Source organism: Haliotis cracherodii, unplaced genomic scaffold (assembly GCF_022045235.1).
Source record: "Haliotis cracherodii isolate W230 unplaced genomic scaffold, xgHalCrac1.p SCAF_2, whole genome shotgun sequence".
In the NCBI taxonomy this organism is placed as follows: Eukaryota; Metazoa; Mollusca; class Gastropoda; order Lepetellida; family Haliotidae; genus Haliotis; species Haliotis cracherodii.
Genome location: NW_027266275.1, coordinates 61,467,254 through 61,711,046, shown reverse-complemented (window position 1 = coordinate 61,711,046; position 243,793 = coordinate 61,467,254). Strand labels below are relative to the sequence as shown.

Sequence of the window (243,793 nt, the reverse complement as noted above, 5' to 3'; positions counted from 1 at the left end):
ACTAACATGAATATCAACAGTGCGTGTATACTGAATTGCCGGGCAATGGAAAGCATACACCCATGTTTGATGGTGGCCACAGAACAAGGTGAGGTGAAACTGGGTTTGACGTCGCGTCCAAGATTATTGCACTCATATAGCGACGTGCATGCACGTGTGTGCCTGCTTGTACTATGCCGATTTATAGTGCTAGCTCACTGAGATACCATGCCGCAGTTTAACATGAATACCCAACTCAGACACAGTAAACTGACTCAGAGCCGACCAGTCCTTGTTTTAGCCCCTTAATGCCGAGCGCCAGACAGGGTAACAACAAGTACCATCTTTTAACGTCTTTTGGTATGACGCGGGGATCGAACCCCGGACCTTCCGCTCTCCGCTCACACTCTGTCGGCTTCGTAATACATCATTCGAGATCATTTTTCAACCTAAAAGTGTTAAAAGGGATTGAAAAAGGATCACGAATGACGTATTACGAAGCCAACAGCGTGTGTCTGATGAAGGCGGGGAGGCAGACGTCTTGACTGTGTATATTTATCCATCTTTTGTTTGTTTGGTAGCCGACCGCCTCCGTGGTTTAGAGGTAGAGCGTCCGCCCGGAGAGCGGAAGGTCCGGGGTTCTATCCCTGCTATGTTTATGTATGTATATATTTGAATTCCCCTAGGGAATAAAAACAAAAGAAGAATCAAGAAATGGTTACTCGATGGTGATGCATTTAATATGGCTATCATGATAGTGTTTAGGACCTTTGATTTGCAGTATTTTGAATATTTTTGATTCGGATTATGGTAGAGACTCTTCTTATATTTTAGACGATTTATTTTGAAAGGGGAAAAAACGATTTGTCTGCCGAAATCCCTTGCACCTGTGGTTTTAATTCATGTTAGCCATGTGTGTTGACAAAAATAGACATGTGTAAAATAGTTTCCGATGACCTGATTAGTATTGACCGTAACATGTTCTTGCATACTGTTCTTCAAGGCTGTTGTGTGATCATTCACTTGCTTAAATGTATCAGGCACACAGTGTCAAAGTTAACTCGAAATCCAGATCCACAAAAAAATCTTCAATTCTTCAAGAAGATGTTCTTGAATGAAGCTCGTGTGATCACGTTGGTCGCTACATATAGATAGTACCTAAATATATGACATCTCACGAAACTGGTATTGTTTGTTGAATTTGAAAGTGTACGCCAGGATTGTAGACCGATGTTCCTTCAGTCATCGGTTTGCTTATTCCGTTGAGCAGCTGCGTCGCTCCTTGATACATTCACCTATGCGTCTGACGTGTGAAGGATGTGAGTTGTTCGTTAATGACCGCCGTGAACTGGTATTATGAATTGTAGGGTGATGGTGAGTTGAAGGAATGTAGCTCCGTTTGGCGTCGTCAATCCCAGTCCGACAACACAATGAAATACAGTTCCTGAACCTCGGAGCATAGATAGCGTAAATTAGAGGGTTCATCACAGTTGAGGTTTTGGCAAGCGCCCCCGCTAGCACCACGCCGATCGGCGTCACAAGGTACGGGCATCCAAACATGTTTATCAGAGCAAGTATTGCATACGGGGCCCACGACAAACAGAAGAAGAAAATAATGAAAAGAACCAGTCGTGCAACCTTGAGTTCGAGCATTCTCCTGGATACAGTGCGTCGCTCTCTGCCATTGGTCAGTATGACCTTCATCTTGCTCAGCTTCCTATCGTGGAAATAAACCGTGGCAAAGATGGACGAGTAACAAAGGACGATTATCAGAAACTGCAGTGTGAAGCAGAACACGTAAATTCCGATGATGAAAGACGTGTTGTTCGTGTCTTTTGATTCGAAGTCAAATGAACACACAGTGGGTCCATAGCGTACATAGCGGCCCCACCCCACCAAGGGCAGGGCTGCCCATACGCCGGAGTATAGCCAGATGCCGACCACCGTTAAAACCATGGAACTCCTGGACGACCTTCCTGTTATTGGTTTTGTCCTCTTTATGACACTGCAGCGGTCGACGGCCATGGCGGCGAGGGTGTTGATGGAGATGTAGCCGGCGAGGGAAGCCACGAAGCCGGTCACCTGACAAGCTGAAACAGAAGATACAGGTGTAACATGATACTATATTGCAGATCACAAAGGATCCATCTTGTATTAACGGTTGACGGTGTTCTGGATCCAATTTGATCGATTGAACAGATAACAGATTTTCGTATCGTATCTGTTGTACGCTAATAGTATTATGTACTAGTGTGTCATCAACACGTGCTATCTGGAATACGGTTTCAGGTTTGTTGGTTGGTTGGTTTGTTGTTTAACGCCGCACTCAGCAATATTTCAGCTATATGACGGCGGTCTGTAAATAATCGAGTCTGGACCAGACAATCCAGTGACTAATATCATGAGCATCGATCCACGCAATTGGGATCGATGACATGCATCAACCAAGTCAGCGAGCCTGACCACCCGATCCCGTTGGTCGCCTTTTACGACAAGCATAGTCGCCTTTTACGGCAAGTATGGGTTGCTGAAGACCTATTCTACCACGGCGTCTTCACGGTTTCTGGAAGTTATTCCACTCCATAAAAGTTTAACATAATAATGTAACAATTCTAGGTGGTGTCGTTCCTTCAGTGTCTAATCGAACCCGGGTCTTCATTGTGAGTAGAGAACGCTTTAATTGCTTGGCTACCCTATCTCATCTCCAGGGAAAATTATTTCTTTTGTTGGAATATATTATGATATGGTATATTTCAATTTATGTTTTGTACACGTTAGTGAGTGTAAAGGCAGTTCATATTAATTATTTTCTACAACAACGTAAAATAATTCAAATAAAACAATTTCCATAATCATGAAGAATCACAGTCCATTGTACGATTCCGACCATATTATAAGCATGTGTTTATAAATCACTATCAAATAGTCTTAATACTCAACGTATATCGAGTGACACTTTTGCATAATTAAATAGAAATCTTAATTAAACGTTTCTAACTTGGAAGAAGGACAGATGTATTTACGTTTTTGTTTCTTGCATCAGTACCACACCCTAATCTGTCACACTTTGAAAACACACATTGAATTTTCGAAAAATATTCAGTTGTATTTTCTTTGTCTGTGCTCCAGAAGGAAATGAGATATAGTAAACTAGGGTTATAACGAACTCAAAGGGACCACTAGTTTTAGTTCGTTATAACCGTAGTTCGTTATAAGCATACACAGCATATATACATCAAATGGACCGGACCGAAAAGCAGTTCGTTATATCCGTTAGTTCGTTATAAGAGTGTTCGTTATAAACGTAGTTTACTGTATCCTCGGGCAATGTTAAAATCACCACAACCCATCTCACACGATAACCTTACATGCATATCAGACACTTTACTCAATGAAAGGAAAACATTTGGATGTATAAAAGGCTTTAGATATACATAATGGAAAGTCCATGTACACTTCGCAAACACATCAGATTGTACATGTTGCCGGATGGTAAGAACTTCGTGGGTCATCAGAAGATTTTCAATTGTTAAGCCGTCAACATCACACTGACCGCCTCCATGCCATTGGTCTAGTGGTAGAGCGTCCATCCGGAGAGCGGAAGGTCGGGGTTCGATCCCAGGCCACGTGACACCAAAAGACGTGAAAAGATGGTATTTAGCAACGCCTCCGACGGTTCCGATCAACGGTTATATCAGCAGCACAATTAAATGGGCGTCATTGGAAGAAGCCACAATCACAGACACCCAACATACGAGAGGTATTGGATTGCGGTGCCGGCGTCCCTACCCTGGAAACGTCAAGCCACAGCGGCACAATGCTGCCGTGACTTTTGTGAATGGTTCATCATGCTTCCCCACTGTGTCTTGAGGCCAGTTATCAAGCCACTGCAACGTTTTCAGCGCCCTCAACGTCCCTTATTTTCCAGCTTGTTAACCCCCGTCCATATGCTGATGGAGATATTCAAACATCCCCACAAGGAGTTATCAAGCCATCATATGGACGTCTGGGTCAGCTTATGGGAGACCCATGGTGCTTATTTATGATGTAATCGACGATGTTTACGTCAGCCTCAACATCAAGACCTCATAACGTCGAGACATTGACCTTGGGTCTGCGGGTGGAGTGGAGGAATATCCCACGTGTCTGTGACCCATCGGTCGTCTCAATACATACATAATTCAATCTCTTTTTCAAAGTGTCTTTTTACAACGCATTCAACACTACATTTTGATGTCGGCATTAGTCATCAAATATGTAAAAGATTTTCGGCCACTGGATGGTTGTATTTATCTAGTTATGAATCCAATATAAGTAAAATCAGAAATACACTTCATATACTGACAGACCTTATTTGTATGCCACAAACTTAACTTTGAAATGCTTAAGAATTTCTCTTCAACTTTACTAAATCACTCACGAGACATCGTGGTGCTTCTTTCTCCATGAAAGTTACCGAAATTAAACATATTTGACTGATGGCGTACATACACTATAAAGTGATTTGCCTGTCGTTGATAGCGGAAGGCAATGGTTCAAACACTCGACGTGAAGGCTACATCGATGACATAAATACTTTTATCTTTGCATCGCGTCTTCAGTTTTGGCAGATATATGACTATACCTATACAAAGTGCATACCGATATACAAGCAGATGTCATCCTTCTGTTGTCTCATTAATCATTGATATAAAGCTCGTAGGATATGCCCGGCTTCAAGCGTTCCGGCTCGGGTTTTGGTATAGATTAGTGAAAGGATGCTTACACACTGGTGGCAAGGGCCATACTCTGGTGATGTTTGCCGTGGCGAATATGGGGAAGTTCACAAGACACATCAGAAGATCTGTGCACGCCATGCTGAAGACAAACGTGTTGGCAGCCGATCGGAGGATCCTGTACCTGCAACAGTAGCCATAGATACATCAGTACACGTGGAGGCCAAGGAGGCAAATAGCATTGGATAACTACACAAGTGAAGGACATATATAACGTCTAGGCCAATCTCAAGTATCCGGCGAAACGGATTCCACGGATTGGCGTCACTGTCACAACCGCGAGCTACGAACTGATTCTGTTCATGACGTCAGTGTGGGCTATGTAATAATGCAGTCAGGAAAACAGAGGTCTCACGTAAGCGGTAACATTTCTTGCCATTTTGCACTTTCCCGAGGCAAGGGCATTAGCTGACTATAACAGTCCAGTTTCCACCCTTGCCGATCTAGGCTGGAATTCCGTAGTTTATGTCATTTATGTCCAATCACAATCGCGTAACGAACAAGACATCCGGTTCGTAAACAACATGGTTTCCACATGCAGATTTCAGTCAACTGCATGACTTGCAAAGCACATGTACTGTCAACTGGGCGTTGTCAGATATTTTGAAAATCGTGACATTTCATTAATGAAGGTGCTCAAGTAATTGATGCACTTCGCGGGGTAAGACCCATTTTATAACAAGATAGATCTCGATAATCAATCAGATCGTCTTGACTGGAGCCGCCATTTTGTTTAAAGCAAATGCAAGTGATATCATAGGTTTATCTGATTGGTCAATAGGAGGGACATATAAGGGACATAACTGGTAATAGCCACTGGTGACGCTACGATCGAGCCTGGAAATACCAACCTAGTTCTAAAAGGGTTCTAAACTGGACTTTTATAGTTAGCTAACGCCCTTGTCTCGGGAAGATAGCTATTTTGTTATGGTAATTTATATATGTGACATTGATACTAAAAGTACTGACACCACCTAGTATTTTACCTATTTCTCCGGTCCATGTCTTAATGACGTGATGACAGGAAATGTTTAATGAAATAAGAAACCATTTATACTCAATCTGTCAATACACTGATTATCCCAAATAACTTACCTTTCAATTTTGATGCCCAAATACTTTAACCATGTTTTATAGCCAACATTAACATGTAACATTTCTTCGGCAGATTTGACAACAATTTATACCAATATTTTAGGCAAGGCTTGTAACCATGAAAGAATAATGGATATTCACCACGAACGATTCGATTCGAGGTTGACAAGGTAAAATATTTTAATTAAAACTATTAAAACATATCATATAGTCGTACAAAGTATATCATTACACAAAATGGTCATACGTGGTTTCATTGTTATTTACAAAGCAGGAACCAACTGCATATCGAAATCCCGGCTTCAGGCCGAGTTGTAGCACTGAGGTCATAGTAAAGAGTGCACTGCATTTCCCGTTGATCTACCACATTAATCTACATGACAAAGAAGTGCTTTTCCATTATTCTCGGCGTATTGAAGACGCAAGATGGGGTAGTGTGTTGCGTGGGGGTGAACTCGTTCTTCAAAAACAAGTACCACGTGTCATTTCTTCAGATTACATGCGTAGAGACCGATTCTCATGTAACATGTGGACAGCGTGTGCTCCACTAACTATTGTCTCATTTCTTTGTATATATGTCTCTCTTGTCAACTTCTTTATGTCACCTAGGTGGTTCATAAAAATAAACATCTTCATCTTCTTAAGCGAGGAGTAAAAGTTGGATACAGCAGAACATAAACAGGTGTTAAAGCATTCGCTCGTCACGCCCAGAGGAGGGGTGCGGCCTTTGTGCCACCTTCGAGCGATCAACAACTGGCCAGGACGCTCAATGGTCGCCTAAACCAAGAAAATCATGTTTCTATGTAACTGCTCTAACAGTTGTTCAGCAGTAACTGCAAGAGTTGTTCAACGTCTGCCACCACAATGAAACACTGCTGGTACAAGCCCTATATTTATAGGCAGGCTGAGGAGGCACTATAGATAGCTCAAAGGAGGCAGAAAAGAGGCAGAAGCATTGCCATGGTGTCTCAAGTGTTGCCGTGGTCGCCGAATGGAGGCACGACGGTCGCCACAGTCATCGTTCAATGCACGCTGTTGGTCGCCCAAAGGAGGCACAAGGGAGGCAGAAGCATCGCCCAGATTTACGGGACAGTATTTCAACAGAACGCATCTATTACCTGGCGACCATTGGGCGACCACTGTGCCTTCATTCTGCAACAACGGCAATGCTTGTGCCTCCCTTCTTCCGCCTTTGAGACACCTTTGAGCAACCAACCTCCTCGGCGACCTTTGTGCGACTGTTTTGAACATGTTCAAAAATTCACGGCGTCCATGGCAATGTCTGAACCTTCTGTGTACCACCTTGGAACGACTGAGGCATCCATTCTGCCTCCTTTGAGCCTCCAACGACGACCTGGCAAATTCTAAGGTTGCACACGGGAGGCACAAAGGTCGCCATCCTGTGTAAAGGCCCCATTAGACATATCAACGTTAATAGCAGTAGCATTAATTCCACACCAGTTGTTCAATATTCGTAGCAATTTGTTCAAGTCATCTTCAGATTCAAGTAAAATAATATCATCAGCATACGCTAAAGGGGAAATAATAGTTCCATCAATAGTTATGCCAATTTTAGAATCGATCCTAACATCCAACAAGTCATTGATGAAAGATTAAACATTATGGGGGACAATAAACATCCTTGATTCAAGCTACGATTACCATCAAACCAAGCATATCGTTTACTCGCACACTACATTTAACATTGTGATAAAGTGGCTGAAGCGTTATTATCATGTTCCCATTGACACCAACATCGTGTTTAGCCATAGCAGACTTCTGTTGACACAATCATAGGCAGGGACAGCTGAGCCAATATATGCACCGATGGATCCAAGAATCCTATCATCAACAGTGCTGGTTACAGGATCTATATCCATGATTCCAAACCCCAAGCACATTCGGTTCGCCTGTCTGACGGTCAGCAGTATAATCACTGCTGAATCGGAGGTAATTCATCACGCTCTCAAACTCAAAGCGCAACTATCGGAAGCACAGGCAATCTTATCAGACTCGCTCCGTGCACTTACAAGCCATCAGCGGCAGAAACTCAAACTTTCGACGAAACACAGTCAATGATATTCCGTACGAATATACAGATTCATTACAAAACTATCGGAGCAAGGAAAATAGGTGAATGACGCTAAGTTGGACCCCGTCTCACAAAGACATTCAGGGAAATGAAAACAATACAGACACACTGGCAAAGCGGAGATATAGCCTGTTCCTTTCAGTAAACAATAGATTAAAATCAATATCAGACCCCCATAGCCACAAAATGGTCCAATGGGACTCAGTTACGATCGGCAGATGGCTATTCAAAAATCCATCCGAAATCCACCAAAAGCCATACTCACACTCAAATACATGGCCCCAGACTCAAAGTCACAAAAAGCACGATGACAAGGTATGTCCATCAACCTGTATCCGTTGCTCACGTGTTACTGGAATATCAAGACCATGCCCCAGCCCAGGCTCAGTTAAAACAAGAATTGCAGTCAGATGTGCAATCTCTCGTAGATCTCCTAAAGCGAAGAGATGCAATAGCGAAGGCCAAACTAACTCTATTCCTGAAAGATGGTCAGCTATCGAACGTATATAAACAGAGCACCCACAAAATTTCTATCAATTTCTAAAAATAAAAAATAAAATTATATTAATATGAAAACAGAAATCTCATCAACACTTAAGTTCCCAATAAGATTTGTGTACCCAAGGTCCCAAAAGTCAGCCGAAATAGCTGTGGCAGAAGGCGCCAACTCGAGCACTCAAAGCCGCTACAAACACAACATAAGCCACAATAGACTCGGAGAGAAATTCCGCAGGATGCCAGTTGGACTGCCACATTGGTGCCTCGCCGAAGTTCGAAGGCCGGAGTTGCTGTTCAGCCGTGAAGACAGAAGCTGGTGACGTAACAGGTGGTTTGATGTCCGTGACATTGAGTTTGGCTTTGTGACAAGTGAATACCTGTTAGATTTAATGCTCTCTGTGTATCTAGATCAGGACAGTTTCATTTTAATACTGACCAGTTATGTTTTATTGTCAAACTAGCCCTTTTGATTTTGTCTTATTTTTTGTTCCAGATAAAATTGTAAACTATTTTGTCAAGTGATAAGACACACTCCTCAGGACGGTTTGGTAGAATCGAAATTATGCGAACTTGAACTTTTTGATAATGCTAAAGTTATTATGACTGTAAGTTCTCCTATTAAGGTTAGATTTCTTTTTCTCCAATTTGCAAGCAATCTATTTTTTTCTTCGAGTTTTCTTTTTATATTGATTACTCAGAGTTCACTTAAGCTTGGACTAAACATAATTCCTAATACTTCAAATTCCTTATTGTGCCATTCTGTTTGTAAATCTTGACATAATCGATCATAGCTACCCGCTTTGGATCATATCCATATTGCTTTTGTCTTGTCTACATTAATTTTTAAGCCAGACATTTTGCAGAACTTATAAAGTGTTTCTATAGCCACATATAAGCTTTCACCTTTACCATTTAAAAATAGGTCAGTATCATCAGCATATTGCCCAGCCCAAGTTTGTATTCTTTGTTAGTCACAATAATCCCTTTAATTTTATTATTATTTCTAATAATACAACCTAGGATTGCAGCTACTATAGAAGGAAAATATATGGCGGCAATAGGTCTCCTTGTTAACATCTTCTTTCATTTGTAAAAAAACTGATAGATGTCCAGTTTGTATTATGTTTGATGAAGTATCGTAGTTGAGTATATTTATCCAGAAATTTTAGTTCTTTCCCGAAAATTTAAAAAAATTCAACAGGAAAGCCATCAAAACTTGTTTTTAATTGAACATGAAATTTCTTCAAGGTCAATTTCTCTTTCACAAAAGTTTTTCATTTCGTTGTCTAATGTAGGAATGTCAAAATTTGTTAAATGTTCGTAACTTCTGTTATTCCTCTCAGATGTTTATATATATATTTTATAAAGTTCCCTTACTTATCCAAAATACAATTGCCCGTCTGTTATTACCGTTTCATCTTCAATCATAACTCAGTCTGTATTTAATAATTAACTGATGTAATTTCTATTTTCTAAGTGGCAGAAATAATTGTTGGCTTTTCTCCTTCCTCGTAATTTGTATTCTTCTTATTTCCTCTTCTTTCCAATTCTTATTTGCGTTTTGATAATTCTTATAGGTGTTCTTCATCTATTTGTTGAAAATCTCGCCCTATGTACTACGTTTGTGTCCCGCCAGATTCAAGGGCCGGAGTTGCTGTTCAAAATCCAAAAACTGAATTCACGCTGTGTGAGTTCATTTGTATCTGTTTACTTAAAGCATAAATGTTTCAGCTTGCGTTATTCCTTAATCCATTACATTTCAGTTTGGTTTACCTTGGTGCCTAACTGCATACGGTCTATCTGTATATATTCATTGTCGACCTCTCACGGGTGTATACTACCCTCTGCTATTCATACCTTATTGGCAACTACAGTCGACTTCTTTGTGAGTGACGCGAATAGCGCGTACTAATATTTGTTTGTTTGTTATTTAACGCCGCACAAAGCAATATTCAAGATGTATGACGATGGTCTGTAAATAATCGAGTCTGGACCAGACAATCCAGTGATTATTAACATCATTAACATCGATCCACGCAATTGGAATCGATGACATGCATCAACAACGTCAGCGAGCCTGACCACCCGATCCCGTTAGTCGCTTCTTACGACAAGCATAGTCGCCTTTTACGGCAAGTATGCGTTGCTGAAGACCTATTCTACCGGATCTTCACGGGTCTTGATTCATCTATAGTTATCAGCACATGAAATAGAATCTCGAAATATTGATTAATTAACGAAGATAGCTGCATGTGTGCTGATAATTATAAACAGGCCATTCCGCCGATAAGGAATATTGCTTACAGTAATTACTATAAATGCCACGTGCGCTTTTCAAGAAATATCTATTTTGTTAGCCAAGAACATCATTAATGAGTTTTGATCACGTGGTTATTACCCGTGTAAGATTCGGCGACTGCCTCCGTGGTCTAGTGGTAGAGAGTCCGCCCGGTTCGATCCCCGGCCGCGTCATACCAAAAGACGTTAAAAGATGGTACTTGTTCTTACCCTGTCTGGCATAAAGGGGCTAAAACAAGGACTGGTCGGCTCGGAGTCAGTATACTGTGTCTGAGTGGGGTATTCATGTTAAACAGCCACACACACACAGACACACACGTGCATGCACGTCGCTATATAAGTGCAATAATCTTGAACGCGACGATAAACCCCATTTCACCTCACCTCACCGTGTGTTCCATATTTTTGAAATAGGAATACCATTCCTGTAGCGAGAGCGCCTGAAAACCTCTTATGGCAGACCAAAATGTTTTACTGTTTTTGAGGTCATTCGTCAATCTTTTTTTTCTAAAATTATCTGTATACGTTATAAGTTGTAACGCGGGACGCAATAAACCCCATGAATTTATCTTACCGAAATGTTTATAATACGACATTCGTAAAAGAGTTAACACAAATTCAAAATTGATAGAAAACAGATGTTCGATTGAGCGGAGGTCAGCTTGTGCTATGTCGCGTGACTTTCATGAGTCGGAAAAAATATGCGGCTTTTTGCTTCGAAGCGGGAAAGGGGTTTACTCTGCCTCTCAGTAACCCACGTGCAGCCTGATTTGCCCGTGTCGGGGTGTAAGGGAGTCATCCTCGCGCGGAGAAATTTATTTCCAGCCAAGGCTGGATACATAGTATTTTATCAAGATCACGTGAACCAATCAGATATCATCATTCTGACGTGGACGTATGATACTTTATATTCCAAACTGGAGGTGAAAAACAATTCCGTGCTTTCATATAGTCTCTCCCCCCCCCCCCTTCCCATTACTATCACGTGAAGATGCGGGATAGAATAGGTCTTCAGCAACCCATGCTTGCCGTAAAAGGCGACTATGCTTGTCGTAAGAGGCGACTAACGGGATCGGGTGGTCAGGCTCGCTGACTTGGTCGATCCCAATTGCGAGGATCGATGCTCATGTGGTCAATCACTGGATTGTCTGGTCCAGACTCAATTATTTGCACAGACCGTCGTCATATAGCTGGAATATTGCTGAGTGCGACGTTAAACAACAAACAATACAATACTATCACATGAACACAATCTTAACACTCTAAGTATCTTGTAACGTTCGCATCTATATATTCGAGCACGCCAGAGACCGATGATTGTGGGTTCGAATCCTGGTTCGCCCCGGTTATGTTTCTAGGTTTGTCAGCACAAGGCTCTAAAGTGGTAAACGTCTGAGACTTGTATAACTTCGGGGTCTCCTCCAACAGCAAGCTGGCACGCCGCGGTATAGCTTGAATACTGTTCAAAGAGGCTAAAGATTCAATTCATGCGCGCGCTCACTTTATGATATTCACATTCCTTATCATACCATGGCTGGTTATATGTGATTGCAACATCAATTTTTAGTTTCATACATTTTGTTTGTTGTTTAACGCCCCGCTCAGCAATATTCCAGCTATATGACGGTCTGTTTATATTCGCATCAATCCGCGCAATTGGGATACAGTGACATGTATCAACCAAGTCAGGAAACCTGACCACCCGATCCCGTTAGTCGCTTCTTACAACAAGCATAGTCGCCTTTTACGGCATGCCTGGGTTGCTGAAGACCTATTCTACCCCGGGTCTTCAAGGGTTAGTTTCATACAGTATACGTTTTACATATCACATGTGTTTACTTTTCTATTGCCACATTAATATAAGTATGCACGTCTACACATTCCACCGGCATACACGTGATATTATCTGAGAGCAGGTTGTTCCAGGATATTCCAGCCTTATCAGTCTCCCACACAAAGTAGAAGTCGTCAGCTGATGCACTTGCATCACGATCTTGCACGAGCGATGGATGCGTACCCTGTGCTAAACGAATAAGTCGGAACCTGACATGGATATGATTGGAAATCCATTACACGTGATAAACATCATCAGGGCACTGGACCACTCATTAACACCTCTTTCAGGTCAGCTTAAAAAGTATAGCTTCCAGATCCCGCATCCGATCCAAATCGACCTTTATGATAACCATATTCAGAGCAGAGCACCACGCAAGTTGAACTTGCCAGGTACGCTTACAACTTTATCGTTGTATCTATTCATGCACACCTTATCGATAAAATGTCAATGTGTTCAAGCCCTACCACATTAGCAATGCAATCGTCAATACTACAAAACAAATATTATCAATGTCTATCCACACTGAGTCTATCAAAATATCCTCAGTGTGTTCACATGGTGTCTATAAGAAAATATAAGATGGAAAGAAGCGATGAAGTTTATTTAACAATAAAACAGTGTTCTATCATCACGTTATTTCTGGAGATTCGAATATGCGCTCGCAACTTGATGACGTCACATATTGGATGACGATTATTTAAAAGAGGGAAGTGTCTTGTGAGGTGTTCCCGTTAGATGTAGCTGTGGTACGCAGATAAACGCAGTCGCATCGCATCAAAACGTGGGAGAAATATGACAATCGGTATTAGGAGAAAAGGTACAGATAATCGACGTGATGATTGTGAAAATATGCGGGAAATACCAAACTTAACCCACCTGTTCATAAAATGGACTTGTCCGACATTGTCGAGGTCGGATTCTATTCAGGGAGTCATTGTTATTATATTATGGTAAAATTTTTAAAGATTGCACATTTTTATATTCTGGAGATTCGAATATGCGCTCTCAACTTGATGACGTCACATATTGAATGACGATTTTTTTTTAAAGAGGGAAGTGTCTTGTAAGGTGTTCCCATCAGATGTAGCTGTGGTACGCAGATAAACGCAGTCGCATCGCATCAAAACGTGGGAGAAATGCGACAATCGGTATTAGGAGAAAAGGTACAGATAATCGACGTTATGATTGTGAAAATATGCGGGGAATACCAAACTTAACCCACCTTTTAATAAAATGGACTTGTCCGACATTGTCGAGGTCGGATTCTATTCAGGGAGTCATTGTTATTGTATTATGGTAACTATTTTTAAAACTTGCACATTTTTATCAACATCCTAAAAGAGGCTGAACATAACGTTGATGACGTTGTATATAGTACAACAAACACTGCACGGATAATAAACCAGTGGTAGTTTTATTCTCCCTGCAGTGTTTTATTGTACGATAAACAACGACCGCGAGTGGTCTATTTCTTAAATAGAAATACATTATATATTCGTTTAGACTAACGAGCCATAAAACTTAAACAAGCAGATTGAATGCTAGTTAATGTGTTGGTCATAATCTCTGGAATGTTTCAGTAATGAGGCGCCCGCCGCTTCCAGGTGCATACGATTGCCATATAACTGCAATAGTCTTTAAACACCATTTCTCCTCACCTCACCTTTGAATGAATGAGTTAAGTGAATCCGGTTTTAAAGCTGCTTTGAGTTGTATCATATTTACATGTCTGCATGTCAACCTGACCCGGAAGCCACCATGTATGCAGCTGGAGGTGAGGTGAGGTGAGGTGAAATTGGGTTTAACGTCGCGTTCAAGATTATTGCACTTATATAGCGACGTGCATGTACGTGTATGTGTTTGTGTGGCTGCTTGTACTAGTCCGGACTGATGCTGATTTATAGTGCTAGCCACTGAGATACCATGCCGCAGTTTAACATGAATACCCAACTCAGACACAGTATACTGACTCCGAGCCGACCAGTCCTTGTTTGAGCCCCTTAATGACGACTGCCAGACAGGGTAAGAACAAGTACCATCTTTTAACGTCGTTTGGTATGACGCGGCCGGGGATCGAACCCCGGACCTTTCGCTCTCCGGGCGGACGCTCTACCACAAGACCACGGAGGCGGTCCTTATGCAGCTGGAAGATGTTTACCACTATGGCGCTGATCCTACCGTTAAATCAATTACTCCCCGCTGTCCCGATGTTACAGCATCCATATCACCTAACAGGGCGCTACGTTCTGACAAACGCAGGTCATATTAAAATACCCAAAATATCTAAAGCAAGCACACCCAATCACTAGTCCTTATCTCGCTATAGCATCAGGGAAAAGATGAAGCTCCATCAAATTCCTGCCGCCCTATTCCGCTCACTTAATGAGCCAAGATTTTTAAGCTGTGGTAACAAACAGTAAAATACCTCCTCGAAACTGGAAATCACATCAAACCAGACCAAAACGGTTTCAGGAAGGAGCACTCGTGTTCTGAGACTAAATAAACACGTCTCAGTTAAGCCGACAATACCTTGCACAAATATTCCGAAACTTCAACGAAGCTTTTCCAAAGCTGAATGGGACACAAAGCACCCTGCTTAAACGAGATCAAAGGTGACCTATCAATAGAAATTAGTCACCTTTCGAATTCGCCGATACACGAAGAGGAACAGGGCAGCCGAATTAGAAGGCGACGTTCATACAAAGTTAAGACAACAACAACAACAACAACAACAACAACAATATCAAGCATGAAATACTCATATCTCCCACTAATATGACATGTCCGGTCTAAGTCAAAGTCGTTGCCATGGAAACTATTATATTAAAAAATCCTAAACCTTCAAAATTAACAAAAGTACCACTTTCATCTCGCGTGTCGTCACAGTACTTATGGCATCTTCTAACGGTGACCTTGACCTCACAACTCAATTCATATTGTGGAGTAATGATACTACTCAAAAGAAGTTTAAAAGCACCCAATTGGTTTCTTATGACCATAGTTAATATGTTATGGCCATGATATACTTCAAATCACTCGAATTGTTTCATATAACTATAATTAATCCACCATATGGCCATGTCAGATTAACTTTAATCATATGAAAAAATCGGATGTTTTTTAACTTCTTTCGAGTAGTATATAGTGTCCTATTTGCGTGCTACGTGATGTGACGATGTTGTCTATTAATCCGCCAAGAGCTAATTCCCTCGAGACAGCACGGTACCACTTTTGTAAGCTGAGATACATCTTCCCGAGTCCAGTTTCCACCTTTGCCGAACGAATTATGTTAGGCTGCTATCCCTGTCCTAGATCGTAGCGCAACCAAAAGCTATTACGAGTTATGTCCCTCCTCTGTATTTTTGCCCCCCCCCCCCCCCCCCCCCTTCCCTCCGCTGAGGCATGCTCCTTCGGGTCTGACTGTGAACGGTGTGACGCGAGTGCTGTCACTGTATTAGGGGCATCTTGTTCGAGTATTAGATATAGATGTTGAATTTGCGTGTTGTTTTATAATCACACCTTTTTTTAAATAATTCAGCCAGTACTACTGAATCAATACAGTCACTTTGACAAGACAAATGATCATGTCATACGTAGCATCAGAGTCAGATACACATAGATATTCCCAAACAAATTAGTTCCACCGTTTCTTACAACGTGACAGGGAACTTTAATATGACGGAATGGCGTATAAGTTGATCCCAAAACTGTGAGGAGTATAAACGAGGTGTCTGTTATTTATCCTGTGATCGTAACGACTTAAATATTAATTCTCACTCTAACATATAAATGATTGTGTTAATACATTGATTGAATGTCAGTATAATGTTAATATGGAAAGATGCTAATTTTGGAATCATGGAAGAATTGACAGAAATTATCTGTCCCTGCGAGCCATACAACCTTAACACCAAGGTGAAGGTCACAGAAAAGGGGACGTTGTGTTTCCGACAAAGTGGCTACATCACTATGTGACGTCACAATTCAGATATAGTGTTAATTCAGATATGTTGTGTTAAATATTAAGAATTGATTTTGTTTGAAAAATGTTCAATGTCAGTTATAACTAACTTTGTCATTTGTACTCTAACACCGCTGCATCTGTTTTAAAGATGTTTTTTTTTTATTTGCAACATATGTTTTGTTGGTAATTCGAAATTGACACAATAACAAGAGCAGATTCAAAGAAAAGGGAGGATGTAGTTGTGTCCACAAGGTATCAAACTATTTTCTCGAATTCCTTACAATTGGAATACTCGTAGACAGTTGATAGAAACGCCATGCTTTCTCCATTCTACTGAACTCCGTGGGTTCGAATTCCAAATTCACCCTTGGTCTGTCACCACCATACCCGTTCTCGTGGATCACACCAAGGTGGTAACATCTACGACCTGCATTGCTTTGGGATCTCCTACCACAGAAGCCAACAGCCGTACTTTAATTGAAATAGGGTTAAAATCGGTCGTAATGCCAACTCAATCGGGCTACAGGGGCGGTCGGGTAGCCTAGTGGTTAAAGCGTTAGCTCGTCACGCCGAAGACCCGGGTTCGATTCCCGACATGGGTACAATGTGTGAAGCCCATTTCTGGTGTCCCCCGCCGTGATATTGCTGGAATATTGCTAAAAGCGGCGTAAAACCTCACTCACTCACTCAATCACTCACTCAATGGGTCTATAACGATACGCGTCCACTTAAACGAACTCTTGGTTGATGCGTGTCACCGTATCCCAATTGCGAAGATCGATTCTCATGATGTCAGTCGTAATAAATTTGTTATGGTGTCTTTGGTTGCGGTATACGGTGTCATATTCGGTAATCAGAAACACATGACATCGTATAGGGCAACTAAAGACACCATAACTAATATTATGTGACAATAAATAAGAAAATGGAACGTGAGGTAGCTAAGTACTTAATGCATGTCGATATTTCATACAGATACTTAAAGTATTAATTTGAGTGTTGGTTCAAGTCTCTGCGCCTAACTACGAAGGATGTCTTCTTCTACACCCTTAAGAACCGTGAAGAGAATAGAATAGGTCTTCAGCAACCCATGCTTACCGTAAAAAGCGACTATGCTTGTCGTAAGAGGCGACTAACGGGATCGGGTGGTCGGACTTGCAGATTTACACCCATAAGAACCGTGAAGAGAATAGAATAGGTCTTCAGCAACCCATGCTTACCGTAAAAGGCGACTATGCTTGTCGTAAGAGGCGACTAACGGGATCGGATGGTCGGACTTGCAGATTTGTCTGGTCTAGACTCGATTATTTACAGACCGCCATCATATAGCTGGAATATTGCTGAGTGCTGCGTTAATCAACAAACAAACAAACAAAACTTGAACGAACTGTGCAGCCACTTGTAGCACGTTCTACTTGGTGGTTCCCTGGCGTACTTAAAGGTTTTCATTCATCATGATCAGTTTCAAGAACATCGATCGTCTGTGTCTAATAATAAACATAGGCAGATATCTCCTCAAAGGCTGATTCGTCACTCTTTATTTGAAACCAAACATTTAAATAACGTAAGACATGTTTAGCTGTAACTGATACAGTTAGATATGTATATTAGATAGACGACTGTAGATAAACAGCACGTACGCTTACATCAGAACCGAATTTAAGTATAACATTTCCTTAGACTGGACGAGGAAAGAAATATGCTTTTTAGTGGATATTAGATATTTATGATGTAAAGAACCATCTCGCAATGTTTCGGTAAAGGACAACCCTAGAGGTCAGGATCACCCGGTCGGGAACCAGAGAGAGAACAAATGAATTGATTTAAACGGCAGGTTGCAAAGTAATTGAGTTACATCACGGCGTGTCAGTTTAACCTGGAAGGAAACCCTGCAATAACAACATGCTGGAGGCGTTTACTAATTCAGTGAACACCAACAAGCACGTTAAGGTGCTGGGAAATCACGCATCATACTCATGAATCTAGAGTTCCTTTGATCACATAAACATCCGTCTTCTCGGGAACAAATAGAGAACTGCTGTCGCGATGTTAGTGAATGTGTCTCGAAACGCGACCCTTCTTCTGTAAAATAAGCCATTGTGATCGAGAAAAAAAGGTATAAATAAAACCATTCCATAATAAACAAATAATCTCTGCTTACTGAGTCCAGTGTATGATTCTGTGTGTTTAATCACATAAAGTGAGTGAGTATGGTTTTACGCCGCTTTTAACAATGTTCAAGCAATATCACGGCGGGGGACACCAGAAATGGGCTTCACACATTGTACCAATGTCGGGAATCGAACCCGGATCTTCGGCGTTTAGTACTCCGCCGTGATATTGCTGGAATATTGCTAAAAGCGGAGTAAAACCATACTAACTCACTCACTCACTCTTCGGAGTTAAAAACATTTGGTTATGTATCACTATCAATTAGTACAGTAACCATAACCAGGTTAAACAAGGCAACATGTCATTCTAACCTAATTTACAAGCCGTGTAGCCCAAAGTGCCCCTCCATAATTAATGAGTGAGTGAGTGATTTGGGTTTAACGCCGCTTTTAACATTATTCCAGTTATATCACGGCGTGTCAGCTAAATGTGGGAGGAAAGCCCGAAGTGATGCAGGTCTCAGACGTTTACCACTTCGGTGAAACCCACGAGCACGGGTATGGCGCCGGCCCTCCATAACTTATGCTATAGAAGTATTCTTTGATGTTACCATGGTAACTAAACATAGTAACAGTGACGTGTCTTGACCAGCTGACTTAATTGCACCGTGGCCTTCCCTGTGGTGTTCAGGTGATAAGGGGTTAATTGCTTGTAGTTGTTGGTTGCACATCGTCTGTTGGAAGATTGCCGGCTTCATCCAACCCAGCTAACGGAAACCTGACAATGCAGATATTGAAACTGATGCGAGATACGTCTATCAAGTTACAAAGTGCCACAGCGAAAGCGCCACTGACTATGATGAATGTGACATTTCAAGGTATGCATGCGGAGAAGTATGCTTCTAAACACACAACAGACAATGGGTGATCTTCCAGTAACATGACCACCTATTGGGAATATGCTCTAAGAAGAAATGTCTTATAAGCCTTGTTTTAAAAGGCAAAACTCCATATTTTTTAAGCATTCAGCAAAGGTAGAAGCTACTTTACACGCCACCCACCCAACGCACGCATGCACGCATGCACGCACGCACGCATGCACACACCCCCACACCCCCAGAATATCAAATAGTCGATCGGCCCCTAATTGCTACAGGGTCTTGTTCCACATAGCGGACATAGTTGTATAACTATCGCATATTATCTTACGTGAATAACTACGGTCTTAGCACTAAGATCGCCTTAAACAAGGCACAGGGGAATGCCTCAGTGGTTGAACGTCACCTAGATTAGGAGTGTGTACCTAACACTTCTGTAAACCTCCAAGAATGAACAATAGCCAAGCAACACTCCTAAATACCTCGCGTCAAACAAGTCATGGAACCGCTTGGTACTGATAACCCAGCAACGATTGCGGATGACAGATTTATTTTACATAACCAGATGAAAAATCTATACCAGTTAATCTCCGATGATGAAGACTATCAAAGGATGTATGCATTGGGTGTAATATACAGATAAGAAGTCTCAGACTCCTTCTCTTAAAACTGGGAAATCAATAAAATTGAGCAACATCCATTTCTGGTAAACACTGATATAATCCAAACTGGCGAGGGCTTCGCCACGTGCACGTCACGCTTACAAAGTCAATTTGTAGACAGAGATAACGCTATTGTCCATTGCTGTTGACACCGCACGGTAAGGACCTAACCACCTGATGATATCCGCTTGTCATTCCCAAACGGTTTATCTCAGTAATGTTCATTCTGAAACGAAACTACTCGAAGCTTTGGCATTATTCCAAGCTCTTTTTGCAGGTGTTTGAGAGACACTTAAAAGTTCGCTCATAGAAACACAAGATATATAGGATCCACTTCTGTAGCGTATGTACCAGTCATTCCTACCCGTGAAGATCCGCTTACGCTTACCCAGTATACAATACGCTTACCCAGTATTCAACCCGTGAAGATCCGGGGTAGATTAAGTCTTCAGCAACCCATGCATGCCGTAAAAGGCGACTATAGCTTGTCATAAGAGGCGACTAACGGGATCGGGTGGTCAGACTCGCTGACTTGGTTGATGCATGTCATCGTATCCCAATTGCATGGATCGATGCTCGTGTTGTCAATCACAGGATTGTCTGGTCCAGACTCGAATATTTTACAGACCGCCGTCATATAGCCGGAATATTACTGAGTGCGGCGTTAAACAACAAACAAACAAGACACACATACCTAACCATTTTATCGATGGTGTCATCGCTGATTTTCAGTGATCTATCCATCGTTTTCACCACTATTTTGCTTTCACGTCCAGTGGAATCTGTTTCGGCGGATAATCGAGACTGGTTATACTCTGGCGTTGAGGGGCGGTCGGGTAGCCTAGTGGTTAAAGCGTTCGCTCGTCACGCCGAACACCCGGTTTCGATTCTCGACATGGGTACAATGTGTGAAGCCCATTCCTGGTGTCCCCCGCCGTGATATTGCTAGAATATTGCTAAAAGCGTCGTAAAACCATACTCACTCACTCTGGCGTTGACGTTTAGTATGTGAAAGAATTAAGATGAGGCCTAATTTGATCACAAACCTCTTGGATAGGGGAGGTATTTCAATAGATGTAATTAGGACTGGCTCCTTAAAATAATTGATTTTCTTGGTACCGTATAACTGGTACGTTACAAACATTTAAAGATACATCGACCAATTTCTGATTTGTATGTAAGAGTGAGTGAGTGAGTATGGTTTTACGCCGTTTTTAGCAATATCCCAGCAATATCACGGCGGGGGACACCAGAAATGGGCTTCACACCTTGTGCCCATGTGGGGAATCGAACCCAGGTCTTCAGCGTGACGAGCGAACGCTTTAACCACTAGGCTACCCCACCGCCCATTTATGTAAGAAGTCTCGTGGGGATGTTAAGAAACTGCCGTACAAGACATGTTAAATATAGTGCCTGTCGCCCGACGTCGCCCGAATGCGCCCTACGTATGGACAATTGACCTGCCTTTGCATGTGTTTGTGACGGGTGCTACCGGTGGGACAGGATACGCTCCCCTTTTCGCGAACACCTAGTATCATCACTATTTGATAATGATTCATAAACACATGCTCAAGATATAGTCGGAATCGTACTATCGACTCTGCTTTGTGCAGAGATTTCTATTGGATATGGAAAGGGTTTTGTCGCTTTATTTTCAAGAAAGCCCTTAACCCGTAATGGCATGTCTAGCTATGCCAGAATGAAACCTATCGTTGTTGTTAATGTTGGGATGAAATATATAACCAGTGACGATTGCCAGTGTGTCCAGATTATCTTGAACAAGTAAGGATTGTATCATTCCCTTATGCTAAAAATCGATCCCTATGTGAATTAATCACATGTTTTTGAAGAGAAGATCTCCCGTAGGCCGATTTAATTATAAACCTTTAACCGCGTTGATTGAAGCTATATCTATATCCGTTAAATGAACAGTCCATGAACGTTATCTTCCGACAGGCGGAAACAGATGTCTCTCATGAGAAACGTAAGCTTATTCATCATAGTTCTTTGATTTTGCATTAGCTGATCTGAAGTTAGAATATTTAATTTCTTTTTATAAGGTCAATAACAAAAAGACATAGGCTGGTGTCCATTTGACAGCGAGCGCCGATTAGCATCCATTTGGACATGCTACTACCACATCCGTCACCTTTGGGGTTTTGACATCGATTCTTAAAAACGTGATATATTAGTGTATGCTTAGAGAGATGCCAAATCTCTGCTATTTCATGAGGGGATGACGTCGTGTTGGTTACAAACGACGGATGTACAGAATCAATTAAGGATTGACTGTGTATTTTTTCGGTTCATTGAGGTATGAATCGAAAAGCCAATGTGCAAAGTAGCGGAGTCATACAGTTTGCACTTTGGTTTTTCGATTCATACCTCAATGAACCGAAAAGATACACAGTCAATGCTTATAATTAAATTCGACAACATAAACCATGTTTTATCTACAATAGTTTAACCAAAAACAGTTGTATATATCAAAACAGACAAAAATGACGAGATTGATAAACATGCCAGGTGTAGGATTACATACTGTGGCGTGACATGAATCAGGTGATCGTTTAATTTATGCACATAACTTGACACGCCTACACAGTCAGTAGCCAATCAACGGAGAGCAGGATCAGAACAATGTTCATTGGACCTGTCAATTAAGACAAGAGGCCAAAAGAACTGCAACGAAAGACTGTTGCGAACCGGAAGAAATATGCCTGGGAGAAGGCGGCTGTTTCAAATTACATGGTCAGTTTTCGCCAGATTTAAACATTACTTCCGTGATTACGGTAAAACACAGTTGGAAAAATGCCAGTTAGAACTGAAACCCGAAGACATGAAAGTTGAACCGAAAAAAACAGGCGAGCGAGCCTGCACGTTTGCTGTTTCATTCATTCTCGGCCTTCGGTTTCAAAGGTTTGTTTGAAATGAAATGAATATGCATGAAAGTTGCTAAATGTCCTGTGCATGACGATACACGTGAGCAGAAAGGGAATTCCCTCGGCTGTAATATTGGGATTCCCCGACATTCCGAAGTAATAAAAGTAGTGCGCCTCTGTGGGCGTGGCCTATTTTTTACATTCATTGGGAAATGAATGCAATAACACGTGACCAATTCAGCTAATCAGAATGCAGGAATTTCAATGAACACAATGGAAATTTAATTATTGTACAAAGATCAGGGTTTGTGTTACGATCTGAGCGACATAACTTCGATTAAGCCCAAAACAATGTGAAGGAGCCCTATACAGTAAAGCTTTGGTAATAATGGACTGATTGACAATGAAGCATAATCATATGATAGATTAAAGATAATACGAACCGAAACAACATGACTCATATCATCACTTCTGATAACATTTTTTAGCATTTAATTTGGCAGTTTCGGTGCGTCACATCATCCTCGTCCTTCAGTTCCCCAAAGGAATATCTGTAATTTATTGAATCAACCCTTACCATCCGATTCTCATACAACAGGCATGACAGAGGGAAACATGGACTTTCAGTGGGGATAACGTGTTAAGTGTCAGTGCTTACACCAATCTCATTAAAATCAGATCTTGGTTCTGGCTACCGCTGAAGATCCATTAGGGGTCACGTCAGAACGACCTTTAATCAGACCAATCAGAGCGTCGCTTACCAGATCATGAAAGTGACAGTCGGATTGTGATTTCTAATCATGCAACCTCGAAAACTTTAACACGGGGTATTCCGAACGATAGTTACAGCCTTAACGACTGAATCTATACAATCTAGACCATCAATTAGCCATTCCAGAATGTTCTTTAGTTCAGGTTTCAAATTTTTAAACGAGAATTTGTCAAAATATGTTTCGGAGTGTAGTCACCAATTTGAAATTAGTGCCGTAGAGCACGAGCAAGCTGCCTTTTGATTGTCTAATGTCGACTTCTTGTCAGTCATTCCATTGGTCGGTCAAAGTTCGCGCAAGGTCGGCCCGACGTGACCCGTAATAGGGTGCTCTCAGATCTTTGTTTAGCAGTAGCGAGAAGTAAGATCTGATTTCAATGAGATTGTGCTTACATTGATTGAATCATCTGCCACCTTGTCTGCAAGTATCACACGAAATACCAGTGTTCCATTTGTGATCGCCAATTCTGCTTCCCTCCTTGCTGGTCTGCTTCTTTATGCATATGATTTAGGAATGTCGGCTTGGATTGTAAAAAAAAGGGAAAAAAGGAATCGATGGTCTGACACGGTTGTATGATTGTCAGGTACCCATGTGTGGAGTCAAAGAAGAACCTGTGTGGACAATGTAAAAGGAGTGACCTAGAAAATGCAGCAGCGGGAGATCCTAAACGTTTCTGGGACATGATAACGCGTTTGTCTGGACGATCGCATTGATGTACAAGACTGGGGGACTATTTCTCGTCGCTGTATTCTTCACAGACGGGTATTCACGATGATCTTGATAAGGTAGAGGACATCGTGACATGTCAAGGTCGTTATGAACAAGAACTGACATTTGACATATTAGACTCCCCGATCACCATATCCGAACTTACATCAATTTTAAACATAAGGGCTGCAAGTCTTAACAAAATATCTGAATGTCAGTCGGGGTTTCGAAAAGGTTATTCAAGTATTGATAATTGTATTGTATAAACTTCTGTCATTCAGCGTTATCTTTAACGTTAACGTTAAGGAGGTAGATTCTTTTTGGCGTTTATTGATTTCTCTAAAGCATTCGACTCCAATCAGCGGCACTTTCAGTGGAAGCTATTCTACATACATGTTGTGAGTTCTAAAATGGGTTAAATGTTACGGGGTTCGCTCAAACAACAGAGTATCTGGTACATTTGATAGCTTTATGGGTGTGAGGCAAGGGTGTATGATTTGTCCCTTTCTGTTTCAGTTGTTTATAAACGAATTGGTTAATGAAACTGAACAAAGTTGTCGTTTAGCAAAAAGATCACTTTTTGCTAATTTGTCCAGCTTATAACCGTCTTAGGCAAAGTTTTACATCTAAATTGCAAATATTCTGAAGTTTAATACTGCTGTCATCGCACGACCCTATTATCAATATGAATACAGCACAGCAATTGCTGTCAGAACACAAGTACTCCAACTTTGATAACAAGCAATCATATTTAAACTGATATTGTTAAAAACAAAAAACTATGTTGTGTTCTAATCTGTTTGCACCTAAATTGCATTTCGTTACTGCAAAAAAAACCACATATTGAATAAAGGGTGTAAGTAGGGCGTGGCGTGGCGTGGTGTGCCGTGCGTGTGTGGTACGGTGCGTGTGCGCGTGCGGAGCGGTGCGGTGCGGTGCGGTGTGTGCGTGCGTGCGTGCGTGTGTTCGTGAGTTCACTGACATACGTCATAGGGCCTGTAATATTCTGCTGATAACTCATATTTTGTCCAGTGCATTGCTTTTTCTTACTATCGACATTTTCTTTCTTCACTGCTCGCTTTGATCAATAATATATTCTTATGTCAAGTCAATTCCACTAATTGTGAATGACAGTCATATCCAATCCATTTGAAGATATTCGGGTTTCGCAGGTCAATACAGTGCGGGAAACTCGGTAAACTCTGTAGTTTGATGGAATTGTGGCACGCTTGCTCCACAATCAGAGTGCCTGAGTTAGAAATAGTAAGGTACGTGTGTGTTGTGCGGTTGTGTGTTTGGTGCGTTTATGTGATGCCGTGCGTGCGTGTGCGGTGCGGTGCGTGTTTGCTACCAGTTCTCTTCCACTGATTTACCTACGTCCCCCATTCTATACATTCGGATGTGACACATTCTAGACATTCGCGAGTACACTGACGTACGTGATATGGCCTGTAATATGTTGATGCTGACAAATATTTGGCCCACTGTATTGCCTTTTTTTATTATCGACATGTTCTTACTTTATTGCTGGCTTTGATCAGTACTTTATGCTTATGCAAAGTCAACTCCACTAATTGTAGATGGATTTAAGTCATATCCAATCCATTTGCAGATGTTCAAGTTTCGCGAGAAGTTTTTGCAGGTCAGCTCAGTGCGAGAAGCTCGGTAACTGTTATTGTTGTAATTTAGCCACGTTTGATCCAGATAGAAATGTTCTCACGAGATGAAAATTTGTTCAGGATTATTCTAGATTAAAGCAAAAATGTTAACATAGCTGAAACATTAGTTACGCTTAGCTGTAAAACAACTACTGTGATTACGAATACCCTTTGACTCAGAGAACGATAATTTATATCGCGTTTTTAGAGTTGTTTTCGTAGATGGAACTGATTTGTAAAGAAATCACCTTTGGCCTGCGTAACGTAATTGTTATGGCAAGTATACTCAGTATCGAACTGAGAGATTTCCTGGTAGACAAATGGACACTTATTGGAAGAAAGCATGTCAGGCTCTATCTGGTTCAATTTAACATCCTGTTTCCATCCCATGAACTTTAGCTAAAAATATATCATGAAACTAATTTCGAGTTCTTGGCTGGTCGGAAATACATTCCTCGCTTGTTATAATACCACCTTTCGTCCACCGGGACATATGACATTACAACCAGGGTGTTGAAAACAAGACTTTACTGACATGAGTGAGTGAGTGAGTGAGTTGGGTTTAACGCCGCTTTTAATAGTATTCCAGTCATATCGCGACGTGTCAGATTAATGTGGGAGGAAAGCCCGAAGTGATGCAGGTATCAGATGTTTACCACTTCGGTGAAACCCACGAGCACGGGTATGGTGCTGACAAACCTAGAAACATAATTGGGGCGAACCGGGATTCGAACCCATAATCATAGGTTTCTGGCGTGCCCAAGGGACGCAATTCTGCACAGCGAATCGCGGCGCCTTAGACGACTGGGCCATCCGTGCCCCCCTACTGACATGATATATAGAAGAATAAATAAGAATCAATCAAAAGGATATTATCACTTACGTCAAACTAATTTGTTCGTTATTTTAAGAAAGTGGACGATTCTCTGCGTGAAGATTAGCTGTGAAAACCCACTGAGGTCATTACAGTTAGTTTGTTGATTTAAAAGATTAACTATAGGCCAATACTTTTTTGCATGTTTAAAAATGGCATTACAACCAGGGAATTGGAACGTTTGTTCTGATACAAACCCATTGGCACTGGCATTATAACCAAGAAATATTGAACTACGGCTATCCGTTTTAAGAAAAGTATGGCATTATAACAAGGGTGGCATTAAAACCGGGATGGCCTGTATTGTGAAAGCTCAATTCAATTGACAAGAGAATTGTTAGGTCGCGATGGTTGTACATCTAGCCGATTATAAAGCTTAAATGCACCTTTCACACAAATATATCCAATGTTAGCTTCAATGATAATTCATATCTCTTATATGGGGGCGGTCGGGTAGCCTTGTGGTTAAAGTGTTCGCTCGTCACGCCGAAGACCCGGGTTCGATTCCCGACATGGGTACAATGTGTGAAGCACATTTCTGGTTCCCCGCCGTGATATTGCTGGAATATTGTTAAAAGCGGCGTAAAACCATACTCACTCACTAACTCATATCTCTTATTCTTATGCCCAGGGTATTCACCTTACTTACTTACTTACTTACTTACTTACTTACTTACTTACTTACTTACTTTAGATGAGTCGGGTAGGTTGTTGTATTTCCTGACAGACATGTACAAGTATATATGAGATTGAGATCTTCATGTGACCAGTGTCAAGAAACTAATCACATGTATATAAAACGTCAACTCCTGAAATAACAAGTCTCAAGTATCCGCCAAGAGATTCCTTTAGATGTAAAAGGCAAAATATTCATTAGCGGAACTTTGATGTATGTGATTAATCAGACACGGAGAGGAGAGTGTTTATCTAAGAGATAAACCAAGTAGCAATGGTGGCCCCGGGTTTCAAGTTCCACGTGATATGCAATCGGATGGAGGCCACATATACCTGAATGTCTGAAGATTGACTCTAGGACAGTAGCCGGAATAAATACATTATAGTCATGGTCATTGAACGTTTCATTTAATACTATTCAAATATTTACATGTGGTGTGGACCGCCTCCGTGGTCTAGTGGGAGAGCTTCAGGGAAACGTCAGGGGTTCGATCCCCGACCGCGTCATACCAAAAGACGTTAAAAGATGATACTTGTTGTTACCCTGTCTGGCGCGCGGCATTAAAGGGCTAAAACAAGGACTGGTCGGCTCGGAGTCAGTATACTGTGTCTGAGTGGGGTATTCATGTTAAACTGCGGCATGGTATCTCATTGAGCTAGCACTATAAATCGGCATCAGTCCGGACTAGTGCAAGCAGCCACACACACACGTGCATGCACGTGGCTATATAAGTGCGATAATCTTGGACGCGACGTTAAACCCAATTTCACCTGACATCACCCAGGGTAGAATAGGTCTTCAGCAACCCATGCTTGTCGTAAGAGGAGACTTACGGGATTGGTTGGTCAGGCTCGCTGACTTGGTTGATGCATGTGGTGTGATATCACTGCCTACCCCAAGAAAGTTGTCACACCGTATTTGTCGACATGTGTGCATCTAAACGAAACGGAGTCATGGCCATAGAGACTATTATCACAGCCAGATGCTAACGCCTATCTCTATTATTGTGTTATTAATATGAAAACACATATTTACATATTTATTACTTGTTACCTAAACTATATGTTTCAAAGTATTAATTGACTACCTAAACCATAAGTTTTCAAGTATTAATTGACTACCTAAACCACAAGTTTCCAAGTATTAATTGATTACCTGAACTATATGTTGAAAGTATTAATTGACTACCTAAACTATATGTTGCCAAGTATTGATTATCCACCTAAACTACATGTTTCCAAGTATTAACTGACTACCTAAACTTTATGTTTCCCAGTATTAATTGACTACCTAAACTATATGTTGCCAAGTATTAATTGACTACCTAAACTATAAGTTTCACAGTATTAATTGACTGCCTAATCTATATGTTTCCAAGTATTAATTGACTACCATAAGCTAAAGGTTTCAAAGTATAAATTGACAACCTAAACTACATGTTTCCAAGTATTAAATGACCACCTAAATTCCAATGCCACATACAATTATATGGAAGGGAGTTGCCCATGCCGAAAAACACCAAAACACGTAGGCTTTGAGCTAAATTCCAACTTCAATTCTTTGGAGAGCACAATAAATGCTTCCTCAAAAGTGCAACCTTCCACGATGATGCTTATTAAGTCTGGCTGTCATTCTGAAGGTCTTAATCCACTCACGAGTGCAAAATCTAATTCGTTCTGTCAGCAATCCCCGGGCACTCTTTGGCTGTGAACTTTGGACCAACGTATCCAAACGTGAACAAATCTTACCTGAAAGATCGCAACGCGTCTGTTTCAAGATGTGCCAAGGCCTGCCTAGAAGAACAAGGACTGACATCTGTAATACACTAATAGGGTGGCATTCTTTGGAATTTCTTATCAACACAAGGAAATTGTTCTTTCTTGGAAACCTATGCAACCGCCCGAACCATTTTCTAGCCATGCCCACTCAGTTCGACGCCGCATTCGAAGATGCATTGAACGGTCCCGTATTGAACGGTCTGGGCCGTCGTCACCTTAAAGTTGTAACCAATGTTGTTGATCGAATACTGGACGAATGACCCCTCGTCAAGAAATGTCCCTGTTGGAGGTCAAGGACTTTGTTGTTGAATTAGTAAATTCGCATTTTACTGTTCTGAATGATGAATTTCTACAATACAATTGTTATTGCTGCTTCAAATTGTGTTGGTAATATTTTATCCTAGAAATATCGTTGGAAACGTTTCTTTTGGCCGTCAGTTTACATAAATTATCATCATTACCCACCTCATCTGGTGAAATTGATACACACGTCATATGATGCTATCTATCCATTCATCACAATAGTGATATCTATCATACATTATTTGGGTGTTCAAAGGAGAGTTCCCAAGTGCTCATCATAGAATTTGCTCACATGAACTGCGGTTTTCATCAGCTGATACAACACTTGTCCTTTGATATAATCACTACACTTGCCCTTTTTATATACCATACTATACTATGTTATACCATACCATACCATACCATACCATACCATACCATACCATACCATACCATGCCATACCATACCATACTGATGATGTATATATGTATTAGTCGTCCTTGGAAATAATCCACTACATGCACTTGTCATATACTGAACTATACTGAGAATATATTATATACAAATACAAGATATCAAATATCAAATACACATAATATTCATGCCATGTTCACAAAATCATGGAGTTTTACATTGAATGTGTCTTGTACGGCATATTCTTTCTTCAATGCTAGCGGGGCGGTCGGGTAGCCTAGTGGTTAAAGCGTTCGCTCGTCACGCTGAAGACCCGGGTTCGATTCCCGACATGGGTACAATGTGTGAAGCCTATTTCTGGTGTCCCCCGCCGTGATATTGCTGGAATATTGCTAAAAGCGGCGTAAAACCAAACTCACTCACTCACTCACTTCAATGCTAGCATTGTATCGTCTAAACTGTGACAACTTGGCAAGCCCTTGACATCAAACATTGACATCAAACACACGGCTGCGGCTCGGAGCGGGAGTAATTAGTAGCATCATCACCTCCAGGAACAACGGTATAACAAGAACAGTGAGACCAACGGCTGCGTCACAGCTGACTAATGACTTCGGCAGGAAAGATCAGATAGTCCCTTAGGCACCTACTCTTGTTGTTACCTCGAATAATAATTTGTCTAAATATTGGAATCATGTCAACTATCAACAGTTTTAACTGGAATTAAATGCTGAATGTGCCTAACGTGAAAACGCTACTCACTACATCTCACGTATGCAATTCCTATAAAAAATAAAATTCTAAAAAAAATATATGTAAGTTTAAAACTCTTCGGCAAGCCTCAGAGTGTTAACCTTTTATCAAATCGTGTGGACATATTTCATATAAAAATGAGATTCTCTATGACCAAAATTTGACAGATGTCATGTCGTCAAGTTTGTCAACAAATTCCAAACCAAACAAACAAACAAAACCAGATCTGGAAACACTTGAAGGAAGACAATTATGGGATATTATCGATCTGACAATGCATGTAAAAGCAATTTTTGTTTTAATTTCGTATTTTTCTTCATTTCAACCGAACACGAAAACGTAAAGACAATTTCTGACCATACACAATAAGCACTACTGCAACTTAATGAGTCCTGGCATGTCAATGGTGAAGCTTAAGATGTTGTTGTTGCAGAAAAATATTCCTATTCACGCTAAATAATTAATAATTACTGTCATATTTAGTCTGTCAGATTGTCGTATTGTACAGATAGGCTTATCTCTCGGCAGGATGTAGAAGCCAGCCATTAACAGCCATTAACAGACACAAAGGCATCTACCAATCGCAACCCAGCGTGTACACTCCTGACCTGTCGCCCTATCATTAACCACAAATGGCCATCTTGCTTATCTCCTTGTTATGTTGTTACCACAGTCTGCCCTTTGTTATAACACCAAGCCCTGTCACGACATGTTAATGGTATATACGCTTTTGTTCATCCCATTGGCTTCAACGTAAGATTGCTATCTTTGTACATTACTCCTACCTCGTGTAAATATAACAGCATATATGTTTTAACTAAATACGCAATATTAACACAATACGCTTACTCGGCAATCAACCCGTGAACATGCGGGGTAGAATAGGTCTTCAGCAACCCATGCTTGCCGTGAAAGGCGACTTTGCTCACAGTAAGAGGCGACTAACGGGATCGGGTGGTCAGGCTTGCTGACTTGGTTGATGCATATCATCGTATTCCAATTGCGTGGATTGATGCTCATGATATCAATCACTGGATTGTCTGGTCCAGACTCGATTATTTACAGACCGCCGTCATATAGCTGGAATATTGCTGAGTGCGGCGTTAAACAACAAACAAACAAACAATACTCAAGGGACAAGAAGTAGCCCTGAGATGTTAAAAATAAGCTTTTATCAATGAAAGTGTCATGACTTCATGGTCTTCCAACGTCTAAGTGCCTATCAGATACTTAAAATCCACAAAGCTGTTATCTGTTGGTGACGCATTTGCCACCAGTCACACATATCAAATCAATCTACCTGTAAAAAACTGTAATTGCCTTTTCTGATAAGTTTAAACATTTGTTTTGCTATGGACCAACGTCGCAGGAAACTGTTTTAACCCAATGTAGGTGTTCTTGTGGGCATTTCAACCAAGGCCGCCGACGTAACGAGTGGACGCTTTAACAAGCAACAGGTCGACTCGTGGTTGTGTGAGTGAGAAGGGATCAGCAATAGTCCTGCCATATCGGGGGACACCAGGAACTCTCGTTTTCGACGTGACGAGACAACGCTTTAACCACCACGCTTACGATCGCCCCCGGTGTTCTGGAAACGCCCACGTGATCTATTATATAGACGTCCCGTTAACCGTTATCAAAAAAAAGTAATGGCAGTAAAAAGCTGCAATTCTGCTGATGCTTCGTTCAGCAAACAGCCAGTCAACCAGTCCCACTGCCTGATCGATATAACACAGGACAGACGCACTTAATTTTTGCTATCCAATGTTTAGGCTAGCCTACATACCCTGATGTATTAATCGTATCATACGTCATCTACCGTGGAACGGTATTAACAAAAACGATTCGATTGTTTACCAATCCATTTTCATATTTTTGTAAAAATAAATATAGTCAGAATCATCTGAATATGTTTATTTGAAATAATATTTATTTTCTTGAAACGCGTTTTTCTAAAAAAAACACACTATTGTTACATATCCACAAACCAATTACTCCAACTAACAAATTCATTGAACTATGGACAACAGGTCCATATTTCACAAATATTAGCTCTACATCAATGAAAGGTACTTAATATAAATGTATAAAACCGAACGTCATTTTACTTTTAACAGTTTCATGTCACTGACAATCAAAAATCAATTAGTTCATATATTTATTAAAAGTAAAACCAAATATATATGTGTGTTATGAGCGTAATACTAAGGAAAGAATACATACAAAACGTATGCCCCACATTTACTATTACAAATTTACGATAACAAACAACTAAAAAACACACATGTATGCCTGTTCCTTTATCCTTGAACCATCGCATGATATGGGTGACTGACACCTAACAATCACCTTCCCAGTAGGGCAGTAATGCTGTTATATACTCCTGCTCCAGTGCGTGTGGTACAGGTGTGATCCAAGGGTGTTGCCACGCAGTGTTAGGCTCATCCGGTTACAGAGCATGAGTGGCAGTATTCGTATTTCAGTCACAATAAAGAATGAAAAATATTCCAGTAAAATGAAAGCGACACATTTGCGGACATACACTGACGAATCGCTGTATAAGATACAGCGACGCCATAAGACGTGATGTAAACAGGCAGTCGTGATCTCCTATAGTGGTGACATAATTATTATGCAGCTATAAAAGTGTGGCGTCACGAAAGAGTATCTATTATGTAGCTGTACCGTTAGATAGTGGCGTCATGAATGTTTATGTTATGTAGCTGTTCCGTCAGAGAGCGGCGTCATGAAAGTTTATGTTATGTAGCTGTACCGTCAGAGAGCGGCGTCACGAAAGTTGATGTTATGTAGCTGTTCCGTCAGAGAACGGCGTCATGAAAGTTTATGTTATGTAGCTGTACCAGAGAGCAGCGTCATGAAAGTTTATGTTATGTATCTGTTCCGTCAGAGAACGGCGTCATGAAAGCTTATGTTATGTAGCTGTACCGTTAGAGAGCGGCGTCATGAACGTTTATGTTACGTGGCTATACCGTCAGGGAGCGGCGTCATGAGGTTTGTTATGTAGCTGTACCGTCAGAGAGCGGCGTCATGAACGTTTATGTTATGTAGCTGTACCTTCAGAGAGCGGCGTCATGAAAGTTTATGTTATGTAGCTGTACCTTCAGAGAGTGGCGTCATGAAAGTACGTGTGTTATGTATCTGTATCATCAGAGAGCGGCGTTATGAAAGTACGTGTGTTATGTAGCTGTACCAGAGAGCGGCGTCATGGAAGTTTATGTTATGTAACTGTATCGTTAGATAGTGGCGTCATGAAAGTTGGTGTATTATGTAGCTGTACCGTCAGCGAGCGGCGTCATGAAAATTTATGTTATGTAGCTGTACCAGAGAACGGCGTCATGAAAGCTTATGTTATGTATCTGTTCCGTCAGAGAACGGCGTCATGAAAGTTTATGTTATGTAGCTGTACCGTTAGAGAGCGGCGTCATGAATGTTTATGTTACGTGGCTATACCGTCAGAGAGCGGCGTCATGAAAGTTTATGTTATGTAGCTGTACCGTCAGAGAGCGGCGTCATGACAGTTTATGTTACGTGGCTATACCGTCAGAGAGCGGCGTCATGACAGTTTATGTTGCGTAGCTGTACCTTGAGAGAGTGGCGTCATGAAAGTACGTGTGTTATGTATCTGTATCATCAGAGAGCGGCGTTATGAAAGTACGTGTGTTATGTAGCTGTACCAGAGTGCGGCATCATGAAAGTTTATGTTATGTAGCTGTACCGTCAGAAAACGGCGTCATGAAAGTTTATGTTATGTAGCTGTTCCGTCAGAGAACGGGGTCATGAAAGCTTATGTTATGTAACTGTACCGTCAGAGAGCGGCGTCATGACAGTTTATGTTATGTATCTGTTCCGTCAGAGAGCGGCGTCATGAAAGCTTATGTTATGTAGCTATACCGTTAGAGAGCGGCGTCATGAACGTTTATGTTACGTTGCTTTACCGTCAGAGAGCGGCGTCATGAAAGTTTATGTTATGTAGCTGTACCTTCAGAGAGCGGCGTCATGACAGTTTATGTTGCGTTGCTGTACCTTCAGAGAGTGGCGTCATGAAAGTACGTGTGTTATGTATCTGTATCATCAGAGAGCGGCGTTATGAAAGTACGTGTGTTATGTAGCTGTACCAGAGAGCGGCGTCATGGAAGTTTATGTTATGTAGCTGTATCGTTAGATAGTGGCGTCATGAAAGTTGGTATCTGATGTAGCAGTACCATTAGCGAGAGGCGTCACAAAAGTTTATGTTATATAGCTGTACCATCAGAGAGCGGCGTCATGAAAGTTTATGTTATATAGCTGTACCGTCAGGGCGGCTTCATGAAAGTTTGTTATGTAGCTGTACCATCAGAGAGCGGCGTCATGAAAGTTAAGTTATGTAGCTGTACCGTCAGGGCGGCGTCATGAAAGTTTATGTTATGCAGCTGTACCGTCAGAGAGCGGCGTCATGAAAGTTAATGTTATGTAGCTGTACCGTCAGCGAGCAGAGTCATGAAAGTTTATGTTATGTAGCTGTACCGTCAGCTGACGAATAATCTGCACGCTTTCAACGGAAACACGGTTTAGCGAATTTGGTTATGCCGCATGTTAAACTGTCTGACATAAAGTTACAGTGTCACTCAAATATGATTGCCTGTTGCTTCAGGATGAGATCAAAAGGCTTGACTCCCAATCCTCCTAATCAGGTATCGATTTTTGTCAAATCCGAGGCGTGACAAACATCAGTAATACCACTGGTGCTTCAAATTCGGATTTTACTGGCGCCAGTGGGAGTGCCTTAAACGCATCGTGTTAAAATTATACATATGTTTATTCAAACATAAGAATAATTAACAATAGGAACGCGGTGCCCAGTAACACAATATATTTTTTAATAAAAAGTCCAATTGGTGCAAGTGACAAACCACTTTATGAAAACACAACAGAGTGATATGCTATGTGTCCGGGAGGGAATAAATCGCTGAATGTGATGAAGCCATCTGCTTCTATACGCATGGACATTTTACACAGTGTAACCTATGACTGTAATCTGATATTTCTCACTAATAGACACACACAGAAGCTGTACATATGAACGTTATCAAGTTACAAGAGTCAAATAGGGCACGTTTCGACTAAATAATTAAGTAGTAAAGGACATTTGTCTTCAGCAAACCATTCTCCTCGAATAAGCGACTATCCTTGTAGTAAGATCATCTGGTAGTCATTCTCGCTGACTCAGTTGATGCATGTCATCGTATTCCAGCTGCGTAATCGAAGCTCATTATGTCAATCACTGGATTGTCTGGTCCAGTCTCGATTATTGACTGACCGCCGTCATACAGCTGGAATGTTGCTGAGTGCGGCGTTGAACAACAACAACAACAACAACAACAATAATAATGAAACATATTACACACTAGCTTGATGCGTATTTCCGTATGGTATATAAATAACATAAATAAGATAAACAGCTCAAGGAAAACAAGGCATGCTTATTGTGCGACAATGGGTCAGTGGTGTCTCCTTCCTCTATGAATAGTCAGCGTGATCGAATCTACCATTTCAATTGGTTCCCCAATACCGCTTTCAGATTTTTTTAATCAAGGGGTATCGTGACCCATAACCCACGAAGCATGTGGCATTCGATACACCATGCACCTTGGAAGCGTTGATGAAGTTTCAGAAGCAACATTCTGAAAGATTATCCTTGCTTTGAAAGGGATATTACTGGAATAGTGTTAAAAGCGGCGTTAAACCCAACTCACTCACTCATTTATATGTCCATTTAAGACAAATCAAAATATAAGTATTTGTACAATCAATAATAGCTGATGATGTTCCAGTCTTCAACATTTTGTTTGTTTGTCTGTTGTTTAACGCCGCACATAGCAATATTCCAGCTATATGACGGCGATCTGTAAATAATCGAGTCTGGACCAGACAATCAAGTGATTAACATCATGAGCATCGATCTACCAAATTGGGATACGATGACATGCATCAAGTCAGCAAGTCTGACCACCCGATCCCGTTAGTCGCCTCTTATGACAAGCTTGAGTTGCTTCAACATTCGCTCTGAAAGGTACATCATATTATTGGATAGTTACACCACATATACTCTAGAGGAATAGAGGAATACTTTCATCCTGTCCGTAGATCAGGGTCAGTTAACATGTTTATATAGACGTGTGCGTTTACGTGTGCATGTACATATGCATGCGCGTGTACGCGTGCGGTCGACAGATAAATCAGACTTTATCAGACTTACCTGAGGAATAGGCAGATAACGGTGCCGTTGCCAATGATGCCAATGACGCCCATGACGGCTACACAAACCCCAATGACCACGTACACCCAGGCTGGGGTATGATCCACACTGGACAACAACGTCGTTGTGTTGTCGGTGACGTTCTCAGAGATATTGTGCCACAGCGGGTCAGGAAAGTTTCCACACCCCATGCTAGATGCAGTGGCAACATCGCTTGTCATGTCTACAAACCTACATGATTTACCTTGTCTGCACTTTCATCGTTCGCCATGTGTATGAAATCCTCTTTTTACATGAAAATCATCGGCATAACTCTTTAAGTCACACGATCCTAGTATCCGAGTTGAAGAATGAGCTGACCCCCCTGTCGTGCCATGGATGCAACTGTACTGAGGGAGCGGTGAGGCACCAGCTGATTAAGTGACCGATCCTCGATCAATACCAGCATCCCACTCACTCGCTATCGCTTGCTCACTACTGGCGGGTTTGTTGGTCCTGAGTTACCTCCCCTTCATCTCTTTGATTCACAGGGCTCTTGTGAATAACGTGAGAGTGTTTTCATTTCGGAGTGTTGATTGTGGTATTTACTATTTGTAAGGCACTACACAATTTCCCTGTGTTAAATACGTATTTCGTCATACTGTGTTACGACTATTTGCAAATGTACATAGTTTTGGGAACATTTTTTTTAGATTAAGATTCAGGGTTACTTCGAAAAAGGCATTATTTGTTGATTATATATGCAATGCTTTCCCGGGTATGCACGATTACTGTCGTCAGTGTTCGAAATAGACAGCGGCCACCGGATGGCCCTGTCGTCTAAGGCGCCGCGAGTCGCTGTGCAGAGTTGCTCCTTTTGGCACGCCAGAAACCTATGATTATGGGTTCGAATCCCGGTTCGACCCGATTATGTTTTTAGGTTTGTCAGCACCATACCCGTGCTCGTGAGTTTCACCGAAGTGGTAAACGTCTGAGACCTACATCACTTCGGGCTTTCCTCCCACATTAAGCTGACACGCCGTGATATAACTGGAATACTAATACTACTAAAAGCGGCGTTAAACCCAACTCACTCACTCACTCGAAATAGACATCGGCCCGTAGCCCCGAGGCCGACAGATTTGTTCTCGGGTTGATAGTTTTCAATTTCAGCAGGACCTTATGGCTTGCCCTTTATTTAAGCATTTATTTATTAAGCATTATTTAAGTAATGTGATAAACATAACTTTCATATTTATAAACAGTTGGATAAGACCTTTCAAATGGTCAATGGCATGTAGTCGCAAAGATGTTTTACAATTTGATAATTTCCTTGATAAATGTAGCCTTCATCTATCACCACAGAGTCTGGTTGACTGGTTGTTTTGTAATTTATATTGCAAGAGTATGTCTCCCTGCCTCAGCTAAAATGTTTGTGCCTACAGTTTTTCCACTGGGCCTACAGTTTTTTCCACTGGGCCTACAGTTTTTCCACTGGCTTACAGTTTTTCCACTGGACCTACAGTTTTTCCACTGGACCTACAGTTTTTCCACTGGGCCTACAGTTTTTCCACTAGACCTACAGTTTTTCCACTGGCCTACAGTTTTTCACCTGGACCTACAGTTTTTCCACTGGGCCTACATTTTTCCCGCTGGGCCTACATTTTTCTTTAAATGTGCTGGCCGTTAGGGCTCTCAGTGTTCTCTGCTAGTTTCACACACTGACTGTTAGTCAAACACATTAATTGAAAGCACATTCGGAGGATTACTGTTCGTTAAATGCATTACCTGAAAGCATATCCGGACAATTACAGTTGGTCAAATATTTATTGAGGGGACTTTCGGAAGGCAGTTGGTCAAACACATAAGTTGAGAGTGGATCCGGACGATTACTTTTAGTCAATTATATGAATTGAAAGCACATCCGGACGATTACTGTTGTCAAACACATAAATTGAGAGCACATCCGGACAATTACTGTTGTCAAACACATAAATTGAAAGCACATCCGGACAATTACTGTTGGTCAAACACATAAATTGAAAGCACATCCGGACAATTACTGTTGTCAAACACATAAATTGAAAGCACATCCGGACAATTACTGTTGGTCAAACACATAAAATGAAAGCACATTCGGACGAAAGCAGATGGACAAACACATAAGTTGAGAGTAGATCCGGACGATTACTTTTAGTCAAATATATAAATTGAAAACACATCCGGACGAATACTGTAAATTTGTTGGTTAAAGACAGAAATTGAAATCACATCCGGACGAAAGCAGATGGTCAAACACATAAAGTTAAAGTGCATCCACACAAGGAGAGTTGGTCAAACTCAATATTTGAAAGCACATCCAGACGAACACAGTTGGTCGAAATTTTAAGAGACATACTTCAAGAGACATCCGGACGATTTCTGTTGGTTAAACATATAAATTGAAAAAACATACGGACGAATGCAGATGGACAAAAAAAATAATTGAAAGTCTATCCGCACAAGGGCAGTTGGTCAAATACATTAATTGAAAGCACATCCGGACGAATACTGTTGGTCAAACACATTAAATGAAAGTGGATCCGGATAGATTGCATTTGGTAATATCAGATAAATATATATGACGCGTTACAAATTGTAAGTCTGTAGTGTAGCTGGCGCAGAACTTGATGGGCATAACATTGAACTTATACAGTCCATATGGTCCTCGAGGGAGACTTGCCAATATCTGAAAATAGTGGTATTGTACTACTCAGCATTCCAAAAACTATCCAAAGCACTATCTATCCTCGGAATTGGATACACTTATCCGCGACAGCCTTCATTCACAAAACGAACAGCAATACAAGCCACAGCGCTAACCACTTATAGCCAAGTATGTCAAGTGAGTGAGTATGGTTTTACGCCGCTTTTAGCAATATTCCAGCAATATCACGGCGGGGGACACCAGAAATGGGCTTCACACATTGTACCCATGTCGGGAATCGAACCGGGTCTTCGGCGTGACGAGCGAACGAAGTATGTCAAGCCTAACATAAACATCCTTGGAACTAGGAATACTTCCTGGTTTGCCCGAGTCGGAATCCCCTTTGTCTTAAACAAAAGAAGCTGTGCCCCTCATGGTTTATTCTCCCTGCAGTGGTACGATAAACAACTCCCGCTCGTCGTTTATTTCTTATATGAGATATCGACACTATGTGCAGCCTCTTTAAGGATGTTGATAAAATGTACAAGCTTTAAACATAGTTACCTTAATTCACTTAAATAATGATGGCGCTCTGAATAGAATCCGACCTCGGCAATGTCGGACATCTCCATTTTATGGACAGGTGGGTTAAGTTTGGTATTTCCCGCATGCTTTCACAATCCTCACGTCGATAATCTGTATCTTTTCTCCCAATACCGATTGCCAAATCGCTCTCCCTTTTGGGTGCGATCGTTCGACCACAGCGTTTAGCTGCAAACCCCAGCTACATCTATCGGGAAAACTCACAAGATACCTCCCTCTCAAACATAACGTCGTCCAATGTATGATGTCATCAAGTTGCGAGCGCATATTCGAATCTACAGAAATGACGTCATGATAGAACTGTGTTTTATTGTGAAAAGAAACCACCTGTCTTTTTTCATTGCTCTTTGCGATTTATCACGTAGCCATCTTTGGTTAGCAGAGAAGTATTGGGCGAGGCGTTAGGCGAAAAGTTTACACTATTTATTATCTTTAACGCACATGTCATGTCCAAATGAAAACTTGACAACGCTTTAATGTAAACACAAACGTTAACGATGGAATATAAAACGCACTAAATGTGAACGTTTAAACAAGTATTACGGCTAAAATATACTGAACCGCAAAAGAAACGTCACCCAAGAAACATTGCATGAAAAGTTGTCATTTAAATATCTGGGTAATTTTTGTCAAAGTATCTAAAATTTAACATTACCTTGTCCGGAAAAATGAAAATTTGATGATAAAAAAACAAAGCAGAAGACAATAAAACCAAATCGCCCAAACGCATCACGACAACGGCCATGGTAACCCGATACACGTGAGTTCCGTTCAAATTGAAATGCACATGCGTTTCCCCATTTCTTGCCCTATAAATATCCACCCAGATCGGATAACATTCATTTGTTATTGAATTGCTACCACATGCAAAGATTGACAAGAAATCAGCGACACGAAGCCCTTGGACGATTGCAAGCTGGACAAACCGCCCGGCAAGTAGCCAATGCATTTCAGGTCCACGTAAGGACCATATACAGGCTCCAGGAACGGTACCAGACCGCTAACACTACAGATGACCGACCACGTAGTGGAAGACCAAGGGTCACCATCCGACGTCAAGATCGTCAGATTGTGCGACAGCATGCGTCGACGATTGACGAGTAGACACCTCCACCGTCACAGGCCACACCGAGGACCCATTCTGACACCACGTCATCGCCGGGACCGTCTTTAGTGAGCAACACAGCACCAGCATTGGCGCCACCAGCAGTGGAGAAGAGTCCTCTTCTCAGACAAGAGCCGTTACTGTATTTCAACAGCAGATGGCAGTGAGAGAGCCTGGCGACGCCGTGGAGAAAGTTATTCGGATGCTTGTGTTGTTGAGAGAGACTCGCGGGGTGGTCCGAGCATCATAGTGTGGGGTGGAATTGGTCTTGCACAGAGGGTCGACACTGTGGTCTTCCAGAACATCGGTCCAGGGAGAGGCAATGGTGTCACAGCAGCTCGGTACATTGAGTTTTGAGACCTCATTCGGCACGTCGCCGCAGTTTCAGCATGATAACGCCCGTGCCCACACTGCGAGAGCAACAAGAGACTTCCTCCAGCAGAATGGCATCAGAACAATGCAGTGGCCTGCCCTCAGTCTAAATCCCATTGAGCACCTGTGGAACGAGATTCAAAGACGGCTGAATGACGTCGGACCAAGGCCGAGAACTGCAGCTGAACTGCGTCAGGCGTTCCTCATAGTGTGGGCTCAAGTGCCTATGCCTATCAACCGCCTCATCCATTTCGTGTATCGACGTTGCACTTCAGTCATCAATGCAGATGGTGGACACACGAGATACTGACTTGTGATGCCATTTTCTCAGAGACTAGTGTTGTGTTTCACTTTACGAACATTTGACACTTTAATTTCAACCTTGATGATCAGTTTTGCCAAGTTTCATCTTTTTAATATGTCTCAAAATATGTTTACAGTGTTTGGACAAATACGGTCCCTCATATATCTATCCATGGTGACGTTTCTTTTACGGTTCAATATAGGCAGAATTATAAAAAGACCCGCTTATTATCAGAAATCTTCGGGCCACTGAAACGTGATAGCAGCCGTGATAGCAACGTGATATGTGACGTCATTGGCGTGGCGTTACTCTTTTTAAGACATCATCCTACATTATGTTCCATGGCGTTGCAAGTTGTTAATCAGTGGCCTCGTTTTTTGCCTCTAAACGTAGCTGCTGTTTGTTGTTTTAATCGTTTGGGGATTAGCTACAAATTCCATGCATTTTAGCTATAACAACGTTAACGTTATTTGTGGGGGCATTATCATTTGCATAAGCATCCGGTCTGTTCAACTGCCCTGCTTAGTCGACTACACTATAATTTTTATTAATAAAGTCACGAAACATCAATTAATGTCGAATAACGAATTTCTATGTGAATTTTCATGTGAAATATATGAGTGAGTGAGTGAGTTGGGTTTTACGCCGCTTTTAGAAATATTCCAGCACGGCGGGGGACACCAGAAATGGGCTTCACACATTGTACCTATGTCGGGAATCGAACCCGGGACTTCAGCGTCACGGGCGAACGCTTTAACCACTAGGCTACCCGACCGCCCTGAAATATATGAGATGGATGTTGGAAAATGGCTGCTACTGATGGTACGCGGTCTCATATTAGGTCAGTAACAACCATCTTGGACCCATATACGGACTCATATGGGGTGAGTAGTTCTGCTCTGTGATTGGTCAATCTCACTTTGAGACATAAGGTGGTGAGGTGACCAAGATTATTGCACTTATATAGCGACGTGCATGCACGTGTGGCTGCTTGTACTAGTCCGGACTGATGCCGATTTATAGTGCTAGCACACTGAGATACCATGTTTGACATGAATACCCCACTCAGACACAGTATACTGACTCCGAGCCGACCAGTCCTTGTTTTAGCTCCTTAATGCCGAGCGCCAGACAGGGTAACAACAGGTACCATCTTTTAACGTCTTTTGGTATGACACGGCTGGGGATCGAACCCCGGACCTTCCGCTCTCCGGGCGGACGCTCTACCATTAGACCACGGAGGCGGTCCTTTGAGACATAAGAAATAAATATATAATTATACATAACGCCAGAGAATATAACAGCCTCGATTACCCGCCGAAACACATTCCTTGGATGTATAAGGCAAAAAAGATATGAAAATTACATGAATGAATCATTGAAAAATAGGCGTTCGCGAAAAGATTAAGCTTGTTTTGGCCTACTGGTAGCAGCCGCCACTCACATAATTTGCATAAAAAATTAAGACATTCAATTAAGATTTGTCTGTCCTTAATAAAGATAATCAGTAGCATACCCCGTTGTATGAAATAATTAAGACTGTCTCTGTTGCAGTGACATCTAAGCCGAATTCGTTGCAACAGGCAGGTAAAGGATTACAAATTAAATACGGTTTTAAACACGCGAATAATGGTGGTACATGTGATAGGCCACGTGCCTGATGACGTCATAACCGTCGAGGAATGAGTAAATGACATGGTTATGGATCACCCTGCACTAGGCCAAGGACATCTAAGGATACGTTCACTGACCAAAGAAAGGAAACGTAACAGTAAAATCGATGTTGGTACTGTTGAAGCGCATCGGTGCTGCTGGATTCAACAGAAAATAGAGAACTTTCTTCCAGAGATCAAGAGATATTTTACTCTCCCATCTAACAAATTGCCAAGACCTTATAAAGCGTTTTAGAACTGATTGACTATTCAAAAAAAACATACTGACTTTATATTAAAAACATTTTGAGCGAACTTATATTGTCTTTTAAAAGATTGTGTGCTATTATATTTCCAGCCGTAAGTCTGGAAATGCCTGATAAAAATATGTTCCTTTGAAAGGAACTCCATGTGTTCCATGAATAGCACGGGACGTGGCAATAATGTGAAATCATTCTTGGCGAGAGGATAAAAACGATTACAATTCACTGAAACGTACTCTATTCACAAACTAGGAGATAGACCTACTCTGATTTGAAACTCCAGTATCACCGTAGGTTAGTTACCTCCTAGCGATAACGAGAAGAGGCTGAAAAGTTCTGAGGGTAACTATGATGGGTTGTTTTGATGGAGTTGGTTGCTTAATGGTGTTTTCAACATAATCCCGTGCCGGGATCCCACTGGTGTAGAAGACTCCTTGTTGGTGGTGTGAAAAGTTCTCCACAGCAAATATGACGTCATCACAATTTGCATAGCTTGCCCGACGGTTCTTCCTGCATGTTTGGGAAGGTACGTTTTCCTGTTGCAACAGCACGCTTTTCACGAGACTTCCACGACATTTGGGCCTTCACACTCTCATGCATTTGCCCGAGGCGATTACTGTAATATTGGCCATTAATGATCTGACCTTTGCGCGAGTTAGTTCACTCGTAGGATTCGCGAACATCTGGTATCATCACTATTTGATGGTGATTCATGGACGCATGCTCGGAATTCTACAATCGACTCTGCTTTTGGCAGAAATGTCTTATGAATATGGAGATGGTTTTGTCGCTTTTATGTATTTCGAATCCCAGACAACCGAAGCCATCACCTTGTCGGCTGATGACAGACGTTACCATCATCGGAGGGTGAAGCGATAGATGTTTCCACTGCTTTGAATATTGTTTAGTCTCTGGTTGATAGTGGTACACCCAAGACACACCCATGGGTACAATTCCCTCAACAAACTCAGCTCGTTCTGCTTAAGGAAGATGTTAATCTTCCCGAAAGATAATGAACCTTGAGATATCGTGTCTGATCACGAGTCCGAAGGCTTGGAGTGAGTGAGTGAGTGAGTATGGTTTTACGCCGCTTTTAGCAATATTCCAACAATATCACGGCGGGGGACACCAGAAATGGGCTTCACACATTGTACCCATGTCGGGAATCGAACCCGGGTCTTCGGCGTGACGAGCGAACGCTATAACCACTAGGCTACCCGACCGCCCCCCCCCCCCCCCCCCCCCCCCAAGGCTTGGAACCTAGTGAACTGAAACTTTTGTCATGCTCAGGTTTTTCTTCAGAATGTTCTCAATTGTCTCATGGGAGATGCCTACTGTACTGGCTTGTGGTGAGCCGTCGATCATCCATAATCATAGCATGTATTTTATCAACATTGTCCTCAGTGGTGGCAGATTAAGGTCTTCCTGATATTGGCTTAACTTCGAGGTTCTCTCTTCCCCTCTTCAACAATGCTGTCTTAAGAGTAGCAAAGGAAGGAGCATAATTCCACAAACGTGAAACCATGTCCGAAGGATGGCTGACGAAGGTGGCCCTTTCAGCTCGAGATAGTTGACAGCGCGGTAGCCAATTCTGTGCATTTTCATGAACAGGGAATGCCAAGTCATTTTGTTGCATGCAAAAATATGGTTGTGTATTCGATTAATATGCAGCCTGTAATTCATGGAAAGTATTGCACTTTAATCATTTGTTATGGGTGTAGATGATGATGATGATGATGATGATGATGATGATGATGATGATGATTGTTGTTGTTGTTTAACTCAGTGGTAGTCTAGCTATAAAACGGCGCTCTGTAAACAATCGAGTCTGGACCAGACAAGTCGGCGAGCCTGACCACCCGATCCCGTTAGTCGCCCATTACGACAAGCATAGTCGTCTTTTACAGTAAACATGGGTTGCTGAAGACCTATTCTACCCTGGATCTTCGTGGTTCTTAAGGGTGTAGAAGAAGACATCCTTCGTAGTTAGGCGCAGAGACTTGAACCAACACTCCAATTATTACTTTAAGTATCTGTATGAAATATCGACATGCATTAAGTACTTAGCTACCTCACAGCACGTTGTATTTTCTTATTAATTGTCACATGATATTAGTTATGGTGTCTTTAGTTGCCCTTATACGATGTCATGTGTTTCTGCTTACCGAATATGACACCGTATACGGCAACTAAAGACACCATAACGATTTTTTTATGCTGCAAGGTTTACACTATTTCGTATCTCTGTCGCACATGTCATGTCAAAATGAAAACTTGACACTTACAACCGGTATAAATCACAGGACCAATACATATGTTTCCGATACCACGTTACACTATTTGGTATCTTCGTCGCACATGTCGTGTCAAAATGAAAACTTGACACTTACAACCGGTATAAATCATACGACCAGTACAAAGAGGTTATCACGCGAGTGTGTTTGGGGATGGTAAATATCCTGCATTAGGAATAAACATTGTATTTGGCGAGCCTTGGGATCATCATAGGATTAGAAGCCAAACAACATAGAAATGTACTTTTCAACGTAACATTTTCAGTCTCTTGGTGATGACATTAAACATCAAAATGTTTGGAATTCGTTATAATAATAATACAGACGGAAATGTTTTTCAGTCACTATGTAAAATAACTGAATATTTAGGCGTTCAATAAATTTGAAAATGTTACACATTTTGACAGTAAAAAATATACACAAACCATAAAATAAGCAATGCTCAGGTGAATATTTACTTTGTGTTGCAAGTCAAAATAGTGTAAACGAAAATCGCAAAATTTCCAAGCAAGTGACTTATCAAAACTTCGTCACCATTACCGATGCTACCCACAAAGATACCTACTTTTCCTTATTATCTCGAAAACTGTATTTCATTTTGTTGATCAATGTGACCTTACGCCCTTATGACTACCCATAAAAGTGACTAATGCGCTTACGAATGGCGCAGCAGAGGTCGCGAACTAGTCTAGATTTCTGCTATACATCCGGGTACTCACTGGGAAAAAACAATAACAAAGGCAACAACCAGTCCCGGGGAATTGCTTTAGATCAGTTCCCCTTTAACAAATCCACACATTCCAGCCAGCCGCGCAATGGAGTTTAGAGATAGAAACGTGGGGAATCGCCGATGGCCTCGTGTGATTCTTTCGGATGAGTGAGTCCAGATTCACTCTGAACTTTCTGGATATACGTGGAAAGAGTCTGGAGTCTGGAGGCACCCTACCGAACATTATGTGAACGTCCAACGTCAATGACAGAAACCCTTCATGTTTGGCTACAACCCAGCACCAAGTTCAATGAACGTTGAAAAGACAATGTGTGTGTCCTAAAATGCAGAAAAGTTGTATCAAATCGCCGAGCCGAGCGAAAAACTGCAATCAAGAGCAGACATGTGTGGCGTGTGTAAGACGTAAGTGGAAGATTTATATTAGTTTGATTGGAAGCTTACGTATGTTGTGTCACGTGACTAGGCAAACCGGTTATGGCGCGGTATCACGGACGTCGATCTTAGCGACAGTCCACGAATCAAGTGCTGTCGTTTCAAATGTCTTGATCTCATTACTGTAGCGATATGTTTGATATAAACTCTGTATTCCTCAGTCGAACAATACATGTGTAATATTATCATATCAAAATATCATCCTTTGGTATATTTCTACTCAATGTGCCCAGTGGTCCTGGCATCCAGTTCTGACGTGTTTGCGTTTTATGAACACAAAATAACATACATGTTCAATAAGATCATTTTACGTGAGTATGTCTTATCTACCTCACTATAAACACAAATAAGTTTATAATTAAGATAAACATTGGCAGTGGCTAGACATTGATATAATGGTAACTGAATCTAACAAAATCCTGAAGACGGTCGTTTCGGTCCAGTGACAGGAGACAATGATGGACCATTATTCAATTGCACCAAATGTTCGTATAAATCGTAGATCAATTGGTGTGATCATCCCGTGCAACCACGTGCATTGCTTCCAGGCCTTTACTTTAGTCCAACGAAAACGTCGATAAAAACGTTTGATGTATGTAACAGCTAGCAAAAGCGTGATATTGTCGTCAGTACTTACAATATCATGAATTTACTCGTGGTCAGTGCAACACTTTGAAACAAGTATTCTTAGGATTTAATTGCAATCTGGATCCACCTCCGTCAGCAACAAGACTGATATGCCTCCGACCCGTGAATCCGGGGTAGAATATGCAGCTATATGACGGCGGTCTGTAAATAATCGAGTCTGAACTAGACAATCCCGTGATTGACATTTTGAGCATCGATCCATGCAGTTGGGACACGATGACATGCATCAACCAAGTCAGCGAGCCTGACCACCCGATCCTGTTAGCCGCCTCTTACGACAAGTATAGTCGCCTTTAGCGGCAAGCATTGGTTGCTGAGTACCTATTCTACGCCTGATCTGGTTTTATGTAGCCAATAGTGAATGAAGGTTTTTGAAACAAACGAGTCCAGGACCTCGTTCTACAAAGTGATCTTAGCACTACGATTATCGGAAGCCTATGTTAAAGTATGGGAGTTACGATAACATGTACCTTAGCGCTAAGTTCGCTTTGTGGAACGGGGCCCAGGCCATTAAGATACGTTGAAGATGATTATGCGTCAAGCGAACCTCATGTTCCAACAAGACAACGCCCGACCCCACACGGCAAGAGAGAGAGAGAGAGAGAGAGAGAGAGAGAGAGAGAGATCCGGGCAGACGCTCTAACGCTAGACCCCGGAGGCGTTCTTTGATGATCTGGGAGTCTGTGTACAACTTCTATTCTGTCAAAGCATACCAATTAGCAGAAAAACGCCCATGACCATTGAGGTATGGATAGCCCTGATGGTGAATAGCGAGTGGTTAAAGCGTTAGCTCGTCACGCCGAAGACCCGGGTTCGATTCCCGACATGGGCTCAATGTGTGAAGCCCATTTCTGGTGTCCCCCGCCGTGATATTGCTGGAATATTGCTAAAAGTGGCGTAAAACCAGACTCAATCAATCAATGCTGAAGACCTACGTGATCTTCACGGGTCTGAGCTAAACCTGGCTGACTTGGTTGATGCGTGTCAACGTATCCCAATTGCGTTGATCGACGCTCATGATGTCATTCACTTGATTGTCAGGTCTACTGGGGTCTACAACATACAACATTAGCCCCCCCCCCCCCCCCCCCCCACACACACACACGCGCGCGCGCGCTTGAAAGCATACGTGAGGTACCATGGTATAAGTTCCTATAAGTATGACATTAGTGATAGGACCAGTTGTACAACTCATGACAAGAGCTATTAGTATTGATGTTGTTGCTGCTTCATCATGGACTGTCTTATATACTTGTCAGATACTAGCATCAAGCACCTGACATTTTGGCATCGCAATATACATAGGTATATTTCTAGAACGATTGTGCAAACAGTATTGACAAAGATTGGTGTATTCGGATGCAAGCCAAAGTGGTTATGGTGGATGCTGCGTGGATGTAGACTCTGTAGTATCCCATGGACAGTGGTCCCGTGATGAAATTACTCGCAGCTTTACATGGAGAGAGCTGAAAGCTGTGTGTATGGTTCTCCAAAGCTGTGTTGCAACCCTAGGTCATCAGAGAGTCAAATGGTTTACTGACAATCAAAATGTTGTATCTATTATTGAAAAAGGCAGTATGAAGCTCCATTTACAATCGCTTGCTTTGCAGATCTTTGATCTATGTTTACAGTACAGTGTTGAGCTCCATCTCCAGTGGATTCCTCGCCATGAGAACATGCAAGCTGACTATCTTAGCAAGCTAATTGATTACGATGATTGGGGCATTTCCAAAAATATTTTTCAGGAAATAGATGTGAAATGGGGACCTCTTCAAGTTGATAGGCTGGCTTCATATTATAACACAAAAGCTGTCCATTTTAACTCTCGTTTCAGTAATCCTGGATGCCAGGCAGTGGACTGTTTCACTGTTAACTGGAGTGGTACAATTAGTTGGGTTGTTCCCCCTATTTGTTTGATACCGCGTGTAGTCAAACACGTGTCAGAGTGTCATGCAGTTGGAACGTTGGTCGTCCCAGAGTGGCATTCAGCGTGCTTTTGGCCACAGTTATATGTGAATTCTGAGCGTATTTTGCCAATCAAAGATCAAATATATTTGCCCAGGGCCAAAGAAGCGTTTGTTGCAAGCAGAATCAAAGGTGGTTTGTTCGGTGAACACGATTTGCATTTTGATATGATTGCACTTTATGTGGATTTTAGGTAATATTTTGCTGTGTATTTACAGATAGCCTTCTGAATGCCTATAGTGATGAATTTGATGAACTCCCTTTGAATGTGCGCCAGTTAGCTGGACAGCTACCAGGTTTGTTGGCACGGTCCAGGGCAGATTCTACTTATAAAAAATATAGCAGTGGATTTGCTGCTTGGAAAAGGTGGGCACACGCTAATAATATGTATGATCAGTTGCCCGTTTCACATTTGCATTGTGCTATTTATCTGTTGTCTATTGTGCAACAGAGTGAAACAATATCACCAGTGTTAACAGCATTTTTATAGTTTATGGCATGCTCATTGTAACATTGGACTAGAGAGTCCCACTGAAAATAGCCTTGTCAAGAATGTTTTGGAAGGAGCAAAGCGCAAACTGTCTAAGCCAGCGGTTAAAAAGGAGCCAATCACAGTTGATATACTTGAACGGTTGTATGATTCAAAAATGATCAATGCATCTTTAATGGATCTGCGAATAGTATCTATGTGTTTATTAGCTTTCGCCGGATTTTTAAGATCTGCAGAATTAATTCATATATCTCGTTCTGATATTTTATTTTATAAGTCACACATGGTCATTTTTATTGAAAAGTCAAAGACCGATATATACAGGGATGACGCATGGCTTGTTATTAGTAGGACAGATTCCAAGCTGTGTCCAGTAGCCTGTGTGGAGAGATATTTACAAGCTGCATCTATTCATCCAGATTGTGATCAATACATATTCAGGAATGTAAGCAAATGTCGTTACGGCTATGTTCTTAAAAAGGACAATGCTCCACTGTCTTACACCAGGTTAAGGGAACTATTTATTGATGCTTTAACTCCCTTTGTTGACAACATCAAGAAGTATGGTCTGCATAGCTTACGCAGTGGTGGTGCTACTGCAGCTGCAAATAATGGTATACCAAATCGTATGTTCAAACGACATGGCCGCTGGAGAAGCGAGAACGCTAAAGATGGTTACATCAAAGATAGTATTGATAACAGAATGAAAGTATCACTTTCCTTAGGCCTACAACTTTCTTTGTACATCTCGGCCGTGTATCACACAGCGTAGTCCCATGGAGTTGTCTTGATTAAGTATTTAGGGGATAAGGAGAAATAATATTTCTCTCGTTTGAAGAATGAATAAGATAGAAATTATTTTCTCCTAGCGGTATGTCAATCAAGGTGATTATGTGCCCCTAGGTGGCGTGATTAAGGGAGCATATAAGGGGTAGTACAATTTTTAATTGTTCTCTCTCGCTCACTGTGCATGCACGGCCTCACACTTGTTTCTTATATTTATTTGATGAACATGTATATTAAATTTGGTTCTTCATTTTATGATTTAATGATTTCATGTGTTGCAGATAGTCGTTGAAATGGAATACACATTTGAGGGTAATATGTACTGTTGTAAGTGATGCCATTGCTTGGCTGGCGAGTCTTTACAATACAGCGTTGCTTCATTGAGAAAGTCCATTGTTGGATGCAGTGATGTTGCTTGGCCGGTGGGCCTTTATAATACAGCGCTGTTTTATTGTGAAAGAGTGCATTGTTGGATGCAATGGTATTGCTTGGCCGGCGGGCCTTAATAATACAGCGTTACTTTATTGTGAAAGTGTGCATCGTTGGATGCAATGATATGCTTGACTGGCGAGCCTTTATAATACAGTGTTGCTTTTGATAATACTGCATATACTATGCGAGTTGCACTGTATGTAATAAATTATGAAATTCATTTGTAACATATGTTCATGAATTGTTAGTATTTCTGTTTGGACTTGCATATACATGTCATGAGAATACTGTATACCCTCCAGTATTTGCTGCTGCATCCGTTGAGGGAACACGGTTCCAGATGTTTTCTTATAAAAGTTTTTTATATCTGGTTTTACGTGTCGGGCTGCAGCAAAATATAAATATTCATAGCAGATTGCTGACAATGTATATACAAATGTGTATTTAATGAATATCTTTGTTTTATACTATACCCAAATAAATCGGCCGTGTATCACACAGCGTATTCCCATGTTAATGGTGTTGTCTTGATTAAGTATGTAGGGGATATGGAGAACAAACATGTCTTTCTCTCATCTCAGATCATTAACACCACCTCCAGCCAAATATATCATATGGTCATTGGCTGACCCTACCGGACACCGTGTCCTTTGTTAATTTGCTCTGTAAATTAGTCTATAGTAATTATATATCTAATACTAGCCCCCAGTGACCGGTCATCACCCTGAATCAACACTCTCATCAAAGCACATCTTCGTGAACGCTGATGTGATTGTTCACAGATGATATGTAAGCCACGTTATGAATGTCGGGTATACTTGATTTACGAATTTACACGTGGTGCGCTTGCAATGACTGTAGGGCATGTATTCTCAACGACAAAAGAAACACCAACGCGATACATGTTGGTTAATATATGAAGAATTTTTCAAGAGATATTACATAGGTTTGATGCACAAACGAACATACTGCTATATGTGAACCGACGATCATGAACGCATCACTTGTGACATTATAGATCCATCACTCGAGATGCACCATTTGGCTCGTGCAGGATAAGCGTGTAAAGTTTAGAAATCACGTACAGCATGACGCGATAAGAATAAAGACACTGAGGTTACACATTGGAAACATCTCTTCAAAACGACATACTTCTCTAAATGTTTGTATGTTTCGCGTTTCCTTTTGCGGTGAGTGTACAACTACGGGTGATTAGGTGTCTATTTTGGTGAGGTGAAATGGGGTTTAGCGTCGCGTCCAAGATTATTGCACTTATATAGCGACGTGCATGTACGTGTTTGTGTGGCTGCTTTTACTAGTCCGGACTGACCGATTTATAGTGCTAGCTCACTGAGATACCATGCCGCAGTTTAACATGAATATCCCTCTCAGACACAGTATACTGACTCCGAGCCGACCAGTCCTTGTTTTAGCCCCTTAATGCCGAGCGCCGGACAGGGTAACAACAAGTGCCATCTTTTAACGTCTTTTGGTATGACGCGGTCGGGGATGGTGTCTATTTTGAGGGTATGCGGGGCTCAGCAGTGTCATACGCTGGAATTGGATGTATTTTAGTTCAGCCTGAATATTGGCCATGTGGGCATACAATGTAATAACCAAAAGCTAGAAACTACAAATTTGTTCCACCCATTTTCGCTATTGTGTTACGCTTGAAGCTGGTACTGGTCGCCGGTCAGTTGAAAAGGTCGCACTCGACCTTCAGACTCTTAATCAGTAGCTAATCAACAAAGAATCTACTAATTCCACTAACATGATGATGCCTCTGGCTCTGCTTAGTTTTCAATTACCACTCACGAACTCAATGTCACTGACCATCTTCCTTGCATAAGTGATCACATCCAATGCATATGTACTGGCGACTGGGGGGAGAATGAAGTCGTCGACCACTCGCAAGGTCAAGTGCTTGAGGTCAATGTCTCCTTTTTTATTGTTTGCTTGTTGTTTAACGCCGCACTCAGGTTTATTCCAGCTATATAAGGCGGTCCGTAAATAATCGAGCCTGGACCAAACAGTCAAGTGATTGACATCATGAGCATCGATCCACGCAATTGGGATACGATGACATGCATCAACCAAGTCAGCGAGCCTGATCACCCGATCCCGTTAGTTGCCTCTTACAACAAACATAGCCGCCTCTAAGGGCAAGCATGGGTTGCTGAAGACCTATTCTACCCCGGATCTTCAAGAGGACAATGTTTCTAAAACACCACAAGGCGCCTCTCTCCCTGTCACGGTGCAACTGTTAATATACGCCGATTTTGTACAAGCAATGTAAAGGTAATACAGGTGTCGTCTATCAGATTACTGACGTCAGAGGGACGGTCGGGTAGCCTAGTGGTTAAAGCGTTGGTTCTGCACGCTGAAGACCCAGGTTCGATTCCCGACATGGGTACAATGTGTGAAGCCCATTTGTGGTGTCCCCCGCCGTGATATTGCTGGAATATTGCTAAAAGCGGCGTAAAACCATACCCACTCACTGACGTCAGATGGACATGGTGTGTAAATGATAACGCAAACGCCATGGATATCACCCAACCTTATTGATTTCGCGCAGCGACATTGTGAGGCTTTCAATCAAGCCATACACCAGGAAATATGGGCTGAACGTGGCAAGGTGCTGCAAGATGAGTGGAACAGACGCCCTCAAATCATTACTTGGAGACTCATATGCAGTGTGCCTCGTTGAATGAATGAATGAATGAAATTGTGGCGTATTACGCACTACTCATCCAAAAAACATCAACCTTTTTCTTAATGTTGACTTCTCATCACGATATTTCTGAAATATTGCCGATGTGACGTTAAATATTAACTCACTCACTCACTTAGCTCCATCAACCTTCAAGATTGTTGATGGTCATAACATCTACTGTCAAACGTCACTACCGTTTGTAATGTGTCCAATTCGTTTACTATTATCACGCAACTTTTACAAGAAACTAATATCTACTCTAATTTTTTTATTTTTTTATTTATTTCCGGGTATCCCTTATTTATTTTGAAGAGAATATCTTTAATAGAAAGTAGTTAATGTGGTCTTCAGCAACCCATGCTTGGCATAATATGCGACTATGCTTGTTGTAAGAGGCGACTAACTGGGTGGTCAGACTAGCTGACTTGGGTGATGCGTGTCATCGTATCTCAGTTCCATGGATCGATGCTCATGATGTCAATCGCTGGATTGTCTGGTCCAGACTCGATTATTTACAGACCACCATCATATAGCTCGAATATTGCCGAGTGCGGTGTTAAACAACAAACAAACAAACACTTTCGGTGAATGTGAAGAGAAAGTGTACTTTGGTGGCTTTAATCATTGGTTTAAGGTACATTTTGTATCTCTGTTTTGGCCTCTGTTCTAGACACTATTTTAGGCTTAAAAAATAAAAGAACTGGATCTCGGGCAATTACTTTTGAAAATATAATGCTGACGGTGTTTTTTCTTTTTTTCTGCTTGTTCAAACTAGTATGTAACCAAGTAAACAGTTGTGTACCATCAACCTGCGAAAGGGCCTCCCAACATAAACAAGCATACAAACTCCTATTGCCGCCATGACCTTAACACAGATGCTAAGTTGAGCAGTGCACGTGTAGATGGAGGTAATTATGTACTAATTTGGACAGCACTGTATTTAAGTATTAGGATTTTTTTGAAAATGTAAATAAAAACGAAATGTGCTGTGGACTTTATGATGATGCGGGCGGTGCCTGAGAACCAAAACTATTTTTCTTTTAGCCTTATAGACTCTTTTTTTTATCTTGTGGTGAAAAGGATCTGCTCCCAGTCCCACCCCAACTGATGTGGATGTTCAGGGAGCTGTACAGGGAGCTGTTCAGGTAGCTGTACAGGGAGATGTACAGGGAGCTGTACAGGGAGCTGTACAGGGAGATGTTCAGGCAGCTGTACAGGGAGATGTTCAGGCAGCTGTTCAGGGAGCTGTTCAGGGAGCTGTACAGGGAGCTGTTCAGGGAGCTGTACAGGGAGCTGTACAGGGAGATGTTCAGGCAGCTGTTAGGGAGCTGTACGGGGAGCTGTACAGGGAGCTGTTCGGGGGGCTGTACAGGGATCTGTACAGGGAGCTGTTCAGGGAGCTGTACAGGGATCTGTACAGGGAGCTGTTCAGGGAGCTGTTCAGGGAGCTGTACTGGGAGCCGTACATGGAGCTGTTCAGGGAGCTATACAGGGAGTTGTACAGGGAGATGTTCAGGCAGCTGTTCGGGCAGCTGTACGGGGAGCTGTACAGGGAGCTGTACGGGGAGCTGTTCGGGGGGATGTACAGGGAGCTGTACAGGGAGCTGTTCAGGGAGCTGTACAGGGAGCTGTTCAGGGAGCTGTTCAGGGAGCTGTTCAGGGAGCTGTACAGGGAGCTGTTCAGGGAGCTGTACAGGGAGCTGTTCAGGGATGTTTTCATGTGGTGACAAGTTTGTAATTGAGCCAGTGACTACTGAATGAATCATTTTAATCAATCATATGAGTAATATGTACAAAATATGGACACATTCACTGATGTGAAGACTCTCGTTAACAACCACTGATACATGGTGGGAGGACATGTAACAGCTTCAATAAGCCTGCTCATCCTATCCTGTCTTGTTTTCAATACAACAGATCTGTGTTGGGAAACAGATGGCCATGGTTGTTAATACATCTCTGTGATGAATGTACTTCACTCTTGGCAGATTTATCACCCATAGCCATTTTGTGAGGCCGACACAAGCAGAATTATTACACAGGGAACAGCTGCAGCCCTTTTGTGAAACCGACACAAGTGGAATTATTGCAGTGGGAACAGCTGCAGTTCTTTTGTGAGGTTGACACAAGCAGAATTATTATAGTGGGAACAGCTGTAGCCCTTTTGTGAAACCGACACAAGCGAAATTATTACACTGAGAACAGCTGTAGCCCTTTTGTGAGGTTGATGCAAGCAGAATCATTACACTGAGAATAGCTGTGGTCCCGCTTGAAGCCAGCACAGTTCAGCTGTACACTGCCGCCCTTCTGTCTTCTCAAGTCTGGGCATTCTCCAGGTTCAGCAGCTGCAGTGTCTCGCTGATGTAGGATGATGTCTCCATTGATGTTGTGACGCCAATGGTGAACACTTTCTGAAGAATTACCTGGGCATGACCTACAACATACAGAACAGTTCCTTCAGTACAGACATGATGTACAACATACAGAACAGTTCCTTCAGTACACAGACATGATCTACAACATACAGAACAGTTCCTTCAGTACAGACATGACCTACAACATACAGAACAGTTCCTTCAGTACACAGACATGATGTACAACATAGAGAACAGTTCCTTCAGTACACAGACATGATCTACAACATACAGAACAGTTCCTTCAGTACACAGACATGACCTACAACATACAGAACAGTTCCTTCAGTACACAGACATGATCTACAACATACAGAACAGTTCCTTCAGTACACACATGATGTACAACATACAGAACAGTTCCTTCAGTACAGACATGACCTACAACATACAGAACATTTCCTTCAGTACAGACATGACCTACAACATACAGAACAGTTCCTTCAGTACAGACATGACCTACAACATACAGAACAGTTCCTTCAGTACAGACATGATGTACAACATACAGAACAGTTCCTTCAGTACAGACATGACCTACAACATACAGAACAGTTCCTTCAGTACAGACATGACCTACAACATACAGAACAGTTCCTTCAGTACACAGACATGACCTATAACATACAGAACAGTTCCTTCAGTACACAGACATGACCTATAACATACAGAACACTTCCTTCAGTACACAGACATGACCTATAACATACAGAACAGTTCCTTCAGTACACAGACATGACCTACAACATACAGAACAGTTCCTTCAGTACATAGACATGACCTACAACATACAGAACAGTTCCTTCAGTACACAGACATGACCTACAACATACAGAACAGTTCCTTCAGTACACAGACATGACCTTTAACATACAGAACAGTTCCTTCAGTACACAGACATGACCTACAACATACAGAACAGTTCCTTCAGTACACAGACATGACCTACAACATACAGAACAGTTCTTTCAGTACACAGACATGACCTACAACATACAGAACAGTTCCTTCAGTACACAGACATGACCTTTAACATACAGAACAGTTCCTTCAGTACACAGACATGACCTACAACATACAGAACAGTTCCTTCAGTACACAGACATGACCTACAACATACAGAACAGTTCCTTCAGTACACAGACATGACCTACAACATACAGAACAGTTCCTTCAGTACAGACATGATCTACAACATACAGAAAACAGTTCCTTCAGTACACAGACATGACCTACAAGACAGAGAACAGTTCCTTCAGTACACAGACATGACCTACAACATACAGAACAGTTCCTTCAGTACAGACATGATGTACAACATACAGAACAGTTCCTTCAGTACAGACATGACCTACAACATACAGAACAGTTCCTTCAGTACAGACATGATGTACAACATAGAGAACAGTTCCTTCAGTACACAGACATGGCCTACAAGACAGAGAACAGTTCCTTCAGTACACAGACATGACCTACAACATACAGAACAGTTCCTTCAGTACAGACATGACCTACAACATACAGAACAGTTCCTTCAGTACAGACATGACCTACAACATACAGAACACTTCCTTCAGTACAGACATGACCTACAAGATAGAAAACAGTTCCTTCAGTACACAGACATGGCCTACAACATACAGAACAGTTCCTTCAGTACACAGACATGACCTACAACATACAGAACAGTTCCTTCAGTACACAGACATGATGTACAACATACAGAACAGTTCCTTCAGTACACAGACATGACCTACAACATACAGAACAGTTCCTTCAGTACATACATGATGTACAACATACAGAACAGTTCCTTCAGTACACAGACATGATGTACAACATACAGAACAGTTCCTTCAGTACACAGACATGATGTACAACATACAGAACAGTTCCTTCAGTACACAGACATGATGTACAACATACAGAACAGTTCCTTCAGTACACAGACATGATCTACAACATACAGAACAGTTCCTTCAGTACACAGACATGACCTATAACATACAGAACAGTTCCTTCAGTACACAGACATGACCTACAACATACAGAACAGTTCCTTCAGTACACAGACATGACCTACAACATACAGAACAGTTCCTTCAGTACACAGACATGACCTATAACATACAGAACAGTTCCTTCAGTACAGACATGATGTACAACATACAGAACAGTTCCTTCAGTACACAGACATGACCTACAACATACAGAACAGTTCCTTCAGTACAGACATGATGTACAACATACAGAACAGTTCCTTCAGTACACAGACATGACCTACAACATACAGAACAGTTCCTTCAGTACACAGACATGACCTACAACATACAGAACAGTTCCTTCAGTACACAGACATGACCTACAACATACAGAACAGTTCCTTCAGTACATACATGATGTACAACATACAGAACAGTTCCTTCAGTACACAGACATGACCTACAACATACAGAACAGTTCCTTCAGTACACAGACATGACCTACAACATACAGAACAGTTCCTTCAGTACACAGACATGACCTATAACATACAGAACAGTTCCTTCAGTACACAGACATGACCTACAACATACAGAACAGTTCCTTCAGTACATACATGATCTACAACATACAGAACAGTTCCTTCAGTACAGACATGACCTACAACATACAGAACAGTTCCTTCAGTACACAGACATGATGTACAACATACAGAACAGTTCCTTCAGTACACAGACATGATCTACAACATACAGAACAGTTCCTTCAGTACACAGACATGACCTACAACATACAGAACAGTTCCTTCAGTACACAGACATGACCTATAACATACAGAACAGTTCCTTCAGTACACAGACATGATCTACAACATACAGAACAGTTCCTTCAGTACACAGACATGACCTACAACATACAGAACAGTTCCTTCAGTACACAGACATGACCTACAACATACAGAACAGTTCCTTCAGTACACAGACATGACCTATAACATACAGAACAGTTCCTTCAGTACACAGACATGACCTACAACATACAGAACAGTTCCTTCAGTACACAGACATGATCTACAACATACAGAACAGTTCCTTCAGTACAGACATGACCTACAACATACAGAACAGTTCCTTCAGTACACAGACATGATGTACAACATACAGAACAGTTCCTTCAGTACACAGACATGATCTACAACATACAGAACAGTTCCTTCAGTACACAGACATGATCTATAACATACAGAACAGTTCCTTCAGTACACAGACATGATCTACAACATACAGAACAGTTCCTTCAGTACACAGACATGACCTACAACATACAGAACAGTTCCTTCAGTACACAGACATGATCTACAACATACAGAACAGTTCCTTCAGTACACACATGACCTACAACATACAGAACACTTCCTTCAGTACAGACATGATGTACAACATACAGAACAGTTCCTTCAGTACAGACATGACCTACAACATACAGAACAGTTCCTTCAGTACAGACATGACCTACAAGATAGAAAACAGTTCCTTCAGTACACAGACATGGCCTACAACATACAGAACAGTTCCTTCAGTACACAGACATGACCTACAACATACAGAACAGTTCCTTCAGTACACAGACATGACCTATAACATACAGAACAGTTCCTTCAGTACACAGACATGACCTACAACATACAGAACAGTTCCTTCAGTACACAGACATGACCTACAACATACAGAACAGTTCCTTCAGTACAGACATGACCTACAACATACAGAACAGTTCCTTCAGTACAGACATGACCTACAACATACAGAACAGTTCCTTCAGTACACAGACATGACCTACAACATACAGAACAGTTCCTTCAGTACAGACATGACCTACAAGATAGAAAACAGTTCCTTCAGTACACAGACATGACCTACAAGATAGAAAACAGTTCCTTCAGTACACAGACATGACCTACAAGATAGAAAACAGTTCCTTCAGTACACAGACATGACCTACAACATACAGAACAATTCCTTCGGTACACAGACATGACCTATAACATACAGAACAGTTCCTTCAGTACACAGACATGACCTACAACATACAGAACAGTTCCTTCAGTACAGACATGATGTACAACATACAGAACAGTTCCTTCAGTACAGACATGACCTACAACATACAGAACAGTTCCTTCAGTACAGACATGATGTACAACATACAGAACAGTTCCTTCAGTACAGACATGACCTACAACATACAGAACACTTCCTTCAGTACAGACATGATGTACAACATACAGAACAGTTCCTTCAGTACAGACATGACCTACAACATACAGAACAGTTCCTTCAGTACAGACATGATGTACAACATACAGAACAGTTCCTTCAGTACAGACATGACCTACAACATACAGAACAGTTCCTTCAGTACAGACATGATGTACAACATACAGAACAGTTCTTTCAGTACAGACATGACCTACAACATACAGAACAGTTCCTTCAGTACACAGACATGACCTACAACATACAGAACAGTTCCTTCAGTACACAGACATGACCTACAACATACAGAACAGTTCCTTCAGTACAGACATGATGTACAACATAGAGAACAGTTCCTTCAGTACACAGACATGATCTACAACATACAGAACAGTTCCTTCAGTACACAGACATGATGTACAACATAGAGAACAGTTCCTTCAGTACACAGACATGATCTACAACATACAGAACAGTTCCTTCAGTACACAGACATGACCTACAACATACAGAACAATTCCTTCGGTACACAGACATGACCTATAACATACAGAACAGTTCCTTCAGTACACAGACATGACCTACAACATACAGAACAGTTCCTTCAGTACAGACATGATCTACAACATACAGAACACTTCCTTCAGTACACAGACATGACCTACAACATACAGAACAGTTCCTTCAGTACACAGACATGATCTACAACATACAGAACAGTTCCTTCAGTACACAGACATGATCTATAACATACAGAACAGTTCCTTCAGTACACAGACATGACCTACAACATACAGAACAGTTCCTTCAGTACACAGACATGACCTACAACATACAGAACAGTTCCTTCAGTACAGACATGATGTACAACATAGAGAACAGTTCCTTCAGTACACAGACATGACCTACAACATACAGAACAGTTCCTTCAGTACACAGACATGACCTACAACATACAGAACAGTTCCTTCAGTACACAGACATGATCTACAACATACAGAACAGTTCCTTCAGTACAGACATGATGTACAACATACAGAACAGTTCCTTCAGTACAGACATGACCTACAACATACAGAACAGTTCCTTCAGTACACAGACATGACCTACAACATACAGAACAGTTCCTTCAGTACACAGACATGACCTACAACATACAGAACAGTTCCTTCAGTACACAGACATGACCTACAACATACAGAACAGTTCCTTCAGTACAGACATGATGTACAACATAGAGAACAGTTCCTTCAGTACACAGACATGACCTACAACATACAGAACAGTTCCTTCAGTACACAGACATGATCTACAACATACAGAACAGTTCCTTCAGTACAGACATGACCTACAACATACAGAACAGTTCCTTCAGTACACAGACATGACCTATAACATACAGAACAGTTCCTTCAGTACACAGACATGATGTACAACATAGAGAACAGTTCCTTCAGTACAGACATGATGTACAACATACAGAACAGTTCCTTCAGTACAGACATGACCTACAACATACAGAACAGTTCCTTCAGTACACAGACATGATCTACAACATACAGAACAGTTCCTTCAGTACACAGACATGATCTATAACATACAGAACAGTTCCTTCAGTACACAGACATGACCTACAACATACAGAACAGTTCCTTCAGTACACAGACATGACCTACAACATACAGAACAGTTCCTTCAGTACACAGACATGACCTACAACATACAGAACAGTTCCTTCAGTACACAGACATGACCTACAACATACAGAACAGTTCCTTCAGTACAGACATGACCTACAACATACAGAACAGTTCCTTCAGTACACAGACATGATCTACAACATACAGAACAGTTCCTTCAGTACACAGACATGACCTACAACATACAGAACATTTCTTGAAGGGGAATGTCTGAGTAAATCTCTGTTCCTTAAAAATAATGGAGCAGAGGCCCCTTAGCTTCCACCCTTGCCATTTCACGCCTACTTTTATTGGCTCAATTATGGCGCCACCCTGCGTATAACACAAGTTGTGTCCCTTGTCCTTGATATATAAAATGCAATATCCAATCAGATCGCTGCTCTTATTTCAAATAGCTTCACAAAGATGACTACCAAAGCAGACAGTCTGATCAATTAGATAATGAGAAGATTTGAGATTTCATTCCTGACAAACAAAAGGACAGGTTACCACAGATTTTTGTCTAACAATAACAGAGGCATACAGTCTGCACAGTATCAACTAACACTACACCTTGCGGCGACATGAAATGCTCAGAAGGGGTCATCTAAAAGTAGCACTGCATCACAGTCACAGCAATAAGCATTCAGTCGTTCGAGTAAAACAACAATGACGTTTGCATTTTATATAAGAGTACATGGGCAAGTTGATTGAAAACTTCGAACCACTTCGAAATTACCTGCTTAGCTTGATTTCTGGAATAATTGCTGCGCAAATTCGACAGGCGATGATTGTGGCCATAGTAGGACCACGTTTTCGGAACCCGAAAGTTAATTTTGGAAAAACATTCTCTTATTGGACGATCATTAGTGCCCTCACGATAGCACATAAAAGTAGGCTTAAAATAGCAAGGTGAAAACTAGACTTTGCTATGAGCTAGTGGACACTCTTGCATATAACAAAGAATGAAAAAAGCAGGGCACAAAGAACTAAATCATAAATCAAAACTGTCTCAATTTTCATTGACCATTGCTGTCTCTAGTTTTCCATGTGTTTCTTCATCTAGTTCAGGGATCATAACGACATACTCAGCCCTTGTGTTCCATCTTCATAATAATATGCTTGTGTCTTGTCGTCCAATGAGTGAGTGAGTGGGTAAATAAGGGTGTCATGCCATAAGTTTATTTTTATTTTAGCAACATGCCAGCAACCTCACAGCGTGTGACACGGAGAATGGGTTTCACAGGTGAAAAAAACCTTTGCAGAATTAGAGAGATCTTAACATCGTTACATACCATTGAAAGCGGAGACTAAATAAGGTCTCTATCAGCGGAGACAAATATATAGAGGTTCCATATATGATCATGTTGGATGTGATTTTCTCCAAAATTACACGCTTGATCGCACAAGCCCGCCCCTCCACTCGCAGTCTAGCAAGCAAGCCTCTGTTCACAGTCATGGTTGGCTGCACACATTCTTAGCAATGCAAGCCTATTCTTCACCATTTTTAACCCTAGGACATTCTATCCAAGGGTGGGATAAAAGGATTGAAATGTACTCCTATGTGATAAATTTGTTATCCATAAAGTTGTATGTTATCTTATTTACTCACCAACTTCTAAAATGCCAATCACACAGTTAGTGACTAAGGCTATTTATATGACAAATTAAGTTCACTGTCATTTATTGTGTTATGAAATTTGAAATATTTGATGATCTCTGTATAAAATGATGAAACATGGAACGTACTTACTTCGTTCCTTTTTGCAGTATCCTGATCATAACTTGCTAATATGTCCAACTCTGACAGTGATAATAGTTTTTGAGTTATCATGGAATGTGAATGTTTCTTGGAAGTTGAACTGGTCTCCCCGCAACTAATGACACAATCGCATCTATTCTGTACCAGGCTGGAGGTGATAGTCAATCAGCTTGCAGGCCTAGCCAGCCCTGCTAATAAAGCCACCCCTCCTCGTTAGCGCTTTAAGATTTGTTTGGGTTGTTACAAATTGAGAACACAAAATACGAACTTTTAATTCAGCTAAACAGCACTTACATTTTTACATTTTTTCCCAGGCCATCATGTTGTACATCATACTGGCTACATTATGATGTAAGAAATATCTATCACTATTTTATATGATACTTGCTGTTCAGATGGTAATCACATAATTCGGGTAGGTAAGTGGGCGATCCAGAGATCATGCATGATGATGTACCTACCCTGACACAGGACGGTGAACTCGGTCATGTTGGTGAGTGCTGTCTTGATGATGTCGGGGTTGCTGTCACTGAGGCACTGCAGGTACATGGCAACAAACTCACTGGACCGTCTGGAGGAGGAGAAATCAAGGTGACAGACCGAATGTAATCAGAAAAACAGAACCTATGGTCTGTGTGTCCCTGTAAACTAAACTACAGAAACAACGGTCTGTGTGTCCCTGTAAACTAAACTACAGAAACAACGGTCTGTGTGACCCCTGTAAACTAAACTACAGAAACTATGGTCTGTGTGTCCCTGTAAACTAAACTACAGAAACTATGGTCTGTGTGACCCATGTAAACTAAACTACAGAAACAACGGTCTGTGTGACCCATGTAAACTAAACTACAGAAACTATGGTCTGTGTGACCCATGTAAACTAAACTACAGAAACAACGGTCTGTGTGACCCATGTAAACTAAACTACAGAAACTATGGTCTGTGTGACCCATGTAAACTAAACTACAGAAACTATGGTCTGTGTGACCCCCTGTAAACTAAACTACAGAAACTATGGTCTGTGTGACCTCTGTAAACTAAACTAAAGAAACTATGGTCTGTGTGACCTCTGTAAACTAAACTACAGAATCAACATATCAGTGACTGGTACTCACGATGGGGCAGTTCGGAGATGTCGCATGACGAGAGCAAAGGCAAGGTTGCGGCATTTGTCATTGGCCTCCAACATCAGCTGCCGGAGCTCACTCTGAAATATTCCATTTTCACACATTAACATATTTCCAGCTCCATCTTGAAATCTAAAGTTCAACAAAAACAAATATTCACAGATGGTTTAAATCATCTTATCATATCTCCATGATCAGCAAAAAGTTATGTTTAAAACAGTGCACAGATAATATAATTCCTGGCTATATTCAAGAGGATATCTATTCAGACAATTGCTTAACAAAATACCTCAAAGTTTTGAAGGATTTCCACCTTTCTCTTGGAGGTCTCATCGAGGTCGTGCAGTACATCCAAAAGCTCTGTAACAAAAATGAGTGAGAGAGTGAGTGGTTAGGGTTAATATTTAACATTATATTAATTAATTTCAGGTCCACATGGGTAATTTTTAATCTATACACATATAGAATAATTATTTTATTATTAATCAACGCACTAAAAGTTATTGATATTAAAATTTCCTATCAATGACAGACCTAGAAAAAAAAGAGATTTAGAATGAAATTTAAAAATTAAAAGAAAGAATCTAAAGGCAGAGGTAAAATTGCTGAGATCAAATAATGACATAGGTCTAAATACATAGATTCAAAACTTCAAATTTTACAATAAACTGTATATTTATTAAGCTTATCCTATCTCACGCCATGCATTTCTCTTTCTTCTTTCAATCCTAAGTGGAAACGTGCCTGAACAAAGGTTTCCAGCTTCTTAAAAACAATTCACCTGAACACCCCTAGCATCACCATGGTGACCTTCCAGCAATCTGGGATGTGCTTGCTTTCTCTACTGGTTGACCCATACAGGCTAAACATGTGACCTCCCCAGCCAGCGCATTCTCTTTCTAATCGCGACGTTGTGGAGATGTGTTTATATACCAAGGGCATTCGTTTTGTTTTTTCGCCTTTTTTTTCCATTTTCAATTTGCCAGTCTTTGTTTTGTTCTGATTCGTTTGTTATCACGGACAAAGAGTCAACACGACATTCCACGTGTCTTTCTTGCAGACAGGTATGTTCGCCATCCGACCCACACCATGTTTATTTCCTTATCATTAGGTTTTTTCAAATCTGAATGATTAAATCCGTCACAGATAAATACTCATGATACAGAACAGCGGACAACCTTGAGACCTCCTCACCTTCAACTGATCTGCGTCTCTGGAGTTTCTTGTGAATCGGGGCCAGGTGAGCTGATGACCAGAAACAGGCGGCCCGTATCGGAGACCCAATGGGCGTGGTGTCATCTTGGCTGGTAGCGTCGGCCTCGGTCTTGTTCTGTCGGGGCAGGGCCAGGCCGGCGAGGAGGGACTTGAGCTCTGACAGGTCGGGATAGACACACGACACATCTCTGGAGAGGGCACATAGGAAGGCAATTAGTCTTCGATCAGAAGTTGTTTTTTTGTTTGTTGACTAACCCAGTGAGTGAGTTGGGTTTAACGCCACTTTTAACAGTATTCCAGTTATATCACGGCGTGGCAGCTTAATGTGGGAGGAAAGCCCGAAGTGATGCAGGTCTCAGACGTTTACCACTTCGGTGAAACCCACGAAGTATGGTGCTGACAAACCTAGAAACATAATCGGGGCAAACCGGGATTCGAACCCACAATCATAGGTTTCTGGCATGCCCAAAGGACACAGCTCTGCACAGCGAATCGCGGCGCCTTAGACGACTGGGCCACCCGTGCCCCCGTTGACTAACCCAACACACAGCTATATTCCAGCTACGACGGCAGCCTGTACATAACTGAATCTGGAGCAGACAATCCTGTTATTGATATTTTGAGCAACGATCCATGCTACGGGGTACGTTGACACGCCATCAATCAAGTCACCAAGGAGGACCAGGCAATCCATTGGGTCGCCCTGTTACACCAAGCATAGGATGCTATGGACCATTTCTAAGCCTGAAACCCCACTGGTTTCCGGCAGCAGTGAAAATAATACATTTTCTTACAGATAAGACATTTTTTCTTCACAATCTGTATATGCATCACAAAGAAATGAAGTAGGTTTTCAAAACTGCTTTCATTGTGTTGACATACAGTACAACAAAAAATGAAATCTTGAAAGTCAGACATAACTCCATCTAAGATATCATATTTATACAGATATATCTTGATCAACGACAAATATCTTTTACCTACCCAAGAAGTATGACATATTTCTGTAGGAGGGACATGGCACGCTGAGGATCGTAGCTGACAAACCCATTCAGAAATGTGATAAACTTGACAATGATGGAGCCTAACAGCCGCTGCTCTTTGCCATGGGACTGAAATTAAACGTGAAGATGATGACTCACATTCAACATATACAGTCAGAAGAGTGGTAAAAAGAGTGATTCAGGCAGAGAAATCACTTGAATGAGGGTGACGTAGGTTGTGAGTATATTGGCCAGTGAACTCACTTGTATGATGATGAACTAAGTCGCGAGTATATCAGACAGTGAACTCACCTGTATGAGGGTGAAGTAGGTCTCCAGTATATCGGGCAGTGAACTCACCTGTATGAGGGTGAAGTAGGTCTCCAGTATATCAGACAGTGAACACACCTGTATGAGGGTGAAGTAGGTCTCCAGTATATCGGGCAGTGAACTCACCTTTATGAGGGTGAAGTAGGGCTCCAGTATATCGGGCAGTGAACTCACCTTTATGAGGGTGAAGTAGGGCTCCAGTATATCAGGCAGTGAACTCCCCTGTATGAGGGTGAAGTAGGTCTCCAGTATATCGGGCAGTGAACTCACCTGTATGAGGGTGAAGTAGGTCTCCAGTATATCAGGCAGTGAACTCACCTGTATGAGGGTGAAGTAGGTCTCCAGTATATCAGACAGTGAACACACCTGTATGAGGGTGAAGTAGGTCTCCAGTATATCGGGCAGTGAACTCACCTTTATGAGGGTGAAGTAGGGCTCCAGTATATCGGGCAGTGAACTCACCTTTATGAGGGTGAAGTAGGGCTCCAGTATATCAGGCAGTGAACTCCCCTGTATGAGGGTGAAGTAGGTCTCCAGTATATCGGGCAGTGAACTCACCTGTATGAGGGTGAAGTAGGTCTCCAGTATATCTGGCAGTGATGTGTACTCGGCACGGAACACCAGTGGCTGTAGTAGTTCCAGGAGGCCGAGGGCGTTGGAGAAGAGTGTGAGGAAGTTGCGGTGCTTCATCTCCCCGATCTTGTACTGAGTCTTGCCCCGCAGCAGAGCAGCCAACATGGGCAGCTGACTGAAATATGATCAGTATCATCAACAATGATAAATCCAGAAACAGTGATGCTTAACAACTACATCAGTGATCAGGCAAACTGGTGAATGAAAACATGAGCAACAGTCACATACCAGCCACACAACCGACCACAAGTAAGCTGAATAAACATCAAGATAGGATTTGTTCCTTTGTTGGTTAACGCCACTCTCAGCAATAATCCAGCTATATGATGGCATCTGTAAATAATCGAGTGTGGACCAGACAGTCCAGTGATTGATATCATGAGCTTCAACCCATGCAATTGGGATACGATGACATGTATAAACCAAGTCAGCAAGCCTGACCACCCGATCCTGTTAGTCATCTCTTACGACAAGCACTCGTCTTTTACAGCAAGCATGGGTTGCTGAAGACCTTTTCTAACTGGATCTTCACAGGTCTCGAGATGTGAAGAGAATGGATTGACAGGATGTGTGAGTGAGTGGGTGATGTGCTGTGGTGTTAACATAGAGCAGCAAGGAGAGGACACTTACACCTGACTTCACCTGTACTACCAATGAGTGAGTGAGTGAGTGAGTGAGTATGGTTTTACGCTGCTTTCAGCAATATTCCAGCAATATCACGGCGGGGGACACCAGAAATGGGCTACAAACATTGTACCCATGTCGGGAATTGAACCCGTGTCTTCGGCGTGACGAGCGAACGCTTTAACCACTAGGCTACCCGACCACCCCTTACTACCAAGGAAGAAAACCAGGCCCTTGTGTTCCACAAGCAGCCTTAATGCTGATAGTAAGGAACAATCACTGCTTTGTTGAATGAGATCCCGCTAAATGCTTTTTCCACTCAAATTCACGAGGGGGCATGGGTGGCCCAGTCGTCTAAGGTGTTGCGATTCGCTGTACAGAGTTGCATCCCTTGGGTACGCCAGAAACTTATGATTGTGGGTTTGAATCCCGGTTCACCCCGATTCTGTTTCTTGGTTTGTCAGCACCATACCCGTGCTCGTGGGTTAACCAAAGTGGTAAATGTCTGAGACCTGCATCACTTCGGGCTTTCCTCCCACATTAAGCTGACACGCCGTGATATAACTGGAATACTGTTAAAAGCGGCGTTAAACCCAACTAACTCACAACTTCACGATATCAGGTAACTAGCATCATGTAGGGAGAAAATCGGCCTCTCACCGGAGTATGAGTTGAGGGTGTTCTGCCGCCAGCTTCCGGCACCCGAGGTTGGCATCGTACATCCTGTTCTCGGCAGTGTGTCCGTGGACGGCATGACCGAGCGCCATCAGCAGCCGATGGGAGATGACATCCAGCTGTACACAAATCGGAACATCAGGGCTTAAACACATTGGATCTTACACACAGCCAGTCATCAGGTCATACACACACACACAAGATTATTTCATGTATGTAATGAATAAATCCAGAATTCATGAAAGTTCATAAAGAGACTGAGTTATGAACTTCTATGCACCTTCATGAATAAACTAGAATTCATGAAAGTTCATCAATATTCATAAAGAGACCATTTCATGAACATTAATGAATTTTTTAGATTTATGGACTCAATTTTTTTATGAAAGCATAAATCTAATAACTCATGAACTTAAAGTGGATGTTTTTATCAAAGTCATGAATATTCATGAACCATACTACTAATATATGAATATTCATGAACATTTCAGATTCGTCCCATTTTAAGTTATGCATATTCAAAAAAGTTGATGAACAATTTTATATTCATATTTCATATGAATATTCATTAATTACACGTATTTATTATCGTCTCGCTGGGGATGTTCTTCTCACCTGACTGGGGCTGTCATGAGTGTCGTGTTCAGCAGCTATGCATGACTTGTCGGTGAGCCAGGACAGGATGTAGGGGTACTGCAGGTACAGCTCATACAGCAGCTTCGTCTGCAGGCAGCTGCATCAACAACACAGTCATACATAACATGTACACACCCAACTACAAGGGGTTACGTATTATGTGGAACAACGGGGGGGGGGGGGGGGGGGAGGGCAGTGGCGTTCTATTCTCTACATGGGTAGAATGAAAGCATGTCTGTTTATTTTGAAGTCACTGTGAATCAAAGCAGGAAGCACTTTGGTTTTTCAGACTAGCGGACCAACTTTAATGTCTAAGGTTGGTGTGCTGAGCAGAGGGAGAGATTTGAGCAGAGGGGAGAGATTTGAGCGGAGGGAGAGATTTGAGCACAGAGGACTGTGTTCAGCAGAGGGGAGAGCATTGAGAAGGGGGAAAAGATTTGAGTAGAGGGAGAGATTTGAACAGAGATTTGAGCAGAGCGTTTGAGATCTGAGCAGGGGAGAAAGATTTGAGCAGAGGGGAGAGATTCAAACAAAGGGAAGGATTTGAGCACAGAGGAGTGTTCAGCAGAGGGGAGAGCATTGAGAAGGGGAAAAGATTTTAGCAGAGGGGAGAGATTCAAACAAAGGGAAGGATTTGAGCACAGAGGAGTGTTCAGCAGAGGGGAGAGCATTGAGAAGGGGAAAAGATTTTAGCAGAGGGGAGAGTGTTGGCAACATGACACATACCTGCGGCCTTGCTTTCCCTGAAGATGATCCACCACAGCTCTCAGTCGGACATCCTTGTCGGCCATGCAGGCCTTCAGCAGGCTCATCCTCTGACAGAGGGTCTCCGGGGTGGACGAGGATGGGCTCGGAGCACCAGCTGGATGGGAGGACTCTCCTGCAGTTGTGTTCCTGGAGTCATCAGATTCTTCTAGGATGTAGTCCACCACACATATCACCTGGCTGATGGTCGGATTCAGAATGTCTTCACAACTGTCCATCTGGGAAAACAAACCACGGGTCCTTACAAGGAACCAGGGCACCGTTCCACAAAGCGAACTTAGCGCTACGACTATCGTAAGCCAGTGTTAAAGCATTGGAGTTATGATCACCTTTGCACTAAGATGGCGTTGTGGAATGGGGCCAGCTTACAACTATCTTCCTGACAAAGCAACTCTGTGAATAAAGACCTCCTGCTAGCTGCTTGTGAAGGAAGCCCTTACCTTCTTGCACTCCCGTCCCTGCCAGATCTTAGGGATGTGGATACACGCCCAGAGGAAGTCCAACACTGACGTTGCATTGAAGCTGAAATACAAGTTTGTGGTGTTAATGGATAAAACACATACAAATACTAACTCCCAGTGAGACCATATTGTTACTGCTAACAAAAAATACAATAGTTTTCTTTTGAAAGAAGAATCCGATTTTCTTAACCTTGGGCCTATTTCAGTGAGTGAGAGAGTTAATGCCGTTTTTGACAGTGTTCTAGTCATATCATGGCATGTCGGCTTAATGTGGGAGGAAACCCCCAAGTGATGCAGGTCTCAGATGTTTACAACTTTGGTAAAACCCAAACATGGGTATGGTTCTGACAAACGAGAATTTGACCCCACAGCCAAAGGTTTTGGCGTGCCACTGTGCCACAACTCTACACAGTGAATTGCAGCGCCTTAGACGACTGGACCACCCCTGCCGCCACCTCTGTCATGACAGATTAACAATGGTCATAGGAAAATACCCAGGTGTTCTTTAACATGTTTAACGTATTTCGAGTTGTATCGTAACATAATTTTGTCTTCACATCAAGTGAACATAATGAGTTTGACATCAAAATGAAAGGTTAAATACCTTTAAATAAAATTCATTTATGAAGTAATAACATATAAGAGACAATGGTGAGTAATTTTATCACCAATAAACTATGTTGTAACTAACTAGGCTTATGTTTGCTTCAAATTCAGCGTGTTTATTCTGACTCCAACAGTTGTTAATACAACTGTAAAAACAGCGGGAATTGATTTCAGCTTCACCGGTTATCACGTTAGGTCACATGTGCAATATGCAAATGCTTCCCGGTACTTCCGGCTCTCTACTCACAGATGTTGATTGTTTTACCGTGTCAGCTGGTTTTACAATCTGCATCGAGGCGAGGGTCATTTCAACATTTTTTGCAGAAATTATTAAACTTTAGTCAAGGAAAACAGATACAAATCATGTTTATGTATGGAAATAGTTATTGGAACAGGTATTTAGGATGAAATGCGAAGTTTTATTGTCAAATGCAGGGCTGGCTATCGGACGCTGGTTGACATCGCCAGTGGAAGCTGAAAGTGAAACAACTGGAAAAAAATGTGAGATCTTCGACTCCGTGTATAAGACGACCCCCCTTCTTAAACCCGTCATTTTAGCCTTATACACAGCGATATATGGTAGTATCTTTTCTGCACTGTGAATTGCAGCACCTTAAATGACTCGCCCAACCCGGGGCAAATAAATTCCCAACAAAAAATCTTGCAACATAAAACAAGCACATCCTTCACAGCCAGTAGTAACAGGGTCCTGTCAGAGGCTATAGAAACTACTTCACCTCTTCTCTGTGTTGTTGAGGATCCTGGTGATGCACCTGTTGACGGTGCCCCAGTTACACTGGTGAGTCAGCAACGCCAGCAAGTATGGCTCCTTCCGGCTCCCCGGCACCCTCTCCCTCGGCTGGCTCACGGTCTTCTTGGCAAATATCAGCTGCTGCTGCAGGTCTGGGTTGGACTGGATGATTTCAGGGTCCAGTAGCTCCAACCAATCAATCAGCAGAGAGGCAGTGGATACAAGCATGGGTGACCTGGTCCGAATAATGGCAATAATGATAATAATGAGAAGAAGACAACTATACAAGGCTTAAAAAAACAAGTGCAAAAGTGAGCATGGTGAGCGTGGCTCACTAATACTCCCGACCCGCCTAGTGTGTCAGTAGTTACAAATTAAATAGCAAGGATAGGGTTAGGGTTAGGGTTATGAAAAATTAAAAAAAAAATGGAAAATTAATAAAAACAATTTTTTTCTTTTTACTGCACCCTTCCATATGACACAGATTATATCTACTAAGTTTGAGATGAATCCCCTGAACAGTTTAAGAGTAATCACGCGGACAAAGTTTTCGGACGGACGGAACCTTGGTATAACTATATACCCCCCGACATTTTGTCGGGGGTATAATAAAAGAATTGGTTCTCAAGTAATGACTTTTGAAAATATAGAGCAGCCGGTGGGTTTTTGTTGGGATTTTTTTGTTGTTCAAACTAGTATGCAACCAAATGAACAGTTGTGTACCATCACCCTGGGAAAGGGCCTCCCTACATAAACAAGCATACAAACTCCTATAGCCGGCATGACAATAACACGAGATGCACAGTAAAGCAGTGCGCATGTAAAGGGAAGTAACTGTGTGCTATATTGGATCACACTGTTTTAATATTAGTATTTTTTTTTTTTTTAAATGGAAATAAAAACGAAACATGCCCCACAATTTGTGATGATGCAGGCGGTGCCTGAGAAACAAGACTATTATATTTTTTTGTTTTTTTTGTTTGTTGTTTAACGCCACACTCAGCAATATTCCAGCTATATGATGGCGGTCTGTAAAATAATCGAGTCTGGACCAGACAATCCAGTGATTGACATCATGAGCATTGACCCACGCAATTGGGATCGATGACCTGCATCAACCAAATCAGCGAGCCTGACCACCCAATCCTGTTAGTTGACTTTTACGACAAGCATAGTTGCCTTTTAAGGCAAGTATGGGTTGCTGTAGACCTATTCTAGCCCGGAATCTTCACGGGTCTATTATTTTTAATATTTTTTTTAGCCCAATAACAATGAAGGGTAAATATAGTTCAGCTGCATGATCACAGCTAGTCCCTATCATACCCGAGGCAATGAGGTCCCTCTACATTTGTGGTGAGTGAGTCGTTTTACAGTGCTTTGCGCAACATCCAGCAATATCATGGCAGGGGACAGTAATGGGCTTCACACATTGTAACTATGTACAGAATAGAACCTTGGTATTTGGCATTATGAGCAAATGCTTTAACTACTAGGCTACCCCATCGTCTTCCGTTGTAGAATAGGTCTTCAGCAACCCATGCTTGCTGTAAAAAGGCGACTAACGGGATCGGGTGGTCAGGCTCACTGACTTGGTTGATGCATGTCACCGATCCCTTTTGCGTGAATCCATGCACATGATATTAATCACTGGATTGTCTGGTCCAGACTTGATTATTTACAGACCGCCGTCATATAGCTGGAATATTGCTGAGTGCGGCGTTAAACAACATAAAAACAAACAAACCAAAGCTCCATCGCCCCGTATATTTGTCATATAACGGAGTATACACACTTACACTTTCTCTAGATGAAGCAGGGCCTGGCTAGCAACCCTTGCACCATCCGCTGACGTGGACTGCTCCATCATCTCCGTCATACACTGCTGCACTAAGTTCTCAAGGTCAGGGTCGCCACTCAGAGCTGGGAGACCTGCAACACACCCGTCATCACTAGATCAGGAAATATCTACTGTATATGATAAGCCGAATTTTCAGGACCAGAGAAATATTTCTGTTAAAAGGGGTCAGCTTATGTATTGGTTTACACTTTCATCAAATTCTTTTTCTGTTGGTAAAAAAACTACATCATATCGCTTCAGGTGACTAAACAACGCTATAACAAACTTTGGCAATGAAAATGTGAAATTTGCAATTAAACATCAATACCAAAACCAACAAACAACAAGGAATCAGATCAGATTGGAATAACTCTCCCGTGTGAATGAATGGTGTAAGCATCAAGCCTATAATGAGAGACTTACAGCATTCATTTACAACAACGGATAATCCATAATTCCGAGTTTTGAGCAGGTTATCAAATATATTATCAATCTTATGAAAAATTAAGAAAATCCTTCGAAATACTGGATAACAACAAGTGCCATCTTTTGTTGTCTTTGGGTATGATGAGGCTGGGGATTGAACCACCGACCTTCTGCTTTCCGGGCAGACGCTCTAACAAGTAGAGCTAGAAAGTAGAATGCCTTGTTCAACAAATTGAACATACAGCTACTACTATTGAAACACTGAGTTAGGACAGTCGTAGTGCTCACAAAGACAGTAACAGTACCCAGCAGTAGTATGGAGGACTGACAAAGTAGACACAATTTACTGATAACAACTTCTTTATTTACAGTAAGGTTTGACAACAGTATAAAGATCTACCGGGGTATACCAAATGTCGCCTTTCCAGCAAATAAAGAAGTTCCTATCCATAAATTGGGTCTACTTTGTCATCCGTCAACATCTAAGTAATGCCTATCAAACAATTCAGTAAGGAGGTGAGGTGAAATTGGGTTTAATGTCGCGTCCAAGATTATTTCACTTATATAGCGATGTGCATGCACGATTGTGTATGGCTGCTTGTACTAGTCCGGACTGATGTCGATTTATAGTGCTAGTTCACTCAGATACCATGCCACAGTTTAACATGAATATGCCACTCAGACATAGTATACTGACTCCGAGCAGACCAGTCCTTGTTATAGCCCCTTAATGCCGAGCGCCAGACAGGGTAACAACAAGTACCATCTTTTAACGTCTCTTGGTATGACGCGGCAGGGGATCGAACCGCGGACCTTCTGCTCTCCGGGCGGACGCATTACCACTATACCATGGAGGCAGTTTCAGTAAGGAGGACTGCTGCCTTCAACTGTACCCTGCTGAGGATGTGTGTTCATGCCATCGACCACTGCTATGTCTGTTCCTGACTTCTATTTACCTGCCTCCTATTAAATCAGGAACACTGCTGAGAGGAGGAAGAAACTACACTCGCTCACTCCTAAACATTAAAGTGCTCTACCTTGTGTGAGTTTGTTTGGATCCAATTTTCCACCAGTTTTGAATGTCTCCAGTTTCATCTGTGTTCTTTCTTTTGTCTTACTCTTGGATCCAGACGCTTTACCAGCTTCTAAGAATTGCTTGATGACCGACAGGAGTGGACTTCTTCGTCCTGGTGTGAACACTGCCAGGCGTTCCACCATCCTCCTCACAGCAACAGTCAGGGATGTCTGACAGCACAATAGGAGGACTGAGTGAGTTTGGTTTTACGCCACTATTAGCAATATTCCAGCAATATCACAGAGGGGGACACCAGAAATGCGCTTCACACATTGTCCCCATGTCGGCGTGACAAGCGAGCGCTTTAACCACAAGGCTACCCGACCGCCCCACACACAATAGGAGGACAATGGAACATTATCTCATGTACATGAATATAGGACATCTCTCATCTCAAATTACCACCCCACTCAAAAATATAACCAATTTTTATACACACTCATTCTCAAGCCTAAACAATATATATCATCCTGCTCTTGGAAATGGCGATATTTGCTAATAATTTAGCACCATTTCCGATTGATCAATATACACAAGACTTATTTATTCGTGTATAATACGTGTGTTATATGCATCCTTAATAATGGGAAATAAAATTCTTGAAAAATATATCTGTCGTATATAAACATTTCAGGCTGTCAGCATAAACCACAAAATTTACGATCTTTCAACTCTGTCTTTTTTTCACCAAAATAATATTCTTATAAGAGCCCCCTATTTCTAATTTTGAGAGCTATGCAACAGCTAACTTATTCTCAACCAAAGGAAGTTATTATTTTTAATATTTCTAAACTATTTTCTTTCCCACCTGTTTGGATATGAGCAGCTTGAGAAGTGGTCCTGATCTTGATGATGTCTCATAAAGACGAGCGGCAAACTCAGCACCTTTTGTAGACTCCAGGATCTAAAAAAACAAATAAATGAGAATAAAATATTAATACAATAAATCTGTCCACATGACAGTCTCTCAGATGAAAGTTGCTTGCATGTGTTTGTCCATCTTGCAAACCCAAAGGAGATGGTACACTACTAGGTCCAGACACAATTTATTGTTTGTTTGGTGTTCAACGCCGCACTCTGCAATCTTTTAGCTATATGATTACGGCTAGTAAATAATCGGGTGTGGACCAGACAAGCCAGTGATTACAGCACCTACAACAGCACCTTCACCAACTCCTTCAACAGCACCTAAATCAGCGTCTACAACAGCACCTACACCAACTCCTGCAACAGCACTTACATCACCTACAACAGCACCTACACCAACACCTAGAACAGCACCTACACTAACTCCTGCAACAGACCCTAAATCAGTGTCTACAACATCACCTACACCAACTCACCTTCTGCATCGTGGTGATCACCTCGGCAGCCTTGCTCTGCTCACTTGATATGGACTGAAAGTGAAATAGGCAGAAATGAACAAAACATCAGAAACCTAACAACAGGAAACTAATCTCAAGCAGCAAGGGAGAGGGTGACTTTGGCTTACACCCCTTCAGCCGTGTGCCAGTAATACCACTGTGTGTCAGCTTCATGTGGGAGGAAAGCCCGAGGTGAAACCACAATCACGGGTACGCTGCTGACAATCCTAGGGACACCTGTAGTCAGGGCAAATCTGGTATTCGAACCCATGATCAAAGGTTGAGCCTAAGGGAAGCATCTTCCCGAGACAAGAGAGTTAACTGACTACAAAAGTCCAGTTGCCACCCTTGCCAAAATAGGCTGGTATTATGGAGTTACATTTAGGCTGGACTAAGGAGTCTATCCATAGTCCAATCAAAATCGTGCACGAAATCGAAATCCGGTTCGTAGACTGTCGTGCAGATTTTGGTCAATTGCAGGATTTGCAAAACATGTGCACCGCCAACTCGTTGTCAACAGATATTTTCCTAATTTTTTCATGTTTTTAATCAAGGTGCTCGTGTGATTTGATGCACTCCGTGATGTTAAACCCGTTTTATCACATTATAGATCTTGATTATCGATCAGATCGTCTTGACTGAGGGACGCCATTTTGTTTGAAGCAAATGCAAGTGATAAGAGAGGTGGAATCTGATTGATCCATAGGATAGGCATAAAAGGGACATAACTCGTAATAACCACTGGTGGCGCTACAATTGAGGCCAGAAATTCCAGCCTAGTTTAGCAAGGGTGGAAACTGGACTTTTAAAGTCAGTTAACTCTCTTGCCTCGGGAAGATGAAGGGAGTGACTTTGCACATCAAAGCACATCATCTTAGATGACTAAGCCACCAGTGCCCCGTGCAGCAAGTACTGATACTTAAGGCTAAAAGAAATATAGTCTTGGTTCTGAGGCACTCCCCACATCATCATAAAGTTTGACACATGTTTTATTTTTATTTCCATTTTAAAGAACCCAAAAATTCCTTAACTATTCCAAGTCCAACGGTATTCAAATACTATCAAGGAATACATTTATGTAGGGAGGCCCTTTCCAAGGTTGATTGGACACAACTGTTTATTTGGGTACACAACTGTTGATTTGGTTACATATTAGTTTGAACAACAACAAACAAAAACACACTGCCCACCCGCACTATATTTTCAAAAGCCATAGCCTGAGAACCTATTCTTTTATATTTTTAAGCCTTAAGTCAACAATTATATGCACAGGGGCTGATGGGTAAGCTGGATGGTTTGAAAACAGAGCAGCAAGAAACTTCATACCTTGATGAGAGCCTGATACAGCTTGTTGGATCTTGGGTTGGATGTTCCGCTTGGGTCAAAGATCTGGCAACAGAACATGGAGATGGTAGGGGCTTCTGAGTGAGTGAATGACTGAGTAGTGTTTCACGCCACTTTTAGCAATATTTCAGCAATATCACGGTGGGGAACACCAGAAATAGGCTTCACACATTGTAACCATGTGGGGCATTGAACCCAGGTCTAAGGTGTGACGAGCGAACCCTTTAGCCACTTGGCTAAGGGGCTTCTGGGAACTAATTGTAATTGTAACCATAAGAAAACCTGGAACCCTCTTAACACGTGGATCTCCTCGAGTTCCAGGTCACATAAAATCAGGTCCGACTTGAACTCACTGGAAATGAAAATTCCTTTCTAAAAATATTCACTTGCTGTGATAAAATAGATTTTCAAACAACAATTTGTCTCCCTGACCCTGATGGAAAACATTCTGCTACTACTTCCAGTATGAAATTAGTCTGATGTGATTTGTTGAGTTGCTATACAAGTGTGTCAAGTTTAACCAGTATGACACGTCTGGTTGTGTGCAAGGCAACAAATATTGTACAGTTTTCAAAATATGCTCTAAAGAGCACTACCATCATTTTCAGTTTAAGTCAAAGTCGTCGCTGTGGAAACTAAACAAAATAAATCGTAAAAAAATCCCAAACCACCAAAAGGCACTAGTTTACCACTACCTACCTAGACTTACCTGTGCCAAGTTTGATGAAGAAATATTGTACGGTTTTCAAGATTTCAAAAATCCTAAACTATCCAAAAGCAGCAGTTGGACACGAGGTCTATCTATCTATGTGCAGACAGATGGACAGCACCCATTCCTATACATCCCTTCCACTTCATGGTGGGGGATAATAAATGAATTACTCACCTCCAGCAAGCATGGCACCAGGTTGGGTTTCCCCCACGGGAGAGTCACCTCCTCCATCTTGCGGACCTGCCAGCAGGGGTAGCCGGTCACTCCTGTGTCCATTCCCTCTGTACTAGGGGCTGGAACAACACACACCTTACAGGTCAACCTACAGAGGAGCACGTGCCTAACTACTGATTGCTTGTGTAGTTTTGTTTGTTCTTTAACGCCGCACTCAGCAATATTCCAGCTGTATGCGGGCGGTCTAAAAATAATCGAGTCTGGACTAGACAATCTAGTGATAAACATCATGAACACCAATCCACGCAATTGGGATACCATGACATGCATCTACCAAGTCAGCGAGCCTGACCACTGATCCCGTTAGTCGCCTCTTACGGCCAGCATTGGTTACTATTATATCCCGGATCTCCACATGATTGTGTAGAACTATGTGTCCCTGAAAAGGTAATGCGTGCATCTACTGAGACATTTGTTACATCATAGCTGGTGAATTGTTATATTTCAGTTGGAGCCATGGTAACATGGCCATAAAATATTTCAAAAAGTTTCAAACAAGGACATCCTATCCATACTTAGTGTAAGGGATTGGAAGTAGTCTATATTACGCATATATTCATTTGTTCGTGCATACAGTGGTTATCCTGGTACACTCAATTTCACACCTCGAACCACCAAATAACATTACTGAGTCTTCAGGGGTCCATTCCATAAAGCGATCGTAGAGTTGGTTTGGTTGGTTGTGTAACGCCGCACTCAGCAATATTCCAGCTATATAACGGCGGTCTGTAAATAATCGAGTCTGGACCAGACAATCCTGTGATTGATATCATGAGCATCGATCCACGCAATTGGGATCGATGACATGTATCAACCAAGTCAGCGAGCCTGACCACCTGATCCCGTTAGTCGCCTTTTACGACAAACATAGTCACCTTTTACGGCAAGCATGGGTTGCTGAAGACCTATTCTACCCCGGAATCTTCACGGGTCGATCCTAGAGTTAAGGCGATTGTAACTCCCATACTTTAACATAGACTTATGTTTGTTTATTTGTTGTTCAAAGCCACACTCAACATTCCAGCTATATGATGGCGGTCTGTAAATAATCGAGTCTGGAGCAGACAATCCAGTGATTGACATCATGAGCATCGATCCACGCAATTGGGATACGATGACATGTATCAACCAAGTCAGCAAGCCTGACCACCCAATCCTGTTAGTCGCCTCTTACGACAAGCATTGACAGGGTTGTTGAAGACAAATTCTACTACCACTACTTACTTCTTTGTGGAACAGGGCCCTGAGGACTCACAAATAAGAGAGAAACAACAAATAATCCTCCCTATTCGATCCATGCCCAAAACAGGACCACACAGGACTAGGTATCATTCTCACTGCAATACACTGCTCTTTTCCTGCAAAGCAAAATGATTTCACTCTGGTTCCAGACATGTTACACTTTTTCAAATAATATTCATTCCAAACGTCCCTGACCTTGTTTGGGTCGAGGCAGATGTTGGGTCAACATGAGGTTAAACTTTTCCCCTCCCTTGGCCCCTCTCTTGTGCTGGATCTCGATCAACTGGGCCATGTACACCTTGTCCAGCACGGCCTGCTCCAGCCCCGTGGGGTCCAAACCCACTGCGTTGTCCAGACAGGTCAACAGCTTGCTCATGCTGGCCACCGGGATCCCGAAGGACTGGACAAACAGCAACAGCTGGGCTGGTTCCAGTTCTTGCAGAGCTGTGACAAAGTTGGTAAAAGTAACAAGTGATGGAACTATGGATGCATTGCAATCGTCAAAGGGACAATGGCATTATATCATTGACAAGTAAACAAACATCAGTTAATAACATGGATACCATACAACACTATTGACCAAAAAGAACTGATTATGATTTAATTTACCATTTATTCTTATCCAAAAACCCACAGCCTCATAACCTTAACTGAACCTTTCTCTTAAAATCCTTAACAACTTCCCAGCATCATGTTTAGTAAAGTAAACATTAATATTGTTTTAACTATGATGTACATGATGTACAGTAGATAGCTAGTTTCCCCCCAACACATACCGTAATCCATGTAATAAGCGCCCAGGGCGCTCTCAAAATTGGAAATAGGGGGCTCTTATTAGAATATTATTTTGGTGAAAAAAAACAGAGTTGAAAGATACATTTCGTGGTTTATGCTGACAGCCTGAAATGTTTATGTACGACAGATATATTTTTCTGAAATTGAATTGCCGATAATTAAGGGTGCATATAACACGCGAGTGTGTATTGTACGCGAATTAATAAATCTTGTGTACATTGATCAATCGGAAGGGGTGCTACCTGGGATTGTTCACTAGCCAATATATTAGCAAATACCGCCGTGGGCGCTTATTAGAGTGGGGCGCTTATTACATCGAATACAGTAACTTTGTTAAGGTGCTCCTTATTCTCACCTGAGTTAACAAGTTGGTCGACGCTAGAGCGAATCATCCTCAGTTTCAGCCAATCCGGGAGCAGCAAGGCCTCCTCGGATGTGTCCAGTAGGAAGGCTGATGGGAGATGCCCCTCCTTGGGGAACCAGGTTTCCAGCAGCACGTGGTACTGACTCTCACCTGGCCACACCAAAAACATAGTGAGTGAGTGAGTGAGTGAGTGAGTGAGTGAGTGAGTGTGTGAGTGAGAGAGTGAGTGAGTGAGAGTGTGAGTGAGTGAGTGAGTGAGTGAGAGTGTGAGTGAGTGAGTGTGTGAGTGAGTGAGTGAGTGAGTGAGTGAGTGAGTGAGTGAGTGTGAGTGAGTGAGTGAGTGAGTGTGAGTGTGTGAGTGAGAGAGTGAGTGAGAGTGTGAGTGAGTGAGTGAGTGAGTGAGTGAGTGTGTGAGTGAGTGAGTGAGTGAGTGAGAGTGAGAGTGAGAGTGAGTGAGTGAGTGAGTGAGTGAGTGAGTGAGTGAGTCTTGGATGGGTGGGTGGGTGGGGTTTGATGCTGCACTATAGCAACATATGTTGAATGTGACTTTATTCGGCCAATTATGTTAACTATGCAAAGAAAGGTGCTCAGAAGGATGAATTCCTATGTGATGAAATTAACAAGGATGAAAATGATGGTGAACAACTCCTTGCTATTCTTCACCATCCATGCTGCCATGTTCATGGGACTGTTCAGTTGGCTAACCTGTGGGTGGTCCGTATGTGAGCAGTGTGATCATGGAGTGTACTACCAGGATGAACATCGTGGCGGACTCGCCTGACTCCCACTGCAGGAGGATCTGGTCCTGGGTGTTGGACTGAAACAGATAACGCACAGATCTGTTGAATACCATACTATACACAGATGTAAACTCTCTGACAGTCAGAATCTGTTGAATACTATACACAGATGTAAACTCCCTGACAGTCAGAATCTGTTGAATACTATACACGGATGTAAACTCCCTGACAGTCAGAATCTGTTGAATACTATACACTGTATAAACTCTCTGACAGTCAGAACCTGTTGAATACTATACATTGATGTAAACTCCCCGACAGTCAGAATCTGTTGAATACTATACACCGTATAAACTCTCTGACAGTCAGAACCTGTTGAATACTATACATTGATGTAAACTCCCCAACAGTTAGAATCTGTTGAATACTATACATTGATGTAAACTCCCTGACAGTCAGAATCTGTTGAATACTATACATTGATGTAAACTCCCCAACAGTCAGAATCTGTTGAATACTATACATTGATGTAAACTCCCCGACAGTTAGAATCTGTTGAATACTATACATTGATGTAAACTCCCCGACAGTTAGAATCTGTTGAATAATATACATTGATGTAAACTCCCCGACAGTCAGAATCTGTTGAATACTATACATTGATGTAAACTCCCTGACAGTCAGAATCTGTTGAATACCATACTATACATTGATGTAAACTCCCCAACAGTCAGAATCTGTTGAATGCTATACATTGATGTAAACTCCCTGACAGTCAGAATCTGTTGAATACTATATACAGATGTAAACTACCCGACAGTCAGAATCTGTTGAATGCTATACATGGATGTAAACTCCCCGACAGTCAGAATCTGTTGAATACTATACACAGATGTAAACTCCCCAACAGTTAGAATCTGTTGAATACTATACATTGATGTAAACTCCCCAACAGTCAGAATCTGTTGAATACTATACATTGATGTAAACTCCCTGACAGTCTGAATCTGTTGAATACTATTAATTGATGTAAACTCCCCGACAGTTAGAATCTGTTGAATAATATACATTGATGTAAACTCCCCGACAGTTAGAATCTGTTGAATACTATACACAGATGTAAACTCCCCGACAGTTAGAATCTGTAGAATACTATACATTGATGTAAACTCCCGGACAGTCAGAATCTGTTGAATACTATACATTGATGTAAACTCCCCGACAGTCAGAATCTGTAGAATACTATACACATGGATGTGAACTCCCCCACAGTTACACCTCCTTGTGAGTTTGCCACAATGAAACATACTTTATGAATCTATGTCTATGACAGGTACCATTGTATACACTCTGTGAGTCTGTGTCAATGACACACACCCATCATTACACTTTATGAATATAAAACCCTTACCCATGTATACGCCTCCTTGTGTGGCTCCCTGGCCTTCTTGAGGTAGTTGACATAGAGGCTGATGAGGGCGTTGAGGGTGACGTCCTGCGACGGTGTCCAGGGGTTGCCCTCACACGGCAGGATGTGGTTGATCACCGACGTCCGCTCCACTATCAGCTGGGCAACATCCTTATACAAAGCAGAGCAACAATCAGTTAACATCAACGGAAATCTGTATCACTGAGGGTTGGTGAATGAGACAACAACTTTATGAAAAATACCAATCTTTCAAATATTCGCACTGGGTATGATTAGAGCAATATTTTCAAATTCAAAACACTTGAGAAGCATGAATAATTAAGGAATGGAGCCGAGTCAGAAAAATGACTTGTGGCTGCTGCAGTCTTGAAGCATGTCTGTCATCGATGATGTAAGACTTACCGAGGCCAGGTTGTCGAGGTCGTAGAGATTCTGGTCCAAGGAATGCTGGGACAGGAAGATGATGTAGGAGCTGACAAGACTGGGATCTGTCTCGATTTGGCAGGCCTAGAACACAACACACCAGTCATCCAGGGAGTGGCCATGTAGGGAACAGTTTTACAGGGAATGGTTATATGGGGGAACAGTTATATACATGATTTTGGAAATAGATATCCACCATACAGATACACAAGGAATGGTTACATAGGGAACAGTTATACAAGGAATAGTTAGACAGGGAACAGTTATACAAGGAACAGTTAGACAGGGAACAGTTAGACAGGGAACAGTTATATGAGAAACAGTTAGACAGGGAACAGTTATACAAGGAACAAGTGGACAGGGAACAGTTATACAAGGAACAGTTATATGAGAAAAAGTTAGTCAGGGAACAGTTATACAAGGAACAGTTAAACAGGGAACAGTTATACAAGGAACAGTTATATGAGTAACAGTTAGACAGGGAACAGTTATACAAGGAACAGTTATATGAGAAAAAGTTAGACAGGGAACAGTTATACAAGGAACAGTTAGACAGGGAACAAGTGGACAGGGAACAGTTATACAAGGAACAGTTATATGAGAAACAGTTAGACAGGGAACAGTTATACAAGGAACAGTTATATGAGAAAAAGTTAGACAGGGAACAGTTATACAAGGAACAGTTAGACAGGGAACAGTTATACAAGAAACAGTTATATGAGAAACAGTTAGACAGGGACCAGTTATACAAGGAACAGTTAGACAAGGAACAGTTAGACAGGGAACAGTTATATGAGAAACAGTTAGACAGGGAACATTTATACAAGGAACAGTTATATGAGAAACAGTTAGACAGGGAACAGTTATACAAGGAATAGTTATATGAGAAACAGTTAGACAGGGAACAATTATACAAGGAACAGTTATATGAGAAACAGTTAGACAGGGAACAGTTATATGAGAAACAGTTAGACAGGGAACAGTTATACAAGGAACAGTTATATGAGAAACAGTTAGACAGGGAACAGTTATACAAGGAACAGTTATATGAGAAACAGTTAGACAGGCAACAGTTATACAAGGAACAGTTATATGAGAAACAGTTAGACAGGCAACAGTTATACAAGGAACAGTTATATGAGAAACAGTTAGACAGGGAACAGTTATATGAGAAACAGTTAGACAGGGAACAGTTATATGAGAAACAGTTAGACAGGCAACAGTTATACAAGGAACAGTTATATGAGAAACAGTTAGACAGGGAACAGTTATATGAGAAACAGTTAGACAGGCAACAGTTATATGAGAAACAGTTAGACAGGGAACAGTTATATGAGAAACAGTTAGACAGGCAACAGTTATACAAGGAACAGTTATATGAGAAGCAGTTAGACAGGGAACAGTTATATACAGATCAAATATATAGGGGACGTTACAGAGGTATTAATACAGGGAACAGGGGATGGCAAGAAGTGGACCTGTCTAAACTTTGGCAGGACTGGCAAATGATGCACACAATGTCGTAACTAAACTGTTGAGAGGAATGTATATATGCCCACAACATGAAGTAAACTGTCAGAGCATTTCTGAAATCAATTCAGACACAGATGGCACAGAATATGCAAAATAACATCCCCAGCTGGAAACATGGTTGCTGGTTCATCATACCTGTCGAAGCGCCAGACTAGTTTGACCTTTCACCTCCTGGAACAGAGGGAGGGATGGCAGATCCTTCAACAGCCAATCATTAGCTCTGTTGTCACCATCAACATCCATCTTGGTTTCGTCCTTGTCTTCTTGACTGGAGGCCGACTTGGACACCACCATTGACAAACCCTGGAACACACGTTAGAGAGGGTGAGAAACAGACAGCAGTATTAGAGCCAGTGTTCTTATCTGCATCAGCCACTGGTGTCAATATTCACAAATAAACATTATATGAGCCATGACTCAACTGAACTGTTTTCCAATTGACCCATTTTGACTAGCTGATTTTGTGGGGTTTCGGGGTCCGAGATCGAGACACCGACTAAGAACTGCTTACCTTGATAGCCTGAGATCAAGACACCGACTAAGAGCTGCATACCTTCATAGCCTGAGATCGAGACACTGACTACGAGCTGCTTACCTTGATAGCCTGAGATCGAGACACCGACTAAGAACTGCATACCTTCATAGCCTGAGATCGAGACACCGACTAAGAGCTGCTTACCTTCATAGCCTGAGATCGAGACACCGACTAAGAGCTGCATACCTTGATAGCCTGAGATCGAGACACCGACTACGAGCTGCTTACCTTCATAGCCTGAGATCGAGACACCGACTAAGAGCTGCATACCTTGATAGCCTGAGATCGAGACACCGACTACGAGCTGCTTACCTTCATAGCCTGAGATCGAGACACCGACTAAGAGCTGCTTACCTTCATAGCCTGAGATCAAGACACCGACTAAGAGCTGCTTACCTTGATAGCCTGAGATCGAGACACCGACTAAGAGCTGCTTACCTTCATAGCCTGAGATCAAGACACCGACTAAGAGCTGCATACCTTCATAGCCTGAGATCGAGACACCGACTACGAGCTGCTTACCTTGATAGCCTGAGATCGAGACACTGACTGGGTGGAGGAGAGTCGCTTCAGGAAGTAGTCAAGGACCTGGAACATCGTGGATGAGTCGGAGGACGTCCCATGCACCATCTCCTGCAGCCGACTCAGAAGTTGACGCTGCTTCTTCAGTTTCTTCAAAAGATACAAAAACATTTAAACTAGGAGCTTGTTTTGCAATAAAATCTGATTTTATCACAAGTTACTGAGAGTTTAAACGTAAGATGTGAATATCCTTTGACAATGGCCATCAAAGTTACATCATTGTGGTGTCAATTAGAAAAGAACCCGTGAAGATCAAGGTTAGAAGAGGTCTTCAGCAACCCATGCTTGTCACATGAGGCGACTTTGCTTGTCGTAAGAGACGACTAACGGGATTGGGTGGTCAGGCTTGCTGACATGGTTGATAATGTCATTGTATCCGTTGCTCATGATGTCAATCACTGGAATGTCCTGTCCAGATTCTATTATTTACAGACTGCCGTGATATAGCTGGAATATTGCTGAGAGTGGCGTTTAAGAACCAACAAACAAACAAATCTTTAGAGAAGTAGACTAACAGACAAACAATATTAATGAAACAGAATGAAAGAATTTTGTTACTTAAACTCAATGTACATTTACAGTTGCCATCCTGTAAAAAAACCACTCAGACCTGGAAAGATAGCATGACAGCATTAATGCCTCTGTTCGAACTTGAGATACCACTCTGCACAGAAACTGCTGGAAGTCACAAGATACACACAAATATTTCACTTGTGCGCTCATGAAGATAAATTTGTTACAAGAGTCACTAGCAGAGGGTATGGGATTTAGGAATAGTATGGTCTAGAATGCCACAAAACTGATAGTCAATGAATGGATCCTAACAATGAGCTCTTAAAATGCCAGTAAGACTAGCCAGCTGGCTGGTATAGGATGGGGACTAGCCAATCAGATAGCTTGCTTGTATGTTGATTACTGATGAAGAAATTTAAGAGCTGAAAGGTGTACCCCCCTCAAGCTGAGTGAGTGAGTATTGTTTTACGCCACTTTTAGCAATATTCCATGGCCGAGAACACCATAAAATGGGCTTCACACATCGTACCCAAGTGGGGAATCGAACCCGGGTTTTCGGCGTGACGAAAGAACGCTTTAACCACTAGGCTACTCTACCACCTCACCTCAACCTGAGCAGTTCAACGAACTCAGACGATACATGCATGTCTACAGACATGTGCAGGAGGGTTCTGCTTACCTCTTTCCTCCGGTACTTCTCCGCCTTGATGACGTCGGAGTCCCCTGTGTCTGTGGACTCGGGGGGCTCATGCAGCAGGAACTCACACAGACACTGGATGGGCAGCACGTCAAGGGAGCCCTCACTCGACTCCACCAGCTCCGCCAGCCACGGCATGGACTGCGACGTCCCCTGAAACACCATCCGTGGCAACAAATAGTCAACTGTGAACTGACTACTTACACATGTTCTATATATAAAAAGCACTCAATCAAGATATTGAATCCTAAATTTCAGCCTGATCGATATCCCCTTGAATAGAATCCAACCAGAGTCTTGGGCTCAAGTAGATACTTTAACCTTGAAGAAACACCACTGTTTTTCTCTATGGGCAGGTAATCAACCAGTGTTACTATGAAATCTCTTAATCACACAAAGTCCTTATTTTGATTGGTATTCTTATATCCTGTGCTTGCCAATATCTGCAGAGCTATCTATAAAGATGAGACAAGAGTAGTCTCCCTTGTATGTACCTGTCTCTGTATGATGTCCAGTAGGAAGTCGGGACTCCGGCTCCGACACAGCATCTGACCGACCTTGAGAGTGTTGCACAAGTTGGACAGCTGGTCCAGCACTTTGGCTGGGGGACATCGTGCGATACCACTGTGAAGAGGATAGTCAATGACAGTTTTATAAAGGATGTTTTTGTATCGAGGACAACTAACTCGCCATCCACTGCTTATGGATTATGTCTCCTTCTTGATTTAATTCCTTATAGCTGCCATGTTATGATGAAGACATCTCATTAGATTAGTTGGCAGATGGACCTGTGAATATCTGGGCTTGAACAGGTCTTCAGCAACCCATGCTTGCCATAACAGGAGACTATACTTGTCGTAAGAGGCAACCCAGGGGATTGGATGGTCAGGCTCACTGACTTGGTTGATGCATGTCACCGTATCCCAATTGTGTGGATCAATGCTCATGATATCAGTCACTGGATTGTCTTGTACAGATTCCATTATTTACATACCGCCATCATATAGCTGGAATATTGCTGAGTGCAGCGTAAAACAACAAACCAACAAGTCGGCAGATGGCAAAGTTTGTCTTCAAATAAATCTTTCATTAATCATTAAATGAGCATTTCCAAGAAAAGTTATTAATTTTACATTTTTAAATCACAAAATCATAAAGATTCAATACACGTTCTACTACAAACTAAAAAATACCCAACTATTCCGTACATGCAAATGGAGTGAAACTCCCCAACAGTGTGTGGAGTTGTCTGCCCCTAGGATACCTATACCCAACTATTCCGTACATGCAAACGAAGTGAAACTCCCAGACAGTGTGTGGAGTTGTCTGACCCTAGGCTACCTATACCCAACTATTCTGTACATGCAAACGGAGTGAAACTCCCCGACAGTGTGTGGAGTTGTCTGCCCCTAGGCTTCCTATACCCAACTATTCCGTACATGCAAACGAAGTGAAACTCCCAGACAGTGTGTGGAGTTGTCTGACCCTAGGCTACCTATACCCAACTATTCCGTACATGCAAACAGAGTGAAACTCCCCAACAGTGCATGGAGTTGTCTGCCCCTAGGCTACCTATACCCAACTATTCCATAAATGCAAACGGAGTGAAACTCCCCGACAGTGTGTGGAGTTGTCTGCCCCTAGGCTACCTATACCCAACTATTCCGTACATGCAAACGAAGTGAAACTCCCAGACAGTGTGTGGAGTTGTCTGACCCTAGGCTACCTATACCCAACTATTCTGTACATGCAAACGGAGTGAAACTCCCCAACAGTGTGTGGAGTTGTCTGCCCCTAGGCTTCCTATACCCAACTATTCCGTACATGCAAACGAAGTGAAACTCCCAGACAGTGTGTGGAGTTGTCTGACCCTAGGCTACCTATACCCAACTATTCCGTACATGCAAACAGAGTGAAACTCCCCGACAGTGCATGGAGTTGTCTGCCCCTAGGCTACCTATACCCAACTATTCCATAAATGCAAACGGAGTGAAACTCCCCGACAGTGTGTGGAGTTGTCTGCCCCTAGGCGACCTACTTGGGGTCCATGGTGGTGAGTTGGTCAAGAAGGAGGCTGTTGGCCTCGGTGATGGTCACTTTGCTGGTGGCGGCGGCCAGATGGCTCTCAAACTCCAGGATCTGCTGCACCTCCTGCTGGGCCATCTGACGTTCCCGGTTCTTGATCTCCTCGATCACCTTATCATCAGTTGCCGTTGTTGGTGGTGGGAACTTGAAGTTGCTGGATGCAAACATGGACTTTACTTATGTCGGTGACCAGCATGTTACTCTGCTGAGTGAATCAATCAAATTTAACATCACTATGAATATTACACACTGCTATTTCTTGCCATTATTCATCCACAGCAACATCCGTAAATTTGGAGAGAAGGACAAACACAACAAAAGATACACAAGATTGAAACACTTTGTCAATAAATACAGAGACAAGGCATTACATCAATAATTACAATACAGCAATAATTCAGTGAGTACTCCAGCAGCAGATGGATGTTGCTGATGTTGCTGGAGCATGTCACTTACTTTGTCATGGCCATCTCCATCAGACATTTCAGAGTTGGGTAGTTTTCCCAGGCTGAGAGACCTGTGAATAAACAGTGATGACACATTGTAACTTATTCATATGAGTAATGTTCCACAAAGCGATCTTAATGCCATGATGATCGTAACTCCTATACATTAACAATGGTTTACAGTAATTGTAACACTAAGATCGCTTTGTGGAACAAGACCATGGAATGTTACCTCATTCTTGATGGGGCTGTGTTATCACATTTATATTTTACAGTCAAACCTCCCTTACCCAGACACTTGAATATTCTCAAATATTGTCTGGATAAACGAGTTTCCAGATATCTCAATCCCTTATCAACTGACTAGAGTTACCTCCCCTATCCCAACTTACCCAAGAGTTAGGTTAACTGACATATCTATTCTGTAAAGACATGAAATCAAACAGGTTCAGGTTGAGAATGTAGATTTACGATTTTCTTCCCTTCCAATGAAGGAAATCGCCATCTATAATTATGTTAGGAAGATATGAGCAGTGTTGGAGTCTGCTGTGACTCACCAAATGTGCCGGGGTTGAAGGCGCTGATGACAGCCAGCATGGTCCATGCCTTCCAGTACAGAGCAGATATGGCCAGAGTAGGGGGCTGGTAGCTGAAACAGTAGACATAAGCATGTGCAGACCATTAGCAGGGACACAATAGGAGGTACAGATAACATTAGCATGTGCAGGCCATTAGCAGGGGCACAACAGGAGGTGTTGATCACATTAGTATGTACAGGCCATTAGCAGGGGCACAACAGGAGGTGTTGATCACCTTAGTATGTACAGGCCATTAGCTTTGGCACAACAGGAGGTGTTGATCACATTAGCATGTGCAGGCCATTAGCAGGGGCACAACAGGAGGTGTTGATCACATCAGCATGTACAGGCCATTAGCAGAGGCACAACAGGTGTTGATCACATTAGCATGTAGAGGCCATTTGCAGGGGCACGATAGGTGTTGATCACATTAGCATTTGCAGACCATTAGCAGGGACACAACAGGTGTTGATCACATTAGTATGTACAGGCCATTAGCAGGGGCACAATAGGAGGTGTTGATCACATTAGTATGTACAGGCCATTTGCAGAGGCACAACAGGAGGTGTTGATCACATTAGTATGTACAGGCCATTAGCAGAGGCACAACAGGAGGTGTTGATCACATTAGTATGTACAGGCTATTAGCAGAGGCACAACAGGAGGTGTTGATCACATTAGTATGTACAGACTATTAGCAGGGGCACAACAGGAGGTGTTGATCACATTAGCATGTGCAGGCCATTAGCAGGGGCACAACAGGAGGTGTTGATCACATTAGTATGTACAGGCCATTAGCAGAGGCACAACAGGTGTTGATCACATTAGTATGTACAGGCCATTAGCAGGGGCACAACAGGAGGTGTTGATCACATTAGTATGTACAGGCCATTAGCAGGGGCACAACAGGAGGTGTTGATCACATTAGTATGTACAGACCATTAGCAGAGGCACAACAGGAGGTGTTGATCACATTAGTATGTACAGACTATTAGCAGAGGCACAACAGGAGGTGTTGATCACATTAGTATGTACAGGCCATTAGCAGGGGCACAACAGGAGGTGTTGATCACATTAGTATGTACAGGCCATTAGTAGAGGTACAACAGGAGGTGTTGATCACATTAGTATGTACAGGCCATTAGCAGAGGCACAACAGGAGGTGTTGATCACATTAGTATGTACAGGCCATTAGCAGAGGCACAACAGGAGGTGTTGATCACATTAGTATGTACAGGCCATTAGCAGAGGCACAACAGGAGGTGTTGATCACATTAGTATGTACAGGCCATTAGCAGAGGCACAACAGGAGGTGTTGATCACATTAGTATGTACAGGCCATTAGCAGGGGCACAACAGGAGGTACAGATAACATTAGTATGTACAGAACATTAACATGGGGAGGTACAGATCACAATAGCAGGGACATGATAAGGGGTCTCGCTCAATGCCAACACACACAAAAACTGCTATATCACTAACCCTTTTGGCAGGCCGATATTCTCTGGGTGTCTGTAGGCACACAGGTTGAGTAGTGCATCAAACAGCTCCAGTCTCTCCACCTGCAGAACCTGCATACCCGCTGTAATGTACAACATACACTCTCTTATGTACAACACACCCGCTGTAATGTACAACATACACTCTCTTATGTACAACACACCCGCTGTAATGTACAACATACACTCTCTTATGTACAACACACCTGCTGTAATGTACAACACACACTCTCTTATGTACAACACACCTGCTGTAATGTACAACACACACTCTCTTATGTACAACACACCCGCTGTAATGTACAACACACACTCTCTTATGTACAACACACCTGCTGTAATGTACAACACACACTCTCTTATGTACAACGCACCCGCTGTAATGTACAACACACACTCTCTTATGTACAACACACCTGCTGTAATGTACAACATACACTCTCTTATGTACAACACACCCGTTGTAATGTACAACATACACTCTCTTATGTACAACACACCTGCTGTAATGTACAACATACACTCTCTTATGTACAACACACCCGCTGTAATGTACAACACACACTCTCTTATGTACAACACACCCGCTGTAATGTACAACACACACTCTCTTATGTACAACACACCTGCTGTAATGTACAACACACACTCTCTTATGTACAACACACCCGCTGTAATGTACAACATACACTCTCTTATGTACAACACACCCGCTGTAATGTACAACATACACTCTCTTATGTACAACACACCCGCTGTAATGTACAACATACACTCTCTTATGTACAACACACCTGCTGTAATGTACAACACACACTCTCTTATGTACAACACGCCTGCTGTAATGTACAACACACACTCTCTTATGTACAACACACCCGCTGTAATGTACAACACACACTCTCTTATGTACAACACACCTGCTGTAATGTACAACATACACTCTCTTATGTACAACACACCTGCTGTAATGTACAACACACACTCTCTGTAATGTACAACACACCTGCTGTAATGTACAACACACACTCTCTTATGTACAACACACCCGCTGTAATGTACAACATACACTCTCTTATGTACAACACACCTGCTGTAATGTACAACACACACTCTCTGTAATGTACAACACACCTGCTGTAATATACAACATACCCACTTTAATGTACAACACACCCAATGTAACGTACAACAGGCTTTATCATACATCCATGTACAAATGATGATATCTAATTGGTCCATGTGATCTTGATAAAATACTGTGTATCGTGCCTTGAAGGGGGATAAACTTCTTAGTGGGGTAATAAATCTCTTATACCCCGCCATGAGCAATGCAGGCTGCTCTTGGATTTCTGAGAGACAGAATAAATCCCTTATACCCCGCATGCTTTTTCCGGGTCAATGAAGGTCATGACATTGCACAAGCTAACCTCCGCTCAATCGAACAGCTGTTATCTATCTATTTTGAATTTATTTTAATTCATTTACAATGTCATATTAAAACATGTTGGTAAGATAAATTCGTTGTAGCAGGATCAGCTGGGGTACATGGGGTTTTATGTACCTCATGTACCCCAAGTGATCCTGCTACAACTTAGAACATAACATACTGGTTAGACTGCTGGCTTCATAACCTGTTTTCTTTCAAATACATTTAGAAAAGGATTTTGAAAACGCCATATTTGAAGTTACCAGTCGATATTGATCAGTGAAAATATGTTAAGATACCCTTTGAAATAAAATGATAAATGTTAAGCTTGACTGACCTCCGAGGTAGAGGGGAGCTGCCCGCCTGATGAGCTGGTCCGCCAACTCCACAGCATCAGCAGCACTGAGAGGCAGCTCGCGGGACAAGCCAATCAGTAACACTCGCATCAGTGAGTCCTCCATCACAGGCACCTCTGCAGCCAGTCGCAACATCATCCTGCAAGGTTGCCAGGCATCATAGTCAGCAAAGAAGAAGATTTATCCAAGATCCACTAAAAAAACCCTGTTTATTTTGAAACAGTAATGGAGGAGAAAAAGGGAGTGAGTTTGGCCTAAAGCCACTTTAAAAGTTATTCCCTCTCACACTGCAGCGAGTACTCACGTGCAGTCTCCCTCGGGGGGCCAGTTGTCCTTGTTGTACCCCACCCCTCCCACACTGCAGCCAGTACTCACATGCAGTCTCCCTCGGGGGGCCAGTTGTCCTTGTACCACCCCCCTCCCGCACTGCAGCGAGTACTCACGTGCAGTCTCCCTCGGGGGGCCAGTTGTCCTTGTTGTACCACACACCCCTTCCACACTGCAGCCAGTACTCACGTGCGGTCTCCCTCGGGGGGCCAGTTGTCCTTGTACCCACCCTCCTCCCACACTGCAGCCAGTACTCACGTGCGGTCTCCCTCGGGGGGCCAGTTGTCCTTGTACCCCTACCCCCTCCCACACTGCAGCCAGTACTCACGTGCGGTCTCCCTCGGGGGGCCAGTTGTCCTTGTACCCCACCCCTCCCACACTGCAGCCAGTACTCACGTGCGGTCTCCCTCGGGGGGCCAGTTGTCCTTTTTGTACCCAACCCCTCCCACACTGCAGCCAGTACTCACGTGCGGTCTCCCTCGGGGGGCCAGTTGTCCTTGTTGTCCCCCGTCCCCCTCCCACACTGCAGCCAGTACTCACGTGCGGTCTCCCTGGGGGGGCCAGTTGTCCTTGTTGTACACCACCCCTCCCACACTGCAGCCAGTACTCACGTGCGGTCTCCCTCGGGGGGCCAGTTCGTCCTTGTACCCAACCCCCTCCCACACTGTAGCCAGTACTCACGTGCGGTCTCCCTCGGGGGGCCAGTTGTCCTTGTTGTACACCACCCCTCCCACACTGCAGCCAGTACTCACATGCGGTCTCCCTCTGGGGGCCAGTTGTCCTTGTTGTACCCCACCCCCCTCCCACACTGTAGCCAGTACTCACATGCAGTCTCCCTCGGGGGGCCAGTTGTCCTTGTTGTACCCCACCCCCCTCCCACACTGTAGCCAGTACTCACATGCAGTCTCCCTCGGGGGGCCAGTTGTCCTTGTTGTACCCAACCCCTCCCACACTGCAGCCAGTACTCACGTGCAGTCTCCCTCGGGGGGCAGTTGTCCTTGTACCACCCAGCCCCCTCCCACACTGTAGCCAGTACTCACGTGCGGTCTCCCTCGGGGGGCCAGTTGTCCTTGTACCACCCAGCCCCCTCCCACACTGTAGCCAGTACTCACGTGCGGTCTCCCTCGGGGGGCCAGTTGTCCTTGTTGTAGTAGTGCTGGGCCTCCTCCATGAACAGCACCTTGTGCAGGCTGCAACATGTACATCAGTCAGAGCACATGGTCAGTCACCAAAACATTTCTTTCATGTTCTACACATAAGAAATCAACAAGATAAACCAATACCTATAGTGGGTGTTGCTGTACACGATAATAACAAACGTTGAGTATTAGAAAACTTCTACTGATATCCCCTCAATACACAGAATGATATATAGAGAATACTACACTCCTTGTTAGAATATATTTCTTGGAAACAAGTAAATTATCTATCAGATTTCATTTGCCTGAACAGGAAATAGTCACTGGGGCTGTCTGGGCTGTAGGGTGGGTGATTTAATTGTACAGCCCAGACTTAGCCCCCAGTGACTATATCCTGTTCCGGCAAATGAAATCTGCCCTACGTGGAAGACGCTTCCAGGATGACGAGGACATAAAGGTTGCCACAGAGGCGTGGTTAGAGGGCCAATCTGCGGATTTCTATAAAAGTGGTATTAAAAGCTTGAAGGACAAATGGAATAAGTGTATTGAGGTGAATGGAGATTATATTGAAAAATACAAGTGCAAAAGATATTCTGCGACTTGGTCTTATATTGAAGTTGCAAAACTTATTGAACGCCCCTCGTATCTATGGCATTTTATGGCCATATACCATACAGAGCTAAAACATTTTGTATACATGGTATCAAACGAGAATGTACTATTTTCTTTATTGCCTACATCAAACTATGTATTTAAATGAAAATAAATAAGTTTTCATTCAACAGACCAAACCAAAATAGTTGCAAATTCGGTTGTGCAGCAGCAACTTACCAGTGGACATACTCTGCCGCCTTGACGTCCATGGCCTTTGGAACGACTGTGTGCAGCCACCAGATGGCGTCGCGCTGTATCATGGCAACCTGCTGCTTGAACTGCTGCAAGGTCTCTAGGTCTGGAAAACAATTTCAAATGAGGTTAAGAGTTTCAAATACGTGCATGATTTGAGTCATGATCTATAAAATTTGCTGAAGAAAAGACAAGGATTGCTAGATGAAGGAATGTCCCACCTTTGTGTTCCCCCCTGGCTAGAGATGCCACAGCCTCCCTGACTGCTGGAGTGATGCCCATCAGCACACTGAGAGTGATGAGGTCAGCGATCGACATGACAAACCTCTCCTGTAGACAGATGGGGACATAGGCTATTAATATTACACTACCGCTCTGACAATATTACAGCTTTAATGAAAATGCACAATTGTGAGGACAATACAGAATTTAGCTGACAATCAAGCACGACTGACAGTATTACACTGCAGCTCTGACAGTATTAAACTACAGCTGACAGTATTACAGTATTACACTACAGCTCTGACAGTAATACACTACAGCTCTGACAGTAATACACTACACCTCTTACAGTATTACACTACAGCTCTGACAGTAAACTACAGCTCTGACAGTAATACACTACAGCTCTGACAGTAATACACTACAGCTCTGACAGTAATACACTACAGCTCTGACAGTAATACACTACAGCTCTGACAGTAATACACTACACCTCTTACAGTATTACACTACAGCTCTGACAGTATTACACTACAGCTCTGACAGTAATACACTACACCTCTCACAGTATTACACTACAGCTCTGAGAGTAATACACTACAGCTCTGACAGTAATACACTACAGCTCTCACAGTAATACACTACAGCTCTGACAGTAATACACTACAGCTCTGACAGTAATACACTACACCTCTTACAGTATTACACTACAGCTCTGACAGTATTACACTACAGCTCTGACAGTAATACACTACAGCCCTGACAGTATTACACTACAGCTCTCACAGTATTACACGACAGCTCTGACAGTATTACAGTATTACACTACAGCTCTTACAGTATTACACTACAGCTCTCACAGTATTACAGTATTTCACTACAGCTCTGACAGTATTACACTACAGCTCTGACAGTATTACACTACAGCTCTGACAGTATTACAGTATTACACTACAGCTCTGACAGTATTACAGTATTACACTGCAGCTCCGATATCACACTTGAGCTAACACCTTTCTGTCACATTTCAGTGTAATCTATCTGTTATTACTCAACCGTGTCAATACTTTTAAATCCACAGGCTACTGAATCTGTACCAGTGATGTACGCACCTTAAACGCTGCCTCAAGGTCAGTGAACTTGGCCTCTGACCTCTCCTGCATGAGCCCCAGGCAGAAGGCTGTGAAGTTCATGTCATGGCGGAGTGTGCGAACGATCTCTCGCAGCAGCGCTCGTAGGGCTCGCAAGTAATCATCCTTGTTAGCCAACAAATCTTGGAATATTTCTGCCAGCATCTGCACATAGAAGACCCAAACATGTACTCCATGATGTAGTATACATATTATTGTGCACAGGTGCAAGGGATGAAACACTTTACAGACACAATTGGCCGATTTGATGGCGTCTTCCTGTTATATTGGAATCAGCATAATCTCAGGGATATATAAACATACTGACAGCTGAAGATGTCTCAAGGATAAAGCTCAATAAATAATCGTAACAAGTATATCATTACAATTGTCCTCAGGTGAGACAGTACAGGATACAGTTGTACAAGGCATTTAAATGCTGTCAATGACCAACAGGTGGGAAAGTAGAGCTGAAAGCATATGTACTTTTCCTGGTGTTGCATCGAAAGGGAGGGTTTAGGTGGGTACCGGTATTTATCAAAGAGGTCACCACAGAACCAGAGATCGGTATGATACAAGTATACCATCAAGCTCTGAACCTTTGACAAAAGTCCTTGAGGTACTGAGGTGAGGCAGCTGCAATCCACATCTTCAGACTCATAGGATACATGGTTTCATTGACATCTGATCTTGAGCTATGAATCATGGACCCACCTTGACTGACAGTTTAGATGTAGAGCTATGAATCATGGACCCACCTTGGCTAACGGTTCAGATGTACAGCTATGAATCATGGACCCACCTTGACTGACAGTTCAGATGTACAGCTATGAATCATGGACTCACCTTGGCTGACAGGTCAGATGTACAGCTTTGAATCATGGATTCACCTTGGCTGACAGTTCAGATGTACAGCTATGAATCATGGACTCACTTTGACTGACAGTTCAGATGTACAGCTATGAATCATGGACCCACCTTGACTGACAGTTCAGATGTACAGCTATGAATCATGGGCTCACCTTACTGACAGTTGAGATGTACAGCCATGAATAATGGACTCACCTTGACAGACAGTTCATATGTACAGCTACGAATCATGGACTCACCTTGGCTGCAGGTTCAGGAGAGATCTGGAAGGTGACAGCCACGAGGGACATGTTGTTTGGATTGCGGGTCTGGGACAACTCGTTGTAGATGGTGTGTGTCAGGACGATACGCAGGTTGCCGGAGTGTTGTATCATCAGCTCTCTGTATCCAGGGAGGATGTATCAGTACAAAGCATTCTTATTTATTTTTATTTTTTGGGTTGGGTTTTAACGCCGTTTTTAACAGTATTCCAGTTATATCACGGCGTGTCAGCTTAATGTGGGAGGAAAGCCCAAAGTGATGCAGGTCTCAGACGTTTACCACTTCGGTGAAACCCACGAGCACGGGGATGGTGCTGACAAACCTAGAAACATAAACGGGACGAACCGGGATTCAAACCCACAATCATAGGTTTCTGGTGCAACCAGGGGACGCAACTCTGCACAGTGAATCGCTGCGCCTTAGAAAACTGGGCCAAAGCATAATTAAACAAATCATTAGGGCACAAATGTGAGGTTGACAGATTGAACAACCAAAGCTAGGGCTGTCATTGTAGTATTACTACGTCTTGTGCCAACCAGTGAAGATCCGAGTTAAAATAGGTCTTTAGCAACCCATGCGTGCTGTAAAAGGCGACTTTGCTTGTTGTAAGAGGTGACTAACAGGATCGAGTGGTCAGGCTCGCTGACTTGGTTCCTGCATGTCATCGTATCCCAATTGCGTAGACCGATGCTCATGATGTCAACCACTGGATTGTCCAGGCCAGACTCAATTATTTACAGACTGCCATCATATAGCTGGAATATTGCTGAGTGCAGCGTTCAGCAACAAACAAATAAACAAACGTCTCTTGTTCCAACCATATATCATACAAAAAACCAAATGGCATTCCATATATTACTGGGTACAGGCCTGTTTTTTTAGACAAAACTTCCAGGAATAAAAGTGTCCTTGTTTGGAATGTAACAGTCAGTTATCAAATTTAAGACAACCTAAAACCACTAATAGCAACATAAAACTTTACAATTGACAGAACAGTGAAGCTGAAATGACATGAAGTTTTCTCACCTCATACAGTTGGCGTAGTGATTGATGAGTGGTTTTGTCTTCATCCTCATCTTGATGAGCTGCGCGATGACATCCAGGTCGCTGTGGTCGGCCTGGTTACAATTCATGCAGACCGACATCAGCAGATCCTGGGCTGTGCGCGCCAGCTGCAGCACAACATGATACCAGGTTAGCTACACCCACTACAACGCTGGTGTGAGTGAGTGAGTTAGGTTCAACGCTCCTTTGAAAAAGTATTTCACTTATATCATGGTGTCTCAGCTTGAAGGAGAACGCTCATTAAAGATGTTTTTTAGTTGTTGACAATGATTAATTTGTATTGTACTCGGAACAGATAATTTGTAATTCCTCACAGATTGGACATTATCACCTGTGTGGGAACTAACTTAGGGTTCATATCAGGTTAGCTACAGTCACTTTAAAGCTGGTATGAGTGAGTGAGTGAGTTGGATTCAGTGCTGCTTTGAGTGAGTTGGGTTTAACGCTACTTTCAACAAGTATGTCGCTAATATCATGGTATGTCAGCTTGAAGGAGAACGCTCATTCAAGACGTTTTTTAGTTGTTGACAATGATTAGTTCTTATTATACTCGGGACAGATATTTTGTAATTCCTCACAGCTCGGGAGTTATTTACTGTGTGGTGCCTACCTTGGGGTTCTGTAGCCACATCTCAAGCCTCTGGGCTGTCAGAGCCCGGACCTCACCGTAGCCACATGTCACAGTCATCAGACGGATCAGGTTACGAGCAGAAGCATCCATCGGCTGACGGCGGATCAGCTGCTCTCGGATCAATTCCATAATGTAGGATTCGATGCTGTCTTGTTGATATGGAAACCTGAGGTGGAAGCATTCATTGACAGATGGAGATTGCACCCTTGTGTTGATGTTCAAATTCCAACCCTTTCCATTGGCAAAGCAAATGGTTGGTTGGTTTGTTGTTTTACGCCGCACTCAGCAATATTCCAGCTATATGACGGTAAATAATCGTGTCTGGACAATCAAGTGATTGATATCATGAGCATTGATTAAAGCAATTGGGATCAATGACATGCATCAACCAAGTCAGCGAGCCTGACCACCCGATCCCGTTAGTCACCTTTTACAACAAGCATAGTCACCTTTTACGGCAAGCATGGGTTGCTGAAGACATATTCTATCCCGGATCCGCACGGGTCGGAAAAGCTAATGAATGAATTGTATTGCAAATATGACACATCCTGGTAAAAATTCCTTTAAAGGTTATATTACTCGACTTCAACTGAAGGGCTCTGAAATATGTTTCAAACATACCTAGTCTACAGACCATTGACAACAACCATTCCATAATTTTGATTTGTTTCATATATATAGGTCATCTTATATTTACAGACTTTTTAAGATGCCAATATCTTAATATTACCCCCAAATTAGAAAAAAAACCTCAGAGTTATTCACAACAGGACCGGTTAAGTTGTGAAACATTGGAACCTCTGCAATTCCTAAACAAAAAAGATGCATTTTTTAAACAGAGAAACAGAAACATTTGATAGACACAGTTCGACCACAGACCTTTGGAAGACATTGGCACTGTCACTGTCTGTTCCCGACACCGAGCTCTTCTCACTGTCTCCACCATCGGAGCCCTTGGAGCCCTCGTCCTCCTCGAACAGGTGCAACACTGGACTTGCTGCCAACACATCATGCACAGACTCATCACAGCCATCATCCCATTATGTACCCTTTACCCTGACCAGCTAAGGCTAAAAACATAATAGTCTTGGTTCTCAGGCACCACCCGCATCATCATAAAGTCTGCTGCATGTTTTGTTTTTATTTCCAATTTTTAAAAACAACAAAAAATTCATTAATAATTCCAAGTCCAACGGTAGTCAAATACTGTATTCCAGTATTTTACTCATCAAGGAATACATTTATGTAGGGAGGCCCTTCCCCAGATTGATTGTATACAAGTGTTTATTTGGTTACACAACTTTTTATTTGGTTACACAACTGTTTATTTGGTTACACAACTGTTTGTTTGGTTACATTCCAGTTTGAACATCCCCCCCCAAAAAAAGACACTGCCCGCACTATATTTTCAAAAACTATTTCCTGAGAACCAATTCTTTGATTTTTTTTTAGCCTAACATCAGTAAAACAGTTGTACACGAAAGCTCAAACTCCCTGGGGAGGTGTGTGTGTGTGTGTGTGTGTGTGTGTGTGTGTGTGTGTGTGGAGGGGGGGGGGGGAGCTGTTAAAAAGGAGGACTAAGTGTATAATAGGACCTATTTATGGTGTATTATTACTCCATGATGGTATGGAGTTGGGGATGTTACCAATCACTGGTTGCCTGGTCCAGATTTGATTACTAACATGCCACATAAGATAGCTGGATATTGTGGCATCAAACATCATTCATTTGTGTAATGCTTTTGTACGTTGTTTAATGCAGCACACAGCAATATTACAGCTATACGATGGCGACCTGCAGATAATCGAGTCTGGTCCAGACAATCCAGTGATTGATATTGTGAGCAACAATCCAAGCTATCGGGAATGATGACATGCAATCAACCAAGGCTGCGTCGCACGTACCGATCTTAGCGCTACGATTATCGTAAGTCTATGTTTAAGTATGGGAGTTACGATCGTCTAAGCTTGCTTTGTGGAATGGCGTCCAAATAACCAAGTCTGACACAAGATCTGTTTGGTTGCCTGTTACTACCAGCATTGGATGAACCTGTTGAAAGGCTGTACCTGATCCTGGGGATTCCCCCTTAGGAGGGTCAGCTGCTACCAGCATACTCTTGGGCGGCATCTTGGTACGGAAGGCAGTCAGAATGTTGTCAACGAAGCCCTTGCAGTCATCTCGGTCAACCCAGACACGCTCACCCAGCGAGTCCTCCACGTATACCTGTAACCATGACAACACAATCTTGGCTTCTAGAACATCCTTAAATGATAACGCCCTGTGGATTACCAAATAGTAAACTGATTAAAAACCAGAAACTGATTTAAACAGATCAAAGCTACCATATTTTTTAAAAGAGTATCAGCAATGATTTCACTGTTGTATTGACAGTATCTTTACTGTGAGCTGCAACCAAGCAGAACTCAAGTATGAGAAACGTAAGTCGAGATGCTCCTTCATGCTGAAAACTTTTGTTTGTTGTTTAACACCACACTCAGCAACATTCCAGCTATATGAAGGAGATATAAATATGTGAGTTTGGACCAGGCAATCCATTGATTGACATCATGAGCATCAACCCACAAAACTGGGATATGATGACATGCATCAACCAAGTCAGCAGATCTGACCACCCGATCTCTCTAGTCGCCTCTTACGACAACCAAAGTCGCCTAGACCTATTCTACCCTGGATCTTCACGGGGCATGTTCCTAATATTGTAAGCCTACTTTGACAAAGTCATCAGGCCAGTTCTCCTCTTCAATGAAGGCAGCATAGAGCACATTACAGGCAGCGACTGACACTAGGGGGTTCCCCTTTGCCTTGAAGTTCAGAGACATGTCTCGCTTCAACAAGCTGCAGAAAGCCTGAAGGGGAATTGAAAAAATATAACACTGTACAAATGCAAGCTCTGGTTTTCAAGGCTTTAAAAAACACAAATCTTAAACAGATGAATATCAGCATGACACCTGAGTAAATATGCATGCACATCTTCACATCTAATTGTAATACAAATACAGTTATTGTCCAAACTTATAACATGTTGTTTTTTGGTTTGTTTTTTGTTTAATGCCGCACTCAGCAATATTCCAGCTCTATGACAGCGGATTGTAAATAATTGAGTCTGGACCAGACAATCCAGTGATTGACATCATGAGCATCGATCTTTGTAATTTGGATGCGATGATATGCATCAACCAAGTCAGCGAGCCTGACCACAGGATCCCGTTAGTCGCCTCTTATGACAAGCATAAACGCCTTTTACGGCAAGCATGGGTTGCAAGACCTATTCTAACCCGGATCTTCATAGATATTATAACATGTAATCATGGTAAAGAACCAAGTACAGAAAGTATATCTGCTGAATACGTACTTCAATTACAACTTCACTACAGAAGATGGTGGGCCGTGTTTTCGCAAGATACATCAGAGAAAGGAAAACAGCCGGGTCAGGCTTTGCTCGGTTGGATCGTAGAGATTTGACAGCTCCACACAGCAAGCCCTCGATCCTCTCGTCACTCCCAGACTCCTCTGCCACCAGCAGCTGATCCAACACCTCACAGGGGTCAACTGTGACAGAGTCCCCATCATTATCACCAAGCGAATCAAGTATCTGACTCATCAACCAAATACTATAGGAAATAGTACCTAACCATCCATAACATCCAGATATAAAGGAAGATATGAATACTGTGATATGAATAACATATCAGGATATTTCATTGAAATATTAATAATAATATCAAGAAAACAGTGTTATCACTATCTCTCGCCATTTGTTTGTTCAGATAGTAGTGAATATAAACAATAAAAAAAAGAGTTCTATAAAGTCTTAAGAAGAGATAGGCACTAGGGTCGCTTTATGTCATCAGAAAAAAATGAAAACATGTGAAATTAATACACACAAAAGGCCCCTTTTCTGGAAAAAAATAATTTACGGCACCAATTCTCGAACTCTGTCTTGATAACATGGATCAAGGGCCAAATTATCTATGCTCAAAATTGAAACTTTTATCAAACATCTATAAACCAGCATCACTATAGTCACCATCTAAACATAAGGGTCACGTACTGCAATTTTGTGCAACCCTGAACTATCTGATCACCTGTAATAATATGCTATTTCACTCTTAACCATAACATGGTTTAAGTCAGAGAAATCTCTTGAATCTGTTGATTTCTGCATCAGGGGCTCACTGAATCTACTTTCGGAAACAACAGACTCGAGCACTTTCTTCATGACAGATTCCATTGTATTTCAAATTACCATCAATAGCTGTCTCTTCAAACTGAAGGGGGACAACTGTAGCTGGGGATCCTTTCCGTTCAACATCTCCATGACGACCTAGTGGCATAAACGTTTGACCAAGCTTTGGTTTCTTTGGCGCTAGTCCCCCAGCGGTTGCTGTGGCAACTGGAGCTTCTCGTTTCCTATCGGCTGAGGAGGTTGCTTTTCTCCCGACTGGCTGCGGGCTGGTGGATCTCTTGGTGTCTGGCTCCGCTCCCTTTCCTTTCGATACACCTAGTGCAATGAAGTCCCCTGTCGGAGGGTGTCCTGTGAATAATAACACATTAATATAGACAGTTCGTAGGCTCTGTCAGTGTGTTTGGTTTTATGTTGCTTTGAACAGTATTTCAGTTATACAATGGCATGTCAGCAAGATTTTGGAGGAAAATCTTAACTGTGGCAGGTCTCAGATGTTAACCACTTTGGTGAAACCCATATTGGCTAACCACGAAAAATAATCAGAATCTGGTATCAAACCCATGGTCACAAAATTTTGAGCATGCCTAAGGGATGCAAATCGGCTCAGTGAATTGTGGCGCTTTAGATGACTGGGTCACCAGTGACCCCTATATGCTCTCTGATTGTGCATTAAGTCATTCAAAGAGAGCCACTGAGATCTTATTATCTAAATACATTTCAAAATAAAACCTTAAAACAACTGCTATGCTATCAAACTTGAACGTAGGTGGTTGAAAGGCAGATGGGTTTAGTTGTAGTGAGACTCCTTCATAAGAGACTGCCTCTGTGGTCTAGTGGTAGAGCGTCCGCCCGGAGAGCGGAAGGTCCGGGGTTCGATCCCTGGCTGCGTTATACCAAAAGACGCTAAAAGATGGTACTTGTTGTTACCCTGTCTGGCGCTCGGCATTAAGGGGCTAAAACAAGGACTGGTCGACTTGGAGTCAGTATACTGTGTCTGAGGGGGTATTCATGTTAAACTGCGGCATGGCACTGAGCTAGCACTATAAATCGGCATCAGTCCGGACTTGTACAAGCAGCCACACAAACACACACATGTACATGCACGTCACTAAATAAATCCAATAATCTTGGACGCGACGTGAAACCCCATTTCCCTCAACTATTTCAAAAGATAGAAATCAAGATATTAAAGGAAAAGTATGACTTCTTTTTTTTAAATCTTAAATTGTCTTACTACCCATCATTCAATAAATTTCAAGCAGATAAACAATCTAAACAAGGCTTTTATTAATATGTTAATATAGTTAAATTATTCATGTTTCGTGACCCAGACAATGAGTTTTTTGCTGTCAACTGTCGAAACGTGAGGTAAGCGAATTGCGACGCCTCATAAAATCGAATTTACTCCGATACCACTGGCAGAGGTAGTCCAAACATGATCCTTTAAACTTTGATTTACCGTTATGTTTGCGATGAAAAGTGAGTCCCACTGTGTTTGAGTGTGGTATAGAAAGGGGCCGCATAAAATGTCAATTTCTGCACACTGTCTACTTTGGGTGTTATAATTTAAATTCATAAAATATTCATGACGGATATATCCTATCTCCTTTTAAAACCTCTATCTAGCATGTCTGCATCTTAATTATTGTTAATTAAATTGCGCACCTTTGGGTTTTGGGCCTTTCTTCCCGGGTGCAGCTTTGGATCTTTCCATACTCAAGCGATCTGTATTATTGAAAGATAAATTAACAAAACTCCATTTCAAATGCAAAACAAAACAAAAACATTGCCGGTCTCATTCAGAACCATGCCATTCCGCTTTGCCAATTCAAAGGGAAGTAACTCTAATATGAAACGATCTTCGTATTTTGAAGGCCACTAAACACATGAACTGGATCACCCAGCGATCCCCACAAGACTGCAAAAGACTGCTGACAAATGTGACCTTACACTGGATTAAATATAAAAAAAACTTTATTTAGAAAAAGTATATTGCACGACAACCAAAAAGATCTAGATTTTCCGTAAATCAAAAACATTTAATAACTCTTAATGGAACCTTTTAAAGTGTTTACCTTATCAAAAATATTAATACCGTATCCGACGTAATAAGCGCCCAGGGCGCTCTCAAAATTAGAAATAGGGGGCTCTTATTAGAATTTAGTTTTGGTGAAAGAGTCGAAAATCGTAAATTTTAAGGTTTCTCCTGACAAAAGAAAGGTATGTGCGTATTATACACGACAGATATATTTTTTCAGAATTTAATTGCCCGTAATTAAGGGTGCATATAATACACGAGTGCGTATTATACACGAATCAATGTACACGAATTGTGTACATTGATCAGTCGGAAGGGTGCTATTTGGGATTGTTCACTAGCCAATATATTGGTAAATATTGCCGTGGGCGCTTTCAGTGACTTTCTTCCTGAGTATGCTACGTAATCATTAAATGATGGTATTACTTTTTTTTTCTTTCCCGAAACTATATATCGCCGACTATGTTTAGATCATAGAGAGGACTAACATGGGGACTGCAGTCCAATTTTGTCTGAGCCATATATACTGTTTCCGAATATTTTTGTTTCTAACAGGTTATGGCTTCTTTGGACTATTCGTTTGTCTGTTAAAAGGCTTCCAACCATTCTAAAATGTGTGATGTTTAGTTTTAACACATAATTCACGTTTTTCATTAAGTATATCTATCGGATAATCACAAACTTAAACACTATTACTACCTCTTGCAATTGGACTCGGTCGTTTCTCAAAACCAAAACACCCTCTAGCAAATCGTTTATGTGAAAGCTGTATTATAATATTGAAGACGAAGTGCATTTTCTTACAACTTGCTTGTAATCGTTATTCGGACTCGAGGACATTTCTTTTAAACCTTGTTTGTTTGGCTTTTGAGAAGTAATTTCATGTATATAGATAGCATGTCCTGTCTTTTTTTAGCACAAAATAATACTTCTAATATTTTAGACCGTAACACGGTTAATAGTGTCTAATAGGCCCCAGTCGGCCAACCGATGTATACTATTTTATTTTGATATATTGTCTATTTTAACATCCACACACCACTGGACACTCGAATAAAACATTCTTCTTGTTCTTGTTCTTGTTCTTCTAAACAAATAATTCAATATGCGACAGTTCATTTGACCGTAGATTGCAACAAGTCGCGCACGGGATTCCTGCTCGTAAGAGCTCTGGGGGACGGGCGGGTAGCCTTGTGGTTAATGCGTTCGCTCGTCACGCCGAACACCCGGGTTCGATTCCCGACATGGGTACAATGTATGAAACCTATTTCTGGTGTCCCCCGCCGCGATATTGCTATAATATTGCTGAAAGCAGCGTAAAACCATACTCATTCCATCTTCCCGAGGCAAGAGAGTTAACTGACTTTAAAAGTCTAGTTCCCATCCTTGCCGAACTAGGCTGGAATTCCTGGGCTCGATTGTAGCGCGACCAGCGGTTATTACGAGTTATGTCCCTTCTATGCCTATCCTATGGACCATTCAAATTCCACCTCTCGTATCTCTTGCATTTGCTTCAAACAAAATGGCGGCGCCAAGTCAAGACGATCTGATCAAAACTCAAGATCTATATTGTGAGAAAACGGGTCTTACATCGCGAAGTGCATCAAATCACTTGAGCACCTTGATTGTAAACATAAAAAGATTTGAAAAATATCTGTTGACAACGAGTTGGCGGTACACATGCTTTGCAAATCCTGCAATCGACCGAAATCTGCACGACAGTTTACAAACCGGATTTCGATTTCGTTGCGCGATTTTGATTGGACTATGCATAGACTCGTAAGTCCAGCCAAACTGTAACTCCATAATACCAGCCTGGTTTAGCAAGGGTGGAAACTGGACTTTGATAGTCAGTTAACTCGCTTGCCTCTGGAAGATGTACTCACTCATACGGTTGTTATAACGACGAAAATGGCCATTGCATGGTCAGGCCCTTTGACGTGGATCTTTGAAAAGTTGAGTATTGTTAACTTTAATTCACAATGCAAGTATAACATCTTTAGATCTCGATGGAGCACAAGTTATCTGGTCAAATTGAGTTAAGTTCGTACCACATGGACATACATGTATTTCTTAATGGATTTGGGGCGGTCGGAAAGCCTAGTGGTTAAAGCGTTCGCTCGTCAAGCCGAAGACCTGGGTTCGATTCCCGACACCGGTACAATGTGTGAAGCCCATTTCTGGTGTCCCCCGCCGTGTTGTTGCTGGAATATTGCTAAAAACGGCGTAAAACCAAACTCACTCACTCAAAATGGATATCAGTACTTTCCAATCTTTACCAACTTATTCATTTTAAAAACAAATCAGCCTTCGGTTCAATCAACAAACCATTTTGAAATGTAAATTATCATTTAAATCGTGTATTGTTATCTACAGATATTATTTTTGCGGGTCAGAGGGTATGTCCAGCATCTCGTGCTTGTAAAATCCGTCTAAATTGGGATCGGCTGGACAGGCTCGCTGACTTAGCTCATTGCGTGCCACAGTATCCAGATTGCGTGCAGTCGTACCCAGATTGCGTGCCATCGTACCTAGATTGCGTGCCATCGTTCCCAGATTGCGTGGATCGCCGACATGGACTTAATTAGGTAGTGGCCACCCTGACATAGTTGAAAAATTGCCGAGTCCGGCGGTAAATAATATTGTCTCACTTATTCCACAAAACGCATTGTTATAACAATGTCGCCACAACGAGAAGGCACCAGGGCGACATATATTAGCGAGAAGATTGGTAACTTATACAATACCTCACTTATATCCTTGCTTTCTGTTTAGATTAATGTGAACGACAAACCAACACTGATGCAAGTCATAAACGGGTACGGTGGTGACAGATGAAGGGTTATACACGGAGCGAGGTTCGAACCTGCCACTGGCACATATTCTGCAAAGCGACTTTCAGTAACTCATCTCACTGTGTCACTCATGTCCAAATTTAGGTTTCAACTAAAAGCAACCCGTGAAGATCCGGGGTAGAATAAGTCCCATGCTTGCCGTAAAAGGTGACTGTCGTAAGAGGCGACCAACGGGATCGCGTGGTCAGGCTCGCTGACTTGGTCAAAGCGGCAGTGCCAATGTCTTCCAAAGGTCTGTGTTCGAACTGTGTCTATTTTGATAATCTACATCTATTGTTTCTGTTTCTCTGTTTAAAAAATGCATCTTTTTTGCTTAGGAATTGCAGAGGTTCCAATGTTTCACAACTTAATAACCGGTCCTGTCATGAATAACTCAGGTTTTTTTTCTAGTATGGGGGTAATATTAAAATATTGGCATCTTAAAAAATCTGTAAATATGAGATGACCTATAGATATGAAACAAATCGAAATTATGGAATGGTTGTTGTCAATGGTCTGTAGACCAGGTATGTGTGAAACATATTTCAGAGCCCTTCAGTTGAAGTCTAGTAATACAACCTTTAAAGGAATTTTTACCAGGATGTGTCATATTTGCAATACAACTCATTTATTAGCTTTTCCGACCCGTGAAGATCCGGGGTAGAATATGTCTTCAGCAACCCATGCTTGCCGTAAAAGGCGACTATGCTTGTCGTAAGAGGCGACCAACGGGATCGGGTGGTCAGGCTCGCTGACCTGGTCGAAGCACGTCATCGATCCCAAATCGATGCTCATGACATCAATCACTGGGTTGTCAGGTCCAGACTCGATTATTTACAGACTAGGAATATTGCTGAGTAAAACAACCAACCAACCAACCAATTCAACAAAAAGCCACATACGTCATACTGTTTTTTTATTGTTTTGTTTGTTTCATGAAAATTTTAAACGTCTTCGTATGCTTTAATATTCAACTGATACGTTTAAATTAAAACATCACACGTTACGACGGGCTAATCGGGATCACAGACAGGATCAAGGCGGTCACTAACCTGACGTTATCCACACATGGGGAGCAGATCTCTGGCGGAGCGTCTTATCGTGGAACATGCTCGATATAGCACCGGATCACTATAATTACACCCTGTATCCGTACCTTATCAGCTAACAATGGGTGGGACTCAGGGATGGATATTTAGGGTGGGAGAATGTGTTGATAAGACCAAACACGTCATAACCTATTTGTGTCAACCATTGCGGTCCTCTGCTTTGAATTAATGAAGATGGGTTATCGTGATAGCGATTTGTAAAGACAATAATAGTTTACAAAAATAACACGCATTCACAGTGTGTCGACTAGGAATACCAAAACGAGTTTAAATTCATCTTATTGATAAGTTACACATGCAGACAGTAATTTTGTCGAGTAATGGTCACTGTTGTGCTCAAATAAATTACTTCATCAATCGAATAATTCAATAAGTTTCAAGCTGGGTTTGTTAACTGAAGTATCTTTGAGAGAATAGGTTCAACCGAAAGACGTTAAAAGAATGAACTTGTTGTTACCCTGCCTGGTGCTCAGCATTAAGAAGATAAAACAAGGACTGGTCGACTCAGTCAGTATACAGTATCTGAGTAAGTGAGTGAGTGAGTTTGGTTTTACGCCGCTTTTAGCAATATTCCAGCAATATCACGGCGGGGGACACCAGAAATGGGCTTCACACATTGTACCCATGTTGGGAATCGAACCCGGGTCTTCTGCGTGACGAGCGAACGCTTTAACCACTAGGCTACCCGACCGCCCCATACAGTATCTGAGCTTGGTATCCATGTTAACACTGCGACGTGGTGTTTCAGTGGGCTAGCACTATAAAACCGACACTAGTCTCGACTAGAGTATTGCGCTGACCTTGACCTTCAACTTTATTACCTACCCTGTCGTGTACTGCTCAGCGGGTAGGAAGTATCTGGATTGATTTTTCACCGCTAGGGGAAAGAATTCACTGGGTGCTTTTTAAATCCAAATACTCTTTTAAAAAGTCTCTTAGACTTCAACATTGTAAGCAGTTTAACAAGACAACAAAGCGCGGTTTATTAATGTTTCAAAGGTGTTGAAGAAAATTCTTACGTTGTAATTCCCATACATCACACCGCTTATCAATTAATCACCATGCTGATCCAAACCACTCCCACAGGTGATTGGTGACACCTGTAGGCGATATATGTCGCCAACAAGAATGAACGAATTATTGACGCGATTGTTATGAAGCTAATATTATATTACATGCACCATTAGTACCACAGTGACGAGACAATTTATGACACATGTCACATCCCCAGTAGGTCATGTATGCAGCATGTCACGTCCTTCAATGGGCCCTGTTTCCGGCATGTTGTTATGATGGTTGTCATAAATGCTTCGCTGACCTTGGAATACTTCGATCTGTTTATAATGATGTATAGATATATCATACCGGCTGTTATATATAGATATATATTAACTTGAATGAAAATGCGTTCTGAATGAAACTAGCGCTGACTTCGCTGAATGTGACCTTACTGCTTGGATAGTTGACCGGTTAAAGTACTGCTAAAACACCTTTCGTGCAATGACATGGTCTAATTAGGACTAAGTGGTCAAGGTTGAGCATAATGTGTTGACACAGAGGTCACTTGCGGCTTAAACGGCCTTCTCCTTACACCTGTATACAGTGAGACCTGGCTAATCTGGACACCTTTAGTTCGTAAAGCTCTATTTCCAGACGATAAGTACTGGAAACGCATAAATACTACTCTAATACTATATCTAAAAGATAAAGCTTACTAGTATTTAAATTTTGATTCAAATTTCAAAATGTTTAGTAACTGAACTAACGACTAAACTGTTTATATAATAAATACGTTTTTTGGTTTGGAAGGCATGGCTCACCATTCTGAAATATACTGAACGGGTTTAACGAACTTTTCAAATTGAAAGTACTTGTAGTTTGAACCAAGTCAGTGGCATCTCAACAACATTATGGGGGCGGTCGGATAGCCTAGTGGTTAAAGCGTTCGCTCGTCACGCAGAAGACCCGGGTTCGATTCCCGACATGGGTACAATGTGTGAAGCCCATTTCTAGTGTCCCCCACCGTGATATTGCTGGAATATTGCTAAAAGCGGCGTAAAACCAAACTCACTCACTCATCAATATTATGTTCTTTACATTGTTCATGTTATCGGTGAGTACACTGTATCAACATCTAATGTATTTATAATAACAATTTAAATTTATTTCAAGAAATAACTGTCTGAATTGTTTGCCTCATCACGCATACAACAATACAGTTCGAGTTGTTTACAAGTTGTTTACAAGGTTTTTGTGAACCTTATCACCTTGTTGACCCTCAGGTATAAAAATACATTCTCGTTGCCCCAATACCCGACACTGCCCGCACTATCTCCCGCCACTTTTAAAGCGCACATGTTTGCCATGAAATTGAAGAAGTAGCTTGAACGCTTCGTCACAAACATAAGTAGGTGTAAATTGCTTTTGAACTGAGAAGGATGACAAAACAGAGGACAACAAAGGGATGAAAAAGGATAAATATGAGTAATTAGAGAATCATCCAAAGACGAGAATGATTTCCTGATATCGTGTCCACAAGACGACACTCTCCCATGAAAGTAACAGAGCAATACTGTAAACCCTATGATGTAGTCATTTAAAAGGCTGACTTAAGGTGAACATTAGATACGACAATATCATTGCGATAGTTAAAGCATTGTAGCAATAGTTGTATCACCGTTAATATTGTGTTAGTTAGACACATTATAGCAATAGTTGTACCACTGTCAGTATTCTGATAGTTAAACATCAATAGTTGTACCACTGTCAGTATTCTGATAGTTAAACACACAGTACCAATAGCGAGAACTCACAGAGACTATATGAATCACCTTGTTATGTCAGTTAATACGTTTCAGAGGCTATCAATTAACATCTGTAATTTTATTTCATTTTTGTATTGAACTTTAAAATTATGTACACTACCTAATCTGCAACAACAGTTCAATATTCAACAAAGGACGAGGTATTATAAGTGCTCTATTTGTTGAAATGTCATTTTAAAGGTTAGTCTCCGGACATAATTTAAATACAGACATAGGTCTCAAATGAGATAAAGAACTATAAAAGAAAATTTAACTGCATGAGCAGCCACGGGACCCAAAAATTACATTTATATCTGAAGGAAACGTTTGGCAGCGAGTTTAGTCGAACTCACATTCCTACCAATACATCTAATGTCAGAAAGTCCTGAAGGTTTTTATCACTTCTTATATCAAACAGATATCCATGGGTCGAAAGCGTCCTCTCATACAAACAATCATTATCAAATATTTGCACACATAAAGGTATAGCATTCCCTAAAACAAAGGTCTCTTCCTTACGTTCACAATTTCTTTAATGGCGTTTTCGTTTACAGCAAGACACCGACCAAATATTTGCACATTTATTCTTAAAACATGCAATAGATAGGTAGCATACAAGTTACGGAAAACGCAGTTTAACTCTCTGTAACTTTTTAATCAAATGTTTTATACAGATGCTTTATTAATTTCTAATTTATCTATGAAAATAGTTTGTCGTAAGTCTACATACAGGTCTAGCCTGCTTTGAAGTATACCTGTATAAACTTCACAATGGAATATTATTGACTTTGTTTGACAATAAACCATGTAAGACAGGCAATATGCTTTTATTGCTATTTCCGATATTGGATTTAATTTCACGATTCTGTGACACACTTCAGGGAATGAGTTCAATGGATCAATATCATGTACATGTACAAATGTCAGGGAGGAATCTTTGCAGAGCTGACGGTAGCATTGTCAGCATTGCTATTGTGTGAGACTGGTCTGCGTCATACATTAAATAACAAGCAATGCCTACTTCAAGATTAATGTGGTTGGGGTGGTGTTGGGTGTGGTGGGTGGGGCGTGACTATACATACATGGCAGTTTTATGGAAACATCAATGAACAACAATAGATCTACTTCCGGTCTGTAATCTGGTATCTTACAATGCCATGAACCGAAACGCAATTAATGTCTTTACTTACAATATTAAGTCATGTAATTAGGGTTGGGCAATATTTTGAAAACATGAAAAGGATTCTACAATAGCATGTGTCTTATTACGTTCGGTGTTAACAAATAAAGAAAGATATAACACAATATTGTGAGAAAGAGATCGGAGAGTTCATTCATTCAAATATTTTGTTATATTTTCAACGAAATTGCTTAAAAAGCTAATGCAATGTCTACTTTGCTACATAAATCTTTACCTTGCCACATGAACTTATTTGCATCTAAAACATGTTTTAGAGATTAATCTGAGGTCGATATTGCATTAAAGGGTAGATCGTTGCTAAAAATATATACGCAATATCTCATGTACTGTATTCTTTGTAGTAAGCTCGAGTGAGGTTAGTTCTGAAGTGTCGTCAAACAGCTTGAGTGAGCTTGAGTGAACGCGGTGAGATACCACTGGTTGAGACATTTTGACCCTCAGTTACCGCTTTGTACCTTCCTAGACGGGTTACCGTGACCTTGGACATTCTAATATACTCCATCTATCTGTCTGGAACAAAGTGGCTAGACTGCCATGTTAACATGTGTAAGTCTCTTGTCATACTTAAGTGCCTCTTCTTACGTGACGCCAATTCAAACACACAAACACTTATGTTAAAACGTGGTTGGTAAACAAAAAACTTATTATGACCATTAATTATAGATTAAAAGTAACAATTTCCCATAAATACACCAATGAGGCTTTATTTTGCGCCACTCTACTTCAGATAGAAGAGATACAAACTTGGTATTATCTGAATCGATAACAGGTGTTTGTCGTAAATATTCTTGGTGTAAGGATGTCTAATTCGGTCTAAGGCTTCCCCGTTTTAGTACAATATCTTCAACTTTTGATAACCAGGGCCACTCCAGTAGAGGGCAAACCTAAGAATAGGCATTTAGACTCCTCCCCCTTCCTGTAATAACACAAGAGGTAGGATACGTGGACAGTATATAAGGCCCAGCATCGCAGGATCTCGCCACACCACAACCTCTGTTCTACCAGACGTTATACAAGATGCTCACGGAGATAGTAGTCACCCTTGTCGCACTCCTTGCTGGATTCCTCTGGTAAGCATAACGTCTACCTTTACATGTATATAGATGGCATATTTATATCTCAAAATGTCTTAGTCAATCTTTATTCAAGCAAAAATAATGTATTTAGTATTTTAAAGCAATTTTTATACTGTTTATAGTATTATGTATATACGATATGTGTTTAAGTGGAATGATAATCATTAAAATAAAGATTGTTTTGAAAAATCATTTCTGTTTAGTTTGTTATTCTTAATTTTGAAACGAGAATCTGATATTTGAATCTTAAATATATTCATAATGTATTTTGAATGCAGGCATCTCAAGCGGCACTTCAGTGTGTTCAAGCGTCTAGGAATCCCGGGGCCTGAACCATCCATCATCTCTGGTAATCTGATAGAAATCATGAAGAAAGGCCAGTTCCAGGCTACCGTTGACTGGAGTAAGAAGTATGGGCGAGTCTTTGGTTACTTCGAGGGCTACACTCCGGTCATGTCCGTCAGTGACCCCGACCTCCTCAAGCACATTCTTGTGAAGGACTTCAAGAACTTCCAGTGCCGCAAACAATTCCCCCTGGCACCCAGGAAGAGTCTTGGGCTGTTCCTGGAGAACGGACTGCAGTGGAAACGGAGTCGGAACCTCTTGACACCTGCATTCAGCTCTGGGAAAATGAAGCAGGTCAGCATAATAGATCCGTTATTTCATCTCAGTACTTCATATTCTATACTATATAATGTTGCACCTATTATTAAATTCGCATACTGCAGAACATTTGAACATGAAATTGATCTTTATTAAACACTTTGATTATGACACAGCAAGACTCATCATATATTCATCTCTGTTATTTCTGTTGCTACAGATGTTTTCCATCATGGCGGATACGGCTGATATTCTGATTGATAACTTGGACAGGAAGGCAACATCCGGGGACTCATTTGATATCTACAGTACCTTCCAATGTCTGACCCTTGACGTCATTGGGAGGTGCGCCTTTGGACTGCGCACTGATGCCCAGACCGACCCCAACGACCCTTTCCTCAACAACATTAGGACGCTGTTCAACACTCTCTCAAAGACACTTATCCTGCCCTTAGTCAGTGAGTACAACTGCACTTTCCTTCTTTTCTTTCTTTTCTCTACAAAGGAAAGTTTCTTTCTTATGGCAAAGGAGTGAGTGAGTATGGTTTTACGCCGCTTTTAGCAATATTACAGCTATATCACGGCGGGGGACACCAGAAATGGGCTTCACACATTGTACCCATGTCTGGAATCGAACCCGGGTCTTCTGCATGGCGAGCGAACGCTTTAACCACTAGGCTACCCGACCGCCCCTATGGCAAAGGAGAACATCTTTTTAAAGTTAAAAAATGTATTGTTACTACTTACAAGATATTTTTTTATATGTTGCATTTTAACCATGTATTTAACCCTGTCCCCTACTGCCTTGCAGTGTTTCTGCCGTTTCTCTCTCACGTGGTGTTCTTCATCAAGAACCTCGTGGTCATCTTTGGTATGAATCCCGTAGTCTGGCTGCGCGAGCAGATGAAGGAAGTTATCACCATCAGAAAAGAAATGGGGGTAAGTTTTCAGAAAACACACCCTAACACGTTCCTCGCAAAAATAATAATTTTAGAAATGAATTCAAAAGTAATTTCAGTAGGCGATACATCATGTCACTGTTCATTAAACTATAATTTGGCCATATTAATATTTTTGGATATCTTATTTTTTCAGGAAAACAGTAGCATAGTGGACCTGGTCCAGATGATGTTGTTTCCACAGAAGGCCCGTGGCAACGAGAAGGATCCCTTGAAGAAAGCAATGACTGACAGAGAGGTGGTGGCACAGAGCATGACCTTCCTCCTGGCGGGATACGAGACGACTAGCACAGTGTTGGCCTTCTTCAGTCACGTACTCGCTCTACACCCGGAAGTCCACAAGAAACTCAGCAAGGAGATCGAACAGAAAGTGGGACAGGTAGGCTGAGATAATAGTGAGTGAGTGAGTGAGTTGGATTTAACGCCGCTTTTAACGGTATTCCAGTCATATCACGGCGTGTCAGCTTAATGTTGGGGGAAAAGCACCAAGTGATGCAGGTCTCAGACGTTTACCACTCCGGTGAAACCCACGAGCACGGGTATGGTGCTGACAAACCTAGAAACATAAACGGGGCGAACCGGGTTTGGAACCCACAATCATAGGTTTCTGGCGTGCCCAATGGACGTTACTCTAGACAGCGAATCGCGGCGCCTTGGGCGACTGGGACACCTGTGCCCCCGCTGAGATAATAAGTGACAATAAGTTTTAATTAGTGTATATTGGGAGTGATTGAATGATTATGGTTTTACGCCGCCTTTAGCAATATTCTTGCAATATCACGTCGGGGACACCAGAAATGGGCTTCACACATTGTGCCATTAGGACATCGAACCCGGCCCTTCGGCGTGACGAGCGAACGCTTTAACCACTAGGCTACCCCACTGACCAATATATGTTTGTCACACCGTTATACTGTAAAGACGCATATCTCTTAGTTAAATAATTTATAACCTCTAGCTGTTGTTTTTTATAATTATTCATTTGTCACGGTGTGTTATTGTTTGTATCTTATTCATTACAGCATGACGTCACATATGACTCCGTCCAGAACTTGGTTTACTTCGATAAGGTGTTCGACGAAGTCTGTCGCCTTTACCCCACTGCTTCATTGTAAGTATTCATAATGCATAGTTATGATACATAGATCAAATATTAAAACGATGTCTGTACGTTTGTGTTGATCTCTTCTACCATAAACAAGGCAGTAGTTCCTCGTGCTAATAGGCTATTCCCATTCATCACGGTAGCTTCGGACGCTGACATATTGCCGATGCGACGTTAAATATAAACTCATTCACTCTTAGTTTTATAGCACTGAAACGAATTGAAACAGAGAGCAGAGCTTAGTATTCAATTAAAATTATTCCTTATTTTTTCAGGATTGTGACGAGAAAGGCATCTGAAACAAAGACGTACAATGGCGTCACCATCCCTGCTGATATGAACATCCAGGCCAACGTCTGGGCTCTCCACCATGACGAGGAATTCTGGGAAAGTCCTGAAACGTTTGACCCGGAACGATTCTCCCAAGAAAAGAAGAGTGGAGCAGCTGGTTACACGTTCCTTCCGTTTGGAGCAGGGCCACGTGCTTGTATCGGGATCAGGTTTGCCATTCTGGAGGCTAAGATTACTATGGCTAAAATTTTACAAAAGTTTACCATACAGAAAGCAGAAGACACAAAACTCCACCTTCAGTTAGAAGCCAGGGGTGCCATTGTTCCTAAGGAAGAGGTGAAGGTCAAACTGATGAGGAAGTCACGTGACGCTGCGACCAGACGACGCGGTTGAGACTCATGATGCTTCTTTGCAGGAGCAGAGATGTAATGAATGTCATGCCCACGTGACATATCCACCATGCACTCTCAGAGGCCAATCTGGGTTTCCGATCTAGGTGGCCCGACTAGAGAGGTCCGTCTAGGACTCCCGTCTTGGAAGGCCCGTCAGACCTTGACATGAGAGAGGAAACTGAAGTTCATCACTAGCCCAGTCTGACACTACAAGAACACCGCGATCTGCCTTACAACACATCACGATTATTTGATCAAAACGTTTGTGTGAACTGCATGTATAAAACTTATACATGCTCTGCTGTTTCTTGAGTTTGGTCGATCTCAGTGGCAAGTGAAAGTTAACTGTTTGTGTATGTTTGACTGTAGGTGCCATGTATGTCCGCCATAGCAACAGTATACAGTTGAATCTCACCTGCAGTCTTTATTTTGTATTGTTGTTAAGTGCCTTGATGGGATGAATAAATGCTGTATTGTTTTTTACCATTCGTTTGTTTATACTGATGTATACATACTGTGCCGCTGTCTTGATGAAATGCTAAACCGTTATATCGACAGAACATGTAGGCGTTTAATCTATAACGGAGCGCATGTTATCTTCATGTGGGAATGGACGTTTAACATTTACGTGTAGATGTTATACCTCTTCTTTAATCGATTTGATCGGGAAAGATATTCTACAAGAAAAGTATTGTCCTGGGTAAGTGAAAGTTTTGATGATCGGCAAGATGTTGGGACCTTTTTGAAAAAACATGATTTGAACCAGAACATGGGGGCACGGGTGACCTGGTCGTTTAAGTCACCGCAATTCGCTGTGCAGAGTACGACCCTTGGGCACGCCAGAAACCTATGATCGTGGGTTCGAATCCCGGTTCCCCCCGATTATGTTTCTAGGTTTGTCAGCACCATACCCGTGCTCGTAGGTTTCACCTGCATCAATTTGAGATTTCCTCACACATCAATAATATTGCCTCTGTTTTAAATCCAGTTTTAAGAGAATGAATTAGTATAGTTTTACGTCACCTGTATTGCAGACATAGCACTGGGGAGGGGTGTCAACAGAAATGGGTTTCACACACTGGTACACATGTGAGGATTTGAACCCGGGTCTTCAGCGTTCCGAGTAAACTCTTTAACCACCTGGCTACCCCTACACGCCTAATGTGTTCAAAAAAACAAATGATTATTGAATACATCCTCGAATACTGACTGGTCGACTGCATGGGTTATATAGCGACGTGCATGTACGTGTGTGTGTTTGTGTGGCAACATGTGCTAGTCCGGACTGATGCCGATTTATAGTGCTAGCCCACTGAGATACCATGTCGCAGTTTTACATGAATACCCCCAATCAGACAAAGTATACTGACCAATCCTTGTTTTAGCCCCTTTTAATACCGAGCGCCAGGTAGGGTAACAACAAGTACCATCTTTTAACGTCTTTTGGTGTGATCGATCCACGGACCTTCCGCTCTCCCGGCAGGCGCTCTACCACTAGACCACGAAGGCGGTCGGCTTTTGACGACTGGTGAGGTGAGGTGAAATGGGGTTTAACGTCGCGTCCAAGATTATTGCACTTATATAGCGACGTGCATGCACGTGTATGTGTGTGTGTGGCTGCTTGTACTAGTCCGGACTGATGCCGATTTATAGTGCTAGCTCACTGAGATACCATGCCGCAGTTTAACATGAATACCCCACTCAGACACAGTATACTGACTCCGAGCCGACCAGTCCTTGTTTTAGCCCCTTAATGCCGAGCGCCAGACAGGGTAACAACAAGTACAATCTTTTAACGTCTTTTTGTATGACGCGGCCCGGGATCGAACCCTGGACCTTCCGCTCTCCGGGCGGACGCTCTACCACAAGACCACGGAGGCGGTCGGCTTTTGACGACTGGAGTGTAAATATAAACTGTCAACGCCAGAGAATAACTAGTTTCGATTATCTTCCGAAACAGATTCCATTTTGCGTAAGAGGCAAAATATTGATGAAAATAATATGAACTGATCACTGAAAATCAATGATGATACCAGGTGTTCCCGGGAAGGGTAAACATGTCCTTTGTTTGTTTGTTTGTTTATTGCGTAACGCCAAACAACAATACCCCTGCCTATTAAACATCTTTCTCTAACATACTGATACACCAGAGACCTAGTACCACCCCCACCCCCCACCCCCGGGTTATGTCTCTATATAGCGATACGCCGTTTGTCTAGCACATTGCAAAACCCCTTCTCATTCTCACAGAGCATCAGCTCGAAGATGTGATAAATAGTGTTCGCCAATGAAGCACGACTGATGCAGTAACTCAATCAATAAGGCAAAGTAACATCATCCACACCACAATCAACACCATCAACAATGTATGGCATTGGTGCCTGTTGGATAATTTTTCTACAAAATATTCCAAATCAATATTTCAAATCAATAATTGTGGATGTATTGTAAACATGTCGTATCGTCTGGCTTCAGAACAAGCGTATATATGTTAACACGGAACTAGCTTGAAACAGATGACATAAGTTCAATAAGTATCTTACATTAGGCCCAATGAATTGTCAATTTGCCCTTGATGACAATTATCCAGTTCACTGTCCTATATATGTAGAGCGAATGTTTTCAGCAGATGTTGCTTAGCATCAATGAACACACTCCCCTGTGTTGTCAATCATTACTCGGCTTTAAGCTATAGTTAGTATTTGACGGAGGCGCAAGCGCAATCGATGTGATCCGGTTAACGATATCATGGTTCTATTTCTGCCAGCACAGGCACCTGCAAATAGGCACCATGTTGTAATGTGTGATCCGTAACGATCGACTTAACTAGAGAATATTCAATATTGGTACTTAATGATCGTTAATACAGTGACTCAAGCGATTCAAGTGTGTGTTTTCCCTACCTTACGCGTTAGAATTATGAATTGTCTTTACCTATCTGTCAAACTTTCATATTAAAGTAATACTGTCAGGTCATCTTACACATGGTTTAAGATGGTTAGGGACAGCAACGTCAATATCTCTGGTGTGTGTGTGTGTGTGTGTGTGTGTGTGTGTGTGTGTGTGTGTGTGTGTGTGTGTGTGTGTTGTCATGGCCAACGATGGTGAGAGACAGCAACGTCAATATCTCTGGTGTGTGTGTGTGTGTGTGTGTGTGTGTGTGTGTGTGTGTGTGTGTGTGTGTGTGTGTGTGTGTGTGTGTGTGTGTGTGTGTGTGTGTGTGTGTTGTCATGGCCAACGATGGTGAGAGACAGCAACCTCAATATCTCTGGAGGTGTGGTTATGGCCAGAGATGAAAAGTTAGCCATATTGGAAATTTTTCGTTGTTTGCTTGTCGCGTTATTCATTCATTCTTCATGTCAGTCTGTAAATGTATTCCAGGTTCATTTTTCGGCTGTGTGTATTTAATTAGATCACCTCACCTTCGACACATCCGTGTTTGACTGAAGATGTTTTGAGTACTGGGAGGCGTTACTCTTGCCTGACATCCGTATTGACAATCCATCGACAATGTCGATAAACAATTCTACTGTCTCTGGACATTTATCGAATCTGAAGGTTTCAAATCACCATAAAGTATCTCTAAACAGGCTACGCAGTAGGTGTCCCAACATCTCTGTGTAGCAATATTATAATACATAATACCTGGTGCATCCATGTAGTAGTGATATTGTATCCACTGTGTGAGCCGCGAAATCCCCCGCATGTAGTTCGAATAACATGACCGCCATTATGTAGTGTCACAACATATACGAACATTCACTGGGGGTATGTAAGTTGGAGCCATAGATATGTATTATACTTATCACGGCTGCCGACAGGTTGTTTTTGTGTGATAGCTACGTGCACGAAACTAGTCCTGACAGAGCTGGCGGAATGATTCGTACAGGTCTCACCTGTTCACTACCGAAATCCCCACGACCACATATAGTTCCAAAGTGAAACAGCATTGGTAATATAATGGCGTCTTGCCTGTTTGTAAGTATACGTAGACAGTTGTAAGGACACGGTGTTGAATACAAGTACTAAGTGCAAACACTATACAAACTGCTTTCTGAAGATGGAGTACCTTTTCGGTTCCGGAAACACAGTTAAACATGGAACACAAGTTGCGAGTTCTGAAATATGATAATCAAATGAAGACACGACCACTCTGATCGGACAAGACATGTTTATTAAAGTATATTTTGTTTCTTTATATATATCATTCCATATGTACACATTTTATCAGGTTTTATCACGTTTTCTTTCCGATATAGACCTAACACGTAAAAGAGTTGAAAACCAAATATCACAGATAGTACTTATATTTGTCTGTGATATGAGTCAGACACTAATTATCATCCTTCCATGTCAGAAGGATGAGATCTGATTGGTCCACGTGGTCTTGATAAAAATACTTTGTAACCCGCCTAGGAGGGTAATAAATTTCTCAGCTTAGGAATAAATCTCTTATACCCCGCCAGGAGCAATACAGGCTGAACGTGGATTTCTGAGAGAGAAGAAGTCCTCCCTTATACCCCGATTCAAAACTAAACTCCGCACGCATTTTCCGAGTCAATCGATGTCACGTGACATAGTACAAGTTAACCTCAGCTCACTCGGACAGTTGTTTTCTATCAATTGTGAATTTGTGTGAATTCTTTTACAATGTCACATTAAAACATGTCGGACGTATAAAACCCATGTACCCCGAGTGATCCTGCTACAACTTATATTGTATGATGATGAGATAACGAAACATGACAGAGTTTGTGTCTAACTCACACGACAGTATGATGGTTGCAGCATTGTTTAGAACAGCAGCTAATGGTACTGTATGACAACCGCATAACCTGAACTTTATAGAAGTACGAGTGCGTGAGTGAGTATAGAGTGAGTATGGTTTTACGCCGCTTTAAGCAATATTGCAGCAATATCACGGCGGGGCACACCAGAAAAGGGCTTCACCCATTGTACCTATGTCGGGAATCGAACCCGGATCTTCGGCGTGACGAGCGAAAGCTTTAACCACTGGGCAACCCCACCGCCCCGATTGAAAAACATAAATAGCATGTACGTATTCGTAACTAAGTTAGTATTTTAATGTAGCGGATACAACAACAAAAAACAACACTTAACTAAAGCTAGTTTATACATTCAACACAACAGCAACTTGAACTCTGCATAAGTCTGATTTGAACAACATCACGACACAACATTAAATAACCAGCAGTAACAATGCACCAGAGCCTTGTTTCCATTGCTTGACTTACGGACAATTAACAACAAACTAACGTGTCTCATTGACCTCAACCCTCCCTGGGGCACACCGATGGAGCACCGTTATTCCCTCGTGCAATGACTTATTACTTAACCCCGGGTTCTGTGGGGCAAGGGGGTGACGATACGAATTTTGTAGGTCAATGGATAGGAAAAAACCCGTCCCCAGGGCTGCCGAGCACAAGGAAGGATCAACACGATTTCTTTACTTCATCAGGAGAGTGAAATTTTAAATAAATTGCTATTGAAACATGCTTCTTGGATTGTTTCATTGAACACAAAAGAGTTAGCTCATATAAAATATTAATCCAGAATTTGTGGGTGAAGGTTTAAGGGTTCTAAAGCCGTTGGGATCGTGAAGCAAGTAAATGAAACAAACCGCATTACATAGTATACACGTAACACCATTAACGGAACATATATTTCCTTCTAAACATTTTTTTGAAAAATAATTGACATCAATTTTGAGATGCCTCCTGAAATTGTTTTTTTTAGCAATATTTCAACCATATCACAGCAGGGGATATCAACAATGGGCTACACACAATCGGCGTTTTCGTCATAACGAACACATGAGCACTGTGCTAATCCAACACTCCAAAAACAGGAATCCAATTTATTAAGCTTAGCAGTTGTGTGAAGGTATTGCAACCGCCGATGGTTTCGGAAAGTTTCTGAACGTATTTTGTTAAAAATATAATTCCTTAATTAGTTTTCAAAAACGATGGTTACCTATACATATTTCATATTCACGAAAGCTTAACCCATTCCGGGGATATTGCATTCAAATAAAACATGTCAATTTGAGCAGGCCATGCCTTTGTCATTACGTTAACACGCCATAGTTGCTACTTAACAGGAGGGTTTGTAGTAGCGACTTGAACTAGCGTCTGAACGAGACCCTGGTTCCCTGTCGGCCACGCCCCAACCCCCTCAATCTGACCCGGGATATAGGCGTTGTTATTAGAGACGCTGTACGCTGGAGGGGCCCCAGGCTGACCTTGAAACCGCTGTCCATAGCCTTCCGAAGGGGGATAACCCGGTTGCATTCCGTGTGTGACGTCATATCCGGTAGCATATGCCGGTGGCATTGGCCCTACTATAGCGGTTGACTGTTGGACTACCGTCACTCCCCCGTTCACTGGCTTGACGATCCCCCTGTTCTGTGCGGGCATGGGGGTGACGATGCTTCCTCGGTAGGCCCGGCGGTTGATGAGGAGGAAGAAGCCAGCCAACAGAGCAGCCCCGGCTCCAAGAAGCGTGAACCAGAAACTCAGGGATAACTTTGTGTAGAGGCTTAACTTGATCTGTGTGGTGTACACTATTGCCCCAACTATTGACAGCGACCCTGGAGAGAAACAGAAGCGCGTGGACCATCAACTGAAACATCTTTATCTATATTCATGACAACCATATAATACTGAAGAGGAGTGAGTGAGTGAGTTTGGTTTTACGCCGCTTTGGCAATATTCCAGCAATATCACGGCGGGGGACACCAAAAATGGGCTTCACACAATGTACCCATGTCGGGAATCGAACCTGGGTCATCGGCGTGACGAGCGAACACTTTAACCACTAGGCTTCCCGACAGCCCTACTGAAGAGGAACACGCATGTGAAACGCTAGATTACACGTACCTAGAATATATGTCAGTCCATTGTTTATTGGCGAAGTGAATGCTAAATGTTCCAAAGGATTTAACAAATATGTGAATCTTTAAATCTGGAAAACGTGGTGTCATAACTGTACACCTACAGTGACTCGTGAGGGTTGGTTATTGAAGGAGTGAGTGAGTGAGTTGGGTTTAACGCCGCTTTTAACATTATTCCAGTTATATCACGGCGTGTCAGCTTAATGTGGGAGGAAAGCCCAACGAGATGCAGGTCTCTGATGTTTACCAGTTCGGTGAAACCCACGAGCACGGGTATGGTGCTGCCAAACCTAGAAACATAATCGAGGCGAGCCGGGATTCGAACCCACAATCATAGGTTTCTGGCGTGCCCAAGGGACGCAACTCTGCACAGCGAATCGCGGCTTAGACGACCGGCCACCCGTAGCCCCTGGTTATTGGAGGAAGGGTTACCAGCTTGGCATAGAACTTCTGTATGAGCTTTAACGCTGACTTTAGCATGAGTCCATCACTATTGTTATCGGGAGAAAATGCATTCCCAACACCTTTGAAAACTATAACAAATTCAGCATTTAGGATGGCGGTTACTTTCGCGATTGTTTTGATTGTGTCGTTGTGTTTAAATAACACAACGGAGACACTTGAATCGTGAGAGACAAACAACATAGATCAGGAAGGATATCAAGAAAGAATCCGGTATAGTTCTCGCTATTTTTCCGATCACGAGACAAACATGACATCAGGGCTGATATGGATCTATCCGGACAGGTGACAAAGCGGGTCAAATTCGAACACTTTTAAAAAGGTAGCCTCATCATTAGGAGAGTGGTACGGGATTTACAGTGTTGATCGAGTCAAACCTCGGTCGTTCCAGTTGCCCTCTGTGACGAGCCTGTTCTGTGTAGTACTGTCCAAGTAGTTGTGTATTGTGAGATAGACTTAAGCTTATAGTAAAGTTTATGCGAGTATCTTGTTAATGCTTGTATGAATGCGCGACTGTACATAAATGTTTATGTAGGTAGTTAGGAGCAACGGCCGATGGACCCCTTACTCCTTGACGGCAATCCGAGCTGCAGACTCATGGCTTCAACTGCCCATGGCGACACGGAACGACAATACGATTAGGTAACTGTTGCTGGGTCCCTTGGCTCCCCAAGTTACCACACTACCCCGAGGCCAAGGGATGGCTCACACATTGCACCTATGTTGCGCAATTGGGATCGATGACATGCATAAACCAAGTCAGCGAGCGTGACCACCCGATCCCGTTAGTCGCCTTTTACGACAAGCATAGTCCACTTTTACGGCAAGCATAGGTTGCTGAAGACCTATTCTACCCCGGAATCTTCACGGGTCTGCACCTATGTAGGCAATCGGGTATCTTCAGAGTGACGAGCGATCGTCGGCTTTTCGGAAGACAGTTATACAGTTGAATGTGAAATATTTATTATCGCCTGATTTAATACAAACGGTTAGAAAATTATTTTGATGTTCCTGTTCCCTTCAGAGTTAGATACACTTCTTGAGGTGCGTGTCCTTTGTACATCGATCTTCAGATGATAAATGAAATCTATGAACTGTGTGCATTTATTTATGAATATTGACAATGAATATTTACCATTCATATGAACACATTGCAGCTATAAACGGATACGTGAATGTATTATATTTGAAACGTATCCATGTATGGCATTGCGTTACTTCATTCGATTATTGGTCTTCATGGAACCAGGACGACATTTTCTTGTAAAGAAATAATAAAAAACCCAAAGAGTGACAGCTCCCATTTTATGTGACAATGATAATCGATAAAGTCATGTTATTCCGGGTTGATTACTATTTTATTTATGAAACGTTTCATTTATACAACAAATGATTGACGATGTATGCCTGTGTTGCGAAACGCCTTGTCAGCTTTGAATCAATTCATTGTAGTGTCCTTTCTTTAATACTGTTATCGATACAACTGCATGTCTGTGTAGGCCACCTGTCCGTCTGTTGATCAGAGAAAGGGATGTCTAGACATTAATGGCATGATGTTCGCCTGTACCGGGTCTTTGTCTTCATAGAAGTACAAGCCTTCTGAAGTAAGCAATGAACTAATTAGTTCTGTTATTTATTCAACACATACTGCAGGTGGATTTCACGCACTGCCGTACTGGACCACTTAACGTGTGTTTTACCAATACTGTGTTGCGCAGATAATGAAGTTCTTCAATAAGGACTCAGAACCATCATCACAGGTTGCACTGCCACACCCTTACTAGTTAATCAGGAAGGGCACGAGTACCTGAATACCTCATGTAAACTGTCGGGCAAAAGAAAGTATACATCCTTGTTTTATGGTGGCGAAAAGTGAAACAAACAAGAATTGGACCAAAATCACTGGTGGCACTGCCACGCTGTTACCAGTTAATCAGGAAGGACACGAGTACCTGAATACCTCAAGTAAACTGCCGGGCAAAAGAAAGTATACATCCTTGTTTTATGTTGGCGAAAAGTGAAACAAACACGAAACGGTTATTCGATGGAGATGTATTTGATACGGGTATCCCAGTTTAGTTTTGGACCTAAGTTTCAGTGTTTTGGTGACTGGTTTCTGCCTAGTACTAGTTTCATAACGTTTTTATTCAGTCAACTCGAATTTCAAGTGTGTTCTTTATTTTGCCTTACAGTTTAGTTAATGGTTGGTGTTCACACACAAGGCCCGTGAAGATCCGGGGTAGAATAGGTCTTCAGCAACCCATACTTGTCGTAAAAGGCGACTAACGGGATCGGGTGGTCAGGCTCGCCGACTTGGTATATGCATGTTATCGTTTCCCAATTGCGTGGATCGATGCTCATGATGTCAGTACGATATCAACCAAGCACCCAATCTGTTTAGTCGCACTGGTTGCATGGGACCTATATTCTTACCCGGAATCCTCACGAGTTCAAGTGGTAAAATGGCTAAACCTAAGGAGAACAACGGTTTAACTGTATTACACGAGTTTGACATTCAACCAGAAAGTTTAGTTTAAAGGCTGCTTTGAATAGAGGCTCCTGATGTGGCAGCTTGCGTTTGGAGGGAAACCGAAAGCGATGAAGGTCGTTCACGATAACAATAATATATAAGTCCGCCCAGCTTCTAGGCGAAACTGGCATTTGATTTGTTTGTTGTTTAACGAACTACTCAGCAATATTCCAGCTATATGACGGCGGTCTACAAATAATCGAGTCTAGTCCAGACAATCCAGTGATTGAGCATCGATCCACACAAAGTGGGATACGATGACATGCATCAACCAAGTCAGCGAGACTGACCACCCTATCCCGTTAGTCGCCTCTTACGACAAGCATAGTCGCCTTTAACAGCAAGCATGGGTTGCTGAAGACCTATTCTAAACCGGATGTTTACGGGGTTATATGGAGAGAATACACCTGTTATCTGTAGCTGAATTACAATGTGCTACGGCGGAAAGCCCTCAGTTTTGACTTTGTGAGAGATTTCCCATTTTCTAATTTTCGTGTGAATACATAATCAATATACATGTAATATGTTATAAAACAATATTTACCTGTCAAAAATGACAATAGGATGACACTCTTCCCATCAATATACGTTGACGAGCACACCTGTTTGGAAAACACGCACACGGTGATGAGGTAGAGGATGCCTGACAGGACCTGGATCCCCCGCACAGCCTCGAACCACACTGCAACCATGCAAAACATCACGTGTCAAAACATCATATCTGAATTATTGGTTTGAATACAACGTTAGGCATAACCTATACTAGCGTAAAATAACCAACAGGTGTCGAACTAGACTAATAATACCTGAAATAGTTATGCAATGGTCTCTTAATTTAGCCAAAGGCTGAGAATGGGATGACTACGGCTGCTAGCGCTGCTAGTCAGATGAGAATGGAATAGGGGTGATTGTTTTATCAAATACACTACCGAGCAAAAGAAGGTATACAATTTAGAATAATTGATGTATACCACTGGACTGGGCACACAAGGGACAGACTACGAAGCGGTAGACAACGTGTGGCCAGCCCACGAGAGGACAGCAACATGCGCGCGTTGCATGTGCGTGTCCGCTTCCCGACACACCCGGTGTCAAGATGATTTCCTGTTACAGAAATTACAGACCCCACCGTGGAGTGGCATTGACCCGTCAGCAGGGCGAAACAAACGTCACTGGTCTCGTACTGTGCGACGCTGTCAGAGACGTCATTGGTCAAGTTTAGCGCAGAGAGCAGGTTCAATGCGTTCCACCATTGTAGTCGGATGAGGGTCTATCGACGAGGTGATGAATCCAAGAGGTTCCATGGGGTGAAAGGAAGACACGCCTTGTTTTCAACGCACAGCGTTACATTGATTTCATTCTGCAGAATACAGCTACAAGGTATACTGTTCTAGCAGGACAACACCAGGCCCCTAGCTGCTCGAATAATCCAGGACTCTCTACCCGTACCCGTGATGCCAGGACCGTCACGCTCACCGATAGAACATCTCTGGGATCATCATGGACGACAGATAAGACAACGTCGGAACCTGCCGAACAGCATACGGCAGCTGAAACGTGCGTTTAGAGGAGTGGGACCACATACGCAATGACTCCATCATGAGGCTTAAGTCTTCGATGGGGCGTTGTGTCCGGGCCTGTCTGGATGAGTGAGTGAGTGAGTTGGGTTTAACGCCGCTTTTAACAGTATTACAGTTATATCACGGCATGTCAGCTAATTGTGGGAGGAAAGCCTGAAGTGATGCAGGTCTCAGACGTTTACCACTTCGGTGTAACGCGAGCATGGGTATGGTGCTGACAAACCTAAAAACATAATCGGGGCGAACCGGGATTCAATAGGAGACTCATACGCTGTATGCCTAATCGAGTGAATGAACGTTTGACAAATCGTGTCGGTAAAACCCACTACTGATCCAAACACGTCAACCTTGAAATTTCATATCTTTCCCCTACCGTCCTTCAAGATAGTATTAACATCTACACCATACTTCACTACCGGCTATTACTTGTACCCAATTTTCTCATTTTAAAGTACAAAACTATTAACTCTTATTATTTTAGAAAACTTTAAGTTATTTCCGAGTATATTTTGAAAAGTATATATATCACGACTGAATCTAAACTCGGCGCGAAAAATGACAGCAGCTCTCCGAATCTTACGGTTTTCTGCCTGAGACGAAGATTTGCGTCTACACATTGGTGATAATACCTATTAATATTATGTTATGTGAAGACCGTTCCTCTGTATATGGCAATGCATGTATTATGTTACGTGAAGACCGTTCCTCTGTATATGGCAATGTATGTATTATGTTACGTGAAGATCGTTCCTCTGTATATGGCAATGTATGTATTATGTTACGTGAATACCGTTCCTCTGTATATGGCAATGTATGTATTATGTTACGTGAAGACCGTTCCTCTGTATATGGCAATGTATGTATTATGTTACGTGAATACTGTTCCTCTGTATATGGCAATGTATATATTATGTTACGTGAAGGCCGTTCCTCTGTATTGGCAATGTATGTATTATGTTACGTGAAGACCGTTCCTCTGTATATGGCAATGTATGTATTATGTTACGTGAATACCGTTCCTCTGTATATGGCACTGTATGTATTATGTTACGTGAAGACCGTTCCTCTGTATATGGCAATGTATGTATTATGTTACGTGAATACCGTTCCTCTGTATATGGCACTGTATGTATTATGTTACGTGAAGACCGTTCCTCTGTATATGGCAATGTATGTATTATGTTACGTGAAGACCGTTCCTCTGTATATGGCAATGTATGTATTATGTGACATGACTGAGTGAGTGAGTTATATCACGGTGGGGGACACCAAAAAAGGGGCTTCACACATTGTAACCGTATACAGAATCGAACCTGAGCCTTGGGCGTGACGAGCGAATTCTGTCACATGAAGTTCCTCTGTATCAGAATGTACATACAATAATCTTCATATGAGAATGCATGACTGTCATGTTTTATGATAGTAGTTCAGCTGTATATAACAAAATAAATATTGTTAGATTATAACTATTCCTCTGTGTAATACAATGTACATGTAATAATCCTTCAACAGTATGTTTGTTATTTAACCTCGCACTCAGCAACATTAGAGCTATATGACGGCGGTCTGTAAATTATCGAGTCTGGACCAGATAATCCAGTGAATGTCATCATTTGCATCGATCCTCGCAAATGGGATACGATGACATGCATCAACCAAGTCAGCGAGCCTGACCACCCGACCCCGCTAGTCGCCTCTTACGAGAATCATAGTCACCTTTTACGACAAGCATGAGTTGCTGAAGACCTATTCTACCCCGGATCTTCACGGGTCCAACAGTATGTAACAATGCATATATACTGTAATATAGGAATATGTATATAACAATTTATGAATCAATGTGTTTCATTCCGATATTCAACTCCGATATTCAAGATCGCTTCAGAAATCATAACTCCATTATTATTATTATTATTATTATTATTATTATTTATAACTCCATGGGGACAGCCCAACTATACACGTATGCCATCGTTGCTACTTTTAGTCCTCCACCTTCTATAGGGGTCACGGGTGGCCAAGTCGTCTTCGGCGCGGCGATTCGCTGTGCAGAGTTGCGTACCTTGGGCACACCAGAAACCTATGATTGTGGGTTCGAATCCCGGTTCGCCCCGATTATGTTTAAATGTTTGTCAGCACCATACCCGTGCTCATGGGTTTCACCGAAGTGGTAAACGTCTTAGACCTGCATCACGTCAGGCTTTCCTCCCTAGTTAGGCTGACACGCCGCGATATAACTAATACTGTTAAAAGCGGCGTTAAACCCGTTCATTTTGCAATTTCCTAAACTAAACGTACTTATTAGGAAGAACTCACATTTTTGTTCTCCAAGGGCATACACGCTGCATATCTTCAGTCCCTCCGTGCACAGCTGCCACAGTCCGGCTTGAAATGTTACATCAGTAGAGAATAATATCCACTCGGGGTATCCTACCCCGAACGCCAGGCTCAACAATCCCAGAACCAGACATGCGAGGGAGAATTTACACCACCCTGATTGTTCTGAAAATCCAGCCATTCCACCCCGGTATCACTCCATGACTGTAGGTGCCGGGTGGGATGAGGCTCCTGGGGTAGAACTGCTGCGCCACATCTCGAACAGTCCGGCTGCAATGGGAAGAACAGTCTGTCTTCAGAGAAACCTGCCTTCTCACCTCGCACCGTGTACAGGATGCAGGTAGGGGTACAGTAGGAACGAGCTCGGATGGATGGTTGTGGACGCCTTCTCGAGCTATCCACAAAGTGCTGTCCTGTATCCCTAGCTACAGGGCTTGGCGAAGAAACAACACTTGCATCGTGACATAATCTGTGTGACAGCGTATCTTTGGGCCTGGCTATTTACATAGTTCACAGATTGGGCTACTGGTATCCAGCCTCCATAACGAAAGCCATCTCAACTTGGACAGGCTTTCGGGAACAGAGAATCGCTTTAACAGCTTTGGCAATATATTTTCTCTACACAGGACTTGGCAGTTAACAAATTGATCGATACCCAATATTGATTGATTTCACAGACATGAATATCCTATTACTAAGCCCCATTGTTGACCACAAAGGACACTGCATCCTATATGACCGATGTAATCGATAGATTACTTTCAGGAGCGGAATCATTTAACGTAAAATGCAAAATAAAATAGCATATGAGTAAGTTGGGTTTAACGCCGCTTTTAACATTATTCCAGTTACATCACGGCGTGTCAGCTTGATATGGATGGAGAGTCCGAAGTGATGCAGGTCTCGTACGTTTACCACTTCGGTGAAACCCACGAGCATGGGTATAGTGCTGAAAAACCTGGAAACAATCAGGGCGAACTGGGATTCGAACCCACAATCATAGGTTTCTGGCGTTACAAGGTACGCAACTCTGCACAGCAAATCGCGGCGCCTTAGACGACTGGGCCACCCGTGCCCCCAAATAGCATATATAAGAAAATAGGCATTTGAAACATAATTCACATACAACAGCAACAACGTGTACTGTTTTGCTTAAAAAGTCGTAAATATGTCTCATTATGAATCGGGAAAAATCGTTTTCATTTAACTTAAACACCGATTTGCATGTGTGATTAGTTCTTTAAAGTATGCCTTCTCTGTGAGTGAGTGAGTGAGTGAGTGAGTGAGAGGCAGAGAGGGGGTGGATGGCTAAATGAGAGAAGGATTAATTAAGTTTAACGCCGCTTTAATAATGGTCAAACAGGAGGGATGACACCAATGTCGCCTTCACACAGTTGGGAACCCAACAGTCCATTCAGCGTGATGATAGAACACGGGCTATTTGACTACCCTACAGACCCGGAAAGAACCCGAGGTTCTGAAATACTGAAATGAAGTGGAAAAGATGTTTTCTTTCGGCTGACTTTCTGAACCGTACATTACATATCCCCGGGAGACATACCCTGGGATTTTTTTTCTGCTGCTGTTATGTGACAGTGGGTCGTATTCACCAGCGATCTGCACCATCGACCATCCCGTCAGTTGCCAGCCAACACACAAACAGTCTTGTGGAGAAAACATTCACCCACCGCCATGTGGTCTTCTCTGTCAATACAGACACATATGAAACAATATTAGTTTTCTGTATGAAATCGATGTCAAGTAAATGTCAAGTTGTTTGATGCATAGTACTCTGTATTGTCAATAGCAGGAGGTGTCCATGTCAAACATGTCTGTCGAACAGTTATGAAACATATCAGTCAAAAACATCCTGTGAGTCACAAGTTCGAACACGCAAATAACAAAATTCAAGTTCAATAATAAGTCGCTAATTTTTTTTGTAAACATTTGAAATGATGTTCACTTGTGCTACTTTTGCTGATAAACCTGATGCCCAGGTCTTATTCTATTGTTAGGGTGTATTACTTATGACACGATGAACTCTTTCATGCAGATCTCGCCATGTCTGAAACGAAAGAGAGGCTTAAGTCACAGTACTGACCAAAATAGGATACTGATCAAAACAAGGGAGAGAACAAAAGAAGGCTTAAGATTCTGACTACCTTCGTTTACTCCTAGCTATTTCACATTCTAAGGGTGTGTGAGAGAATGGATTTTATAACTTTAACAATATAATATTACACGGAAGGAATATTTTGCCGAGTGTTAAGATTAAAATGCAAACAAACGTTTTTAAAAATGGATGAAAACATATGAAGGAATTATCTACGAGGAAAGGCAGCGTACGAAGAATGGCAATGACGTAATGGATGTCTGTATGAAGCATGGCAATGACGTAATGGATGTCTGTACGAAGAATGGCAATGGCGTAACGGAATGAGAAGAAACGAGGTAACGATTAGTTGTACATCAGTATAACACAACCAATGCATCAATAATACAGCATGACATACACCAATATATCAGCAATACAACATGAGTGAGTGAGTATGCTTTTACGCCGCTTTTAGCAATATTCCAGCAATATCACGGCGGTGGGCACCAGAAATGGGCTTCACACATTGTACCCGTGTCGGGAATCGAACCCGGGTCTTCGGCGTGACGAGCCCCACAATACAACATGGCATATACAGACAGATTATTGCAATAATTAAATGAACTAACGTCACATAAATCATTTCAGAATCTGAAAAAAATGCATCTGAAAAAAGGAATATTTAATGTAGTTCGATAATTGATATTTGATTCTAGGGGCCGTGCTTTATCTAACAGTATCTCTCACGTCTATTTACACAATGTTTGGAAACTGTTGACACCGATAGGACGAAACATAATCAGTGAAATGTATTTTCTTCATGTTAATGTAGTGCCAATGTCATCATCCTACGGATGTCGTCCATGACAACGGCTCAGAGATGTATCGCAACATGAAGAGTATACATACACGAGCAAGGAGTCGTGGGATCCCGAAACGTCACTGTGAGATTCGTCATTTCGGTATGCCTCAGCAGTGTAACCTCAGTAGCCTGCGCAGATAATGCACAGTATATATATTTCATTGGCCGCAACAGGTAAACTTCAAGGAGGTGAGGTGAGGTGAGGTGAAATGGGGTTTAACGTCGCGTCCAAGATTATTGCACTTATATAGCGACGTGCATGCACGTGTATTTGTGTGTGTGGCTGCTTGTACTAGTCCGGACTGATGCCGATTTATAGTGCTAGCTCACTGAGATACCATGCCGCAGTTTACAGACACAGTATACTGACTCCGAGCCGACCATTCCTTGTTTTAGCCCCTTAATGCCAAGCACCAGACATGGTAACAACAAGTACCATCTTTTAACGTCTTTTGGTATGACGCGGTCGGGTAAACTACCAGGAGAAATTATATTAATGGATATATTGTTTGATTGGCATAACTTAGAAGTTGACGGATGACGCTGTGCGGCATAAGGCAACAAGGTGAGGTGAGGTGAGGTGAGGTGAGGTGAGGTGAGGTGAGGTGAGGTGAAATGGGGTTTAACGACGCGTCCAAGATTATTGCACTTATATTGCGACGTGCATGTACGTGTGTGTGTTTGTGTGGCTGATTGTACTAGTCCGGACAGATGCCGATGTATAGTGCTAGCTCACTGAGATACCATGCCGCAGTTTAACATGAATACCCCACTCAGACACAGTACACTGACTCCTAGCCGACCAGTCCAATGTCGAGCGCCAAGAACAAGTACCATCTTTTAACGTCTTTTGGTATGACGCGGCCGGGGATTGAACCCCGGATCTTCCGCTATCCGGCCGGACGGAGGCGGTCGATTAGGCAACAAACAGACACAAGTTCATATTATATACATTCATATCAAAGGAGAGACAATTTATGGATAGCATCTTTATTTTACTGTAAAGGCGAGTTTCGGTATAGATCCTTATACCGTTGTCAAGCAAGGCTGAATGAGGCACATGGTACACCTACTCACGTTAATCTCTTGTATGTCATTGTTGTTACTGTTAATCCTCCACCTACTATAGGGGTCCACGGGTGGCCCAGTATCTAAGGCGCCGCGATTCGCTGTGCAGAGTTGCGTCCCTTGGGAGTGCCAGAAACCTATGATTGTGGGTTCGAATCCCGGTTCGCCCCGATTATGTTTCTAGGTTTGTCAGCACCATACCGTGCTCGTGGGTTTCACTGAAGTGGTAAACGTCTGAGACCTGCCTCACGTCGGGCTTTCCTCCCACATTAAGCTGACATGCCGTGATATAACTGTAATACTGTTAAAAGCGGCGTTAAACTCACTCACTCCCCCTACTATATATAGTCTGTACCATGTTCATTATTCAGCCTTGCTTGACACCTCAGTGCTCCTGCCATACGTCGGCGACCTGTACGCATTGGATAGAACTGCATCTTCCCGAGGCAAAAGAGTAAACCGACTATAAAAGTCCAGTTTCCACCCTTGCCGAACTAGGCTGGTATTATGACAGGGCTAACGAGTCTATGCATAGTCCAATCAAAATCGCGCACCGCAATCGAAATCCGGTTCGTAAACTGCCATGCAGATTTCGGTCGATTGCAGGATTTGCACAGCATGTGCACCGCCAACTCGTTGTCAGATATTTTCCAAATCTTTTCAAGTTTTAAATCAAGGTGCTCACGTGATTTGATGCACTTCGCGATGTAAGACCCGTTTTCTCACAATATAGATCTTGATTGTCGATCAGATCGTCTTGACTGGGCGCCGACATTTTGTATAAAGCAAATGCAAGTGATACGCGAGGTGGAATCTGATTGGTCCATAGGAGAGGCATAGAAGGGACTTAGCTCGTAACAGCCACTGGTGGCGCTACGATCGAGCCCAGGAATTCCAGCCTAGTTCGGCAAGGGTGGAAACTGGACTTTTACAGTCTGTTAACTCCCTTGCCTCGGGAAGATGATAGAACTGTAGAGCCCATGAGGTCGCCTATTGCATTTCGGATATTAGAGAGTCTTGAGAGTCCGTTTTATATTTAGGTAATACACTTTGCGGAAACTAAGCAGTATACTCCAAAGGAAAAAGGTAATGGAATTGGCAGCAAACTTACTTCAATAGTAAGTGTCACAAGTAGAGCTTTGCCTATGGGTTGCATCACTGACACCGTCCCAGTGATGTGGTTGATTGTGAAGTAAGAGAAGTAGGCCGGTGCGTTACCTATTATGTAATCGTTCATTGTATAATTTTGTTTATCATATTCTCAATTGAACTTAAATTGATGTTCACATAAACCACTTTTTGTCTGCAATCTCATTAGCATGAATATTCACCAGTATTCCAGTGTGACGGCGTAATGTTAGAGGAGGAAAGCCCGAAATTTCTGGGGCTTCGGTCTAGCACACATTGATACACATGTAACATGTGTCGCAAGTGACTTTGTTCGAAATATGCCTCTGGTCACCCAGCAGTAAAAGGGAACCCGGTAGGTTGAGATGTGACAAACAAACCTTCGAGCGCCTCATAAGGCAACTTGGGTTGTATATTTCAGAGGGAGCTGAAAATGAAATTGGGGTGTCCACTGATCCATTGACTGGGACCCGTGAAGATACGGGGTACAATAGGTCTTCAGCAACCCATGCTTGCCGTAAAAAGGCGACTATGCTTGTCGTAAGAAGCGACTAACGGGATCGGATGGTAAGACTCGCTGACTTGGTTGATGCATGTCATCGTATCCCATTGTGGATTGTCTGGTCCAGACTCGAGTGCAGCGTTAAACAACATACAAACAAAACAAACATTGACTGAGGTAAAAATGTAGGGCTTTAGGCACGTTGGTTGTGGATTATATGTATAAAATAGATAAATAGATAAATAAATAGATTTTGTTCTCACTTGACGTGATGCTGTAGCTTATCGATGCATTAAGAGTGTCCTTATCCCGCGGGCAACTCGTTCTGGGCAGACTGTAGTGATAGCTCCCTGGAACATTTCACAGTCGGATAGCATCATTTGTTCATTGTAAACTGCCATGTTTGATGGTTGATACAGATGAAGCAAACAAGAAATAGTTATTCGATGGTGATGTATTTGATATGGGTACCATAGTTGTTTTTTTGCATTGTTTCGGCTCAGCGCTAGCCTAGTAACGTTTAAAATATTTTTTTCATATCCAAATTTCAAATGTACAGCACAAAACAGTTGCACTCTCAAGGTTACACTTTTTTCCCGTTAATGATGTCCACAAAACCAATTTTCGAGGTGAACTCTGCTCTTTCTGAAACTGCAATTACAGTAAACTACGGTTATAACTTACACGCTTATAACGAACTAACGGATATAACGAACTAACTTTGTCGTCCCGACTATATGCTGTAGTTATGCTGTATTTATGCTTATAACGAATTACGGTTATAACGAACTAAAATTAGTAGTCCCTTTGAGTTCGTTATAACCGTAGTTTACTGTACATAGATAATACTTCTTTACCATGTGTTTGGTTGCTGTGGGGCTGGCGCTATTCATTCATAACTCACAGTGAAGGTGGTTCCCACGCTGGCAGTGTAGCGAATGTGACAGTGCCCGGGGGTACAGTCCGACGTGTAGAACTCGGGCCCCTGGTCATCTTGGTCTGCGATGTTCACCCTCATCACGGTATAGGAGGTGTGTTTTCCGATATCCTAACGATTAAGTCAAGTATACTTGTGACATTATAGCCCATTAAAAGAAAATTTGAAAATACACTTTTAATCATTTTTAGTGTAAAAATACAGCTCGGATGCAATTTCCAGAAATAATACTCTGAAGTACCATGCAAAAACATGTACATATAAGACAATAGCATATTGGCCTGTCATCAAAAGTTGGTTGCATCCAAAAGATACAAACTGTGTTCCTCTTGGTCCAGTCGGCCTGAAAATACGGTCTCTCTAGTTGTGAGGCACATATCATGGGACCCGTGAAGATCCGGGGTAGAATAGGTCTTCAGCTGGAACACATGCTTGCCGTAAAAGACGACAATGCTTGTCTTAAGAGGCGACTAACGGGATCGGGTGGTCAGGCTCGCTGACTTGGTTGATGCATGTCATCATATCCCAATTGCGTGGATCGATGCTCATATCAATCACTGGATTGACTGGTTCAGACTCAATTATTTACAGACTGTCGTCACACAGCTGGCATATTGCTGAATGCGGCGTCAAACAACAAACAAACAAACAAACACATATCATGGTGCTCACAGTGACTGGACTTGAGTCTGCTTTACAGGTGTTTGTACTTCGATGTAACTCTTTTTGTTATCAGTATGTGAGTGTCTACCAACTACTTTCGAAACAGAATGTTTTATTTCATTACCGTTTCTGTCGCGTGTTTAATACATTCTGTGTTCGTTATTTTGAGACTGGCCCACTTTAAAGGATACGTGTTATTAAATTCAAGTGATATCAATAATATGCTCACCGGTAAATACAGTATTTCATCACTTAATATAATTATATTAATAAATCGAATTACACGTATCTGCTGGACAACAGCGTTACACAACGTTACAGTACAGAGAGTCCAATTACAGTACATGTACACAGGGGCAGTCGGGTAGCCTAGTGGTTAAAGCGTTCGCTCGTCACGCCGAAAACACGGGTTTGATTCCGACATGGGTACAATGTGTGAAGCCCATTTCTGGTGTCCACCGCCATGATATTGCTGGAATATTGCTAAAAGCGGCGTAAGAGTTGTCATGCAGTACCATTAGCTGCTGTTCTAAACAATACTGCAACAATGTCATTCAATCAAACTCATTCACACTCACTTAAGGTTCACCCTGCGACATAGTCTGTCTTACAGACCCTGATACAAATATATATCAAATACAGCCCATGCAAGTCTATAATGTTTGGCAAGTCTAGATCACTGCAGTATCTGAAAACGAAGAGAGTCACTGTGCTCCTTTTTATTATATTTTTATTAAGATAACTGAACAACTGTTTTTTTATGTAAGATGTGTTCATTTCAGAGACTAGATGTTAGTCTACCTGTGACAGTACAGAGTCCAACTACAGTTTAAGGTACAACAGTTACATTACAGAGAGTCCTACTACAGTTATAGGTACAAACAGTACTGGTGCTGAGAGTTCAAACAACAATCAAAGTACCCACCATCACAGATACGTTGAGAAGATTGTACTTGGTGCGCATCGACTCAAAGTCCAGCTCTCTCGAAACTGCTATCTCTCCAGTCTCAGTCTGAGTCAGAAGGAAGTGGGATCTCCCATCCAACTGAAATGGATGCAACATACAATATACTGCTGCGTGTAAAGCAATGGTGGGACTCGGCCCTGCAGATAACGGAACTCGGCTCTGCAAATGGCGGGACTCGGCCCTGCAAATTGCGGGACTCGGCCCTGCAAATTGCGGAACTCGGCCCTGCAAATGGCGGGACTCGGCCCTGTAAATGGCGGGACAGTCATGTAAATGAAGTGATTCAGTCATGTAAATGAAGTGATTCAAGTGAAGCGATTCAATCCTGTAAATGAGGTGATTCAATCCTGTAAATGAAGTGATTCAAATGAAGTGATTCAATCCTGTAACTGAAGTGATTCTGTCTTGTAAATGAGGTGATTCAAATGAAGGGATTCAATCCTGTAAATGAAGTGACTCTGTCCTGTAAATGAGGCGATTCAGTCCTGTGAATGAGGTGATTCAAATGAAGCGATTCTGGCATGTAAATGAAATGATTCCATCCTGTAAATGAAGTGATTCAATCCTGTAAATGAAGTGATTCAATCCTGTAAATGAAGTGATTCTGTCATGGAAATGAAGTGATTCAAATGAAGGAATTCAATCCTGTAAATGAAGTGATTCTGTCATGGAAATGAAGTGATTCTGTCATGTAAATGAAGTGATTCAAATGAAGCGATTCTGGCATGTAAATGAAATGATTCAATCCTGTAAATGAGGTGATTCAATCCTGTAAATAAAGTGATTCTGTCATGTAAATGAAGTGATTCAAATGAAGCGATTCAATCATGTTAATGGGGTGATTCGGTCCTGTAAATGAAGTGATTCAAATGAAGCGAATCAATCCTGTAAATGAAGTGATGCTGTCCTGTAAATGAGGCGATTCAGTCCTGTGAATGAGATGATTCATTCCTGTAAATGAAGTGATTCTGTCATGTAAATGAAGTGATTCAAATGAAGCGATTCAATCCTGTAAATGAGGTGATTCAGTCCTGTAAATGAAGTGATTCAAATGAAGCGATTCAATCCTGAAAATGAAGTGATTCTGTCATGTAAATGAAGCGATTCTGTCATGTTAATTAAGTGATTATGTCATGTGGAATTAGCGTATCACACAATCCTCTTAATGTAGCGATTCAATCTTCTACTCTAGTTTGAAGTTATTTGAAATGATTCAGTTTTTCTATGTGAAGTTATTCGGTCCTGTATGTGAAGTAATTCGGTCCTGTATGTGAAGTGATTCAGTCTGCTTTGTGAAGTGATTCAGTCTGCTTTGTGAAGTGATTCAGTCTGCTTTGTGAAGTGATTCAGTCTGCTTTGTGAAGTGATTCAGTCTGCTTTGTGAAGTGATTCGGTCCTGTGTCCGAAGTGATTCACTGCACTATGTATTGTGACTAAAGCCTCTCAGTGAAGGGATTCAGTCCTGTATATGAAGTGATTCACTGCACTATGTATTGTGACTAAAGCCTCTCAGTGAAGTGATTCAGCTCTGTATATGAAGCGATTCACTGCACTATGTATTGTGACTAAAGCCTCTCAGTGAAGTGATTCAGCTCTGTATATGAAGTGATTCACTGCACTATGTATTGTGACTAAAGCCTCTCAGTGAAGTGATTCAGCTCTGTATATGAAGCGATTCACTGCACTATGTATTGTGACTAAAGCCTCTCAGTGAAGGGATTCAGTCCTGTGTATGAAGTGATTCACTGCACTATGTATTGTGACTAAAGCCTCTCAGTGAAGTGATTCAGTCCTGTATATGAAGTGATTCACTGCACTATGTATTGTGACTAAAGCCTCTCAGTGAAGTGATTCAGCTCTGTATATGAAGCGATTCACTGCACTATGTATTGTGACTAAAGCCTCTCAGTGAAGGGATTCAGTCTTGTGTATGAAGTGATTCACTGCACTATGTATTGTGACTAAAGCCTCTCAGTGAAGTGATTCAGTCCTGTATATGAAGTGATTCACTGCACTATGTATTGTGACTAAAGCCTCTCAGTGAAGTGATTCAGCTCTGTATATGAAGTGATTCACTGCACTATGTATTGTGACTAAAGCCTCTCAGTGAAGTGATTCAGCTCTGTATATGAAGCGATTCACTGCACTATGTATTGTGACTAAAGCCTCTCAGTGAAGTGAGACAGTCCTGTATATGAAGCGATTCACTGCACTATGTATTGTGACTAAAGCCTCTCAGTGAAGGGATTCAGTCCTGTATATGAAGTGATTCACTGCACTATGTATTGTGACTAAAGCCTCTCAGTGAAGTGAGACAGTCCTGTATATGAAGCGATTCACTGCACTATGTATTGTGACTAAAGCCTCTCAGTGAAGGGATTCAGTCCTGTATATGAAGTGATTCACTGCACTATGTATTGTGGCTAAAGCCTCTCAGTGAAGGGATTCAGTCCTGTATATGAAGTGATTCACTGCACTATGTATTGTAGCTAAAGCCTCTCAGTGAAGGGATTCAGTCCTGTATATGAAGCGATTCACTGCACTATGTATTGTGACTAAAGCCTCTCAGTGAAGGGATTCAGTCCTGTGTATGAAGTGATTCACTGCACTATGTATTGTGACTAAAGCCTCTCAGTGAAGTGATTCAGTCCTGTATATGAAGTGATTCACTGCACTATGTATTGTGACTAAAGCCTCTCAGTGAAGGGATTCAGTCCTGTGTATGAAGTGATTCACTGCACTATGTATTGTGACTAAAGCCTCTCAGTGAAGGGATTCAGTCCTGTTTATGAAGTGATTCACTGCACTATGTATTGTAACTAAAGCCTCTCAGTGAAGGGATTCAGTCCTGTGTATGAAGTGATTCACTGCACTATGTATTGTGACTAAAGCCTCTCAGTGAAGGGATTCAGTCCTGTATATGAAGTGATTCACTGCACTATGTATTGTAACTAAAGCCTCTCAGTGAAGGGATTCAGTCCTGTGTATGAAGTGATTCACTGCACTATGTATTGTAACTAAAGCCTCTCAGTGAAGGGATTCAGTCCTGTGTATGAAGTGATTCACTGCACTATGTATTGTGACTAAAGCCTCTCAGTGAAGGGATTCAGTCCTGTGTATGAAGTGATTCACTGCACTATGTATTGTGACTAAAGCCTCTCAGTGAAGGGATTCAGTCCTGTATATGAAGTGATTCACTGCACTATGTATTGTGACTAAAGCCTCTCAGTGAAGGAATTCAGTCCTGTATATGAAGTGATTCACTGCACTATGTATTGTGACTAAAGCCTCTCAGGGAAGGGATTCAGTCCTGTATATGAAGTGATTCAGTGCACTATGTATTGTGACTAAAGCCTCTCAGTGAAGGGATTCAGTCCTGTGTATGAAGTGATTCAGTGCACTATGTATTGTGACTAAAGCCTCTCAGTGAAGGGATTCAGTCCTGTATATGAAGTGATTCACTGCACTATGTATTGTGACTAAAGCCTCTCAGTGAAGGGATTCAGTCCTGTATATGAAGTGATTCACTGCACTATGTATTGTAACTAAAGCCTCTCAGTGAAGGGATTCAGTCCTGTATGTGAAGTGATTCACTGCACTATGTATTGTGACTAAAGCCTCTCAGTGAAGGGATTCAGTCCTGTGTATGAAGTGATTCACTGCACTATGTATTGTGATTAAAGCCTCTCAGTGAAGTGATTCAGTCTGCTTTGTGAAGTGATTCAGTCCTGTGTCCGAAGTGATTCACTCCACTATGTATTGAGGCTAAAGCCTCTCAGTGAAGTGATTCAGACAACTGTGTGAAGTGATTCGGTCTGCTATGGAAAGTGATTCAGTCCTGTTTTAGAACTGATTCAGACTTATATATGAAGTGATTCAATCCGCCATATAACGTGATTTTATATTTTTACTAATAAAGGGTCACTTATGCTTTTATGTCGTATAAGCGTCTGTCTACTAGATCGTTTTAATGCACGTAGCGTAATTGTTCTTCAGAACAGAGTTCAACATTTGCACATAAGTTGAAGAAAGGTTTTTTATTGGATTTTCATATAGTCATCGACTAGGACGTAAAACAGTGTTAAGGCGGAACTGAAATCTTTAAGGTGATTGAGTACATGTTTATAAACGTGTCTAGATTATTGACATTTTCTCGTCGGAGCCATGTAATAGAGTGAGTAAGTTGAGTTTAACGCCGCTTTTAACAGCATTCGAGTTATATCGCGGCGTGTCAGCTTAATGTGGGAGGAAAGCCCGAAGTGATTGAGGTCTCAGACGTTTACCAGTTCGGTGATACCTATGAGAACGGGTATGGTACTAACAAACCTGGAAACATGATCGGGTGGAACCCGGGATTCGGGCCCACAATCATAGGTTTCTGGCGTGCCCAAGGGACGCAACTCTGCACAGCGAATCGCTGAGCTTTAGACGACTGGGCCACCCATGATATGGTTGATATAAAACTTATATCTGGGTTTTAGTAAGGTTTAAACAGGACGTACATCTGGGTTGTAGTAAAGGGTGATATAGGACTTATATCTCGGTTGTAGTGAGGGGTGATATAGGACGTACATCTGGGCTGTAATAAGGGGTGATATAGGACTTACATCTGGGTTGTGGTAAGGGGTGATATAGGACTTACATCTGGGTTTTAGTAAGGTTTAAACAGGATGTACATCTGGGTTGTAATAAGGGGTGATATAGGACTTACATCTGGGTTGTAGTAAGGGTTGATATAGTATTTACATCTGGGTTTTAGTAAGGTTTAAACAGGACTTACATCTCGGTTGTAGTAAGGGGAGATATAGGACTTACATCTGGGCTGTAGTAAGGGGTGATATAGGACTTACATCTGGGTTGTAGTAAGGGGTGATATAGGACTTACATCTGGGTTGTAGTAAGGGGTGATTTAGGACTTGCATCTGGGTTGTAGTAAGGTTTAAACAGGACGTACATCTGGGTTGTAGTAAAGGGTGATTTAGGACTTACATCTGGGTTGTAGTAAGGTTTAAACAGGACGTACATTTGGGTTGTAGTAAGGGGTGATATAAGACTTACATCTGGGTTGTAGTAAGGGGTGATATAGGACTTACATCTGGGTTGTAGTAAGGGGTGACATAGGACTTACATCTGGGTTGTAGTAAGGGGTGATATAGTATTTACATCTGGGTTGTAGTAAGGGGTGATATAGGACTTGCATCTGGGTTTTAGTAAGGTTTAAACAGGACATACATCTGGGTTGTAGTAAGGGGTGATATAGGACTTACATCTGGGTTGTAGTAAGGATTGATATAGGACTTACATCTGGGTTGTAGTAAGGGTTGATATAGTATTTACATCTGGGCTGTAGTAAGGGGTGATATAGGACTTACATCTTGGTTGTAGTAAGGGGTGATATAGTATATACATCTGGGCTGTAGTGAGGTTTAAACAGGGCGTACATCTGGGTTGTAGTAAGGGGTGATATAGGACTTACATAAAGGTTGAAGTAAGGGATGATATATGACTTACATCTGGGTTGAAGTAAGGGGTGATATAGGACTTACATCCGGGTTGAAGTAAGGGGTGATATAGGACTTACATAAGGGTTGAAGTAAGGGGTGATATAGGACTTACATCCGGGTTGAAGTAAGGGATGATATAGGACTTACATCTGGGTTGAAGTAAGGGGTGATATAGGACTTACATCTGGGTTGAAGTAAGGGGTGATATAGGACTTACATCCGGGTTGAAGTAAGGGATGATATAGGACTTACATCTGGGTTGAAGTAAGGGGTGATATAGGACTTACATCCGGGTTGAAGTAAGGGATGATATAGGACTTACATAAGGGTTGTAGTAAGGGATGATATAGGACTTACATCTGGGTTGAAGTAAGGGGTGATATAGGACTTACATAAGGGTTGTAGTAAGGGATGATATAGGACTTACATCTGGGTTGAAGTAAGGGGTGATATAGGACTTACTTCTGGGTTGTAGTAAGGGTTGATATTGAAGCCATATATCTCCTCCTGGTTAGGGTTGACGTCCCTGTCTTGGGCGTGGTCCTTCAGCTTGTACACCGGGTGGTTGAGAGCGGTGTTCTGCGGAGACAAATACAAGAAAGGTCCGACATATGGAACTGGTTGACAAATGTAGTGGATATAACACGACTTAGGTTATTAACAAGGTGCTACTGTCGGGACAACTAGTTCACAATATGAAAACAAGAGCACAGGCTCATTAACCGTATATCGTTTACCTATATACGTAATGTAATACCTCTGTCACGTTGATGGTGAATGGGGCGTTGATGAACTCCGGGTCGAACTCGTTGACTGGTGTGACCGTGACAAACCTCTCCAACAAACCCTTGAAACATCATAACATCACTCTATGAGTTTCTCAAATATCATTGGAGGACACTGAAGTTGAAAGACCATTTACAGTGTAGCCTTATTAAGGTTATGACAAGACTTACCCCCACTGGCGTACCGTTTTCCGTACATGTGAAGGAAAACGTGACAATCACGAGTTGTTCGTTCTGAAAAAAGACAGAGTTTCTACGTCTTATAACATGTACCGACACCGACACTTAAATTCCCTTGATCGATTTAGACTAAAATATCAACTGTTGATGATAACAAAAATCACACAACAAATACGGATTGAAATATTCCTGGACATAATGATTTGGCAACCCCGATAGGACCTAAATTTCATGATGAACGAACAGTGGCGTGCAGTCATTGGCAGGATGTGCACGAGGTGTTTGAAAACCTGTGTTTGGATGTATCGTGACGGAATCGTTACACATCATTATTAGAGAGCACAACAACATTTGCTGCTAAGGATTGCAACAAGGCGCAGTTTGACAACCGAATAATTAGGCAGATGCAAAGTCGTGCTTGAAAATGGGTCAACAGAACGCATGTTGCAAACGTCACTGGCGTTAGCCAGAGTGTGATGAGTAGGGTATGAAATCCATACCAGGCGTTTGGATCAGCTACCCTGCGATAAGCAGGTGGTCGACAGTGTTCCACCACACAGCGGGAAGACAGGCATCTTCTTGTTGCAGAGCGACGTCATGGCTTTGTGACGGCCACCACGCTCAAAAATGAACTGCGGAACGCTAGTGGCGTTAACGTTTCTACTCAGACAGTGCGCAATAGTCTCCATGATGGCTGGTCCCCGGTCTCAGAGGGCAAATTGGTGGTGGACTCTTTCCAGAAAGTTTTTTTTTACATTTACCACTAAGGGGATATTGGAATGAACTGCAATGTTGTCTGACTGTGAGGGGTTTTGATCTTAGCATTCACTGGATGTGACCGTGGAGACAGGGTCACATTAGGGTTTGCATGGACCAATGAGCAATGTTATTTATTTTCTAGATCTGGTATACCCGTGTCTTGCTACTAGTATTACCATTACTACACGAATAAAGCTGGAGTTTGACAGATGATGCCTAGTTAGTCTGTCCCTGTTGATCATTGAGTAAAAGCATGTAATGATATTTCCTTACATTATAAGGTGTTGAAGATCTTCTTTAGTTGACTACAAAATGTAGATTTTACTTTTGCGAATGCCTTTAGTGAAACGGGGATCAGCTGACGACAGTGCCAACTACAGTGCCAGGTCACGTGTGAACGCTACACAAGAGTGTTCATTTTACAGTGAGTGAGTATGGTTTTATGCCGCTTTTAGCAATCTAATGACTTGATATGTCAAGATACTAAAAGGCTTCCGTACAGACGCGCTACTGAGAGCTGGTTTTTTGGGGCACACTGAATTTGTTTTCGTGACTTTCGGACGTTTCTGTTTTGGTCAGATACTCTCATTTTGAAGAGTGATCTGACTGATTATTGGTCACACTAAGGACGCTGGCCTCTCTGTGAGTGATTATTTTGCATCCAGCTCTGTTACTGGGAGAGTGGAGCAAAACACACGCATTGCAATCTAAGGCCATACAGCTTCAGAAAATGAATCTACACGTCATGACTATATACCCATTTCTCGTATATCGCCTCCAGGTCCAGCGTCTTGTTGATGGTGAAGGTGGTGGAGGTGGTGTTACTGGTGAGGCTGAAGTATGACGTCAACTCGGCGCTGATGCTGACAGGTTCACGGACTGTGAACGCCCACTTGGTTGTAGATGGGGTGTTGATGCTAAATATTACATGACCTGGGGTGCAGAAAATCATACATCGCTCAAACTTAATTTTCATTCTGACAAGTATTATTTTGTATATATTTAAATAAAAGCGACAAAACCCTTTCGTTCATCAAAACCCTGTCCATAATGCCTAAACAGACACAACTACCCGATAGTGATACAATTGAAACTATTTATGACAATACATATTGCTATAAAAGCATGCTTTTCAATTTATTCCATATTGATTATTCGTACATAATAACATAAGGATACGTCAACAGTTATCTTGGGAAGTCTTTTAGAGCCATTTGGGTTTTTTTCTATTTTACTTGAAATTTCAAGATAATAACTTGGAATTTCAACTTAGTATCTTGGAATTTCAACTTAGCATCTTGGAATTTCAAGAAAAAACAAATGGCCCTAAAAGGCTTCCGTAGTAATCTTTGGATTCTTCAAATACATTGGTTAGATTCAGCTTCAGGTAGAGTATTTTGTTTTCTGTACAGTAAGTATAAATTGAATTGGGGACGGTTAACAAGAATCTACCTGGTCCGTCTGTCTCTTTCACCTGCACATTCTGAGGAGGCTGGACGCTACAGGAAGACGTAACTGCTGGAATAGAGCACAGCAAGATGTATGTACAGTTAATGTACAGTTAACGTACAATTCACAGTAACAGTTCCATGTTATAGCAAGGTACTGAAACAAATATGTATATATTTATAAAATATCTTTATAAAAACTGTCGGGACCAAAATGGTAGACCAAAGCAAAATATAACCTAAATCATATTATTTTTTTTAAAATCGTTACACAATGAAAACTATTTCATAAACTCCGATGTTATCCTATCGGGAAAGTATGACACATTTGTATACAATATGTAAACCAACATTTTACAAATCGCGGCACAAATATGACTGTATTGATGCATCATTTAGTTAATGACGTTAACATTAGGTGTTTTCGCAAATAATGAAAGGTAGCGTCTTTCATAGATTATGACGTCAAGGTCGGTTTTCATGTGAAGTCATTCAAACAAGAGAATGACACGGCTGATGTCTCCACTGAAACCCACATTTCGTCAGAGGAGGTGAGGTGAAATGGGGTTTAACGTCGCGTCCAAGATTATTGCACTTATATAGCGACGTGCATGTACGTGTGTGTGTTTGTGTGTCTGCTTGTACTAGTCCGGACTGATGCCGATTTATAGTGCTAGCTCACTGAGATACCATGCCTCAGTTTAACATGAATACCCCACAGTATACTGACTCCGAGCCGACTAGTCCTTGTTTTAGCCCCTTAATGCCGAGCGCCGGACATGGTAACAACAAGTACCATCTTTTAACGTCTTTTGGTATGATGCGGCCGGGGATCGAACACCAGACCTTCAGCTCTCCCTTCATTGTGTCCCCTACACCAATCGGGATCTACAACTATCCCCCCCCCCCCCCCCCCCACACACACACACACAAACAACACATCCACCCCCACCCCCACCCCTCCACTCATTCACTCACTCACGTGCCATGAGTATAGCTTACCTGACCAAGTCCATGAACACAGCACTATAACGAGGAGGCAGTAGTTCCGATATACTGCCATGCTGTCCCTAGAATGCACGAATGCGCACATTACAAAATGTTACAGCTGGTTAGTCGCCAAGGATGAATATGACTCGCTGTGGGGTTGTGATCGGTTTTATTCAGAATGTTGAAATGCAGAAATGGAGAAATGTAGAAATGGTAGACACATTTTATGGATAACAACTTCTTTAATACTGTGAAAAGCGATGTTTCGGTATAGATCCTTATACCGTTGTCAAGCAAGACTGAATGAGGGACATAGTACAAAATATATATAGTAGGTGTTACACAAATTTATCAATTAAAGTACTCATGGAAATGAAAAAAACCATGTTTTGTTGGATTTAATAATCGACACAAAGCATTACGTAGATGTAAATACGAAATAACAAAACAACTGGAAAAGTACTAGTCTGGATTTGCTAGTTTTATCTCAGTGCTCAATACAAAATGTACTTTACAGGAAGGAATTTGTAGGCACGTTCAACATTCAAAAATAAAACTGAGTCCAAATTGACATGGCAGAAACAGGCTATAGGCATTATGCAAATTAGCCTGGAAAAAAGTTATCAAAACAACAATAAAAATAACAGCTTTTTTTATGTACGTAATAATAATGACATTTAAGTTGTTTTTTGGAGAAGGGAATATGTTACTTTTACGTTCTGATATTTTGGCGATGATACACTATCCCACAATGCCACTCACAAATCACTAACCACTGACAAATCACATGCACGTGGGTTTCAAGCACCTGTTTTCACCTGTCGGCAAGGTGTCATAGGTCATGGACATTCACCTTGATCTAGTAACACCTGGTTATTCTCAGTTTCATAATAGTCTGTTTTGTTCATATTTTTACACACTTTAATTTTACGTATAAAAATACACAAAAACCTTTGATACGCTGTATTTGTGCCAAGGCCCAATTAGTACTAATTGAGTTGTTTGAATATTTTTATATTTTGTATATTAACTGGGTTTATTTAAAATCTGAGATCGACAAAAACAGGTTTTTTTCATTTCCGTGAGTACTATCGAGGCAAGGGAGATACTTTCCCGCCAAATACCACGTTTTGCCCACATACAATTAAAACAGACATCATTCCACAAGTAACATGACGTACATTTAGATAAATATGTTGTAACCCTCAAACATGTCAAAGGTTACACAAAAAATGTACATAAAATATATTTAAACATGATAAGACCTTACCTATTTGTGGAATTGAGCCATGTAATTAAACGTGGTGACTCACGCTCGATGACCATCCCATGTGCGAGATACGCGGCAGTCGGAAAGCGCACGTAAAATCGTCAATTAAGTGAGTTGGGTTTAACGCCGCTTTTAACAATATTCCAGTTATATCGCGGCGTGTCAGCTTAATGTGGGAGGAAAGCCCGAAGTGATGCAGATCTCAGACGTTAACCATTTCGCTGAAACCCACGGGCACGGGTATGGTGCTGACAAACCTAGAAACATAATCAGGGCGAACCGGGATTGGAACCCAAAATCATAGGTTTCTGGCGTGCCCAAGGGACGCAACTCTGCACAGCAAATCGCGGCGCCTTAGACGACTGGGCCACCCGTGCCCCCTCCAAAGCAAGTAAGTAAATCGATGACCATAGATTGCCCGTAATTCACAAACACCATCATACAACATAGTGACAATGCATTCACCATTTGTTCGTTTGTTTGTTTGTTGTTTAACGCCGCACTCAGCAATATTCCAGCTATGTGACTTCGGTCAGTAAAATAATCGAGTCTGGACCAGACAATCCAGTGATTGACATCATGAGCATCGATCTACGCAATTGGGATACGATGACATGTATCAACCAAGTCAGCGAGCCTGACCACCTGATCCCGTTAGTCGCCTTTTACGGCAAGTATGGGTTGCTGTAGACCTATTCTACCGCACTCGTGGTCTCCACTCACACAATTCAAAATACAAAAGTATTTCTTATATATGCACATAGCCAACAGCCAAAAGCTGACGTTTAATAATTATTTTCACTCTAATCAGAACATTCATTGCAACTTGCTACACTACCAAATGAACTTTAGCTTGGACTTAGTTGACCCACATTATACACTTCAGATACTTAAATACATTTTTCAACATAATCATATCTAACAAGTTACTGAATAACATAAGTTTTAAGAAACACCATATTTAATGAACATATAAAAGAACTAATAAACTTAAACATAATTTAGTGTTTAAGTATTTAACTGACCTGTTTAATCCTACTGCCACCTTGTTGTTGCCTCAGGTGCCGTGCTTTGATTGTGAGGTGGTTTGGCTGGTGCAAAGGGGACTATCCTAGTTTTGAAATTAGCCAATGAGAGGCTAAGAAGCTAAGGGTCAGGTGATAAACAAGTTTCATCCTGGACACTGAATCAAGAAGCTCTGACTTCATAACCATTCAGATTAATGAAATTCATATGAAATAATAGATAAACATAACCATATGTCAATATAATTTACCTTCGCTTAAAACCGTAAACGTTAGAATAGGGCCACCAACCTTCAATATTTTTAACAACCTTTTTATGACTTATGCACTATTTTTTTCTTATTTTACCTTTAAACCATGAAATATAAAAAACCATGTTACATCCAATAATTGTGAAATAGATATGTACAAAGAAACCAAATGAAGACTCCGTGTGCGACATACGCTCACAGTCGGAAAGCGCACGTTAAATCTCAAACTTAAGTAAGTAAGTAAATGAAGACTTTTAAATACTATGATAATGTCACTGCTGCACATACAAAGCAGTTCATGTTGTGAACGAAAGCTATGCAATTCACTCTAAACATTAATCAATTTACCATGAATCTTTGGATGCTAGGGAATTTCTATGCAGCGACAAAGCCTGTCAGGTACAACTCTTCCTATGTGTTACCATATGATGCCGACACACGCACGTAGAATTAATACATTCCGTTCAGAAGATAAATAAAATGGTTAATGTTGAAACAATGTCAAAGGAATTATTTTTTTTGGAATCGTATATGAAACCATATACCTTCTAGCTGTTTATCATGACGGGAGTGACAAGCACCATGTGTTATTGTCTAGGTAATAAGACTCTCCTGTCAGAAGTTGTCCCGAAAACATTATTAAGTACAGTTGATAAGCAAGCATTCACCTACTAGCATTCAGTGTATTTTTCTTCAGAGCAACGGTGGTGGTTCAAAAAGATACAAAAATATATATATATCTGCGGTTGCTGTGCTGTCCTGTGCTGTAGAGATTTGTGAGTTTAATTGCTTACGCCTTCGAAGTACGCCTATATTTTATGGTAATATGTTTATATAAAGCCACGTCGAGTCAGGATATATGCCCTATGTCAAAGGCACATCGTGCCCCAACACAACCGAAACCCTGGACCATGCATTCCCTCCGTGCACATAGGTGTGTGTGTGTGTGTGTGTGGGGGGGGGGGGGGGGGTCATTCTTGATTTTGACACTTCAGTGAATAGGTCGTCAAATCGCTCTGAACCATTTGCCATTTTCATTATCCACAGTCACGCGTCACCTCTCCACCCTTGCTTAAATGTAGTATTTGTGATCAGATTGGGAATGTGTCGTTTACATCGCGATAACCGTCTGAGGGCTGTCGTCATGCTTCAAACTGGTAGAACTCAGCGACAGGTAGCCAATATGTTCAATGGATCTCACTCTGTGATTTGCAGACGCCGGGACAGGTTTCTGCAGATACAAAATGTTAAAGATCGGCCCCGCACAGGGCACCTGAACATAACAAAAAAATTCAGGATTGATTAATCAGAAATCAGGAATGGCATGGCCAGCCATGATCGGAAGACGTGAATGCTGACGTCAAAAAACGCCCGCTACGTTAGCCGAACCGGGCCAGACACTGCTAGAGGACTGAACACGACTCTCTCAAAACGTTTGACCAACCGTGGGGGCATGACCCATTATTGATCAAGTCATATCAGTTGTTAACTGTTTTACTACACGTCCTGTGTTTCTGGGTTGTTTGCACCCTTGCAAATCACTGCCAACTTGTTCTGTTGTTTGGTCAATCTCATTAAAATTAGATCTTAGTTCTCGCTAAAGCTAAACAAAGATCTGTGGACATCCCATTACGGGTAAAGTAGGCCGACCTTGCGCGAACTTTGACCGACCAATGGAATGACCAATCAGAAGGCAGCTTCCTCGTGTTTTACGGCACTAATTTCAAATTGGCGACTACGCTTCGAAACATATTTTGACAAATTCTCGGTTACAAATTTGAAACCTGAACAAAAGAACATTCTGGGATGGCTAATAGATGGTCTAGATTGTATGGATTCAGTCGTTAATCCCGTAACTATCGTTCGGAGTTAAAGTTTTCGAGGTTGCATGATTAGACATCACATTTCGACTGTCACTTTCACAATCTGGTAAGCGATGCTCTGATTGGTCGGATGAAAGGTCGTACTGACGTGACCCCTAATGGGATGTCCTCAGATCTTTGTTTAGCGGTAGCGAGAACTGAGGTCTGATTTTAATGAGATTGTTTTTTTGGTATGTTACACCTGATCCTTCCGTTTTCTGATCCATCGATTACCACCACTCGATGCCTCCTTGTATTTCTGTGATTATCTGTTATTTTCGAAAAGCCTCAAGACCGCCTCCGTGGTCTAGTACGGCTCGTAGATGGAGCGTTTGCCCGAAGAGTGGGAGGTCGCGGATTCGATCCCTGGCCGCGTCATACAAAAAAAGGTAAAAAATATTACTTGTTGTTACCCTGCCGGGCGGCTAGGAATCAATACGTTATACCAGAGTGGGTCATTCATGATAAACTGCGGCATGCTGTCTCAGTGGACCAACTCTATAACCCCCACTTCTCCTCAGCTCAGAAAAGCCCCGGCTGTTTCGGAGAGTGTTGGTGTGGTGTATTATTGAAGCACTCGTACAATAACGTTTGACTCCTTGTATTCTAACATATTCTGAAGAATGGTGACATGTTTTAAACACGTACATTTCCGCAGAGTTGGGGCCATTATATTGTGTTGTAGTAAAGTTAAACCTGAAATAATGCTTCGAATACTTCGCCTCATGTATCAGACACAGTCCAAGGGAGACAACTGCTAGGTCGAACGATTACTTGAATTAAAAGAGACTATCGTCTGGTTGTGAGAGGTATACACACCTGTCTCCCTCACACACGCAGGGCACGCACAGACACGCAGGCACAAACGAACGCAGAAACACACGCACGATTTCCGCGCGTCTAGCCCAATTTGTAACAAAATCTTGACATATTGTGCATGCTCGTCAAGCCTTCTGCTGTTTTTCAAGTTCATTGTTGTTTTACATATTGGCAAAAAATATCGAATATTCACAGCTGGCCTGGTTCCTGCAGCACAGTCAAAAAATGAAAATGTTTTCGTTGTAACCGGCAGATAATTCGCAATATATATTTTCTTAAATACAATGAAATAGATACAGTACAAATGTATTTTATCATAACATTATTAAAAAATTAACATATATTAATCTGTAAAGAAGACAAATTATGATACACTGATAAAAAAGAGGTGGGTAAGGTGAGGTGGAATGGGGTTTAACGTCGCGTCCAAGATTATTGCACTTATATAGCGACGTGCATGTACGTGTGTGTGTGTTTGCTTGTACTAGTCCGGACTGATGCCGGTTTATAGTGCTAGCCCACTGAGATATCATGCCGCAGTTTAACATGAATACCTCACTCAGACACAGTATACTGACTCCGAGCCGACCAGTCTTTGTTTTAGCCCCTTAATGCCGAGTGCCAGACAGGGTAACAACAAGTACCATCTTTTAACGTCTTTTGGTATGACGCGGCCGGGGATCAAACCCCGGACCTTCCGCTCTCCGGGCGGACGCTCTACCACTAGACCACGGAGGCGGTCCCTGATAAGAAAGAAACTTTACAATGAAAATGCAAAAACTTAAAAACACAAGTTCAAACTAAATCAATGCAAAACACATCGTCCAAACACAACAACGTTCCATGCAGAGAGTGATACACGGCAGCGGCACGTGTGTGTTTGTTTATTTTTGTAGAAAATGCGAAAAAGTGAAAAACACGTGCCGCTTGGGCAGCCGAAACTACACGAGAATTAAGGGTACATCAATTATACGGACGGCATGTCAGACTCTCACAATGATAAAACACCACAGAAATGCCACGACTGACACCCGAACCACATTGCTAGAACGTTTGGTTGCTCCCGTTTTGCTGTAGCTAACCTGATGCAGCGTAACAGACAGACGGAGAAGACATCAGACAGGCCAACAACAGGTAGACCCGAGGTAACTACGCCCAATGAACACCGGTAGTTGCGTACTTTGCATCTCTGAACTCGATTTCTGACAATGACGTCATCAGTGACGAATGCCTAAGGCAACTGGTTAGTCGACAGTGGCCAGATGACCCAGGGCTCAAGGAATTAGGTCTTACATACCTTAAAGAGGACGGTTATTGACAGCGCAACATCGTCGTCAGAGATTGAGATGGGCCTCGTCTGTGCGTCGTTGGCAGCGACATGACTGGCAGAGAGTCGTCTTCACTGATGAAAGCCGGTTCTGTCTGTTCAGAGCTGATGGAAGACAGCGTGTTTACAGCCGAAGGGGAGAACTAAAGGGCGGCATGGTGCGTTCAGGAGGTCGTGCCGTATCTTGGTGCGGGCGTTATGGTGCAGGGAGGAATTTGTGGGCAGGAGAGAACACCACTGATCATTGTTAACGGACATTTGACAGCTCAGCATGGCATGGAGGTTATTGATATTCTTCGTCCGATTGTCCTACCATTCCGATTCGAACAGAACCTCCTTGCAGCCAACAACGTCAACGTGTTACCGTGGCCTGCACGCTCCCCAGACTTGTCCCCCATACAACACCTCTGGGATGTCTTGAATCGTCGTGTTCGACAGAGACGGCATCCTCTAGGGAACCTAGAGATCCCCTGATCTCGGCCCTCCAGGAATATTGGTACTTATCCCACGTGACGTCATCATCTTCTCCGGAGAGTTTTTGCGTCTTTTCAAATTAAATTAAATCGTACACCTTGCAATATTCTTCCAACAACTTAATTCCGTTACGGGTGAGTGAGTGTGGTTTGACGCCGCTTTTAGCAATATTCCAGTCAATTCACGGCAGGGAAACCAGAAACATCGGTGTCAGTATATCGTGAATAACAAGGTAAATATTCTCTATATTTAACAGCATCGTTTAAAAATAGCATTAAAGATTTCAGCTCATCGAAACAATTCGAGGCGATAAGTGGAATCGTTTTTTGGATGGAGGGGCGGTCGGGTAGCCTAGTGGTTAAAGCGTTCGCTCGTCACGCCGAAAACCCGGGTTCGATTCCCGACATGGGTACAATGTGTGAAGCCCATTTCTGGTGTCCCCCGCCGTGATATTGCTGTTATATTGCTAAAAGCGGCGTAAAACAATAGTCACTCACTCACTCTTTGGATGGATACAGAATCTGTTTAAATATTCAGTAGGTGGACAACACAGGTTTGGAGTGTTGAAGATGCATTACAATGTATAGGTGCAGAGACATTCGTGCACTGAGATGCCATTTAGTCCGTCTGAAATAATACCGAGATATGAGGTACCAGGTCTTGAGCTGGAAAAATTGAATATACACAAATAAACTTGAGTTCTGCTTCTATGAGTATTCTAAATATGATATTTGTCATAACGAGTGCTGACTGTTGAAACCATTGTTGAAAACATATGTCTTTAAAACCTGCTTAAACAATCCAATTAAAAGGCGTCTGTACACTCAACTTTGCCAAGCATACCAAGTCCTGAATTGTACAGCTAATATCTAACCTCTTAACACCAACTGAATAGAGATGAAACGGGATGCGTGATCCCCGGGAGTGAGTGAGTGAGTGAGTGAGTTGGGTTTAACGCCGCCTTAACAGTATTCCAGTAATATCGCGGTGTGTCAACTTAATGTGGGAGGAAAGCCCGAAGTGATGCAGGTCTCAGACGTTAACCACTTCGGTGAAACCCACGAGCAGGGGTATGGTGATGACAAACCTAGAAACATAATTGGAGCGAACCGGGATTCGAACCCACAACCATAGGTTTCTGGCGTGCCCAAGGGACGCAACTCTGCACAGCGTATCGCCGCGCCTTAGACGACTGGGCCACCCGTGCCCCCGTGATCATCGGGACATAACTACAGCTTACAAAAGTTGGATTAGAACCACTGACTGCTGGACATTCAGACATCTTCAGAACCCTGAGGTATACCAGCGTGGTATTTGTGAAATGGAATGTAACGCGGGTATACCTGGACCTCGCGCAGATCGACTCACTTGCGCATTAGCCTACAAGCACATGTAAAACATGGAGAACAATCCGTGTGATTATTTTGTGAATTTCTTTAAAGATGTGCTTCTGTACACTTACACAAACAGTAAGAGCTAGAGCTTACTATTAAGTGAAATCTGCCGAATATGTGTGCATGCTTTGACTCGTGAGTGCCTGTAAGAGCCCAGACCTGCACCAAGCTGTGCCTAACCAAACATCGGGATTTAAAAAAAGATAATTTATGAACATTTATCAAAAACTTGAGCATATTAGGAGCAATGTCATAGCCTCATGTAAGGAGTCAGGATATTTATTACATGTGCTTGTCGTTTTCAAGTCACAGGCTTTCCGATATCGCTGTTTATCGGCTAAACAGATCGATAGATTAAACATTTCGACCGAGCTGTAAGCTGTGCAGTAACGAATGTGACTTTAGATTACAAAGATATTCTGTGACATGTCATACGTCGCCAAGATAACACGAAGCAGCGTCTGAGGGAATACAGGACTCTAGTGTAAGGTACTGTGATTTGTGTGTGATATACAGGTGGTATATTGTGTCTATCACATTATCTATCATTCACTGAGAATGTAGATGTTGATGTTTACCAGATTGGTTGATTGTGATATATTGCCGTTTACTGAAGAGGTTAATGTCCTGTCGTTTACTGGGGAGGTTGGTGTCTTGCCGTTTACTGAAGAGGTTAATGTCCTGTCGTTTACTGGAGAGGTTAATGTCCTGCCGTTTACTGAAGAGGTTAATGTCCTGTCGTTTACTGGAGAGGTTAATGTCCTGTCGTTTACTGGAGGGGTTAATGTCCTGTCGTTTACTGGAGAGGTTAATGTCCTTCCGTTTACTGGAAAGGTTAATGTCCTGTCGTTTACTGGAGAGGTTAATGTCCTGTCGTTTACTGGAGAGGTTAATGTCCTGCCGTTTACTGGAGAGGTTAATGTCCTGCCGTTTACTGGAGAGGTTAATGTCCTGCCGTTTACTGGAGAGGTTAATGTCCTGTCGTTTACTGGAGAGGTTGATGTCATGCCGTTTACTGGAGAGGTTGATGTCTTGTTTACTGGAGAGGTTGATGTCTTGCCGTTTACTGGAAAGGTTGGTGGCTTGCCGTTCACAAAATAGGTTGAATATCTTGCCGCTTGCTATGAAATATTAGATGACTTGCTGTTTTCTAGATATGATGTCTTTTTGTAACTAGTAAGGATCTATGATTGGTTTTCTACTTGGGAAATAGACCACTTACTGTTTAATATAACGGCTGATGTCTTCACGCTTACTATGAAAGGTTTCCTTGCCGTTTACGTTTGGAGATTGGATGTCACTCTATGTACTGGAGACGTTGTATGTCCTGCTGGAACGTTTGACAAACGCCTGGTGAATATGCCATGCGTGGGCTTTAAAGGTAAAGGTGTGAGAGGCGGATGCTACCGGTAGAGCAGGACATGCTAGCTCTTATCGCGACCACCTTGTGTCATCACTGATTTTAAGTGATCAATTTACGCCCTATGGAATCTGTTTCGGAAGATATTCGGAACTGATTAATCTCTAGCGTTGACGTTTTGAATTCAGGATTCTGCTGACAAATAGCGGGGCAGGTGTGACATTGTGGCCATACCCCAACATAGGCGTGTCCACCGACTATTGGTTTCGTGCATCCTTAAATCAATGTCACCCCACTGTCCCAAAGACACCATGAGATTAGAGAACAGCATGCATTTTAACATGTCACATGTTTTTGAAGATATTGAAAAGACTTGGTTCAAATCCCGGACCATGGGAAATGTCATGATACAGATTTCAGTAGCTTGCCAGTCCCCTTACTGTATGTTGTACAGTCTATTCACTTTTGAAAATACAAGACAATTGAAAAAATATGGGTGATGCATTTAGATTGCCTTAACAAATAGAACTAATTTTACGGTAGCGTAGGTATTTTTGTATTTTGTCGGAAATGTACAGTGTTTTGGGCCCTCTTTATTTCCTCAACATCAAATGCCATTTTATGAATAAATCGTAATAAATCCTAGAAAGTGTTTGTTTTGTCCGAGCCTGCTTGTTCTACTCGTTCTGCTTGTTTTACACAATAAGCAGAACAAACAGGTTCGGACAAAACAAACAATTTCTAGGATTTATTGCGGTTTATTAATAAAATGGCACTTGATATTGAGGAAATAAAGATCATGGCGACCTATAACCAGTGAGTCTATAGTTCACACGGGGATACTAGCATATGATCTATCTATCTATCTATCTATCTATCTATCTGTCTGTCTGTCTGTCTGTCTGTCTGTCTGTCTATCTATATGATATGCTGGTATCCACCGTGTGAACTAATATATATATATATATATATATATATATATATATATATATATATATATATATATATATATATATATATATATATATATGATATGCTTGTATCCCCCGTGTGAACTATATATATATATATCATATATATATAGAGATAGATAGATATATGATATCCTAGTATCCCCCGTGTGAAATATATAATATTTTATATATGTATATATATGTATATATATATAGAATATATAGAGAGAGAGAGATAGATAGATAGAGAGATAGATAGATAGATAGATAGATAGATAAATAGATAGATAAATAGATAGATAGACAGATAGATAGATGACATGCTAGTATCCCCCGTGTGAACTATATACACACTGGTTATAGCCTTTGAACATAACGGTACACAGGGATAAAGAAAGAGGACAAGTACTTATGTTCAATGACACGCAACAATTTATACGTTTTTGAGAATAAAAATAACACAACGGTGCTGGGGCCTTCAGCCACATTAAATCTCCGTATAGAGTATCACAAACACATGTCAAAGGTCACGATTCACGTTGACGATGTTAATGGGTAGCCCTGGTATTATTGTAGACCAGAGGTTAACACACAATGGTGAAACGGTAAATTTAGCGTGACGCAGTATCATTGAAAAACGAACACTAAGCTAATGCATTGCCCCGCGGTAATGTCAAAGTAATTACAATACAAACGTACAAATGACCCTTTCCTATTTGTTTAGGAATAACAAGTGACAAGGAAACTTGTCATAGCTGTTTTTATATTGGGTTTAAATTTGGCTTGAAAACCAGTTCAAAATATAAACGGTTTTCGGTGTGCCATCTGTCTTCTAACAATAGAAGTTAATTCGCTGTATTACAAAAACAAATATATTCTTTCTATATGTGTTTATTCCTAATACTGAGAGGCCATAGGCCTATAGTACATTTTATATGGTAATCGGAGTATATACATTTATAACATAACACATGTGGAACTTCTTAGCTTTATAGCATGCAATATGTACATTGACAGCTTTTTGTTATTTCTACATTGTTACTTGACATTAAGTAAACAAATTTCTGTAAACTTGGATAACGGATATACTATTTATCAATGAACATTTTTCTGAGTTCAGCATACAACGGACAATGTAGAAAGAAATGGTATATTCATTTTCTACTGTGTTTAAATCATAAGACTGACAAACTCTGTGTTATCTCACGATCCCCATATATCGTCCCGTCTCGATAAAGAGGTCGTGTGAACCACATCTGAATCTTGATAAAATGCAATTCGAAATATATTAACTGTTACATTTAAGTATTTCTCTCCACAGAAACTGTTTTAAAGAGGGAATAACTTGATAGTTTATTTGATACTGATAAGGAAAAATGCCAATTTTGATTGTACTTATCTTTCAGGGTCTGTGTAAAAGCATCTATGAAATAATCTGGTATATACGTGTCCTGTTCTGTCCATATATTACCATAACCACGTGAGTAAAGCCGATATTCTTTCAAAAACCATTGCGGGTGTATATATTCATATAACCCCCTTCTCTCTCAACTTACAAGACTTATTTGCGGCGTTGAGATCGTTACATGGCCATCATAGCCTTGTTTACACTTCAGTATTTATCTATATATGTTGGTGTTTTACACAGTTCGTAGTGTTTGCAGCGTTGTAACCATTGTATGTGTGTGTGTGTGTGCACGTGTGTGTGTGTGTGCACGTGTGTATTTGCGTGCGTGAGCGTGCGTGCGTGCGCGTGTGTGTGTGCGAACACATTGTCAGATTTATCTACTACCTGTAAACACAAAAATAATGACTTTTAAAAACTTGAGCATATCAAGTATATGGGACATCGGTTTTGAATTAAACATTTCAAACCAAGCTTTGAAACGAATTTGACTTTTAAATAACGGAGATATTCTGTGACGTCATACGTCGCCATGATAACACGATGCGGGAATGACGGACATGATTTGGATGTGATGTGCTCGTTGTATACAGTCTATGCATATACAACTGTCTTTCCTATGGTGCTATAGTATTCATAATGTCACATTCATTTACTACCCATTGTGTCTGTCAGTTGACCCGTGAAGATCCGGGGTAGAATAGGTCTTCAGCAACACATGCTTGCCGTAAAAGACGACTGGGCTTGTCGTAAGAGGAGACTAACGGGATCGGGTGGTCAGGCTCGCTGACTTGGATGATGCATGTCATCGTATCCCAATTGCGTTGATCGTTGCTCATTATGTCAATCACTAGATTGTTTGGTCCAGACTCGATTATTTACAGACTGCCGTCATATAGCTTGAATAATGCTGAGTGCGAAGTTAACAAGAAACAATCAAACAAAGCTAGAAGTGTTATGGATACAATTTATAGGTAAATGCTTTAACAATGCGCTATGTGTCTGAAGCCACATGTCTACGTAAGAACATGCATGTTCTGTAATCTCCATCAAGATAAACGTCACAAGAGCCAATGGAAATATTTCATACATGTAGTTTTCACGCATAATACGTGAAGTTTGTTATTTGCCCTGTCATAACACAGCCCGCGACCCCCCAGTATGTTGATCCAGATAACGCCACGTGTGTACCCTCCACATTCATATAGCATGAGAAGCATTAATGGGGAGCAAGCATCGAGCATCTGTCTCCAGTGTCTTCTCTGGAGAAGCTGCAGGCTGTAGGAGGGAGAGTGTTGCCATTGTTCCATTCTGTGGCTTACATCGTTGTCAGTATGCATTGTACTGATGTCGCCAGACATTTCATACAGTTTCATTGAGGGAGTTTAAGCCGCAGTTTTCAATATACCCGTTATAACACGACCATCAATACAGCACGACGTAATTAATTTGATCAATGTATTTTATTGCCTGGAAACTCTCCCCCTCTCTCCCCCCCCCCCCCTCTCTCCCTCTCTCTCTCTCTTTCTCTCTCTCTCTCTCCCCCTCTCTCTCCCCCGCTCTCTTTCTCTCTCTCCCCCTCTCTCTCCCCCCCCTCTCTCTTCCCCTCTCTCTCTCCCTCTCTCTCTCGTATGACTATCTCATTTTCTTTGATTAGGACGGTCATCCCAGGAAGGATAAACTCCTTGCGTCCTTTGCAAACATTACAGTGTACATGTATGTGATATTGAAACCAAGGCAACGTAGATCCCATCTTTCCGTAATGATATCCTAATACAGTGAAGAGCTTGACTTGGTACTGGATAATGAAGGTATAAGTCTCGCTGTGAGTGTAGCTATACACATTACAACAGCCGAGTCACGAACCAGGGTTTCTAGAATGTGCCGCTATCGTCAACCATCATTTATATGGATTGATCCACACGAGGCTATGCTGGTCACTTCAAGTACCGCTGATTAGCTGTGTGTTTGTGTGTTTGTGTGTCAGCAAACATAGACTGATATTTGCTAATTATGACGGAGGCATGTTTATCTATTTATTTTTATTTGTATGTATGTATGTATGTATGTATGTATGTATGTATGTATGTATGTATGTGTTGTGTGTGTGTGTGTGTGTGTGTGTTTGAGTGAGTGATTGAGTGAGTATGGTTTTACGCCGCTTTTAGCAATATTCCAGCAATATCACGGCGGGGGACACCATAAATGAGCTTCACAATTTGTACCCATGTCGGGAATCGAACCCGGGTCTTCGGCATGACGAGCGAACGCTTTAACCACTAGGCTACCCGACCGCCCCTGTATGTATGTATGTATGTATGTATGTATGTATGTATGTATGTATGTATGTATGTATTTAAACTATATGTTACGTAATTGTTGGTATAAATTGTTATTATCTTTATAATTTTAAGGCATGTCAAAGTACCGAGTTTGTACTTTTGAGATATTCCAACCATCTCACAGTAGGAGACACATTGTACCCATGATGGGAATCGAACAGGGTCGTCGACATATGTTTGAATGTAACAGCATGGTCGTTGTATTTAATATATAATGCTAGCATCGGTGATCTAGCATACTGAGCTATACACCTTAGCCATGTTCAGAACCGCTCTGATCAAGTCTTTGAAAGGCATTTAGAGTGAGTGAGTGTGGTTTTACGCCGCTTTTAGCAATATTCCAGCAACATCACGGCCGGGGACACCATAAATGGGCTTCACACATTGTATCCATGTCGGGAATCGAACCCGGGTCTTCGGCGTGACGAGCGAACGCTTTAACCACTAGGCTACCAGACCGCCCCTCATTTAAAAGTGATACACTTGGAAGAGAATATATGGATGTCCACTTCTTCATTATGAGCAGCAGAACGTTTGGGGTATATGCTACATGGTCGTTATCACGGGACCAGGGATATATGCCCTGGGATTGTAATCTTTAATCCCGTCAATTCGGTATAATATTTCAATCTCTAAACACGACTCCAATATTAGAAATACTTAAGTATAACGGTACAACCGAACAATATAATGATGCATGATTTAAACAACATTAAAGTATATTAATATGTCTTCATACACATCACTAGCGTATGCTATTATGTCTTCATATACACCACTAATATATATTATGTTTTAATATACACCACTAAAGTATACAAATATGTCTTCATTTACACCACTAATGTATATTACTATGCGTTTATGTACGCCCCTAAAGTATACTAATATGACTTCGTCAACAATACTAAAGTATATTAATATGTCCTCATGTACACCACTTGAGTATATTATTATGTCTTCATATACATCACCAAAGTATATTATTGTGTCTTCATATACACCACTGAAGTATATTATTATGCGTTTATATACGCCTCTAAAATATCCTAATATGACTTCATTAACAACACTAAAGTATATCAACATGCCTTCATATACACCACTGAAGTATACTAATATGTCTTCATATACACCACTAAAGTATAATGATATGTCTTTATAAAGAACACTAATGTTTACTAATATGTCTTCATCTACACTACTGAAGTATATTATTATGTCAGTCTTTTTTTAATGTTTTAACATTGTTTATTCATCATAAGTATTCGGTTTGTCGAGGAAAGGAATATTAGGGAACTAGCATGTCTCTGGATGTTGACGAGAGCTAACAGTGATGTAACGTTCATAATGAGTCTCCCAGTGTCATATTTTAAAGTGGGCACGGGTGGCCCAGTCGTCTAAAGCGCCACAATTCGCTGTGCAGAGTTGCGTCCCTTGAGCGCGCCAGAAACCAATCATCGTGTGTTCGAATCCCGGTTCGCCCCAATTATGTTTCTAGGCACCATCTAGCACAATACCCGTGCTTGTTAGTTTCACCTTAGGTAAACGCCTAAGACCCGCATCACATCAGGCTTTCCTCCCACATTAAGCTGACACGACGTGATATAACTGGAATACTGTGCAAAGCGGCGTAAAACCCAGCTCATTCACTCTTATCTTACAGAGTGGTATACTCATATGATGTGTTTAAGGTCATAAATTCCACAGGGAAGTATTTGAGAGCCAGCCAGCTGTGTAGTGTTGACACAGGACGTTGAGCCGACATTAAGAATGGCCCCGAACCCGGGCCATGACGCGTAGGTAAAGCGCTGCCGGATTAAGTCAGATAAACAAATATTGTTTACAGGAATGGAAATAAATGTGTCAAGCATGCAGACATGATTCTGATACATGTTGTTTCCTCTTATCCCTTCTCCTCATCAAAGATGTCCTTATTGAATCTGGAAATGATTGATGTCGCCTGAGTTGTTTGTGTTCTATGTCAGCTCAATGTCATGAATACTCTTCTGTGGGACTTTGTTGAAGGTATGGACGGTACTCCCTAGTGTTTGATGAAGACTACAACTCAGATTGTATGGATAATCAGAATGCCAAATATATTGTTGAATAAGTATTTGAAGGTCATGGTTACTATCAATTCCGATCAATCTGTAGGGGGAAATATTTCGTCTATATGAAGATTTCTAATCCTTTTACTCATCCTTTGCAAACCGCATGGAGCTATATCAGGGTTTGAAAGTTGGCAGGGGATTCACGGCGGTATTTTAAGGGATTGAAAAGAACTTGTAGCATATGTATTTATTATCAATACAGACTAGCAGCATTTAGCTAAAATACCCCTGTTGGGAATCCGGGTCAAAGTTGCCCCCATGCTAGAAACAGACTGAAATGGGAATCGGGTGGTGAGACTCGCTGACTTGGGACCCGTGAAGATCCCGGTTAGAATGGGTTTTCAGCAACCCATGCTTGCCGTGAGATGAAACTATGCTTGTCGTAAGAGGCAACTAACGGGATCGGGTGGTCAGGCACGCTGCTTGATTGATGTATGTCATCGTATCTAAATTGCGTGGATCGTTGCTCATGATGTCAATCACTGGGTTGTGTGGTCCAGACTCGATTATTTACAGACCGCCGTCATGTGGCTGGAATAGTGCTGAGTGCGGCGTTAAACAACTAACAAACAAACAATTAAACAAACACTGATTTGGCTGAGAGTTCATGCTTCCAGTCAATGGCTAGCCTTGTTTAGACTCAAGCTGTTGTAGCATTGATCATCGTTCACTCACTAAGAAACAATCCAGTTATTAGAATATTGATATATATGTAAACTGTATCGTGTCTCCAACTGTAACAACACTGAATTAATGGCGGGTCAAAGGTTGTCTCTATACTGCCATTGGCCTTTGCATTCCACGACACATACTCATACTGAATTCAACTGTTTTTAACCTTTTAACGTCTTTCGTAGACTTTTTGAAGTTGCAAAAACATGAAAACATGACACGTCTATGGATAGCAACTTCTGTATTGCTTGTAACGACATTTCAAAGCTCTGTCTTGTCCCCTAAATATTTTTATTGGTAAAATAGTTAAACTCACAACCATTTCTTAATGCACAAAAGGTTTACGATTGACGCAGTGTTTATGTCAGACGACTATAGTCATACTAACATGAGTCATATGATTTGGTCAACTCAAATGCACAACGTTATCAGATTAGACGAAGTTGCCGAAATCCTCTGTCAATGGCAGTTACGTCATGGCATTCCTGGCAGACGATACGTCTCCAGGTCGCGGCACTGCGTTAAGCTGGGAAACGCCTTTTATCTTGACATGCAAAATGATATCAGCCCCTTTGCGTTTTAAAATATATTTGACCCATTGACGTCGAATGCAAAAAACATACGTATATATCCAAATACATCCTCTAGCTCAACATATAAATACAAAGTAAACAAAGTATACCACAGCAGTCGTGCATATGCATTAATACCACTTAAGATATTGCGGCATTATCATCATACTTATATCCCTTTGTTGTATATTTGAACAGGCTTACAAATAAATAAACACCAGTAATATATAGTTTCATTTCTTATTGTAGGAAATAAATTTCTTTTATGGTTTATCAGGCTGATCGCAAGTTCGCAATTAATTTCCAGGGGTGTATGTTATCAGGGCATAGAGAAGTGTCGCAGTTAACCTCCGTGGCCGCGATATCTACAGCTCTAACACTGGAGTGTCGTTACATAGAAACAAATGGGGGCTACCTGTTTCGACATATATAGGGCTGATTTATGGTGAGGGCTTGAAGCACGAACATTGACAGTTGTTTCTCTTTGACCTCAGGATCTGACGTGACTTCGGCGCGCTAACTAACATGGAGACCGCCATCTTGGGTGGAATAAACTGCAACATGATGTGATTGAAAGTTTGAATATTGGATACCCTTCCTCACAAAATGGCATCTAAACTCCGGATTTATATTTGGATGTGTGTTGTTCTTTGTGCAACAACGATTACAGGTAAGCCAGCGGCTGTATGGTCATATTGTAGGTATCGGGGTAAGGTACGCTCAACCACTTTATAAGGTACGCCCTATCAGAGACCATTTCCCGATATAGGGTCGATATATACTCTTTAACTCAACCACTATGATATTGATTCTCACAGATAATAATCATTATTGAGGTAAAAAAACATTGAAACTTTCTGGATCAGTATTTGATCGGTCTAGTTTAATTTTGACTTTGAGAATTTATGTTATAATTTAGTTTTTTAATCACTGAAATGTAATGAAGGGTTCAATGTTGATAATATATCTAGCATTGTTGTTTCCAGAACATGGGCTGAATACTATTGCAGGATTTGGGTTGATATTTGAGTAGGATGTGTATTTAGTATTTAGCTCTGCAAGTGTAGCCAGCTCAAGCTAGCTCTATTCCACTGAAATCAGCATAAGGATTTTTTTATATTTTTAGAGTCAAGAAGGATATTGTGTAATATAAGATTTCAGAGACTAAATGTTAGTCTAGTTATCTATCTATATATCTATATATCTATCTATCTCACATGCTAACTTGCTAACAAGTAATACACGTTCCTTTCTCTAATTATTTAGCTCTGCTGCCATTAGCAATGTAAATAGTATGTTATCTATCTATCTATATATCTATCTATCTATCTGACGTGTCTATCTATCTATCTGTCTATCTATCTATCTCACGCACCTGTCTATCTATCTATCTATCTATCTCACGTGTCTGTCTGTCTATCTATCTCACGTGTTAACTTGCTAACAATCAATACGCGGTAAAAAATATCGGCGAAAAAGAATGAATGAATGTCACTCTCTCTTCACGAGGTCCTTGTGTCATGCTGAAGTAGGTGGGGTATACCACACTGATACACCAGCCGTGTTCACGAGGTCCTAGTGTCATGCTGAAGTAGGTGGGGTATAGCACACTGATACACCAGCCGTGTTCACGAGGTCCTAGTGTCACGCTGAAGTAGGTGGGATATACCACACTGATACACCAGCCGTGTTCACGAGGTCCTAGTGTCACGCTGAAGTAGGTTGGGTATACCACACTGATACACCAGTCGTGTTCACGGGGTCCTAGTGTCATGCTGAAGTAGGTGGGGTATACCACACTGACACACCAGTCGTGTTCACGGGGTCCTAGTGTGATGCTGAAGTAGGTTGGGTATACCACACTGATACACCAGTCGTGTTCACGGGGTCCTAGTGTCATGCTGAAGTAGGTGGGGTATACCACACTGACACACCAGCCGTGTTCACGGGGTCCTAGGGTTATGCTGAAGTAAGTTGGGTATACCACACTGATACACCAGTCGTGTTCACGAGGTCCTAGTGTCACGCTGAAGTAGGTGGGATATACCACACTGATACACCAGTCGTGTTCACGAGTTCCTAGAGTCATGCTGACCATATTGAAATTTAGAATTTGAAATTTGAAAAATTGATTTTGCGTTTCCATGGAAATAAGTTTGAAATAAGTTCTTATAGGAGGATTGAGTTCGGGTGCTGACTTTAAGAAACGTTATCTGCATAAGGAACATATTGAATTGAGCTCTCGTGTATTACTATACCCAAGTCATAATCTTTTTCATATAAACAAAGGGATATTTTATCCTTCATCCAGTAAAAGTGTTGTACCGTACGGCTACAGCTATGTTACAGTGCGGGATGGATGTAGGTGCTTGTGTTTTATATGCATAACATAGATGCATGCATAACTAGTTACACTTTGTGTCAGTATTATAATACGTGGTTAAGGCGTGTTTCGTGGTTGTTCAGTGTTGAGAGAGACAACTCGTATTACACGTCTCAACACGCCACGCTGAATATTTAAACTATGCGGGTTAACGATCAATTAACACAACAAGTCATGATATGTATGTGGGAAATCAACACATATAGAATACCTTTGGAGTTTGGAGTCGCGGGGATTTCGTCGCTGGATGTCCTGAAGAAATGAGAAGTGCTGGTCCCTTCCTTTCAAAGAGAAACTGGCATGTTTCTTGTAGCAGGACCAGAGAAAATACTCTTCCGCTGAAAATATTAACAAGCGATAACTTATTTTTGTATTGTGTTTATTAATATTGCTTGCACTGTACAAGTCTATAGTGACATATCAGTTGTCTGATTCTGAGAGTAAACTTTAAAAGTGATCATCGCCACAATCTTGTTATTCCAGCAGTTACGTCTTCCTGTAGCGTCCAGCCTCCTCAGAATGTGCAGGTGAAAGAGACAGACGGGACAGGTAGATTCTTCTCCACACCCCACACCCCATACCTGACACACCCACAATCCCAATTGAAAATATACTTACTGTACAGTAATAAAAATAGACTTCTGAAGGCTATCCAAGTGAGAGTCTAATTAGTGGATTAAAGGATTCAAGGAAAACTCTTGAAGTGTCCCTATGTCGTTACGTTGGAATAATCAATATGGAATTAATGTTACAGCGTTCGCTGCTTCTGCAGTAAAGGCTATAAAAGAGGTGTATTGTCAAAATTTGGTTTCATAATTGTAACTGTTTAAGACTTATGGAAAATGTTTTTGCTTTTGGAAAGGGGTTTGTCGCTTTTAATTAAATATATATAAAATAATACTTGTCAGAATGAAGATTACGTATGAGCGATGTATGATTTTCTGCACCCCAGGTCATTTAATATTTAGCATCAACACCCCATCTACAACCAAGTGGGCGTTCACAGTCCGTGAACCTGTCAGCATCAGCGCCGAGTTGACGTCATACTTCAGCCTCACCAGTAACACCACCTCCACCACCTTCACCATCAACAAGACGCTGGACCTGGAGGCGATATACGAGAAATGGGTATATAGTCATGACGTGTAGATTCATTTTCTGAAGCTGTATGGCCTTAGATTGCAATGCGTGTGTTTTGCTCCACTCTCCCAGTAACAGAGCTGGATGCAAAATAATCACTCACAGAGAGGCCAGCGTCCTTAGTGTGACCAATAATCAGTCAGATCACTCTTCAAAATGAGAGTATCTGACCAAAACAGAAACGTCCAAAAGTCACGAAAACAAATTCAGTGTGCCCCAAAAAACCAGCTCTCAGTAGCGCGTCTGTACGGAAGCCTTTTAGTATCTTGACATATCAAGTCATTAGATTGCTAAAAGCGGCATAAAACCATACTCACTCACTGTAAAATGAACACTCTTGTGTAGCGTTCACACGTGACCTGGCACTGTAGTTTCGATCGTCAGCTGATCCCCGTTTCACTAAAGGCATGCGCAAAGGTAAAATCTACATTTTGTAGTCAACTAAAGAAGATCTTCAACACCTTATAATGTAAGGAAATATTATTACATGTTTTTACTCAATGATCAACAGGGACAGACTAACTAGGCATCATCTGTTAAACATCAGCTTTATTCGTGTGGTAATGGTAATACTAGTAGCAAGACACGGGTATACCAGATCTAGAAAATAAATAACATTGCTCATTGGTCCATGCAAACCCTAATGTGACCCTGTCTCCACGGTCACATCCAGTGAATGCTAAGATCAAAACCCCTCACAGTCAGACAACATTGCAGTTCATTCCAATATCCCCTTAATGGTAAATGTGAAAAAAAAACTTTCTCGAAAGAGTCCACCACCGATTTGCCCTCTGAGACCGGAGACCAGCCATCATGGAGACTATTGCGCACTGTCTGAGTAGAAACGTTAACGCCACTAGCGTTCCGCAGTTCATTTCTGAGCGTGGTGGCCGTCACAAAGCCATGACGTCGCTCTGCAACAAGAAGATGCCTGTCTTCCCGCTGTGTGGTGGAACACTGTCGACCACCTGCTTTTCGCAGGGTAGCTGATCCAAACGCCTGGTATGGATTTCATACCCTACTCATCACACTCTGGCTAACGCCAGTGACGTTTGCGACATGCGTTCTGTTGACCCATTTTCAAGCACGACTTTGCATCTGCCTAATTATTCGGTTGTCAAACTGCGCCTTGTTGCAATCCTTAGCAGCAAATGTTGTTGTGCTCTCTAATAATGATGTGTAACGATTCCGTCACGATACATCCAAACACAGGTTTTCAAACACCTCGTGCACATCCTGCCAATGACTGCATGCCACTGTTCGTTCATCATGAAATTTAGGTCCTATCGGGGTTGCCAAATCATTATGTCCAGGAATATTTCAATCCGTATTTGTTGTGTGATTTTTGTTATCATCAACAGTTGATATTTTAGTCTAAATCGATCAAGGGAATTTAAGCTTGATTTACTCCTGATAATATTTCTAATATATTAATGAGAAAATTTGGATTATCTTCAATAGAACAAACTAATACATTGTGTCGGTACATGTTATAAGACGTAGAAACTCTGTCTTTTTTCAGAACGAACAACTCGTGTTTGTCACGTTTTCCTTCACATGTACGGAAAACGGTACGCCAGTGGGGGTAAGTCTTGTCATAACCTTAATAAGGCTACACTGTAAATGGTCTTTCAACTTCAGTGTCCTCCAATGATATTTGAGAAACTCATAGAGTGATGTTATGATGTTTCAAGGGTGTGTTGGAGAGGTTTGTCACGGTCACACCAGTCAACGAGTTCGACCCGGAGTTCATCAACGCCCCATTCACCATCAACGTGACAGAGGTATTACATTACGTATATAGGTAAACGATATACGGTTAATGAGCCTGTGCTCTTGTTTTCATATTGTGAACTAGTTGTCCCGAAAGTAGCACCTTGTTAATAACCTAAGTCGTGTTATATCCACTACATTTGTCAACCAGTTCCATTTGTCGGACCTTTCTTGTATTTGTCTCCGCAGAACACCGCTCTCAACCACCCGGTGTACAAGCTGAAGGACCACGCCCAAGACAGGGACGTCAACCCTAACCAGGAGGAGATATATGGCTTCAATATCAACCCTTACTACAACCCAGAAGTAAGTCCTATATCACCCCTTACTTCAACCCAGATGTAAGTCCTATATCATCCCTTACTACAACCCTTATGTAAGTCCTATATCACCCCTTACTTCAACCCGGATGTAAGTCCTATATCACCCCTTACTTCAACCCAGATGTAAGTCATATATCACCCCTTACTTCAACCCAGATGTAAGTCCTATATCACCCCTTACTTCAACCCAGATGTAAGTCCTATATCACCCCTTACTTCAACCCAGATGTAAGTCATATATCATCCCTTACTTCAACCCAGATGTAAGTCCTATATCACCCCTTACTTCAACCCAGATGTAAGTCATATATCATCCCTTACTACAACCCAGATGTAAGTCCTATATCACCCCTTACTTCAACCCAGATGTAAGTCCTATATCACCCCTTACTACAACCCTTATGTAAGTCCTATATCACCCCTTACTACAACCCAGAAGTAAGTCCTATATCACCCCTTACTTCAACCCAGATGTAAGTCCTATATCATCCCTTACTTCAACCCAGATGTAAGTCCTATATCACCCCTTACTACAACCCTTATGTAAGTCCTATATCACCCCTCACTACAACCCAGATGTAAGTCCTATATCACCCCTTACTACAACCCAGAAGTAAGTCCTATATCACCCCTTACTTCAACCCAGATGTAAGTCCTATATCATCCCTTACTACAACCCAGAAGTAAGTCCTATATCACCCCTTACTTCAACCCAGATGTAAGTCCTATATCATCCCTTACTACAACCCTTATGTAAGTCCTATATCATCCCTTACTTCAACCCGGATGTAAGTCCTATATCACCCCTTAAGTCCCATGTTAACCCATATTTCTTCCAAAACGTTTTTAACACACCTGCGCCACAAAAAAAGGAAACCCTATTCAATCTGTACTTTTACTCAGGTTTTATTCAATTTTAACCTCAACCTTTTTTTCTGAGATACCACCATTAGCACTTAAATAGCGTGAATTTGACTAAATGATTGTATTCCTGGTTTCAGTTAGATGGGAGGTTGCATTTCACAATCACACAGACACAGACTGGAGACATCGGCGTCGCGCAGAATCTGGACTTCGAAGCTATGACCATCAAACACTACGTGTTGAACGTGTCAGTGCAGGTGAGCTTTGTGGTCTGGTACTCGTCTTACTTGAAACTTGCTGTAGAGTAGGTTGCTAACTCATGATTGTGACAATGTTCTGTTCTGTATTTTCTGTTCTGTCCTGTTCTGTTCTGTTCTGTTCTGTATGTTCTGTTTTGTTCAGTATGTTCTGTTCTGGTCTTGTCTGTTTGCTCTGTTCTGTTTTGTATGTTCTGTTCTGTATATTTTGTTCTGTTCTGTATATTCTGTTCTGTTCTGTATGTTCTGTTCTGTTCTGTATATTCTGTTCTGTTCTGTTCTGCTCTGCTCTGTATGGTCTGTTCTGCTCTGTTCTGTATATTGTGTTCTGTACTGTATATTCTGTTCTGTTCTGTATATTCTGTTCTGTTCTGTTCTGCTCTGCTCTGTGTGGTCTGTTCTGTATGTTCTGTTCTGCTCTGTTCTGTATGTTCTGTTCTGTATATTCTGTTCTGTTCTGTATGCTCTGTATGGTCTGTTCTGCTCTGTTCTGTATATTTTGTTCTGTACTGTATATTCTGTTCTGTATGTTCTGTTCTGTTCTGTATATTCTGTTCTGCTCTGTGTGGTCTGTTCTGCTCTGTTCTGTATGTTCTGTATATTCTGATCTGTTCTGTATATTCTGTTCTGCTCTGTTCTGTTTTGCTCTGTATATTCTGTTCTGTGTGCTCTGTTCTGTTTATTCTGTTCTGTTCTGTATATTCTGTTCTGTATGTTCTGTCCTGCTCTGTTTTGTGTGTTCTGTTCTGTATGCTCTGTATACTATGTTCTGTTCTGTTCTGTATGTTCTGTTCTCTTCTGTATGTATGTTCTGTTCTGTATGTATGTTCTGGTCTGGTCTGGTCTGTTCTGCTTTGCTCTGTTCTATTCTGTTCTGTTTGAGTTGTTCTGCTCTGCTCTGTTATGTATGTTCTGTTCTTTATGTTCTTTTTGGACATTGTGTATTGCTATGCTAAATGTGGTGTGTTGTGTTCCTAGGTTTGTCAGTACTATACCTGTTCTCGTGGGTTACAACAAAAGGGTAAACGTCTGACACTTGAATCACGTCGGGCTTTCTTCCCAAATCAATCTGTCCTGTCTTGATATAACAGCAATGCTTGTCAAAGCGGCTTCAAAACACAACTCGCTTGCTCCATGTTACACAGATGACTTGTATGATGCGTCCTCATTAACGTATGATGTGATGTTGTTGCCTCCAGGACATTGGTAAGCGGGAATCTTTCACCACCATGACAGTCAACATCATTGATGCCGACGACCAGGATCCCGAGTTCTACACTGAGATATGCAAGCCGGGGCAGTGTTATACGTCATACTCCGCCTCCGTCCCCGACACGTTTGTGGTGAGTACGGCTAGTTTGTGCCAGTTAGTTACCCCCCGTTTTCGTTGCACAGATGCGGGTTTGCCAGGCTATCGGTAACTTGGGGTGGAATATAGGGGTGATTGGTCACATCCCGTTTTCTTTACGCACAGATGCGGATGTACTGTAAAGTGCCATTTAATTTATGCCTGTTCCATTCTGTAAGAAATATCATGTTTTAGTTTAAATCGTGGAAACAACAGATGGAATTATTTTAAGCAAATCAACTGGACTCGGGTATTCTTCAAATAAAATAATTGGTTTTGCATACGAATTGGAATTTCTGCTCGGATTGGCAAGGTTATTTGGCCAAGAAGTTTAAGTTAAGCTTCGGGTGTATAGATGATCTGATATTGTTCTTCTGCTGATTTACCCACCTGAGCTAGAAATAAAGGAGACCAGTGAGACCGCCTCATCTGTTTCATATTAAGATCTATGCATTAAGATTCAGAGTGACAAAAACTCTCCACAAGTCTGTATGAGAAGCAGATCCAGCCTTTGGTGGCTGCATTTCACAACTTTTGAGGTACAATCAATCATGCTCTTTCTACCAAGATTTCAAAGAACGTCGTACGACTTTTGCACAAAAGGTGTTTGATAAAGTTTACGGCATTCGAGACCTCAGTAAAGCTTTCCAAAGATTGATGGTAGACACGTTGAGAACATTTCTAAATGCTTTAGTGACAAAAAGGATGTCCGATGCAAATTCCTATTTTGATATATGTTCTCGTGTATAATCAGGTGAATAACTGGCTTGCCATTGCATGTGTTTGTGATCGGTGCCTCCGGTTGGTCAGGATATGCTTACCTTTTCACGAACACCTGGTATCATCACAATTTGATAGTGATTTAAAAAAGCGTGCTCATGATATGGTCAGAATCGTACAATCGACTATACTTGCAGCAGAGATTTCTTATGAATATGGAAACGGGTTTGTCGCTTTTATTCATTTTTCTTCAACCCGCAATGCATTATAGGGATAATATTTCTTTCACGTCACATACCACTTCCAAAATCTCAAATCTCGTCATATTCTAATCCTCCGTCTATATGTATAGGGGCAGTGAATGAGTGAGTATGGTTTTTCGCCGCTTTTAACATTATTCCAGCAATATCAAGGCGGGAGACACCTGAAATGGGCTTTGTACCCATGTGGGAAATCGAACCCGGGTCTTCGGCGTGATAAGCGAACGCTTTTACCACTAGGCTAGTCCACCGCCCCTCAATATGTATGGAGGGCAATACTAGCACAGTGTTGTGTAGTCATGAGAAATAGAATGACGCGTGATTAAAGTATTAAATGATATGGTAAAACAGAGACGAAGACATGGGAAGAAAACATACGGATGGGAAGGTCAGTGCCAGACGGGGAAGGTCGGTGCCAGGGGGTGGGTGGGGGATGGGGGGGGGGGGGGGGGGGGGGGTAGGGGGGTGTCGGTGCCAGAGGGGTAAGGTCAGTGCCAGAGAGGGAAGGTCGGTGCCAGAGGGGGAAGGTCGGTGCCATGGGGGAATGTCGGTGCCAGAGGGGGAAGGTCAGTGCCAGAGGGGGAAGGTCGGTGCCAGACGGGGAAGGTCGGTGCCAGAGGGGGAAGGTCGGTGCCAGAGGGGGAAGGTCGGTGCCAGAGGGGGAAGGTCAGTGCCAGAGGGGGAAGGTCGGCGCCAGAGGGGGAAGGTCGGTGCCAGAGGGGAAGGTCGGTGCCAGAGGGGAAGGTCGGTGCCAGAGGGGGGAGGTCGGTGCCAGAGGGGGAAGGTCGGTGCCAGAGGGGGAAGGTCGGTGCTAGAAGGGGGAGGTCGGTGCCAGAGGGGGAAGGTCGGTGCCAGAGGGGTAAGGTCGGGCACGTGACATTGGATGACGAATTGCAACACAAATGAGCCGGGTGATGAATCCTGCTGCTTCTATTGCAGGGTCAGATCGAGAACATCTCCCCAAAAAAGATCATGGCGCGAGACAGGGACACACTCAACTACAGCGTGTCCTACCATCTCAAGGGAAGTAAGTCCAGCTTCTACCATTTACTTCATAAACATCCAACTGTCGTCCTTAAACACTGTAACGTTATTGCAATGTTTCAGCTAATCCGTCGGGGTACGATGCCTACTTCAGCCAGAACAGCGTAACTGGCGATGTGAACGTCACCCAACCCTTGCAGACTGTAAATCGAAACCTTGCTCAGATAGTCCTGTTTCTGGAGGTAAGGTTCAAGGCCGGACTGCTCCGTTTGATAAATTGAATCAGGTTATTCAAAAAGTATTACACATGTGCGTCGCCTTTCTCAGATATCATTATCTAGTTCTATTTATTTTGATTACATGGAGACAATGAACTAATACATAATTACATGTTACTGTGTAAAAGTATTATACATGTGCGTCGCCTTTCTCAGATATCATTATCTAGTTCTATATATGTTGATTACATTGAGACAATGAAGTTATACATAATTACATGTTACTGTGTGAGATAATGTTGTGTGACGATGCAGTTCGTTTTTTTATTCTAAAAATCAGTGTGAGAAAAGTGATATTCTCATTGCAGTGAACATAACACTTGATATGTCACTGCAGTGAACATAACACTTTGACAGAACTATTGCCATGCAATAGTTACCTCCCCTTAAATTGTCTCCCTTTATCGTAAGTGTCTGGCCCGTACACAAACAGTTGACATCCTTTTTACGTTAGTTCCACATTGACAGGGCAAAATAATGACACATTGACTTTTTTTGAGTAAATATCACCACTTGCCGTTCGTTATTCCCTCGAAAATGTAAATTTCACATTTAACTCGTCACTCGAGACTGTTCGTTTCGCAAAGCGCCATTTTAGTTACTTGACCAGCGTGTATTCTTTCGCTTCCAACAGCGCTCTCTTAGTTTCCAAGAATATTATGGTTAAAGTTGAATTTGTATAAAATCATTTCGAAATGTATGATAAAAAATTCTATATTTTTTTAAGATTTTGCAAACACGAAACTACTTTTTAAGTCGCAAATACAAGGGGTGGTGAACCGTCCCTGTGTGTTAGGTAGGGAGAATTTACGTTTCAAGGTTTTACATTTGTAATACAATAATCTGATTTTCTAGTAGTCAACTACACAGAAAGTATATAATAAATAGGATATAATAAATAGGATTTCATGACGGGGGAAAAGGAGATACTAGTATTTCACGAGACACTTGAAATATCCTCTGTACTCTAGTTGTGTGTGTCTCATTCAGGCGAAGGAGGTTTCCGTTCAGCAGAGGGCGACTACAACCACGTTCCAAGTGAACATCCAAGGCAGAGCTACCACCACAGTAGGAACTACTGCAAAGACTGGAGCTTTAAAGGACGAAAGCGACAACACTCTTACGATCGTCCTTATAGTGCTGGCGGTCATTGTCTTCGTAATGGCAGTGTCGTTCCTTGGCGTGGTCATCTACTTAAAGAAACACAAGCGCCCAGTCAGCCCATCGGTCTCGCCGTCCGTCAGCGAGAACATGACAGACGTGGATGACTTATCCATGGACGGGAAGGACCAGTGGCCGAAGATGACGACAGCCCAGCTGGAAGCACTGCCCGACAAGGGAAGAGGGCAGGAGTTACCCTCCTTGAAGGATATGGGCACCGGAACCGGAAACGAGAAGAAGAACCGCAGAAGGAGAAGAAAGAAGGAGAGGATGAGTGAGGAGTTTGATGGAACACGGGAGTTTGAAGGCAGCGCAGATGCAGAGTTCTTCGCTAGGAAGAAAACGCGTATTAAGCAATCTTCTCGCAGTAAAGAGAAGACCGACCCTAAATATTGGATAACTGTTGACAATGACTACTGATAAAGTCCCGAGATGAGACAACCGGTATTTAACCACTCCAGGAAAGAGTGTAACAGTGACAATTGTTATATTTTCGAGTAAAGCTCTTTCATCAGTTTTCCAACCCGTCCAAAGACGAATATGCGTTCGTCTGAATCTCAGATCTAGTCGTCCAGTTTTTTGTGATATTTTTTGTAAATGTTGAAAACCCTTTCTTCAGAAAACATACAGTGACTTCAGCATTTCACACACCTATATGCTCCTGTGAATATATACCGTTTGGTAACTTATACACCCATGTGCGATCTGTGATACAAAGCAAAAATAGCATTATATTTATACACACCTATTAACGCATTATACCGTAGAAGTTTGTATGAACTCCGTTGGTGTCAGGAATTTACATGCATTTTGTTTTTGTTTATTTTGTTTAGCGTCCAATGATAATATAGCCTAGTTGGTAAATACTTTCATCAAGTGATGATACATATATCAGTGAAAGAGTTTCACAAAAATTGCTGAATTCACTTTAGTTTCACTACTTTTATCAGCCACATGTGAAACTTGTACCTTCAAGATAAAGGCTTACATGTTACCATTTCATGGAACTTAACTGTTTTTCTTGTTTTCTTGTTTTCTTAACATACGCCCTTTTCCTTAAATTTCCGTGTTCTGACTTGAGTCGTCTAAAATATATTTTGTTGGTTTATGTTCAAGAGGCATTAATATTTATTTTCTGACAAAGTACCAGTTAATTAACCAAAACGTGTTTCAAATTGCTACATGATTCACAACGTTGATGAGATTTAAACCGGTCATTATGTAGGATTAAATATGTCTTAATCGAAGGCCTGCTGTGTCTGTAGTGTATATCTACATGTATGCATTTTGCATTTGAATGGCTAGATATATTTATAATAGAAACATATGCTGTGAATATATATATTTTTTTATGTTATTGTAAATTATAGAAATAAATATATAGAAATAAATGTCAACAACCATACCCCACTAGTTTTTTATCGTTTAGTGATTTCCCGTTACAGTTTATGGTGTAATGGGGGTGGGGGTGGGGGTGGGGGAGGGGGGTTCACCCGTGGCCAGTCGTCTCTAACGCCGCAATTCGCTGCACAAAAGTTGGTCATTTGGGCATCCCAGAAACGGTTATCTCCCAAAACGCTTACATGCCAAAACACCTACAGCCCGGTACCAACTGTGAACTTTGTTGTTATAAGCTGTGTTATGGCATGTAGGCGTTTTGGGAAGACACCCCAGAAACCTTTGATCGTGGGTCCGAATCCCGGTTCGCCCCGATTATGTTTCTAGTTTGTCGAGCACCCGTGCTCGTGGGTTTCACCAAAGTAGTAAACGTCTCAGACCTGCATCACCTCGGACCTTCATCCCACATCAAGCCGACACGTCGTGATATAACTGGAATACTGTTAAAAGCGGCGTTAAACCCAACTCACTCACTCACTCACTCACTCACTCACTATCGTGTTATGAGTTGTAATTACTGTAATAATGCAGACAAAACAGAACAGATAGCCCGATATCGTCACTTCCTGTACTATAACTGCAAGAACCGTCAGGATACCACGTGTGCTCAGAACTAATCCAATGTCGTCACTTCCGTATTACTGTAAGGACCGTCAGGATACCACGTGTGCTAAGAACTAATCCAATGTCGTCACTTCCGTATTACTGAAAGGACCGTCAGGATACCAGGTGTGCTAAGAACTAATCCAATGTCGTCACTTCCGTATAACTGAAAGGACCGTCAGGATACCACGTGTGCTCAGAACTAATCCAATGTCGTCACTTCCGTATTACTGAAAGGACCGTCAGGATACCACGTGTGCTCAGAACTAATCCAATGTCGTCACTTCCGTATTACTGAAAGGACCGTCAGGATACCACGTGTGCTCAGAACTAATCCAATGTCGTCACTTCCGTATTACTGAAAGGACCGTCAGGATACCACGTGTGCTAAGAACTAATCCAATGTCGTCACTTCCGTATTACTAAAAGGACCGTCAGGATACCACGTGTGCTAAGAACTAATCCAATGTCGTCACTTCCGTATTACTGAAAGGACCGTCAGGATACCACGTGTGCTCAGAACTAATCCAATGTCGTCACTTCCGTATTACTGAAAGGACCGTCAGGATACCACGTGTGCTAAGAACTAATCCAATGTCGTCACTTCCGTATTACTGAAAGGACCGTCAGGATACCACGTGTGCTCAGAACTAATCCAATGTCGTCACTTCCGTATTACTGAAAGGACCGTCAGGACTCCAGGTACCCGTGGAGAAAAGTCAATATACCTTCCAGTGCAAGGACTGTCACGACGCCAGGTGTTCTTTGAGAACAAGGAGCCTGCATCGCATGTACCACCGGTCGTACGTAAGTGGCTGTCATTATCCAGCTGTTCATAATTAAACCTTTAGTTCATATTGTTTGTAAACTTGTACATAACATGCATCAGATGATTCCGATGACGTTATCATACAATTAACGGTCATGGTGCTGGTCTGTTACACCTGGACAAATGGATATTTTCGACAAGTGTTCATTACAGTATAAGTTGTAGCAGGATCACGAGGGGTACATGGGGTTTTATGCATCCCTCGTTAGGTTTTATACGTAAAACCCCATGTATCCCGAGTGATCCTGCTATAACGAATTTATCTCACCGACATGATTCAATGTGACATTGTGAAAGAATTAACACAAATTCAAAATTGCTTCAAAACAGCTGTTCGATAGAGCTGAGGTTAACTTGTGCTATGTCACGTGACTTCCATTCATTCGGAAAAACGTGCAGGTTTTGCTTTGAGGCCGGGTATAAAGAATTTACTCAGTCTTTCCGAAATCCACGTGCAGTCTGTATTGCTCGTGGCGGGGTATAAGAGAATTATTCCCCCGCTGAGAAATGTATTACCCTCCGAGGTGGGCTACACAGTTATTATCAAGATCACGTGGGCCAATAAGATCTCATCATTCTGACATGGAGGTACGATAATGAAATTTGTTCCAGTCCACGAGATTCTGGAAGAGAAATTAAGTAGGCTATGTGGGTCCAACATGGTATGCGTAACAACAATCACACGATACAAGTTCTTTGATTGTATTTATTTCAATGTTAAACACACAATACATAATTAGAATGCGGTGTATACATAGTGGTACGTACAAAACTAACTTCATCATAAAGAAGATGTCTCCCTCATCTCCAGTGGTCAACATCATCGTCATCGTGTCACATTCAATACTGGGTACCCGTGAAGATCCGGGTAGAATAGGTCTTCAGCAACCCATGCTTGTCATAAAAGGCGACAATACTTGTCGTAAAAGGCGACTAACGGGATCGGGTGGTAAGACTTGCTGACTTGATTGATGCATGTCATTGTATCCCAATTGCGTGGATGGATGCTCATGATGTCGATCACTAGATTGTCTGGTCCAGACTCGATTATTTACAGACCGCCGTCATATAGCTGGAGTATTGCTGAATGCGGCGTTAAACAACAAACAAACAAAAAAATTCTGGGCCTTTGCCAGAGTATCAGTTTCACCATTGCTTGAAATGGAAGATTATCTAATGGATTGTCTAACTGCTTGATTTTGACAGTTTGTATAATTACGATGCTCATAGCTTTTGGGGAAATGTATCTGAAAGGCGTAGCATAGACAGAATGCTGTATGGCGGTTACATACAGCTGTGAAACGATATGTTGTATACAAATATTAGGTGTGTCATACAGAGGAGACAGGAGTTAGTGAGTGAGTTGGGTTTAACGCCGCTTTTAACAGTATTCCAGTCATATCGCGGCGTGTCAGCTTAATGTGGGAGGAAAGCCCCAAGTGATGCTAGTTTACCACTTTGGTGAAACCCATGATATGGTGCTGACAAACTTAGAAACAAATCGGGGCGAAGCGGGATTCGAACCCACAATTATAGGTTTCTCGCGTGCCCAAGGGACGCACCTCTGCACAGCGAGTCGCGGCGCCTTAGACAACTGGGCCACCCGTGCCCCCAGGAGGAGAAATGAGATACCTGGCTGAGCTGTGATATATAGAAATGGAATGTGACATAGAGAGATGAGCTGTAAAATATAAATGAAATGAGTGAGTGAGTATGGTTTTACGCCGCTTTTAGCACTATTCCAGCAAGATCACGGCGGGGGACACCAGAAATGGGCTTCACACATTGTACCCATGTCGGGAATCGAACCAGGGTCTTCGGAGTGACGAGCGAACGCTTTAACCACTAGGCTACCCGACCGCCCCATTCAGAGATGAACTTTAGCATATAGAAATTAACTGGGATATATATGGAAATGAGCTGTGGTTTAAAGAAATGAACAGGGTATATAGAAATAAACTGTTACACATAGAAATGAACTTGGTATATATAGAAATTAACTGGGGTGTACAGAGATGAACTGCGGTGTATGTATGAACCGGGGTATATAGAAATGAACTGTGGTATATGGAAATGAACAGGGTATATATGAATAAACTGTTACACATAGAAATGGACTGTGGTATATATAGAAATGAACTGTATATATATAGAAAGGAACGGGGTATATAGAAATGAACAGTTGTATAGAAATGGACTGTGGTATATAGAAATGAACTGTATATATATAGAAATGAAAGGGGTATATAGAAATGAACCGTGGTATACAGAGATGAACTGTCGTATATAGAAATGAACCGTGGTATATAGAGATGAACTGTCGTATATAGAAATGAACTGTGTATATATAGAAATGAACGGTGTATATAGAAATGAACTGGGGTATACAGTGATATACAGATATACAGAGATGAACTGTGGTATACAGAGATGAACTGTGGTATATAGAGATGAAATGTGGTATATAGAGATGAACTGTGGTATATAGAGAAGAACTGTGGTATATAGAGATGAACTGTGGTATACAGAGTTGAACTGGTATATAGAGATGTACTGTGGTATACAGAGATAAACTGTGGTATATAGAGATGAACTGTGGTATATAGAGATGAACTGTCGTATATGGAGATGAACTGTGGTATATAGAGATGAACTGTGGTATATAGAGATGAACTGTGGTATATAGAGATGAACTGTGGTATACAGAGATGAACTGTGGTATATAGAGATGAACTGTCCTATACAGAGATGAACTGTCGTATATGGAGATGAACTGTGGTATATAGAGATGAACTGTGGTATATAGAGATGAACTGTGGCATACAGAGATGATATGTGGTATATAGAGATGAACTGTGGTATATAGAGATGAACTGGTATATAGAGATGTACTGGGTTATACACAGGGTAGGTCTATAGCAGTCAACATGGACAGGTGAGATTCGTCGGATGAAATACAAAGAATGGGCAAGCTCTATATATGATACACACACAGGGATGAAATCGGCACTTTAATTGTAATATACACGAGGTAACAACACTTACATTATAAAAATAAGTAAAAACAAAAATATACATATGTACATACCATTAACTTGTGTATAGCAATTTCAGCCAAGGCATGAACCATTGAACGATGTGTTGAACTACACAGAATCAGACTAGACGACTCATTACGTCATGTAAGTCAGAATAACCTAATACTGACGGCTCACTCTTAATAATTTTTAAACTAAATGGAAAAAATGCACCCAAATATATACAATTTGTTAACTTCATAAATTACTGTACAATCTACTTAATGATAGTTTCATAATCAAATTACGAATTTCGTGAATCATTCATGTATAATGTGTACGATGTATTGATGCGGTTCGTTTAGTATGAGGTAGTCACAGCATCACAACATCACATGACGTCATCAGATCGCCACGTTCATTATGATGAGTATGATAATACTCAAGGACGGAGCGATCACGTTATCACGAGGTGGCGGTTTGGTACACACAGCGGATTATTCAGTTCAAGGAGTCCTCGTGTCTCTGAAGTCAAACCTGTGTTCCTTCTTGAAGAACACATCTAGCACCTTCGCCTGCACTTTTCAACACTCTATGTACATGCAGCTTGGAGACTTACTATGCTGTCTAGTTTCACAATCACTTTTAAAGTAGGAAAGATCGACGGGTCGAAAGTAGAATCTGGCCGGGGACACGGCATCAAAAGTTCGACACGTTCCGAATGTCGAATCGGACCCTAGACTTCTGTTTGGTTTTTCGGCATTTTTGAAAAGAAAAAAGCTCGTTGACCCTTTTGCGAAAGCGGCTGACGGCCGTGGTGTCCTTGAGGTTGCTCTTGGGGCTGTTTGGGCTGTAGGTTCCGCACTCCTGGGACGTGAATGAAACCGAGGACACATGTGCATCTGACTTGGGCATCGCGAAGGAGATGGCGTCGTCAAAGTCGAGTTCTATGGAGGAGTTTCTGCTGGTCGTGGAGTCCCGGTCGTCCTCGGGGGAGGAGAACATGACGCATGTCGCTGTGTCGGTGGAGTTGTAGGACATGTTGGACGCGGAGTCGCTGGAGACCTTCCTGACTTGAGGTACACAGGATCGGGGCGAGTCTTGGGTCGGCTTGCCTCGGGCGAGTTTGACGAAGATGATCAGCATGCCACACATGATGACGAGGAACACACCGACGGTCGACATGAAGATGGAGAAAGGGATCTTGGCACCCGCGGTGATGTCCACGTCATCGGATGAAAATTTCTGATTGATAGGGATGTCGCGGAGGTCGGGGTGGTAGTTGTTGAAAAAGTTGCCTCTTGCGCGGAGCTGAATCCGGAGGGTGGCTGTCAAGAAGCGCCGATTCTCAGATGACTCTTCAGCCTGAAGCATCACACACATACGCATTTAAGCAGGTTTGAAACTAGAAACTAGAAACTGTATACATCACACCTAGTAGGTACTACTGAAGCATATGAAGATATTAATATTAATTTACATTCTCTGTGGTTTCAAAAAAAGCTTCCGACGTAAAGACTGGCGATTCCATTGACATGTTGTTTTTGTGTCCTTACATACATTTTTTTTAAGGATTGACTGTGGGTTTTTTCGGTTCATTGAGGTATGAATCGAAAAACCGATGTGCAAACTGTATGAATCCGAATAGTGGATTCTTACAAAAGTTTGCACATCGGTTTTTCGATTCATACCTCAATGAACAGAAAAGAATACACAGTTAATGCTTATAATTAAATTCGATAACGTAAAACATGTTTTATCTGCAATAGTTTAATCAAAAACAGTTGTATATATCAAAACAGACAAAAATGACGAGATTGATAAACATTCCAGGAGTAGGAATACATACTGTGGCGTGACATGAATCAGGTAATCGTTTAATTTATGCACATAACTTGACACGCCTACACAGTCAGTAGCCAATCAAATGAAAGTTGAACCGAGGCGAGCGGGGGAAAAACAGGCGAGCGAGCCTGCACGTTTGCTGTTTCATTCATTCTCGGCCTTCGGTTAAAGGGTAGTTTGGACAATGAATATGCATGAAACTCGCTAAATGCCCTGTGCATGACGATACACGTGAGCAGAGAGGGAATTCCCTCGACTGTAATATTGGGATTCCCCGACATTCCGCAGTAATAAAAGTAGTGCGCTTCGGTGGGTGTGGCTTAATTTTTTACATTCATTGGGAAATGAATGCAATAACACGTGACCAATTCAGCTAATCAGAATGCAGAACGTAAATTTAATTATTGGAGTATGATATTTACATTATTAGACTGATATAGGGAAATAGGCGTTTACAAGATTTGGGTTTTTACTGATGAGTTTGTCCTTTTAAAAAATGTTACATTAAACAGTTTCTGGTTGGTAAGACATTCATTTGGAGATGTAACTGGTCTCTACCTTGATGACAATATGGAGTGTATCTATGTTGGGTCGGTGGACAGGTTTAGTCACTTGCAGCTTGCCCTCAGACTCGTCAATGATGAAGTGCTTCTCATAGCTTGGGGGTTTCACTGAAGCCGAGAAGAAACAAAATATTGTAGAATTGTAGCTTCAGTGAGTGAGTTGGGTTTAACGCCGCTTTTAACAGTATTCCAGTTATATCACGGCGTGTCAGCTTAATGTTGGAGGAAAGCCCGAAGGGATGCAGGTCTTAGACGTTTACCACTTCCGTGAAACCCACAAGCACGGGTATGGTGCTGACAAATCTAGACACATAATCGGGGCGAACCGGGATTCGAACCCACTCTCATAGGTTTCTGGCGTGCTCAAGGGACGCAACTCTGCACAGCGAATCGCTGCGCCTTAGACAACAGGGCTACCCGTGGCCCCTATAGCTTCAGACATATAACGCATTGTTAAAGCATTTACCTATGGATAATATCCATAACAAGATTGTTTCCATGTTGTGTTACTGCACACGTTACAACAATACTTGTAGGGAGCATGAAGCATGTGTAAACAATGAATAACACTTCCAGTGACAGACATTGTTTGTTTGTTTGTTGTTTTATGTCGCATTGAGCAATATTCCAGATATATGACGGCGGTCTGTAAATAGTCGATATTGTACCAAACAGAGATTGACGTCATAAACATCGATCTACGCAGCTGGGATACGATGACATCCATCAACCAAGTCATGAACCTGACAACCCGATGCCGTTAGTCGCCTCTTACGACAGTCCTGGGTAGCTGAATTCTAACCAATTCTAACCCGGATCTTCACTGGATTTTTCAAAATTATTAATCGCCGGAGTTGTTAGTGGATAACAACAGACAGTCATACATATCACGCCCTGTAGCTAGTCACGTGATACGTGTATGTGATAGTACGTCGACTCATGCTAGATGTTGGACCCACGTGTCGGGCCCATGAAGATCCTGGGTAGAATAGGTGTTCAGCAACCCATGCTTGTCATAAAAGGCGACTATGCTTGTCCTAAGAGGCGACTATGCTTGTCCTAAGAGGCGACTAACGGGATTGGGTGGTCAGGTCGCTGACTTGGTTGATGCATGTCATCGATGCCAATTGCGTGGAACGATGGTCATGTTGTCAATCACTGGACTGTCTGGTCCATACTTACAAACCTTCCTCATACAGCTGGAATATTGCTGAGTGCAACAAACAACAAACAAATAAACAAACAAACAAACAAAACCCACGGGTCGCGGCTTACCCTTGATGATGGAGTAGGCGATGGTGTAGTTGAGGGAGTCCCGGTCACGTGCCTGGATCTGCCCCGGCCAGATGCTCAACTCACCCTGAGGGAAAGACAGCTGAACTTAGTTTCCGTCAATACTAAATATCACATGTGTTTTAAAACCAACTCCTTACATAATATATCCTTTTGGTCCGTACTTTCGCCAAAACTGTTTTACATTTGAAAATTAAATCGTTGATCAGTCAGATTTTCATCAAAGAGGGAATCCCTATTTTTGTGAGAAAAAAGCAAAAACTCCAGAAAATACACGAAAAAGTTTGCCCCAAGTTTTACACACTAACTACGTTTATAACGAACACGCTTAAAATGAACTGACCTATATATCAAACTTATTTTTTTAGTCCCGACCTTTTGTTGTATATATGCTGTATATATGCTTATACATCATAACTACGGTTATTACGAACTAAAATTAGTGGTCCCTTAGAGTTCGTTATAACCGTAGTTTACTGTACATTTTCACTTGACGATGGATGTTTTGTCCCAAGTTGGTAATACTTTAGTTTCTTATGTCAGCCTTTCTGCTGATAATGTAGGTGGATATTCTGTGATACCCACGTTGGAACATGGTCACAAGGTGTAGGTCACTTGAAGAATAGCATCAAGCTGTGACAAAGACTGCATCACCAAGGTCAGATGAAGACAGGTTCCCTACCTGGAAGGAGGACTCCATGATGGCTTCATACGAGGGCGTGGCACAGTACCCGTCCACCAGGGGGCAGTTTTCGTACAAAAAGGCTGGACCTTGGTCATCAGCGTCCACTACAAACACCTTCAACGTCGTGAACGCCACACGGGGTCGTGGGTAGCCGTCATCCTGTGGGGAGAGGACACAATACAATGAGGGAGTCGGGGTCACCATGGTGGAGAGATCAAATACGTTTACCAAGTTGATCTGCCATTACCCTAATTTCCCCAGGCAAGAGAGTTAACTGAAGTCTAGTTTCCACCCTTGCCAGAAGGTTACGCTGGTTGTTTAAAACCAGTGAGTAAACCTAAAGCTTGACTGTAAGACGGTGAGTTTTTAAAAACATACACACTTCTCTTGTAAATATATTATCCTTTAAATAATTGTCAAAGCAAGAGGATAACCAGCCTAGATTGTCTGTCGAGGCAGATTCCACTTGGCGTAAGGGCAAAATAGCTGTTGAAATTATATGAATGGACCACTGAAAATCAGTAATGACATCCGGTGTTCGCGAAAAGGGTAAGCATCACCTGCTCTACCCGCAGAACCCGCCATTCATACAATTTGTATAATAAAGTATTTATTGCCTGACGCAGTACATTATAACCATCAGACCATGCATCACAGCTGGAATGAAAAATATCTTAAATATATGACCACGAATATACATGTGCTCATTATTTAATCGCGGTTCCTCGAGGAGGATGCATCACTGACCTGGACAGAGATGTTGAGCATGTAGTAGGCGGTCTCTGCGTCCTCCATGACGTCGAAGTCCAGCTTCCTCTGCAGGATGACCTCCTGACCAGACTTAGACATAGTGAAGAACTTGCTTCCGTCAACCTGGGTGCAGAGGAAATCAGTTACAGAGAGGGTTTGTTACGAAGTATTCATGTCATTTACAAAGCCTAAGATGAAAGCTATGTGCGCTGACTGTGCCCTGATGGGGGAGAATGTATTTTGATTAAAAAAAATCACGCACAAGCCATAGTACTGACATCAATAAACTAAAGGAGTCCTAAATTTAGGTAAGACTTCATCACACTGATTCCAGCACAGGGTTATTCACGGATATTACGACGTTTCTGAGAAATGAGTCAATGATGAAATGGTCAAAAGTCATTGCCTTGGTCAGAGAACGCTGACAATACATTTATGATATTCTGGAACAATGACAGCTTTAAAATATTTAATGGTTTAATACAAGGCATTTGGAGAATGAATCTTTTCATCACCTCCACGAATAGGCTTATCCTTACCCTGCTATCAAAATACGGCAAGATCTTAAACGCTGACACCATCCCCGTGATGTCGGGGTCGACTGCTTTGCCTCTAAGGTTGAATACGCTGCTGCCAATGGACGTCATCTGGAAAAAGAGACCACATGTCCAATTACTGTTGTCATGATGTGTATTTGTTGAGACCTCATTATGTATATGGCATGTATGTTCACTAGTACATGTTAAGAGATAGGAGGAAGAGATTGGCAAACTTACCTCATTCATGTCGGTGACGAAGGGGCCCCCTCTGAAGTACGGATCATTATCGTTGATGTCCAAGATGACAATCTCTTGCTTAAACTGAAGGTTATCTCATGGTGTTAGTCTCAAATAAAACAGTATAACTTTGGGAGATTTTAAACAATAAAGGAATTATGTTGGACTGCTACCGCAGGTCCAATAATGTGAATATTCTTATTCATGTCTGTGGTAAACACCCCCACATAGCTACCGGTTCAACATGCTGAACGAAAGTATCATAGTAACTTAATGATGATCCGACACAAAAATGTCTTGTTTCATATCAACTACAGACCCTATTATATGGTTTGTATTATTTTTGGCATGATAAATTAAATTGCACCTCCGCCATTTTGACATTCCTTTCCTTTTTTGCAGTTGCACTTTTTCATATATCTTTTGATAACGACTAACAAGGTGTTCAGTGCTTTTGCAAATCAGGAAAGACTGTTGGTTTTAAAGCCTTAAAGGGACGTTTTGGTACAATTGTGATTTTAAAATGATGTGATTGAGGAATCGAAATTCGACCCTCCTACTATTGTTTCATTCTATTGTCAGAAACAAGAGTGTATTTGCGCGGCTGTACTTTGTCAACATTCTGTTGGCGTCCTCTATCATCATCAACCTGATGCTGCTGACGAGCAGGTGCAGGATGTGAACCGGGATGAAACTCAAACATGTCACCACGTGTTACATCGACGCCAGTGCAGATGTAGGGCACTTAGCTGTGGCAGTCCATGCAAGTTGTGTTGTCATTCTGACGCCACCTTGGTTGTTTGTTTTGTTGTAATTCAATCTAGAAGTTACAGAGTACCCTAATTACACAGGCAATGCTTCATATGGCAAGTGTTACGACATGAAGACACAGCCTTGAAATTAGTATAGTCTTCCGTTTATAGACGAATGGCCGAGCTTGTCTGGATATAAAAAGTCCTTGTGTAGCAGGCTATTACAGGAGTGATGAGTGATTCACAGAGTGACTACTACAAATCATCCCTGATCATGTGCTTATACGTGTGTGTGTGTGTGTGTGTGTGTGTGTGTGTGTGTGTGTGTGTGTGTGTGTGTGTGTGTGTGTGTGTGTGTGTGTGTGTGTGTGTGTGTGTGTGACCAATGTGTGGTGAGATAAGCACACCAATATAAACACTATCAAACTGTATACAGTTATAGCGCAGTACGATTATTCCATGTATAAAGACCGGTACAGCGGATATGCACATGCTTAGTGGGACAAACTCATTTCAACACATTCATATTCCGTGTTGGGTAATGCAGTTTCCATATATACCATTCATCAACATTGAGCAAGATACGATTGATTGTTCTATTGTTCTCAACACTTCTTTAAGAAAGATTTGTTGGTAAAACAATTATAAAAAAAACCTTATTTCTTAACAACTCCAGTATAAATTCACGACTGTAAACACACACAGATGGTGAGAGAGAGTGAGAGAGAGAGAAAGAAAAGGGGAGAGAGAGAGGGAGAGAGAGAAACACAAACAGCACAAACGCACAAACGCTAAACACACACACGCCACCACCATCACACCACACCACACCACACCACACCACACAACACAACACACCATGACTCCGAAACCTCGTAGCCTCACATTTGAATGGAAAAAGTCGAACATTTTAGAGTCGGGTCAATTTTAGGCTCTGTCGGTGACGAGAAACAATAACAAACAAACGGCCTAGTAAACAAACTGAGCGCACAAGCACAAAGTCTGCAAACATCAATGACTTGCAACAGTTGTGCCGTACGAACCATACACTCTCATGAACGAAGAAACAGTCGAGTCTTTGGAATTCAATTATAAGCGCACAAATGACACCAGTTTCATTAAACACATAACGATGTCTCTATAATTGAATGAATGTAGTGTACTCCTTATCCATTTAAAGAATTTTTAACAGAGTAATTGATTTGTGATAAACAATACAAGGGAACAGCAAATAGGCAGATGGAACACGATCGAGGGAATAGACAAAACACACGTGATCATGTTGGTGCGTCGGCTAATTACGGTAGTCTCCGACTATCTTCGGTCTGGAAGTCGGGAATCATGCTTCCCCAGACATGCTTCCCCAGACATGATTAAATGGACACCTATCTGCTCGGTTTGACGTGTACCAAATTTCACTCACATATTCACCTGATATTACATTATTATTAATAAACACCTGTCTAGATTGTCTTGTGAAGATTTTGTAACAAAACCAATTATTTTGGTACAACATAGACAATAAAATTATTATTTTAATATTTCGTTCTGACGACGTATTGCACATGTATGATGTACTCACGATATGCTTCCAGCCCTTGAACATACACTCCAGTGTGAAAGGGAGAGAATTGCGTCGGGATGACTGAAACAGTAATGGCTGGATCGTGAATACATGATGAGAATGTGAGAACGTTAAATAACCACTGTGATATGTCACGGGTTCACATTACATGACTATAAGTCGAGATATGCACGCCTTGCAGTATATGATACTCACACATGGCACAAGCGGGTTTTCGGTTACATTTATAGGTCTAAAACCGTGATGAGTTCCAAGCAGTACGAACATATTGCAACTCCCTTCTTAATATATGTTCAGTATTCATGTGTTAGGCAGATTAATCCCTTACAAAAATACACAATTTAATCTTGCAAACCATCACATCGTCAAATAATATTCTTAGAGCGTACAACAGATTTTCTGCAAATGTCCTACCGTCGAAGTCCCATTGTTGATTTCTTCTAAATCCGGGGACTTGAGGAACGTAAAGATAACCGTCCGGGGGTCGGTGCTGAGTCCGATGTACCCCTCCGGTCCGTCCTCCCGGAACGCCCATTTCTCCCCGTCCTCTCGGATAATCTGCATGATCATAGTCCCTAGGGAAAAGATGCACCGGTGAAGGAATGTCAATGACACTTGTGTTCTGATCAAATAGAACTGCCACGTAATTCCTGCATGGCAGTCCGTAGCGCACGTGTTGATCGGATTTCGCATGATATATTGATATATGTGAGTGAGTGAGTATGGTTTTACGCCGCTTTTAGCAATATTCCAGCAATATCACGGCGGAGGACACCAGAAATGGGCTTCACACATTGTACCCATGTCGGGAATCGAACCCTGGTCTTCGGCGTGACGAGCGAACGCTTTAACCACTAGGCTATCCGACCGCCCCTATTGATATATGTATCTTGACATAATACGTCGAATGTTAACAGTTAAGCTAAGTACAGGTAACTGTACACCTCACGTGCGCATTGGGATAATGTCAGACAGGCATGAAAGAGTGATTGGGTTGGCTTCAGCACTACCTGGCCCAGGATTGCTGCAATATTTGGTAAACTTAGCGTGAGGCAATCGTAAAGTTACTACTCTTATGGACCCTCAGCCACGGGTTTTGTTTTGACACACCCAGGAACCTAATCGGGCAAATCTGGGATTGTAACTCAACGGATCCTAAAAGCTAAATGATGCAAAGCTGGACAAACCCTTTAACCACCAGCCCACGTGTACGCCTTCTCAGACAGGAACACGTCAGAAGGACTGCAGCAAATAGAGACACACACCATGGCCAGGTATAAGACGATCTAACTTCTAGACTTTAACACATAATATTAATCAATCAGGGCGAATTTAGGACTCGAACCCATGCCCAATAGATTCGTAAAGAACAGGATGCACATCTGCAACTTGGCCAACTGGTCCTGGTCTTAAGACACCATTGGGGCGTGTGCGAAGGAAGGAGAGGGTTGGTCCGCCGTAGCTTAGACGTGTATCAGTAGCCGGACAGTGAGATTCGTGTAAAGATTGTCAAGTGGTCAACAGCTGACATTGCATGAATTAGGGCAGTGTTAGTGGTCAGTTTGTCCGGGGATGGTGTGTGTGGTGTGAACATTCAACACCTGGGCGGTAAAGCTGATTCAGGAGAGAGCTTTGATTTCAATATTGTTTTAAGAGGTTGCATGTTTGGATAATACAAAGGTTGTTTAAAGGGAGAACTGGCAAAGTCGTGGGTAGTGCTGAACAAACTTTCAGAAAGGGCATTTAAGATTCTGAATTTCGTAATGTGAATTCAACGGTAACATAGATTTTGTTTGTTTGTTGTTTGGCGACGCCCTCAGCAATATTTCAGTTATGTTGGCGGTCTTTAAATTATCTGGACGAGATACTCCTGTGATTGACATCACAAACATCGATCAACGCAGTTGGTTTACGATGACATGCATCAACCAAGTCAGCGAGCCTGACCACCCAATCCCGTTAGTCGCCTCTTACGACAAGCATGGGTTATTGAAGACTTATTGTAACCCGGATCTTCACGGGTAGGTAACACAGAAATTATGAAATGATAAACTTGAGTACAGAATAATGAATATGAACAGTTGTGAGAGTATGGTATAGATATTGTCATGACATTTAATGCAACACAACACGTGCGGTAATCGGTAAAGTATTTTGTAGTCGGCGATATTGAATCGAGAGAGTAATTTGCCATAACACGATAACCTTCGTATCAACAGTCGTTAAACTGGCCTTGACATTCCATTTTGCTTTCATGAGAACTCATTAAACAACGGATAGGTAAAATGTGTTGAACCGCAAACGAATTATATTTGAAAGAACTCTAACACTGTATCAAGTTTAAACTAGGCCATGTGGGTGAAGACGCTACAAGAACAGAATACAGGGAATGTTGTCTAGAAGAAACAGTAAACACTAATTGACACACAAAACATAGGTTTTTTTAATTATGAAAAAAGTAATATTTGTAGATATTTCTGATAATGTTTATTAATAATTCGGTCAGTTTGACCCAAGACGGTTTTTTTCGCCCTACCTACACGTGTCATTTGTGTACATGATAGAGGTCGGTTTAAATGAAATCTCATTGTCTACCTGATGCCGACTTGACAACAAAAACACAAAATAAACAGTTGACAGAACCACGCTTAAAACAACAAAACATTGCAGACACACCTTGATCCTTCTGAACAAACATCTCATTAACGTAGAACTCTAGCCTTCTAACCGCACGTGGCCGTTTTGGGTATTGAAGCAATGACGTTAGACGAAGCATTTCGGGTCCTACCCACGTGTATTTCGGAACCATTAATACCCCACTAATCCTTATTATCTTACCTGGCGGGACCTCCTCGTTGAAGGATAAGATCGTGGAGTTCACAGCACATGCTGATTCTGAAAGAGACATTACGTTTGTAGTAAGTTCCGTCAAACATGGCGTGGCAGACATGTTTGTCCACGTGCCTACTAGGGGGCGCCGTAAATATGCTATGACTTGGGTCTTTGTTTTAGAATTACCCACAGCAAGTCAGCGACCAGATAAGCAGAGAGTGTTGACCGTCCGACAACGTTACAAAGTAGTCATCGTGGCCTGTTAGCTTTGTAGTGCACAGTGGTGTAAGGTCGACAGTGGCCGGTCTGTTCACACAATTAGCAAGTCGTGTCAAGAAATTACGAGAACTTGAACCTTTGTACAGGCGGGTTGTACTTGGCCGTGGAACGTGGCAACGCTATGTCAAGTGTAGATCTAGAGTCAGTGACTCAGTACAACACGTGAGTCGTGTAGGGAAACACAATGTTCAAATCATGAGAACCACAAAGATTTATTCTCAAACCAATGTTTGTATAAAGTACTCAAACACAATTATTCTTTAAACGCGGTATTTGGAACATTTAGAAATAAAGCGACAAAACCCTTTCCATATTCAATAGAAATCTCTTCAAAAAGCGATTTACGATTCCGACTATATCATGAGCATATGTTTATGAATCACTATCAAATAGTAATGATACCAGGTGTTCGCGAAAAGGTGAGCGTCCTGCCCCACCGGGGGCACCCGTCACACACAAAATGTGAACATTCTAACATACATTCACATGAACGAATCGCATACATAATACATTGTAAAGGAATTACGTCGGTGTATCAATAGTGTCATGGACATAAAATTCGGTCGAGTTTCTCACAGTGCCTCATTGCAGGATTGGGTCATGGAAAGAATGCAATACCTGCAGTTAATGAAGCTCTGCACGTTAACATTCATCCTTGATTCAAGCAAAAATGTCCATAACACACAAACAGAGCAAGAACCCATTTATTACATGAAGATAAAAGAATTCATGCCTTTTGGGTTTTTATCTTTTATTTCCACTGAAATCACAATTGTTTGTGACAAGTGTTACAATTGTTTGTTACGTCATCGTGATGACGTATGGAATTCCTGCCAGTGGTTGTAGTATATCAACATTTGGTAGGATCATTCATCAAAAAGTGTTTCACGTCATACCTGAAGTATACACTGTGTTTAGCAGGATCTGCTTCACACAGGGGAACAATCTGGTCGAACATGTGGTCTAAGTGCTTCCATCCCCTTGACAGGCAAGGCACGCAACTAAATGTATTTGGTGGCACTTAGCAGTTGGACGAACATTACACGGGAGATTTTTAAGGATTTCAACTTCTTTCGGGATGGTTGAAGCCATCTTTCAGGCTAATTCTGACCCTTTCATCTTGCATAAGATGAACGAATTAGCATCATACCGTCGACAACATTGGCCATTGCTGAGTTTTCACCGTATTGGCAACGACTGCATGTTACGGGGTCTTGCATGCGCATTGGTAAAGACAGGTGCACGGCACTAATATAATCGAAACAAATAGAATGGTCTGTTGTGTACCCACATGGAATCAACTGCCGTCCCAGTCACTGCCGAGATTCTCTGAAGTAGCATTTGTCACATTGCATGAAGTTTTGTATTTGCTGGTGTTTAGAAGATATTGAAAATACATGCACACAAAGCTATTTTATCGGTTCCTTTCTTTCAAGTTTTGCCTTCTTAAGACTTGGAGCTTGATGTGCAGTGTTATTTATTTCTTCACTAATCCAGCAGTATATCATATCAACATTGAATATACTAAGAATCTGAATAATGTTCCACTGATGAATAAAGGCATTGAAATATATTGATAGTAAAGTATAACTGCCAACTTAATTTTTCCACAAAAAGAAACAAGGCATTCTATTTCAAATGCTATTGGTTCGAGAATGCAGACATTTAGGGGTGAGAGCCCCGGTAATGGGTTTACAATTACGATGTTCTTCGTGATAATGTATATCACATGGGGTGTTCGTAGAGGGGAATGTCCGAGTAACTCTCCATTCCTTAAAAATAATGGAGCAGGGGCCTATTATTTTTAAGGAATGGAGAGTAACGAGGATATTCCCCTACTTAAAACTCATCCCTACTTTTACACTTTGACAAAATATTCTGTAGTTGAAAATATTTGAAAAATTCAAATGCTGCTTCAAGATAATGTACAGTTGACAAGCAACTCTCCATTCCTGAAAAATAATGGAGCGTTCAAACAATAGAATGACGTCACAGATGTGTTTTAATTACAGAAATCGTTATGGTAAATACGCCATCTCCAGCTAGCAAAGTAGACTTAAATGCTGCATTGCTATTTTAATGGGGTTTTTTTTTTTAATAAAACAGTTAAAGAACACTTCAGAAACTTACATATGATATATTATTTGACATTTGAAACAGTGAAGTTTATAGCATGTTTGAGTGTTTGCTGTTGCTGAAAAGCGTCTCGTCATTGTAATTAGTATACATAATCCAGGTACGGACTCCACCCGAGAGTAATTCCATTACCCCATGCATTAAGATAAGGATGCTTTTTTTCAGTCAGCGTCCATACATTTATTGTCACAGAGTCTCACATGCGTGCGGTGTAAAGGCATATATACATACATGTTCAGCCATTTATATATATTTGAAATCTGTCACTATGTCTATTAAGAAATTTTTCGTTTCGGTGTAATGTTTAGTTTTGTTAAAAGCCTTGAGCCGAGTTTGTTCCTCCGGAGGAAACAATACACATTCTCTCATAACCTACACTCAAACGTCACGGTACAGATTAAAACTTCCTTCCTATTTGTTGTTAGTTTGCTTAAAGACATTCATCATACAAGCCGAAACTCTAACACCAAATGATGAAGCACAGGAGTAAATATTTATAAAAACAAAAACGCGCTAAAAATCCACTGCCAAAATTTGACACAAAAAATCCATCCTATAACTATGACAGGTAGCTATGACGTCACCAATACCGCCCCAACACTGCTGGGATTGAACAATGAGGGAAGCACACCAGAATTTGATAGCTAAAAAATGTACACTTAAAATTTGATGTTTGCGTTCGATATGAGTAATCTCTTTGTGCAATAGCCGGCGTAATGTCTCGCATACATGATGATGACGAGGATGTGTATCAGCGCAGCCCGGGCTGCGAAACGGATGTTGCAGCACAGCCTTCACCTCTCTGATTAAACCGTAGAAAATCGAAGATGAAATAAAAACGTTTGCGTGTTGAAATCATCAAGAATGTTCTGTGTTTGTATTTTAAGATAGTTTGATAAGGCATACACAATTGAAGACCTTGGCACAATCAAACTCAACGAAGTGTAAATACAAATACAAATAGTTTCCACGTTTCGTTGTTTACTTTGTAAATTGATCGAAAAATGCAGTCACATTTGGAGACGTTTTGTAGCGTATTGCAAGAAGATTGGGAGCGGACAACAAGCAAACATTGTGTGATCACTGCCGGAGGTAGGGGGAGACAACTCGGGAATCAAACAAGGAACTTGGATACAGTTATCACCGACACAATCGATATGAAATCTCTGTATTTGATATGGTCCTTCCCTTATTTGTAATGAGATGGAATCGGTGTTTGGTTTAAGATCATATCACTATTTAACCTGTCCAATCTGGCATGATCAAAGCTTTGTGAAAGCTAAGTTTAGAAAACGTAAACATAATCCAATACAACCGGCTGAAGGTCATTGGTGAATAAACAACGAACATGCTATATATATGTGTTATGTGTGCATTATGAATTATAGCAATAAATATCTCGAAGATGGAAAGCCGGTGATTTAGGCACATTGGCAGGGAAGCACGAAAAGGAAACAGAAAATTATCTGATTTTGGCATAGGCGTTGTCAGCTATAAAATGAAGAAATATTTACTGCAATGGGGAGAGAAGAAGAAGGAGAAGAAGAAGAAGAAGATAGGAGGTAGTTATTCGGTATCAAAGGCCGCATAGCCAAGAGTCCACTACATGAGATAAACCTTTTGTACATGGACAATGTTACACTATTTCAATACAATATTTATGATACATTATACATTATTATTTTTAAATATATAGCAATATTTTAGGGAGATAGGTTTGTTCTGCGAAAGGCTTCATTCAGTAGGTTCGTGGTGTCATCTATAATCATATCAAGGAATAAGTATTTGTTTAAAAAAATATTTTTCAACAATCATAAAATGTGATTGTTGGGTTTGTTATTGTCATTGTGGCATATGCCATTCCAAACAGAGTCTGTGGCCACCCGATTCTTTCATCTTACTATAGTTTATCTGACATGCCATACACTAGTATCACATTTTGGCCTACTTGGAGCTTTGAGTTCATTGTCAGCAGTTGCACAGGAAAGGAAGCTTCGGCTAAACGTGTAAAAATGTTACTGTCTTTTTACTTTCTCGGTACACTCAAACCTGTATTTGTTCCAAAATATTTCAAAAAGATTTGGCATTGATTTGGGTCAGACTTCGTGTGAAAACTAAACAGATGTATTCGTTACATAGATATAATTTATGTATTCGTAACATAGATGTATTCGTTACATAGATATATGTATTCGTTACATAGATGAATTCGTTACATAGATAGATGTATTCGTTACATAAATGAATTCGTTACATAGATAGATGTATTCGTTACATAGATAGATGTATTAGTAACATAGATGTGTTCGTTACATAGATAGATGTATTCGTTACACAAATGTGTTCGTTTTTAGTAATTGATCGCTTTGATCTCACCCGTTTAAAAGTGACTTGAGTTGAGGAGACTAAAACTAATTGAACTAAAACAGTTAATAAACCATAGAAATGTTCAGTTATTTATACATGTTTACAAACTGAATGAATGAAGACAGTGACTGTGCCACATATTAATGCAGATAAGGTGTGATGCAAACGGATTGCAATGATGAATCCAGGGGTATGTGGGAGTATGTGCTGTTTTGCTTGTTTGCCGCAATATTTCAGTTATGTGACGGCGGTCTGTAAATAATCGAGTCTGGACTAGACAATCTAGTGATAAACATCATGAACACCAATCCACACACTTGGGATACGATGACATGCATCAACCAAGTTAGCGAGCCTGACCACCTGATCCCGTTAGTCGCCTCTTACGACAAGCATAGTCGCCTTTTACGGCAAGCATGGGTTGCTGAAGACCTATTCTTCCCCGGATCTTCTCGGGTCTATGTGGGACTATGTGTGCATGGTCTATATATGGAAAATATAAGCGACAAAACCCTCTCCATAGAGATCTCTGCGAAAAGCAGAGTCGACTGTACGATTCCGACTATATCACAGGCACATGTCTACCATACATTTGAAAGCTTTACTGAGGCCTTGATAGTTGTACCCTTAACCAAACAACTTCTGAGCAACAGTCGTATGACGCTCTTTGACATCTTGGTAGAAAGAGCATGCTCAGTTGTATCTCAAAAGTTGTGAGATGTAGACACCAAGGGCTGGAACTGAAGGAATATTGCTCGACATTAAGGGAAAGTTGACTATTGGAAAGTTGAAGTCATCCCCCTTGTCATACAGTCTTGTGTAGACATCTCTACCATTTACCACATTACACAGAGTATGTGTCGAGTTTAAATACTGTATAACATTGTCATTGTCAATCTTTTATACTATTTGAATGATATCTACACACTGATCTATGCATGTGTTTTAAGTGACTCTGAGGCATCAGGTCAGTCAACAGATAAAAGTAATATCGTCCTAATAATTGTCCTTTATTTGCCAAATGATTCATTAATAACCCCGAAGAAATGAAGCACCAATCCATTTTTTTCATCTTGATATATCCTGAGTTCCTCGTACCTATCGGAAAGATGTATATGTAACACTGACACCGCAGATACACAAACACCGTGTGTTTCTCCAGATGGTCGCAAGAACTGGGTCATGTGATGTGATGCAAGGAGTGAATGAGCTTTTGACATTATTCCAGTTATATCGCGGCGTGTCAGCTTAATGTGTGAGGAAAGCTCGAAGTGATGCAGGTCTCAGACGTTTACCACTTCGGTGAAACCCACGAACACGGGTATGGTGCTGACAAACCTAGAAACATAATCGGGGCGAACCGGGATTCGAACCCACAATCATCGTTTTCTGGCGTGCCCAAGGGACGCAACTCTGCACAGCGAATCGCTGCGCCTTAGACAACTGGGCCACCCGTGCCCCCTATGATGCAAGGAAGCAGCGGGAGCAATTGAAAGAACAGTCGAATAACTATCAACAATCACTAATAGTATAACAGATCAACAATAGTCGATTAGGGTTTCTGTAATTCATTAAGCGTGTCATTTCTCATTCAAAATCCTATCGTCTGAAATGTAATACACACGATACGATTGATAACAATGACTTTTCTGTTTAGAAATATGCTGTTACCTGTGCTTACCTTTTGTTCAGGTGTGTATACATGTATCTGGATATTTGTTATTTTTAATTACTACGAATTAGGATTTATATGCAACTATACCCATGTACAGTGTATATGAATGTTGCAACAGATTACGGTCTTGTCTTAACTACTGGTGAAATAGGAATTGTGTCAACACTAATGCAGGACCTATCTCCATGTACAAATGACTCTCTGTCTGCATCTCAATCATATATGTTTTATGAATAGGCAGACTCAGTGTGTACGTTACATTGATCACCTCAGAGCAGTCATACTGGGAGATTATATGAACGCCGAAGATCGGTCACAAGAAGTGGAACGAAAAAATGAAGAGAAATTCCAAACACCTCCACGCACGAATCATTGTCAATCGACAGCGATGACACAGTGTGTCCACAAGCCGGTTGAGATTAGAGATAACAGAATATTTTGAAAGTTACAATTTGCTGTCATTGATAAATACTCACATCTCACATTTTGGATATCGCCTAACTAGAAATGTAATACTTTATTTGTATTAGAAATATGCTATCTTTGCTCTTATGCTTCTGGTTGAGTTTTATGTCTTCGAGAACAGATCACTTTTCAGCGGTGGGCGGCTTTTTAAAACCGACATGTGTTTTGTATCCATTTCATGTTTTTGGTGTTTATGCTTTGGTAAACCAGCACTGGATTTGATTTTTGTTAATAATATTTTCAGGAATTCGTCACCCAAGTGGGTTGATTTGGAATCATATGTAAATTTTGATTTGGGTTGTCTTTCTGACAATGTCATAAGAATTGATCACGGTGAAGGTATGATATACACGACTGATGGTTTTCCTCTCTGTTCTTATATCAGATCAAAGTTAATCAAATATCCAGTTTCAGATATGACAGATTCGAAGGGCGACTTCTACTCACTTTGTAATTAATACCTACATTTTTAATAAACATACAGTTGAACTACAAATTCACTGGATAGGTTTCACTCTTTACAGAACATCCTAGCTGTTTAAATGCACACGTAATGTCTACTTCTTTGAACATGGTTATCAGTTTAAAACAAAATGACCCATATACTAAACACATTGGCAGTACACTTACCTGTTGTAGGAAGAACAGTCGTCACTAGAACGAGGACCACAAAGATGACGTCCATGACGCTGTCAGACTGAGGTATGGAAGGACCACTGACAATTTTAACGTCGTCAGAGAAGCAAGACCCGTGGTCAGTTGTCCAGATAATCCGCTGCGTTATTCTCGAAAACGTCCCGAGACTTCGGCAGCCTAGGGCTTATGTCCTTAAAGTATGTCCTGAGAAGGCAAGATCACCACGCCTTGAATTCTTGATGTGAGAGTTCTCCAGTTACCTGGTTCAGTATGCTGTGGAGGTGTTAAGGGATGTTATACACACTGCGCGAAGGGGATCTCTTATGAATGTGCACATCAAAACACCAGTGCTACTTTATACGGCGGCTTGTTTGCGTGACGTCACACCGCAAACCCTTTAGACCCACGTGACCCGGATGCTGTGATCAGAAGGGTCTTGGGGCCATGCTATAGGGACGACAAGCACTGAATGATGCATGCCGGGAGTCTTCGCCAATACATTAAAACAATAACAGTGTCATCTGAGATCCTCTCCAACCACAAGCCACTCCCATAGTCTATCGGAGAATTTGCCTAGCAGCTTGAAGACGGCAAATACCTCCCATCGACAGGTGCTCGCCAAGTTGACAATTCTCGCATGTACAAATATACACCGAAGACGGCCGTAAAGGAGTCCCATTGTCTTGATGTGTAAGAAGAAAATCTCATCATCAACATTGGACACCAGCATTAAAATAGGATATTGGCGATCAACGGATGATTGAGGAATGAACGCCCAAAAGAATAAATATTCCGATTACTGGTGTTGTTTCTTCATTAGAGATATAAATTTGCCTGATCTTGACTTTTAGGTCCTCACTTTGAGGAAGTGGTCTCCTCCAATAAACAATACAGTGAGAAAAGCAGAATAAACAGCGTCCAGTCCAGCCCCCGTCCATTGTGTCTTAAGACCATACGTATGGGAACCTTGAGCACCGGCCGCTCGTTGGCAGCTGTTTTGCTGGGATGTTTGCAAGCCTTAATTGAAGGTTAATGATCGGCCTTCCAGAATATGCGCTGTTTGCTTTGGTGGAAAGAAATTGTACACATAACACATTACTGCCAAGCGATCAGCGCTAAAGTGCGGGTGCTTTTGATACCTTTTTTTTAAATTCTAAATCACGGTAAGCCAGCGGATTTTCGGATAGTTTCATACTTTATAAAGACACAGATATTATTCACAAGGCGTTTGAAAAGGGTATTATATATGTTTGTGTGTGTATCAGCCAAAATAGGTTTTGCAATAGGGGAATTTATTGTAGTTTTGTTGAAACACGACTTATATGATAATCGAAAAGATATTTCTGAAGACGGGCATGTGAATGTCAACATTTTAACTGATGACATGTTATATTTCTTTCAACAGATTTCCAAAGTCTGGTCAACAGTTTAAATGGTAGTATACACACAGTAATAAACATTTGACTATAAGATATTGGTTCTCTTTTATATAAACAGATCGGTGGCCATAGAAACATTCCCAGCAATTCTGCCTAGATTAGAATTCCATCACCCGGGGGGAATTCCAGTTTGGACAACTGCCCAGCAGCCTCTTGTCTCAAGAAGCAACACAGTGGATTGGTTGGTCAGACGTGGTTATAGTCAACGTACCCCCTCGATACATAGAGTACATTCATACACCTACCACGTATAATGGTTGCCAAAGGCCTCCCCGGCAGTGACATGTAATATTTTTATGTAAGTGAGGTTAAATTTTTACATTTAAGATATCGACACTGTTTACGTGATAAAATAGGTATGTTACAATTAATCCAAACTGCATATTATGTATTTGGTGTTTAATAACTGTTGTACAATGATTCTATTATGAATACACTGCTTGATAACCATGAACATTATATTGTGTTTTTAACTTTTAGGCATTAAAACTTGTTGAGTCTGGTGAGATGTGGCTTGAATTGTATATTTGGATAATGATTTTTGCCGTAACACCTAATGTGCAAACCGTGACACGAGGATAGGATATTGTTCTTTGTCTTGTTGTTTTTCGACTGTCTCTATCTTCTTGCAGACATTTTACATCGAAAGGAACGCGAATGGCTTGATTATAAATACTAGAGCCTTATGAATTCTTTTGGTGTCTCGGTAATCACCTTGAAGTTCATCTCCCTCAAACACGCAGGGAGGGTGTATGTGCAGCTGATCTGCTGTCTGAGACGTCACAATAAACAATTGTCACAGTTACATCTAAAAACAAGATTGAACAAAATACCGTACTCTCGTATACAGCAAACTAAGATATAACATCCGCTGTGTTGCATGTTTTGATCCAATCAAATACGTCTTACATAACTTACATTAAGTATAATCCATTTACGACTGTAACATCCAGCCTTTATCAACACGATTATGACTCTAAAATAAAACACACGTGATCTAAAACATGAACTCTGGTAAAATGAACACACAAACTAATCCAATGTCCACACCAATACATAAAAATATTACAAATACACTGCGACGCGGGAGGGGGGAAATCAACGTGTGTCTTCTGTAGGGAACGTATGTGTGTAAGTGGACGGGACGTGTGTAAGTGGAGGGGGGGGGGGGGGGGGGGAGTGGGAGCAGGGGGACATCTCGTGGAGTCAACATCGTTCGGCGACCATGTGTAGAATGTGTGGCTGCGAGTCTGATACTGACAGAGGAGTGGCCTCTGTTTGATCGCAACACGAGGCGGCACGCCAGGTAAGTCTGGCACGAAACAGGCGCATGGACAATATAAACTTCTTCAGTGAAAATAGATTGATAATCTGGTTACGTTGACACAACTCCAACACAACGTGATTGATACACTGGTTACGTTGACGCAAGTCCGACACGAGGTGGATGCACGATGCATAGTGCCGCACCTACTGTGTTGTAACATGGAGTCCCCACAACACTGGGTTGTCGTATGTACAAGAAGTCACCAAATAAACGTGACATGAGCACAGCAATGAAAAATAGAACGTCAACGCCAGAGAAAAAAAACAGATTCCATCGGGCGTAAAGGGCAAAAAAGCTGTAACAGTTATGTGAATGGATCTCTGAAATCAGTGATAACACCAGGTGTTCATGAAAAGGGTAAACATGTCTGCCCTACAGGTAGCACCCACTCCTCACACAATCACCATAAAAAAGTATGTTTGTTGCTTGACGCCAAAAAGGATTATATCGCAAATAATGTGATGAAAACATGAAACTTTCAGTGCTATGATATGTAAGCAGGTCTATTGATGAAAGGAACGTTTCTTAAATTTATAAAAAAAAGTTTAAGAAATTAATACCTTAAACAGTAAATGTCTCAAATTGTTCTTGTACATCTGTAGTGGTGGCGCAAAGGTTAACCGCTTGGTTCAACACCCGAGTTAAGAGTCGTTGGTGTGTTTCTTCCATGAAGCCCATCACGAGTGTTCCCCGCGGTGATGTAGCTGTTGCTGTTGCTGGACACGTCTAGTGTCATGGTCCTCGGGTTCCAGTCCATACCGTGAATACAATAAAAGTTTACTTGATTGTTTTGTCCTTCGGTTGGTTGGTTGGTTGTAACGCCGCAAAATTCCAGCTTCATGACGGTGGTCTGTAAATAAGCGAGTCTGGACCAGACAATCCAGTGATTGATATCATGAGCATCGATCCACGAAATTTGGATCGAGGACATGCATCAACCAAGTCAGCCAGCCTGACCACCCGATCCCCTTAGTCGCCTCTTACGACAATCATCATCACCTTTTACGGCAAGCATGGGTTACTGAAGACCTATTCTAACCCGGATCTTCGCGGGTCCTTCGGCTCATTGGTGGCATCGCTGCATGGAAGAAGAATCATACCGTTCAGTTGATAGATAAATCGCATTCTATATACATAAGAGCACCCAAACACTTTCCATAATCATAAGAAATCCATTGTATGATTCCGACTATATCATAAACATGTGTTTATGAGTCACTATCAAATGGTGAAGATACATGTGTTCGCGAAAAGATGAGCGTATCCTGCTTGACCTTTATTGAACGATATAATCAATATACCTGAAGCTTAATTTAAAACTTCTTGGCCTCATTTTTGCCAATCACAGCAAAAGTTCGGGCTGATGCATAAAGAAACAGATCAGCACAGTTGGTGCCAATGGGGTTTGCCAATTTGTTGTCTAAATGTCTTGTCCCAAAATTTCACATGAATTTTATGAGGAAGTCCAGTATTTCACGTGTCGTTTTCTCAGTGAAGTTCATATGGCATTAACTTTACTTTCTTTTTTTAAGAAATCATCAAAAGAGGTTCAGCTATATCTATGGTCACCACGTCTAGTGATCAGGGAATAAGGTTGTCGTGTTGGATAGTGGTAAACAAAGTTGAAAAATCAAACGTTTTAACATAATTGGGTTGTTTTCCGAAATTGCATGGTTTTTAGCAAGATTAACCCTTTATGTGTTTTTAGAATGATTCCTTTCAGACAACGAAAACATGATGATGACCCGTGAAGATCCGGGGTAGAATAGGTCTTCAGCAACCCATGCTTGCCGTAAAAAGGGACTGTGCTTGTCGTAAAAGGCGGCTAACGGGATCGGGTGGTCAGGCTCGATGACCTGGTTGATGCATGTCATCGGTCCCAACTGCGTGGACCGATGCTCGTGATGTCAATCACTGGATTTTCTGGTCCAGACTCCGATTATCTACAGACAGCCGTCATATAGCTGGAATGTTGCTGAGTGTGGCGTCAAACAACAAACAAATATCAGACAACAGACATTTGCAACATATTGCTGCAAAAGCCTTTATAGAAGTTTTATCAGACAAAACAAATATTAAAAAAAGCTAACAGAAAAACCTTTATGTGCCTTCTTTCGTGGATACTATGACTGTGCGTGATGGTCAGCCATGGGTCTACTAGTATAGGACATTGTCTGGCATCGAAACCACCTCATATGATGTCATCTCTTTCAAATCCGTGTGATCAGAACACGTTAGGTTCTGCTGTAGCTGAATGAACTCACAGCAAAATGATAACATTCCCATCATTACATACAGAGCGACACAACTTCCTGTTGCATAACCTCAATGCATCATATATACAGGATGAAAACTACATCTTTGAGACTTCCCATGAGAAACAGAAAATGGCCAAAAAAAGGTTCATATCGGATGTGAAAACATTATTCATCAAGTTGACTGCACTTCCGGGATATTTGTCTAGTCTCATACACGAAATTATGTCGATTAAATAGCTGGTCCTCAAATGGCCTTGTTTGGCGAGCGCGCTCGTAAGACGTCGGTACAATACAAACAGTAATGACATGCCGTCTGGAATGGGGAACGATGTCAGTGCAGACGGTTGTTTGTGCATGCCATGGTGGAGTTCTCATGGCTCCGACGAGGTGTCACGCACACATGTGGGAGATGTCCTCGCTAAGCCGGGTCCTAGGGCCGCGATGCCTTTAAAGACAGCCTCTCGCGTGGTACGGGAAGTGCAAGGCTACATACAGGAACCTTCAATGACCAACACAAGACTTGATGCATGCTTCATGCTTCAATGACCAATACAAGACTTGATGCATGCTTCAATGACCAATACAAGACTTGATGCATTCTTCAATGACCAATACAAGACTTGATGCATGCTTCAATGAACAATACAAGGCTTGATGCATGCTTCAATGAACAATACAAGGCTTGATGTATGCTTCAATGAACAATACAAGACTTGATGTATGCTTCAATGACCAATACAAGACTTGATGCATGCTTCAATGACCAATACAAGACTTGATGCATGATTCAATGAACAATACAAGACTTGATGCATGATTCAATGACCAATACAAGACTTGATGCATGATTCAATGAATAATACAAGACTTGATGTATGCTTCAATGACCAATACAAGACTTGATGCATGCTTCAATGACCAATACAAGACATGATGCATGCTTCAATGAACAATACAAGACTTGATGTATGCTTCAATGACCAATACAAGACTTGATGCATGCTTCAATGACCAATACAAGACTTGATGTCTGCTACCTGGTCGTGATGCCCATCAAGACAACTTCTCGCGTGGTACGGGATGTGCAAGGCGACAGGAGCCTTCAATGACCAATATAAGAATTGAGGCATGCTTCCTGGCCGTGATGCCCATCAAGACAACCTCTCGCGTGGTACAGGATGTGCAAGGCTATATGAGCCTTCAATGACCAATACAAAACATGCATACTAGCTCGAGGATGAATTATGGTTCAATCATGAACTGTGTCTAAAAATGACGAGTTGTTAAACAGTTATATACGTTCATTCCAGTACATTAACCCATATTTGCCGCAAAGGAGAATATGCAGGATATCAAACAAAACATGTTCCGACAACCAACGTGTTCAGTTCTAACCATGTTCTTTAAGCCTCGGGGTAGAATAGGTCTTCAGCAACACATGCGTGTCGTAAGAGGCGACTATGCTTGTCGTAAGAGGCGAGTAACGGGATCGGGTGGTCAGGCTCGCTGACTTGGTTGATGCATGTCATCGTATCCCAACTGCGTGGATCCATGCTCATGATGACAATCACTTGATTGTATGATTCAGACTCGATTATTTATAGACCGCCGTCATACAGCTGGAATACCGCGGAGTGCGGCGTTAAACAAAAACAAAACATTACATGACGTACTTTACTAACCGATATACGGAATAAGTTTAGATCTTAAAAACATCAAGAATAGAACAGAAGAATAACTATTGGGTACGTTGCCTTAAGCCAAACTCTGCTGGTAAACGTATTTCCTCATATCGCACAAGTCTCCCTGTCGTGTGATGCAAATAAATCAACGTCAGATAAATACCACCTGCGTTGTTTTTTAATGTCTCAAGTTAACATTCAATACTTCGTCAATTGTTTGTCTGTTTTTAACGCTCTATTCCGCCCTCGTTGAAGAGTGGAAGACCGGCGTCGTGTACGTGTTTCTGGGGTCGCGAGAGCACCTCAGCCCCCTGGTTCTATTATAATCCCAGATAGGTAATCGATGACGAACAGAAATAAGGCGGGAATAAAATATTTAATTTTCCTTTATTGTTGTTGGCCAGGTAGTTAAAATAAACACCAAGGCGTGATAAAAATGGTGGGTAAGAATGTTATTTTACCTTTTCCTTCTAAATACGGAAGGGGCAGGGGTTTCAAAACAACTATGAAAAGACGATAATGAACTGTCGGTGACTTTCTCTTGTTTGATTAATTGTTTTGGGTCATCTTAAAAAGAAACAGGGCTAGATTAGGGTCAGGAATCCGTGCTTTTGAATATTACAACAGTATTAACAGCAGTACTACAGACATCACAGAGGTCAGAAACATCCCGACAAGGAAGTAACAATGGAATCGTTGTAAGTATAATAAGTTCTCTTTAAGGGCAAGCTAAGCTGCCCTGACGAATGCCTCGTAAGCATAGACCTCAGCACTATTCCTGCTATATGACGGCGGTGTGTAAATAATCGAGTCTGAACCATACAATCCATTGATTGTCATCATGAGCATCGATCCACGCAATTGGGATCGATGACATGCTTCAACCAAGTCAGCGAGCCTGACCACCCGATCCCCTTAGTCGCCTCTTACGACAAGAATAGTCGCCACTAGTCTGTCTTACAGACCCTGATAGAAATATATCAAATACAATCCCATGCAAGTCTATAATGTTTCTCAAGTATAGATTACAGCAGTAAGAGGAATGAAAATGAAGAGTGTATCTGGGCTCCTTTTTATTATACTTTTGTTAAGATAAGTTAACAATTGGGTTTTTCTGACCACCCGATCCCCTTAGTCGCCTCTTACGACAAGCATAGTCGCCTTTTACGGCAAGCATGTGTTGCTGAAGACCTATTCTACCCCGGATCTTCACGGGTTTCCCCAAATAATGTATTTCAATAGCAAAATTATTCCACCGCAAAACCATAGCCAATTAATATTAGTGGTTGTATAAGTTTCCCATTGGATAGACGAGTGATCAATTGAACAAAATGGATTGTACTTATCACTGAATCCAACAAATTTTGCGTGGGACTGCACATCGACTGATTGATGGGTGATACCATGTTGCCAACAGGACAACAGTGTCCAAAATGAAGACATTACAAGAAAAATGACAAAGTCAAGCTCATGAAAACCCAATATCTCGAGCGTCCGCCATGAGCGCCGAGTTCTGTCCGACACCCCCTGTCCATGGACGAAATGTGAGTACACATCATCAAGCTGGCACGCCAAATCTGTCGACCTCCCGACATCGCCACACCTCACCTCTCCATCACATCTCCATGCAGTCCACCTCGCTGAAACGTCGCTGAACGAAATATACACAAAGCAAAAAGTTAAGCACACCCCTATTTCTAAACCATGACAAATGGCAAACATCATGGCATGGGATCACTGACCACAGGAGCTGGGCGATACCAATGTCATCGGATAGAACAAACATTTGACAACAAATAAAGAAGATATTGGCGAGTTGTGATTGAAATTTACTGACAAAAACATCATGGTAACATCGGTACTGTTTTTGACCTTAGACAATACCTAAAAAAGGTATGGAGCTGCAGGATTAAGTAAACGAGTTACGTTTGATATTTCATGAGAAAATGTTCCTTAAAGTCTCTACTTGACATGACATGTAAAACAGATCAGTAGCGGGTATAACCGCAAAGCGTGCCTGGATGACGCATTCCACCCTACGTCTCAGGCCTCCAGTCAGACGTTGGATCTGTTGATGGGTCAACAACAACCACTCCTGCAATGCTGCTACTAAATTGGCGTAAATCGTATACAGGAGAATCTCGTGCCTGTGTGCGTCTCCTCAGAATATCCAAAACATGTTCAAGGGGGTTCAAATCTGGGATCATTGCTGGCCAGGGTAGAGTTGTTATTGCATTGGCCCTCACGTAATCTACGACTGCATGCGAACGATCAGGCCTGGCATTGTCATCCATGTACTGAGGTCGAGTAGCAAGTCGCAGACATTTTCCAGTTCGGTGAAACCCATGAGCACAGGTATGGTGCAGACACACCTAGAAACATAATCGGGGCGAACCGGGATTCGAACCCACAATCATAGGTTTCTGGCGTGCCCAAGGTACGCAACTCTCCACAGCGAAATGCAGCGCCTTAGACAACTGGGCCACCCATGCCCCCTCACGCGGAAGACCCGGGTTCGATTCCAGACATGGGTACAATGTGTGAAGCCGATTGCTGGTGTCCCCCGCCGTGATATTGCTGGAATATTGCTAAAAGCAGCGTAAAAAAAACTATTAAAAAACAGTCTTCACTGGGACAATAGACTACAATTTATATACACATTTGCAGCCATTAGATCACATGTTCCACAATTTCGAAAAAGGGCTATATAAACAGTTCTACTTTCTCATCCATGTGTAACGCCTAACCACATCAATATTGGGGGACAGTCATCTCTCACTCGTACCTGCGTCAGTAACAACACATTCCTTACGAACATGTTGGGGGAACATTAACATCATATCAAAGCAGTTCGAACTCTTGAAATAAGTCGTTACAACTGCTTATCATTCGTTGTAACCATGTCTTACTTAAGAATTCTTGCCTGTTATCCCTTGACCTACCTTCATCAAAAAAATAATGAAACAATTCTTTATTTTTGTCATTTAAATAAAATGTTACTTTGGAAGAATTGTGTATGTTGTATTTTTCATGGTGGTGGTGTGCTTCTAACTAAAATTGTCTGGAAAAGTCTGACAATATAGTCACTAACAATACTGTGTTGTCTACCCAGACCACATACTGACCCTTGGGGCACATGGAATAAGATCCGTGAACATCCAGGTTAGAATAGCTCTTCAGCAACCCATGCTTGTGGTAAAAGGCGACTATGCTTGTCCTAAGAGACGACTATTGGGATCGGCTGGTCGACTTGCTGACTTGGTTGATGCATGTCATCGTATCCCAACTGCTAGACTCGATGCTCATGATGTCAATTACTGGATTGTCTGGTCCTGACGCGATTATTTACTCGAATATTGCTGAGTGCGGTATTAAACAACAAACAAACAAACAAAACATGAAATATATGACTATTTTTATATGTCTAAATATCTTTGGTTAAAACTTTAAACCTACATCAGATACCTCTTATGTAGCACTAAACATCATCTGGTTCCTGCTTTATCAAAATGCCTTGGCAACCTCTAGATGACCTTGACCTAACTGTTGCTTCAGTGGATGACAGATGTTCATCGTCAATACAAGATGCATCAACTTCACACTTGATGTCTCGCAAATCTACATCTTCCTCAGGTGAGACAACACTCTCTTTGAGCGCTTCTTGTTTAACCTTGGCCTTGCCTTTCTGTTTGACACTTGACCTTGAAGCTGAAGGACATATGTTTTGGTTGAGACACTGATGACACTTGGGTCCAACAGGCAGACATGTCTGCTGGCCAAACCCCACCAGTAGATGGTTGATATCATGCCAGTATTCCCTGGGTAGAAGGAAGAAGAAACAGTCACATGAACAACCAAAAACTAACTTCTGAAAGTTAACAGAGAATTAAGAGGACGTTCAAATAAAAAAGGTCAAATCAAGGTCAATACTTAAAATAATAAATAACACAAAAAACAGAACATGTGAGTTGAGCCCTATCATTATGTTGTGAATAATCAACTGCATACATACCAAATTTCATTACACTTACTTGTTTGTTTGTTGTTTAACGCGGCACTCAGCAATATTCCAGCTATATGACGGCGGTATGTAAATAATCGAGGCTGAACCAGACAATCCAGTGATTGACATCATGAGCATCGATCCATGCAATTGGGATGCGATGACATGCATAAAGCCAGTCAGCAACCCTGACCACCCAATCCCATTATTTGCCTCCTACAACAAGCATAGTCGCCTTTTACGGCAAGCATGGGTTGCTAAAGACATATTCTACCTAGGATCTTCTAGGGTCTCTACCTTTACAACAAACATGACCATGAAGTGATCATTAAAAGGTTTTCAATTTGCTGCAGTGGCAGCCATGTTGAAAATTGAATTTTAACATATTGAACAAAATGGGGAGTCGTAACCATGGGAACTGGAGGGAAGCTGCATGCCAAACTTCAACTTTACTTGTCCACTGGTTAAGGAGAAGAAAGTATTGTGACATAAGCCCCCTTGAATTTAAGGTGACTTTACATTCTTAAGTTGCAGTAGCAAAAGTATAATGTTTATGATTGATGGACAAACAGAGGCGTGTTCAGGAGGGCGAGCAACCGCGCAAGAGTACAGTAAGGCAATTTCACGCCTTTCTGAACGGGAGGTGCGTACTCGCTCTTGCAGCACAGCATCCAAAATGGCGTCATTTTTTTATGGGTCTGAGATGGCTGGCGATATGTGCAATATCACAAGCACCCGCCTTCCTGAACACGCCTCCGGATGAAATCTCCCATGAACCTGCTTGCACTGAGGGGGGATAACTCTGAACCTACCTAGGCAGCCACTCCTCCAGGGCTATCCGTGTCTGTTCGGGCTGCTTGGTCGGTTTCTTGAACCAGTGAAGACGGTTGGTGATGCGATGAACGTGTGTATCCACCCCTATCCCTGACATGACATTCCACGCACACTTCATGACCAGATGGGCCATCTTGGGACCCACCCCCGGCAGTTTACACAAGTCCTCAACAGATCCTGGGATGTCCTTCTCATACTTGGTCCTCAGGATCTCGGATGTCCTTTTGATGTACTCAACCTTTCTCTGAATACAGGAACAAGCATTCAATACCAGTCTTAACTGGGTTGGGTCAAGTGATTCACGCAATCATGGATGGGACAGTACCACACAAACAGTCAGTCACACAGTCTGACCACCTGGTCCACCCCTTTACCATCTTCCAATGGCGAACGTGTCCACTATCCTATCCAAGCCTAGTTTCTACCCTTGCCACATCAAGGCCACTTTTCTTGGCTCGACCCTTGCGCCACCTCTCGTAGATCACAAGTTGTGCCCCTTGTAATGAAAACGTGATATCCAATCAGATCGCTGTTTTATCTCGTATACTGGTAGCTTCCATAGACTACCACAGGTGACAACCTGGTTGATTTCATCCCTGACACAAAAACATAGGCAATCGTTGGGATATTTAAAAGATGAAAAAGACCTGTCAACAAAGACTTGCATTGGTGTACTAGACGTTGATGGTGATTTTGTGAAACGTTGTCTGATTGGACTACTGATATGTGCGATAGTCCAATCATATTTAGCACAGGAAAGTGGGCTTGATGTGGCGAGGGTGGAAACAAGACTTTGATTACAAGGCTAGTGGACGCTCTTGCCTCGGGAAGAGGCCCCTTCTCCACTTACAACCAGCAATGACTGCTGGGACCAACTCAAACCAGGTCCCCATGAGGTTTTCCATAATAATGAATACATTGAATTGCTAGTTTATCACATGCCTTTTTTCAAAAGTGGGGAAGTAGGCTTTTTATTTTATATCTTATTTTATATTAAAGTCATCAAGTTGAAGACAAGGCGACTTGGTACTGACAATAGATGAAATAACGAAGATAATAAATAAACACTGATTTCAACAGTAGCAGTCGGATGTATCTGTGTCAAACCTATTTTCGATTTTCCTGACCCAACTTGTACTCTTTGAAACTAATGTTATATTTGGGATAACACTTTCTTAGTAAAGTACAGATTCTAGTACTTTTTTGGGGTTGAGTCCCCTAGTGCTGGCGATTAGGTGCCTCACCCTGGCAGGTGTGGGTTCGAATCCCGGACGGAACTCAACCCAAAAAAAGTACTAGAATCTGTACTTTACTAAGAAAGTGTTATCCCAAATATAACATTAGTTACATTTGACCACTTTCTAAATGGCATTGTGTATTCATTGTACTCTTTGAGTTTATGATTTTTTCCTCACCTGACATTAACTTATCAAGTGTCCCATAAGCACACATGTTGAAGAGTCATAGACTCTGGCAAAGGGCAGGCATACCAGTCTTTAGCGGTTTGCACACCCTCTTATAGTTTCCAAATAGCTAGCACCATCTTGAGAGCTGACAGCAAGCAGACAGTAGGCAGATGCACACCGACTGTTGGTTGTAGACCAGTTTATGGCATGTCGTAAACATGAAATGGCTGTTAGACAGCTGATGCCGTTACTGTGTTCAAAACATTTCCTTCGGACAAATATAATTAATTTGTCTTGGTGGGTTTCGTCATGAGTTGGGCATGATGATAATCTAGCAATTGATATATCATGACCTAACTGACCCATAAACATAATAACTAACATTCAAACAAATCTGATGCTCTGCGGTACTGAGTGTTTACTGGCTTAGAACTGAATCAGTTGTTTTTTAATATTTGTTTGTTGTTTAACACATCACTCAGCAATATCCTATGATGGCCTGTAAAATACTGAATCAGGGCCAGAGAAACCAGTGACTGATCTTATGAGCACCTGTAAATTCCATCGAAGTACAATGACACACACCCTGTGAAGATAGGGGTGAGAATAGGTCTTTAGCAACCCATGCCATGTGAGGTGACAATCGTAAGAGGCAACGAACGGGATTGGGGGTTCAGACTCGCTGACTTGGTTGATGCATGTCACTGTATCCCAATTGTGTAGGTTGATGCTCATAATATCAATCACTGGATTGTCTGGTCCAGACTCGATTATTTGCAGACTGACATCATATAACTGGAATATTGCTGAGTGTGGAGCTAGACAACAAACAAACAATGACACACAAGCAACCTAGTCACCGAACAATCTGGCCTCTTACAACAAACATTGGTTGCTTGGCATGAACACTAGCCAGGAGTTCCAACAGATACGGCGCTCAATCTCATTAAAATCAGATCTTAGTTTCCGCTACCGCTAAACAAAGATCTGAGGACATCCCATTACGGGTCACGTCAGAACGACCTTTCGCGAATTTGACCGACCAATGAAATGACTAACAAGAAAACGACATTAGCCAATCAGAAGGCAGCTTTCTCGAGCTTTACGACACTAGTTTCAAACTGGCAACTACGCTTCGAAACATATTCTGACGTATTCTCGATTAAAAAATTAAAACTAATAAGAACATTCTAGAATGGCTTAGAGATGTCCTAGATTGTGTGGATATAATCATAAAACCTGTAACTGTCGTTCGGAATACCCCGTGTTAAATATTTCTTGGTTGCATGATTAGAAAATATATCCAAAGGTCACTTTCATGATCTGGTAAGCGACGCTCTGATTGGTTGGATGAAAGGTCGTTCTGACGTGACCCGTAATGGGATGTCCTCAGATCTTTGTTTAGCTATAGCGAGAACTAAGATCTGATTTTAATGAGATTGATACGGCACTGAAACAAGAAAGTACAGATGTAATTACCCTCCAGAAGCCTACAGGGTAGATTAGCTGTCCCAGTTTATCATCCGATGTTGCTAAAATGTTGTCAATGTTGCAGCCATGTTGGCGCAGTTTTGCCATCGCTGCTGACGTCACTTGGTCCTTTGTTTGACTTGACAGCATCAGCGACAACAGTACTTGGTAACGAAACACCTACAACACATGCAAAATACAAAATATTAATTGCGTCATTGTGTTGTCATGGTAGTATGGCTGGACCATCTCACACTTCATATGTCAATACCCTGAAAATTAAATTATGCAGTCCTCTGGTCTCAAGTGCCCTGACACAAGTCAGTCATATTTGTAAACATTAACTGTTGAGGTTATCCTAACTGGAATTCATATTTTATATTTACCGATATTACTGACTATGATCTGAACCCAAAGATAAAACCCTGCTCAAACTAAGCAAGCAACAATTACTCCCATGCAAAATGTGAATAAAACGATACTTAAGAATTGGCTTTCACTTTGTGTGAGTTCTTTGGAGTATGAACCGTTATAGAGTGAGGACCAAACTGTATGAATGTCGGAGCTAGCAATGACGTTCATACAATGTTTGGCCCTTACTCTTTGTAAAGTAAATAGATTGGTAAAGTCATAGATTGCTGTAGACAGTCACCGCCAGCCTAGACGCGGATTAAGTCATTACTACCATAGTTTGGATGTGCATTTCTTCGTTTTGTTCACTAGGATGGGTCGTAGCAAGGATATTCATGAACGACCGTGCAGTCAAACCCTGACTTTTCTCAATGTATACTAAAACACTGAGTTCACGTTTAAAGGGTCTGAACATGCCAAATGATCAGAAAGAACGCTTCTGTACGTAATCGTGCTGGGGAATTCCCAGCGGTTTCCCCAGGAATGTGGAAGTAGTCTGTTAAAGTTTACGTCATTTTAAGAACCTGGTCTCATGAAAAATGTAAGAACGTCAAATTGTGTCGGTTTTTTTAACGTCAATTTAAGGTGACCGACCTCTAATCCAATTGAAAAGCCATATATCGTGTAAACTTCAAATTAAACAATTATTTGTTATCATCTCTTTGCTATGTCATTTATACATTATATTATTAATGCAATTTATACTTCGAGTCACCATTGATTCGAACACGGACTTGTAGAACAATTATAGGTCTGTGATTCAAATCAGAGCATCACTGTGTCATATTATTCATTTGTGATCTACTACTGTATCAGTGCCGTAGCCAGCCGGGGGGCGGGGACTTGGCCCCCCCTAGATTTTTCATAGAAACAGTTTTATTTGAATCAAGTTTGGGACAAGTGATACTTGTACAAAAATTTGCCCCCCTGTCAAAAAAAGTTAACTACGGTCTTCTGTATGAATGACATTTATACATAGTACGTCACCTCTGGAGAAGCCTGAGTGTCACTAATGACGTCACAACCCATGGTATCCACGGGTGCGTCTCTCCTGCTCCTCATCTGGTAGATATTCTTCAGCTGATTCCTCCAGTTGGGTGGCTCCCATTTCTCTCGCTTCACGTCAACTTCAATGTTGTCACTCTTTTTCTTTTGCTTAGCTGCTTCTTGTTTGACACTTGAGTTTTTCTGGTCCTCATACTCAATCTTTATATGCTTCCTTTTAGCTGCAAATGCTTTCAACCCTTTGACGACAACATTGGTGTGTTTGTTTACATTTATCTCAGTGTCTATTTCAGTCACCTTACCTGTCGTTTTGTTTTTAGCTCGTGTAAAATATGATGATTTCGACATGATAAGACATATGCGTATGGGTAAACATCCACCATATAATGCAGATTTGAGAAATATTGTCATCAGACAGATACCTTATCTTATTCTCATGTACATGTTTACATTTTGATGGAAGCACATGACTTTTCCCGCGGTGCAGTAAACTCCACCACAACACATGTGAAACTTAGATGAGTGTATTTCGTGTCCTAAACATCGATGCGCGGAGTTTACTTTTTACCCCAGTTGGTTTCTATGTTGTGCGATTATTTTCAGATGGGGTGTTATTTGTAAGATATCGTTTCATACTGAAACATATTTCGCTTCGAAGATTATTATATACCATGAAAACACTGCTCGTAGCATTAACGCGCGGAACGACACCCATAAACCGGGGATAAAGGTCAAGGACATTTCGTGTTGTGTACATGAGTAAAGCGAACACGGCTCAGACAAGACTTTCATACACGAAGCGATGAGTATTCTAACAACGGGGACAAAATGTCCAATGATTGTTCTGGCTGGCAACTCTCACACGGAGCTAGCCAACTCCATTGCGAAGTAAGAATGACAGGGCTATTTTACTCTTATTTTCATGATCGCTGTTCAAAAGGAGACATGCATGCGTGTTTCTGAGATTGTGAGCCAGGGCGAGGGGATTGTAGAAGCGCTTCTTACACCGCAACGCTCGTCACGTTTCCTAACCTAGCTTACTGTTTGTACAAAGAAAATATCTTTATAACATTATTCATTATAAACAATCAACATGGGTTAAAAACCGTGTCACAATAAAACAAACCAGACAAAAGTAATATTGATGAGTAAGCCCAGTGCTCACAGAAAAAAAGAAGTGTTTTTCGGGTTCATTGATACTCATGTATTTTAGCAGTTTACTCAAGTTTAGTACAACTAGAAATCATCTTGAACCTAGAACATGCTTGTCTGTTTCAGACGTCTTGGCACCAGGCTGGGTGAGGCATCTGTCTACCACAAGACCAACAGAGGTATACATTGTATAATGTAGGCCCAAACACCATCAAACATTAATGAATTTGAATCTGAAAAACCATCAACAGTATTCTTGCATATTACACTTGTTTTGAGACATATTGTGAGCTGGCTCATTGAAATTTTAACCCCTGACATACAATCAGTACATGTACTTTTAAGAATTTTTTATAACAATATTTATCTATCACGGCCTAGTCTTATTTGTTAGTAAATTGCCAATATTTACACCATGTACACCATTAATAAGAAGACTCTTTTCAGGAAAATAAGTTTTTTATCCCAGTCCTGTTTCTTTCTGACCCCCAACCCCACCCTGGACAGACCCGGGCTTTTGATTTTTGATATGGGAAGATTAGATTTAGGACCTGGCCTTCACAATGGATCACTCGATTGTCATTGTTGTCATACGTGTGGATCACTGCCCATGAAGTGGACCATGGATTTTCATTGGCCCTAAACTTCTATATGCAGACAGGGGCCCTGTCTTCTCAGGTGCCACAATTGGCAGTACAGAGTTGTGTCCCTTGGGCATGCCAGAAATGTTTGATCTTGGGCTCGTATCCCAGTTTGCCCCGATGATGTTTCTGGGTTGTGCTTATGGGTTTCACCAAAGTGGTAAACGTCTGAGACCTGCATGCAGCATCACTTCGGGCTTTCCTCCCAAATCAAGCTGACACGCTGTGATAAACTGTAAATCTCAAAGGATTTTCTGAGCAAGAAAGTGGGAAAACTGCGAGTGACACACACTCGCAATAGGTTTTTCATGACAGTTATTTTTGCAGACCAACAACAAACAAAACCTGCAAGGAATCATATTTCTTTAATTCACTTCCACACATTGTCAGACCAGCCAGTACATAATAAAATGAATGATCCCCTCATCTTGTTTCCCTGTCTTCAGCAACCCATGCTTGCGGAAAAAGGTGACTATGCTTGTCGTAAAAGGCGACTAACGGGATCGGGTGGTCAGGCTCGCTGACTTGGTTGATACATGTCATCGATCCCAATTGCATGGATCGATGCTCATGATATCAATCACTGGATTGTCTGGTCCAGACTCAATTATTTACAGACCGCCGTCATATAGCTGGAATATTGCTGAGTGCGGCGTTAAACAACAAACAAACCAACCAACCAACCCTATTACACACTGTCACTCAGTGTCTCAAGTAACACTTGTAAACATGTTTTTCTGCTGCATGCACAAATTTGTTGTCCATGGACAGACAGTCACAGGTATAAGTGACCCCCTCACAGGTAGTCATGTGTATGTGTAGCAGGGACCCGTCTTGCGTACATGTTATGTCCTTTACTGGTCAATGGTCTAATTAGGATTGTTCACCAACCTGCCCTATCTCATCAAGTTGCTTACATAAGCCTGAGAAGTAATCTAGACATACGCCAACCAGCCTAATCTGTGAGATAAACACACTACTCCAACCACCCTTGTCAACTACGATGGTTCATTCCCAGTTGTCAGACATCCCATTTGTCAGACGACCAAATCATCCGACAGACCAGTCAGTTGTGACCAGTGTAACTGCCTGCCTTTGAAAGTTCAGTTTCAACCTTGTCGAACTAGACTGGAATTTCTGGGCTTGATGGGCGGTCGGATAGCCTAGTGGTTAAAGCGTTCGCTTGTCACGCTGGAGGCCTGGGTTCGATTCCCAATGTATAAAGCCCATTTCTGGTGTCCCCCGCCATGATATTGTTGGAATATTGCTGAAAGCGGCGTAAAACCATACTCACTCTGGGTTCAATCATAGGGCCACCAGTGGCTATTGCAAGTTATGTCCCTGCTGTGTCCCTCCTATTGACCAATCAAATTAAACCTCTTATATCACTTGCATTAGCTTCAAATAAAATGGCAGCCCCCAGTCAAGACAATCTGATCGAGGATCAAGATCTGTATTGTAATAAAACGGGCCTTACCTCACAGAGTCGAATCACGTGAGCACCGTGATGAAAAACATGAAAAGATTTTGAAAATAACTGTCAAGGCTCAGTTAATGGTACACATCCTTTGCAAATCCTGCAGTCGGCCCAAATCTGCATGTTGAAGTTCATGTTGTGTACGAACCCGATGCCGATTTTGTTTCTCAATTTTGATTGGACTATGCCTAGAATCGTTAGTCCAGCCAAAATATAACTCCGTAATTCCCAGCCTATTTCGGCAAGGGTGGAAACTGGACTTTCACAGTCAGTTAACTCCCTTGCCTTTGGAGGCTGTGCAGAGCCGTGATATGGCTGAAATAATGATACAAAACAACATTCAATCACTCATTTCATTGTAGTGAGTGAGTGAGTTGGGTTTTACGCCCCTTTTAACAATATTCCAGTTATATCGCGGCGTGTCAGCTTAATGTGGGAGGAAAGCCCGAAGTGATGCAGGTCTCAGACGTTTACCACTTCGGTGAAACCCACGAGCACGTGTATGGTGCTGACAAACCTAGAAACATAATCGGGGCGAACCGGGATTCAAACCCACAATCATAAGTTTCTGGCGTGTCCAGGGGACGCAACTCTGCACAGCGAATCGTGGCACCTTAGACGACTGGGCCACCCGTGCACCCCTCATTTCATTGTAAAATAGATTGTTTACCTGCATCACAATGCTTCTGCTTCAGAGACAACTGTGGAGATCAAGGAGTCTGTCCGGGGGAAGGATGTCTACATCATACAGACAGGCACTAAGTAAGTGGCCCTCTACGCCTCTCCAGATTTACTTCATTGGTTCAAGATATGTCGTGAACATGTCGAAAGGTGCAATTATGTAATTGAGATGAATGAACTGTTCAAACAACTGTTCTGCCACTCTGATTGCAGGGATGTCAACAACGACATCATGGAGCTGCTTATCCTCGCCTATGCCTGCAAAACCAGCTCAGCTCGCAACATCATCGGCGTTATACCATATCTGCCGTACTCCAAACAGAGCAAGATGAGGAAGAGAGGCTCTATTGTCTGCAAGCTGCTAGCCACCATGCTGGGCAGATCAGGTACAGTGTCTTCACAACAAGCTTCGGGGCGGTGGGGTAGCTTGGTGGTTAAAGCGTTTGCTAATCACACAAAGCAATGGTTCGATTTCCCATCTGGGTACTATGTTTGAAGCCTATTTCTGGTGTCCCCCATGTGGTATATTGCGTGAATATTGCGTTAAACCTCACTCTCTCTCTCACTCACTTTCTGTGCAACCTACCCATGAAGATTGAGGTTAGAATAGGTCTTCAGCAACCCATGCTTGTCGTATTAGGCGACTAATCGGATCGGGTGGTCAGGCTCGCTGACTTGGTTGATGCATGTCATCGATCCAAATTGCATGGACCAATGCTCATGATAGCAATCACTGGATTGTCTGTTCCTTACTCGATTATTTACAGCCCGCTATCATATAGCTGGAATATTGCTGAGTGCGGCTTTGAACAACAAACAAACAAACAAGTACCTTGTAACATATACCTTGTACAGCGATAGAAACTAACATTTTTAATCCACTGGTCATTATAATGATAACATACAGAAAAAAACATAAAATTGGCCAATTTCTACTAGTCCTTATGATACCTTTACTATTGGGCAGTTTGGCAACAACTATAGGACCAGTGCTAATTTTTAACTCTGTTGTATTTCGGTCTGACTCACATCACTATGAAGTGTGTTACAATGTATATCTTGTATATCAGGTCTGACTCACATCACTATGAAGTGTGTTACAATGTATATCTTGTATATCAGGTCTGACTCACATCACTATGAAGTGTTACCATGTATATCCTGTATATCAGGTATGACTCACATCACTATGAAGTGTGTTACCATGTATATTCTGTATATCAGGTCTGACTCACATCACTATGAAGTGTTACCATGTATATCTTGTATATCAGGTCTGACTCACATCACTGTGAAGTGTGTTACAATGTATATCTTGTATATCAGGTATGACTCACATCACTATGAAGTGTGTTACAATGTATATCTTGTATATCAGGTCTGACTCACATCACTGTGAAGTGTGTTACAATGTATATCTTGTATATCAGGTCTGACTCACATCACTATGAAGTGTTACCATGTATATCCTGTATATCAGGTATGACTCACATCACTATGAAGTGTGTTACAATGTGTATCTTGTATATCAGGTGTGACTCACATCACTATGAAGTGTTACCATGTATATCCTGTGTATCAGGTCTGACTCACATCACTATGAAGTGTGTTACAATGTATATCCTGTATATCAGATCTGACTCACATCACTGTGAAGTGTGTTACAATGTATATCCTGTATATCAGATCTGACTCACATCACTGTGAAGTGTGTTACCATGTATATTCTGTATATCAGGTCTGACTCACATCACTGTGAAGTGTGTTACAATGTATATCCTGTATATCAGATCTGACTCACATCACTATGAAGTGTTACCATGTATATCCTGTGTATCAGGTCTGACTCACATCACTATGAAGTGTGTTACAATGTATATCTTGTATATCAGGTATGACTCACATCACTATGAAGTGTGTTACAATGTATATCTTGTATATCAGGTCTGACTCACATCACTATGAAGTGTGTTACAATGTATATCTTGTATATCCGGTCTGACTCACATCACTATGAAGTGTGTTACAATGTATATCTTGTATATCAGATCTGACTCACATCACTATGAAGTGTTACCATGTATATCAGGTATGACTCACATCACTATGAAATGTGTTACAATGTATATCTTGTATATCAGGTCTGACTCACACCACTGTGAAGTGTGTTACAATGTATATCTTGTATATCAGGTCTGACTCACATCACTGTGAAGTGTGTTACAATGTATATCTTGTATATCCGGTCTGACTCACATCACTGTGAAGTGTTACCATGTATATCTTGTATATCAGGTCTGACTCACATCACTATGAAGTGTTACCATGTATATCTTGTATATCAGGTCTGACTCACATCACTATGAAGTGTTACCATGTATATCTTGTATATCAGGTGTGACTCACATCACTATGAAGTGTGTTACAATGTATATCTTGTATATCAGGTCTGACTCACATCACTGTGAAGTGTTACCATGTATATCTTGTATATCAGGTCTGACTCACATCACTATGAAGTGTTACAATGTATATCCTGTATATCAGGTCTGACTCACATCACTATGAAGTGTTACAATGTATATCTTGTATATCAGGTCTGACTCACATCATCACTATGGACCTCCACCAGAAGGAGATCCAGGCCTTCTTTGACGTGCCTGTTGACAACCTCCGAGCTTCTCCATTCCTTGTTGACTACGTCAAGGAGTTTGTGAGTATAGAAAAATATTTCTCCTGCTTTCAAGTATTTCAATTTCTTTTAGAATTGTAAAGTGTAGTTTAGTATAGTGACTGGTTACACATGAATAGATAGCAAACAATACACACACACACACCAATCTCATTATAATCAGATCTTAGTTTCTGCTGCTGTTAAACAAGGATATGAGGACATCCCATTACAACTCACTTCAGACAGTGTTCTCAAACTTTGACCAACCAATGAATTGACTAACAAGAACTCGACAAAAAACTATCAGAAAGCAGTTTCTCAAGCTTTACGGCACTGGTTTCAAGCCTGCGATGTCTTTACAGACTTTGAAAATACTTTGACTAAGTTCTCGATACAAAATATGAAAACTGACCAATAGAACATTCTGGAATGTCTCATAGATGACTGAGATTGTATGGCCCAGGGGCTATGGACAGTCTCTTCTGTTTCAAATGTTTATCCCATTGAAAAGCGAGATGGAATATGATTTTGTCGGAATCAGTCGTGCAGCTCATAAAGTTTTGTTGTTCGGAATACCTTCTGTAATCTTTGTCAAAGTTGCTTGATTAGAAAACACAGTCCAACTGTCACTTTCCCGATCTGGTAAGTGACGTTCTGATTGGTCTGATGAAAAATCCTTCTGACGTTCACCATAATGGGTTCTCATCAGATCTTTGTTTAGCGGTAGCAAGAACTAAGCTCTCGTTACTCACAATATCGGGGTCGGGTGGTCAGGTTCACTGACTTGGTTGATGCAGATCATCGTTTCCCAATTTCATGAATCGATGCTCATGATATCAATCACTTGATTCGATGACATACAGACTGCCGTCGCATACCTGGAATATTGCTGAGTGCAACATCAAACAAACTAAGACAATACAGATTTTCTAGAAATATAGATACCAGGGTAGCTTGTCCTCTTTCCTGGGTTGACAGATTCCTGACTACAGAAATGCTGTAATAGTTGCCCGGAACCCCAACTCTGTGAAGCGAGCATCCTCATACGCAGAGCGGCTGCGACTCAGTATTGCCGTCATCCACGGCGAGGAGAAGATAGAGGAGTTGGGATGTGATGGGAGGAACTCTCCCCCTCCTCTGCCCGAGGAGGAACAACTCCCAAGGAACCATGAGTTTGGGATAGAGACTCTACCAAGTAAACCCCGGCGATACAACCTCCCCTCATGTGAAATGAAATGGGAACTTAAGGCTTGATTGTTAGGTCCAGGTCAAAATGTAAACATTTTACCCACGTAAGAATTTCAAGAAGCCAGCCTACTGTAGGGAGCCTAAAATGACATATACTTTCGAATGTGTTATATGACTTCGGAAAGTGATAAAACAGAACAGGTATAAGTTAAAACAAAAATAGTTTTATTTTGTTATAAGTCATCAGACACCAGTTATATAAAAAAACAGGGGGCACGGGTGGCCCAGTCTTCTATGGCACTGCGATTCGCTGTGCAGAGTTGCATCCCTTGGGCACGCCAGAAACTTATGATTGTGGGTTCGAATCCCTGTTCGCCACGATTATGTTTCTAGGTTTGTTACCATACCCTTGTGGGTTTCACCGAAGTGGTAAACGTCTGAGACCTGCATCACTTAGGGCTTTCCTCCCACATTAAGCTGACACGCCTCAATATAACTGTAATACTATTGAAAGCGGCGTTAAACCCAACTCACTCACTCAAAGCAGTCTTCTTTGCAGAATTGCAATTGTTAAGATTATTATCCTCTTCATGAAATTACTACCTTGTTGTAGTCTGTGCCTTTGTGGAGATGGTAAAATAATTTGGTTTCAATTTTTTTGCCACCATTTTTCTTGATGGCAACCAACAGGCATGCATTGTAACTAAACTCTTCGCCACACTGGAGCACACAACCATAGTAAATAGTGAATAAGTGCTTGCATATATCTGTGTTTGGAGCTTTCATTAGCTGTAACTAGGAAGGGAAAAGTTCAGATTTACCAGCATAACATATATTTTTAGCGAGAATGACGAGGTCTAAAACATGCTATATTTTTCATACGTCGCACCTGTTTGTTGCCGCGATATCTCAAGAACTAAACACTGGATTGTCTTCATATTTGGAACTATGGTGTATATACAGACACCGCAGACACCAGTCGATTTTGGTGACCTTAACTTAATTTTCAAGGTAACAGCAGGGAAATCTGTTATTCGAGATGGAAAACAGTGTTGCTGCGATATCTCAAGAACTAATTTCTGGATTCCTTCATGTTTGGAGGTATCTAACACAGAAAATAATATTATTCAAAAGGAATAAAATATTTGGAAAAAAAACACATATCGCATAAGGCGGCGGGGGACATTTCGTCACTTTGTGACAAATACTTGTTTACTCGCATTTTTGTTCTTGACGGAAACGTAGTTGCCAAAGTCAGTTTTAGACAAGGCGTCACCAGGTGACTGACACATACATATTGGTCACAAAGTGCAAAACTGAATCGCCATGGCTACCAAATTAGTCACAATATTGAGGCCTGCAGATCTGAGTTGGAATTATGCGGTACACAACAACATTGAACTATGTAGACTCTCATAATGATTGTGTAATGTTGAATATTTCTGGCTGTGGATGTCATGTCAACTTATCTAATTCTGTCTTCCAGCAATACTGGCCAAAGAGAAACCACCCCTGAATGTGGTGGGAGACGTTGGAGGCAGGATAGCCATTATTGTGGTGAGACTGGCATTTTGGTTAAGACATTATCTTGTAGGTGGAAGATCTTATTTATTCCCAACCATATGCCTTTAATTGTATCGCTTTTATAAACCTACTTTTGCCTTAGTGTTGTAGGTATCTTCCTATCTCATAGTGACCTTGTGAGAGGTACTGCTTTCAAGTGAGACGTGTTCAGAGGTTTTGCATTTGGATTGTAAGACCTAGGTTTTGTAATTGAAGATTTATATATCTGCTTTGATGTTTTGCATTTGAATTGTAAGACCTAGTTTTTGCAATTGAAGATTTATAAATCTGCTTTGAGGTTTCGCATTTGAATTGTAAAAACCTAGGTTAGTAATTCAAAATTTATAAACTGGCCTTTTGATATAAATATAATTTTGGGAAGAGAATTTATGGAGGTCAACTTCTATATTATGAGGAACACAACTTTTCGGAGTATATGCTTACTCCTTCATCAGGTGAATCATTAATTTTTTTCCTTATGTGTATCACTTCCAAATGCCTTTCAAAGACCTGAAAAGAATGTTGATTTTTGATTGGTCACAAAAGTCACAATTTATTTTGCATTCAAATTCCATGACGAGAATCATACCTGCAAATTCACATGTTGTGTTATATTTGTAACCCACTGTTTTAATAAAATGTGTTGCTATTGAGAAAAATAAAAGAATGGGCGTTATTGTAGGGGAGACAGCTCTGTTGCTGACGTGGGGTTACGTCATCTGCAGGAAGATTCTGTGTTATGTATAGGGGCATCTTCCCGAGGCAAGAGCGTCCACTAGCCTGTTTATAAAAAGTCTTGTTTCCACCCTTGCCACATCAAGTTAAATATGATTGGACTATAGCAATATCAATAGTCCAATCAGAGAACGTTTCACAAAATTCACATCCATGGCTGTACACCTTTGTATGGAAGTGATTTACCGCTGTCTGTCCTTGTTGACATGAATGTGTCTTTTTCATCTTTTAAACACCCCAACAATGTTTTTGTGTCAGAAATGAAATCTGGAATATTTTTGTTATCTGATAAACAAGGTCGTCGCCTATGGTAGTTGCCACCTTTGTGAAGCTATACGAGAACAGTGATCTGATTGGATATCGCGTTTCCATTACAAGGGGCACAACCCATTATCTACGCAAGGTGACGCCAGGGTCGAGCCAAGAAAAGTGGCCTTGATGTGACAAGGGTACAAACAAGACTTTGATATAAGCTAGTGGACACGCTTGCCTCTGAAAGATGGTATCGGGGAGACAACTCTGCCACTGCCATATTGTTATGTTCAAAATTTATGGAAGTCCTGACGTCACTGTGCCAAATTCCCAAACAATCTCATGAAAATCAGATCTTAGTTCTCGCTACCGATAAACAAAGGTCTGAGGAAATCCCATTACGGGTCATGTCAGACCAACCTTGCGCGAACTTTGATCGATGAATGGAATGACTGACAAGAAGTCGACATTAGCCAATCAGAAGGCAGCTTACTCGTGCTTTATGGCACTAATTTCAAATTGGCGACTACGCTTCAAAATATATTTTGACAAATTCTCAATTAAAAATTTGAAACCTGTACAAAAAAACATTCTGGAATGGCTAAAAGGTGGTCTAGATTGTATGGATTCAGTCCTTAACCCCGTAACTATCATTCGGAATACCCCGTGTAAAAGGTTTTCGAGGATGCATGATTAGAAATCCCATTCCGACTGTCACTTTCATGATCTGGTAAGCAACGCTAAGATTGGTCGGATGAAAGGTCGTACTGACGTGACCCCTACTGTGATGTCCTCACATCTTTGTTTAGCGGTAGCAAGAACTAAGATCTAATTTTAATGAGATTGAATTCCCAAATGAATACAATTTAAAGATTCATGTAATGGCTGCTTTCACACTCATAGCAGCAAAGATACTGGGAGGGTAACGAAGGCATCACAGGCTGGAGAAGAGCTTGGTAGCATGTGTAGGGGAGACAACTCAGCTACTGACCAGTCTGACGTATGGTTATGATTTGCAGGATGACATGGTAGATGACGTGTTGTTGTTTGTGAAGACAGCAGAGGCTCTGAAGGAACGAGGAGCTTACAAGGTGTATGTCATGGCCACCCATGGCCTCCTGTCTTCAGATGCACCAAGACTCATTGAAGACTCTTGCATTGATGAGGTAAGTCATTATATCTCAACACTTTCATGTTCAAGAGAGATGTTATATGAAGGGTTCGATGCATGCTCTGAGTCTCAGAAACATATTTTTGTGGGAAGTTCTGCGTCAAGTTCTGCCAGTTTGTTCACACAGGTTCAGCAAGTAGTTATGACGGTGCCCAACAATTACTGTGTATTAGGCTTGAAAAAATAAAAGAATTGGTTCTCAGGCAGTGTTTTGGGTTTTTTGGGGTTTTTTTTGCATTGTTCAAACCAGTATGTAACCAAATAAACAGTTGTGTACCATCAACCTGGGAAAGGGCCTTCCTACATAAACAAGCATACAAACTCCTATTGCCCCCATGACCATAACAGGAGATGCACAGTAAAACAGTGCACATGTAGAGGGAAGTAACTGTGTGCTATATTGGATTGAATTGTTTTTAAGTATTAGGATTTTTTTTGAATTTTTTTTTTAAAATGGAAATAAAAGCAAAATGTGCAGCAGACTTTATGATGATGCTGGCAGTACCTGAGAACTAAGACTATTGTGTTTTTAGCCTTATGGCGTCTCTGTTTTTGTCAATATTCTTATAATTACCAAGAAACCACCTCGTGAACGTGTCCTGTAAAGCAACAGCAGTCGTAGCGAAAATTACACTTCTCATATACATTCACAGGATTGCAGTAAATCATGTAACAAGACTTGGAACCTGTACAATCTTCGTCGCTGACCTGTCCTGTCCGATTTGAAAATGCGTTATTTGGAATCTGCTTTGGATTTCATGGACATTAGATCAAATGTCAAGTAGCTGAGGTTAAGTTTGTGAATGAAGCAGATGATATCACACAATCGAAATACGATCACCCCATACCATGCATACTGTTCATGGAATTCTAACAGTCTGCAGTCCTTGTGTTATTTGTTTACTATTTTCACGTTCATTTCCCTGAATTCGGGATACAATGTATATTTTCTGCGGAAGACAAACATGTTTTTGTTGCAAATTTAGTGATTGTGTATCTGCTGATGGTGTGCTTCACTCTGATTCGCTTTATAGACGGGGAATATAAATTAGTATTGATTTTGAAGTCTTGTACAGGGGGGTTGCCTCAAAGGTGGGGTCGCTTTATAGACGGCGATATGCGGTATAATCAATGATATTGGTTATGAAGCCAGCAACCTTGCAACCTGACAGTATAACCATGCCAAACAGTTACTAATAATATTGTTTTTCTGCACAGGTGGTTGTGACAAATACTGTACCCCACGAAGCTCAGAAGATGCAGTGCCACAAGATCAAGACAGTGGATGTCAGCGTCATGTTGGTGGAAGCCATCCGCAGAATTCACCATCGAGAGTCCATGTCCTACCTCTTCCGAAATATTGGTGTAGATGATTAATTATGCAAGCATGTGAGGAATGTACTCATTCAGGATCTCCTTCTGACCTGTCTGTGTCCTTCAGAGGTGAAGGTCACCTAGATGGTTTCATGTCTCATCAGAGTTACATCCCCTGTGTGTTCAACTCCCGATATGTTCCTATTCAGTTTGTGTTTAAACCTGTATGAAAAGCCCTATCAGTTTCCGAATGATAACTGTTTTCGAAATTTGAAATGAAAATTAAGAGGCCCTTGTCATGAAACTGATATCAAAAATCAAAATATGTAGATCACCCCTTGGATGCTGTTGCAGAAAACCTCAAGGAGGCCTCATCATGTCTGTGAGTGCTATGTTACCATGGTTACAACAATTATGAAGAATGTTCCCTGTTCTTGTATTTAAGTATGAAGTTTCACCATATGTTTCAGATTTTGTATGAAGATAACAAGTCATACATAGCGTACCTTTTTATCATGTAAGTCAAACATTAGTCAGGTAGAAGTACGTTTTCAATTGATAAATGTGTTTGTACCTATATATTTTGTGATGAATGACTTGTTTTCAAGTATCACTCGTATTCAGTGACACTGACATTTCACATTTGATACTTTGTTAATTGTCTCTATTTTCTCGTTATGACTTTCTTTCTGTTTGACCTCGTCTATCCACATACATAAGTGGGCCTTACAATCAGGAACTATTTTTCTATCTGACACTTGTGTCATCTCCTACTGTATAATGTTTTGTGATAGTGAGTCAGTAGGACATTATATCTGTACCTGTTAGGGGGACACGGGTGACCCAGTCGTCTGAGGCACCGTGATTCGCTGTGCAGAGTTGCTTCCCTTCGGCACGCAGAAACCTATGATTGTGGGTTCCAATCCCGGTTCGCCCCAATTATGTTTCTAGGTTTGTCAGCACCATACACATGCTCGTGGGTTTCACCGAAGTGGTAAATTTCTGAGACCTGCATCACTTTGGGCTTTCCACCCACATTAAGCTGACACGCTGCAATATAACTGTAATACTGTTAAAAGCGGCGTTAAACCCAACTCACCTACTCAATCACTAGGGTGGCATGGGTGACTGGTCACCCAAGGCACCCCAATTCACTGTGCAGAGATTCATCTCATGGGCATGCCAGAGACCTTGATCTTGACTTTGAATTCCAGTTTGCCCTGATTATGTTTCTAAGTTTGTCAGCACCATACCCGTGCTCTTGGGTTTCACCAGCGGTAAATGTCTGAGACCTGCATCACTACGGCTTTTCCTCCCACATAAAGCTGATATCCTGTCATAACTGGAATAGTGTTCACAGCGGCGTTAAACCCAACCCACTTAGTCACTCACTACTGTATCTATTAGAAGGTGATAGAACTTTACCAAGTAATGTCGGTTGTTTGGGATGGGACATTTTGTTTGTTTACTGATCAGATATGAATATTGTGTAGTGATTGTGAATTTGTTTCTATTCCTGCTTGTCCTGGTATGTTTTTTGTGTTCACTCTTCATCAGCTATTGTCAGTTGGGATGTTGTACAGCATCATAAGCTGTAGCGGGATCACTCGGGGTACATGGGGTTTATGCATCCAACGTTAGATTTTATACCACAAGCCTCTGGCTACACAGTATTTTATCGTGATCACCTGGAGCAATCAGATCTCATCATTCTGACATGGGGGCGGTCGGGTAGCCTTGTGGTTAAAGCGTTGGCTCGTCACACCGAAGACCCAGGTTCGATTCCCGACATGGGTACCATTCTGGTGTCCCCCGCCGTGATATTGCTGGAATATTGCTAAAAGCGGCGTAAAACCATACTCACTCATTCTGACATGTAGGTATGATAAATTCCATGCCACCTTTTCGCAAATATGAAGTAGTGCCGCAAAGAAGCATAGACAATAAGTCAAATTGACAAACATTTGGCAGTATCAATCAGCGAAATGTGACTATAGGCACATCGATGTAAACATTCTTTCAATCCAACTTGCAATCCAAACAATCACTTTAGCCTCAGACATCCTGGATTCTGAGTCCGACAGAGGCCGACATTGTACGACCAACCAAGAGAACAGAACCAACTTGGTTACGTGTTCCTGCAGTACAAGACAAAATGTCACCATGCACCTGTAAATCCATTCAAATCCTCCAATAACTTTATTTGACAACACTGAATCCCCTGCACTTAAAACATTAGACGTACAACCTGCAATCATTGAACTCATGAACAGATGGGGGGCATGGGTGGCCAAGTCGTCTAAGGCGCCACGATTTGCTGTGCAGAGTTGCATCCCTTGGGCACGCCAGAAACCTATGATTGTGGGTTCGAATCCCGGTTGGCCCCGATTATGTTTCTAGGTTTCTCAGCACCATACCCGTGCTCGTGGGTTTCACCGAAGTGGTAAATGTCTGAGACCTGCATCACTTCGGGCTTTCCTCGAACATTTAGCTGACACGCCGTGATATAACTGGAATACTGTTAAAAGCAGCGTTAAAAACCCAACTCACTCACTCACTCATAAACAGATGCCTCAATGAGACAGAACTCAGGCCTTCATGATGGGATTTACCTTATTTGCTCCCCCGTTTGTCTCTGTAGTAAAGGGGCGGAGGGGTAGCCCAGTGGTTAAAGTGTTTGCTCATCACCCCTAAGGCCCGGGTTCGATTCCCCACATGGGTACAATGAGTGAAGACCATTTCTAGTGTCCCCCCCACCCCCCAGTGATATTGCTATAATATTGCTAAAAGGGGTGTCAAAAACATTCTCACTCACTCACTCTATAGTAAGGTGTGAATTTGGTACATTTGTTACACAAGTGCATCTAACCAATAGAATGCACATCGATTAAATCATTCAGATCTTTAAACTACAGAAACAGACCAGCAGATATCCTTTCTGTGTGTAAATACAGGAACATAGTGTATGTATTTTGCACAATCACTGATTACACATGGAACACCATGACAAGATATATACATTTCTCACCTTTTGTGTTTTCAACATTTGTTGGACCCAGTAAAGCTTGACAGCTTTTTGTCCATAGCGCTTTCTTTGTTGGATTTTCATGTCATTATTTGGATTTTCTTTTTTATTGTTTCTTATGACTGAACAATGTCTTTACTTTCCATTCATTAGGTATCTGTCATGCTTCATGCAACTTTCTATACACTATGTACAGTATGCGGAACGTATGAGCACAATACAGTCATGCTTGTATAGGGTAAACTTACATTGCTGGCTTCAGTCCTCGTGTTTTATCAGCAAAATATAGTCGGGTGACAAATATTTGTAAATATTCAGTTTGAGATGAGTTTAGGGGGAGTGATCCATTTGATCTTGTTTGGGGGCAGAGCATTTTGAAAAAAATTCAGTTTTCTAATCTTCCTGAGGGAGAGGGTAGGCTGTCCACCTATCTTTCCCTACATAGTTACATTAGTTACTTCGATAAAACTCAAAACTTGATTTTAAAATTGAAGTCCAAACTTCCAGTAGCTTTGTCTGAGTCAACCTCTATATTCAACAAACTCACCAAGTGCCAGCCACAAGACGGTTGCAGCTAGTTGTAACTTGGAAAATGTGTTAATGTTCTCGTGAACCTCAAATGCAGCAACTCAAACAGGTTGCTTAATGTGTTTGTTGGATTTCAACCATGGCTGTTTCAAGGCCATCTTCCTGAGGCAAGGGAATTACCTGACTATAAAAGTCCACTTTCCTCCCTTGCTGACCTAGGCTGGAATTATAGATTGAAGGATTTGCAAAGCATGTGTACCGTCAATTTGGCGTCAACATATTCCAAATCTTTTCATGTTTATTTATGAAGGTGCTCATGCATTTTTAAGGTGCTCATGTGATTTGATGCACTTTGTGAAGTAAGACCCGTTTTATTACCCAAAAAAACTTGATTATCGATCAAATCATCTTAACTGCACGTCGCCATTTTGTTTGAAGCAAATGCAAGTGATATGAGAGATGGAATCTGATTGGTCAATAGGAGGGACATAGAAGGGACATAACTCATAATAGCCACTGGTGGCGCCACGAACGAGCCTAGGAATTCCAGCCTAGTTCGGCAAGGGTGGAAACTGGACTTTTATAGTCAGGTAACTCCCTTGCTCAGGAAGATGTTTTAAGGCAAGCTTTCTTGCAAATTGACGGGAAAACTTGATTTATGAAATGACTTTTGAAATAGGTTTATGAAATATGACTCAAAAAGGAAACTTGAGATAAGGCAGTGTTTGGTCAACACACACCTAAGGTTATTGTGGCATGCAAAATGGGGGAGATGGAGTGGCTTTTTATATTGGCATGTAGTTAAATACTTTCTCAAAGAAGTCCTGTGACAATTTGATCCTAACTCAATGTTTGTCTTTGCCTAAGATTTATGTCCTTACCAACAAAAGAAACTGGAGTATGATACATGTTGGTTAATATATGAAGATTTTAGATTGGTTTGGTGCACAAACGAACATACTGTTATGTTATGTGAACCAACACTCATGAAAACCATGGATCCTTAACTCGAAATGCACCATTTGTCTTGTGCAGGACTAGCGTGTAAAGTTTGAAAATCATGTGCAGTATATCATAAGAATAAGGACACAGTGGTAATACTTGACGGATTGTTAGTTGTGTCATTAAGTGGTACACATTGGAAACATCTCTTTACGTATATACTTCTCTATATGTTTCTATGTTTTGCGTTTCTTTTGGTGGTGAGTATATTATCCCTGGATACTTGTGCTTGTACTGAGGTTAATAAAACAGTTCTCTTGTGAAGTAATTAACATTTATGCTCACTAATTAATCAACCTGTGAAGGTATGGAGTAGAATAGGTCTTCAGCAACCCATGTTTGCCATAAAGGCGACTATGCTTGTCGTAAGATCGATTCTCATGATATCAATCACTGGATTTTCTGGTCCATACAATTATTTACAGACCGCCATCATATAGCTGGAATAATGCTGAGTGCAGCGTAAAACAACAATCAAACCAAACTAATTAATCTGAGCTCTCTGATATATCTGAAGTAATAAGGCAGCCTTATGAATCACTCATGCTTTGCTTGTCTACAGTTTGATAAAGCTCACTCCTTATCTTTAGTTCTGTAGTAGACGAGTCAGTACTCACCCCAACCTCTGACTTGGGCATAGCTAAAGCTGTGTTAAGTAACAGTGATTCTCAGTGTGTTCTTTTCATTTTTTCTTCATCAGTTTTACATCAGGAAGTAGTTTGAAGCCAACCTTAGATTTGTTTCTTTTCTTGTGATACGTGATAAGAGTGGAATACTGATAAAACCTGCGTTAAACTCAACTCATTCTGTTGCTGTGGATATCATGAAGGTAACCAAGGTGTGAACCCATTTCTGATGTCCCCTGCCATGATATTGCTGGAATATTGCTAAAAGCGGCCAAAAACCATACTCACTCATGAAGGTAACAGTCTCAACTCCTGTCCCATAGTTCATGTATATTTGTACACAAGAAGATATATCCGAGAACCTTGCATGTGATTGTCACCCAAGGATCTTCAAGTATCTCTTGATCAGTTTTATTTTGCCGTCTTATCTTCTCTGGTCGTATGTGTTGAAGTAAAGCATATCGTTGTGAGTTGTGGGTATGTGTCTAGTGTAAGTCATGTGTTGTGTCTCCAGCTCACATGTGCCCAGTATCCCTGTTATGTACTTGTCATGTTGACTATTCCAAATAAAGGTAGATATATTCCCAAGCTTGTGTCCATTGATCACATGTAGAATGGAACTGAAACATAGCACATGGCCACCCGGGATATGTAATAGTGATTTATTTACATCAATGAAAAAGACGTTTGTGAACAATAAACTTGGAAGCAGAAATAAAACTGTGTGTACACAATTTATATGGACAATCATTGCACAAGGTGAATTTTTTAGAAATGAATTATTATGCGTCTCGCCCTCAATGGTCGTCATTGAGGGAGGAGTCATGATCTGACCTGACTGACCAAGGTCCATGGGACTTCGTCCTGTTAGAGGTGGGTGAGGTGAGGTGAGGTGAAATTGGGTTAAACGTCGCGTCCAAGATTATTGCACTTATATAGCGACATGCATGCACTGTGTGTGTGTGTGTGTGTGTCTGTGTCTGCTTGTACGAGTCCGGACTGATGCCGATTTATAGTGCTAGTTCACTGAGGTACCATGCCGCAGTTTAACATGAATACCCTACTCAGACACAGTTTACTGACTCCAAGCCGACCAGTCCTTGTTTTAGCCCCTTAATGCCGAGCGCCAGACAGGGTAACAACAAGTACCATCTTTTGGTATGATGCGGCTGGGGATCAAACGCTGGACCTTCCGCTCTCCGGGCGGACGCTCTACCATAAGACCATGACCTGTTAGAAGACAATTAAGATATGTATACACCTCGTCAAAAGTATTGCATTTGAAGTGTAATTGCCAGCACATTTTCAATGTAGAGATTTTCTAATAGTACAGTGTGTGGACACATCATATACCTGTGGAATGCTAGTCACTGTAATTGCCCAACCTTGGCGCAAGCTGTATGCACACCGAAGATGTCTTCTTGAAACTTCATTTTTTATGACACAGTTCATGAGTGTTTACTGCTATTATGTTTTATGAAAGTTCTACCAATTAGAAATTCGAACAATTGTAACTGAAATGCCCAAGTTTACTATCCCAGAAAATCAAAGGTGGCAAATAATTTTCATGCACCAAGACTGGCATGTCATGTCAGGCTATGGGACCGCATTGAACAATAATTATACTGTAATCAGTCGATTCATTGAAAAACAGACATTGAATGGACATGTGAGGGACTTGCCGAGATCAGGACGTCGGAAGACCAGTGCCGGAGAGTACGGGGTCCCTGTAGGCCAACAGGCAAAACGGCTGCCAACTTCACCTTGCACTGTTCTTCGTCAACACTGGCACCATCAGGCGTCGATGGAATGCAGCAGGATTCAGAGCCAGAGGACCAATAAGACGTCCAATCCTCTGTCCCCTCTGTCCTCACGCGGTACCGTTTAGCCTGGTGTCAGATTCGAGCACACTGGAACTTAAGCTTACGGAGGAGGATTCAATGGGCAGACGAGATTCTTTTTTTTCACTACACTGATGTGGAACTCTTGTCTGGAGGCAATTGGGGGAACATGTTGTCATCAGCGCAACATCCAGGAAACAGTGTTGGCGGCTCAGTGATGGTATGGGGATGTTGCTCCTTTGATTGTAAACTTGATTTTGTCACAGTTCTGGGAACATTAAATGAACAAAGGTACCAAGATAACACATTGGACGGGTTTGTTGTACCTCATTTTGATAACCATGCACTTGTCACAAGTCCTGTCCGACACCAACAGAGCACGAGTTTCGATTGACCTTCTCCAGAACGACGCCATTGAGAGTCTGTCTTGGCCTTCTCTAAGCCCTGACCTGAATCCAATCAAGCATTTATGGGATCAGTTGTGACGTAGGGTTTAGAGCCAGGGACTCTCCAGTACAGAATCTCCAAGAACTGACCCAGGCATTGCATTAAGAATGGCAACACATCCCTCAGTTGAGGATCAGGCGTCTGATTTTAAGCGTGAGTAGACGTGATCTGGGTGCGGAATGGCAACACCAGATATTGACAGTTACCATACTTATACTGCTTTTACTTATACTGCAATATATTAATTGCAGTCCTTGTAGTCACTGCCGAATGATGTTGCTTTCTTCTTAGCTAGTGCTCATTTTTCCTATTATTCATAGTATAATATCTAATTTGACACTAAGTAACTTTTTTCGCATTCAACTGCTTCCTCTCACCCATCTCTTTTTCTGATTATAAACAAAATCTTGGTGGTGCGATACTTTTGACGAGGTGTATATCCGGTGGACAAAATGACCGCTGATGATGGATGGGATATGACTCGCCTGTTTGCAAACACGATGACGTGGATCTGTTCCTCCAATATGGTAGTGGGTTCCTCATTTGGCATAAGAGAATGTTATTTGAACTAGTTGCTTCTGGCGTTTTGTTTTATTCGTGTAAGACAGTATGAAAGCCTCTAAGGCTCTGACATTAAAATTTACTATCTTGAAACCCAATCGAGAACCTACCATAACAGTTTCACTTGACTTCACAAACGTCATTTGACGATGACCTCGAACACACCGCCACCATTATCAGATTGTTAGCATGATGAACAACGTATTAAGATAAGGAGGATCATAAAAGGTGCATCACATATACTGCAAGATGGGAATGTGGATTGAGCATTTGCATAGTGCGAATATGTCATGAGTATGGTTCTGTTAGTAACCATTTGGCATACAAGAAGCAGAACAACACATTTCACTGACCATGACATCTGCCAGCACCCGTCCTGATTGAATCAGTCATGTGAATACTGACACAGCTGTTAAATCATTCATTTACATATTCTTCATGGCTGAAATAATGCAGAATGTATTGACTATAGTGAGAAGGAATACAAGTGGTCTGAAGTGCATACCCTATTCATGAGGATAGAAATAATATCGGTTCAGCTCCTCGTTATCTGCAGTAGTCAGACTCGGCATCTAGCTGTGTGAGCTCCAAACTGTAGAAGTGAGACTCA

The 243,793-nt window shown here is 41.7% G+C and overlaps 8 protein-coding genes and 2 pseudogenes across 9 annotated transcripts; 4 read left to right on the top strand and 6 right to left on the bottom strand.

Moving 5' to 3' along the window:
• Window positions 1-655: 655 nt before the first annotated feature.
• LOC139469377 (rhodopsin-like) lies at window positions 656-37,462 on the bottom strand. The gene is made up of 3 exons (XM_071251537.1): window positions 37,242-37,462; window positions 4,745-4,878; window positions 656-2,069 (listed from the first exon to the last, which is right to left on the bottom strand). Exons 1-3 carry the CDS (start codon window positions 37,460-37,462, stop codon window positions 1,234-1,236), a joined length of 1,191 nt encoding a protein of 396 aa, XP_071107638.1. The 3' UTR covers window positions 656-1,233.
• A 4,609-nt stretch (window positions 37,463-42,071) lies between these two features.
• LOC139467716 (uncharacterized) lies at window positions 42,072-56,422 on the top strand (annotated as a pseudogene).
• A 96-nt stretch (window positions 56,423-56,518) lies between these two features.
• Window positions 56,519-108,350, bottom strand: LOC139468322 (integrator complex subunit 1-like). The gene is made up of 45 exons (XM_071250210.1): window positions 108,197-108,350; window positions 106,592-106,879; window positions 105,698-105,894; window positions 105,054-105,191; window positions 104,391-104,547; window positions 103,203-103,320; window positions 102,303-102,489; window positions 101,654-101,799; window positions 100,606-100,747; window positions 99,479-99,661; window positions 98,366-98,474; window positions 98,130-98,250; window positions 97,272-97,349; window positions 95,814-95,971; window positions 94,031-94,130; window positions 92,528-92,619; window positions 91,981-92,041; window positions 91,478-91,678; window positions 89,934-90,063; window positions 89,422-89,592; window positions 88,170-88,319; window positions 87,248-87,415; window positions 85,559-85,663; window positions 85,139-85,306; window positions 83,693-83,804; window positions 82,979-83,137; window positions 82,024-82,272; window positions 80,527-80,645; window positions 79,623-79,685; window positions 78,276-78,329; window positions 77,741-77,836; window positions 76,895-77,102; window positions 75,391-75,523; window positions 73,581-73,829; window positions 72,217-72,298; window positions 71,738-71,994; window positions 70,991-71,108; window positions 70,361-70,494; window positions 69,002-69,191; window positions 68,115-68,242; window positions 67,110-67,318; window positions 66,205-66,275; window positions 65,904-65,995; window positions 65,250-65,359; window positions 56,519-57,129 (listed from the first exon to the last, which is right to left on the bottom strand). Exons 1-45 carry the CDS (start codon window positions 108,243-108,245, stop codon window positions 57,011-57,013), a joined length of 6,369 nt encoding a protein of 2,122 aa, XP_071106311.1. The 5' UTR covers window positions 108,246-108,350; the 3' UTR covers window positions 56,519-57,010.
• A 9,184-nt stretch (window positions 108,351-117,534) lies between these two features.
• On the top strand, window positions 117,535-120,944 carry LOC139469376 (cytochrome P450 3A56-like). The gene is made up of 7 exons (XM_071251536.1): window positions 117,535-117,587; window positions 117,872-118,232; window positions 118,417-118,654; window positions 119,008-119,135; window positions 119,292-119,534; window positions 120,178-120,266; window positions 120,536-120,944. The coding sequence occupies exons 1-7, from the start codon at window positions 117,535-117,537 to the stop codon at window positions 120,942-120,944; spliced, it is 1,521 nt and encodes a 506-aa protein (XP_071107637.1).
• Window positions 120,945-125,099: 4,155 nt separating this feature from the next.
• Window positions 125,100-155,016, bottom strand: LOC139468321 (cadherin-99C-like; annotated as a pseudogene).
• A 6,494-nt stretch (window positions 155,017-161,510) lies between these two features.
• Window positions 161,511-183,335, top strand: LOC139469375 (cadherin-99C-like). 2 transcript variants are annotated; one of them, XM_071251535.1, is made up of 12 exons: window positions 161,511-161,564; window positions 170,988-171,163; window positions 173,360-173,425; window positions 173,829-174,004; window positions 175,539-175,601; window positions 175,711-175,800; window positions 175,979-176,095; window positions 177,114-177,233; window positions 178,433-178,576; window positions 180,501-180,588; window positions 180,669-180,787; window positions 181,814-183,335. In XM_071251535.1, the coding sequence occupies exons 2-12, from the start codon at window positions 171,100-171,102 to the stop codon at window positions 182,402-182,404; spliced, it is 1,638 nt and encodes a 545-aa protein (XP_071107636.1). In that variant the 5' UTR covers window positions 161,511-161,564; window positions 170,988-171,099; the 3' UTR covers window positions 182,405-183,335. The 2 variants fall into 2 exon arrangements, with proteins under 2 accessions (XP_071107636.1, XP_071107635.1); XM_071251534.1 differs by lacking the exon at window positions 161,511-161,564 and having other exon boundaries at window positions 170,836-171,163.
• LOC139467715 (centrosome-associated protein Alms1a-like) lies at window positions 161,625-164,644 on the bottom strand. Its single transcript, XM_071249226.1, has 2 exons — window positions 164,596-164,644; window positions 161,625-162,196 (listed from the first exon to the last, which is right to left on the bottom strand). The coding sequence occupies exons 1-2, from the start codon at window positions 164,642-164,644 to the stop codon at window positions 161,625-161,627; spliced, it is 621 nt and encodes a 206-aa protein (XP_071105327.1).
• Window positions 183,336-188,530: 5,195 nt separating the features above from the next.
• On the bottom strand, window positions 188,531-206,532 carry LOC139467986 (protocadherin-15-like). The gene is made up of 11 exons (XM_071249619.1): window positions 206,465-206,532; window positions 198,919-198,975; window positions 196,495-196,655; window positions 196,078-196,140; window positions 193,744-193,827; window positions 193,507-193,614; window positions 192,965-193,090; window positions 192,215-192,376; window positions 191,515-191,599; window positions 190,235-190,347; window positions 188,531-189,196 (listed from the first exon to the last, which is right to left on the bottom strand). Exons 1-11 carry the CDS (start codon window positions 206,517-206,519, stop codon window positions 188,531-188,533), a joined length of 1,680 nt encoding a protein of 559 aa, XP_071105720.1. The 5' UTR covers window positions 206,520-206,532.
• A 10,090-nt stretch (window positions 206,533-216,622) lies between these two features.
• On the bottom strand, window positions 216,623-222,770 carry LOC139469374 (endonuclease III-like protein 1). The gene is made up of 4 exons (XM_071251533.1): window positions 222,288-222,770; window positions 220,899-221,069; window positions 217,992-218,257; window positions 216,623-216,994 (listed from the first exon to the last, which is right to left on the bottom strand). The coding sequence occupies exons 1-4, from the start codon at window positions 222,714-222,716 to the stop codon at window positions 216,655-216,657; spliced, it is 1,206 nt and encodes a 401-aa protein (XP_071107634.1). The 5' UTR covers window positions 222,717-222,770; the 3' UTR covers window positions 216,623-216,654.
• A 276-nt stretch (window positions 222,771-223,046) lies between these two features.
• On the top strand, window positions 223,047-240,922 carry LOC139468319 (phosphoribosyl pyrophosphate synthase-associated protein 1-like). The gene is made up of 9 exons (XM_071250208.1): window positions 223,047-223,193; window positions 223,584-223,636; window positions 226,271-226,337; window positions 226,470-226,642; window positions 228,854-228,969; window positions 229,909-230,125; window positions 231,605-231,675; window positions 233,688-233,834; window positions 235,058-240,922. The coding sequence occupies exons 1-9, from the start codon at window positions 223,108-223,110 to the stop codon at window positions 235,214-235,216; spliced, it is 1,089 nt and encodes a 362-aa protein (XP_071106309.1). The 5' UTR covers window positions 223,047-223,107; the 3' UTR covers window positions 235,217-240,922.
• Window positions 240,923-243,793: the final 2,871 nt, after the last annotated feature.

What these genes read in the sequence shown, in the direction of transcription:
- LOC139469376 (XM_071251536.1), top strand. Translation starts at nt 117,535, where the DNA reads ATGCTCACGGAGATAGTAGTCACCCTTGTCGCACTCCTTGCTGGATTC. An exon ending in GCTCTGGGAAAATGAAGCAG is followed by an intron (nt 118,233 to 118,416) that starts GTCAGCATAATA and finishes CTGTTGCTACAG; the next exon opens with ATGTTTTCCATCATGGCGGA. An exon ending in CCATCAGAAAAGAAATGGGG is followed by an intron (nt 119,136 to 119,291) that starts GTAAGTTTTCAG and finishes TTATTTTTTCAG; the next exon opens with GAAAACAGTAGCATAGTGGA.
- LOC139468322 (XM_071250210.1), bottom strand. Translation starts at nt 108,245, where the DNA reads ATGGAAAGATCCAAAGCTGCACCCGGGAAGAAAGGCCCAAAACCCAAA. An exon ending in TGGTGCCATGCTTGCTGGAG is followed by an intron (nt 79,686 to 80,526) that starts GTGAGTAATTCA and finishes TTCTGTTGCCAG; the next exon opens with ATCTTTGACCCAAGCGGAAC. An exon ending in AGCTGCTCATATCCAAACAG is followed by an intron (nt 77,103 to 77,740) that starts GTGGGAAAGAAA and finishes TTGTGCTGTCAG; the next exon opens with ACATCCCTGACTGTTGCTGT.
- LOC139469375 (XM_071251535.1), top strand. Translation starts at nt 171,100, where the DNA reads ATGGCATCTAAACTCCGGATTTATATTTGGATGTGTGTTGTTCTTTGT. An exon ending in TGTTGAACGTGTCAGTGCAG is followed by an intron (nt 177,234 to 178,432) that starts GTGAGCTTTGTG and finishes TGTTGCCTCCAG; the next exon opens with GACATTGGTAAGCGGGAATC. An exon ending in AGATAGTCCTGTTTCTGGAG is followed by an intron (nt 180,788 to 181,813) that starts GTAAGGTTCAAG and finishes TGTCTCATTCAG; the next exon opens with GCGAAGGAGGTTTCCGTTCA.
- LOC139469377 (XM_071251537.1), bottom strand. Translation starts at nt 37,462, where the DNA reads ATGACAAGCGATGTTGCCACTGCATCTAGCATGGGGTGTGGAAACTTT. An exon ending in GTTATCTGCCTATTCCTCAG is followed by an intron (nt 4,879 to 37,241) that starts GTAAGTCTGATA and finishes CTACTGTTGCAG; the next exon opens with GTACAGGATCCTCCGATCGG. An exon ending in ATGGCCCTTGCCACCAGTGT is followed by an intron (nt 2,070 to 4,744) that starts GTAAGCATCCTT and finishes CTTCTGTTTCAG; the next exon opens with CTTGTCAGGTGACCGGCTTC.
- LOC139467986 (XM_071249619.1), bottom strand. Translation starts at nt 206,519, where the DNA reads ATGGACGTCATCTTTGTGGTCCTCGTTCTAGTGACGACTGTTCTTCCT. An exon ending in TCAAGGGCTGGAAGCATATC is followed by an intron (nt 193,828 to 196,077) that starts GTGAGTACATCA and finishes GATAACCTTCAG; the next exon opens with TTTAAGCAAGAGATTGTCAT. An exon ending in TCGTCACCGACATGAATGAG is followed by an intron (nt 193,615 to 193,743) that starts GTAAGTTTGCCA and finishes CTCTTTTTCCAG; the next exon opens with ATGACGTCCATTGGCAGCAG.
- LOC139468319 (XM_071250208.1), top strand. Translation starts at nt 223,108, where the DNA reads ATGAGTATTCTAACAACGGGGACAAAATGTCCAATGATTGTTCTGGCT. An exon ending in ATCATACAGACAGGCACTAA is followed by an intron (nt 226,338 to 226,469) that starts GTAAGTGGCCCT and finishes CTCTGATTGCAG; the next exon opens with GGATGTCAACAACGACATCA. An exon ending in AAGACTCTTGCATTGATGAG is followed by an intron (nt 233,835 to 235,057) that starts GTAAGTCATTAT and finishes TTTTCTGCACAG; the next exon opens with GTGGTTGTGACAAATACTGT.
- LOC139467715 (XM_071249226.1), bottom strand. Translation starts at nt 164,644, where the DNA reads ATGTGGTTCACACGACCTCTTTATCGAGACGGGACGATATATGGGGAT. An exon ending in CGGGACGATATATGGGGATC is followed by an intron (nt 162,197 to 164,595) that starts GTGAGATAACAC and finishes AATATTTCATAG; the next exon opens with CAAGCGGCAAGATATTCAAC.
- LOC139469374 (XM_071251533.1), bottom strand. Translation starts at nt 222,716, where the DNA reads ATGACAATATTTCTCAAATCTGCATTATATGGTGGATGTTTACCCATA. An exon ending in ACCCTGTAGGCTTCTGGAGG is followed by an intron (nt 218,258 to 220,898) that starts GTAATTACATCT and finishes TCCTGTATTCAG; the next exon opens with AGAAAGGTTGAGTACATCAA. An exon ending in CTGGAGGAGTGGCTGCCTAG is followed by an intron (nt 216,995 to 217,991) that starts GTAGGTTCAGAG and finishes CCTTCTACCCAG; the next exon opens with GGAATACTGGCATGATATCA.